Source organism: Schistocerca nitens, chromosome 3, assembly GCF_023898315.1.
Source record: "Schistocerca nitens isolate TAMUIC-IGC-003100 chromosome 3, iqSchNite1.1, whole genome shotgun sequence".
In the NCBI taxonomy this organism is placed as follows: Eukaryota; Metazoa; Arthropoda; class Insecta; order Orthoptera; family Acrididae; genus Schistocerca; species Schistocerca nitens.
The window spans coordinates 297,244,707-297,533,064 of NC_064616.1; the positions used below are offsets into that span (position 1 = coordinate 297,244,707).

Here is a 288,358-nt window from a genome sequence, read left to right on the forward strand (position 1 = left end):
TCCCTCTTGATTGTGTTAATGTGACACCCCATAAGACATGTTACCCTTCCTGCTTTCAACAAACATTTCCGAAACGCAGACGTTCTCACCACTATGTAGAGGCTCCTATATCCTAACACAAAGGAGGTCTCTTTAATGAACTAAGCATCATTGGCTCTTACTGAATTTACCCGCCGAATTACTGATGTCACTGGTGTGTAAGTACTGCCTGCCTTTTTTATTTCTGCAGACGAGACTTTCAGTGGCAAAACACTATTTTGTACAGATCGCCATATTGCACTGACAAACCCTGCAAAGTAACCTACAGATCGTCAAATACGGAAAGACTTAATTACAAAGCTCTGTCACTGAGGATGGAAGCTTTAATATTAGAGTGTGGAACTGATCCCTAACCCGACAATGTATCACTGTGTACCGTGTCGCTGTAGTAAACATAAAATTCCTACCCTGCACCAATACAAAATCACCCCTTTTTGTATAATTCATATAGCTATCGAACACGAGAAACACATACCGCAAAGATTGTTGTACAAAGGCTGGGTCGGTTCCCTTCTGCACAAAGGCGTCACCGTTTTGGATCCCAACGTGCTTGGTTGCTTGCTTGCTTTCTACACCAGTCTCCAGATTTTGATTACAAGAACATATGTAATTTCACATGTTTTGTCACAATATACCATTTTCGCGATACTTTTCTCTATCAAACGCATAACAGTAAGGCAGTAAATGTGCTGAAGCAGTCAATCGGACAATTTAGATGGGAGGGAATAATTGTCGAGCGGAAACACACTTCCATATTCAATATTCTCAGATTTCCACGTGACTATGAAGGCTATCCAACGGATACTAAGTGTTCACTATTCGGTCGTCTAGAGGACGACATTAAGTCAGCTACATTCCTGCATCCCAACAGGCCTCTTCATTTGGACACCTACTACGTGAATCATTCCCGCCGCACTTTACTGGCGCAGTCAGAATCATCCTAGGAAACCAGTCATATTTTATCAGTGTACTCACAATTACATGTTACGATCGTGGTCTCAATTGGAAGACATTCGACAAAGGGCGAAGTATTGGAAATACACCCTGCTGGAAATAGAAATATCTGTACCATTCTTACTACTTGACATACTTTCCCCTTTGCTATCACAGTATTCTACGTCAAATCCATAACTTCCTTACGTCTGGACTCGCGCACCCCCCTACTACTAAGTACAATACTCTGCCAATAACTGATTGCTGGTGATACGAAATAATAGAGGAAAAAAAAAATCAGCGATGGGTAGACATGTTCCCAAGGTTTTCCTGCGAGTGTTACCACTGTCAGAGATGCGTAATAATCTTAAAAAACCGTTGTATGTTAAAAACAACCATATTACTATCACGACCGGTATTGGTTCTACTGGTGCACACAAGTATTCACGTTAAAAGCTATATCGGCTTTATAAATTGACTTCTGGCATTACCTACGAACGAATTGGTTTTTCCAGACAAATACCGTACACTGAATATAGACATAACTGGAGTGTATATTATCAGATCCACAGTGCAGTTACACATAGCCCACGATGCAACCTGGTGATAAAAATCACAGTATTTAGGAAGTTATTTTGGCTAAGGAACATGGTATGAAACCGGTATTTGCAACTTCCTCATGCCGCCAAGTATTTGTAATTTATCGTCTCTATGCCATGTCAGAAGTACTGCGATATATCCAGTGCGTTATAGGCGAAGGTTGATTGAGAAGGATCACAAACTGTAGATTGTGCTGATTGAGGTCGTAAGAAATGTACACACTCTTTTCAGATCTCTAGTGTTACACTCTCCAGTAGAATGCTGTCTGGTATTTGGAATCAAGTCTTACCATTCAACCACATACTTGCGTTGGATCCCATGGAAAGTCCTCTAATGATTACTGTCGCTCATGAATCATTTCTGGCACACTCATATCTTGAAACGAGTCATCTTTTTCGAACCTATCAGCTACAGTAAAATTTTAGATAGTCCTTATGCATCTTCCAACTGCCCCCTCAGACTGCACAGCCACCCTGCAGCTTTGCACATGATTGCTCCACTAATGAGCAAAAGTCAGATCTGGATCTACCAACACCTGAAACCCATGTAGAAACAGGGTAAGCTGAGTTACTGCTATAGGACTGTTTTGACCATTCTATGGAAATGGAGACATGTCATAGCTCCGCCAACAGTGTGGAATGTTTAAGGTTAGCGTCAAACGAACCACACTCTTGCAAAGTTATAGACTGAAACGCCCCCCTCACACTGCCTTTGGCCGACCAGCCATTCAGCACAGTCACCGATATAATCTGCAGCTGACTAGACGCTGAGTTAACATCTATATAGCAAACACATGGAGTATTTCTAAAGCATCAAACACACATCCGTTGCAGTTGTACACTCTGATGTAAGGGATCTGTCTTGTGGACAATGTTTGATATCAGGTGAGAGGTTTTTTCTTTTTGTTTGAAGAGAAGGACGTATAGGCCTCCTAATCTATATTTATTAATTCAGATTGGAAAATTACATCATCTTTATATTCTTCTGGCAGGCACATGCATGGGTCATCAGGATTTTTCAGTGCACTGTGTTCAGTCACGTGTACTCTGACCAGCATTAAAGTCTGATGTCAGTTCTGCCACAGTTTGCCACTTGTCCTGGTTTACCAGTCTGCCCAGCATACGACGTCCGACATATGTAATGATGGTACCACCTTAGTGTTGGTGATAGTGGCGACGCCAGGCTATCTGGTACAGCTCCTGAAACAAAAATGAATGAAAATATAATCTTTGTTATATGCATCACACACACAGCATCAGTTATGCACAGAAATCCGCCACGAAATTTCTGTGTATTAGCAGATCCTGTCAGATGCCAGGTCACTGAGTCAGACATTGCTTTTATAATGAACCTCGTACTGCAGGGATCACTAAACAGTACCAGATGTATGCAGTATATTTAGGAATGAAGTACTGTCGCCACAAACTGAAAAACGAGAATACTGTGTAATTTGACTTATTAGACGACTAGCAATTCAGGTCGTATGGAAAATCTGTAAGCGGGTTTAACGATTCCATTCAGCTCATTGTTGACCAGTCCGTTGCAGCAGATGAAGATAGCAAAACCAAAGCTTTCATGTTTAAGACCTCGTTCTCGCATGAAGAACCATACAAACATGTCATTTCTTGACCTTCGGACAGACTCCCTGTATGGACGACATAAGTATACCTGACAGAAGCAACTTAAAGATTTGAAAAACAAATCATCTGGTTCGGATGGCATCCCAGTTCGATGTTTACTAGGAATACTCCAAGGCATTGGTCCGTTACCCAGTCTGCATTTATCATTAATCTCCTTCTCTCTTGTCCAACACAAAGGCCCAAACGACTGTGGGAGGGAGGGAGTCTGGTGACTCCAATATAGAAGGTAGGTGAATGAACGGACCTGCAAAATTGCATACTAATATCCCTAACTTCAGTTTGCTGTAGAATCCTTGTACGTATTGTCTGTTAGAATATAACACACTTTCTTGAGGCTGAGCGGTTTATGTTCATGAATCAGCATGGTTTTAGAAATCATCATTCGTGCTAAAATCGGCATGCCTTTATTTCACATGATATATAGAAAACTATGAACGAAGGGTAACAAATTCCATATTTCTAGATTCCCTGAAGGTATACGACACGATGTCCCATCGCAGCCTGTAACGAAGGCACGAGCATATGGAATAGGCTCAGAGATATGTGAGACGTTATATTCAATATGCTGTCCTCGACGGGGAGAGTTCGTCAGAGACAAGGGTATCGTCAGTAGGGCAATATGATCGCTGCTGTCCACCCCCGGTAACTGAGTGGTCAGCGCGACAGACTCAATCCTAGTCTGCCAACGATGCTGCGGTGTAGGATAAGACATCAAAGTTGAGTGACTTTAGGAGGGCACAAGAAGACAGCCAAAATTTCCAGTTGGTGTGATGAATGGCCGTTAGCCTTAAATGCGGCAAAATTCAAGTTTATGCTGATGAATAGGAAGAACAAAGTTTTAACGTTCTGTTACAGTATTACTATCGCCCTGCTTACTTCACTGGTGTCTTTGATCGGTACGAGGTCAGATTGACGAAAGCCATCTAAGCAATTCAGCAGATGACTGCTAGATTTGTTACCTTTAAGTAAGTGCCACGGAGATGCTTTCGGAACTCAAACGGAAGTCCTTGGAGAACTTTTTTATAGGAACACTACACAGGAAATTTAGGGAACAGCATTTGAAGCTAACTATTAAACTCTTCTACAGCCGCCAACATACATTGCGCATAAGGACCACAAACACCAGATACGAAAAATTGGGTCTCATATGGAAGCGTACAGACAGTCGTTCTACCATCACTATTTTAGAGTAATTGTACATGGAGTCCACTGAACCTTAGGAATTCGAAACATGCATTGTCAGATGTATACAAAGGGAACAACTGATAATACCTTCTCTGTAATGCAGTAAAAACACGCATACGTAAAAAGCAGGAAACTCACCCTGTCTCAAATTTAGTTAATATCGACTCCAGCACCGATCAGGTGCTGTGACTGAAATGACTTATGAACGTCAACTGTATGCGAAATGGAAACCTAGGATGGTGTAATGGGCTAAACTGAAAGACGAAGACCTAACGATAGATAACTTTGGTGTTGACTAGGTAATAGGAATAATTTTGATGTTAACAACAACAACAACAACAACAACAACAACAACAACAACAACAACAACAACAACAACAACAGTTTAATACACTTACCATCGGCCGCCACATCACATCCCCATCCCCCTCAGTCCCCCACTGCTCATCTGCAAGTGGAATCGAAAAGGATGTATATAGTTAAATTTATTCAAGCGCTTGCATGATTGGAGAGGTTGAGAAGTATTTTCAACATCGTGGAAGGTGTGAAGGATCAAATTATTTTGTATTAAACACTGTATTGATAGCATTACGAGAGCCAGGGTGATTTCACTTCCAAATGCATAGGTGTGAAGAGCAAGTGCATTGAGGGTCGTTACGAAAGCGAGGACCTATCATGTCATAATGGAGGAAGCAGGAGTCGATATAGAATACATGTGGGTTCCAGTATTTGAATGGGAATTTAAGAGAGCTTTGTGAGAGGACTAACATTGCATTGTAATTTCTAAAAAATAGGGTGGGGCGACAAAAATTTGTTTATTCGTGTTGATTTGTGGAATGTATGAGTGACGACATACAGCCGGAGACTGCATGAACTGACCAGTTTGGGAATTGTCATATAACCAGCCTAACAGCTCAGCTGATGTACTCAACTTTACGACAGGTATAATATATACAGAAGAATGGAAAAGATAAAGGGGTGTGTTATATGGCGATCAGTTTAGCTCTACGACAGGAGAGGACAGCAGAAAGACAATTCCAATGCTGCAACTGATAATTCAAGCAAGACTAAAGAAAAAAATCACTACATGTTCATATGATTTGTTGACGTTGAGAAAGCGTTCAACAACGGTTGGTTGGTTGGTTTGAGGGCTTGAAGTGACCAGACGGCAACTGTCATCGGTCCCTTGTTCCAAAACTTTGAAACACCCACACAGAGTAAAAAACGGATAAGGGACAACAGACGACACAGGACAAGTGAAACTCAAAGATAAGACAAAACGCATTAAAATCAGTGTGACGGTGGTTGGCCGACCATAGAGAGAAAAAAAAGGAAAAGCCAACTACCGAGAAACATTAAAAACTCAGGCTAAAACTGTAGGCCAGAAGCCAGACTCAATACTAAATAAAAATAGACACTTAGAGCAAATGATAAAAGCCCCCTGCCCGAATAAAACGCAAAACTAACCCTTCATGGCAGTGTCATCTTGTAAAAGGGCAGGGAGCGTATCAGGCAGCGCAAATGTCTGCCTGACCACAGCTAAAAGGAGGCAGGCCAACAAAATGTGGGCCACTGTCAAAGCCGCCCCGCATCGACATAGAGGGTCCTCCCGGCGCAGTAACTGTGCGTCAGCCGGGAGTGGCCAATGCGGAGACGACAAAGGACAACTGAGTCTCTGCGATTGACTCGCATGGATGACCGCCACACAGTCGTCGCCTTGATGGCATGGAGTTTATTGGGTGTGGTCAGATTGCGCCATTCAGCTTCCCATAGCGCAAAAACTTTGCGGCGTAATAAGGCTCGCAAATCAGTCTCCGGGAGGCCAACGTCCAGAGATGGTTTACTGGTGGCCGCTTTCGCCAGGCGGTCAACATTTTCATTGCCGGGTATCCCGACATGGCCGGGGGTCCACACAAAGACCACAGAGTGGCCGCAACGGGCAAGAGTATGCAGGGACTCTTCGATAGCCATCACCAGACGATGGCGAAGGGAAACACTGGTCGAGAGCTCGTAAACCGCTCAGGGAATCTCTACAGATTCTTAAGGACTCACCTGAGCAGGAGGAGATATACTCTAGGGTACGAAAGATGGCGACCAGCTCAGCAGTGTAAACGCTGCAGCCAGCCGGCAATGAACGTTGTTCGGAATGGTCCGCTAGAGTTACAGCATAACCGACACGACCAGCAACCATCGAACCGTCAGTGTAAAACACGCCAGAGCCCTGATACGTGGTTAGGACGGAATAAAAGCGGCGGCGGAAGGCCTCCGGATGGACTGAGTCCTTCGGGCCCTGTGCCAATTCGAGCCGAAGGCAAGGGCGAGGCACACACCACGTGGGTGTGTGCAGAGGGGGCCCAGAAAGGAGGTGGAACAGGGAAAACCCCAAGCCCGGAGAGAAGCTCTCGGACGCGGACGGCGATCATGCAACCCGACCGAGGCCGACGTTCTGGGAGATGGACGACAGACTGCGGGAACAGGACACGATAATTGGGATGCCTGGGCAAGCTAAAAACATGGGCAGCATAAGCGGCCAGTAAATTTTGGCGCCGTAACCCCAGTGGCGGGACACCTGCCTCCACAAGTATGCTGTCCACAGGGCTGGTCCTGAAGGCACCAGTGGCAAGGCGTATCCCACTGTGTAGTATTGGGTACAGCATCCAAAACGCAGATGGGGATGCTGAGCCATAAGCCAGATTCCCATAATCGAGACGGGACTTAAACAATGCCTGATAGAGCCGTAAGAGGGTAGACCGGTCGGCGCCCCAGCTGGTGTGGCTCAAACATCACAGAGCATTTAGATGCCGCCAACACATCTGTTTAAGCTGCCGAATATGAGGCAGCCAAGTCAACCGGGCGTCAAAAACAATTCCCAAAAACCTGTGTCTCCACCACAGCAAGAAGTTCGCCGACAAGATAAAGCCGCGGATCAGGGTTGACTGTTCGTCGCAGGCAGAAACGCATAACGCAGGTCTTGGCAGCCGAAAACTGGAAACCATGCGCTACAGCCCAAGACTGCGCCTTGCGGATAGCGCCCTGCAGCTGACGTTCAGCAGCTGCAATGCTAATGGAGCTGTAGTAGAGGCAGAAGTCGTCAGCATACAGCGAAGCTGAGACAGAAGTTCCCACTGCTGCAGCGAGCCCGTTTATTGCAATTAAAAACAGGCAGACACTGAGGATAGATCCCTGTGGTACCCCGTTCTCCTGGACTCGGGAGGAACTATGGGAGGCCGCTACTTGCACGCGGAAAGTACTATACGACAAAAAATTTCGGATGAAGATCCGCAGCGGACCCCGAAGACCCCAATCATGAAGGGTAGAGAGGATGTGATGGCGCCACGTCGTATCGTACGCCTTCCTCGTGTCAAGAAAGACAGCAATGAGGTGCTGACGGCGGGCAAAGGCTGTACGGATGGCGGACTCCAAGCTTACCAGATTGTCGGCGGCAGAGCGGCCTTTACGGAACCCACCCTGAGACGGAGCCAGGAGACCCCGAGACTCCAGTACCCAACTCAATCGCCGGCTCACCATCCGCTCGAGCAACTTGCAAAGAACGTTGGTGAGGCTAATGGGGTGGTAGCTGTCCACCTCCAAAGGGTTCTGGCCAGGTTTCAAAACGGGGATGACAATTCTTTCCCGCCATTGCGACGGAAACTCACCCTCGACCCAGAGACGGTTGTAAAGGTCGAGGAAGCGTCGCTTGCAGTCCACTGAAAGGTGTTTCAGCATCTGACATTGGATGCGATCTGGCCCAGGTGCGGTATCAGGGCAAGCGGCTAGGGCACTGTGAAATTCCCACTCACTGAATGGAACATTGTAGGTTTCATGATGGTAGGTGTGATGTGAAAGGCTCCAACCTTCAATCCGCTCTTTAATGGAGCAGAAGGCCAGTGGGTAATTCGCAGAAGCGGAATTCAGAGCAAAATGCTCTGCCAAGCGGTTGGCAATTACGTCGGAGTCAGTACTAACTGCTCCATGCAGTGAGAGCGCAGGGACGCTGACAGGGGTCCGATAGCCATAGAGGCGTCTAATCTTGGCTCAGACCTGCGATAGAGAGAGACATGGAGGCCAATAGTGGACACATACCGCTCCCAGCACTCCTGCTTACGTTAGCGGATAGGGCAGCGGGCCCACGCACGCAGCCGTTTGAAGGTGGTAAGGTGTTCAATGGAGGGATGTCGCTTGTGACGCTGTAGCGCCCGCCGGCTATCTTTAATCGCCTTGGCGATCTCAGGCGACCACCAAGGCACAGTCCTCCACCGAGGGGACCCAGAAGAACGGGGAATGGAAGATTCTGCTGCAGTAACGATGCTGGTGGTGACCGAGTGAACCACCGCATCAGTGGCGTCATTAGAGAGAGGCTCAATAGCGGCAATGGAGGAGAACAAGTCCCAGTCAGCCTTATTCACAGCCCATCTGCTAGGGTGCCCAGAAGAGTGACGCCGTGGTAGTGACAGAAAGATCGGCAAGTGGTCACCACCACAAAGGTCGTCATGCGCACTCCATTGGACACAAGGTAAGAGGCTAGGGCTGAAGATCAGAAGGTCGACAGCGGAGTACATGCTGTGCGCCACAATGAAGTGTGTGACGGCACCATCATTTAAAATTGAAAGACCGAGCTGTGCCAATGAATGTTCAATGGTGGTGCCTCGACCTGTTGCAACTGACCCACCCCACAGAGGGTTATGAGCGTTGAAGTCGCCCAGTAACAAGAAAGGTGGCGGCAATTGGGCTATCAGCGCAGCCAGGACATGTTGCGTGACACCATCCGGTGGAAGGTAAAGACTGCCGACTGTAACAGCCTGTGGCGTCCACACCCGAACAGCGACAGCCTCTAAAGGTGTTTGTAGAGGGACAGACTCGCTGTGAAGAGAGTGAAGGACATACATGCAGACACCACCAGACACCCTTTCATAAGCTGCCCGGTTCTTATAATAACCCCGATAGCCATGGAGGGCGGAGGTTTGCATTGCTGGAAACCAAGTTTCCTGAAGAGCAATGCAGAAGAAAGGGTGAAGGCTGGTAAGTTGTCTGAGCTCATCTAGATGTTGGAAAAAACCGCTGCAGTTCCACTGGAGGATGGTGTTGTCCATGGCTGAGAAAGGCGTGAAAGGACTGGGAAGGCAATTTACGCCACTTATTCACTCGCTGCCACCGATTCAGTGCCCACACAAGTGACATCCATGGCGTATGAGGGACCTGCGAGATCCAGGTCTTCAGCAGACGCCAGAATCTCTACCTCGTCCTCAGACGCTGAGCTTGTAGGAAGTGGTGGGACAGGTGCCACCACAATGTCGGGATTCTTGGGTACCTTTTTCTTTTCCAGCGTATCTCGCTGTGCCTTCAGAGATTCAGGCTGGGAGGGCTTCACTGGGTCAGTCTCAGGAACGGACGACGACCGTGAGGCCCTATGACCAGGGACTGGTGGTTGTTTGAGCCACTTGCAGGTGTCTGCTTTTGTACTGGTCGGAACTTGCGAAGGGATGTCCTCAAGGGACCCCCTTTCCTGGCGGGAGGAGCCGAAGAAGTCTTATGCTTCTCCAGTTGGGAAGGGGGCACTGATGTCCCCCGATGGTTGGGGGGGGGGGGCGTTGCTACGGAAGTAGATGGAGCAGGAGCAACAGGGAGTGGTTTTTTTTTTTTTGTTTGTTGGGGTTTAAGGGCGCTCAACTACTGAGGTCATTAGCGCCCAGTCACAATTGTTAGAGCACATAGAATCTAGTAAAACTCAAGGAGAGGGGGGGACACCAGAAAGTCTTTACAAAGATGCAGATAAAATAAGTGAAAGAGTTAGATGTCTTTGGACAAGTCAGTCAAAGTTATAAAACGAAGAACACTAGCAGCTGCTCGAGCGTCATCAGTTAAAATATCCTGTAAAGTAGATGGCAGAGACAGGACAACACGAGATTGACTAAAACGGGGACACGACAGGAAAACATGGCGCACTGTTAATGCATGACCACAAGGGCACTGCGGGGCTGGGTCACCGGAGAGCAGGTAGCGGTGGCTAATCCGGCAATGCCCAATCCGCAACCTGGTCAGAAGGACCTCTTCTCGCCGAGATGGTCGGGAGGAGGTGGTCCAAGGAGTTGGGAACGGTTTTACTGCCCCAAGCTTGTTTCCTTGAAGTGAGGACCAAGTATCCCACCACAAGGACACAATCCTCTTACAAACAACCCCACTAACGTCAGATGACGGGACACAATGGGAGGCTGGCCGAGGCAGGAGGACTGCAGTCTTGGCTGCAGCATCAGCAGCCTCATTCCCAGGCACTCCTACATGTCCGGGAACCCACAGAAAGCTGACAGGAGAGCCACCCTCAGCGAAAGAATGGAGGGACTGCTGGATCCGTTGCACCAAGAGATGATGGACCGGATAGGGAGCTCCAAGGCTCTGAAGAGCACTGAGTGAATCAGAGCAGAGTACATACGATGAATGGCGGTGGCGGCGGGCATACTGAACGACCTGATGGAGAGCAAAAAGCTCGGCCGTAAAGCTGGAACATTGGTCAAGGAGCCGGTATTTAAAGGTGCCGGCCCCGACGACAAAGGCACAGCCGACACCATCGTCAGTTTTGGAGCCATCGGTGTAAATAAAGGTGTGACTGGCAAGTCGCGCACCAAGTCGACAAACCGTGAGCAATACACTGCAGCCGGAGTACCCTCCTTCGGGAGCGAGCTGAGGTCGAGATAAATATGAACCGGAGCCTGGAGCCAAGGTGGTGTCGGGCTCTCACCCTCTCTGAAGGTGGTAGGGAGGGGCAAAATCCAATTGTCGAAGCAGGCGACGGAAGCGGACTCCAGGAGGCAGCAGGGCAGACACATACAACCCGTACTGACGGTCAAGAGAATCGGCGAAGAAGGACTGATAAGAGGGGTGGTCGGGCATTGACAACAGCCGGCAGGCATACCGACACAGCAGTACGTCGTGCCGGTAGGTCAATGGTAATTCGGCAGCTTCAGCATAAACACTCTCGACGGGACTAGTGTAGAAAGCTCCGGTCGCAAGACGTAACCCCCTATGGTGGATGGAGTTGAGACGGCGTAAGAGGGATGGCCGAGCACACGAGTAGACGAGGCTCCCATAATCCAGCTTCGATCGGACTATGGACCGATATAAGCAAAGCAGGACAGTGCGATCCGCTCCCCAAGATGAACCACTAAGAACTGAGGACATTAAGGGAACGTGTACAACGGGCTGCCAAATAAGAGACGTGCGGAGACCAACAAAGTTTCCTGTCCAACGTGAGCCCTAGAAACTTAGTTGTTTCCACGAATGGGAGAACAACGGGACCGAGATGTAAGGATGGCGGAAGGAATGCTTTATATCGCTGAAAGTTGATGCAAACCGTCTTCTCTTCAGAGAACCGGAAGCCATTTGCCACGCTCCATAAATATAGGCTGTCCAGACAACGCTGAAGGCAGCGCTCCAGGAGGCATGTTCTCTGGGCACTGCAGTAGATCGCGAAGTCATCGACAAAGAGAGCCTGAGACATTAGGTGGAATGCAATCCATAATTGGATTGATCGTGATGGCAAAAAGGCCTACGCTCAAGACGGAGCCCTGAGGCACTCTGTTCTCCTGGAGGAAGAAGTCGGACAATACGGAACCCACACGTACCCTGAACTTGCGATCTGTTAAAAAGGAATCAATAAATAGGGGCAGGCGACCGCGTAGACCCCACCTGTGCGTAGTGCGGAGGATACCTCCTCTCCAACAGGTATCATAAGCCTTCTCCAAATCGAAGAACACGGCGACTGTTTGGCGCTTTCGCAAAAAGTTGTTCATGATGAATGTCGACAAGGTCACTAGGTGGTCAACAGCGGAGCGGCGGCGACGAAAGCCGCATTGAACATTGGTAAGTAGCCGTCGAGATTCAAGAATCCAGACTAACCGAGCGTTAACCATGCGCTCCATCACCTTACAGACACAGCTTGTAAGAGAAATGGGGCGGTAACTAGAAGGAAGGTATCTATCCTTCCCAGGTTTGGGTATAGGAACAACGACGGCGTCACGCCAACGCATGGGGACCTGACCTTCGGTCCAGACGCAATTGTAGCTACGAAGAAGGAAGCTTTTGCCTGCCAGAGAAAGCTGTGCCAGCATCTGAATGTGAATGGCATCTGGTCCCGGAGCAGAGGACCGGGACAGTGCAAGCGCACGTTCGAGTTCCCGCATAGTAAAGGGGGCATTATAATTTTCCAGATTCAGCGAGTGGAAGGAAGGTCGTAGAGCCTCTTCTGCCTCTTTCCTGGGAAGGAAGGCAGGATGGTAATGTGTGGAGCTTGAAACATCTGCGAAAAAGCGGCCAAAGGCGTTTGAGACAGCCACAGGATCAACAAGGACCTCATTACCTGAGGTCAGGCCAGGTACCGAGGAGTGGGCCTTAATGCCCGGCAGCCGGCGCAGGCCACCCCCATACGACAGAAGCGGGAGTAAAACTGTTAAAGGAGCTGGTGAAAGAGGGCCAACAAGCTTTTTTGCTGTCTTTGATGACTCTACGGCATTGCGCTCGGAGTCGTTTGTATCCAATACAATTCGCCAACGTAGGATGCCGGCGAAAGGTGCGTAAAGCAAGTCGTCGAGCACGGATAGCGTCTCGACAAGCCTCATTACACCAGGGGACGGAAAAGCGACGTGAAGAACAGGTAGTATGAGGAATGGAACGTACGGCACCATTGATAACAGCCGTGAGGTATTCGACCTGACTGTCACAACTGAGAAAATCGTGGTCCGGAAAGGTCGCCAGGGAGGAGTAAAGTCCCCATTCAGCTTTCGGTATGTTCCAGATGTAGGGATGTGGGGATGGATTGTGGTGCAGGAGACGAACGACATAGGGGAAGTGGTCGCTCGAATAGGTGTCAAAGGCCTTACCACTCGAACCGACGGGCAGGAGTGGTAGAACAGATCGAAAGGTCCAAGGGGGAGTAGGTATGCGTAGAGTCCTAGAGGAAAGTCGGGGCGCCAGTATTGAGGCAGACAAGATTGAGATGGTTGAAGACATTCGCCAAGAGGGAGCCTCTCTGATCGGATGCAAGAGAGCCCCAAAGGGGTTTATGGGCATTGAAGTCGCCAAACAAAAACGGCGGAGGAAGCAGAACAATCAGGTGCATCATGTCAGGCCGACTAACTGCGGATGACTATGGAGTGTAGACGGTACAAACTGAAAAGGTAAAGGCAGAAAGAGTAATACGGACAGCTATTGCTTGGAGTGGGGTTGTCAATGGGATGGGATGGTAATAGACATCGTCCCGAACGAGCAACATGACCCCACCATGAGCTGGAATACCGTCCACAGGGGGGAGGTCAGACCGCTCCGAGGTATAGCGGGTAAAAGCAATACGGTCAGTTGGGCGCAACTTGGTTTCCTGGAGAACAAGGACGAGTGGACAGTGCAGGCGGAGGAGCAGTTGTAATTCCTCCTGATTAGATCGAATACCTCTTACGTTCCAATATAACAAGGCCAGCGCTAGTCAGAAAAAAGAAGGGGGGGGGGAACGAAACGGGGGAAGAGCTGGTCACCTCGACGGCCGCGGAGGGCCAGGTTTTGAGGGAACAACGCTACAACCGGCGGGAGGCGGATCCTGTTCCATCGAGTCATCGCCAGCTGCAGCCACTGTCCCGGATTGCGTAGGAGGGGCAGCATCATTCGCCGACGAGAGGCCAGCTGAGTGGCTGGCAGCAGAGCGTCCCGGCTAAACTGAGGACGGCCGGGAGCAGCGACTCACGGATGGAGCGTCAGACGGAACGTGCCGGGGTGGAGAGGGGGATAGAGACTTTCTTGGAGGCCTTCTTGGAAGTCCGAGGAGGTACAGGGATGGTGGGCCAGACCCGAAGGAGGTCCTCACATGAGGGGTCCATTTTGGAACGCCGGACCTCGGAAGCTGGGGTCCAGAACGTTTCCCCGATGGACACCTGAGAAAAGGATCGCTTCTCATGCAGCGGGGGGGGGGGAGAGGAGGAGGAGGAGGAGGAGGAAGGTTGGTCCCTGGGGCAGAGGGGGTGGGGGCCGCAGGGGAGGAGGATTTGGAAGGGAGGGATTTGGGAGGCAGAGGCATAGACCCCGGATGGGGTGCGGAGGTGGAGGGGGGACAGGATAGGGGTGAGGATACTGTGGAAGGAGTGGACACAACTGAGGCAAACAAAGTTGTCAACGTCACGGGATGTAGGCGGTCATACTTCTTCCTGGCCTCAGAATGAGAGAGACGATCCAAAGTTTTTAATTCTTGTATCTTCTTCTCCTAATACGCGGGGCAGTCTAAAGATCTAGGTGAGTGGATGCCAGGACAATTGACGCACCGAGGTGGTGGGGTGCATGTATGTTCCTCACGAAGAGGATGTCCACAATCGCCACAAAGGGGTTCAGCCTCACACCGTGATGACATGTGCCCAAAGCGCAAACACCGAAAGCAGCACATAGGAGGCGGAACGTAAGGTCGCACGTCGCACTGGTAGCGCATCACCTTTACCTTCTCCTGGAGAACGTCCCCCTCGAAGGCGAGGATAAAGGCCCCGGTGTCGATGCGACGGTCTTTGGGGCCGCGCTGTACCCGCTGGACGAAATGCACTCCTCGGCGCTCCAGGTTGGCCCCGAGCTCCTGATCAGATTGCAGCAGAAGGTCCCGATGAAAAATAACCCCCTGCGTCCTATGCAGTGCCAGATGCGGGACAATGGACACTGGGATGTCCCGTAGTTGGTGGCACGCGTGGAGCGCCGCCGACTGTGTGGCGGAAGTGGTCTTTTTAAGAACGGACCCCGAACGCATTTTACTGAGAGCCTCGAATTCCCCGAAGATGTCCTCTATCTGCTGGACAAAGAACATTGGCTTGGAGGTGGCGAATGTCCCCCATCGGTCCGAGAACAGACTAAATAGCGGGCGAAGTACTTCGCTCCAAGCCGGCGGGCCTGTCCTTCCTCCCAGGGAGAGGCCAAGGGGGAAAGGGTAGGAGAACCAGAGACAGTACCTTTCTTTTTAGAAGACTCTGCCGCAGAGTGACCTGATACATGTTGACGTTTCATCTGCGAAACGTCCGCCCCAATACCACCCACTCCGACCAGGGGCTCTCCCCACAGGCGCCACCCAGCCTCAGCAAGGGCCACCTGGCAGGATGACCGTTGCCGGGAGTCCTGATGCCCCAAAGAGACAGGCATCTACTCCTTGGCCGACGTGGGGAGGGTGCAGCTCAGGTATCGGCAGTACGATCCCTGTGTTGTCAGGGGGCTACAACCTAGAGGGTACATGACGACCCCACCACAACGGGCTGGCTACCGTGCTGGATTTCGGGTGCCATGGAAAGTCCATCATGATCGTAGTTGCAGATGGGGACGCACTATGGGCGTAACTTGTACAACCCGTCAGGCGTTTAGGCCCAATTTGAGGAATAGTGGGTATGGTTACAACGCCGTTACAATGCTGAGTGCCAAGGTCTTAGCGCACGGAGGACCAGTGATACACCACGTAAGGCGTCCTAGCCCAAAAGGCTCGTACTTCTGTAGAATTTTGAAATATGGAGGTCAAACCCCAAGGGGGACCATCACATGGAAGGCCGAAACGGTTGAAACTCCTTTTAGTCGCCTCTTACGACAAGCAGGAATACCTCGGGCCTATTCTTATCCTGGACCCGCAGGGGGGAAACTGAGTGAAGTGCCCCACCATCAAGGGGGCAGGTGTGGTTCCCTGGCTCAGAGCTAACAGTGTGTGGTGCAGCTATGGGAACTAACAGGAGCGACAGTGGCGGCATAAATGGACGTCATGCATACTGGATGCAGTCATTCAAACTTACGCTTAGCTTCAGTGTAGGTCAGCCTATCCAGGGTCTTGTGTTCCATTATTTTACACTCCTTCTGGAGAATCTTACAGTCCGGCGAGCAAGAGGGATGGTGGTCCCCGCAGTTGACACAGATGGGAGGCGGGGCACATGGAGTATCAGGATGGGATGGTCTACCACAATCGTGGCATGAGGGTGGAAGCACAGCAAGACGACATATGGCCTAACTTACAACACTTCGATCACCACATTGGGGGAGGGATATAGGGTTTGACATCACAACGTTAGACCATCACCTTGACCTCAGGTAATGTATCTCCCTCGAAGGCCAAGATGAAGGCACCGGTGGCAACTTTATGATCCGTCTGACCCCGGTGGACGCACCTGATAAAATTGACACCTCATCGCTCTAAGTTGGCGTGCAGCTCGTTATCAGACTATAGGAGATCCCTGTGGAAAATAATGCCCTGGACCATATTTGAACTTTTATGGGGCGTGACAGTAACTGAAACATTCCCAAGCTTATTACAAGCTAGCAAGGCCCGTGACTTGACGGAAATGCGGTTTTTATCAATACCGAATCTGACTACATTTTGGACAAGCCCTCCACCTCCCTGAACTTGTCTTCTAAATGCTCTACAAAGAACTGAGGGTTCATTGATAGAAAGGATTCCCCATCAGCTCTGGTACAGACGAGATACCTCAGCGAATACGTCTCTCTCATTCATTGCCTTTCGTTCCTCCCATGGTGTGGCCAGGGAGGGGAACGATTTGGGGTCATAAAAGTTACCTTTAAAATGAGCCCTCGAACGCTTAGAAACTGCTGGTGGCTGGCCACTAGCAAGAGATGATGTGCCGCACTTCATTGCGTGTCATCCACCCTGATGCCACCTACTCCGACCAAGGGCCCTCCCCATGGCCGCCGACCAGCCACAGCAAGGGCCACCTGGCAGGATGGCCATTGCCGGGAGACCTGATGCCCCAGGGGGATGGGCATCTACTCCTTGCCATACATGGGGAGTAAACGGCGTAGGCATCAACAGAGCGATCCCTGTGTTGTCAGGGGGGCTACACCCAACAGGGTACATGGCGGCCCCACCACAACGGATGGGCTACCGTGCTGGATTTTAGGTGACATAGTCCATGGTCGCCGTTAGTGCCGCAAGTGGTACTGCACGTTGTATGGCGGAAACTGCACGCAGGAACATATCCATGCCCAATAGATGGAAAGCAGGCAGGACTGCAATGCAACAACGAATAAGCTGGCGAAAGATCAAGACAAGATGGACACAATGCACCAAGTAAGGCGCCATTGCCGAATTGGCTCGCTCTTCGGAAAAATTTGGGAGATGGAGGTCAAACCCAACAGGGGACCATCACATAAGGCAAAGAAGTTTGAGACTCCTTTTAGTCGCCTCTTACGACAGGCAGGAATACGATGGGCCTATTCTTACCCCCGAACCCGCAGGGGGGGTTCAACAACGCAAGAATGCCGTAGGATGTTCGAAATTCTGAGAAAGTAGGGGGGGGGGGCAGTGGCAAGATATTGGCTGAGATTGGTAATATACAACATGAATAAGAGCGAAGAGGGAATAGGGAATAATAAGTGCTCAGATTAAGAAGTGTGTAAGAGATGAATGTAGTCTTCAGCCCTACTGATAAGTCTATGTCGGGGGACCAGTGATGGAGATGAATGGATGGTTCAGAGGTGGGATTAAAAACGTCAGGTGAAGTTAAATCAATGACCTGGCTGACTGTAATGCTATCCTGAGTGAAGGTGTGGAAGAATTTCATGAGCCACTGAATGGAATGAACAGCCCAAGGAGCACAGAATATAGATTGAGAATAAATCGAGGAAAGATGAAAGTAGTGAGAAGGGCAAGAAATTTAAAAATCAGGATTCATGGTCGGGAAGTAGATTAAGTTATCGAATTCAAATACCTAGACATAGAAGTAACTGATAATGGACGCTGCATGGAGGACATCAAAAGCAAACTAGCTCAGAAAAAAAAAGAATATTTAAAAAATGCATCCACCACCACCACCACCACCACCACCACCACCTGAATGGAAGAGCCCTACTGCGGATAGTAACGGAAAGTTACATCACTGCAATGTTGTCACTTGTATCGCCGCTGTCTTGAATAAATTTGTCAACAGTGGAGAGTTGGGCCATATGAAGGTTGCCCTACTACCAGTGTCAGTGTTTACAGGCGGTACAAGGAGTGTTAAGACAGGAAGACATTTCTTCTTAGCAAGAGTGACAGGTTACAAATTGCTGACTGAGTAATCAGTATGAATATTGAATTAGGAGGACGAATATGAGGAAGACAGAGTCCAAACTATTCCCACATACAACGAAATTGGGAAGGTTCCCCGTATTAACAATGACTAGCCCTACCTAGCTAGCCTAATTTTCACAGAATTTCCATCCACCATAAATTGCATCACCCTATCTATTTATGGAAAAACTTTCACTTCAACATGGAATCTAGAGAAACTTTGCATTTGCAAGATAATGAAGTTTTGTGGATGACCTACATAATCTCAAGAATAATGCACGAAATGTGTGATTTACTTAACAGTGACATATTTTTATTTTGTATTATGCTGTTTTTAACTACTAGATTGCACATAAGCAGATTTTCACAACTATCTCTAGAACTTAAGGGCATATAGTCCAGTCAACTATCATATGTTTTATATTCTTACGAGAAAAAAAAGCGTCTATACTTTCAGAAAGGTACTCTCGCGAGTGGCTAAGCACTGAGCTCAGTATACAAATATTTCGCCACAGGAACCAATGAGGTTCACTCAGAACCGCAGATCCTTTGATACCATCATCGCTCAGTGCATATATTGATAGCGAATAGTTTTTTAGATTACGGAGCTGTGACTCACTACTTTGGTAGCTAGAAAGTTTCTCACGCAAGTATGAAATGTTGCTGCAGACGTTCTACTTCAACCCTTTAAGAATAATTATATTTTAGTTAATTAGCGTGATATCGTATACGTAACAGTGAACTACGCGTGATAGTAACGGTGTATTAAGAGCAATAGTAAATATTCTTTTTATTACGTCAGATGTATTTTCTTGCGGCGAAAGTATTTTTAGAGGCGTTTCACATTAAAGGCTAGGTAAGTAAATTAAGAAAGACAAAAAGCTGCCTTCTCATATATATGAGAGGCGAAATGCATGAGAAGTTTTGTAATTTGGTGGGAAGAAAGGTTTAAATTTCTGAAGGGAATAATTATGCACCTACTACGGAAGGGACCACACACCATAGGGAAGACCTAACAAAAAAAACAAACTGTAACCACGACTCGCTGTCTGCATTCTGAACCTCTTATTCACGAAATGTGTCATGTATTGAGAACAATACGAAGATAAGGACGGAAAACTGGGAAGCGACGATATGAACATCTGAACTGACAATATTTGATAAAAACCGTTCTTGCTACCAGTATTTATTATTTTAAAATGTGCCTTATTCGTCTATAATGTTACTGTCTTCAAATTTCTTCTTCCTAAGCTGTTTTTTCACAACACACGTACTGTAGGAAACAAGGAAAATTACGCTGACCAGTGATTACCGTGAAGAGCTCTCTTTATTAAGACTGAAATAAACTATTGGTACTTTGACCGCACAGAGCTTTTAGGGTAAGAAATTATTTCTACGCTGTACCAGCCATGGCAGTCCAGGGGCGGTACTTCCACATCCGCGCTTTATCTGTACTGGCTAGAGGTCGGAGCAGACAGCACTGGAATCCTGCAGGCCACGAACTGTCAGTGTCACATTTTCCATGAGGTGGTGCTTTTTAATACGAGCACTCACATGCTCCATCTTTAACTGTTAAAACGATTGGATGAACTCTCATCTACAGCAAACCGTCTGCAGAACAACCCAGACGAGACCAACACCCTTTTCGCTCGGCTTTATGTCCAGTTCGTATCACCAGTGGACGCCGTGTGTTAAGTACTTGAGCATTATCTTAAACACTCTTCCTATCCGCAACTCAGGGTAGTGATAGTTAACACTTCACTATTTGCGAGAGCCCCTTGAAAAATGAGTGATGTAGGACAATAAAACTTTGTGGGAACATTGGTTAGGATATGCGTATGAGAATTAAGGAATAAGCCATTGAGGGTGGCATTTTAATTTCCGCATGAGAAGAAAACATTTGTTAATTGCGTACCATGTTTAGGTTCCAGGTTACAAACGTTGCTCAATGTGACGACCATATACACCACGACAGCCTGGAGCCGCACTGGAGGTACCGTTTCACAGCTGTTCGCAGCAGTTTTCTGGAAGTGGACCTTGGAATTTTCAGCCGTCCAGCATTGTGAGCCATGACACCAGCAACTCCAATAATTTTTGGCTCAATTAGTCGTCGGCTTCATCCAGCAGCATTTCGCAAATCACCAGTTAATTCCAACTTACGAATTATGGTCTTCAGAAACAGTCACAAAAGAGGGCTTTTCCGTATTCCTTTAATGCGTCGATACACTGAAAGAGCAGCAGTTCCTTTGGTGTTTCGATGAAACAGCATTAAGATTAAAGGCCTAGTCACCTTATGCAGACTCATTTTCACTACCTGCAACTGAAGGACACTGGTTTGTGTGTTTCAACGCTACGTCGCCTTATCAGTAGCAGCACGTAACGGTTCGTCGTCACTAAACTAATAATGCAGATCCTGCAGCGCCACTGTCCACACATTATTACTATAAAGCTAGGTACCCATAGTGTAAACAGAACCAACATCTTAATCTACGATCCACGAAACGCTGTGGACCAACACGTCCAAGTGCCCACAGCAGACCTCATATGATTAACACACACAAACACACACACACACAAACACACACACACACACAAACACACACACACACACAAACACACACACACACACAAACACACACACAAACACAAACACACACACAAACACAAACACACACACAAACACAAACACACACACAAACACAAACACACACACAAACACAAACACACACACAAACACACAAACACACAAACACAAACACACACAAACACAAACAAACACAAACACACACACAAACACACACAAACACACACAAACACAAACAAACACAAACACAAACAAACACAAACACAAACAAACACAAACACAAACAAACACAAACACAAACAAACACAAACACAAACACACAAACACACACACACAAACACACACACACAAACACACACACACAAACACACACACACAAACACAAACACACACACACACACACACAAACACACACACACACAAACACACACACACAAACACACACACACACACACACACGTCCCTCACACAGAAACTAACTACGATGTACGTCCCTCAGAGTGCGGTAGGTATTGTTTGTGGTTCCACATTAGTACGTGGCTGTTCCTCGAACTTCCTCCAGCAGTCCAGCTACAGTTGGTGAGCCGTTTCCTACATACACTTTCTGGCTCGGGAAGGCTAAACGACGGGCTTCCTTATACACTGAAGGGAAACTAAACGCAGGGATATTCTCAGCAATGGAAGGAACGTACCCAACAATGTCTTTACTCAAATAGGCCTCACTTTGGAATTTTTCACAACTGTTTACTTCAACTGTCTGCCTTTTTTCTTTTACACAAAATTTTCTAGTTCAACTCAAGAGCATCTCTATAGTACATAGACAGGCTACATTACTGTGACCACCGCCTATATTCAGTGTCATCGTGCAATAACCACTCACAGACAGCAGGTGACAGCACTAGCAGTGGAAGGCATATAAAGCGCGTCTGGGGGAAGGGGAGACTAGTGCAGTCGTTGTAATGTTGAAACAGAGCGATTTATGTGACGTCCGAAAGGGCATAATCATTTGCTTTCGGAACAAAGCTGGAAGCATCTGCTAAACGGTTGCGTTTGTAAATTGTTCGTATGCTACCGTGGTTGAAATGCACGGCGCATGGCATAATGCCACTATCCAAAACTGGCGTAGAGGTAACTGAGGTGCACCGCAGACCATAGACGACAGGAGTGAACGACGCCTGCGGAGATGGGTACGGGCGAATAGACTTGCCACTGTTGAGCACCTGACCACCCAGATGAAAGAAAGGGCTAGCAACAGTCTTCAACAACGACCGTTCAGCGAATGGTGCTGCGTGTGGGCCTCTGCAGCAGGCTCCTAGATCGTGCACCCATGCCGACTGCTTTTAATCGTTCAAATGCGGTACTGACGTCCAAATTCTAGCCTTCGTGGACATCCACTGAGTTGCGGCAGGTGACCTTTTCAGATTAATCACATTCTACGCTCCAGCAGTCAGATTGCAGTTAGCATGTACTGCGTGAAATATCTGAAAGCAAACATCACGGTACAATCGTCTGAAAGACCCACGCCGGACGGCATTTGCTGGGTGATTTCGTCATTCTGGAAGGCACACTGCATCATCGTAAGAATGATCTACTCTAAGGGATCATGTCCTTCATACATGAAGTTTGCTTTTCTTCGGCACGATGTCTTCTACCAGCAGGACAATGTAACGTGTCGCACAGCTCGCAGTGTACCTGCGTTCTTCTAAGAACACTACGACAGTTTACCTTACTCCCCTGGCCATCAAATCGTCCGGATTTAAACTCATCCGAGAAGCTATGGGACCATCTCAATAGGGATGTGGAACCTGAACTGAGAAACCCAGCGCAGCTGGCCAAAGCACTAGGCAACATGGCTCCACCTCTCTGTCGGTACCTATCAGAACTTCGCTGACAGTGTCGCAGTGGTCTGCGTGCCGAAGATGGATATTCATGCTGTTTACGTGTGGTCACAATGTGACCAGACACTGTACGTCTTAAGTACTATGAACAGTGTCTTTCCTATATCAGTTATTTGAAGAGAGGGGGTAATTCTTAACACTTTGTCACTTATAGTTATGATTGGAGATGATTCTATGTTTCTAAGGTTAGGGAAATATCGCTCACTTACCATTGCGCCAGACAGCTATGTCCCTGATGTCTTCCTGCACAGCTGGGAAGTGCCCGTGGCGAACCATTGTAAATTCATAGACGTCATGTCTCTTTTCTGGCAGAGAACACCTGAAACAGAAAAGTCACCTAATAATAGTGACTCCTAGCGTTCATTCCGATTTACGTATCAACTAACAAAATAATGATCAGAAATTATCAGGCAGAGTTACTCCGGTGTATATACAGCACAGAACCTCAATAGACTACGAAACATTTAGCAATTACTCAATTTCATGAGATTTTTGTTACTGTTTCTTTCGTTCTTTTCTCACGAACATTAGGCATGGAAGGAAATTATCAGATATGGATATGAGAAATGACACAAAACGATTCGTCATAGAAGCTCTAGCTAATGTTAGAATTTGTAACGGTATAGTTGAATGCAACATTTGTTTCGCTTGAACATGAAAAAAATGGATTCAGCTTAAAAATTTATCTTCCGCTGACTTCGAGAACGATTTTAACAAAACTAGAGGAAAAATTGGACATCGCGAAGCACCAGCCATAGCCCCAGCCTATCATTTTTCAGCTAACATTGATTGTCTAGTGGAACACTTTTGGTTGATGTTGGTGTAAAATTAGCACAAGTAATGCTTGTGAAACAATACGAGGGAAGCATGCAATGTGTCTTCTTTAAATATATGCACAGCTGATGAGTTCTACATAAAAGATTAAGTAATTAACATATGGATGCAACCGAATGAATTCTCTATGGAGAAAGTTTTTTATTTTCACGACCCACGCTGATATTCAGAGAATGACTTTGAAGTAGTAAAACGCTTATGTAACATATGGAGTGAATACACCGGCTCAGAAGAAGATTTCTCCCAGAGGAAACAATCATGTTCGAGGTAAAATAGTCATCATGGAAACTTAAATCAAGCATTATTATAAACTTGAATACCGTATACCTTGTGATTACGATATAGAGGTTTAAGAGGACTGCAAAAACCAACAAGCATATGAATAATAAAAAGCGTAAAAAAATCATGTTTAAAAATTTACAAGACCGTTACAGCTCTGACACTCCGCTGAATGACTGGATGATGGCATTGGTAAACGGCCGAAACAAATTTTTTGGAGCTGCTTTAAGATACAATAGGTTAGGCAGTATCAAGAATGTTGATGCTGAAATAGAACACCTTATAGCCTTCGCACGAAAGTCATTTAAGAAAGGAGAACGTGGAACAAACACAGACAGTGAATAGATCCATAAAAACGCCCTACTGAACTGAAAGTTCAAAACCAAAATGGAGGAAAGACTAACGTACAAAAGAAAAGTGGGAATCTTTACTGTGAATATGTATACTAATGTATCTAAATATTGATACTGGATGGCTTTGTCTAATCTCTGTTTTAACATAAACTGGCCCTTTGATAATATTTAGCTTTGCACTTAACAATCTAGTCCTGTAAAGCATGTCACTAGATTATGTGACTAGATACACTGATCGCTCCGTAGGACCATAGTGTGGACAAGTTCAGTGACGCGCAAAATTAAAAAAATTATGCTGGAATCGGATATGCTAACATTCTTCCCACAGATTCTGCGTGACGAGGTCCATGAAGATGTAGAGAAAGTGGAATATTTAACGTTTCGTCATGTACGTAATAGTTCAAAATCGTATCACAAGCTTTCAAAAACAGACTGCGCCAGCTAATTATGCTAGTCGAAACGAAATTTTTCAAAACTAGTAAATATATAGATGTGTGAGTGTCGCTAAGTAATAAATGAAACCGTGGCGAATTTATGTGCGCACAGAGAAAGTGAGAGAGAGCGGCGGGGTCAACCGAGTGCTTAGGGCCATGCGAAAGGTACAGGCGAAGCTTCGGCCTAGGTTTACACCATTGAGGTGTACGTGAAAGGGCCTCGAGTAGAGGTGGTAAAGGGAAGGACTCCAGTTCGGAGGGAAGGGATAGCACGTGAATTGCAATCATGAGCCCTGAGCCCGATGCGGAAGATGAACTGCCGCGAGTGGGAAAAGGAGACGGTAACTCTGATGCTCAGGAGAACTACGAATGTGTGCAACGTAACTGGCGGGCAGTTGTGCACGCCTAACCTGCAATGGAGGGACTCCGGCCTCCACCAGTACGCTCGTCACCAGACTCTTCCTAAGAGCTCTCGTCGCTAGTCTAACGCCAGTGGTGCACAGGGTCGAGTAAACGCAACTCTAAGGGCGCCACTAAACCATAAACCCGACTCCCATGGTCAAGGCGGAATCTAACAAGGGCTCTAAAGCGGCAGCAGCGTAGAGCTATCTATACCCCAGTTGGTGTTGCTCAGGCAGCGGAGGGCATTGAGGTGGTGCCAGCACTTCCACTTAAGCTGACGAAGGTGAGGAAGCCAAGTCAATCAGGTGTCGATACCAGTCCTAAGAAACAATATGTCTCCACTACAGCGAGTAGATTGTCATTAAGGTAAAGTTCTGGTTCCGGATGAACGGTACGACGGCGACAGAAGTGCATGAAAGACGATTTCGCAGCTGAAAACTGTAAGCTGTGGGCTACAGCCAATGATTGCGCCTTGTGTATGGCTCCCTGTAGGCGCCGCTCAGCAACATCAGTACTGGAGCAGCAGTACGAAATACAGAAGTCTTCCCCATACAGAAAAGGCGAGACGGATGGCCCTACACTGCTACTAGACTTAACGGCCACTAAAAATACAGATACACTCAATACAGAGCCCTGCAGGACCCCATTCTCCTGGATGGGGGGGGGGGGGGGAGGGAGGGACTGGGAGGCACGAACTTTGACACGGAAAGCACGGAGCGATAGGAAGCTTTGGATAAAAATCAGAAGCGGGCTCCAGAGATCCCACTCATACAATGTGGCAATGGTATGATATCGTCTGCTCGTGTCACATGCTTTTCGTACATCAAAAAAGACGGCAACGAGGTGTTTGCATCTGGAAAAGGCTGTTCAGATGGCAGACTCGAGGGACAGAAGAATATCAGTGTAAGAGCGACCAAGGTGAAAACCGCCCTGGCACAGAGCAGTAGGCCACGTTACTCCAGGACCCAACGCAACCGCCAACACACAAAACGTTCCAGCAACTTACATAAAACATTGGTGAGGCTGATGGGCCGATAGCTGTCCAAATCATACGAGTTTTTACCGGGTTCGAGCACTGGTATGATGGTGCTTTCCCGCTATTGAGATAGAAAGGCGCCATCACACCAGATCCAGTTGATGAGATGTCGCTTGTAGTCAGACGGGAGATATTTAGTCAATTGTAGATCCAATCTGGCTCAGGAGCTGAGTCAGGGCAATGTGCAAGGGCGCTGAGGAGCTCCCACTCTAAATGGGGCGTTATAGGGTTCACTGTGGCGTGTAGTGAACAAGAGTACTTTGTTTTCCATCCGCTGTTCGAAGGTGTCAAGTGCTGGGGGATAATTCTCCGACACAGAGGCTCGAGCATAGTGCTCAGCAATCGTTTTTGCGTCAGTATATAACAAAATTTATGTTAACGCCAGGGACACCTGTTGGGCTCTGGTACCCAAAAACACGTCTACTCTTCGTCCACACTTTGGAGGTGACGTATGGCACCCAATGGTGGACACTTACCTCTCCCAACACCCCTGTTTCCGTCTTTTTCATAAGCTGGCTAACGCAGGCGCGGAGCCGTTTAGAAGCTTTTAGTTGCTCCATAGAAGGGTCCTGTGTATGTCGCTGTAGAGCCCGCCTACTCTCTTTAATGGCCTCAGCAAGTTCCGGCGACTACCATGGTACTATCTTTCGCCGGGGGTACCCTAAAGGAACAAGGAATAGCGTTTTCCGCCGCAGAAAGGATCGTTTTAGTGACCCGCCCAACCACCACATCGATGGTACCATATGGGGGAGATTCAACTGTGACAGCAGATGGTTGGTTGGTTGTTTGAGGTTTAAGGGACCAAACAGCGAGGTCATCAGTCCCTTGTTTCAAATATACTCCATTCTGCTAACGGGACATCGCGGAAAAGGCAGAACAATAAAACGGAAAAAGGGAAAAACGTAAAAGGGCAGTCACGTTGTCATTGGTAAAAACAAATGAGGGAAGTCGGCAAGAGAACGAACCCAACACTATGCTGAAGCAGCATTGGCAAGACCACCTGTGACTTAAAAGGTACAACTGCTATAATGCAGAAAATACGTATGGGAATAGAAAGACTAACCAAGCCTTAAAAAAAAAAAAGGGTAAAAAAGAGTAAAAGGGGAAGAAAAGAGGATTCCGGTCAGGGAGGTGAATCGGGAATCTCTGAACACTGCCTACAGTGGGAGACACCCAAACACTCACCGCCCTGCCCCAACACCAAAGAGATTAAAAACCTTAAAACTGAGAATAAAAACCACTCTCCCGGAGGAAACCGAGAACCAGAGAGACCATCCGGGAATCGTCAGCCAACATCAAAGGTAAAGTGTGGGGGAGTCTGTACTTAGCACGCAGAGCCAAAAGAAGGGGGCATTCAACCAAAATGTGGGCCACTGACTGGAAGGCTCCACAACCACATAGCGGGGGTGGCTCATCACGCAAAAGAAAACCATGGGTCAGCCTGGTATGGCCAATGCGGAGACGACACAATGTGGTCGAGTCCTTTCGGGAGAGGCGAAAGGAAGAACGCCATGGGCCTGGTGTCACCGTAATTGCACGAAGTTTATTAGACAGTGGAGTAGCCTCCCAAGAATTGGCCCATGACTGTGCGAAGTGGGATTTGATGTGAAGCCGTAAATCCGCTGCAGGAGGGGTTACAGAAAACGGGGGGTAAGTAACTGCTCCCCCAGCCAAACGATCAGCGAGCTCATTTCCCGGGATACCCACATGGCCAGGGACCCATAGGAAGTCAATGGAACAAGCAGCACGGTGAATATCAGCGAGATGGTCATGGATGGCAGAGACCAAGGGATGGCGCGAAAAACATCGGTCAATAGCAATAAGGCCACTCATCGAGTCCGTACATAACAAAACGCGGTTGTGTTGGGATTGTTTAATAAAGATAAGGGCCCGGGAAATTGCCATCAATTCCGCAGTAAACACCCCACATGTAGGTGGCAGCAGATGATTTTCCGTTCCAACAGAGGACGTGAAGGCATACCCAACATGATCAGCAGATTTAGAGCCATCAGTGTAAAAAACAACAGCATCCCGAAACTCCCATAAAATTTGGCGGAAAAAGGAACGGAACACCACCGGGGGGATGGAATCTTTCGGACCGCGGCGGAGATCCATCCGAATTCGAGGCCGAGGAACTAACCAAGGAGGGGTGGAGGGGAGGGAGCGAGGAAGACAGGACAAAGAAGGAAGCTGAAAATCACGGTAAAGAGACGCAAGGCGCAGCCCAACCGATAAACCCGCCCGAGGGCGGGAGTCGGGTGGGCGACGTCCATGGTCTGGGAACAGGATAGAATAGGAGGGGTGAGTGGGAGAAGAACGGATAGTGAGGGCATAAGACACCAGAAGCTGGGACCGCCGAACAGAAAGGGGTGGGATCCCAGCTTCAACCAGGAGACTATCAACAGGGCTAGTAGGGAAGGCACCGGTGGCCAAACGGATACCACGATGGTGGACTGGATCCAGCACGTGCAGTGTGGAAGGAGCAGCTGAACCATAAACTTGACAACCATAGTCCAAACGAGACAGAACTAGAGCACGATAAAGACGGAGGAGGAGGGAACGGTCCGCACCCCAAGAGGAGTGGGCAAGGAAGCGAAGGACATTGAGTTTACGGAAACATCCTACCTTCAGGAGTCTGATATGGGGCAACCAAGTGAGCTTGTTGTCGAAAAGAAGACCCAGGAAACGAAACTGTGAAACCACAGGCAATCGTTGTGCAGCGAGATAGAGCTCTGGATCAGGGTGGACCGTAGTACGGCGACAGAAGTGGACCACCCGCGATTTTAAAGGAGAGAATTGAAACCCGTGTGAGAGGGTCCATGCAGAGGCACGCCGTATAGCCACCTGGAGCTGCCGTTCTGCAGATGCCATCGAGGAGGAACTAACCCAAATGCAGAAATCATCCACATACAGGGCAGGGGCGACCAAGGGACCGACAGAGGCCACAAGTCCATTGATAGCAATGAGGAAAAGAAGGACACTCAAGACAGAACCCTGTGGGATGCCCGTCTCCTGGGTCCGTGGAGAACTAAAAGCAGTACCAACTCGAACTCTGAATGACCGATGGATCAGGAACTGGCGGATAAAAGTCGGGAGTGGGCCCCGAAGACCCCACTGATGAAGGGTTAGTAAGATGTGATAGCGCCAGGCCGTGTCATAGGCCTTGCGAAGGTCAAAAAACACTGCAACCAAATGGCGGCGCTGGGAAAAAGCCTGCCGAACTGCGGATTCCAAGCGAAGTAAATGATCGATTGGAGATCGTCCCTCTCGAAAGCCACACTGGTAAGGGGACAATAGATCCCGAGATTCGAGGACCCAAGTGAGCCGACGGGCTACCATCCATTCAAGTAACTTACAAACAACATTGGTCAAACTAATTGGCCGATAGCTGTCAACAGATAGGGGGTTCTTACCAGGCTTAAGGACAGGAACCACAATGCTATCCCTCCACTGAGAAGGGAAGTCACCCTGGAGCCAGATACGGTTAAACACCCGAAGAAGATGTTGCCGTTGTGGAGCACTGAGATGTTGAAGCAGTTGGTTATGAATGGAATCTGGGCCAGGGGCCGTATCATGAGAAGAAGATAGAGCAGAAAGAAATTCCCATTCAGTAAAAGGTTCGTTATAAGATTCTGACTCACAAGTGGTGAAACATAAGGTGAGAGCTTCAGCCTGCTGTTTTTGATGAAGGAAAGCAGCGGGATAGGAGGCTGACGCCGATGCCACTGCAAAATGGGTCGCAAGATGTTCGGCGATAACTAATGGGTCCGTACAAATGCCATCTGGGAGGTGAAGGCCTGGTAAGGTGGACTGCCGATGGCAACCTTGGAGAGAACGAAGTGTAGCCCATACCCGTGACAGAGGGACAGTGGAACCAAGGGAAGAAACGAATCGTTCCCAACATATCCGCTTGCTCCGTTTGATTAAATAACGGGCTTTAGCGCGAAGGCGTTTAAAAGTAGTAAGGCTGGCTACGGATGGGTGCCTCTTGAAGTGTTGCAAAGCTCGACGGCGATCACGGATGGCAATGGCAATGGCCGGACTCCACCACGGGACTTGCCGGTGACGAAATAGTCCAGATGAGCGCGGGACAGCAACGTTAGCAGCGCGAACAATCGCGTCAGACACGTCACGTAGGACGTCATCAATACAACCCGACAAAGAGGGAGAAAACTCGACCTGTGCAGTGTATAGAGGCCAATCGGCGCGGTGGAAAGACCAACGAGGTAACCTGTCCATCGGGGAGCGCGAAGGGAGCGTGATAATCAACGGGAAATGGTCACTATCACAAAGGTCGTCGTGTGGCGACCAGTGTAATGAAGGGAGGAGAGAGGGAGAAGAAAGAGAAAGATCAATGGCAGAAAAGGTACCATGACCGGCACTGAAATGAGTAGCGGAGCCATCATTAAGAAGGCACAGGTCGTGGTCTGCAATGAATTGGTCTATAAGAAGACCTCGTCTAGATGGAAAGGCACTGCCCCACAAAGGATGATGAGCATTAAAATCCCCAAGGAGGAGGAAGGGAGGAGGAAGTTGCTGAAGAAGGGTGGTTAAGGCAGCAGGTGTAAGAGCCCTGTCAGGAGGGAGATAAAGATTGCAAACGGTGACTGCAGAGTCTAAGTGGACCCTAACAGCAACCGCTTCCAATGTAGTTTGGAGAGGAATCCACGTGCAAGCAATGTCGGTACGGACCAACGTACAAACGCCACCAGAAGCCCGCAAGGGTCCGACCCGATTTCGACAGAAAACACGGAACCCACGGAGGGTCGGTGAGTGAGCATCAGTAAAATGAGATTCCTGGAGAACCACACAAGCTGCAGAGTAGGACGAAAGAAGGGATTTCAATTCCGGAAGGTGTCGATAGTAGCCATTACAATTCCATTGGAGAACCACAGAACGATGGTTTAAATGAGGGCTGAACACGCTAAATCCAGTCATACTGCCGGGTCCCCACCCGTCACAGACAAGGAGGGGGCGACATCCATAAACGACAGGTCAGAATCCAGTTGTGAAGTCGGGGAAGGGACCTCCGGTGACACCAGAGGCTCTTTGTCCCGGGACTTATGTTTCTTCTTCTTTTCAGGCTGAGATCGAGGAGGGCTGTGTGGCATAAAGGAGCCAGCTGCAGCAAGATCAGGAACAGAAAGAGACCGGGCGACCTGGGGGCCGACAGACCGCGGCTCTCGCGGTCGCCGCGCGGCAGCAGACCTTTGACCTGGAAGGTGCCGGGAAGGGGCATCCCGGGAGAGGCGCCCTTGACCGGCAGACGCCGAAGGAGTGGGACACTTCTCCGGCTGGGGAGGGGGAGCAGCGCCCAGAGGAGAAGGTGTGGGAGCCGCAGGGGAGGGGGGGGAGGAGTGGGGTCCGGGATGGGGGTAAGGAAGGGGGGGGAAGGGGGGAAGATGTAACCAAGGCGTAACTTGATGTCATGGACACAGGGTGCAGTCGTGCATATTTCTTGTGGGCCTCTGTGTAGCTTAAACGATCGAGGGACTTATACTCCTGTATCTTTTTTTCTTTCTTATAGACTGGGCAATCTGGTGAACGTGAAGAATGACTACCATGACAATTTACACATACAGGAGGGTGAACACAGGGACTCCCCTCATGGAGTGGACGTCCACAGTCACCACAGAGAGGGTCCCGGAAACAGCGAGAAGACATGTGGCCAAAACGCAAGCACTTTAAACACCACATAGGAGGCGGGATGTACGGCTTCACATCACAGTGATAGACCATAATCTTAACTTTCTCAGGAAGGGTATCCCCTTCAAAGGCCAGGATAAAGGCACCAGTATCAATACGATTATCCTTAGGACCCTTCTGAACACGCCGAACGAAGTGAACACCCCGCCGTCCGAGATTGTCCCGAAGTTCCTCATCAGTTTGAAGGATGAGGTCCCTGTGAAAAATCACACCTTGTACCACATTTAGAGACTGGTGAGGGGTAATGGACACAGGAATTGTGCCAAGATGGGTACAGGCACGAAGGGCCAAAGATTGGGCAGCTGAAGCAGTTTTTATCAGCAACGAACCCGACCGCATCTTGCTCAGGGAGTCCACTTCGCCGAACTTGTCTTCAATGTGTTCCACAAAGAATAAAGGTTTGACACTGGTGAAAGTATCTCCATCAGTCCTGGTGCAAACTAGATAACGGGGGAAAGGTTTTGCCCCTAGACGACGGGCCTGACCCTCTTCCCAGGGGGTAGCCATGGAAGGGAAGGCCGAAGGGGCAAGAGAAGCAGCACTTGAGGAATCAGTACCACGCAGAGAGACGGCCGCAGAAGAACGGCCAGAGTTTTGGACCCGTATGCGTTTCATCTGCATAGCGTCCGCTCTGATACCACCCACTCCGATCAGGGGCTCTCCTCACGGGCGCCACCCAGCCACAGCAAGGGCCGTCTGGCACGGCGGCCATTGCCGGGAGTTCCGATGCTCCAGGATGACGAGCAACCACTCCAAGGCATGCATGAGGAGGTCACAGCTCAGGTATCAGAAGTGTGATCCCTGTGTGTTCAGGGGGCTCAACCAAAAGGGTACATAGCGACCCCACCACACGGGCTGGCTACCGTGCTGGCTATGCACACTAGCATCAAACAACGACGTGAAAGAAAAGGTGGAATGTACTAGGAGGGCGCACGTCGGAGACACTAGGTAAGGTGCTCTTCCCCAAATGGCTCACACTACGGAGGAGAAATTTTGGAATGGAGGTCAAACCCCAGAGGGGGACCAAGGAATGCCAAAAGGAGGAGACGAGTACGCAACAAAGCCGGAGTGTAAAACCAACAGAACCAGGAGGATAGCGGGGCCAACATAAGCAAGGACACCAATAGTGGGAGAGGAGAGGGCGAGGGGAAAGGAGCATGGAGGGGAAAGGAGGGGAAGGAAAAGGAAATGCAGCCCAGGAGAGAAAGAAGGCTGCAATGGCTCGGGGCCCCGTGCTCGCCACGCACGTATCCACAAAAGAGTTGTGGACCCCCTGGGGGGGAAAGGGTAGGAGAACCAGAACCAGAGACAGTACCTTTCTTTTTAAAAGACTCGGCCGCAGAGCGACCTGATACATGTTGACGTTTCATCTGCGAAACGTCCGCCCCAATACCACCCACTCCGACCAGGGGCTCTCCCCACAGGCGCCACCCAGCCTCAGCAAGGGCCACCTGGCAGGATGACCGTTGCCGGGAGTCCTGATGCCGCAAAGAGACAGGCATCTACTCCTTGGCCGACGTGGGGAGGGTGCAGCTCAGGTATCGGCAGTACGATCCCTGTGTTGTCAGGGGGCTACAACCTAGAGGGTACATGACGACCCCACCACAACGGGTTGGCTACCGTGCTGGATTTCGGGTGCCATGGAAAGTCCATCATGATCTTAGGTGCAGATGGGGACGCACTATGGGCGTAACTTGTATAACCCATCAGGTGTTTAGGCCCAATTTGAGGAATAGCGGGTGTGGTTACAACGCCGTTACAATGCTGAGTGCCAAGGTATTAGTGCACTGAGGACCAGTGATACACCACGTAAGGCGTCCTTCCTCAAAAGGCTCGTACTTCTGTAGAATTTTGAAAAACGGAGGTCAAACCCCAAGGGGGCCTTACTACTAGGAGGCCGAAACAGTTTAAACTCCTTTTAGGCGCCTCTTTCGACAGGCAGGACTACCTCGGGCCTATTCTTTCCCCGGACCCGCAGGGGAACTATCCTCCGTGTGCAGAACGTACGAGACTGGGGACTTGCCTTCAGACTTTCGGAAAAATATCATCCGAACAATTTAGAAGATAGCACGGGAAAATTAGTGTGAACTATCGCAGTATCAGCAGTTCACGCAACCCAGTTCCTGACCAAAGTAACAGGCTAGTGGGAAAGGAAGCTGTGGTTCTGTTAGATGACAGTTCGGCATTGCGAAACAAAGGCGCCAAAGACACTTATGACATGGTTGAAAATGAATCCAAGATTAAATACGACATGTTCATAGGATCTGTTGACCTAGAAAATGCGTTCGATAATGCAAAACTGTGCAAGAGGTTCGAAATCATGGAAATAATAGGGTTAAGCTACAGGGAAAGACGGGCAATACACAATATGTACAAGAATCAAGAGACAACAAGATAGGAAGACCAAGGGCGAAGTACTCAGATAAAAAGCGGAAGACAGGGATGTAATCTTTCGGCTCTACAGTTAACTCTATATCCAAGAAGCAATGGTGGAAATAATGGCTCAATGGTGGGACACATTCAAGGTGAAAGAATATCAATGACTAGATTCGCTGATAACATTGGTATCCTCAGTGAAACTGAAGAATTATTTGGTCTGTTTAATGGAATGGACAGTAATGACTAGAACATGGACAGAGCTGAGTGAAGACTAAAGCAATGATACGTAGCAGACGTGAGAAAAGCGAGAAACTTACATCAGAATTACGGTACACGAAGTAGAGGAAATTAAGGAAGTCTGCTACCTATACATAGAAATAACCCTTGATGGACGGTGCAAGGAGGGCAGAAAAGCGGACTAGCACTGGAAAGTCTATTCCTGGCCAGGTGGACTCTACTAGTATGAATAAAGCCTTAAATGTAGCCCACCTGGTTGGCCGTGCGGCCTAACGCACTGCTTTTCGGGCGGGAAAGCGTATCGGTCCCCGGCACGAATCCGCCCGCCTGGTTAGTTTCGAGATCCGGTGTGCCGGCCACTCTGTGCATGTAAGGCGGGTTTCCATATGCCGTGCCGAATGCAGGCTGGTTCCCCTTATTCCGCCTCAGTTACACAATGTCGGCGATTGTTGCGCAAACACTGTCTCCACGCACGCGTGCACTATAATTACTCTACCACGCAAACATTTGGGGTTACACTCGTCTGGTGTGAGGCGTTCCCAGAGGGGAGGGAGGAGTCCCTGGGGGCCGAACCGCACTATAACCCTGCGTTCAGTGTGGGGGCGGCGATAGGGTGAGTGGACTGCTGAAGCCTGTCGTGGGGTTGTGAACAACTGAGGGCTACGGTGGGGACAAAGCCCCTCCGTCGTTTCTAGGCCCCCAGTTCTATACAATACAATATGCCTTAATTTGTGGAAGAAACTTTCGAGAACGTATGTTAACAGCATATCATTGTATGGCAGTGGAACATTGACTGTGGGGAAACTGGAACAAGGGGTAATCTAAGCTTTTGAGATGTGGAGCTACAAAAGAACGTTGAAAATTAAGTGTACCGTAAAGCAATCAATTAGGAAGTTCTCAGAGTTTGCAAGGAAAGGAATATATGGAAAACACTGCCAAGGAGGGACAGGATGACAGTACGCCTGTTAAGACATCAGGGATTGCGCTCCGTGGTACTGGAGGGAGCTGTAGAGGGTAAAAACTGTAAAGGAAAGCAGACTGGAATACATCCAGCAAATAATCGACAACTTAGATTGCAAGTACTACCCTGAGACGAAAAGGTGGGCACAAGCGAGGAATTCGGGGCGCGCAGAATCAAACCAGACAGACCAACGGAAAGCTATATCTGTATAAATTAGAGTCTCCAATACACTTCGAATAGTAAAGGCGTGATGAGTTGGCCATGATTCACCCCCCCCCCCCCCCTTTTTCAAATACTGGTCGTTGAAACTCGGCACCATTCGGGACATTTCATGTCGACTGTTCTGTTCTAAATAGCTGAGAATGGTAGCGAAGTTTTGACACTAATTGCTTGACGAATTATTGTGTTGTATGTGTGAGCCAGAGTGATTACTAACAGTAACTTTTATCGCATTATGAAATGTGAGTCACGATTACGAATGTTCGCTAAACTTTTTCAGTGCCTTTTTGTTACATGCCTTAATTTGACTTCATATTTCTTACTACAAGTATGTACCGCCTTTGACGATTACCGTCTCTCTAAAGCGCATTCAGGAATCCAGATTACTACAGCTTGAAATTTACGCCGTAGCAGCTAATTTGTATGAGGCACGCAGCACGCCTTTTGTTTATGAACTGCAGGCAAACTAACACTCCCTTCACAGATCCTCCAATCCCAAAGTGGCCGTGCTTCTTACCCTCTTCTGTACAGTTGACTCAAAATACAGGAAAGTTCCAGATCGTCCACTAGAGTACTTTAAGTAATCCGTTGAAGTTAGGTTACACTATGAATCACTGAAGTTTAAAAAGTTGTCATTTAAAATAAATACCTAGGAACTACAGTTACGAACAACTTGAACATAAATAGCAGAACTCTTAGAAAATATAACAGATCTACTTAAGAGGTTGCCTACTTTCCACTTTTACGTTCTCTGCTACAGTACTGCTGGGTGGTAAAGGATCCTTTCCAGATAGGATTGAGGGACGTCGGAAAAGTTTAAAGAAGGGCAACTCGTTTCGTATTATCGCTAAACAGCGAAGAGTGTCACGGATTTGACAAAGTAGCTGTGATGGCAACCTGAGACGCACCAAGGAGTGGACGGGGATGGGTGGTATTTAACTTTGGAGCTCGTTTCCTTGGTCACCATGGTCCCTGAGTGCTAAGCCTTTATCAATACAGCAAAAAAGACATTTCGTTTCCAATAAAAATAAAACAATTCCAGTTGAAGCTTGTGTGTTTGGAAATACAAACGATTTCAATTACATCTGTACGAGTCTTGACTAAGGCAAATTAAGAACTTATTCTTTTCGTAAAATGTATTCAAGTCCGCTAATTCTAGGCAGCAGTCGCAGTTATATCTTCACGTAGACCTTCTAAATTACTTCCGTTAAACTTTTCTGTATTCCAGACGGCCATGGCTAACCAACAGTAAAATGAAAGAGGTAAATTGAGCATAACTATTAATAGGCAAGATGGCCGCGCAGACTCAAACGCAGTTTAACAAATTAGCTACAAAACCAAATTTCGTTCGTCTAATGAGAGTAACGGCCGGAAAAAAAAATTATTCAGAAAAATGCCCGTGATCCATAATGTTAAACAGGCGAATAATTTCAGCACAATAGAAGGCGTACTTTTACCGAAAGAACGGCAGTTTTGTTTTGGTTTGGTTTTAGGGCGCAAAACTATGGTCATTAGCGCCCAGCCCGTAACTTAGGAAACAGTAAAAAAACCGAAATTGAAAACAAGCAGCAACGGGAACAAAGTCATAAAATTGGAGAAAAAGCAGAAGGAAGGCTTAAAAATCCACTACAGAAAGGGGTTTGTTGTTCCCAAAAAAAGCTTCAAATGACTGACGTCATTTCACTGTCACTAATAAACTGGAGAACGCGGTCGGCTGAGCGCGTGTCCGGCTAAAATCGACGATAGATCAGGCGATAGCTGTAGACCGGCGCGTAACGGATTAAAATAGGGGCATTCAATTAAAAGGTGTCTTACCGTCCACAGCTGAGAGCAGTGGGGACAGATTGGGGGAGGATCGCCGCTTAAAAGATGTCGATGGCTAAAAAGACAGTGCCCTATCCGGAGTCTAGTTAAAATTACCTCCTCCCGACGACACGTTCGGGAGGAAGAGGTCCAAGCGCAAGGAAGGGCTTTCACTTCCCGCAATTTATTATGGGGAAGTGTGGACCAATGCGCATGCCATAAATGAGCAACTTTGCGACATAAACCGCTCCGTAGATCGGTGAAGGGAAGCGACTGAATAGCTGGCCGAGGAAGAGAGACTGCAGCCTTGGCCGCTATATCGGCCGCCTCATTCCCACAGATACCAGTGTGTCCCAGGAGCCAGAGGAACGCCACCGAGACGCCCCCCAGGTGGAGCAAGCGCAGACAGTCCTGAATCCGGTGGACCAGAGGGTGCACAGGGTAAAGAGCTTGGAGACTGAGGAGAGAGCTGAGAGAATCTGAGCAGATAACGTACTGTATTCGCTAATGGCGGCGGATGTAGTGGACAGCCTGGAGAACAGCGTAAATCTCCGCAGTATACACCGAACACTGGTCGGGAAGCCGAAATTGATTTGGGGTGTCGCCAACAATATAGGCACTCCCTACACCTAACGATGTTTTCGAGCCGTCGGTGTAAATAAATGTGGCATCCGTCATTTGTGCACATAGAGCAGCAAATGCCCGACGATAAACAAGTGTAGGGGTACCATCCTTGGGAAATCGACAAAGGTCACGGAGCAGGCAGATCCGGGGACGGAGCCAAGGCGGTGCTGTACCCCAAGTTGTCAAGAAGGTTTTAGGAAAGCGGAAGGAAAGAGAATGGAGTAGTTGACGGAAGCGGACTCCCGGGGGTAATAGGGGGGAGGAGCGGCCTGCATACCCTACATCAAAGGAGGCGTCGAAAAAAAAGGTCACGGGCTGGATTAGCAGGCATGGAAGACAGATGGCTAGCATAACGACTCAGAAGGACTGCTCGCCGATTGGACAACGGAGGTTCAGCAGTCTCAGCATAAAGGCTTTCCACAGGGCTAGTGTAAAAAGCTCCAGACACTAAACGTAATCCACGGTGGTGGATAGAGTCGAGACGCCGAAGAATAGACGGCCGAGCAGAGGAGTAGACTATGCTTCCATAATCCAATTTCGAGCGCACTAAGGCGCGATAGAGGCGGAGAAGGACCACTCGGTCCGCTCCCCAGGAGGTACCATTCAGGACACGGAAGGTGTTAAGCGATCGCAGACAGCGAGCCGAAAGATAGGAAACGTGGGAGGACCAGCACAGTTTTCTGTCAAACATAAGACCCAAGAATTTAGCGACGTCTGAAAACGGAAGGTTGACAGGACCTAGATGTAAGGAGGGCGGAAGAAACTCCTTACGTCGCCAAAAATTAACACAAACGGTCTTACTGGGAGAGAAACGGAAGCCGGTTTCGATGCTCCAAGAGTGGAGGCGATCGAGACATCCTTGAAGACGTCGTTCAAGAAGGCTGGTCCGTTGAGAGCTGTAGTAGATCGCAAAATCGTCCACAAAGAGGGAGCCCGAGACATCAGGAAGGAGACAATCCATAATTGGATTTATAGCGATGGCAAACAGTACAACACTCAGCACGGAGCCCTGGGGTACCCCGTTTTCTTGGGAGAAAGTGCGGGAGAGAGTAGTGTTCACCCGCACCCTAAATGTGCGCTCTGCCATAAATTCGCGAAGAAAAAGGGGCAGCCGGCCTCGAAAGCCCCAAGAGAACAGTGTGCGGAGGATGCCTGTCCTCCAACAGGTATCGTATGCTCACTCCAGATCAAACAATATTGCTACCGTTTGACGTTTCCGGAGAAAATTGTTCATGATATAAGTGGAGAGAGCAACAAGATGGTCAACTGCTGAACGATGCTTTCGGAATCCGCATTGGGCAGGTGTTAAAAGACTGCGGGATTCCAGCCACCAAGCTAACCGGTAATTCACCATATGCTCCAAAACCTTACTTACACTACTCGTGAGCGAAATGGGGCGATAGCTGGAGGGGAGACGTTTGTCCTTTCCAGGTTTCGGAACAGGAACGACGATAGCTTCCCGCCATCGTCTGGGAAAAGTACTGTCGGTCCAAATTCGATTATAAAGGCGAAGGAGGTAACACAGACTATGGGTTGATAAATGCAGCAACATTTGGACATGGATACCATCCGGTCCTGGGGCGGAGGAGCGAGAAGAAGAGAGGGCATGTTTGAGTTCCCGCATGGAGAAAACAGTATTGTAGCTTTCGTGATTTTGAGAGGAGAAAGCAAGATGTCGCATTTCCGCTGCACGTTTCTTCGGGAGAATAGCTGGCGGGTAATTTGAAGAGCTCGAAATCTCAGCAAAGTGCTGACCCAATGAGTTAGAAATTGCGACGGGGTCCACTAAGGTATCATGCGAAACAGTGAGCCCAGAGACCGGGGAGAAACTAGGTGCGCCTGAGAACCGTCTAAGCCGACTCCAAACTTCCGAGGAGCGAGTGAAGGTGTTAAATGAGCTAATAAAGAATTTCCAGCTTGCCTTCTTGCTATCGCGGATGACGCGACGGCATCGCGCACGGAGCTGCTTATAGCGGATACAGTTGGCCAAAGTAGGCTGGTGACGGAAAATGCCAAGAGCACGTCGCTGCTCACGTATTGCGTCACGGCATGCCTCGTTCCACCAAGGAACTGGGGGGGGGGGGGGGGGGGGGGGCGCCGGGGCAATTCGGAGGTGCGTGGTATTGAACGTTCCGCAGCTGTAAGAGTAACGTCGGTAATATGTGTGACCTCATCGTCGACGCTGGGAAAGCGACGGTCATCGAATGTCGCTAGAGACGAAAAAAGTGTCCAATCAGCTTGGACAATCTTCCAGCGTCGCGGGCGCATATATGGCTGTTGAGGCTGCAGTCTAAGGACACATGGGAAGTGGTCACTCGAGTGTGTATCATCAAGGGCGAACCATTCGAAGCGCCGAGCGAGCGGAACAGTACCGATCGCAAGGTCCAAATGAGATAAATTTGTCGTGGAGGCAGACAAAAATGTGGGGACCCCACTGTTGAGGCAAACTAGATCCGCTTGGTGGAAAACGTCTAGCAATAGGGAGCCACGTGGACAAGGATGTGGAGACCCCCAAAGCGGGTGGTGGGCATTGAAGTCCCCAACCAGCAAATAGGTGGGTGGAAGCTGACCAAGAAGATGAAGGAGATCAGCTCGTGCCATTGGTGTGGACGATGGAATGTATACAGTACAAAGAGAACGTGTATCCCGAAAGGGAAAGACGGACGGCGACAGCTTGGAAGGAAGTGTTTAAGTGGATTGGGTGATAATGGAGAGTTTCATGGAGAAGAATCATGAGTCCTCCATGGGCTGGAGTGCCTTCAACAGAGGGGAGGTCATATCGGACAGACTGAAAATGAGGGAGAACAAAGCGATTATGGGGACGCAGCTTTGTTTCCTGAAGACAGAAGATGACTGGCGAGTAGGATCGTAAGAGGATCGACAATTCGTCCCGATTGGCTCGAATGCCGCGGATATTCCAGTGGATAATGGACATAGGGTGAACAGAAAATGGAGGATTGTGAGCAAGGGTGCTGTCAACGACTGCTGAGAGCTTGCGACCGACAGCATGGAATGGCATTCAGCCGAAGGCAGAAGATCCTGATCCATAGGTTGGTCAGGAGCAGCTCCTGCCACCAGCGATCGGCCGGTTGACCGGCCACCAGCAGTGCGCCTCGGCGACACAGAAGACGGCCGAGGGCGATTTCCGCCAGGTGGCGCTGTAGATGGGACACGCCTTGGCGGAGGAGGAGAGGAACTGGGTTTCTTTGTAGCCTTCCTGGAAGTTTGATGTTTAGATGAAGGAGGAACCGATGGTTGTGAAATTGCGGTACGTAAAAACTCTTCACGAGTATGCTCTTTTTTCGAAGACTTTGTGTCTGACTTTTGGGCTCGAGATTTAGCAGAACCCGACGAAGGGTGAGCCATAGATTGGGAGGCGAAAGTGGTGAGGTTGAACGGGCGATCTTTGCGCTGGCCGATCTGACTACCGTGGCACTAAATGTGAGGTCGCAAGTCTGCGTGGCCGCCTCCTTTGTTGGCCGAGGAGAAGCAAGGACAGTGCTGTATTTGCCTGTCTGAGGCACGGTGGGCTGTCGACTGGCGAATAATTTTCGAGCAGCAAAGGTCGACACCTTTTCCTTCACTCTTATTTCCCAGATGAGCTTTTCGTCCTTAAAAACGGGGCAATCTCGAGAGGAAGCAGCGTGGTCACCCATACAGTTGATGCAGCGAGGGGATGGAGGTGGACAAGCACCCTCATGGGCATCCTTGCCACACGTAACACATTTGGCCGGATTGGAACAGGACTGGCTGGTGTGATTAAACCGCTGACATCGACAGCAACGCGTAGGGTTTGGGACGTAAGGGCGGACGGAAATTCTCATAGCCTGCTTTGATTTTCGATGGTAGTTGAACTTTGTCAAATGTCAAGAAGACCGTGCGGGTTGGAAAGATGTTCGTGTCAACCCTTTTCATAACCCTATGAACAGCCGTTACGCCCTGGTCGGACAGGTAGTGCTGAATTTCTTCGTCAGACAGTCCATCGAGGGAGCGTGTATAAACGACTCCACGCGAGGAATTTAAGGTACGGTGTGGTTCCACCCGGACAGGGAAGGTGTGTAGTAGTGAGGTACGCAGCAATTTTTGTGCCTGGAGGGCACTGACTGTTTCTAACAACAGGGTGCCATTCCGTAATCTGGAACAAGACTTTACAGGACCTGCAATTGCGTCGACACCTTTCTGAATAATGAAAGGGTTGACCGTGGAGAAGTCGTGACCTTCGTCAGACCGAGAAACAACAAGGAACTATGGCAACGATGGAAGAACTGACTGTGGTTGAGACTCAGTGAACTTACGTTTGTGAGCAGACATAGTGGAAGGTGAGGAAACCATTGCGGAAGAATCCCCCATGATTACCGGCGTCTCCGATGGCGCGCTCCTCCCTTGTGGGGGCCCTCTCTGAGGGCACTCCCGCCTAAGGTGATTGTTCACACCTCAGGTCACACCTCCCGACAAACTGACGGAGGGACCAATCGGCACTTTCGGAAGGTACCAGCTCGGGTAATCACCCCTCCCTGGGCCTGGCCGTTACCAGGGGGTACGTACGTGTCCTACCAGATGAGCGGGGAATTACGCGTTACCCCGTCACCGGCTATGCATGGAAGTGCGTATGTCGGCCTTCAGACACGCACAGGGAGGAAAAAAGAGAAAGGGAAAGGAAAGGAGAGGAGAGGGGTCTCAAACGCCGCGGCAGAGAAAAGGGCAAAGAGAAGAGGGAAGGAAAAGAGAAGGACAGAGGAAGGACGAAGACTTGCAAGTGTTGAAAGCAAGGAATTTGTAACAGTTTCGAGCGTCCGTCTCCGGACGTAGGCACAAACCATACTCCCAGAGGGGGAGAAAGGGAAGGAAAGAACCAGTGGCGAGGGGGGGGGCGAAGATGGGGGACGGGGAAGGATGCGGAAAGGGAAGGTAAGGTATGCAGCCCGGAAAGGAAGGAGGGCCACATTAGCTCAGGGTCCTGTGCTCGCTACGCACGTGTCCACAAAAAAGTTGTGGACCCCCTGGGGGGACTTCATAATCTGATGGCTGTAGTCGTATGATGTGGTGGACAATAAAGACGGCTACACTACCCATGGTATGGTGTACAAGTGCCTTGAAATATGGCCTTATTAACTTCTCCTGGCGTCGTTTTAACGTCCGTAACATAGCGCAACAGCTTGTACCAAAGCCGTAATAATTCAACAGTCGTCATCCAGGCGCGGCATCGCCTGCTCCGAGTGTTGCCCCTTTCAGCGGTGCCTATGGACAGTGTCCTCTCGTTCTATAGGCAGCGCTCTAAAAACGCACGCTACCTTTTATACTTCCCACAGTGACTTCTGTACAGTACAAGAGCACTCCATCTTTTACACAAAAGGAATCTTACATATTGTCCTATAAAATTATGTACATGAAAGTTTTCATTTCATTAACCCATTACATTATCTAGTGACTTACACTTTTCACATATTTCTTTACGTAAGTTACTAACATACGTTAGCAAAGCACATCACATCACATCACATACCACGCTTTTCATACCACCGTTGTACAGGGTAAGTCACTAACTATTGCCGGAAGTATGGTAGTAGCTGAAAAGTTTGTGGGACAAATGTTGCATGGGACAACGACGGCCCTAATATGACTTGTTGCTAGGTGGGGTCGCTTCAGAGGTATGAAGGTCAACTTTGTTTTTATATGGGATGCTATAGTTCGGTACTTATTTTCTGATAGTTGCTATCGAGACGAATCCAATGATGTTTAATATTAAGGTCTCTGAAGGTCAAAAAGTTAGCATGAGCTTTCATTTACAGAAGGTGTTTGAAGTGATGATCATTTGTATCAATGCAGGGCTTCCATCTTCTTATGGATTGAGTGGCGCTTATCTAAGCACATGCTCTGACCATTCTCTCTTATATCGTGAAAATGAATATTCGCCGAATACGGCGTATCCATCTAACGTGCCATTGAAATGTAATCACCGTTCGACGGTTCGCAATACTACAGTTAGGAGCAGTAAGAATAGCATCGTCGAATCAAGCAAATTGATTGATTTATTCCTTCTAAGAACAAGTCGATACGCTTCTCATTTACGGAGAATGCCAACAAAATTCAGTGAGCAAGAGATATGCTGGAAGATATCCTCAACATACTTACCATACACGTCGTACATTCAAATATGTATATGATAAATCGAAAACTGGATATTTAAGGCATCGGAAACATATCCGGCGAAGGAAAGTCACTAACGAGGAAACTTAAATTGATACTCTTTCCACTGTGGTTCGAGATCCTTGTGTTAATTCACATAAAAACGCAAGGGAATCTGGCATGAGCCAGACCAATGGTGTTCGTGTTCTGCATCACCATGAATATCACCCTTACCGTTGGACAAGAAGAGAATAGAAGCTTTCGAAATGTGGTGCTACAAAAGAATGCTGAAGATTAGATGGGCAGATCACATAACTAATGAGGAAGTATTGAACAGGATTAGGGAGAAGAGAAGTTTGTGGCACAACTTGACCAGAAGAAGGGATCGGTTGTTAGGACATGTTCTGAGGCATCAAGGGATCACCAATTTAGTATTGGAGGGCAGCGTGGATGGTAAAAATCGTAGAGGGAGACCAAGAGATGAATACACTAAGCAGATTCAGAAGGATGTAGGTTGCAGTAGGTACTGGGAGATGATGAAGCTTGCACAGGATAGAGTAGCATGGAGAGCTGCATCGAACCAGTCTCAGGACTGAAGACTACTACTACAACAACAACAACCGTATGAATCTCCACCAAGAATTAACTGGTACGGATTGTATGCACCGCATTGAATTCTACCGATGGGCTCAACTTCAGATTCAAAGGGATGACACGTTTATTAATTTAATTTTATTTGCAGATGAGACTACCTGGAAATGTTAATTTGCTTGACATGCATTATTGGGCAACTGGAAATCCATGTTGGCTGCGGCAAGTTGCACACCAAAAACCGTGGTCGGTGACTGATGTGGGATTCTGGAGGACAGAATTATAGGACCCTATTTCATCGAAGGAAATCTTAATGGTAGGAAGTACACCACATTCCTGCAAGAAACATTAGGTCTGTTATTTGAAGAAATAACTTTAGGAACGAGGAACAGAATGTGGTAGCAACACGATGGGTGTCTGACATTTTTCACTGGTGGCTAGGAAGGAGCTGCAGAGAATTCCCAAATCGTTGGATTGGACGCGGAGGAGATTTGTCGTCGCCAGACTTGACGCCTCTTGCGGGGATTCTTGAAAGACATTGTTTATGAAGACCTTCCAGCTAAACCTAAAAAAAATGAGAGAATTGTCGGAGCACGTGCTTCGATAAGTACCGATGTGAGAAGAAATACCACGTAATTCATGATAAGACTTCAGCACTGCATTGATACCAGTGGTCATCACTTCGAACTACTCCTGTAAATGGACGTTCATGCCACCTTTGTGGCCTTCGTTGGCCTTCAGAGACCTTACTGTTACACATCATTGGATTTGTCTCTATAGCCGCTATCAGAAAATATGTATAACTATAATATGCCATTTTAAGAAACTAAGTTTACCATATCTCTGAAGCAACCTTTCCTAGCGACAAAAAACCAACGTCATATTATGGCCCCCGTTGTCCAATGCAACTTTTCAGGTATCATAGTTTCGGAGTTATTCTTGGTGGCAATAGTTAGTGACCCTGTATTATGACGAATTTTACATGCAAAGAATTTTTATACGTTAGATGACTGAATAATGCTATACTCTACCCACGCTCTGGGATGTGATCGCACATAGTGATCCATAAAAATGAAGTCAGGGCCCAAGCCACTCCCCAAAAGATTCATATGCCGAACGAACCTAGTGTCACAATAACGATGACCGGAGTGTACAGTTGTGTTCCACAGTGTTTCTGTGTGCTTTATTCATCCACTAATGGCGAGAGGTCGGGACACACAAAGCATGTTGTCTAACATGATCGTTTGGATGTATCAGGTGTTATGGTGTGGGGAAGCATAATGTTGCACTGCTGTATTTACCTGCAAATATTTGAATACGGCACAGTCCATGATCAACGTTATTGTGACACTATTCTCCACCTCATGTACAACTTTTCAAGGGCTCTTTCGGTCGTGACATTTTTATCGATAACTGCGTGAAAGGGTTGAACAGCTCAAGTGGAGCAGCTGTTTGAACACGGGGATAGTCTGCGAATGGACTCGTTTCAGTGTTCCCCGAGGAACTATGGGGCACATGGGGATGCGTTGGGAATACGTATTGCAGAATGTCCACAGGCACCAACGACTACCCAGCAACTGACAAACCCGCTAATGGAGGAATATAACACGATACCACAGAAACTCCTTGAGCTTGTGGCCAGCATAGAAACATGTCGCGAAGCTTGCAATGTAATTTGTCGTAATGACACGCTATTAGGAACTACGACCACCGTTCGCCACTGAGGTAAGAGCAACTGCCAGCGTCAGCAGCAGTATATGTTTGTACGTATTATCTGTTGTGCTTGTGTCCGGAACTAAATACCATGTGTCGACTAATGTCAAGTGCTTTCGGTTTTTGCTCTGTTTTGGCTTTAAGGTAAGCGTGACCAGCATTTCCAATGAACAGTAGTTTATTTTCCGGACCATTACTTATTTTGTTTTAAGAGTTGGAGTATTTTGTGATCTTCGGTGTGGACTGAAAACACTGTACAGCTAGTTATACTTTTTTTCGTGCAGATTTGTGTGCATCGCAGCTTCAGTAAGATAACTGTCTTGTTGCAATCTGTTCAATTGCGCCCAGGCTGCTACGGTTTGTAAACTTGTCACTAATAATTCTAAGATTTTTGCACAGTAAATGAAGAGAGACAAATTTATGTGCAGACTCAAAAAAAAAATTGTCCACTGTGTAAATAAGAATCTGCGTTGTCCACGTTGACTGCCTTTAGGCTGCTGTTCTAAGCTGCAGTGATGTGAGCGCACTAATGGCGAAACAAGCGACACTGGCGCACTATTTGCGAAAGCTGCGACGCCATTGGTGCCGTTGAAATGCCCACTAAACACTTTTCTCTCTTCCAGTGTGCGATGTATGACCTGTTTGCCCTTATTCGAGGATGAGTAGCGGCCAGTTGTAGGTTCGATTATTTCTGGGCTGAGCGCAAAGGTGTGAACTGGGTGTACGACTGTCCCTTTTAACCTCAGTATCAGGTACGAGATAGTACTGTTAACACATCTGAGCCAGTCAAAGATGCTTCGTCTGTTGGGTCAGTGGCAGGTGTTCCTGTGAAGTCCTGACACCACAGGGGATACTCTTATGCTGGGAATCGGTACCACCAAAGATAGTCGGGTAGGCCTAGTACTTCCAATCAGGGGAATAGCAGGCAGGTCGGATATGGAGACCAGTGTGAACTTAGTACATTTGCTGACACGTCAGTTCGAGACATAGAGGAGGCTCTTGACTCTTACTGAACCCATCAGTTGCACATAGCTGCAAAGTGGAGCTAGTGTTGCCACGAGTGATGCTTATTGCCTGGGTTCTGAGGCCACCCTCATTTCCCTTTGGTGTATGGTTGAACTGATGAAGGTATCTAACATTGCACGCAGGGTGCAAGCACAGTTAACTACTTGCAGCATTTTATCCAAAGTCGATCGCTGTGGTCTGAAGTGGAGGGTCCGGTAGCATTAAACCAGAGGCTCAAACGAATTTGTGACCATCTGATGCGAATTTCGCGACCAAGTGTGGAAGTATACGGATTCCCTCAATGGGTCAAGCGAGTAATTAACAAAGGAAGTAGCTACTCTTCTAGCAAAATATATGTGGCGTGTACATGAAGGTTTATTTGGTTAGAGGAACCCCTCCTTCGGGTCAGTAATTAATTCCCCGCCGAAATCTAAGTCTTATCAGCCACATCACTCTCAGAGCGTTCGACCCCGCGGATCGGAAATGGAAAAATGAAGTGCAGTATCATACATGGTAAAGTCGCAGAAATGGTATCAGTTACTGAAGATCAAGATGCGTAAGAGCGTTGATGAAGTTGAGAAACCAGAAGTGAATAGCGGGGAAATAAGTTCAGACTTTCCCAGAGACAGCTTAGACGCAAGTTTTATCCATTCATGACATTACAGGGCTGACCGGTTCTGGCTGTAGCGTCGTTCGTGCTGTAGTTGACAAATGCGTTCTCCAGTACTGCAGCGAGGGATGTGCCACTAACAGTTACTAAACAGGATCTTTCTAGAATTGTATAATACTTAAGTGGCTCGTGTACCGATCGTGGGTAGTAGAGTGTGACATGTGCGGAGGAAGGGGCGGCTAGCGGCAGGCAGCGACGTATCTGATGTAGGTCTTAACAGAGGCGTAAGGCCAAGCTACGTAGTGTGAAGTCGACTATCAGTCTGGGCGGAAGTGCGGAGGCTCCACGTCGAACACGAATGTCAGCTGGTGACAAGCTCCAGGTGTCCGCTTCTGTGCATCCTATTCGAAACCTGGCCACTCGTAGATAACAACTTCGCTAATTGTTTATGCTAATCGATGAAGCTCGATCAGATTATTCACACATTCGTCCAGTGACTGGCGCAAAGCTACGCCAATTGAATGCATGGCGTCAAAAGAATTACGTTTTTGGCTATGCTAGGAGCACTTATACTTGCTGCAGTCGGTTGTATTACGGCAGGAAGTGATCTCCCATCACTTTGTAGGCGCTACACAATGTAGTTTTGCTACAGAATGTAGTAGCCCAGTCAAATGCAGATGGCAGAACAACGATGCAGGGTGCTGCAGCAGCAGTAGCGCAGCGCACGTATTCAACTCTGAGGAATATGAGGAAGAGAAACAATCCGAAATCAATTCCCACATACAGTGGAAGTATAAAGCCCTCTGAACTGACTCCGAACTTTGAATCTCCGTGGAAACTCCACCCGACATAAATCATCTGATCACCCAACGCAGTTTTAGAAAAACTTACGTTAACGTGGAATCCAGAGAAAATTTGAATTTGGAAGATTTGGAAGTTTTTTGAATGACTAAACACGTTCTACCTCATCAAGAATGAGGCATGAAATATGTATGATTTACTTCAAACAGCGACAGATGCTTTTATTTTCCACTGCGTTGTTTTTAACTTCCAGATTTAACATTTCCCAATTAGATCTTGAAAACGCTCTCTAGAACGTAAATGACTGAAGTACCTGCCCCACTTACATACACTCCTGGAAATTGAAATAAGAACACCGTGAATTCATTGTCCCAGGAAGGGGAAACTTTATTGACACATTCCTGGGGTCAGATACATCACATGATCACACTGACAGAACCACAGGCACATAGACACAGGCAACAGAGCATGCACAATGTCGGCACTAGTACAGTGTATATCCACCTTTCGCAGCAATGCAGGCTGCTATTCTCCCATGGAGACGATCGTAGAGATGCTGGATGTAGTCCTGTGGAACGGCTTGCCATGCCATTTCCACCTGGCGCCTCAGTTGGACCAGCGTTCGTGCTGGACGTGCAGACCGCGTGAGACGACGCTTCATCCAGTCCCAAACATGCTCAATGGGGGACAGATCCGGAGATCTTGCTGGCCAGGGTAGTTGACTTACACCTTCTAGAGCACGTTGGGTGGCACGGGATACATGCGGACGTGCATTGCCCTGTTGGAACAGCAAGTTCCCTTGCCGGTCTAGGAATGGTAGAACGATGGGTTCGATGACGGTTTGGATGTACCGTGCACTATTCAGTGTCCCCTCGACGATCACCAGTGGTGTACGGCCAGTGTAGGAGATCGCTCCCCACGCCATGATGCCGGGTGTTGGCCCTGTGTGCCTCGGTCGTATGCAGTCCTGATTGTGGCGCTCACCTGCACGGCGCCAAACACGCATACGACCATCATTGGCACCAAGGCAGAAGCGACTCTCATCGCTGAAGACGACACGTCTCCATTCGTCCCTCCATTCACGCCTGTCGCGACACCACTGGAGGCGGGCTGCACGATGTTGGGGCGTGAGCGGAAGACGGCCTAACGGTGTGCGGGACCGTAGCCCAGCTTCATGGAGACGGTTGCGAATGGTCCTCGCCGATACCCCAGGAGCAACAGTGTCCCTAATTTGCTGGGAAGTGGCGGTGCGGTCCCCTACGGCACTGCGTAGGATCCTACGGTCTTGGCGTGCATCCGTGCGTCGCTGCGGTCCGGTCCCAGGTCGACGGGCACGTGCACCTTCCGCCGACCACTGGCGACAACATCGATGTACTGTGGAGACCTCACGCCCCATGTGTTGAGCAATTCGGCGGTACGTCCACCCGGCCTCCCGCAAGCCCACTATACGCCCTCGCTCAAAGTCCGTCAACTGCACATACGGTTCACGTCCACGCTGTCGCGGCATGCTACCAGGTTAAAGACTGCGATGGAGCTCCGAATGCCACGGCAAACTGGCTGACACTGACGGCGGCGGTGCACAAATGCTGCGCAGCTAGCGCCATTCGACGGCCAACACCGCGGTTCCTGGTGTGTCCGCTGTGCCGTGCGTGTGATCATTGCTTGTACAGCCCTCTCGCAGTGTCCGGAGCAAGTATGGTGGGTCTGACACACCGGTGTCAATGTGTTCTTTTTTCCATTTCCAGGAGTGTATTTTCTACTCCTGTGACAAAATATTAAATAAGTGTCCAGATTTTCAGAAAGATACTCCTGAGTGGCAAAGCACCGGGCTCAGCATACAAGTATTTCCACACAGGAATCACTTAGATTCAATCAGAACCGCAGATCCTCTTATACCATCATCGCCCAGTGCACGTATTAACAGCGAATAGTATCTTTTAGGTTACAGAGCTGTGAGTCACTACATAGGTAGTCAGATAGGTTCTCAAAAACAAGACTTGTTGCTGCACACATTCTGCTTGAACCCTTTAAGAATTATGTTACACTATTTAATAAACGTAATGTTATGGTGTGCATTACTGTACACTGCTAAATATGGTTACTTCGTATCAAGAGCAGTATAAAGTATACATTTTACAAATTCAATGCATTTTCTTGCTGAGAAATAGTATTTACTTTTTAGATGTGTTTAACATGTCCATTAAAAGGCATATAAGTAAATTTCAAAAGAGGACTATGAAGATGCTTTTAACATAGGAGGCGAAAAAGGCTTTTGGACTTATGAAAGGAATATTTATACACTTGCTGCGGTAAACGAAATCGCCAACGAAGTTTTATAAGAATTTTTTTTAAAGGGAATCCCGTGTAGTCACATCCACTTTGCAGTCGGAAACTTTGTTATTTACGAAATATATAGCATGTATAGAAAACAATACTACGACGCGAGATTGAAGACTGGGAAACGACAATATAAATACGTAAAACGAGAAGAGCTGATAAAACAGTTACTGCAGCCAATGTTTATGATTTTAAAAATGTTCAATATTCACCTTAAATTGGTTATAGACTTCAAACTTTTTCTTCCGAAAATTTTTCATCACAATTCAATAATAAACAAGAAAGAAATGAACACTGACCACTGATTACAATAAAGAGATGTCATTGTCTATTCATTTGTTTTTGTTTTGGTTTTAGAGCGCAAAACTGCTATGGTCATTAGCGCCCGGTCTGTGACTTAGGAAACGGTAAGAAACGAAAACGGAAGGCAGCAGCAATGGGAACGAAACTCAAAAAATTGGAGAAACTAAAAGCAGAAAGAAAGCTTAAAAATCCACTACAGAATGGGGTTGGGTGTCCCCAAAAAGAGCTTCAAATGACTGACGTCATCTCACTGGCACTAATGAACTCGAGAACGCGATCGGCTGAGCGCGTGTCATCTGTTAAAATTGACGATATATCAGGCGACAGCTGTAGACGGGTGCGTAACGGAGTAAAATAGGGGCACTCAAAAGGTGTCTTACCGTCCACAGCTGAGAGCAGTGGGGATCGCCGCTTAAAAGATGTCGATGGAAAAAAAGACAGTGCCGTATCCGGAGTCTAGTTAAAATCACCACCTCCCGACGACGCGTTCGGGAGCAATATGTTTAAGCACAGGGAAGAGCTTTCACGTCCCGCAATTTATTATGGGGACGTGTCGACCAATGTGCGTGCCATAAAAGAACACGACGACATAAAACGCTCCGTAGATCGGCGAAGGGAATCGATCGAATAGCTGGCCGAAGAAGAGAGACTGCAGTCTTGGCCGCTATATCGGCCGCCTCATTTCCACAGATACCAACGTGTCCTGGGAGCCAGAGGAACGCCACAGAGACGCCCCCCAAATGGAGCAAGCGCTGGCAGTCCTGAATCCGGTGGACCAGAGGGTGGACAGGGTACAGAGCTTGGAGACTTAGGAGAGAGCTGAGAGAATCTTAACAGATAAAATACTGAATCCGCTGATGGCGGCGGATGTAGTGGACAGCCTGGAGAACAGCGTAAAGCTCCGCAGTATAAACCGAACACTGGTCGGGAAGCCGAAATCGATTTGGGGTGTCGCCAACAATATAGGCACTCCCTACACCTAACGATGTTTATCGAGCCATCAGTGTAAATAAATGTGGCTTCCTTCATTTATGCACATAGAGCAGCAAATGCCCGACGATAAACAAGAAGGGGTACCATCCTTGAGGAATTGACAAAGGTCACGGAGCAGGCAGATCCGGGGACGGAGCCAAGGTGGTGCTGTGCCCCATGTTGTCAAGAAGGTTTTAGGAAAGCGGAAGGAAAGAGAATGGAGCAGTTGACGGAAGTGGACTCCCGGTGGTAGTAGGGAGGAAGGGCGGCCTGCATCAAAGGAGGCGTCGAAAAAAATGTCATGGGCTGGATTAACAGGCATGGAAGACAGATGGCTAGCATAACGACTCAGGACAGCTCGCCGATTGGACAGAGGAGGTTCAGCAGTCTCAGCATAAAGGATTTCCACAGGGCTAGTGTAAAAAGCTCCAGACACTAAACGCAATCCACGGTGGTGGATAGAGTCGAGACGCCAAAGAATAGACGGCCGAGCAGAGGAGTAAACTATGCTTCCATAGTCCAATTTCGAGCGCACTAAGGCGCGATAGAGGCGGAGAAGGACCACTCGGTCCGCTCCCCAGGAGGTACCATTCAAGACACGGAGGGTATTAAGCGATCGCAGACAGCGAGCCGAAAGATAGGAAACGTGGGAGGACCAGCACAGTTTTCTGTCAAACATAAAACCCAAGAATTTAGCGACGTCCGAAAACGGAAGTTTGCCAGGTCCTAGGTGTAAGGAAGGTGGAAGAAACTCCTTACGACGCCAAAAATTGACAAACGGTCTTACTGGGAGAAAAGCGGAAGCCTGTTTCGATGCTTCAAGAGTGGAGGCGATCGAGACATCCTTGAAGACGTCGTTCAAGAAGGCTGGTCCGTTGAGAGCTGTGGTGGATCGCAAAATCGCCCACAAAGATGGAGCCCGAGACATCAGGAAGGAGACAATCCATAGTTGGATTTATGGCAATGGCAAACAGTACAACACTCAGCACGGAGCCCTGGGGTACCTGTTTTCTTGGGAGAAAGTACGGGAGAGAGTAGTGTCCACCCGCACCCTAAATGTGCGCTTTGCCATAAATTCACGATTAAAAGGGGCAGCCGATCTCGAAAGCTGCAAGAGAACAGTGTGCGGAGGATGCCTGTCCTCCAACAGGTATCGTATGCTCTCTCCAGATCAAAAAATATTTCTACTGTTTGGCGTTTCCGGAGAAAATTGTTCATGATATAAGTGGAGAGAGAAACAAGATGGTCAACTGCAGAACGATGCTTTCGGAAACCGCATTGGGCAAGTGTTAAAAGACTGCGGGACTCTAGCTACCAAGCCAAACGGCGGTTCACCATACGCTCCAAAACCTTACATACACTACTCGTGAGAGAAATGGGGCGATAGCTAGAGGGGAGACGTTCCTGTTCCGAAACCTGGAAAGGACAAACGACGATAGCTTCCCGCCATCGTCTGGGAAAAGTACTGTCGGTCCAAATTCAATTATAAAGGCGAAGGAGGTAACGCAGACTATGGGTTGATAAATGCAGCAACATTTGGATGTGGATACCATCTGGTCCTGGGGCGGAGGAGCGAGAAGAAGAGTGTATGTTTGAGTTCCCGCATGGAGAAAACAGTATTATAGCTTTCGCGGTTTTGAGAGGAGAAAGCAAGAGGTTGCACTTCCGCTGCACGTTTCTTTGGGAGAAAAGCTGGCGTGTAATTTGAAGAGCTGGAAATCTCAGCGAAGTGTTGAGCCAATGAGTTAGAAATTGACGGGGTCCACTAATTTATCATGCGCGACAGTGAGCCTAGAGACTGGGGGGGGGGGGGACTAGGTGTGCCAGAGAACCGTCGAATCCGTATCCGACTCCAAACTTCCAGGGAGTTAAGGTGTTAAATGAGCTAGTAAAGAAGTCCCAGCTTGCCTTCTTGCTATCGCGGATGACGCGACGGCATCGCGCACGGAACTGCTTATAGCGGATACAGTTGGCCGAAGTAGGATGGTGGCGGAAAACGCGAAGAGCACGTCGCCGCTCACGTATTGCGTCACGGCATGCCTCGTTCCACCAAGGAACTGGGGGGCGCTGGGGCAATTCGGATGTGCGTGGTACTTAATTAAGGATAATGCTGATACATGGTGAAACAACGTTCTGGTGGGCGGTTTGTGGGTTTAAATCACCTCGGGGTATGACCATGCGGTGCATTTGACCTGCGGTCGTCGCACGGTGGCGCTGGCAGCAGTCCACATACGGAGAGGTGTGTTGGTGCATGTCATAGTACGGTGCAGCGAGTAAGTGTGCAGACGCTTTCAAACGTGCTAATCGTGACTTCAAAATGGCTCAAGTAACACGATGACGTTATGGGGTATGCTTTTTTTTTTTTTTTTTTTTTGTTTAAGGGCGCTCAACTGCTGAGGTCATTAGCGCCCAGTCACTGTTGTGAGAGCACATGGAATCTGGTAAAACTCAAGGGGATGGGGGCACACCAGAAGGACCTGACAAATATGCAGATAAAATAAGTAAAAAGGTTAAATGTCTTTGGACAAGCCAGTTAAAGTTATAAAACGCAGAATACGAGCAGCTGCTCGAGCGTCATCAGCTAAAACATCCGGTAAAGTAGATGGCAGGGACAGGACAACACGAAATTGACTAAAACGGGGACACGACAATAAAACATGGCGCACTGTTAATGCCTGACCACAAGGGCACTGCGGGGCTGGGTCACCGGAGAGCAGGTAGCGGTGGCTAAACCGGCAATGCCCAATCCGCAACCTGGTTAGAAGGACCTCCTCGCGCCGAGATGGCCGGGAGGATGTTGTCCAAGCAGTTGGGAGCGGTTTTACTGCCCGGAGCTTGTTTCCTTGGAGGGATGACCAAGCATCCCACCACAACGACGCAAGTCTCTTACAAACATCCCCACAAACGTCAGATGACGGGACACAATGGGAGGCTGGCCGAGGCAGGAGGACTGCAGCCTTGGCTGCAGCATCCGCAGCCTCATTCCCAGGCACTCCTACATGTCCGGGAACCCACAGAAAGCTGACAGAACCACTATTATCAGCGAAATAATGGAGGGTCTGCTGTATCCGTTGAGCCAAGGGATGGACCGGATAGGGAGCTCCAAGGCTCTGAAGAGCACTGTGTGAGTCAGAGCAGAGTACATACGATGAATGGCGGTGGCGGCGGACATACTGAACGGCCTGATGGAGAGCAAAAAGCTCGGCCGTAAAGCTGGAACATTGGTCTAGGAGCCGGTATTTAAAGGTGGCGGCCCTGACGACAAAGGCACAGCCGACACCATCGTCAGTTTTGGAGCCATCGGTGTAAATAAAGGTGTGACCGGCAAGTCGAGCACGAAGTTCGACAAGCCGTGAGCAATACACTGCAGCCGGAGTACCCTCCTTCGGGAGTGAGCTGAGGTCGAGATAAATACGAACCGGAGCCTGGAGCCAAGGTGGTGTCGGGCTCTCACCCTCTCTGAAGGTGGTAGGGAGGGCAAAATCCAATTGTCGAAGCAGGCGACGGCAGCGGACTCCGGGGGGGCAGCAGGGCAGACACATACAACCCGTACTGACGGTCGAGAGAATCGGCGAAGAAGGACTGATAAGAGGGGTGGTCGGGCATTGACAACAGCAGGCAGGCATACCGACACAGCAGTATGTCGCGCCGGTAGGTCAATGGTAACTCGGCAGCTTCAGCGTAAAGACTCGACAGGACTAGTGTAGAAGGCTCCGGTCGCAAGACGTATCCCCCGATGGTGGATGGAGTTGAGCCGGCGTAAGAGGGATGGCCGAGTGGACGAGTACACGAAGCTCCCATAATCCAGCTTCGATCGGACTATGGACCGATACAAGCGAAGCAGGACAGTGCGATCCGCTCCCCAAGATGAACCGCTAAGAACACTGAGGACATTAAGGGAACGTGTACAACGGGCCGCCAAATAAGAGACATGTGGAGACCAACACAGTTTCCTGTCCAACGTGAGCCCTAGAAACTTAGTTGTGTCCACGAATGGGAGAACAACGGGACCAAGATGTAAGGATGGCGGAAGGAACGCTTTATATCGCCAAAAGTTGATACAAACCATCTCTTCAGAGAACCGGAAGCCATTTGCCACGCTCCATGAGTAGAGGCTGTCCAGACAACGCTGAAGGCAGCGCTCCAGGAGGCATGTTCTCTGGGCACTGCAGTAGATCGCGCAGTCATCGACAAAGAGAGAGCCTGAGACATTATGTGGAATGCAATCCATAATTGGATTGATCGCGATGGCAAAAAGAGCTACGCTCAAGACTGAGCCCTGAGGCACTCCGTTCTCCTGGAGGAAGACGTCGGACAATACGGAACCCCCACGTACCCTAAACTTTCGATCCGTTAAACAGGAATCAATAAAAAGGGGCAGGCGACCGCGTAGGCCCCACCTGTGCATAGTGCGGAGGATACCTCCTCTCCAACAGGTACCATAAGCCTTCTGCAAGTCGAAGAACACGGCTACCGTTTGGCGCCTTCGCAAAAAGTTGTTCATGATGAATGTTGACAAGGTCACAAGGTGGTCAACAACGGAGCGGCGGCGACGAAAGCCGCATTGGAAATTAGTAAGTAGCCGTCGAGATTCAACAATCCGGACTAACCGAGCATTAACCATGCGCTCCATCACCTTACAGACACAGCTTGTAAGAGAAATGGGGCGGTAACTAGAAGGAAGGTATCTATCATTCCCAGCTTTGGGTATAGGAACAACAACGGCGTCACGCCAACGCAAGGGGACTTGACCTTCGGTCCAGACGCGGTTGTAGGTACGAAGAAGGAAGCTTTTGCCCGCCTGAGAAAGGTGTGCCAGCATCTGAACGTGAATGGCATCTGGCCCCGGAGCAGAGGACCGGGACAGTGCAAGCGCACGTTCGAGTTCCCGCATAGTAAAGGGGCATTATAAGTTTCCAGATTCAGCGAGTGGAAGGAAGGTCGCCGAGCTCCTTCTGCCTCTTTCCTGGGAAGGAAGGCAGGATGGTAATGTGCGGAGCTTGAAACCTCTGCGAAAAAGCGGCCAAAGGCGTTTGAGACAGCCACAGGATCAACAAGGACCTCATTACCTGAGGTCAGGCCAGGTACCGAGGAGTGGGCCTTAATGCCCGACAGCCGGCGCAGGCTACCCCAAACGACGGAAGAGGGAGTAAAACTGTTAAAGGAGCTGGTGGAAGAGGCCCAACAAGCTTTTTTGCTGTCTTTGATGACTCTACGGCATTGCGCTCGGAGTAGTTTGTATCCAATACAATTCGCCAACGTAGGATGGCGGCGAAAGGTGCGTAAAGCACGTCGTCGAGCACGGATAGCGTCTCTACAAGCCTCGTTCCACCAGGGGACGGAAACGCGACGTGAAGAAGAAGTAGTATGAGGAATGGAACGTTCGGCAGCATTGATGATAACAGCCGTGAGGTATTCGACCTGACAGTCACAACTGGGAAAATCGTGGTCCGGAAAGGTCACCAGGGAGGAGTAAAGTCCCCAGTCAGCTTTCGGTATGTTCCAGCTCGAAGGACGTGGGGATGGGGTGTGGTGCAGTAGACGAACGACACAGGGGAAGTGGTCGCTCGAATAGGTGTCAGAAAGGACATACCACTCGAACCGACAGGCAAGAGTGGTAGAGCAGATCGAGAGGTCCAAGTGGGAGTAGGTATGAGTAGAGTCCGAGAGGAAAGTCGGGGCGCCAGTATTGAGGCAGACAAGATTGAGATGGTTGAAGACATTCGCCAAGAGTGAGCCTCTTTGACAGGATGCAGGAGAGCCCCAAAGGGGATGATGGGCATTGAAGTCGCCAAACAATAAAAACGGCGGGGGAAGCTGAACGATCAGGTGCATCATGTCAGCCTGACTAACAGAAGATGACGTAGTGTAGATGGTACGAACTGAAAAAGTAAAAGCAGAAAGAGTAATGCGGACAGCTATTGCTTGGAGGGGGGTGGTCAATGGGATGGGATGGTAATAGACGTCGTCCCGAATGAGCAACATGACCCCACCATGAGCTGGAATACCGTCCACAGGGGTGAGGTCAGACCGCTCAGAGGTATAGTGGGTAAAAGCAATACCGTCAGTTGGGTGCAACTTGGTTTCCTGGAGACCAAGGACGAGTGGACAGTGCAGGCGGAGGAGCAGTTGTAATTCCTCCCTATCACATCGAATACCTCTTATGTTCCAATGTTACAAAGCCATCGCTAGTCAAAAAGTTGAGGGAACGAGACAGGGGAAGAGCTGGTCACCTCGACGGCCGCGGAGGGCCAGGTTGTGAGGGAACAACGCTACAACCGACGGGAGGCGTATCCGGTTCCATCGACTCGCCACCAGCTGCGGCCGCTGTCCCTGGTTGTGTAGGAGGGGCAGCATCATTTGCCGACGAGAGGCCAGCTGAGCGCCTGGCAGCAAAGCGTCCCGGCGAAACTGAGGACGGCCGGGAGCAGCGACTCACGGATGGAGCGTCAGACGAAACGCTCCGGGGTGGAGAGGGGGATAGAGACTTCTTCTTGGAGGCCTTCTTGGAAGGCCGAGGAGGCACAGGGATGGTGGGCTGGACGCGAAGAAGGTCCTCACGCGCAGGGTCCGTTTTGGAACGCCGGACCTCGGAAGCTGGGGTCCGGAACGTTTCCCCGATGGACGCCTGAGAAGAGGATCGCTTCTCAGGTGGCGTGGGGGCAGGAGGAGGAAGGGTGGCCCCTGGGGCAGAGGGGGTGGGGGCCACGGGGGAGGAGGATTTGGAAGGGAGGGATTTGGGAGGCGGAGGCAGAGCCCCCTGATGGGCGGAGGAGGCGGAGTGGGGACAGGATAGGAGTGAGGATACCGCGGAAGGAGTGGACACAACTGAGGCAAACGGAGTGGTCAAGGGCACGGGATGGAGGCGGTCATACTTCTTCCTGGCCTCAGAATAAGAGAGCCGATACGAAGTTTTGATTTCTTGTATGTTCTTCTCCTTCTGATATGCGGGGCAGTCTGAGGATCTAGGAGAGTGGACGCCAGGAGAATTAACGCACCGAGGTGGTGGAGTGCATGTATGTTCCTCACGAAGAGGACGTCCACAATCACCACAAAGGGGCTCAGCCTCACACCGTGACGACATGTGCCCAAAGCGCAAACACCTAAAACAGCGCATAGGAGGCGGGACGTAAGGTCGCACATCACACCGGTAGCACATCACCTTTACCTTCTCCAGGAGAACGTCCCCCTCGAAGGCGAGGATAAAGGCCCCGGTGTCGATGCGACGGTCTTTGGGGCCGCGCTGGAGGCGCCTGACGAAATGCACGCCTCGCCTCTCCAGGTTGGCCCTGAGCTCATCAGATTGCAGCCGGACGTACCGATGAAAAATAACCCCCTGCATCCTATTCAGTGCCAGATGCGGGACAATAGACACTGGGATGTCCACTAGTCGGTCGTACGCCTGGAGCGCCGCTGACTGTGTGGCGTAGGTGGTCTTTGTAAGAACGGACCCCTGAATGCATTTTACTGAGTGCCTTGATTTCCCCGAAGATGTCCTCGATGTGCTGGACAAAGAACATGGGCTTGGAGGTGGCGAATGTCCCCCCCATTGGTTCGAGAACAGACCAAATAGCGGGGGAAGTACGTCGCCCCAAGCCGGCGGGCCTGTCCCTCCTCCGATGGAGTGGCCAAGGGGTAAAGGGCAGGAGAACCAGAACTAGAAACGGTACCTTTTCTTTTGAAAGACTCTGCCGCAGAGCGACCTGATACATGTTGACGTTTCATCTGCGAAACGTCCGTCCCGATACCACCCACTCCGACCAGGGGCTCTCCTCACGGGCGCCACCCAGCCGCAGCAAGGGCCACCTGGCAGGATGACCATTGCTGGGAGTCCTGATGCCCCAAGGAGACGGGCATCTACTCCTTGGCCGACGTGGGGAGGGTGCAGCTCAGGTATCGGCAGTACGATCCCTGTGTTGTCAGGGGGCTACAACCTAGAGGGTACATGACGACCCCACCACAACGGGCTGGCTACCGTGCTGGATTTCTGGTGCCATGGAAAGTCCATCATGATCGCTGGTGCAGATGTAGATGCACTATGGGCGTAACTTGTATAACCCATCAGGCGTTTAGGCCCAATTTGAGGAATAGTGGGTATGGTTACAACGCCGGTGTAATGCTGAGTGCCAAGGTCTTAGCGCACGTAGGACCAGTGGTACACCATGTAAGGTGTCCTTACCCAAAAGGCTCGTACTTCTGTAGAATTTTGAAAAATGGAGGTCAAACCCCAAGGGGGACCATCACATGGAAGGCCGAAACGGTTGAAACTCCTTTTAGTCGCCTCTTACGACAGGCAGGAATACCTCGGGCCTATTCTTACCCCGGACCCGCAGGGGGGACGTTATGGGCGACTGGAGGCTGGTCAAACAAAGCAGGCCGTAGCACAGGCCCTCCGTGTGCCACAAAGTGCGATCTCAACATTATGGCAACGAATCCAGCAGACAGGGAATGTGTCCAGGCGCTACAGTACGGAACGTCCACGGTGTACAACACCACAAGAAGACCGATCTCACCATCAGTGCCCAAAGAAGGCCACGGAGTACTGTAGGTAGCCTTGCTAGAGACCTTACCGCAGCCACTGGTACAGTTACCTCCAGACACACCGTCTACAGACGACTGAACAGACATGGTTTATTCGCCTAGAGACCTGCCAGGTCCATTCCATTGATCCCTGGTCACAGGAGAGCCCATAAAGCCTTGTGTAAAGAACACAGTACATGGTCATTGTTCACGGACAAGTCCAGGTATAGTCTTAACAGTGATTCTCGCCGGGTTTTCATCTGGCGTGAACCAGGAACGGGATACCAACCCCTTAATGTCCTTGAAAGGGACCTGTATGGAGGTCGTGGTTTGATGGTGTGGGGTGGGATTATGATTGGTGCACGTACACACCTGCATGTCTGACAGAAGAACTGTAACAGGTCTGGTGTATCGGGACGTCATTTTGCACTAGTATATCCGCCTTTTCAGGGGTGCAGTGGGTCACACCTTCCTCCTGATGAATGATAACGCACGGCCCCACCAAGCTGCCATCGTGGAGGAGTACCTTGAAACAGAAGGTATCAGGCGAATGGATTGGCATGCCTGTTTTCCAGACCTAAATCCCATCGAGCACTACTGGAATGCTCTATCGACCAGACGCTGCACGTCTTCAAACCCCTACGACACTTGAGGAGCTCAGACAGGTACTGGTCCAAGAATTGGAGGCTATACCCGAGCAGCTGCTCGACCACCTGATGCAGAGTATGCCAACCCGTTGTGTGGCCTGTGTACGTGTGCATGGTGATTGTATCCCATACTGATGTCGGGGTACATGCGCAGGAAACAGTGGCGTTTTGTAGCACATGTGTTTCGGAACGGTTTTCTCAACTTACCACCAATACCGTGGACTTACAGATCTGTGTCGTTTGTGTTCCCTACTTGCCTATGCTATTAGGGCCAGTTTCGTGTAGTGCCGCGTTGTGTGGCACCACATTCTGTAGTTATCCTTAATTTGTGAGCGTGAGTGTACAAACATGTATGGTTTACTTTGAACATTGAGATTTCGCAGTAAAGATATTTTGACAATGATCTCTAGATTAACTGACTAAACTGCATCTTAGTTTTCTTGTTTTTTCTTTTTCTGTAACAAATATACTCTTATGAACAGCAAAGCACTGGGCTCAGCATAAAAGTGTTTCCACACAGTAACAACTGAGGTTTTCAGAACCGCAGTTCCTCTTAACATCATCGCCCAGTGCACATAGTAACAGCGAATAGTGTTATTACAGAGCTGTGGATTACTGGATAGGTAGCCATGACTTTTCACATAAGCATGAAATATTTCTACACGCATTGTACTTTAACCCTTTAAGAATAATCATGGTATGGTAGTTTACTAAGCGTAATGTTATGGTTTACGTAACAGTGAAATGCGCATTATAGTTACCGTGTATGAAGAGCAATAGTAAATACTCTAACTTCAGATCCATTTTATTGCGGCGAAATGGTATTTTTTAGAGGCCTTTCACAATTTATATTAAAGGACAATTTCAAAAAAATTGTCAATAACGCTGCCTTCAATGTGAAAGGCGAAATGCTTCGGCAAAGGAAATTCTGTAATGCAGTGGGAACAAAGCTTTTCTATTTCTAAAAGGATTGTGTTTCAACCCTACCTCGCAGTACCAGTACCAGTGCCAGAGCCTAAAGGCAATTCGTAACATTAACTGCTAACAATGCAAATCCTGCAGCGCAGTCTTAACATCATTCCTATATGGCTGGATACCCATACGGTAGATAATTTTGCGTCTTCACTGGCTGACGTAGTCCAAGTTTAATTAAACCCACCCAGTACATCGAATACATCGCTGCTCGGCTATGGGACGATTGCGACAGCTGTACCCAGGTCTCAGTCCACGATCTACGATCTACGAAACGCCACGGACCAGCAGGTCGCTCGGCTCCAGGCTGTCCAAATCAGACCTCTTAAGCTTGTGCCGCACCTGCCGCGAGACTATCCAACAGAGCAAGCGTTGCATACTTACAGGAACACTTGAACGTGTCTCGAGCCTAGTTTTCTATAACAGAAGGCTCACAGAATGTTCTCATCCAGGCGCTGGAATCACTAGCGCATCACCACGCACTGCCCTAGCAGCTGCGTATTTAAAGTGAAGTCAAATGAGACAAAAGCACAGAAAACAAAGAACCAAATTGACGGCCATGCTTTAAGTGAAATAAAAAACGACCTGAAAATGAGTGGGACAACCGATAGGTTTACACTCCAGATAAAAAATAACTCTGGCTCTCTGGATTGGCTCGACAGGTAGGACAGTCAGTTTTACTCCTGATAAAGGTGGAGACAGCTGTCGAAAGTTGGACGATTTTGTTTCAAATGACCCCGCTTCAAAAACTAGCAGATTTTATTCGACGGAATGATTTACTTAAAACCCAGATAGCTTTAATTAGCTCGAGTACAAACTTATGGAAGAGTTTGTCCGTCTCAGACAAAGGATCTACCTTAAAACTACGATATACGTCCCTCCCAGTGCGGTAGGAATTTGTCGTCGCCTATTTGTATGGAACTGTTCCTCTAAGTTGCTCCACCAGTTCCGTGACACTGGATGAGCAGATGCTTCTTTGCGCCAGAAGGCAATAGGGAAAAGAATGACGGGACTTCACATGTTCATAGAAAAGCAAGTACAGGAAAGTTTACCTATGAAAGGAATGAATGCAACGCTGTCTCCAATCTGAATGGTTCGACTTTAGAGATATGAACAACTTTGTTGAACACTTAAAATTTTCCCTCCCACACGAAATTCACTGCTGGAGCTATGAAACATGTTATAAAGTAGATCCTGAATACTACGAGCAGTGTCTCTTGCGCTGTTAAACTTTTGGAAGGAGGGGTAATTATTTTCTTAACATTTATTCTTCGGTGGAAGAAAATTAGTCAGTGGCTCACCATTCGTCAGACGTAAGTGACCATGATGTCTTCCTGCGTAGATGGACACGACTTTGTCGAACCAATATGAGTTCCTATATATCAAGTCTCCTTCCTGGCAGACAACGCCTGAAACAGAAGAGATCTTACTAACGCACAGAATCAATAGGTTTCTTAGAGCAAGTTTCAAGAATTTGATTGTATATCAAGTGCTTCCTGTCGTGTATTTCTCTTTACGTATGAAATTCGACACGAGAATGATCAGGAACTTCCTTTTACGGGCAGAATTTCTCACATGTGTACACAGTACGTGACATCAGTTGGCTGCGCAAGGTTTACAGAGTTTACGAGAACATTTCACGAATATGTCTCCTATTATTGTTTTCGCTTTCCATTTCTCACAACGTATGGGGGAAGATTTTAGACGAACATATAACAGACAACACTAAACAGTCTACACAATTCCTCTTGCGACATATAGCTGTGTGTTAGGATTTATAAAGGTGAAGGGGAAAATACAATATTTACTTATTGCGGAAACAATGGGTTCCACAGAAATTCTTTTCCATGAAATACAATATTTGTTTTGTTTTAACGTGTCACAAAATAGAGTTCAAATTATAAACAATTTTCCGCTAACTTTGGAAATGCGTTGATCAAAATCTAAGGACATCTCTAAGCACCACCAGTAACCCTGGCCCCTCATTTTTCCATTTAACATTATGTAAATAAATCCGCTGTGGCTGATGGTAGAAAATCAGCAGTACTAGTGCTTTTACAGAAACGTGAGAGACAAGCATGCAGTTTATCCTCCACGCTCGTAATGTATACAGAGATGACGGGTTCTGCAGAAACTATGTTATATACGTATACAACTGAATGAGTTCTCTATGTAGAGTGTCAATTTTTTTATGCTGAAGCCTTCACACTGATCTTCAGCGTAGAGAACAATTTTGAAGTAGGAACTCCACAGATATAAAAATTTGACCCACAGAAGAAGATATAGGTGTCTAAACATGTCTGGGTCAATATGAAAATAAAAAGGTGTGATTTTCAAAACAACACAATTTTTAAAACACAATTTTTAAATCGCAAATATGGAAAACATCAAAAGGGGCTTGAAACCTTAGTAAAATGAGGATCTAAGAGTTTAACAAATATACTGTTAAAATATCAGATGGGGAGAAGGTAACAGCCTAAGCGAAAAATCATCTAAAAGGTAAAATTATGAAACTTACGCACAAATGAAGATTTACAACAAACTTTAATATCTTATCCGTTTGTAAGCACAGCATAGTGTCTTAAGAGGATTGCGACTAAACCAGTTAGCATCTACACAGAACGTGTAGAAGCGCAAGTTTGAAAACTTGTAAGCCGAATGTTGCTGAGACATTCAACCCGGCACCGCATCGATGCTGAGGCGGGTCTTCGCGGCGCAGGAGGTAGCCGTGGGTCGCCCAAGCGTGGCCAATGCTGAGCCTGCAGAGAACCAGATTCCCTGCGAGAGGCCCGAATGGAGAATTGACATTTGTAGTCTTCTTAATGGCATGCAGTTTGTTGAGCGTACTGAAACTGTGCCATTCCGTTTCACAAAGCTGAAAAACGTGGCGGCGTAAAAACGAACGCAGGTCAGCCATTGAAATTCCGATCTCCATAAGCTGTTTCCGTGTAGCCTGTTTGGCCAGCCTGTCGGTAAGTTCGTTGCCTGGAATTCCAACGTGACCTGGGATCCAGACAACCACCACTGAACGACTGGACTGTTCCAGGGCATAGATTGATTTTTTTTGTGTTTAAAGGCGCTCAACTACTGAGGTCATTAGCGCCCAGTCGGAATTGTTAGAGCGCATAGAATCTAGTAAAACTCAAGGGGACGGGGGGGGGGGGGGGGGGGGGGAGACACCAGAAAGTTCTTACAAAGATGCAGATAAAATAAGTAAAAGATGTCTTTGGACAAGCCAGTCAAAGTTATAAAACGAAGAACACGAGCAGCTGCTCGAGCGTCATCAGCTAAAATATCCGGTGAAGTAGATGGCAGGGACAGGACAACACGAGATTGACTAAAGCGGGGACACGACAATAAAACATGGCGCACTGTTAATGCCTGACCACAAGGGCACTGCGGGGCTGGGTCACCAGAGAGCAGGTAGCGGTGGCTAAACCGGCAATGCCCAATCCGCAACCTGGTCAGAAGGACCTCCTCGCGCCGAGATGGTCGGGAGGATGTTGTCCAAGCAGTTGGGAGCGGTTTTACTGCCCGGAGCTTGTTTCCTTGGAGGGATGACCAAGCATCCCACCACAACGACACAAGTCTCTTACAAACATCCCCACAAACGTCAGATGACGGGACACAATGGGAGGCTGGCCGAGGCAGGACTGCAGCCTTGGCTGCAGCATCCGCAGCCTCATTCCCAGGCACTCCTACATGTCCGGGAACCCACAGAAAGCTGACAGAACCACTATTATCAGCGAAAGAATGGAGGGACTGCTGTATCCGTTGAGCCAAGGGATGGACCGGATAGGGAGCTCCAAGGCTCTGAAGAGCACTGTGTGAGTCAGAGCAGAGTACATACGATGAATGGCGGTGGCGGCGGACATACTGAACGGCCTGATGGAGAGCAAAAAGCTCGGCCGTAAAGCTGGAACATTGGTCGAGGAGCCGGTATTTAAAGGTGGCGGCCCTGACGACAAAGGCACAGCCGACACCATCGTCAGTTTTGGAGCCATCGGTGAAAATAAAGGTGTGACCGGCAAGTCGCGCACGAAGTTCTACAAACCGTGAGCAATACACTGCAGCCGGAGTACCCTCCTTTGGGAGCGAGCTGAGGTCGAGAGAAATATGAACCGGAGCCTGGAGCCACGGTGGTGTCGGGCTCTCACCCTCTCTGAAGGTGGTAGAGAGGGCAAAATCCAATTGTCTAAGCAGGCGACGAAAGCGGACTCCAGGTGGCAGCAGGGCAGACACATACAACCCGTACTGACGGTCGAGAGAATCGGCGAACGAGGACTGATAAGAGGGGTGGTCGGGCATTGACAACAGCCGGCAGGCATACCGATACAGCAGTATGTCGCGCCGGTAGGTCAATGGTAATTCGGCAGCTTCAGCATAAACACTCTCGACGGGACTAGTGTAGAAATTTCCGGTCGCAAGACGTAACCCCCGATGGTGGATGGAGTTGAGACGGCGTAAGAGGGATGGCCGAGCAGATGAGTAGACGAGGCTCCCATAATCTAGCTTCGATCGGACTATGGACCGATACAAGCGAAGCAGGACAGTGCGATCCGCTCCCCAAGATGTACCACTAAGAACTGAGGACATTAAGGGAACGTGTAGAACGGCCAGCCAAATAAGAGACGTGTGGAAACCAACAAAGTTTCCTGTCCAGTGTGAGCCCTAGAAACTTAGTTGTTTCCACGAATGGGAGAACAACGGGACCGAGATGTAAGGATGGCCGAAGGAATGCTTTATATCGCCAAAAGTTGATTCAAACCGTCTTCTCTTCAGAGAACCGGAAGCCATTTGCCACGCTCCGTAAGTATAGGCTGTCCAGACAACGCTGAAGGCAGCGCTCCAGGAGGCATGTTCTCTGGGCACTGCAGTAGATCGCGAAGTCATCGACAAAGAGAGCCTGAGACATTAGGTGGAATGCAATCCATAATTGGATTGATGGCGATGGCAAAAAGGGCTACGCTCAAGACGGAGCCCTGAGGCACTCTGTTCTCCTGGAGGAAGAAGTCGGACAATACGGAACCCACACATACCGTAAACTTTCGATCTGTTAAAAAGGAATCAATAAAAAGGGGCAGGCGACCACGTAGACCCCACCTGTGCGTAGTGCGGAGGATACCTCCTCTCCAACAGGTATCATAAGCCTTCTCCAAATCGAAGAACACGGCGACTGTTTGGCGCTTTCGCAAAAAGTTGTTCATGATGAATGTCGACAAGGTCACAAGGTGGTCAACAGCGGAGCGGCGGAGTCGAAAGCCGCATTGAACATTGGTAAGTAGCCGTCGAGATTCAAGAATCCGGACTAACCGAGCATTAACCATGCGCTCCATCACCTTACAGACACAGCTTGTAAGAGAAATGGGGCGGTAACTAGAAGGAAGGTATCTATCCTTCCCAGGTTTGGGTATAGGAACAACGACGGCGTCACGCCAACGCATGGGGACCTGACCTTCGGTCCAGACGCGATTGTAGGTATGAAGAATGAAGCATTTGCCTGCCGGAGAAAGGTGGGCCAGCATCAGAACGTGAATGGCATCTGGCCCCGGAGCAGGGGACCGGGACAGTGCAAGTGCACGTTCGAGTTCCCGCATAGTAAAGGGGCATTGTAAGTTTCCAGATTCAGCGAGTGGAAGGAAGGTCGCCGAGCCCCTTCTGCCTCTTTCCTGGGAAGGAAGGCAGGATGGTAATGTGCGGAGCTTGAAACCTCCGCGAAAAAGCGGCTGAAGGCGTTGGAGACAGCCTCAGGATCGACAAGGACCTCATTACCTGCGGTCAGGCCAGGTACCGAGGAGTGGGCCTTAATGCCCGACAGCCGGCGCAGGCCACCCCATACGACAGAAGAGGGAGTAAAACTGTTAAAGGAGCTGGTGGAAGAGGCCCAACAAGCTTTTTTGCTGTCTTTGATGACTCTACAGCATTGCGCTCGGAGTAGTTTGTATCCAATACAATTCGCCAACGTAGGATGGCGGCGAAAGGTGCGTAAAGCACGTCGTCGAGCACGGATAGCGTCTCTACAAGCCTCATTCCACCAGGGGACGGAAACGCGACGTGAAGAAGAAGTAGTACCAGGAATGAAACGTTCGGCACCATTGATAACAGCCGTGAGGTATTCGACCTGACAGTCACAACTGAGAAAATCGTGGTCCGGAAAGGTCGCCAGGGAGGAGTAAAGTCCCCAGTCAGCTTTCGGTATGTTCCAGCTCGAAGGACGTGGGGATGGGGTGTGGTGCAGTAGACGAACGACACAGGGGAAGTGGTCGCTCGAATAGGTGTCAGAAAGGACATACCACTCGAACCGACGGGCAAGAGTGGTAGAGCAGATCGAGAGGTCCAAGTGGGAGTAGGTATGAGTAGAGTCCGAGAGGAAAGTCGGGGCGCCAGGATGCAGGAGAGCCCCAAAGGGGATGATGGGCATTGAAGTAGCCGAACAATATGAACGGCGGAGGAAGCTGAACAATCAGGTGCATCATGTCAGCCCGACTAACAGCAGAGGACGATGGAGTGTAGATGGTACAAACTGAAAAAGTAGAAGCAGAAAGAGTAATACGGACAGCTATTGCTTGGAGTGGGGTGGTCAATGGGATGGGATGGTAATAGACATCGTCCCGAACGAGCAACATGACCCCACCATGAGCTGGAATACCGTCCACAGGGGTGAGGTCAGACCGATCGGAGGTATAGTGGGTAAAAGCAATACGGTCAGTTGGGCTCAACTTGGTTTCCTGGAGACCAAGGACGAGTGGACAGTGCAGGCGGAGGAGCAGTTTTAATTCCTCCAGATTACATCGAATACCTCTTGTGTTCCATTGTAACAAAGCCATCGCAGTCAGAAAAAAGGGGGAACGAAACGAGTGAAGAGCTTGTCACCTCGACGGCCGCGGAGGGCCAGGTTTCGAGGGAACAACGCTACAACCGGCGGGAGGCGGATCCTGTTCCATCGAGTCGCCGCCAGCTGCGGCCGCTTTCCCGTGTTGCGTAGGAGGGGCAGCATCATTCGCCGACGAGAGGCCAGCTGAGCACCTGGCAGCAGAGCACCCGGCGAAACTGAGGACGGCTGGGAGCAGCGACTCACGGATGGAGCATCAGACGAAACGCGCCGGGGTGGAGAGGGGGATAAAGACTTCTTTTTGGAGGCCTTCTGGGAAGTCCGATGATGCACGGGGATGGTGGGCTGGACCCGAAGAAGGTCCTCACGCACGGGCTCAGTTTTGGAAGCCGGGGTCCGGAAACGTTTCGGGCGAGGGCGAGGGCGAGGGCGAGGGCGAGGGCGAGGGCGAGGGCGAGGGCGAGGGCGAGGGCGAGGGCGAGGGCGAGGGCGAGGGCGAGGGCGAGGGCGAGGGCGAGGGCGAGGGCGAGGGCGAGGGCGAGGGCGAGGGCGAGGGCGAGGGCGAGGGCGAGGGCGAGGGCGAGGGCGAGGGCGAGGGCGAGGGCGAGGGCGAGGGCGAGGGCGAGGGCGAGGGCGAGGGCGAGGGCGAGGGCGAGGGCGAGGGCGAGGGCGAGGGCGAGGGCGAGGGCGAGGGCGAGGGCGAGGGCGAGGGCGAGGGCGAGGGCGAGGGCGAGGGCGAGGGCGAGGGCGAGGGCGAGGGCGAGGGCGAGGGCGAGGGCGAGGGCGAGGGCGAGGGCGAGGGCGAGGGCGAGGGCGAGGGCGAGGGCGAGGGCGAGGGCGAGGGCGAGGGCGAGGGCGAGGGCGAGGGCGAGGGCGAGGGCGAGGGCGAGGGCGAGGGCGAGGGCGAGGGCGAGGGCGAGGGCGAGGGCGAGGGCGAGGGCGAGGGCGAGGGCGAGGGCGAGGGCGAGGGCGAGGGCGAGGGCGAGGGCGAGGGCGAGGGCGAGGGCGAGGGCGAGGGCGAGGGCGAGGGCGAGGGCGAGGGCGAGGGCGAGGGCGAGGGCGAGGGCGAGGGCGAGGGCGAGGGCGAGGGCGAGGGCGAGGGCGAGGGCGAGGGCGAGGGCGAGGGCGAGGGCGAGGGCGAGGGCGAGGGCGAGGGCGAGGGCGAGGGCGAGGGCGAGGGCGAGGGCGAGGGCGAGGGCGAGGGCGAGGGCGAGGGCGAGGGCGAGGGCGAGGGCGAGGGCGAGGGCGAGGGCGAGGGCGAGGGCGAGGGCGAGGGCGAGGGCGAGGGCGAGGGCGAGGGCGAGGGCGAGGGCGAGGGCGAGGGCGAGGGCGAGGGCGAGGGCGAGGGCGAGGGCGAGGGCGAGGGCGAGGGCGAGGGCGAGGGCGAGGGCGAGGGCGAGGGCGAGGGCGAGGGCGAGGGCGAGGGCGAGGGCGAGGGCGAGGGCGAGGGCGAGGGCGAGGGCGAGGGCGAGGGCGAGGGCGAGGGCGAGGGCGAGGGCGAGGGCGAGGGCGAGGGCGAGGGCGAGGGCGAGGGCGAGGGCGAGGGCGAGGGCGAGGGCGAGGGCGAGGGCGAGGGCGAGGGCGAGGGCGAGGGCGAGGGCGAGGGCGAGGGCGAGGGCGAGGGCGAGGGCGAGGGCGAGGGCGAGGGCGAGGGCGAGGGCGAGGGCGAGGGCGAGGGCGAGGGCGAGGGCGAGGGCGAGGGCGAGGGCGAGGGCGAGGGCGAGGGCGAGGGCGAGGGCGAGGGCGAGGGCGAGGGCGAGGGCGAGGGCGAGGGCGAGGGCGAGGGCGAGGGCGAGGGCGAGGGCGAGGGCGAGGGCGAGGGCGAGGGCGAGGGCGAGGGCGAGGGCGAGGGCGAGGGCGAGGGCGAGGGCGAGGGCGAGGGCGAGGGCGAGGGCGAGGGCGAGGGCGAGGGCGAGGGCGAGGGCGAGGGCGAGGGCGAGGGCGAGGGCGAGGGCGAGGGCGAGGGCGAGGGCGAGGGCGAGGGCGAGGGCGAGGGCGAGGGCGAGGGCGAGGGCGAGGGCGAGGGCGAGGGCGAGGGCGAGGGCGAGGGCGAGGGCGAGGGCGAGGGCGAGGGCGAGGATATGATGTCGCGAAGTCGCGTCGTATGCTTTATGTAAGTCAAAAACCACGGCAATCAGGTGTTGCCGTCAGGAAAAGGTTGTTCAGATGGACACAAGATGATCATTGGTAGAGCGGCCCTGGCGGAAGCCGCCCTGACATGGAGCCCGAAAGTCACTTGACTCCAGCACCCAACCCAACCACCGACATACCATACATTCCAGCAGCTTACAAAGAACGTTGGTGAGGCTGATGAGCCGATAGCTATCTACATCAAACGGGTTTTTACCGGGTTTGAGCACCGTAATGATGGCGCTGTCCCGCCATTGCGATGGAAAGACGCCATCGCACCAGATCCGGTTGAATATATCGCTTGTACTCTGAAGAGAGATTTTTTTATCTGGCTGTGGATGTGTTCAGGCCCAGGTGCTGTGTCGGGGCAATGTTCAAGGGCGCTGAGGAGCTCCCACTCTGTAAATGGGGCGTTATAGGATTCACTGCAGCGTGTAGTTAATGAGAGGACGTTCTGCTCCAGCCGCCGTTTGAGTTTGAGAAAGGCTGGAGGATGATTCGACACAGAGGCTCCGGCAAAGCGCTCGGCAAAGCCGTTTGCGTCGGTACATAACTCGCCATATATGGTAACACCAAGGACAGCTGTTGGGGCCTGGTACCTGAAAAGATGTTTCATCTTTCCCTAACCTTGGGAAAGTGAAGTGTGTACCCAATATTGGAGACTTCTCTCTCCCAACACGCCTCCTTCCGTTGTTTGATAAGGTAGCGAGCGCGGGCATGGAGCCGTTTAAAGGCTATGAGGTGCGCCAGGGAAGGGTGCCGCTTACGCCGCTGTAGAGCTCACCGACGCTCCTTAATTGCTTCAGCGACTTTCGGCTACCACCAAGGGACTACCTTACGCCTCGAGCAGCCTAAAGAGCGAGGGATCGCGTTTTCTGCCGCAGAAACAATTGTACTGGTCACCTGCTCAACTATCACATCGATGCTACAGTGTGGGGGAGATTCAGCGGTGACAGCAGAGGTGAAAGTTCCCCAGTCCACCTTGTTCAAAGCCCATCTGCGCAGGCGTTCGTGTGGCTGACGCTGGGGCAGTGACAGGAAGATGGAGACGTGGTCACTACCACACAGGTCGTCATCTGCCCTCCATTGGATAGATGAGAAGTCCTGATCTGCAAATTGATAAATGAATGGCCCAGTAACTACCATGAGCCACACTGACATGTGTGGCATGCCCAGTATTTAAGAGGCAGAGGTCGAATTGCGACAGTAAAATTTCGACATTTCTGCCTCGGCCAGTAAGCATGGTACAACCCCACAAGGGGTTATGGGCATTATAATCTCCCAGGAGTAGGAAAGGTTTAGGGAGTTGATCAATCAGTGCAGCTAATACATTCAGGGGCACTGCACCATCTGGAGGAAGATATACATTGCAGACAGACATTTCCTGCGTCGTCCTTATCCTGACAGCCACAGCTTCAAGAGGGGTTTGAAGGGGCACATGTTCACAACAGACCGAGTTTAGGACAAACACAAACTCCACCTGACACAGATGGCAGAGGTCCGCATTGCCGCGAACCAGTTTTCCTGGAGGGCAATGCAGATAGTAGGTGTAAAGCTTAACAGTTGCCGCAGCTCAGCCAGGCGGTGGAAAAAACCGCCGCAATTCCATTGGAGGATGACATCGTGAGACTGGGAAGGCATGCAACATTCAATGAGGCAGTTTAGGCAACAGAGGGAAATGCCCCACCATCAAATGAGCAGGTGTAGTCTTCCAGCTCTGAGAGGTGACTTGGGTTGGCGGAGCTGATGGTGCCAGAACTGTTGTAGTGGCGGCGTAAGACTATGTCATACACACAGGATGCAGGCGTTCAAATTCTCTCAGCCTCAGTGGAGGTCAGTCGGTCCAGGGTCTTACTCCATGATTTTCCTTTCTTTCTGGAGAATCCTGCAGTCTGGCGAACAAGGCGAATGGTGCTCTCCGCAGTTGTCACAGACGGGAGGCGGGGCACATGTAGTATTGGGATGTGATGGGTGTCCACAGTCTTGGCATGTGACGCTGGAAGTACAGCGGGAAGACATATGGCCGAACTTGCAGCACTTTAAGCACCATATCGGGAGAGGGCCATAGGGCTTTACATCACACCAGTAGACCATGACGTTGACCTCAGGCAATGTATCACCCTCAAAGGCCAAGATGAAAGCACTGGTGGCAACCTGATTATCCTTCAGACCCTGGTGGAAACGCCGGACGAAATGTACAACTCGCTGCTCTAAATTGGTGCACATATCATTAGACTGCAAAAGGAGTTCTCTATGAAATATGATACCCTGGACCACATTTAAGCTCTTATGGGGGCGTGATGGTTACAGAAGCATCCTCCAGCTTGCCGCAAGCGAGTAACTCCCGTGACTGGGCAGAGGATGCTGTTTTGTTCAAGACTGACCCATATCTCAGTTTGGATAAGCCCTCCACCTCCTTGAACTTGTCCTCTAAATGCTCAACAAGAAACTGTTGCTGCATCATCATGAAAGATTCCCCATCAGCACTAACACACAAGGTACCGTGGTGAGTAAGATCCGCTGCCATCCTTAGCCTGATGTTCGTCCCATGGTGTGGCCAGGGAGGGGGGAAGAATTTGGGGTCGCACTTCTGTGCATTGAATTGAGCTCTTGATCGCTTCGAGACTGCTGGTATTTCACCTCCAGCAAGAGATGATTGACTACGCTTCATCGCGTGTCATCCGCCCTGATGCCACCTACTCCGACCAGAGGCCCTCCCCACGGGCGCCACCGAGCCGCAGCAAAGGCCACCTGGCAGGATGGCCTTTGCGGGAGTCCCGATGCCCCAGGGCGATGGGTATCTACCCCTTCGCATACGTGGGGTGTTAACGGTGCTCCCATCAGCAGAGCAATCACTGTGTGGTCAGGGAGCTACAACAGAGTACATGGCGGCCCCACCACAACGAGCTGTGGTACCATGCTGGATATCAGGTGCAATCAAGGGAAGTCTAGTATCATAGTCAGCGTAGAAAACTATACCGCACAGTTGATGGAGAAATACGCACCTAGATGGGTGACCTCGCCCAACAGTTGGAGAATGAGCAGAACTGCTGATCCACGTCTATGAACCATGTGATAGGTCTCAGCGCATGATTGACACTACGCACAATGTAAGGCGCTCTTCCCCAAATGGCTCTTCAGGAAAATTTTGAAAATGGAGGTCAAACCCTACAGGGGACCATCACAAAGGCCGAAACGTGTTAGACCCCTTTAGACGCGCCTTACTACAGGCAGGAATACCTAGGATCTATTCAAACCCCCGGACCTGCAGGGTGATCTACGTATACAGGGTGGCATTGGTAAATAGACACGAAAATTTTAAGGGCTACTAAGGGATACAGCACGTCAAGCAGCATCAGAAGTGCTAATACTGTGTGAGAACATCTTATAGCCAGCGCGCAAAAGCAGTCTAAAGAAAACAGAACCTAAAATGAACCGCGAAGATCCATGAAATCTTCGTATCTAATTGATAAGTTTAAAATGAAAATAGAGAAAGGACAGTGATGTACCAAGGAAAAGTGGAATCTCTAGTCCGTATATAACAATATGGAAAGGATTATGAACATGGTTTTTAATACAGACTTGCTGAAGGTCTGTCACATCAAGATTTCTCAGCCAGCATGCAGAAAAATCTGTTCTCTCAAAGCCAACTTACATCACACTATTTGCTTGCGAAGTTCGATACTATTTTACCTGGTTGAAGGCATACATCTTAGTCTAGGTGTAACAGTAATGCATTTTAATACTGATACTGTGTGGCTTTGTCTTACCTTTGTGTTGCTATAAATCTGCCACTTCGTAAAATAGTTTGCTTTGCACTTAAAAGTCTAGCCCTGCAATGCTTGTCTCCAATTTACTGGGCATTACATATACTGATCGCTCCGTGAAAAGCTAGTGTGGACAAACTCTGTAGTGCGCAAAATTACAAGTTATTCTGGAAATTTGCGTACATTCGACATTCTTCCCACAGGTTCTACGTGACGTGATCCACACGGATGTAGGAAACGTGAAGAATTTGTATTTTCTTTATGTACGGAATAGTTAAAAATCTTAGACCAACCATTTATAACAGTCTGAGCCAACCACCTAAAGCCACCCTTAACTAAATATAACAGAAAAGAGTGATTATATACAGGTGTGGCTTTAGTTACGTAATGGACAGCGTGAGGAATTTCCTGATCTGCACAAGTAATTAACGTTTACAGCTGCCTTATTTGGACCCAGTCTTTTTAATCGAATTATGCAATTTTTCTGTGGGATTGTAAAAAGCCCTCGAAGAGGACATGAACGACGTGACGTGTAGAATTCAATGAAATAGCGACAAGATACTCTGCCTCAACCCACGGTCCCGCCGTGGCGCGAAGAGGTGCTGTTCTATTCCGAATTAAAGAAAATGTGTCAGGTAGACGATTATTTTACAGGTACGCTTGAAGCCCTTTAATACACTGAGTGGACCGTCATAAAGATAAAGTTAAGAATAGGGATGAACAGTACCACGCCAACAGAAGTGCATCACACGATTCGGCGGCTGAAAACTGGAAGCCGTGGGCTAGAGCCCATGACTCCGCCTTAGGGACGGCTCCCTGTGGCCGTCGCTCAGCAACACCAGCACTGTTGGTGCAGTACATAATGCATAAGTCGTCTGCATACAGAGGGTGAGACAGACGACCCTACAGGAGCTGCTAAACCATTAATGGCCACTAAAAATAGTGACAATATGGAGCCCTTTGGGACCCCATTCTCCTGGATATGGGGTGAACAATGGTAAGCACTAACTTCGACACGAGAAGTACGGAGCGACAGGAAATTCTGGATAAAAATCGGGAGCGGGCCTCTGAGACCAAACCAATATAATGTGGCAAGGATATGGTGTCGCCAGGTCCTGTCATTCGTTTTGCGTATGATCGAAGAAGACGGCAACAAGGTTTTGCCATCTGGAAAAGCCTTTTCGGATGGCAGACTCGAGGACACAAGTGGTAGAGCGACCCTAACAGAAGCTGCCCTGACATGCAGCCAGTAGGCAATGTCACTAGGACCGAACCCAACCGCCAACACCATACACTCCAGCGGCTTACAGAGGACGTTGGTGAGGCTGATGGGCCTATAGCTATCCACATCATGTGGGTTTTTACCGGGTTTGAGCACCAGAACTATGGTGCTCTCCCGCCATTGCGGCGGAAACTGCCAAATAACTACCATGAGCCACCCTTAAATGCGTGGCGGCTCCAATATTTGAGAGGCAGAGGTCGAACTGAGTAAAGTTTAGACCCCTCTGGACACTGGCAGTAAGCATGGTGTCATCCCACAAGAGGTTATGGGCATTAGAATATCTCAAAATTAGGAAAGGTTTATGGAGTTGATCAATCAGTGCAGCTAATACCTTCAGGGCTACTGCACCATCTGGATGGTTGGCTGATTGGGGTTGAAGGGACCACACAGCAAGGTCGTCAGTCCCTTGTTTCAAATACGGTCCATTGAGACAGATTGACGTATCAGAGAAGTAAAAACTGTAAAAGATAAGGGGCTAAAACTCGTTTAAGTGCAGTCATGTTGTCAATGGTGAAAACAAAATGAAGGAAGTCCGCAAGTGAACAATCCTGATTCTATGCTAGAGGCAGGAAATATCCCACCTCTGATGCAGTACAGGCAAGACCACCTGCTATTCAAAAGTGCTCAACGGCTAGAATGTAGAAACGCGTATTGTAAAAGGAGACTAACCAATTCTAAAAAGTGATATTCTTTTGTGGTTTTAGGGCGCACAACTTCAATGGTCATTAGCGCCCAGACTACGTTAGGAATGCACCGCGAGGCACAAGTTTAAAACAGCAACTAAAAGGGAAAACACGATAAAAGACAGACTGACAGGCATAGGATTAAAAAAAACAGCATAATCAAATGTCCTTAGAGAGGTTTGTCAAGTTGATAAAACGAAGAACGCGAGCAGCTGCTCGTGGGTCATCCGCTAAAATGGCATCTAGAGTACATGGCAGGCCAAGATCAAGACGCAGTGTGTTAAAATCCGGACAGGACGTTAAAATGTGGCGGATCGTCAGCAATTGCCCACATGGGCAGAACGGCGCCGGCGCAGCCGTCAGCAGATGGCGATGGCAGAACCGGCAGTGTCCAATTCGTAACCGGGCCAAAACTACCTCCTCCCGCCGTGAAGGGCGTGAGGAGGACGTCCAAGCCGCGGGAAGAGGTTTCAAGGCCCGAAGCTTGTTGTCCGTAAGTGCAGCCCAATCGGCATGCCACAGCGATAAAATGCGCCGACAAATGACCCTGCTACAATCTGACGAAGGGACACCACAAGAAGCTGTCCGAGGCTGGAGGACCGCAGCCTTGGCCGCGTCATCTGCAGCTTCGTTCCCAGGGATACCGACATGGCCAGGAACCCACATAAAACTAACCGGAGAACCGTCGTCCGCCAGCTGCTGAAGAGAGCGTTGGATCTGGTGCACGAAAGGGTGAACCGGATACGGATCACTGAGGCTCTGGATGGCGCTCCGGGAATCGGAGCAGATGACATAAGCAGAATGTCGGTGGCGGCAGATGTAAAGAACAGCCTGGTAGAGGGCAAAGAGCTCAGCTGTGAAGACCGAACAATGGCCATGGAGCCGGTATTTGAAACTTTGTGCCCCGACAATAAAAGAACACCCGACCCCGTCATTGGTCTGAGAGCCATCTGTATAAATGAAGGTCATATTAATGAACTTCAAACGAAGTTCGACAAAACGGGAGCGGTATACCGAACCGGGGGTAACCTTCTTTGGGAGCGAGCTGAGGTCAAGGTGAACGCGAACCTGAGCCTGGAGCCAAGGTGGCGTGTGGCTCTCGCCCACTCGAAAGGTTGCAGGGAGTGAAAAATCAAGGTGTTGAAGGAGGCGACGAAAGCGAACTCCAGGCGGTAGCAGGGCAGAGACATACAACCCGTATTGACTGTCGAGAGAGTCGTCAAAAAAGGAACGGTAAGACGGGTGGTCGGGCATTGACAGTAGCCGACAGGCATACCGACAAAGCAGTATATCGCGCCGGTAGGTGAGTGGCAGTTCACCAGATTCAGCATGATGACTCTCGACGGGACTAGTATAAAACGCTCCGATCGCTAGACGTAAACACCGATGTTGTATGGAGTTGAGGCGGCGTAAGATGGATGGCCGTGCAGAGGAGTATACGAAGCTCCCATAATCCACCTTGGAGCGGACGATCGACCGATATAGGCGAAGTAGGACGGTTCGATCCGCTCCCCACGACATACCACTGAGAACACGGAGGACATTTAGAGAACGGGTACAACGGGCAGCCAAATATGACATGTGGAGACCAACTAAGTTTCCTGTCAAATGTAAGACCTAAAAATTTTGTTGTCTCCACGAATGGGAGAGCAACGGGACCGAGTCGTAAGGACGGTGGGAGAAACTCTTTGTAGCGCCAGAAGTTAATACAGACCGTCTTCTCGGCAGAAAAACCGAAGCCATTGGCGACACTCCAGGAGTAAAGATGGTCAAGAGAACGCTGAAGACAGCGCTCCAGGAAACGTGTACGCTGCGCGCTGCAATAGATGGTAAAATCGTCCACGAAAAGGGAGCCCGATACATCAGCTGGGAGGCAATCCATTATTGGATTGATCGCTATGGCGAAGAGAGCGACGCTCAAAACTGAGCCCTGTGGCACCCCATTCTCCTGGCGAAAGGTGTGACAGGACAGAACCCACACGTACCCTGAACTGTCGATCCATTAAAAAGGAACGAATAAAAAGAGGGAGGCGACCGCGAAGGCCCCATGTATGCATGGTGCTGAGAATGCCCGCCCTCCAACAGGTGTCTTAAGACTTCTCCAAATCGAAGAACACAGCCGCGGTCGGGCGTTTCCGCAAGAAGTTATTCATAATGAAGGTCGACAAGGTAACCAGATGGCCAACAGCAGAGCGGCGCCTACGAAATCCACATTGTACATTGGTAAGTAGGCGTCGAGATTCGAGCAGCCAAACCAATCGAGAGTTAACCATTCACTCCATCACCTTACAGACACAGCTGGTAAGCGAGATGGGTCGATAACTGGAAGGTAAGTGCTTTTCCTTCCCCGGCTTAGGAATCGGTACAACAATAGACTCGCGCCAGCATGCGGGAAAATGTCCCTCAACCCAGATGCGATTGTAAGTACGAAGAAGGAAACCTTTACCCGCAGGAGAAAGGTTCTTCAGCATCTGAATATGAATAGAATCAGGCCCTGGAGCGGAGGACCGTGACCGGGCAAGTACATTTTCGAGTTCCCGCATGGTGAATGGGGCATTATAACTTTCACGATTCGAGGAGCAGAAGTTAGGTGGCCTAGCCTCCTCTGCCTGTTTTCGGGGGAGGAAGGCAGGATGGTAATGAGCGGAGCTCGAAACCTCTGCGAAAAAGCGGCCGAAGGCATTGGAGACAGCCTCAGGGGCCACAAGGACGTCATTCGCGACCGTCAAGCCAGAAACTGGTGAGTGGACCTTAGTGCCAGATAGCCGGCGCAGGCTACCCCAGACAACAGAAGGAGTAAAACTGTTGAAGGTGCTTGTGAAAGCAGCCCAGCTGGCTTTCTTGCTTTCTTTAATAATACGACACTGTGCACGTAATCGTTTATAATTGATACAATTCGCCACTGTAGGGTGGCGTTTAAAGGTGCGTAAAGCACGTCGACGAGCACGTAAGGCGTCTCTATATGCTGCGGTCCACCAGGGGACCAGTACGCGACGTGGAGAAGTAGTATGAGGGATGGAATATTCAGCAGCAGTGAGAATGACTTCCGTGAGGTGTGTGACCTGACGATCGCAGCTTGTGAAGGTTTGATCCTGAAAGGTCGTCCTGGAAGAGAAGAGCCCCAGTCTGCTTTGGAGATGTTCCAACTAGATGAGCACGGAGAGGGGGTATGCTGCAGGAGATGGATAACACACGGGAAGTGGTCGCTCGAATATGTATCAGGAAGTGCATACCACTCAAACCGGCGTGCAAGTTGGGTAGTGCATATAGAGGTGTAAATGGGAATAGGTGTGATTTGTGTCCGAAAGAAAAGTAGGGGCGCCAGTATTGAGGCAGACAAGATTGAGCTGGTTGAAAAGGTCTGCTAACAGGGAGCCCCTCAGGCAGGATGCTGGAGAGCCACAAAGGGGATGGTGGGCATTGAAGTCTCCAGTTAACAAAAATGGTGCAGGTAGCTGAGCAATAATGTGTATCATGTCTGCCCAGGTAACGGCAGACGACGATGGAGTGTAAACGGTACAAATGGAAAATGTAAAAGTGGGGCGAGTAATGCGGATGGCAACTGCCTGCAGGCCGGTGTGCAATGTGATGGGATCGTAATAAATATCATCCCGGACCAGCAACAGAACCCCTCCATGTGCCGGAATACCTACCACAGGGGGTAGGTCAAAACGCACAGAGGTGTAGTGTGCCAAGGCAATTTGATCGCAAGGGCGTAGCTTCGTTTCCTCCTCTCGGTTGGAGCGAATGCTGCGAATATTCCAGTGAATAAGTGCCATCGTAAGAAGAAAGGGAAGATGAAAGAAGGGGTCACCTCGAAGGCCGCTGAGGGCCTGGCTTCGAGCGAGCACTGCCGCCGCCGTCAGTAGGCGGACAGTTATCGTCCATTGGTTCTATAGGTTCATCGGCCATCTTGGTAAGATGGCCGGGATGGGGAGCTTCCTCCGCCGGTGAACGGCCAGATGTTCAGCTACCAGCGGTGCGGCCAGGCGAAACGGATGACGGCCTGGGGCGGCAACCGCTGGGTGGCGCAGGAGAAGAAATGCGCCGTGGCGGAGAGGGAGAACTGTGCTTCCTATGAGCCTTCTTGGAAGGTCGTTTGGTGGAAGTACTGGTCGATGGCTGGGAGTTCGAGGTACATAGGAAGTCTGCACGGGACGGTTCCTTCTTGAAGGCCCGTGCATCTGACTTCTGGGTCTTCGTCTTGGCAGAAGCTGATGAAGGGGCTTGTGTTTGTGGGGTGACGGGAGGAAGAGGAGACGTCGACCGCGCTATCTTAGCACTGGCCGAACGGACGACCGTGGTGCTGAAGGTCAGATCGTCTGGGTTGCCACCTCCTTGGTAGTCAGAGGAGAGGCGAGGACAGTACTGTATTTCCCCGCTGGGAGCAGCGTGGGCTTCCTACTAGCAAATAGCTTGCGAGCAGCCGAGGTGGACACTTTCTCTTTGACCCGAATTTCTTGGATACAGCGTTCGTCCTTGTAGATGGGACAGTCGCGGGAGGACACTGCACGGTCACCCTGACAGTTCACACAACGAGGAGACGGAGGTGGACAGTCACCCTCATGGGCATCCCTGCCACAAGTGACATTTAGCCGCATTGAAACAAGACTGGCGAGTGTGATTAAAACGCTGACACTGGTAGCAGCGCGTAGGTGTCGGGACATAGGGGCGAACAGAAATAACCTCGTAGCCCGCTTTGATGCGCGACGGCAGCTGAACACTATCAAAGGTCAAGAAAAGTGTCTGGGTCGGTACAAGGTCATTGACCTTTTTCATGACCCTATGGACAGCCGTCACGCCCTGCTCAGCTAGGAAGGACTGAATCTCTTCGTCAGTCAATCCGTCGAGGGATCTAGTATAGACCACACCACGAGACGAATTCAAAGTTCGGTGAGCCTCCACCCGGACAGGGAACGTGTACAGGAGGGTGGCTCGAAGCAGTTTCTGTGCCTGAAAGGCGCTCTCAGTTTGTAGTAACAAGGTACCATTACGCAACCTGGTACAAGACTTAACAGTTCCGGCTATGGCATCTACGCCCTTCTGGATAACGAAAGGGTTGACAGAGGAAAAATCCTTTCCGTCCTCAGATCGAGAAACGACGAGGAACTGTGGGGCAGGCGGTAGTACTTTTGTCACTGGTGGCTGGGCAAGTTTCCGTTTGTGGGCAGAAGTCGAGAGAGAAGAAGAGAAATGCATTGCAGAGGAATCCCCCATGATTGCCAGCTTCTCCGATGGCGCGCTCCTTCCTTGTGGGGACCGTCTCAGAGGGCACTCCCGCCTTAGGTGAATGTTTACACCTCAGGTCACACCTCCCGAGAAACAGACGGAGGGACCAATCGGCATGGTCAGAAGGTATCAGCTCAGGCAATCACCCCTCCCGGGGCCTGGCCTTTACCAGGGGGTACGTGCGTGCCTTACATGTCTACCCAGGGCAGGGAATTACGCGTTACCCCGTCACCAGCTACGCGTGCGAACGCGTGGGTCGGCCTTCAGGCGCGCACAGGGAGGAAGGCAAGGAGCAGAAGGCAAGGGGAGGAGTAAGGAAGACAGTGAGATGGAGAAGAACAAAGAAAGGAACCAACCAAAGGAAAAACCAAAATGACCACAAATATAGGTCGTGGAACAGTCCGTCTCCGGACGCAGGCGCTAACTACCCCCTTGAGTGGGAGGGACTCCTTTTAGTCGCCTCTTACGACAGGCAGGAATACCTCGGGCCTGTTCTAACCCCAGGACCCGCAGGAGGGTAAAAAGTGATAAAAACAGAGTAAAAGGGAAAGAAAAGAGGATCTTGGCCAGGGAGGGGAGTCAGGAATCTCCAAACAGCTTACAGTGGGTGGCACTCCAACCCTCACTGCCCTGCCCCTACTCTAGAGGTTAAAAACCTTAGAACTGAAAATAAAAGCCACTTTCACAAAGGAAACCGAGAACCAGTTCAACTATCCGGGAATTGTCTGTAAATATTAAAGTGTGGGGAAGTCTGTATTTAGTACAGAGAGCCAAAAGGGGCATTCCACCAAAATGTGGGCTGCTGACGGGAAGGCTCCACAACCACAAAGTTGGGGTGGCTCATTACGCAAAAGAAAACCATGGGTCAGCCTGGTATGGCTGATGCAGAGACGACACAGGGTGGTCGAGTCGTTTTGGGTGAGGTAGGATGAACGCCACTGGACATTTGTCAACTTAATCACACAAAGTTTATTGGACAGGGAGGTAGCCTCCCAAGAGTTGGCTCGTGATTGTGCAAAGTGGGATTTGATGAGAAGCCGTAATCCACAGCAGGAGGGGTTACAGAGGAGAGGGGCAAGTGACAGCTCCCCCAGTCAAACGATCAGAAAACTATCCGGGATACCCACATGGCCAGGGACCCACAAAGTCAACAGAACAAGCAGCATGGTGAAGATAAGCGAGATGTCATGGATGGCCGAGACCAAGGGATGGCGGGAAGAAACACTTAATAGCCTGAAGGCCACTCTGAGGCCATACACAACAAAACACAGTGGAGTTGGGACTGTTCAATAAAGGTAAGGGCTTGGGAAATTGCCATCAGTTCCACAGTAGACACCCAATGATGCCACATGAATGATTGCCATGACAACAGACAGGAGGGGAACACAGGAACTCCCATTATGGAGTGGACGTCCACAGGCACCACAGAGCGAGGCCTGCAAACAGTAGGAAGATTTGTGTCCAAAACTCAAGCACCTGAAACATCTTGTAGGTGGGACGTACGGCTTCACGTCATATCGGTAAACCATAATCTTTACCTTCTCAGGGATGGTACCCTGTCAAAGGCCAGGATAAAGGCACCATTATCAACCCAATTGTCCTTCGGACCCTACTAAACACGCTGAACGAAGTTAACACCCCATCCTAGATTGTCCCCAAGCTCATCAATTCGGAAGATGAGGTCCCTTTGAATATGGTTCAAAGTTTAATTTTTCAAAGACTGGTGGGGGTAATGGACACAGGAATTGTGACAAGATGGTTACAGGCTCAAAGGGCTGCAGACTGGGCAGCTGAAGCAGTTTTTATCAACAACTAACCCAACCACATCTTACTCAGAGTCCATTTCCCTGAACATTTATTCAATGTGTTCCACAAAAAATAAAGGCTTGGTATTGGTGGAAGTTTCCCCATCAGCCTGGTGCAAACCAGATAGCAGGAGAAAGGTTGCACCCCTACCCGACGAGTCGCCCCCCCCCTCCAGGGGGTAGCCATCCAAGGGAAGGTCAAAGTGGTCAGAAGAAGCAACACAAAGCATTTCCATGGAAAGAAATGGCTGTAGAAGAACGGCCAAATTTCTGGACCCATATGCATTTCATTTACATAGTGTCTCACCTAATACAACCCAATCAGATCAGGGGCTCTCCTGATCGGTGCCATGCAGCTGCAGCAAGGGCCATCTGGCACAGCGGCCATTTCCGGGGGTTCTGATGCTTCAGGACATCAAGCAACCACTCTTAGGATTACATGAGGTCACAGCTCAGGTATCTGAAGTGTGATCCCTGTGTTTTCAGGGAGCTCAACCAAAAGGGTACACCATCACCACCACCACCACCACCACCACCACCACCACCACCACCACCACCAAGCATCGGACAACAACGCGAAGGAAAAGGTGGAAGGAACTAGGGCGGGACATGCTGGAGACACTAGGTAATGTGTTCTTCCCCAAGTGGCTCACACTACAGAATAGAAATCTAGTAATGGAGGTCAAACCCCAAAGAATGCCAAAAGGATTACGCAACAAAACCAAATTGCAAACCCAACGTAACCAGGAGGATAGTGGCGCAACAAACAAGGACACCAAGAGAGGAAGAGAAGAGGGTGAAGGGGAAAGAGCAAGGAGAGGAAAGGAAGGGAAGGGCAAGGAAATGCAGTCTGGGAAAGAAGGAAGGCTGCAATAGCTTGGGGCCCTGTGCTCGCCATGCAAATACTCACGAAAGGACCTTGAGCTCCCTGTGCAGGGAGGGGTGCATCTGGAGGAAGATACATATTGCAGGCATTTATTTCCTGTGACATCCATATTCTGACACCACAGCTTTAAGAGGGGCTTTGAGGGCAGGTTCACTACATACCGAGTTCGGGACAAACTAACTACACCTGACACTATTTTAGTCACAACGGTTCCTGTAATATCCCTTATAGCAGCAGAGGGCAGGGTTCCACATTGCCAGGAACCACGTTTCCTGGAGGGCAATGCAGAAAGCAGGTGTAAAGCATAACAGTTGCCATAGCTCAGCCAGGTGGTGGAAAAAACCGCTTCAATTCCACTGGAGGATGACATTGTGAGACTGGGAAGTCATGGAACTATGAAGCAGTCTACGCCCCAGGGTCACCTGTCACCAACTTTCTTCCTGAACAGGCTATACCATACGAAACTGGAAACCAGCCGCAATGGTAACGAAACAAATTGTAGAAACTAAAACCAAAAGGAAAGCTTAAAAAACCACTATACAAGGGTGTTTGTTGTCCCAAAAAGGAGCTTCAAATGACTGACGTCGTCTTACTGGCACTAATAAACTCCGGAACGCGATCGGCTGAGTGCGTGTCATCTGCTAAAATGGAAGATATATCAGGCGACAGCTGTAGACGGGCGCGTAACGGAGTAAAATAGGGGCACTCAAAAGGTGTCTTACCGTCCACAGCTGGGAGCAGTGGGGACAGAGTGGGGGAGGATCGCCGCTTAAAAGATGTCGATGGCTAAAAAGACAGTGCCCTATCTGGAGTCTAGTTAAAATAACCTCCTCCGGACGACGCGTTTGGGAGGAAGAGGTCCAAGCACAGGGAAGAGCTTTCACGTCCCGCAATTTATTATGGGGAAGTGTCGACCAATGTGCGTGCCATAAAAGAGCAACAAGATGACAGAAAACACTCCGTAGACCGGCGAAGGGAATCTTGCAAATAGCCGGCCGAAGAAGAGAGACCGCAGCCTTGGCCTCCATATCGGCCGCCTCATTTCCACAGATACCAACGTGTCCTGGGATCCAGAGGAACGCTACAGAGGCGCCCCCCAAATGGAGCAAGCGCAGGCAGTCCTGAATCCGGTGGACCAGAGGGTGGACAGGGTAGAGAGCTTGGAGACTAAGGAGAGAGCCGAGAGTATCTGAACACATAACACTGTATCCGTTGATGGCGGCGGATGTAGTGAACAGCCTGGAGAACAGCGTAAAGCTCTGCAGTATAAACCGAACACTAGTTGGGAAGCCGAAATCGAGTTGGGGTGTCGCCAACAATATAGGCACTCCCTACACCAAACGATGTTTTCGAGCCATCAGTGTAAATAAATGTGGCTTCCTTCATTTCTGCACAGAGCAGCAAATGCCCGACGATAAACAAGTGAAGGGGTACCATCCTTGAGGAATTGACAAAGGTCACGGAGCAGGCAGGTCCGGGGACGGAGCCAAGGCGTTGCTATACCCCAAGTTGTCAAGAAGGTTTTGGGAAAGCGGAAGGAAAGAGAATGGAGCAGTTGGCGGTTTTTTTTTGTTTGGGGTTTAAGGGCGCTCAATTATTGAGGACATTAGCGCCCAGTCACAAGTATTAGAGCACATAGAATCTAGTAAAACTCAAGGGCAGGGGGGACATCAAGAAGTCCTTACAAAGATGCAGATAAAATAAGTAAAAGATGTCTTTGGACAAGCCAGTCAAAGTTATAAAACGAAGAACACGAGCAGCTGCTCGAGCGTCATCAGCTAAAATATCCTGTAAAGTAGATGGCAGAGACAGGACAACAAGAGATTGACTAAAACAGGGACACGACAGTAAAACATGGCGCACTGTTAATGCTTGACCACAAGGGCACTGTGGGGCTGGGTCACCGGAGAGCAGGTAGCGGTGGCTAAACCGGCAATGCCCAATCCGCAACCTGGTCAGAAGGACCTCCTCGCGCCGAGATGGTCGGGAGGAGCTTGTCCAAGCAGTTGGGAACGGTTTTACTGCCCGGAGCTTGTTTCCTTGGAGGGATGACCAAGCATCCCACCACAACGACACAAGCCTCTTACATACATCCCCACGAACGTCAGATGACGGGACACAATGGGAGGCTGGCCGAGGCAGGAGGACTGCAGCCTTGGCTGCAGCATCCGCAGCCTCATTCCCAGGCACTCCTACATGTCTGGGAACCCACAGAGAGCTGACAGGAGAACCATTATCAGCGAAAGAATGGAGGGACTGCTGTATCCGTTGAGCCAAGGGATGGACCGGATAGGGAGCTCCAAGGCTCAGTTTTGGAGCCATTAGTGTAAATAAAGGTGTGACTGGCAAGTCGCGCACGAAGTTCTACAAACCGTGAGCAATACACTGCAGCCGGAGTACCCTCCTTTGGGAGCGAGCTGAGGTCGAGAGAAATATGAACCGGAGCCTGGAGCCAAGGTGGTGTCGGGCTCTCACCCTCTCTGAAGGTGGCAGGCGACGGAGGCGGACTCCGGGGGGCAGCAGGGCAGACACATACAACCCGTACTGACGGTCGAGAGAATCGGCGAAGAAGGACTGATAAGAGGGTTGGTCGGGCACAGACAACAGCCGGCAGGCATACCGACACAGCAGTATGTCGCGCCGGTAGGTCAATGGTAATTCGGCAGCTTCAGCATGAAGACTCGACAGGACTAGTGTAGAAGGCTCCGGTCGCAAGACGTATCCCCCGATGGTGGATGGAGTTCAGCCGGCGTAAGAGGGATGGCCGAGCGGACGAGTAGACGAAGCTCCCATAATCTAGCTTCGATCGGACAATGGACCGATACAAGCGGAGCAGGACAGTGCGATCCGCTCCCCAAGATGAACCGCTAAGAACACTGAGGACATTAAGGGAACGTGTACAACGGGCCGCCAAATAAGAGACATGCGGAGACCAACACAGTTTCCTGTCCAACGTGAACCCTAGAAACTTAGTTGTTTCCACGAATGGGAGAACAACGGGACCGAGATGTAAGGATGGCGGAAGGAACGCTTTATATCGCCAAAAGATGATACAAACCATCTTCTCTTCAGAGAACCGGAAGCCATTTGCCACGCTCCATGAGTAGAGGCTGTCCAGACAACGCTGAAGGCAGCGCTCCAGGAGGCATGTTCTCTGGGCACTGCAGTAGATCGCGAAGTCATCGACAAAGAGAGCCTGAGACATTAGGTGGAATGCAATCCATAATTGGATTGATGGCGATGGCAAAAAGGGCTACGCTCAAGACGGAGCCCTGAGGCACTCTGTTCTCCTGGAGGAAGACGTCAGACAATACGGAACCCCCACGTACCCTAAACTTTCGATCCGTTAAACAGGAATCAATAAAAAGGGGCAGGCGACCGCGTAGGCCCCACCTGTGCATAGTGCGGAGGATACCTCCTCTCCAACAGGTACCATAAGCCTTCTGCAAGTCGAAGAACACGGCTACCGTTTGGCGCCTTCGCAAAAAGTTGTTCATGATGAATGTTGACAAGGTCACAAGGTGGTCAACAACGGAGCGGCGGCGACGAAAGCCGCATTGGAAATTAGTAAGTAGCCGTCGAGATTCAACAATCCAGACTAACCGAGCATTAACCATGCGCTCCATCACCTTACAGACACAGCTTGTAAGAGAAATGGGGCGGTAACTAGAAGGAAGGTATCTATCCTTCCCAGGTTTGGGTATATGAAAAACGACGGCGTCACGCCAACGCATGGGGACCTGACCTTCGGTCCAGACGCGATTGTAGGTACGAAGAAGGAAACTTTTGCCCGCCGGAGAAAGGTGTGCCAGCATCTGAACGTGAATGGCATCTGGTCCCGGAGCAGAGGACCGGGACAGTGCAAGCGCACGTTCGAGTTCCCGCATAGTAAAGGGGGCATTATAAGTTTCCAGATTCAGCGAGTGGAAGGAAGGTCGTCGAGCCTCTTCTGCCTCTTTCCTGGGAAGGAAGGCAGGGTGGTAATGGGCGGAGCTTGAAACCTCCGCGAAAAGGCGGCCGAAGGCGTTGGAGATAGCCACAGGATCAACAAGGACCTCATTACCTGACAGGCCAGGTACCGTGGAGTTTTTGCTGTCTTTGATGACTCTACGGCATTGCGCTCGGAGTAGTTTGTATCCAATACAATTCGCCAACGTAGGATGGCGGCGAAAGGTGCGTAAAGCACGTCGTCGAGCACGGATAGCGTCTCTACAAGCCTCATTCCACCAGGGGACGGAAACGCGACGTGAAGAAGAAGTAGTACCAGGAATGAAACGTTCGGCACCATTGATAACAGCCGTGAGGTATTCGACCTGACAGTCACAACTGAGAAAATCGTGGTCCGGAAAAGTCGCCAGGGAGGAGTAAAGTCCCCAGTCAGCTTTCGGTATGTTCCAGCTCGAAGGACGTGGGGATGGGGTGTGGTGCAGTAGACGAACGACACAGGGGAAGTGGTCGCTCGAATAGGTGTCAGAAAGGACATACCACTCGAACCGACGGGCAAGAGTGGTAGAGCAGATCGAGAGGTCCAAGTGGGAGTAGGTATGAGTAGAGTCCGAGAGGAAAGTCGGGGCGCCAGTATTGAGGCAGACAAGATTGAGATGGTAGAAGACATTCGCCAAGAGTGAGCCTCTTTGACAGGATGCAGGAGAGCCCCAAAGGGGATGATGGGCATTGAAGTCGCCGAACAATATGAACGGCGGAGGAAGCTGAACAATCAGGTGCATCATGTCAGCCCGACTAACAGCAGAGGACGATGGAGTGTAGATGGTACAAACTGAAAAAGTAAAAGCAGAAAGAGTAATACGGACAGCTATTGCTTGGAGTGGGGTGGTCAATGGGATGGGATGGTAATAGACATCGTCCCAAACGAGCAACATGACCCCACCATGAGCTGGAATACCGTCCACAGGGGTGAGGTCATACCGCTCCGAGTATAGTGGGTAAGGGCAATACGGTCAGGCGGGCGCAACTTTGTTTCCTGGAGACCAAGGACGAGCGGACAGTGCAGGCGGAGGAGCAGTTTTAATTCCTCCCGATTACATCGAATATCTCTTACGTTCCAATGTAACAAGGCCATCGCTAATCAAAAAAGAGGGGGAACGAGACGGGGGAAGAGCTGGTCACCTCGACGGCCGCGGAGGGCCAGGTTTCGAGGGAACAACGCTACAACCGGCGGGAGGCGGATCCTGTTCCATCGAGTCGTCGCCAGCTGCGGCCGCTGTCCCTGGTTGTGTAGGAGGGGCAGCATCATTTGCCGACGAGAGGCCAGCTGAGCGCCTGGCAGCAAAGCGTCCCGGCGAAACTGAGGACGGCCGGGAGCAGCGACTCACGGATGGAGCATCAGACGAAACGCGCCGGGGTGGAGAGGGGGATAGATACTACTTCTTGAAGGCCTTCTTGGAAGTCCGTGGAGTCACAGGGATGGTGGGCTGGACCCGAAGTAGGTCCTCACGCGCGGGGTCCGTTTTGGAACGCCGGACCTCGTGTTGGAGTTCCCGCATGGAGAAAACAATATTATAGCTTTCGCGGTTTTGAGAGGAGAAAGCAGAGAGGTCGCACTTCCGCTGCACGTTTCTGTGGGAGAAAAGCTGGCGTGTAATTTGAAGAGCTCGAAATCTCAGTGAAGTGTTGACCCAATGAGTTAGAAATTGACGGGGTGCACTAATTTATCATGCGCGACAGTGAGCCTAGGGACTGGGAGGCGGGGGGGGGGGGGGAAATAGGTGCGCCAGAGAACCGTCGAATCCGACTCCAAACTTCCGGAGAGGGAGTTAAGGTGTTAAATGAGCTAGTAAAGAAGTCCCAGCTTGCCTTCTTGCTATCGAGAGTGACGCGACGGCATCGTCCACAGAACTGCTTATAGCGGATCCAGTTGGCCAAAGTAGGATGGTGTCTGAAAACGCGAAGAGCATGTCACCGCTCACGTATTGCGTCACGGCATGCCTCGTTCCACCAAGGAACTGGGGGGCGCCAGGGCAATTTGGAGGTGCGAGGTATTGAACGTTCTGCAGCTGTAAGAATAACGTCTGTAATATGAGTGACCTCATCGTCGACGCTAGGAAAGTGACGGTCATCGAATGTCGGATTGGGCAAACTTCCAGCGTCTCGGGTGCATATATGGCTGCAATCTAAGGACACATGGAAAGTGGTCACTCGAGTGTGTATCATCAAGGGCGAACCATTCGAAGCGCCAAGCTAGCGGAACAGTACCGAACAAAAGGTCCAAATGAGAGAAATTTGTCGTGGAGGCTGACAAAAATGTAGGGTCCCCGTGTTGAGGCAAACAAGATCCGCTTGGTGGAAGACGTCTAGCAATAGTGAGCCGCGCAGACAAGGATGCGGAGATACCTTAAGTGGGTGGTGGGCATTGAAGTCCACAACCAGCAAATAGGAGGGTGGAAGCTGACCGAGAAGATGAAGGAGATCAGCTTGGGCCATTGGTGTGGATATGGAATGTATACACTACAAAGAGAGAAGTTTTATACAGGAAGGGAAAGACGGACAGCGACAGCTTGGAAGGAAGTGTTTAAGGGGATTGGGTGATAGTTGAGAGTATCATGGAGAAGAATGAGGCCTTCATGTGCTGGAGTGCCTTTAACAGAGGTGAGATCAAATCGGACTGACTGAAAATGGGGGAAAAGTGGTCGTGGGGGACGCAGCTTCGTTTCCTGAAGACAAAAGATGACCGGCGAGTAGGATCGTAAGAGGATCGACAATTCGTCCCGATTGGCTCGAATGCCGCGGATATTCCAGTGGATAATGGACATAGGGTGAACAGAAAATGGAGGATTGTGAGCAAGGGTGCTGTCAACGACTGCTGAGAGCTTGCGACCGACAGCATGGAATGGCATTCAGCCGAAGGCAGAAGATCCTGATCCATAGGTTGGTCAGGAGCAGCTCCTGCCACCAGCGATCGGCCGGTTGACCGGCCACCAGCAGTGCGCCTCGGCTACACAGAAGACGGCCGAGGGCGATTTCCGCCAGGTGGCGCTGTAGATGGGACACGCCTTGGCGGAGGAGGAGAGGAACTGGGTTTCTTTGTAGCCTTCCTGGAAGTTTGATGTTTAGATGAAGGAGGAACCGATGGTTGTGAAATTGCGGTACGTAAAAACTCTTCACGAGTATGCTCTTTTTTCGAAGACTTTGTGTCTGACTTTTGGGCTCGAGATTTAGCAGAACCCGACGAAGGGTGAGCCATAGATTGGGAGGCGAAAGTGGTGAGGTTGAACGGGCGATCTTTGCGCTGGCCGATCTGACTACCGTGGCACTAAATGTGAGGTCGCAAGTCTGCGTGGCCGCCTCCTTTGTTGGCCGAGGAGAAGCAAGGACAGTGCTGTATTTGCCTGTCTGAGGCACGGTGGGCTGTCGACTGGCGAATAATTTTCGAGCAGCAAAGGTCGACACCTTTTCCTTCACTCTTATTTCCCAGATGAGCTTTTCGTCCTTAAAAACGGGGCAATCTCGAGAGGAAGCAGCGTGGTCACCCATACAGTTGATGCAGCGAGGGGATGGAGGTGGACAAGCACCCTCATGGGCATCCTTGCCACACGTAACACATTTGGCCGGATTGGAACAGGACTGGCTGGTGTGATTAAACCGCTGACATCGACAGCAACGCGTAGGGTTTGGGACGTAAGGGCGGACGGAAATTCTCATAGCCTGCTTTGATTTTCGATGGTAGTTGAACTTTGTCAAATGTCAAGAAGACCGTGCGGGTTGGAAAGATGTTCGTGTCAACCCTTTTCATAACCCTATGAACAGCCGTTACGCCCTGGTCGGACAGGTAGTGCTGAATTTCTTCGTCAGACAGTCCATCGAGGGAGCGTGTATAAACGACTCCACGCGAGGAATTTAAGGTACGGTGTGGTTCCACCCGGACAGGGAAGGTGTGTAGTAGTGAGGTACGCAGCAATTTTTGTGCCTGGAGGGCACTGACTGTTTCTAACAACAGGGTGCCATTCCGTAATCTGGAACAAGACTTTACAGGACCTGCAATTGCGTCGACACCTTTCTGAATAATGAAAGGGTTGACCGTGGAGAAGTCGTGACCTTCGTCAGACCGAGAAACAACAAGGAACTATGGCAACGATGGAAGAACTGTCTGTGGCCGAGACTCTGAACTTACGCTTGTGAGCAGACAGTGGAAGATGAGGAAACCATTGCGGAAGAATCCCCATGATTACCGGCGCCTCCGATGGCGCTTCTCCCTTGTGGGGGCCCTCTCTGAGGGCACTCCCGCCTTAGGTGATTGTTCACACCTCAGGTCACACCTCCCGACAAACGGGCGGAGGGACCAATCGGCACTTCCGGAAGGTATCAGCTCGGGTAATCACCCCTCCCTGGGCCTGGCCGTTAGCAGGGGGTACGTACGTGTCCTATCTACCCGGGGTGGGGTATCACGCGTTACCCCGGCCTTCAGACACACAGGGAGGAAATAAGAGAAATGGAAAACAAAGGGTAAGGAAAGAAGAGGTCTCAAACGCCGCAGCGGAGAAAAGGGTGAAGAGAAGAGGTAAGAAGAAGAGGACGAAGGAAGGACAAATACTTGTGAGCAGAGAAAACGAAGAATGTGTTATTTTGGAGCGTCCGTCTCCAGACATAGGCACAAAACATACTCCCAGAGGGGGAGAAAGGGAAGGAAAGAGGCTGAGGTGAGGGGGGGACGAAGATAGGGGATGGGGAAGGATGCAGAAAAGGAATGTATGCAGCCCGGAAAGGAAGGAGGGCCACACTAGCTCCGGGTCCCGTGCTCACTACGCACGTATCCACTAAAGAGTTGTGGACCCCGTGGGGGGAGTTTTCAGTATGTTCCATCTCGAGGGACGTGGGGATGGTGTGTGGTGCAGGAGACTAACGACACAGGGGAAATGGACGCTCGAATAGGTGTCAGAAAGGACATACCACTCGAACCGACAGGCAAGAGTGGTAGAGCAGATCGAGAGGTCCAAGTGGGAGTAGGTATGAGTAGAGTCCGAGAGGAAAGTCGGGGCGCCGGTACTGAGGCAGACAAGATTGAGATGGTTGAAGACATTCGCCAAGAGTGAGCCTCTTTGACAGGATGCAGGAGAGCCCCAAAAGGGAAGATGGGCATTGAAGTCGCAAAAAGATAAAAACGGCGGAGGATGCTGAGCAATCAGGTGCATCATGTCAGCCCAACTAACTGCAGATGGAGTGTAGACAGCACAAACAGAGAAAGTAAAGGCAGAAAGAGTAATACAGACAGCTATTGCTTGGAGTGGGGTGGTCAATGGAATGGGATGGTAATAGACATCGTCCCGAATGAGCAACATGACCCCCTACAATGAGCTGGAATACCATCCACAGGGGTTAAGTCAGAGCGCTCTGAGGTATAGTGGGTAAAAGCAATACAGTCAGTTGGGCGTAACTTCGTTTCCTGAAGACCAATGACGAGTGGACAGTGCAGGCGGAACAGCAGTTATAACTTATCCTGATTATATCAAATACCTGTTATGTTCCAATGTAACAGAGCCATCGCGAATCAGAGAAAGGGGGAACGAAATGGGTGAAGAGCTTGTCACCTCGACAGCCGCGGACAGGTTTCGAGGGAACATCGCTACAACCATCAAGAGGCAGATCCTGTTCCATCGAGTCGTCGCCAGCTGTGGCCACATTCCTGGGTTGCGCAGGAGGGGCAGCATCGTCCGCCGACGACAGGCCAGCTGAGCACCTGGCAACAGAGCGTCCCGGCGAAACTGAGGACGGCCGGGAGCAGCCACTGTCAGATTGAGCATCAGACGAAACGCGCCAGGGTGGAGAGGGGATAAAGACTACTACTTTGAGGCCTTATTGGAAGACCTATTAGTCACAGGGATGGTTGGCTGTGGGGGGCTGGACCCGTAGAATGTCCTCACGCTTGGGGTCCTTTTTTGAACGCCGGATCTCTGAAGCTGGGGTCCGTAACGTTTCCCCAATGGGCACCTGAGAAGAGGATCGCTTCTCAGGCGGCGGCGGCGTGGCCCCTGGGGCAGAGGGGGCAGGGGCTGCAAGGGGAGGAGGATTTGGATGGGAGAGATTTGGGAGGCGGAGGCATAGACCACGGATGGGTGAGGAGGTGGAGGGGGAATAGGATAGCGGTGAGGATACTACGGAAGAAGTGGACACGACTGAAGCAAACTACGTTGTTAACATCATGGGATGGAGGCGGTCATTTCTTCCTGGCCTCAGAATAAGACAGTCCAAGGTTTTCAATTCTTTTATCTTCTCCTTCTGATATGCGGGGCAGTCTATAGATCTAGGCGAGTGGAGGCCAGGAAAACTTACGCACCGAGGTGGTGGGGTGCATGTATGTCCCTCACGAAGAGGACGTCCACAATCGCCACAAAGAGGCTCAGCTTCACACTGTGACGACATGTGCCCGAAGCGCGAACATCGAAAGCAGCGCATAGGAGGCGGGACATAAGGTCGCACGTCGCAGCGGTATCACATCACCGTTACCTTCTCTGGGAGAACATCCCCTTCGAAGGTGAGGATGAAGGCCCCAGTGTCGACGCGACGATCTTTGGGGCCTCGCTGGACTCGCCGGACGAAATGCACGCCACGGCGCTCCAGGTTGGCCCTGAGCTCATCAGATTGCAGCAGGTCCCGATGGAAAATAATCCCCTGCCTCCTATTGAGCGCCAGATGTGGGAGAATATACACTGGGATGTGCCCTAGTCGGTCGCATGCCTGGAGCGCCGCCGACTGTAGCGGAGGTGGTCTTGATGAGAATGGACCCCAAACGCATTTTACTAAGAGCCTTTATTTCTCCGCAGATATCCTCGATATGCTGTACGAAGAACATGGGTTTGGAGGTGGCTTACGTCACCCCATCGGTCCGAGAACAGACTAAATAGCGGGGGAAGTATTTCGCCCCAAGCCAGCAGGCCTGTCCTTCCTCCCAGGGAGTGGCCAAGGGGGGAAAGGCAGAAGTACCAGAACCAGAGACAGAATCTTTCCTCTTAGAAGACGCGGCTACAGAGCGACCTGATTCATGTTGACTTTTCATCTGCGAAACGTCCGCCCCAATACCACCCACTCCGACCAGGGGCTCTCTCCATGTGCGCCACCCAGCCTCAGCAAGGGCCACCTGGCAGGATGACCGTTGCCAGGAGTCCTGATGCCCCAGGAATACAAGCATCTACTCCTTGGCTGACGTGGGGAGGGTGCAGCTCAGGTATCGGCAGTACGATCCCTGTGTTGTCAGAGGGATACAACCTAGAGGGTACATGACGACCCCATCACAACAGGCTGGCTACCGTGCATGATCGTAGGTGCAGATGGGGACGCACTATGGGCGTAACTTGTGCAACCCATCAGGAGTTTAGGCCCAAATTGATGAACAGTGGATGCAGTTACGGCGCCGTTACGATGAGTGCCAAGGTCATAGTGCACTGAGGACCGGTGATACACCACGTACGGTGTCTTTCACCAAAAGGCTCGTTCTTCTGTAGAAGTTTGAAAAATGGAGGTCAAACCCCAATGGGGACCATCACACTGAAGGCCGAAATGGTTTGAATTCTTGTTAGTCGCCTCTTACGACAGGCAGGAATGCCTTGGGCCTATTCTTACCCCAGACCCGCAAGGGGGATCGAAGGACAAGATGAAGGCACCGGTGGCAACCTTATTATCCCTCTGACCCAGATAGACGTGCTGGACGAAATGAACGCCTCGCAGCTATAAATTTGCGCGCAGCTCCTCGTCAGGCTGCAGAAGAAGGTACCTGTGTAATGTAATATTATGGACCATATTTAAGCTGTTATGTGGCGCGATGGTAATAGAAACATCCAACTTGTTAGAAGCGATAATGCACGTGACTGGACAGAGGATGCTGTTTTTATCAAAACTGACCCAGAGCGCATTTTGGACAAGCCCTCCACCTCCCAAAACCTGTCCTCCAAATGCTCCACAAAAAACTGAGGCTTCATGGACATGAAAGATTCCCGATCAACTCTCTTACATAAGAGGTACCAGGGCGAATAAGCTTCACTGCAATCCTTAGCATGGTGTTCCTCCCATGGTGTGGCTAGAGGGGGGAACGACTAGTGGTCATTTCTTAGCATTGACGTTAGACTTTGCCCGCTTAGAGACTGGCTGCGGACCACCAACAAGGGACGACGTACTACACTTCATGGCTTGTCATCCACCCTGATGTCACACACTCCGACCAGGGGCCCTCCTCACAGACGCCACCCAGCAGCAGCAAAGGCCACCTGGCAAGATGGCCATTGCTGGGACTCCCCATGCCCCTGGGTGATGGACTTCTACTCTAGCATACGTGGGGAGTTAACAGCGCAGGCGTCAGCAGAGCTATCCCTGTGTTGTCAGTGGGGCTACAACCAACTGTGCTGGATGAGGTACAAAGAAGTCCATGGTCATCGTCAGCACAAAGTGACACTGTGTAGAGCATGGTGGAAAACGCACCCAGGAAGGTGTCCTCTCCCAAGAGATGGAGATTGGGTGGGACTGCTATGCAACGACGAGAAAGATGACTGAAGATCTCTATGCACAATGGAGATGATGCACCATGTAAGGCGTTCTTCCGCAATTGGCTCTCTTTCACGAAGGCCGAAACGCGTGAAACTTCAGTCGCCTCTTACGACAGGTAGGAATACCTCAGGCCTAATCTAACCCCCAGACCCGCAGGAGGGGGGAGGGGTGGAGTCAGAAAGGTAAGCTGCGAAGAAATTAGAGTTGTAATGATGCACGCATACCCGTCTGATTTATTGCTACCCTTTAATTGTGCTCGTATGGCCTACAGACAGCATCTGTGGCATGATTGAAGTATCCTCGGTCCCACGTTCGAACTTCGTGATATCTAAAGTTTTGAATAAAAAAATCACCAGCAGTAGCGATCTAAGAAGTCACTCGTTCTGCTAATGGCCTTGCTAAGGACAAAGGAGCGGACAGAGGTTCAGAGCATACACTTGCCCTTAGGTTAAGAAGCTTCCCCTAAATGGTTGAAGAATCCGCTATGAGCAACGGTACGATAATGCAGAAACAATGGAATTACTGCACTGAAGACAATGTGTTTTCACAGGTTATTTCACCTGGAATTGACAAAAGTGCCATGATACCCCATTGGCAAAAGATTCCGGATTAATTCCCCATTCGTATCTCCGGGAGGGTACTGCAAAGGGACATGTGATTACGAGAAAACGATTGAATAACCGAAGTTCAACAAGTCGGGAATTATAACGTGGAAGGGAAGCTAAAAAGCAAAACGGCAATGCAAAGGCTCGATGTAGGTATCATGGGAGTCAGTGCAGTGCAGAAGGATTTCTAGTCTGAGGAGTATAGGGTAATCTCAACAGCAGCCGAAAATAGTGTAACGAGAGCAGAATTCGTTATGAAGAGGAAGCTAGGGCTGTTACTGTGAACAGTTCAGTGACAGCGTTATTCTCATTAGACTACAGCAAACCAACGCTGGCACCAATTCAGGTATACATAACGTCAGAGGGGGAGAGTATATGAAATGGGTAATTTAGCATTTAAAGGGAGATAAAATGTAGTCATATACGGCTGTAGCTGAAGAAGTAGAATGAAGGGTTATAGTACAATACGGGCATTGTAGTAGGCATGGGAAGAGGAGAGATACCGAGTTCTGCAATGAATTTCAGCTGGTAGTAGAAAATACTTTATTAAGATTCACGAGGCAGATTTCGAAATCAGATATTGGAGTGTAAGGTGTACCCAGGAGCAGATATAGACAGATCACAATGTAATAATGGCGGGTAGGCAGAAGTTCTAAAGAAAAGTCATGAAGACTGGAATTTACCAAATCTATTAAGAACTGCTAAAAATTGAGATAACTATAAAATTTGAGTTTTTTCTAAACATTAAGTTTAAAATGTGACAGCTCATTCAGTTTTTCATAAATCAAATAAATTCTAGAGTTTCATACACCCGTAAGTATGGTTTGCATGCTGTGCAAAATTCATCGAAGAATCTTGCTTATGAAGAAAATTGTACCTATAGCAACAAATGCAGCAATAGCAAGGGAAAAAATGAAATTTCACATGTTAAATTATTTTTTTACTTTTTTTAACTTCCACTGATATGAGTATGAATCCTGAATCCTTTCTGTTCATGCTGGCAAAGTTTTATGAATTTATTTGTAAAAGTAGACAGTGGAAATCAAATGTCCTGTGGTGCCTCTCCTGCTCCAAGTCGGCCCGTCTGACGTCCTACCCCCCTTAACTTCTCTCAGATTGGTTACTGTGATAATGAATGGCTCAGTAGGCAGCTCAGTTGAAGAGGACTGGGCATCTCCAAAAAGGTAGCTCACAGAAGCTGGAAAGAAACATAAGTACAAGGAAGGTAACTACGAAGAAAACAAGGGTAACACTTCAGTTTATCGATGAATAAAGAAAGTACAATAACGATTAGGTAATTCAGAAATACAAGTCACTTAAGAAAAATAGAAAGTGGGGGGAAGCTAAGGATGCATGGCTGCATGAAAAATGCGAAAAATCGAAGAGGAAATGTTGGTCGGAAAGGACTGACAGCATATACAAAAGTCAAAGCCGACTCCGTTGAAATTAAAAGCTAGACTACATGAGTGCGATGGGAATTCCACTGATAAACGCAGAGGGAGCGGATAGGTGGAAAGGGTCCACTGAAGGTGAGCACTTGGCTAAGAAAGCATTGGAAGAAGAAACAATAGTAGATATGGAAGAGATGGGGGAGGTCCAGTGTTACAATCAATTTAGAGGAGCTTTGGATGACTTAAGAACAAGTAAGACGTAAGAGATCTGTGAAGTACCATCGAACTCATTGAGGTAGTGACAACGAAACGATTATTGTTGACACGTAGATTTTATGAACCAGGTGACGTACCATGACACTTTCGGAAAAATATCTACACAATTACAAAGATAGTAAGAGCAGGCAAGTGTCAGGATTATTGCGCATTCAGCTTAGTAGTCATGCTTCCTAGTTGCTGACAAAGATAATGTACAGAAGCGTGGGAAAGAAAAATTGATGTTCTGTTACATGAGGATCAGTTCGGATTTATGAAAGGTGAAGGCATCAGAGGCAGTTATGACGTTTTGGTTTATCATGGAAGCAAGACTGAAGAAAAATTTAAACCCTTTCATAGTATTTGTCGACCTAGAAAAAGCGTTCGAGAATATAAAATGGAGCAGTATCTCCGAAACTGAGAAAAATAGGGGTAAATTATAGGGGAAGACGGAAAATATGCACAAGAACCAAGAGGGAATAATATTTGAAGAGAAAGAGCGAAGTGCTCGTATGAAAAAAGGGTGTAAGCCAGCAATGCAATCTTTCGTCCCTAGTGTTCGACGTACACATCGGAGAAGTAAGGACGGAAATAAAGGGTCAAGAGTGGGAAGGATTCAAAGCGAGAGAATATCAATGACACTATTCTCTAATGACATTGCTATCCTCAGTGGAAGTGAATATCAGCATCTGGTGAACGGAATGGACAGTAATGAGTACAGAACATTGACAGGGCAAATAGGAGACGGCAGTAGTGAATAGCAGAAATGAGAACGGCGATAAATTTGACATCAGATCTAGTTATCACTAAGTAGACTACATTAAGGAATTCTGCTACCTAGATATAAAATAACCCGTGACACAGAGCAATGAGGACCTAAGTATACTAGCACCGTCAAAAACAGCATTCCTGGCCAAGGTTGTCTATTAGTACCTAAGAGTTTTCAATTTGAGGAAGAAATTTGTGAGAATGTACGTTTGTAGCACAGGATTGTATGGTAGTGAAAGACTGGTACAGAAGAACAGAAGAATATAAGCATTTCTGATGTGGTGCTACAGAAAGATGTTTAAAATTAAATGGACTGTTAAGGTAAGAAATGAGGATTTTCTCCGCAGAATTGGATAGGAAAAGATAAATGGAGAACACTGACAATGGACAGGATGACAGTACATCTGTTGAGACACCAGGAAATAAGTTCCATCGTACTAGAAACAATTGTCAAGCGTAAAAATTGGAAAGGAAGGCAGAGACGAATACACCCTGCAAATGATCGAAGACGTTGGTTGCAAGTGCTACCCCAAGATGAAAAGACCGGCACAAGTGAGGAATTCGTGGTGGACCGCATCAAACGAGCCGAAAGACTGACGGGGAAAACAAAATTAGGTTGGTTGGTTTGTGGGATTAAAGGGACCAGACTGCAACGGTCATCGGTCCCTTGTCCCAAAACTTAAAAACTACCACACAGAGTAATCAAAATTAGAATTGACAGATTGCCTACAGTAAGGTTGTGATAAGATTGCCGATGACCCCCTACCAGAGTCGGCACTATTCGAAACATTTCGCGTCGACTTCTGTTTCAAACTGGGATCGCTGAGGGTGGCAGCGAAGCTGTGACTAATTACTTTAAGTGTTGTGTTGGCTGTGTGAACTAAAAAGTAAGAAGAGTAATTATACTTACATTGCATTCTAATATGAGACTATCACAAATATTCACTTAATGTTTAGAATGCCATTTTCGGTCTACCGACTGTGTTGCATTGTAACAGCCCTAATTTGACTTCATATCTCTTGCTACAAATATGTAACGCATTTGCGGAATACCGCCTCTATAAAGCGCATTCAAGAAGCCATGTTACATCTTATTTGAAAGTTATACCATAGCAGCTGATGGTTACGAGGCACACATGGCCTTTAGTCATCACGGGAAAACTAAGAACGATACATTCTCTCAGATCCTCTAATCCTTCAGTGGCCGCGCTACTTACCACCTTCCCCCTTTTACCACCATCACCACCGAAGCAAACGACGGAACTGTCGACATGTGGGAGAAAATCCAGCCATCATGTAAAGTACACGAGCGGCAAGACAACACCATAACGCAATAGCAATGATTACCTATGACAGTCACACTAAAGCAGTTACTGAACACTTCTCAAATTCCTTCACCGAAGACTAAATATTCCAGAATTCGAACCAAGAACTGTTGCCAAAATAACTGAAGTAGATATCCTCTGTATGGCGCGAAAAGTGGCAATTGACTAAATTACGGAATGTGATTTATGAAATGGAGTACTATAAGTAAAATTCGGTTACACGACAAATCAAATTTAAAGGCTGTCATTTGAACTAAATGCCTTTGTGGGGAATGCAAATTAAAGAATGTTTTATTAGCAGAACTCTTACATGTAACATCTTTACTGAAGATATTTACTACACTACGCTAGTTTGTCCACTGCTACAGTACTGAGGTGCGGTTTAGGATCCTTATATGTATGCTAAAGGACGTTGAAAAAATTGTAGTAAGGGCAGCGCGTTTCGTATTATCGCGAAACAGGGAAGCAAGTGATGGATATGAAAAGCGGGTTGGGGTGGCAATCCGTCACACTCCCAGGAGGGGAAGGGGATGGGTCGTACTTAACCTTAGAGCGGGTTTGCTTGGATAGTGTAGTCCGAGTGGTAACCCATAGATTTTCTGAAAATCTCATTTCACATGAAAGCAAACGTTACATGTAAGAGGTATGTCCTTCCTAGTAAGAAGTAAAACCATAGATTTTGCATATTATTTGCATGCAACTTTCCTTTTATCCCGAACGGCCATGGCTGATCAACAGTAAAATGAACAAGAAAGTTTAAATAGGCTGGTTTGCCATGGCCGACTCAAACCCAGTTGAGCAAATTTAGTTAATTGAAAAATAAAGTTTCGTTCAGCTTAATAGAGCAACGCCCGGAACTGTTGAGAACAGTTTCTTCAGAATAATGGCCGTCATGCAAAAAGCTTAAACAGGCTATTAACTTCAATAAAAGACAAGGGCTATTTTTGCAGAAAGAACGGCAGGGACGAGCTGTCTGTCGAAGCCTATAAATATACAAGCTTTCATTAAGCAAGGACGGCTGCAACTGACTTCTAAAGACATTACATATTTAGAAGGAAGTAGAAGACAGGATGAAAATGCTGACGTTTCTGACGGATAGCTAAATAAATAAAACTTCAAGGAAAACGCCTCTGACCGGTCAATACCGAACACACAACCTAACGGAGTTAAGACTGGAGTATCCTTTAAGCTGCAACGGACGGGAAGAGCTATCAGACAAATAAGGAAATCTTAGGTACAGTTTACATTCTGAATAAACACGGCCGTGATAACACATGGAGGAAAAGTACTTTTTACTATAAAGCTTTTATAGTTCCTTCAACAATAACGACCGAAATAAATCAAGGGCTTCATAAGCACTTTGAACACACTTGTTAAATATCACGGCTGCGATTAAGTAAGGGAAAACAAATAGCAACACAGTTAAAGCTCTTATGTCTTTTCAAAAAAGACAAAACAGATTGGATAACACAGAACAATCTGAAGTGGAGACATGAGCTTTCCACACAAGTAACCAACCGTGCTTACACATGGCACGCCTGATTTCCAATCAGTTTACATACAGCGAACGGAACGTTTTACGTAGCCTTTTGCAACTGCCAGTATCTCTGCACACTGTATAACAATTTCAAGAGATCAGATCACATAGAATACTATATCAGAAAAAAATGCAGTTGAGTACCACAGAAGGCGATTTTAACGAATGATATTTTCTATACAACTATGTTTAACATAGGAACCTCGATCAAATCAGTGTCTCACAATTTCAACAGTTAACTCAAGCGTGGGACAACATAGCTCAGACACGCATTCACGTTCACGGGAATGCTCACCTTAGTTCGAAAGGCAAGGCGTAATCGAAGCCGTATCGCAGCCGCCACCACAAGCCCTGCACCAAAACACTCTTGCACTCTGCCGCATTCTCTTTGGTTGACAGCAGCCACCCGTCTCCGCTCCACGCTGTGTTGCCACTATGGGCGTGTACACAACACGTGATCCTAATGCTTGCCTTTAGCAGCGTGCGTTCAATTGAGAGCAATTCACTCCGGCTCGCTCGCCGGCTCCCCTTAAACCTCACCAAACGCCCCGATCTGCGCTCTCTGGCCCCGGTGCCACACAAAATCTTTGTGTGTCAGAATCGACCGCTGAGTAAAATCGCTGGGCATGCATCCCAATAATTAAAACTGCGTTTTTCGTTGCGGAGAGATCTTATCAGGAAATTTCAATCACCAACTTTTTCATATAAATGAAAATATTTTACTGCTTCCAGCCTACACGGAAAAATGAGTTTCATAACAAAATAAGAAATCAGAGCTCCTGTGGAAAGATTTGTGTATACATTTTTTCCACGTGCTGCTGGAGATAGGACCGGTAGAGAAATAGTATGAATCTGGTTCGATGAACCCTCTGCCAAGTACTCAAGTAGATGTAGATGTATAGACCTTTATTCAAAGACTGCGTCCACTGAAGTCAGTGCATTTCCTGGTGGTTCCCTGGACATTGCCAAAGGCGGGACGTAGGTCTTATTGATGTGTGTGATCACCACAGACTGCAATGCATGCTCTGCAATGTACCCCCAAGCTGATCACACAGCTGGTACGGATTTCTTGTGGTAGGATGCTCCATTTCTATACCAGCACGACTGGATTGTCTGTGCAGGTGTGCGTGCTGCAATACGTATCCCCAGCACATCCTGCGCGTTCTCGATTGGAATTAAGTCAGGGAAACCGGTAGGCCAGTCCATTCGTTACAAAAGCTACTCTACCCACGCTGTCCGATCCGATCACCCAATATCATCCACAAAAACTAAGCCAGCGCCGAAACAACTCCCCAAAAGACTAACATTGATGGAGTATAGTGTCAAAAATAGCCATGAGCTGTGAGTGTACGGTCATGTTCCAGTGCTTCCGTGTGCATTATGTACATTCAAATGGCGGGAGGTGGGAACCCCCTGGGACATTATCGAACATCGTTTTCGTGGATCAGGTGTTATAGTGTGGGGAGTGCGGGATTTCTAAAAAGGAAATGAAAAGACGGTGGTGTGATGGCCCTCAACTACGTACCCTCCGGCTCAGTAACAATATTAAACGTTTTGGCTGGTTTCGTTGTGTAGTTTCCGCATTGCAAGCCAAATACCGCTGCGTCTACAGTATACAATATGAATACACATATGAACTGAATGGTCGAAGGTTCTTATCACTCGGCAATTGAGAATATAGAAATTTATAAATGAAAGATTGCAACTAAATAAAATCTGCAGGTACTATTTTCACGACTTTAAATGATGAGTACGATAGTAGAGTTACTTTCGAGAATGCGGTATATTTGTGCAAAGCACTTATTGATGTCGATGGCCCAGCAATTAAATAAAATATAAGTTGAATAACACGGAAACAATAAATTCCTACTGCACATAATTAGTTATGAACAACAACATACCTCGTGAGATATTCACTTCTAAACGCACGCTACGTCTTCACTACAGAAGCCATGGAAATCACACAAGAGCACAAGTCGGCACTCCGAAATATTTGCGACCACGCGTAAATTGCTCCACTGTCCAAGTCTTTCCCGCGACTGTGCATCCATCGCGCCGTACTGTGCAAAACTCCCCATGTCCTGTGCCGCCCTCTCCGTGTCCTGCGCCGTACTCCAGCACCTCCCGCTTTCATCCAGGCTCCCCATTCACGAGCGCTGTGATTGGCTAGAGCGCTCGCGCCATGCCTTCAAGCCAACGCACCCACACAAGCATAATGAAACACATACGAAATACTGGATTTACATTTAAATAACGTGAAATTAAATAAATATTCATATGGTTGGACCATAAACACGCTATAACACACATTATTAAATACATAACAATTAAATAAACATATGTCAAAAGAATAGAACAGAAGTAAGTCAGTAGCCTATGTCTCTTGCTTTCTAAAACACAGTAAATAATTGACCAATTTCTTCATGAATAATGTATATCGGATATAAACATAGACATAGACGAATAAATATATTTATAAACATGCTGCTACCGTTCTTCGTGTCACTGTGGAGTACTTATGGCCTGACGCGATCGATAGTAATCGGCCACTTTGACCGCCAATAACTCATGTACTATTCAAGTTACATGCCTGTAATTTATACTAATTTAGGTTTACACTAATAGCTTTCTAAATACACGTCGATCAACAAAATCTGAAGAACCGTTTAGATTTTGGAAATTCGTTGCTGGGTGTTACTTGTGTAATTTATTGTCAGATACTAAACTTTAAACTAATAAAGATATTGAAAATCTGATTACACCATCAGAATCGCCATGCAAATAATGGTAAGGTAGATGTTCATCTTTGAGGTATCACGAGTTATCTGGCTACTATTAATTTCTATACGAACTGTGAAATATCTGCCATTAAGGTTTCACAAAGTCCGCCATCTTTGGCACATCCAGCGAGTCTCCTTCATCAACACAGCATCACCATGGAATTCCCAGCCACGCGGCTGGACCGGCCGTTGTGCGGCATCACGCGGTTGCTAAGCTAACGTTCGGCACCACGTGGTTGCCGCTGGGCCGTGACCCACCTAGAGGCCCCAGCTCGGCCACGCCAATTCCGAACTTAGAATATTTTCAGGGCGCCATAATTCGCCCATTACCTCACAGGAGGCATAATATTACATGGGCGTAAGGACCTCCAAATCTTTGAATACGGTTAAGAGGATCTGGCTACACAGCTGTCCTCTTAAACCTCAGCAACAGTTACAAGGTGATGCCCAGTATTGATAACATACCTGAGCCAGTACGGGATGCTTCGTCTGTTGCGCCAGTGGCCGGTTTTCCTGACAAGTACAAACAGCACAGCGGACGAGCAGGTTGCTAACCGTTAGCACCAACGTTAAGTGGGTAATACTGCTGCTAATGGGAATAGCAGCAAGTCGGGAATGGAGACCAGTGTACACTCGTTACGTTTGCTGAGACGTCTCATTCGAGATGTGGAGGAGGCTCTGATGATGGCTATTGAAAACACTTGGTTGCACACAGCTGCAAACTGAAGCTCGTGCCTGAGTTCTATTCACTTAGGCGTTTGGTTGGGTTGGTGAAGGCAGCTAGCATTGCATGAAGGTTGCAAGAGCAGTTAACTGCTTGCAGCATCGTATCCAGAGTCGGTCGCCCTGCTCTGAAGTGAAGCCTGTTGGCAGTAGTAAATCCAAGGCTCGGATGAATTTGCGACCATCACGGATGCGAATTTCGCGTTTTAGGATCCAGAAATTTACGGCTTCTCTCAACCCGTGAGGCTTGTATTAAACAAAGAAAATGGCTACTCTTATAGAAAAGTACCGGGTGATAAAAAATTAGTATAAATTTGAAAACTTAATAAACCACGGAATAATGTAGATAGAGAGGTAAAAATTGACACACGTGCTTGGAATGACATGGGGTTTTGTTAGAACCAAAAAGAAAAATAAAGTTCACAAAATGTCCGACAGATGGCGCTGGACAGCAAAACGTCAGTGACTGCGCATGACAATCGTCATGTTTGGCCTCCCAGGTCCCCAGACCTCAGTCCGTGCGATTATTGGCTTTGGGGTTACCTGAAGTCGCAAGTGTAACGTGATCGACCGACATCTCTAGGGATGCTGAAAGACAACATCCGACGCCAATGCCTCACCATAATTCCGGATATGCTTTACAGTGCTGTTCATAACATTATTCCTCGACTACAGCTATTGTTGAGGAATGATGGTGGTGAGGAATAATGATGTAAATAACATCATCTTTGCTTTGTCTTACTTTGTTATGCTTATTATTGCTATTCTGATCAGATGAAGCGCCATCTGTCGGACATTTTTTTAACTTTTTTATTTTTTTGGTTCTAATCAAACCTCATGTCATTCCAAGCATATGTGTCAATTTGTACTTCTCTATCTACAATATTCCGTGATTTATTCAGTTTTCAAATTTATATTGACTTTTTGATCACCCGGTATATGTGTAGTGAACATGGCGGTTTGTTTGGTTAAAAGAACCATCTTTCGAGTTAGTAATGAATTGCCTGCCGAAATCGGAGCTAGATCAGCCACATTACACTCAGAGCGTTCGTCCGCGCAGATCGGGAATAGAAAAGCAGACTGAAGTAGCATTCATGGCAACGTCGCAGAAATGGTATGAATTTCTGCAGATCAAAGTGCACGCATTTTATTAATAACAAAATGTTAACTGAAACTCGAAGTGAGTAGTGACGATGTTCTAAATTCAGACTAAAATATATTTCATAAAGACAGGTTGGACGCAAATGGTAGCCTCTCCTGACTTCTACGTTACAGGCTGACCGGTTTTTGCTGCAGTGTTGTGTGTGCGGTAGTTGTGGAATCGGTTCGACGGTACTGTGGCGCCGGCCGGCGTGGCCGTGGGGTTCTAGGCGCTTCAGTCTGGAACCGCGTGACCGCTACGGTCGCAGGTTCGAATCCTGCCTCGGGCATGGATGTGTGTGATGTCCTTAGGTTAGTTAGGTTTAAGTAGTTCTAAGTTCTAGGGGACTGATGACCACACATGTTAAGTCCCATAGAGCTCAGAGCCATTTGAACCATTTTTGGTACTGTGGCGAAGAAGGAGCCTAGAACGTTTAGACAACAGGAGCATTTTCGCCTTCTATAGAGTACTCCGACTTCATTGACCCAGGTACCTATCATGGCTAGAAGACAGAGGGTCACGTGTGCTGAGGCAGCGGCAGTTAACGGCAGGGAGCGACCAAGCTCATCCAAGTGGTCTTGCCGACATGCTGGCGTAAGGCCAAAGCAGGCGGAAGGCCATCGACTCTGACTCGCTGGCTGCAACTGCGCAGGCTACACGCCGAACCCAATACCCTTTGAGACTAACTGGAGTGTCAGGCGATGGCACTCTATGGGTGTCCTCGCATCTGTTCATCCTGTTGGAACCCTGGAACCATCGATGCTAGTTGGCCACTTGTAGATCAGCAACTTCGACTAGTTGTTGATGCTGTTCGATGAGGCTAGAGTAGCTTAGTCCTATGTTTGTTCGATGACTGGCGCAGAGCTGCGCCTGTCGAATGAATGCATGACGCCAAATGGATGCTGCTTCTGGCCGAGCTGGGAATACTTAAACTCGCTGCAGTCAGTTGTGTTACGACAAGAAGTAAACGACCATCATGTGGTAGGCTGTGGAAGTGCCAGGTTGTGTTACTGTAGCAGCCTAGTCAGTCACCGAGGACAGAATGCCACGATTCAAGGTGCTGTATCAGCAGTATAGCAGAGCCCAGCTGCCGAGTTACGTCAGTGGCTGCCCGCATGTCAACCAGCTGGTTGAAGCTCATGCTACAACACTAGTGTGGTTATCACGGATTCCACATGAGAAATAATCTGGGCGCATTTAAGTATCAAAGGTTGGTCAATCATGGTAATCGGATGTTTTTATGGACTACCTGTGCCGGGAACTGTAATAGCAGAATAGTAAGACAGAACATGCCGTACATCCCGAGAGTTGATCGTCCTATTCTAATAAGGGGATAATTCACTTTGCCACTGTAGAATGTGACAGTCACGCGATTACAAATGACATGAATTCGTGTAAGATCATTTATAATGGCTTTATGGAAATTACTTTGAGCAGATACTTAGAGAATTGACTCGTGAGGAAACGTCTTCGACCTCCTAGCAAGAAACAGATATGAACTTTTATAATCCTGTTAGGACGAGGAGAGTTTTGGTAGGCATAGGGCTGCGATAGCATCAATGATTACGTGTGTTACAAGGAGCGTTAATAAAGGTAGGAAAATATTTTTGCTCAGCAAGAGTAACATGTTATCAATTGCAGAATATCTGAATAGTAAGCATAAAATATTCAACTGTGAGGACGAATATGAGGAAGAGGTGGAGTCCGAAATCAATTCCCACATACATTGCAATTAGAAATGCCCCCCGCATTAACTATGACTCCGGCCCTACCGTCTAATTCGGAATCTCCGTGGAAACTTCACCCATTATAAATCATCTAATCACCCATTACAGTTATGAAATGCAGAGAAAATTGGAATTTGCAAGGTTAGGAAGTTTTATCATTGATGAAATACAGTGTGCAGAAACTGAAGAATAACACATGAAATATGTGTGATTAACTTTAAACGGGACTGATGACCTCAGATGTTAAGTCCCATAGTGCTCAAAGCCATTTGAACCATAACTTTAAACAGTGAAAGACATTTTTATTTTGTAATATGTTGTTTTTAACTTTTAGATTTAACATTTCTCAATAAGCAGATTTTGACAACCATATCTAGAAATTAACTGACTGTAAGCTACTTTCCCCAGTTCCACATTTCTTACCCCCAGGAAAAAAAAAAAGCGTCTACACTTTTAAGAAGATATTCTTATGAGCGGCAAAGCACTGGGCTCAGCATACAAATATTTCAACACAGCAACCACTGAGGTTCACTCAGAGCCGCAGATCCTTTTATACCATCATCGCCCAGTGCACATATTAACAGTGAAGTGTGTCATAAGTTACGGAGCTATCAGTCACTACTTGGGAAGCCAGAAAGTTTCTCACATAAACATGAAATGATGCTGCTCACTTTCTGCTTGAAGCCTTGGAGCATAACCATGTTATGGTAGTTTAATAATCATTATGTTATGGTTCAGATAACAGCTGACTGCGCATTATGGTTACTTCATAAGAAGACCAATAAAAAACATTCGTTTTATAAATTAAAACGCGTTTTTCTTACTGCGGTAAAGTATTTACCTTTAGAGGCGTTTCATATTTACATTAAAGGACAGATAAGTATGTTTCAAAAAAGAATAATGAAGATGTCTTTAACGTAAGAGGCGAAACGCCTCTGGAAAGAAAATCCAATATTGCAATAGGATAAGGGCTTTTGATTTTCTAAAAGGAATATTTATATACTTGCAGCGGAAAATGATCACGTCAATGAACTTTTAACAGAAAACATGTGAAAGAAAATACTGCGTTGCCATGACCCTCATTTTTCATTGTGAAACATCATGTTATTTATGAAATAATGTGTCAGGTATGGAGAATACGAAGACAAGATGGACGACTGGGACTCCATAAAATTAACGCTTATACTGACAAAATCTGATAAACAGTTATTTCTGCCAGTATTTATAGTTTCCAAATGTGCACTTTTAATCGGAAATTGGTTATTGACTTCAAATTTCTTCTTCCGAAATTGTTTTATTCACAATACACATCCTTATGGAAACAAGAAAGAAATAACAGTGGCCTCATATTACAGTAAAGAGACGACATTGTCTAGTAATGTTGTGATGACTGGTACTTCCCTATGACGGAACTTGTAGTGTAAGAAATGATTTCCACACTGTGCCATGGTACTATCTACACGAAGGGAGACCCGCGCTGTACTGGGACCGGTGTTACATGTACTCTTCACAAGTGACGTGCCACAGTCCACGAATTGTCAGTTGGCTCTATATGCTGATCGTGTGGCGCTCCTCCTAAGTAAGAGCAGGAGCCACCACATGCTCCAACGTCCCAACAGCAACGACGATTAGACGAACTATCCTCACCCACCACAAACCGTCTGGCATGCAACCTGGACAAGACACAGACTCTCTTCGCCTGGCGCTACGTCCCGGTCGTACTATCACCAGCTGTAATCCGGGGTACATCAGTAACTTGGTCGAAAACAAACGTGCGTTATCTTAATCATTCGTTTCACTGGGCACGGTACAGGATGGTTAGAAATAATAGATCGCTATTTGCGAGGACCCCCCTGAAGAACGAGTGACTGCAGGAGAATGAAACTTTGTGGAATCCTTTATAAGGACACACGGAAGAGAAATAACAAATAAAACACTGAATGAAACATTTTAATTTCTAAATGACAGGGAAACATTTGTTAGTTGCGTACTATGTTTACGTTCCAGGTTGTAAACGATTCTCAATGTGACGAAAAACTGCATCTACGACAGCCTGGAGCCGCACTAGAGATATCATTTCACTGAACATTCCCATCCAGGCGCTGGGGTAACCAGCAGATCAGTACCCGTTGGCCCTACTTGCTGCGCATTCCAGCTGCTGGCAACTACCAGAGCACAAGAAAACAAAGCGAACCAAAATAAGTCACGCGTTAAGTAAATAAAGGACGACCGGTAGATGAGATAAAGACCATAGTTTTAAGCTCCACCACAATGTGGAAAAAAATAGCTCAGTAATGATCTCTTGGCAGACTGGCTAACCACAGTAGTCAGTAAACCACTAATGAATGAGTGGATTGCTGTCGAAAGGTAGAGAATTGTGACTGAAATGACTCTGGTTGAAAACTGAACGGATTTTATCCGACAGAGAATAATTTAGCTAAAGCCCAGATACAAAGCTTTAATTCCCATCAGTACACACTTGTTTATGGAAGAGTGCGTGACTCTCTCACACAAATTACCTACCTTAATCGATGATATACGTCCCTCCCAGTGCGGTAGGAATTGTTTGTCGTTGCATACCAGTATGCGACTGTTCCTTGAAGTTGCTCCACCAGTTCAATGTCAGTGGATGATCAGCTTACTACGGTCGTCTTCATGAGCCAGAAGGCAACAACGATGGGGCTTCTTCACACGCTCAGGGGAAAGGAAGTGCAGAAATATACATATATTTTCCTTTTGTCCTCATACACAAAACAGTCTAGTGGAGCTGAAGGAGATGTGTGTAGTGAAGTACTCGATACAGGCACATTAATGTGACCATCGCCTACGTTCGATGCAACGTGTAATAACCACAAACAGACGTCAGATCACAGCACTAGCAGTGGAAAGTATATAAAGCGTGTCTGAGGGAAGCAGTGCAGTCGTTATCATAATTCTGAAACAGAGCGACTTGTCAGACGTACAGAAGACCATCATCATTGGTTTTGGGTCCAAGGGCGGAAGTATTTCCGAAACGGCTAAGTTCCGAAACCAACAGTGTCTCCTCAACAACCACTCAGCAAATGTTTCTGTGTGTCGGCCTGCGTAACAGGTGCCTGGATCATGCACCCATGCTGACTGCGGTTCATTAACAACGAAGGCTTGAATTTGCATGCCAGTATCACAATGGGACATCCACTGAGTGGTGACAGGTGACCTTTACAGATTAATCACGTTTTATGCCCCACTGCAGAAATGACAGTTGGCATGTACGGCGTGAAACATCTGAAAGCAAAACACCCTGCAACAATCGTCTGGAGGGCACAGGCCGGAGGACATTCCGTGGGCGATCTCGTCATTATGGACCAACTGAAATATGATCCATTCTTGGTGATCATGTTGATTCCTACATGTAATTTATTTTCCCTCGGCATCATGGCATCTACCAGCAAGACAATTCAGAGTGTCACACAGCTTTCAGACTACATGCGAAGTGCAAAGAGCAGCAGGATGAGTTACCGTACTCCCTGGCTACCAAATTCTCCGGATTAAAACCCAATCGGGAATCTCCGGGACCGTCTCGATCGGGCTTTTTGCGCCATGGCTCCTCAACCGAGAAAACTAGCGCAGCTGCCAGTGCCCTGGAGTCTGTGTGGCTCTACATTCCTGTCGTTACGTTCCAGAACCTCACTGACTATTTCTACACTTTTCGCAGCGGTGCGCGCTCGAAAGGGTGGGTTTTCAGCCTTTTGACAGGTAGTCACAATGTGATTGGACAGGGTAGGTTCTCACTCCTATGACCAGTGTCTTTTCCTTTATGTGCTATTTCATGGAAGGGGTTCTTTCGAACATGTCCGACAGATACCATCGGTCACCATGCAGCTCGTTAGAATGAAATTACAATGAAATGAACACCCTTAGCTGCTTACAGGCGTTGACATACGTCAACGGGGACAGATGAAAATGTGTGCCCCGACCGGGACGCGAACCCGGGATCTCCAGCTTACACGGCAGACGCTCTATCCATCTGAGCCACCGAGGACACAGAGGACAGCGCGACTGCAGGGATTTATCTCTGGCACGCCACCCGCGAAACCCACGTTCTCAACGTATTGTCCCGCATTACATTCGTAGTGCCCCCACCCATTATACTCATTACTCGCGGCGTGTTGCCGATTCCCGTAAGAATTCGGGCACTATTTGTGCATTCGCACAGAAGAAGATGGTCAAGTGGCCGGTGAGCCTTAACTATATATATATATATATACTAGGATGGTATCTGTTCTTTAGGACATGTCCTCGGTGGCTCAGATGGATAGAGCGTCTGCCATGTAAGCAGGAGATCCCGGGTTCGTGTCCCGGTCGTGGCACACATTTTCATCTGTCCTCGTTGACGTATGTCAATGCCTGTAAGCAGCTAAGGGTGTTCATTTCATTGTAATTTCATTCTAACGAGCTGCATGGACACCGATGGTATCTGTTCTTTCGGACATATATATATATATATATATATATATATATATATATATATATATATATATATATATATATATATATATAAGGCTCACCGGCCACTTGACTGAGCGAGGTGGCGCAGTGGTTAGACACTGGATTCGCATTCGGGAGGACGACGGTTTACTCCCGCGTCCGGCCATCCTGATTTAGGTTTTCCGTGATTTCCCTAAATCGCTCCAGGCAAATGCCGGGATGGTTCCTTTCAAAGGGCACGGCCGACTTCCTTCCCAGTCCTTCCCTAATCTGATGAGACCGATGACCTCGCTGTCTGGTCTCCTTCCCCAAGAACAACCAACCAACAACCAACCGGCCACTTGACCATCTTCTTCTTCTGTGCGAATGCACAAACATTGCCCGAACTCTCACGGGAATCGGCAACGCGATGCAAGTAGTGAGTATAATGGGCGGGGCACTACGAATGTAGTGAAGGACAATACGTTGAGAATGTGGGTTTCGCGGGAGGCGTGCCAGAGATAAATCCCTGCAGTCGTGCTATCCTCTGTGTCCTCGGTGGCTCAGATGGATAGAGCGTCTGCCATGTAAGCAGGAGATCCCGCGTTCGCGTTCCGGTCGGGGTACACATTTTCATCTGTCCCCGTTGACATATGTCAACGCCTGTAAGCAGCTAAGGGTGTTCATTTCATTGTAATTATTTTGTTAACACTCAGACGCTTATAGCGAAACTCAAAGATTATTCTATGTTACTATGTCGGTGAAGTATCTTCCTGCTAACATTACAACATTTGGCGAAAGAAAATTAAACCTTTCACTCACCATTGCGCCAGACTGTAGTGACCTTGATGTCTTCCTGCACTGATGGAAAGTGACTACGCCGGATCAACAGGAATTCATACACGTCAAGCCTTCTTCCTGTCAGCCAACGCCTGAAACAGAAGACATCACCTAATGTCGCACACAATCTATTTATTGACTTGTTAGTGTCAGTTTCGGGAACTGGATGTAATATAAAATAGTGCTTCCTGGAGTTCATTCCGATTTGCGTATGAACTTTGACAAAATAATGATCAGAAACTTCACTTTCGGACAGGATTACGCAAACGTGTGTACGCAGTACAGAAGAAATCAGTTGTCTGCGCAACATTTACAGATTTCACGAATGTGTTTTCTGTTATTGTATTTTTTCCTTCTTTTCCTCACGAACATCAGGCGAGGAACGAAATTGTTACGCCTGTATATGAGGAATGACATCAAATGATCTACTCAGTTCGTCGGGTAAGCAACTCACTGAGGAAAAAAATGGATTCCAGGGAAACGTGTTCCCGTGCAATGCAATATCTTTTTGCTTCAACGTGTCAGAAAAATAAGGATTCAACTTAGAAACACATTCATCTTTGGCTGACTTCGAGAAAGGCTTTAAGAAAATTACAGGAAAAAATGGGACATCATGAATCATCAACAATAACCGTAGCCTCTCATTTTCAAGTTAATATTATTTATGTAAATAAAGCAATTGAGGTTGATGGTGGTGGCAAGTTAGCCGAACTAATAATTATAAAGGAAGGTCTGAGACAAACATGCAATTTATCCTCTCCTTTTGAAATACAGATAGATGTCTGGTTCTACAGAAAAGATAATCTAATTATTTTATGGATACAGTTGAATCAGTTCTCTACGCACAGCTCAGTTACTTATTTTGACAACTTCACATTCGTATTCTGAGGAGAAAATGACTTCGAAATAGGAACACAACACATGTCACAAATATGGTGTGAAAATATCGGCTAGGGAATAGGTAATAGTGTCTCTGAGACAAAAATCATTTTTGAAGTAAAACTGTCATTATGAAAACATAAGCACAAATGAAACATAATGAAAAACTTGAATATTGTACGTATTATGTTCACGATATGGGGGCTTAAGAGGAATGCGATGAAACCAGTAAGCATCTAAACAATAAAACACGTAAAAAGACATGTCTGAAAATTTTCAAGATGGTTACTACTCTGACATTGCTGTAAGAACCTACATCATTGAATTTAAACAGGAACTATTGGCATTGCTAAATTGCGGACGTGAAAATTTTTAATAGCTATTAATCGATATAATACGTCAGGCAGAATGAAAAATGTTGATGCTGGAACAGAACATTTAATAGCCATCGCACAAAAGAAATCGAAAGATAGCAGAATATTGAACGAACACCAACAGTGGAAACATCCATGAAAAGACCCTATAGAACTGAAAAGTTAAAAACGAAAATAGAGACAAGACCGTGATATATGAAGGGAAAAATGATAAAAATGTGTGACCTAGATTGAAAATGAAGATTATGACGACGTTTTTAGCAGAGACTTTTGGAAATTTTGGAAATTTATGGTAAGGTCTTATGGGACCAAACTGCTGACGTCATCGGTCCCTCAGCTCACGCACTACTTAATCTAACTTAAACTAACTTACGCTAAGGACAACACACACACCCATGGGCGAGGGAGGTCTCGAACCACCGACGGGGGGAGCCGAGCAGAGACTTGCCAAATGTCAATGACACATCTTCTTATCCATCATGTGACAAAATCTGTTATCCCGAAGTCACCTTACCTCATCCTACACGCTTAAAAAGAAGTTTTGCATCACCTCGGTTTCGAGAGTTCCATAACCTGTACAGAAAATTGGAATAGAGATCAACATAAACATCATTTCCGCCCTTTTTATTGCCCATGAAAACCACACATTGCATGTTGTGCCATCATACAGCGAGACCTTCAGAGGTGGTGGTCCAGGTTGCTGTACACACCGGTACCTCTAATACCCAGTAGCACGTCCTCTTGCATTGATGCATGCGTGTATTCTTCGTGGTATACTATCCACAAGTTCATCAAGGCATTGTTGGTCAGGATTGTCCCACTCATCAACGGCGATTGGGAGTAGATCCATCAGAGTAGTTGGTGGGTAACGTCGTCCATAAACAGCCCTTTTCAATCTACCCCAGGCATGTTCGATAGTGTTCAAGTCTGGAGAACATGCTGGCCACTCTAATCGAGCGATGTTGTTACCCTGAAGAAAGTCATTCACAAGATGTGCACGATGGAGGGAGCGACTTGGCTTCCATTAAGACGAATGCCTCGCCAATATGCTGCCGATATGATTGCACTATCGATCGAAGAATGGCATTCACGTATCGTACAGCCGTTACGGCGCCTTCCATGACCACCAGTGGCGTACGTCGGCACCACATAATGTCACTCCAAAACATCAGGGAACCTCCACCTTGCTGTACTCGCTGGAAAGTGTGTGTAAGGCGTTCAGCCTGACCGGATTGCCTCCGAACACGTCTCCGACGATTATCTGGTTAAAGGTATATGCGACACTCATCGGTGAAGCGAACGTGATGCCAATACTGAGCGGTCCAGTCGGCAAGTTGTTGGGCCCATCTATACGGCGCTGCATGGTGTCGTGGCTGCAAAGATGGACATCGCCATGGACGTCGGGGGTGAAGTTGCGCACAGTTTGAGTTGTAACAAGACGACCTGTGGCTGTACGAAAAGCGTTGCTATCAGGGTTCCTCAGAGCCATAATCCGTAGGTAGCGGTCATCCACTGCAGTAGTAGCCCTTCGGCGGCCTGAGCGAGGCATGTTATCGACATTTCCTGTCTCCCTGTATCTCCCCCATGTCCGAACAACGCCGTTTTGGTTCACTCCGACACGCCTGGACCCTTCTCTTGTTGAGAGCCCTTTCTGGTACAAAGAAACAATGCGGACGGATCGAACCGTGGTACTGACCGTCTAGGCATGGTTAACTACAGACAACACGAGCCGTGTACCTCCTCCTGATGGAATGACTGGAACTGATCGGCTGTTGGACCTCCTCCATCTAAGAGGCGCTTCTCATGCATGGTAGTTTACATCTTTGGGTGGGTTTAGTGACATCTCTGAACAGTCAAAGGGACTGTTATACACTATCCATAGTCAACGTCTATTGTCAGGAGTTCTGGGAACCGGGATGATGCAAAACTCTTTTGATGTGTATATACAGGGTGTTACAATAAGGTACGGCCAAACTTTCAGGAAACATTCCTCACACACAAATAAAGAAAAGAGGTTCTGTTGACATGTGTCCGGAAACGCTTAATTTCCATGTTAGAGCTCATTTTAGTTTCGTCAGTATGTACTGTACTTCCTCGATTTACCGCCAGTTGGCCCAATTGAAGGAAGGTAATGTTGACTTCGGTGCTTGTGTTGACATGCGACTCATTGCTCTACAGTACTAGCATCAAGCACATCAGTACGTAGCATCAACAGGTTAGTGTTCATCACGAACGTGGTTTTGCAGTTAGTGCAATGTTTACAAATGCGGAGTTGGCAGATGCCCATTTGATGTATGGATTAGCACGGGGCAAGAGCCCTGGCGCGGTACGTTTCTATCGAGACAGATTTCCAGAACGAAGGTGTCCCGACAGGAAGACGTTCGAAGCAATTGATCGACGTCTTAGGGAGCACGGAACATTCCAGCCTATGACTCGCGACTGGGGAAGACCTAGGACGACGAGGACACCTGCAATGGACGAGGCAATTCTTCGTGCAGTAGACGATAACCCTAATGTCAGCGTCAGAGAAGTTGCTGCTGTACAAGGTAACGTTGACCACGTCACTGTATGGAGTGTGTGCTACGGGAGAACCAGTTGTTTCCGTACCATGTACAGCGTGTGCAAGCACTATCAGCAGCTGATTGGCCTCCATGGGTACTCTTCTGTGAATGGTTCATCCAACAATGTGTCAATCCTCATTTCAGTGCAAATGTTCTCTTTACGGATGAGGCTTCATTCCAACGTGATCAAATTGTAAATTTTCACAATTAACATGTGTGGGCTGACGAGAATCCGCACGCAATTGTGCAATCACGTCATCAACACAGATTTACTGTGAACTTTTGGGCAGGCATTGTTGGTGATGTCTTGATTGGGCCCCACGTTCTTCCACCTACGCTCAATGGAGCACGTTATCATGATTTCATACGGGATACTCTACCTGTGCTGCGAGAACATGTGCCTTTACAAGTACGACACAACATGTGGTTCATGCGCGATGGAGCTCCTGCACATTTCAGTCGAAGTGTTCGTACGCTTCTCAACAACAGATTCGGTGACCGATGGATTGGTAGAGGCGGACCAATTCCATGGCCTCCACGCTCTCCCGACCTCAACCCTCTTGACTTTCATTTATGGGGGCATTTGAAAGCCCTTGTCTACCCAACCCCGGTACCAAATGTAGAGACTCTTCGTGCTCGTATTGTGGACGGCTGTGATACAATACGCCATGCTCCAGGACTGCATCAGCACATCAGGGACTCCATGCGACGGAGGGTGGACGCATGTATGCTCGCTAACGGAGGACATTTTGAACATTTCCTGTAACAAAGTGTTTGAAGTCACGCTGGTACGTTCTGTTGCTGTGTGTTTCCATTCCATGATTAATGTGATTTGAAGAGAAGTAATAAAATGAGCTCTAACATGGAAAGTAAGCGTTTCCGGACACATGTCCACATAACATATTTTCTTTCTTTGTGTGTGAGGAATGTTTCCTGAAAGTTTGGCCGGACGTTTTTGTAACACCCTGTATTTTCATGAGTAAGCTCGATAGTCTCTATTTACTGTTTTAGGATAACGTCTTCATCTAGATTCTATATATCTGAATGCACTCAAATACCGACACTGGGTGGTTTTGTCTTTTGTATTTGTTTTAATATAAACCTGCGCTCTGGTGAAATAGTTTGCTTCGCACTTAACAACCAACTCTGTTATGCGATTACCAGGGAGTAGATACTCTGATCGTTCCATAGCACTATAGTGTGCACAATTTCAATGAAGCGCAAAATAAAAAAAATAAAAAATTTCTCTTGGAAAGAATGGACACACTAACACTCTTCCCACAGATCCTTCGTGACGTGGTCCATGAAGACGTAAAAAAGGTGAAAAATGTTTTTTTTTTCCTTTACACAATAGTTGAAAATCCTCCCACAAACTTTTGAACATACAGACTGATGCACCCAAATTGGGCCACTCGAAAGAAAATATATCCAAAACGAGTAAATGTATACAGCTTTGATTTTTACTTGTAATAACTGACACTGTGTCGAATTTTTCTGATGCACGCCAGTAATTGTTAACGTTTATAACCGTCGAATTATAACGGATTATTTTTAATGGAATTATCTAACTTTTTCTGTGGCAGTTGAAAGTGCTTTCGAAGAGTACCGGAAGGACGTGGCATGCGTGGAAATTTACAAAATAGCGACAAGATACACCGTCTCAAACCACTGACCCGTCGTAAAGCTGAGAGGTCGTAGGAACACCCTCACTACTGTTCCAAATGTGAGCAAACATGTGTGCCAGGTATACGTTTCGTATTTAACCCGTGCCACTGAAGCCCTCTGCTGTTGTAGCGATCAGACAATAGCTCGTGAAACTATGCAGATTTTTATAGTGTACACGACAGTGGAAGAAGAGGATATGGTTTTTATTTAGAGGAAACGTCACCAAACCCTTAGGTCAATGGTGCAGTTGTTTGCTGAAATGTATCTTGACCGTACCAAGTCGTCACGATCTACCTTCTGTTTCCGAAGTCCATTTCCAATGCGAGTAATCCTCTTTAGTTCGCAAGTATCTGCAGCATTGGTCCTAAAAAGCCAAGTTTTCAACTATGGCCTTGTAGGCAGTATTTATGGTTTTCCTATTTCAATTGAAGTATTGCACATTTACTCTGGAATAATTTGGTTTTTTATATCATCCGTTTTCTACCATCTGATGACAACCAGACTTCTAAATGATAACACCCTTCGCAGCTTCTAATCCTTTATCACGTGGAAGCTTAATAAAGTCATCGCTATATAATGTGTAGATCTTTTCTGACATGATGACTGCATAACTGTCTCCTGTCTTAAAAACTAATATTTTTTTGATTATGAATTTACGCATGTATTTTAGTATACTTCTGCCCTGATTTAATATGTAATGGGTGTTGAATGTTTTGTGTACTAACCATAGTCAATAACACACAATTTGGCGATAGTATTCAACTCAAAGACAGACAGTTGGAAACCTTGTACTGTAAACACACTGAAGCGGCAAAGAAATTCGTATAGGGTTACGTATTCAAACACAGAGAAATGTAAACAGGCAGAATTCAGCATTGCGGTCGGCCACGTCTTTAGAAGACAACAAGTGTCTGGCACAGTTGATAGATCGGTTACTGCTGCTACAATGACAGGTTATCAAGAGTTCAGTGAGTTTGGACGTGGTGTTACAGTCGCTGCACGAGCGATGTGACAGAATATCCGAGATAGAAATGAAGTGGGGATTCTCCGGTACGACCATTTCACGAGTGTACCATGAATATCAGGAATCCGGTAAAACATCAAATCTCCGACATCGCTGCGGCCGGAAAAAGATCCTGCAACAACGGGACTAACGACGACTGAAGAGAATCGCTCAAAGTGACAGAAGTGCAACCCTTCCGCAAATTGCTACAGATTTCAGTGCTGGGCCATCAACAAGTGTCAGCGTGCGAACCATTCAACGAAACATCATCGATATGGGCTTTCGGAGCCGAAAGCCCACTCGTATACCCTTGATGACCGCACGACACAAAGCTTTATGCCTCGCCTGCACCCTCCAATACCGACAATGGCCTGTTGATGACTCTAAACATGTTGCCTGGTCAGGCGAGTCTCGTTTCAAATTGTATCGAGTGGATGGACATGCACGCGTATGGAGACAACCTCAGGAATCCATAGACCCTGCATGGCAGCAGAGGACTGTTCAAGCTCCTAGAGGCTCAGTAACGGTATGGGGCGTGTGCAGTTGAAGTGATATGGGGTCCCTGATACGTCTAGGCACGACTCTGACAGGTGACACGTACGTACGCATCCTGTCTGATCACCTGCATCCATTCATGTCCATTGTGCGTTCCGACGTACTTGGGCAATTCCAGCTGGACAATGCGACACCCCACACGTCTACAATTGCTGCAGAGTAGCTCCAGGAACACTCTCCTGAGTTTAAACACTTTCGCTGGCAACCAAACTCCCCAGACATTAACATAATTGAGCATATCTGGAATGCCTTGCAAGGTGCTGTTCAGAAGAGATGTCCACCCCCTCTTAGTCTTACGGATTTATGGACAGCCCTGCAGAATTCATGGTTTCAGTTCCCTCCAACACTACTTCAGACGGCCGACCGGAGTGGCCGAGCGGTTCTAGGCGCTGCAGTTTGGAACGCGCGACCGCTACGGACGCAGGTTCGAATCCTGCCTCGGGCATGGATGTGTGTGATGTCCTTAGGTTAGTTAGGCTTAAGTAGTTCTACGTTCTAGGGGACTGGTGACCTCAGAAGTTAAGTCCCATATTGCTAAGAGCCATTTGAACCATTTTGAACTACTTCAGACATTAGCCGAGTCCACGCCACGTCATGTTGCGGCACCTCTGCGTGCTCGCGGGGGCCCTACGCGATATTAAGCAGCTGTACCAGTTTAGTTTTCTCTTAAGTGTATTTATCCGGCAAAGGAAGGAGAATACGATATTTCAGTGCCTATGTTCATAAACACGATGCAATGTTCCTTCGAACATGTATTCATGCCCGAAGGGACCTTGCATTTAAAATGTCTTCCCTGTACGGGAATATACATAATGGATGTACTTGTGCAGATTTTAGACACATAGTTGACGACATTTGGAAGTTGGGATCTGGCTGTGAGGCCCACTCGGCTAGCATAATTGTAAGGTGACCGCTTGCAATGAGAAGGAAATCCGGGTTCGAATACCGGTTCGGCTCAAATTATCACTGTCATTCCATTAAAAAGCTGATGGTTGCCCACATTCGCAACTGTGAAGCATTTCATGTAACGGAAGGAGAGGTATTGGCGCAAAGTTACTCGTCATCAGACCGTGCTCGCACCCTAGACTGGAGCTCCTCACAGCTGCCTCTGCCGCCGACCAGAAATCAATAGCAGCCTGCGTCACGCCCACAGTATTTGCGTGGAGCGCTACGCTGGACGTAGACTATCGCCATACGATTCTCCTGCTCCACTTTCATTGGATGGATCTGTGGACAAATGTTGATCAAATTAGGAGCGAATAACTATTGTAGCATACATGCCACCTCTTTTTTCCAAAAAATTACTGTCAATCACAAAAACAATGTATATAGATTTAACTAAATCCGTATAGAAATACTTTTGACGATGTCCTCACGATGACCGTACATGCGAGTGCTTGAGATGTATAGAGTACCGCACGGTACGTACGCACTGTGAGTCTGTAGAGTGACCAAAAGCCACGGTAGAGGTTGTCCGATCTGAAGATGTACCGTGTGTGACACCCGACTGGGGTGGCTAGCTAGATACGGCGCATGTCGCGTGTGTGAGCAGGATATACAGTGAGGAGCCAAAACATTATGACCACCTACGTAATAGTCCGCCGCAATACAGCACTGGTTGTCCGTGGCATGGATATGTGAAGTCCGTTGTAGGTTACCGGAAGTATGTGGTACCAGATGTCTAAGCACAGTTCACACAGTTACCCTAAGTTACGGGCCAGTGGCTTTTGGGCGCGGTGCTGGCTTTTGATAGTGTTCTATATGAGTCCTGTAGCGTTCAGGTCAGGCGAATGTGGTGCCCCTGACATTAGTGTGCGTTGACTATCATGCTCCTCAAACCACTGTAACACGACTGTGCCCTATAACCTCTGATGGAATTTAACATCTTTGTTGTGGAAGACATCAAGCATAAAATGATGCAGGTGGTCTCCAATAACGTTCACGTAATCCAAAGTCATCCTAGTGATTTAGATAACCCTATGGAATCCCGGATACATGTCCCCCATACCACAGTACTGCCTCCGCCAGCCTGCGTCTGTGGCGTAGTACTTGTTTCGAGCATCCGTTCGCCTGGATGAACCATAGCCGGATACGACCATCGACCTGGTGAAACAGGAAAAATGATTGATGCAAACAGCTGACACGTTTCCTTTGTTCCAAGGTCCAGTTTCGATGCTAATGTGCCCACTGCAGTCTTAGTTGGCGACGCCGTTGAATCGACATGGGGAAGCATAGAGGTCGTCTGCTGCGTTGCCTCATGTTCACCCATCTGTGCTTAACAGTGTGCTTCGAAACACTAGTGTCTGCTGCAGTATTGTACTCTGTCGTCAGGTATGACACAGATAGCCTGTATCCAGTTTTACAGAGCAGGCAAGCCTCCGACGTCCTCGTTCTATGATGAGGCGAGGTGTCCAACACGTTGTCGCCTACTAGCGACTTCACCATCCGTCAATCACTTTTCATTGGTGCTCGCAGCAGTAGCACGCGAACAGCCACCACCTTCGCCGTTCTGATAGACTCGTTCTCAGGCGCTGTGCCACGAGAATCTGCCCTTTGGCGAAGATACTTATGTCAGTTGCTTTCCCCGTTTGGCGTCATATCGTCGGTAAAACTATTCCCATCCGTCTCTGCTTCACTTAAATACTTTCCTTACCTTGTCACGTGCCCGAAACGCCAGCAGTCGGTATTCTGTGTCCCGATGGGCACTGATCATTATGTTTTGGGAAATCAGTGTATGAGCAACATATTAGAGATATATATGTAGTAAAGGTGGGTGTATGGTACGAGTTAACCGACTTTGAATGTAGGATGATAATAGGTGATAGACATGTTGGTCGTATTACTAGGTCTACAACTTTGCTTCCGCCGTTTTTACTCGATGTTCGAGACTTCATTGTGAAAAACTTACAAAATATTCACGATTCAAACTTTTGGCCATCGTTGGCCATTCCTTTCTCCTAGCTTTTGGGCAGCATACGAATCCCGCAGTGTATAAACTGGGCGTCTTTAGAGGGGAACCATAAATCGGTCCAATTCTGGACTTTTTCATATGACCGCAAGTGCTAGTCAGCTAGGTCGTGTGTCATAGATCGAGAAAGGTGTCAGTCAGAGGGAGGAATATCTGGAGAATACAGCGGGTGGGGTAGAACTTCCCATTTCAACGTTTCCAAGTATGTTTTGACGGGATTTTCGACTTGGGGTCGTGCACTGTCATGCTGAAAAATCATTTTTTCATGTCTATGGCTGTAGTGTGGCCGTTTGTCTTTCAGTGCTTTCGACAATAACGATCTCCTGTGGTTGTTCCCGTCGGTTGCAGTGGCCTCGAAAGTTTTCTCTCTTTCACAACCATGCCGGTCTTCAACGTCAAAAACCCCATTCTTGAAGCATGGAAATCATTTTCTGCGAAGTTCTGTCACTAACAGGCGTCTCATCATAGGTCTTACCCAGCTTTTTATGAGCCTCAGCCGCAGATTTCTTCATATCAAAGCAGAAAATTAAAGCCTCCGGCAGACGACGAGAAATGGGTCATAAGTTGACGAATCCAGTCGAGAATAACTTTATGATGCAATCAAAAATCGACAGATATTTTGATGGCGTTATGTTCTCAAATGCCTACGCTTACTGTATGACACTTACGACAAACGACTTGCACCACTGCTTTCCACTACTTCCGTCTATTGCAAAACGGCGAAAGCAATGTTGTAGACCTAATATATCAGATATCAGACAGTAAACAGTTTCCGTTACAGTATCTGGGGTGGATCGCATACTCCGCAGAGGAAATGTTTCCACACATGTAAATAGTCACACAGGACGGCCTCAAGTGTTCGAAAAACCGGTTTCACGATACCTCGGCTGAGCCATACGCAGAGTCAGTGGTCGGCTGTGAGCCAGATCGCCGCCGATTTAAGTGTGGATCATTAGAAACTCATTTGTGCCAATACTATCGGAGACAAAGGTATTGCATTCGTTCCAGCAGCGGGCGACACACTAGTCTCCTTTTGACTTACCGTAAATTTTGAGCACTCAATATATCTCATGAATGCAGAACCCTGGGAGATAACGAATCTTCAACCTGCAACCGAGTGAACGATGGTTTGAAACTTTCTAGCAGGTTAAAACTGTGTGCCGGAACAACTTTCAGAACTCGGACCTTCGCCTTAGCAGGACAGTGCTCTACCGACGTCATTTTAGAGACGATATGTGGAAATACACGGACATAAGCGACGTTGACAACGGGAATATTCATGAATGGTTCAATATATAAGCTGCGCCTAAAAAGTGTAAAGAATATAATCATAAAATAAAAATGGATATATTCGAGGATGTGCTGGAAAGTAATTCCTCCTATTTTCCTATACCTTAAAGCTTTTTAAATGAACTTTATTAACATTCTATATCTTTATTCTTCACGTCTGTATGTTTATTTCTCAACATAGTCACGCTACGCAAAAAAAAAAACTTTTCCCGTCAAGAAACCGGGTAGCTGATAGCGTCGCTGTAGAAGTTTTGACTTTCTTGATGGAGCCACAACCTCTGCCTTAATCGCTTTATCACTATCAAAATGCAGTCGTCGATGGTGATGTTTAAGTTTTAGAAAGGTATGAAAATCCAATAGGGAAAAGTTGAGAATGTATGGAGGGTGATCGATGAGAGTGAACCCAAGGGGTCGGATTGTTGCAGATGTCGCAGCGTTCGTTTGTGGTCAGACATTGTCATGCTGAAGGAAAGGGTGCTCCTTGTCAGAACGAACTCTTCGAAATCGCGCTTTCAGTTTTCTTAGGGTCTCGCAATACACCCACATAATTAGGTTACACACCGCCGTGTTGCACGATCCAATTCAGCTCCCACTAGCGCCACTGGATTCCTACTTGCGTCAGCGAAGGCGAAAGTCAACGAAGTAATATGCACGACATGTAATATTTCAACCAGTCAGGAGAAGAGACAAAGTCGGACTCACTGTTATCCTCTTGTAATTTTGCTCGATCTGATGAGTGATTTTTTACAGCGCTTGAAGTTCAGTTTTACGGTATATGCCTACTTATTATTAGTTGCGTGTTATTTTGTAAGTTGAAGCTACTGAGTTAATCTGCTATTCTTTTTCAAAGTAAAATTGCGTTACGAAATTTTTTATTCCGTCAGGTATTTGTTTTTAACAAGGCGTAGTGTTACTAAATCATGGTTTATAGATACTACTTGCACCCGCTAGGATAGCCGTCATTTCAAGGGGAAGCTTCCGGGACGGGGAGGTGCACTGACACCGGATCATATACACACGTAAGATTAACGACAAGTATATGGGTTCCGGTCAGCCTGGATGTGGTTTTTAGGCGTTTTCCCACATCCCACTACCTGAATACTGGACTGGCACCAAATTCTTGCTTCGGTTACACGATTCGCAAACATTTCGAAAAACTTTCACTCACTTTCACATGAACAAGACTACACGCAGACAACTGGGGAGCACATTACCGTTCGGTGAGATAATGAGATAGCATCAAGAAGGGCATCCGGCCATCCCTTAAAATTAACCTTGCAAAATTCCTTAATAACGATGCCGACCTGCGCCGATGCAGGGCAAAGACGCAAGAAACAGAAGAAGAGCTGCTGCTTGCACTGGCAGTCGAATCTCTGAAGGCACTAGCCCACTTCTAAGCTTTCTTATGACGCACACGTTGTGCCTCCTTTCCTGTTGTACATTCGTCGTCATTGAGATCCAAACTTTGTTCTTAATGGAGAGAAAGCGGAAAAGTGTAAATAGTTTCGGGCATACCCACCTGTAGTATTATGGTGTTGTTACTATTTGCAGTATGGATATATGACCTGGTGGAAATTTATAGAGCGCTCTATGAGTCTTTCTGTGTATATGAAAGTGGCACCCCTGGAAAACAAAATCAAAATGCATGAAGGTCGCCAGAATATCAATGCTAGGTATGAAAACAGGCAGTCGACTCAACCATAAGGAATATTGTGTTGGCGTAAGCTGGCGCCAGCACATCATGCGGCAAAGAGGTTGGAGACGATAGATAGAGGCCAACAACAGACACACGGGAAACGCGCCGGCAACACGCTCTCAGCCGCCAGTATTCAGATGGTGGCCACGGACCGGAGGGGAGTCTGTCGCAATCTGTCGCCCCGAGTAAGTTCCAGTGTCATCAGTCGCAGCCAAGAGGGAATCGCAGTAGCAGTTAGCTCTGCAACTAACACAGGGATAGGCAGCACATAGCAACCGTAATTGTGAACATATCGGACTTTGTACTACACCAGCAGTGAGGCTAACGTGGACTATACAGAAGAGCTTGTGCCACAACGAATATTTTGAGTTAAGTAAACTTTCCATTCTTATGAATAAAGAACCCAATTAATCTATGCATGCAGTTTTTGTTATAGAAAGAGGATACTGGCCACCAAACAACATCCTCTCCTTGCTTCCCATGGTACAGCTCTACAGAGACAACGAGACGACATAACAAATATAACGTAATATGCACAAATAAGCGGAAATACTACTGCTGTTCAATTATACATCATGTCATAAGTCACTGCAAAGAGTCACTATAGGTAAATTTAGCGGAGAATGCGCCCGGAATGATGTAAACTGAAATGACCACCTACTACTAGATGCAGGAACGATAATATCCCGGCTTTTATTCAGCGGTAAAATTTTAAGAAACGCCAGCCACCCATGAATGAGGTAGCTTACGAAACCTTAATACGGCTTTTTTTTGTACTGGGCAGCAGTCTGAGACCATTACCAGATGCAAATAATGAAGAAAGAAGAGATGAATCAAAGAAGAACAGTGTCCTTCGTCACAGAATCGTTTCGTAAGCATCTCTGACATGCTGATGTGTCTCCAATGGCTAGTGTTGTGCATCAAAAATTCGTGTCCTGTTAAAATACTGAAAGCTCACGTTTCGAGAAGGGTCAGACAAAGTATTACTTCTAAAACGTTTATCCATTATGTATGAGGAACACTGCGACTGTGATGAGTAAAGTTTTCTTGAAATTACTGCAACCAGTCGCCTTTTGTTTTTTTCTACAGTTTTTCTTATCCCATTACCGGTTCCGAACCACCTAGCGATTCCTCACCAGATGGTACATGTTTACTGATTGTTTGCAGCAGCGTGGGAATAGTGGAGAGTTATTATTGTCCGTTGGTTGGCTTTTGGTGCAGAAATATTCGGGAAACCATATTGAATGTTCTCCAGTGACGTTAATTTTACTGTAGTTCACATATTTAGCCACAAAATAAAAGGCGACTGGTTGCACTAATTTCAGGAAACCTATATTACTTCTGTCCAAGGACGTCTATCAAAACGATGAAGATACCACAAGTATGAGAAATTGAAGCTCATATAGATGATTCCCAACAGTCGTTTTACCGGCGCACCATTCTATAATGAAGCAAGAAAGGAGGAATGAGGTGCGGGATAAATCAAGTGCCCCGCCCTCATACAACGTAACGTGAAAGAAGTATAGACTTAGGTTCGGATATCAGTTCGCATTGCAAAAGCACTCCAAAAGGTCGAGGGAGAGTGCAATCATATACCACCTTTTGTGTATCAGAAGTAAGTGGAACGCATTCTTCAAATAAGTTGTTCAGTCATTAAGTTCTGAGACTGAGTGCATAGAGGTCTTGTTGTAAACTAGAGCTCACAGATAGCGTCGTGATATGGTATCTTGTCAGTTAATCTCTCATCCCATTAAGAGATAGCTGAGTGCATGCGCTGTAAGCAGAACTACTGTTATTGTGACGTTGATTTGACTGCATGCGTCAATACTCGAGGTTGTCGCAGTTGGAACAATCGACAAATATCAAGTTCTTCCAGAATTAGCCAAAAATAAATGCTACCGAAGCGTTTCAGATGATGCGTTTACGGGACAGCGCATTGACTCACAGTGTTGTGTTTAGGTGGCACTTAAGTTTTTCCCAGTGGGTAGACAGTCTGGATGACGATGTGTTTACTGGTCGGCAACGAACGATTCGAAATGAACTCAACATTGAAGAGGCTGCACTATCTACGCGTGTCAACCGCTCTCAAAAATGTAGACGGTCTCGCAGCAGCAGTAGCCGTCACCCATGGAACGTGCTACAAGATTCCGACCGATGACTTGAAAACATCACATGTTACCCACATGGAGTCGTGAAGCAAGACCAACGTGATGATTTCGTTACGATATGTGCGGACCTGACCAATAGCGCTGACGACGATCTGACATTTCTCAACCGCATCATAACTGAAGACGAAACATGATGTTTCCTGCATGTTCCGCAACTGAAGCAGCAATCCGCCACCAGGAAAATGCCAGTATCGCCACAACAGAAAAAACCGCAACAAGACAGGTATAAAGGAAAGGTAAAGCTTGGTCTATTTTTGTATTAAAGTTTAATTGTGATGCCCAGACGTGCAAGGGTAAACAAAACTCGCTACAAGGAGACCGTTGGCCGTTGATGTTGTTCAATTCCTCGCGAGCACCCCGTTATTGCCCGTGTGAAGAACTGGTTCTTGCTATATGAACACGCCTGCACATCGCTCTGTGCTCATCGAACAGGAACTTTAAAAGTAAAATCGTCATCTACATCAGCATGAATACTTTGCAAATCAGACTTAAGTGCCTGGCAGAGCGTCTATCGAACCACCTACATACTATTTCTCTACCGTTCCACGCTAACAGCGCGCGGAAAAAACGAACACTCGAATCTTCCCGTGTGTGCCATGAATTTTCTTATTTTATTACAGTGATCACTTCTCTCTATGTAAGTGGGTGTCAACAAACTATTTTCCATTCAGAGGAGAACACTGGAGATTGAAATTTCTTGAGAAGATCTCGCCGCAACCAGAAACGCCTCTGTTTTAGTGATTGTCACCTCAATTCGCGTTTCATATCCGTGACTCTCTCCCCTATTTCGCAATAATATAATACAAGGTGCCCTTCTACCACTTTTTCAGTGTCCCCCATCAATCTCATCTGGTAAGGATCCCTTAATGCGCAGCAGTACTCTAGTAGAGGATGGACAAGCGTAGTGTAGGCAGCCTTTAGATTTTGGTAATTTGTCGTATAATCGAAACTTAACGGATTCCTTTTGGTACTCATGTGGATCACCTCACTCTATTCGTTAGGGTCAAATTACCACTTTTCGTACCATACTGGTATCTTGTCTTTTATCTTCTGATAACTTTACTAGAGAGTAAATGAGAGGATCATCTGCAAACAGTTTAAGAGTTCTACTAAGATTGTCTCCTAAATCGTTCACATAGACTTGGATCATCAGAGGGCCTACAAAATTTCCTTGAGGAATGCCAGATATTTCTTTTCTCTTACTTGATGACTATCTGTCGCTTACTATGTACTATCACCTTTGTGACTGGGTATCATGAATCCATCTGCAAAATTGATACTATAGCCCGTAGGCGAGCAATTTGATTGGTAGTCTCTTGTGAGGAACAGTGTCAAAAGCCGTTAGGAAATATAGAAATATGGACTAATTTTGATAGCCCCTGCCAACAGCACTCCTTACTTTGTGAAGTATGAAGGACTAATTGTGTTCACAATGTCGATATCTTCTGAATTCGTGCTGACTGTGTGTCAAAAGATCTTTCCCTTAGAGGTAATTTATAATGTTCGAACACAGTATACGTTCCAGAATCTTACTGCAAATCGATGTCAGGGATGCGGGTCAGTAATTCGTCGAATTATCCCTATTTCATGTCGTGGGTATTCGTGTGGCCTGTGCAACTTTCACGTCTTTACATATGGATTTCCGTCGAGCTAGCGGTTGTTGCTGATTGTTAAATACATAGCTAACATACTGATGAGACAAAACATTACGACCACCTGCTTAATAGCTTGTTTGTCCGCCTTTGGAATGAAATACATCTCTGATTCTGCGTACCAGGGACCCGCCAGTTTGTTGGTATATTTGTGGAGGTATGTGGTATTAGATGTTTAAGCACACATAATGTAATTCGCGTAAATAACGGGCCGCTGATTTGCTAAGCGGTGATGGAGCCCGATAGCCATACAGATTGATTCAATAGAATTTAAATCAGGCGAATTTGGTCGCCGAGACATCAGCGTGAGTTCACTATAATGCTCCTCAAACCACTATAGCACGGTTCTGGATCCGAGACACGGACGGTTATACTGCTGAAGGATGACGTCGCCGTCGGGAAGACATCAAGCATGAAGCGATGCTGGTTGTATGCAGCAGTGAGCGTGTTTGTTATTACTACCACAGGTCCCATGCAAGAGAACAAGAATGTGTCCCATAGCACAAATCTGCTCCCAACAACTTGCATCTGTGGCGTGTTGCACGTTTCGAGCCGCCTTTCACCTCACTGACACCTTTTGTGGAGACGACCATCGCCTTAGCGTATCAAAAATGTGATTCACCCGAAGAGTCGACACGTTTCCAGATACTGACGGTTGAATCCTGAGGGTCCCGCGCCCGCTGCAATCGGAACTGACGACGACGTTGGGTCAACATGGGTACACATGGGGGTGGCGTGCTGTGGAGCTCCATGTTCAGCAACGTAAGATAAATGGAGTACTCTGAAACACTTGTGCGTGCACCAGCGTTGTGCTGTTTCGGCAGAGATGCCACAGATCACCATTTATCCTACTTTACAGAGCAGACAAGCCGCCGAACCCCATATTCTGTGAAGAGTCTTGGACGTCAATCATTTAGCGCCTAGCTGTACTTTCACTATACTTACTCTTTCTGTAGATGCTCATGACCGTATCACATGAAAATTCGATCAGATTCGCCTTTTTCCAGATACTCGTACACAGGCTTTGCGTAATAATAATCAGCCCTTACTCAGTGTCGCTTATCTCAGTGGATTTCCCCGTTTGCAGCCCATATCTTCACTTGGGTGATGCCCCGTCAGTGTCTGCTCCGCTGAAATACTTTTTTTTACCGCGTCACGTGCCCGCAACACCACGAGGCGGCATCCAACGTCTCGATGGGCAGTGGTCATGATGTTTTGGCTCATCACTGTATATCGGCGTACTCAGAAAGGAATCTAACTGGTATACGGTCTGGACCGGAGCACTTGCCTTCATTAAGTTTTTTAATCTGCTTTGCTACACTGGTGATACCTCCTTTTAAGTTACTCATGTTGGCAGCAGTTAAATTTTGGAAATTTATGGTAAGATCTTATGGGACCAAACTGCTGAGGTCATGGTCCCTAAGCCTACACACTACTTAATCTAACTTAAACTAACTTACGCTATGGACAACGCACACAACCATGCCCGAGGGAAGACTCGAACCTCCGACGGGGGCAGCCACACGGACATGGCGCCTGAGACCGCGCGGCTACCCCGCGCAAGCAGCAGTTATTGATTCAAATTCTGGAATACTTACTTCGTCTTCTTTAGTGAAGTAACGCCGCTTTAGTGACACTGTCGTCGGTAACATTACCTTCGCTACTAACAAGGGAACCTCCCCATCGCACCCCCCTCAGATTTAGTTATAAATTGACACAGTGGATAGGCCTTGAAAAACTGAACACAGATCAATCGAGAAAACAGGAAGAAGTTGTGTGGAACTATGAAAAAATAAGCAAATTATACAAACTGAGCAGTCCAAGTGTAAGATATGCAACATCAAGGACTGTTTAAGCTGATGAGCGCCGTGGTCCCGTGGTTAGAGTGAGTAACTGCGGAACAAGAGGTCCTTGGTTCGAGTCATCCCTCGAGTAAAAATTTTACTTACTTTATTTTCGCAAAGTTACGATCTGACCGTTCATTCATTGACGTCTCTGTTCACTGTAATAAGTTTAGTGTCTGTGTTTTGCGACCGCACCGCAAAACCGTGCGATTAGTAGACGAAAGGACGTGCCTTCCCAATAGGAACCGAAAACATTTGATCGCAAATTCATAGGTCAACCGATTCCTCCACATGAAAACACGTCTGAAATATTCTATACGACACTGGTGACGGCATGTGCTTCACATTACAGGAATATGTTGTCGACCCACCTAACTTGCACACTTGGCGAATGGGTAAAAAGTTTCTTCTACCTTGCGCGATTTAGGTTTTCTTGTGGATGTGATAATCACTCCCAAAAAAGTGATGAAGACATAAGAGTTTGTCACATAAACTGCAACAAATGAATGCAAGTTTCACAGTCGCACAGTTTTCCCTGTGCTCTGTCAAAACATACGTTTTTAACGTTTTCAAGTTTTTCCGTGTGTAGACCGTCAAATCCTGCATGTGTCCAAGCAAATCTGAACATGTCCTGGAATTTTGGAGAGCGAAGTTGATCATGTCTGAGTGCATGAACTTTGATAATTGTCTGAAAATAAAAAATTAAAACTTTTCACTCGAGGGAGGATTGAACCAGGGACCTACCGTTCCGTAGCTGCTCGCGGTAACCACGGGACCACGGTGCTCATTAGTGTACACGTACCTTGATGTGGCTTATCTTGGACACGGACTACTCAATTTGTATATTTTGCTTATTTTTTTCATAGTTCCATACAACTTCTTCCTGTTTTCTCGATTGATCTGTGTTCAGTTTTTCATGGCCTATCCCTGTGCCAACTTATAACTAAATCTGAGGGGGGAGCGATGGGGAGGTTCCCTTGTAAGCAGTGAAGATATTGTGTCTTGCGGCTGGTGGAATTCATATACGGCCCAAATCTCTAGATTTTCTGCCACATGTCGATACAGAGTTTCGTTATAGGAACTAAAGGTATATTGAAGTTCGGGCTAAATCAGCATCTTCTATAAAACATCACCAATTTTGGGGGTTTTGCGTTCTTTTGTATTTCGCATGCTTGTTTCGTTCTCCCTTCAACAGTGTTCTGACCAGTTTTGTCTACTAACTCTCTATTTCTGTCGAAACTGTTTCTTTGAATCTAGTCTACACTTTCATCGTTAATTCAGAAGGAATGAGGCAGTCTCCTAGCAGGGCGTCAAGCAAATTTTTCCTACATTTTTAAAGAGATAAGTTTTTCTCTGATTTTTACTGGGTTTGGGTGTTGCGGTATTCAGTCTTGTTACAATGACCTTGTGGTCACTAATACCTGTATCCGTCACAGTGTTCCCTATTTGCTTGAGGTTATTTGTTGCTAAGAGCTGTAGTATATTTTCGCAAACATTTATACTTCGAGTGGGCTACTGAACGAACTGTAAAAAATAGTTTTATTAAGATTTCGGAGGGTGTTTTATACCTATCACCCAATTTAAACGTGTAATTTCGCCTACATATCAACGCTAGACGGGAGTCACCACCAACTGTAACTGAGGCCACCGCTTTGCCACGCGCTTAGTACTCACCTGATCACGTACGAAGCGCTTTTTGTTTCTTTTTCCTCGTGGAAGCAATCCCGCGTGGGAGTAGATTTCATTCGGCCGAAGAGGTCACGTCTGCCACAAGAGGCCGCACGGGACCTTGCTGTCAGCAGGTTTCCACGATGTTTCCCGTGGCTATACGGACAATGGCAGACGTGAAGAGCAGCCAACGGCGACTGTTACTATAGGGAATTTGTATCTGTTCAAGACTCTGCCGTGGCGGTATGACCTTAAGGCGAAAAGCAAACGCAAAGGAATAATGTGTGTGCCGTGTTACGCAGTATCTTGAGACAGCGCCTGTTCTCCAGTCGTCGGCCTCAAAATGTAATTACTGTAGAACTATTAATAGCTACAGTAGTAGCAAATTGAGTTTCTATAGGATTAGTTAAATGGCTGTGGTCTTTGGAATAAAAAACAGTTTCCACGGTCTAAATGAAGTACGAACTTTCATGACTGTGTTACAAATGTATAACTCTGATGTATTAAGAAGTATGTGGAACAGTGTTTGTGTACCGAATGCAGGAGAAATGGGTGAAATTGTGTTGTGTTGGCTGAAGAGCCAACACCGTGTTCTACATCCACATCTAAATCCATACTCTGCAAGCCACCTGACTGCGTGTGGCGGAGGGTACCTTGAGTACCTCTATCGGTTCTCCCTTCTATTCCAGTCTCGTATTGTTCGTGGAAAGAAGGATTGTCGGTATGCTTCTGTGTGGGCTCTAATCTCTCTGATTTTATCCTCATGGTCTCTTCGCGAGATATACGTAGGAGGGAGCAATATACTGCTTGACTCTTCGGTGAAGGTATGTTCTCGAAACGTCAACAAAAGCCGGTGCCGAGATCCTGAGCGTCTCTCTCGCAGAGTCTTCCACTGGAGTTTATCTATCATCTCCGTAACGCTTTCGCGATTACTAAATGATCCTGTAACGAAGCGCGCTGCTCTCCGTTGGATCCTCTCTATCTCTTCTATCAACCCTATCTGGTACAGATCCCACACTGAAGAGCAGTATTCAAGCAGTGGGCGAACAAGCGTACTGTAACTTACTTCCTTTGTTTTCGGATTGCATTTCCTTAGTATTCTTCCAATGAATCTCAGTCTAGCATCTGCTTTACCGACGATTAACTTTATATGATCATTCGATTTTAAATCACTCCTAATGCGTACTCCCAGATAATTTATGGAATTAACTGCTTCCAGTTGCTGACCTGTTATTTTGTAGCTAAATGATAAGGGATCTATCTTTCTATGTATTCGCAGCACATTACACTTGTCTACATTGAGATTCAATTGCCATTCCCTGCACCATGCGTCGATTCGCTGCAGATCCTCCTGCATTTCAGTACAATTTTCCATTATTACAACCTCTCGATATACCACAGCTTCATTCGCAAAAAGCCTCAGTGAACTTCCGATGTCATCCACAAGGTCATTTATGTATATTGTGAATAGCGACGGTCCTACGACACTCCCCTGCGGCACACCTGAAATCACTATTACTTCGGAAGACTTCTCTCCATTGAGAATGACATGCTGCGTTCTGTTATCTAGGAACTCTTCAATCCAATCACACAATTTCTCTGATAGTCCATATGCTCTTACTTTGTTCATTAAACGACTTTGGAGAACTGTATCGAACGCCTTGCGGAAGTCAAGAAACACGACATCTACCTGGGAACCCGTGTCTATGGCCCTCTGAGTCACGTGGACGAATAGCGGGAGCTGTGTTTCACACGACCCTCTTTTTCGAAACCCATGCTGATTCCTACAGAGTAGATTTCTAGTCTCCAGAAAAGTCATTATACTCGTACATAATACGTGTTCCAAAATTCTACAACTGATCGACGTTAGAGATATAGGTCTATAGTTCTGCACATCTGTTCGACGTCCCTTCTTGAAAACGGGGATGACCTGTGTCCTACTCCAGTCTGTTGGAACGCTACGCTCTTCTAGAGACCTACGGTACACCGCTGCAAGAAGGGGGGCAAGTTCCTTCGCGTACTCTGTGTAAAATCGAACTGGTATCCCATCAGGTCCAGCGGCCTTTCCTCTTTTGAGCGATTTTAATTGTTTCTCTATCCCTCTGTCGTCTATTTCGATATCAGCCATTTGGTCATCTGTGCGACAGTCTAGAGAAGGAATTACAGTGCAGTCTTCCTCTGAGAAACATCTTTGGAAAAAGACATTTAGTATTTCGGCCTGTAGTCTGTCATCCTCTGTTTCAGTACCATTTTGGTCACGGAGTGTCTGGACATTTTGTTTTGATCCACCTACCGCTTTGACATAAGACCAAAATTTTTTAGGATTTTCTGCCAAGTCAGTACATAGAACTTTACTTTCGAATTCATTGAACGCCTCTCGCATAGCTCTCCTAACACTACATTTCGCTTCACGTAATTTTTGTTTGTCTGCAAGGCTGTGGCTACGTTTATGTTTGCTGTGAAGTTCCCTTTGCTTCCGCAGCAGTTTTCTAACTCGGTTGTTGTACCACGGTGGCTCTTTTCCATCTCTTACGATCTTGCTTGCACATACTCATCTAACGCATATTGTACGATGGTTCTGAACTTTGTCCACTGATCCTCAACACTATCTGTACTTGAGACAAAACTTTTGTGTTGAGCCATCAGGTACTCTGAAATCTGCTTTTTGTCACTTTTGCTAAACAGAAAAATCTTCCTACCTTTCTTAATTACTCTATTTACGGCTGAAATCATCGCTGCAGTAACCGCTTTATGATCGCTGATTCCCTGTTCTGCGTTAACTGTTTCAAATAGTTCGGGTCTGTTTGTCACCAGAAGGTCTAATATGTTATCGCCACGAGTCGGTTCTCTGTTTAACTGCTCAAGATAGTTTTCAGATAAAGCACTTAAAAAAATTTCACTGGATTCTTTGTCCCTGCCACCCGTTATGAACGTTTGATTCTCCCAGTCTATATCCGGCAAATTAAAATCTCCATCCAGAACTATAACATGATGGGGAAATCTACTTGAAATATTTTCCAAATTATCCTTCAGGTGCTCAGCCACAACAGCTGCTGAGCCAGGGGGCCTATAGAGACTTCCAATTACCATGTCTGAGCCTGCTTTAACCGTGACCTTCACCCAAATTATTTCACATTTCGGATCTCCGTCAATTTCCTTCGATACTATTGCACTTCTTATCGCTATAAACACGCCTCCCCCTTCACTGTCCAGACTGTCTCTGCGGTATACATTCCAGTCTGAGTTTAGGATTTCATTAGTGTTTACGTCTGGTGTCAGCCAACTTTCTGTCCCTAGTACTATGTGGGCATTGTGACCGTTTATTAATGAGAGCAGTTCTGGGACCTTTCTATAGACGCTCCTGCAGTTTACTATTAGCACATTAGTATTGTTATTCCCTGTTGCATTTTGCCTACTCCTACCTTGCCGCGTCTCAGGAGGCGTCTTGTCGAGCCTAGGGAGGGAATTCTCTAGCCTAAAAAACCCACATGTGCACTCCACACGTACTCCGCTACCCTTGTAGCCGCTTCCGGCGTGTAGTGCACGCCTGACCTACACTCCTGGAAATGGAAAAAAGAACACATTGACACCGGTGTGTCAGACCCACCATACTTGCTCCGGACACTGCGAGAGGGCTGTACAAGCAATGATCACACGCACGGCACAGCGGACACACCAGGACCCGCGGTGTTGGCCGTCGAATGGCGCTAGCTGCGCAGCATTTGTGCACCGCCGCCGTCAGTGTCAGCCAGTTTGCCGTGGCATACGGAGCTCCATCGCAGTCTTTAACACTGGTAGCATGCCGCGACAGCGTGGACGTGAACCGTATGTGCAGTTGACGGACTTTGAGCGAGGGCGTATAGTGGGCATGCGGGAGGCCGGGTGGACGTACCGCCGAATTGCTCGACACGTGGGGCGTGAGGTCTCCACAGTACATCGATGTTGTCGCCAGTGGTCGGCGGAAGGTGCACGTGCCCGTCGACCTGGGACCGGACCGCAGCGACGCACGGATGCACGCCAAGACCGTAGGATCCTACGCAGTGCCGTAGGGGACCGCACCGCCACTTCCCAGCAAATTAGGGACACTGTTGCTCCTGGGGTATCGGCGAGGACCATTCGCAACCGTCTCCACGAAGCTGGGCTACGGTCCCGCACACCGTTAGGCCGTCTTCCGCTCACGCCCCAACATCGTGCAGCCCGCCTCCAGTGGTGTCGCGACAGGCGTGAAAGGAGGGACGAATGGAGACGTGTCGTCTTCAGCGATGAGAGTCGCTTCTGCCTTGGTGCCAATGATGGTCGTATGCGTGTTTGGCGCCGTGCAGGTGAGCGCCACAATCAGGACTGCATACGACCGAGGCACACAGGGCCAACACCCGGCATAATGGTGTGGGGAGCGATATCCTACACTGGCCGTACACCACTGGTGATCGTCGAGGGTACACTGAATAGTGCACGGTACATCCAAACCGTCATCGAACCCATCGTTCTACCATTCCTAGACCGGCAAGGGAACTTGCTGTTCCAACAGGACAATGCACGTCCGCATGTATCCCGTGCCACCCAACGTGCTCTAGAAGGTGTAAGTCAACTACCCTGGCCAGCAAGATCTCCGGATCTGTCCCCCATTGAGCATGTTTGGGACTGGATGAAGCGTCGTCTCACGCGGTCTGCACGTCCAGCACGAACGCTGGTCCAACTGAGGTGCCAGGTGGAAATGGCATGGCAAGCCGTTCCACAGGACTACATCCAGCATCTCTACGATCGTCTCCATGGGAGAATAGCAGCCTGCATTGCTGCGAAAGGTGGATATACACTGTACTAGTGCCGACATTGTGCATGCTCTGTTGCCTGTGTCTATGTGCCTGTGGTTCTGTCAGTGTGATCATGTGATGTATCTGACCCCAGGAATGTGTCAATAAAGTTTCCCCTTCCTGGGACAATGAATTCACGGTGTTCTTATTTCAATTTCCAGGAGTGTATTCAGGGGGACCCTACATTTCTCCACCCGATAGCGGAGGTCGAGAAATTTGCACCCCAGATCTTCGCAGAATCGTCTGAGCCTCTGGTTTAAGCCTTCTACTCGGCTCCAAACCAGAGGACCGCGATCGGTTCTGGGAGGAGAGGCCGAAATGCACGCGTTTTAGCTCACGCACGCTGGCGTGAGGAGGGAAGAACTATACTGACGTGAGGTCTGGAACATGAGAAGGAATGAGAATTTAGAATGCGGACATAAGTAGTTTGATACTTAACTTTAATCCATTAATTATGAACGTCGCTCTTGACGGTACAGGATTCACAATATTATCTGTTCAGATTATAGTAACTGAATATGGCGCCTTGCTAGGTCGTAGCAAATGACGTAGCTGAAGGCTATGCTAAACTGTCGTCTCGGCAATTGAGAGCGTATGTAGTCAGTGAACCATCGCTAGCAAAGTCGGCTGTACAACTGGGGGCGAGTGGTAGGGAGTCTCTCTAGACTAGACCTGCCGTGTGGCGGCGCTCGGTCTGCAATCACTGATAGTGGCGACACGCGGGTCCAACGTATACTAACGGACCGCGGCCGATTTAAAGGCTACCACCTAGCAAGTGTGGTGTCTGGCGGTGACACCACAAATTGTACAGCCAAGCAGTTTTTATGCTCCAAATGAGTCTTAGGCAGCACTTATCTGATATGTAAAAACTATTACCTTTTCAGAAGTCAATTTTTTGTGAAAACTTCGACTGCATTGTTGTAAGTAGTGGTGCTTTAATGAAGTCACATGCATTTCATACTTTCCATTGAGTGTCAAACTTTATTTAAGAGAACCTTATTCTGCTGACAGCCACTAAGCTAAATGGAATGTATAAGGAGCCATCATCTTTGAGGATGAACACATGTTCCATCACTACAAAAAGTTTCGAGAGTGGATTAACAGAAGACAGAGAAACGTAAAGGTGGTGGTTTTAGTGCTCCAGGTGGTGTACACATTCTCCCCACACACAAAGCACAAACATGTAACAGTGTCATAAAAGTATTTCTTTGGCATATTGTTCAACTCGCACGTCCCATTGGCTTCAATGTCGGTTGGTTGGGGGAAGAGACCAAACAGCGAGGTTATAGGTCTCATAGGATTAAGGAAGGATGGGGAAGGAAGTCGGCCGTGCCCTTTCAAAGGAACCATCCCGGCATTTACCTGGAGCGATTTAGGGAAATCACGGAAAACCTAAATCAGGATGGCCGGACGCGGGATTGAACCGTCGTCCTTCCGAATGCGAGTCCAGTGTGCTAACCACTGCGCCACCTCGCTCGATTCGGTTATGTATGTAGTCAAGGCGTTGATCTCTCATGTGAATTTCTGCTCTTTGTCGTTTAGTGGTATTGATAACACTTTTTGGACGGACGATGTATGTTTGTTGGCACTCTTTCACAGTCTGTTGTGTTGCACATTCACTAAAGAGACGGACTTGGTAAGATATAGGTTTACTGACATATCAAGAGTCACCAGTCAATATGGCCATATTTGATTTATAATTCGTGGCTACATTTCTATTGTAAGAATTATGGAGGAGACATTTTCAGCATGAAGAAATCAACAGCTGAGAGTGTGTTTGTGAAATGAGAAAATGAGTGGACTGAGTTACATATGGCAGGCGTTACAGTACTTCACAACTGAGATTCGAGGGGCTGCAGAAGTGTGGTAGAATTTTTGACACACACAATCAGCATGGAAGTAGTTGAGGGTCTATGTGTAATTTGCATAAAATAATGAGCATGTGTCTTTATAAAATGAAACAGAGTTTGAAACAATCCTAAATACATCCGAAATGACGTTGTGACACATTGCACTATTGCAGTTCAAAAGTGTAAATAATTGAAACTAAACCAGGGAAAGTTTTAAGGGCAGCACCTTTATTCCGATTCTCAGAAAATGGTTACTCTTTCCTGTATTATGAATTATGAAAAGGAAAGTTGCTAGTCACCATGTAGTTGCCTGAGACTGCAGTCGTGTGGTTCAAAAGGCTCTGAGCACTATGGGACTTAACAGCTATGGTCATCAGTCTCCTAGAACTTAGAACTACTTAAACCTAACTACCCTAAGGACAGCACACAACACCCAGTCATCACCAGGCAGAGAAACTCCCTGACCCCGCCGGGAATCGAACCCGGGAACCCGGGCGTGGGAAGCGAGAACGCTACCGCACGACCACGAGCTGCGGACTGCAGTCGTGTGTGTGTGTGTGTGTGTGTGTGTGTGTGTGTGTGTGTGTGTGTTGTTGGCGAAGGCTTTAATGGCCGAAAGCTTTAATTGTGAGAGTCTTTTTGTTGTGCCTATCTGCGACTCAGCATCTCCGCTATATGGCGAGTAGTAGCTTTCCTTTTCATAATATTGTTACATTCCATCCTGGATTTCCGATTGCTTGATTTTGACTGTTTCCCTCATGGCTATGAAGGCAATTCAGTGACCAAGTCTGGTGAATCTACAAACACACTGCCGAAAAAAATTAGTACTCCTGAAGAGACAATGTCGATTTTGATCCGATAACGGCATATGCCACCTGGGAGTAGTAGATATACTAATAATAGCTTCAGTGTCATCCGCCAGCAGATACCGTAGTGACATGGTTACCAAAGCGCCATCTGTGTCTGCCCTTTAATACGGAGTGCTCGCATCCAGAAGGCTTATTGTGGTGCAAACGTGCGAAGCATGCGGGCAACTGTACCACGGAGATGCACTCGTGCTTCCTATAAACAACTCTGCAAGTTTGAAAGGGGTCAAATTGTGGCCTTCTGGGTAGCGGGATGGTCCTTTCAGAGAATAGCCACCTATTTTGGACGTGCTGCGTCAGTTGTGCAACGATGCTGATATCAGTGGTCACGTGAACATACACGGATAAATAAGGCCTTCGACGCCCACGTACCAAACGCCCGCCAGGATTGTCGTACTGTGAGCGCAGCAGTGGCAGATCGTACAGTTACGATAACACAGATAAGAGGGCATGTGAACCTAGACGTTTCTACACCAAGCGGTTATTAGCAATGTGACTAAAGGCACCCACAGCTATAGCCCATCTTCCACTCACGCCATAGCATCGACGTGCATGGCTCGACGTATACGGCTCCACTGGTGCCGTCAGAAGATTACTTGGAAAACGGAATGGTGCGCCGTGGTATTCAGTAACGAAAGCATATTCTGCTCGCACGCAAGTGATACTCTTTTGTTCGTACGACAGACATGTTGAGCGCTTTCTCATAGAGTGTATTCGTCCAATACACAATTGCCCCACCACAGGCCTTATGGCCTAGGGTGCGGTAAGCTACAACTCTTTCACGTTTGGTGTTTCTAGAGAGGACGCTAACGTCGCTAGGTACATGCAAAATGATGTCAGATCCGTTCTTTTGCTGTGCATGCAACAAGGTCATGTGTTGTTCCTACAGGATAATGCTCCCCCACAAACTGCTCATGAAGGTCAACATGCTCTGCAAAACATGTAGCAACTTCCCTGAACAGCACGATCTTCGGACTTCTATCCAATCGAGCATATTTGGGATATGATGGGACGAGAAGTGACTCGTGTGCGTCGTCAACCACACAACCTTACAGAATTACTTCAACAGTTCCAGCAGGTGTGGCGTAACTTATCCCAAGACACTATTTGCCATATGTCCTATCGACTGGATGCCAGAGTCAACGCCTGCATTGCCGCATGGGGAGGCTACACCACGAACTAATATGGGTGTTTCAGCGTGTTTCAGTACATGGTACATCGGAACCGCTTGTGCTAGTGATCTGTAAATGTAATCGTTTCACTTACTCCACACGCACTGATGCAACAATAGATCATGAGTAAACTGGGAACATCTAAAATGATGTATTAATTTTTTTTCCGGCAGTGTAAATCAAACTGAGAGGATCATACTACAGGGGTGCTGCAGCGCCTATTTGTAATGCCGATGTTGTCAGACATAGGGGATAGCATTTAGTCTAGGCTGATTAGGTAATTAGAGAGATAATGTTGTAGATTCCATGGGCGACGTTTTTATTTAAAATATATCGAATTACAGTGACTGGAAATACAGTACTACGCTCTTCCTATGTTAATTTCCTTTCCTTTAACATGGTGCTGTGACAGTTGTTTTTGGCTGGTTGCTGTGTGCGTGGGAAAGCACAGTGCATTGAATTTCAGACAGTGTGGGCAGAGAATGCTACGAAAATGCTGTCCTTTGCCACCAGCAAAGCCTGCAACATCAGGTGTCCTCGCTGAAGTCGGGATGCAGCGTTGAGCCTGGGTCAGCTGGTTATTGCGTATTTACAACCCGGGCCCTGCCCAACATCCAAATTGTGACTGGGACACCACGCTAGCAGCAGGAAAGTGTCACTATCTGATGTTTTACTGTGAGCTACTTGCAGATAACCATCAGACGCTTTCTGAGAGAAATAAAGCTGGCAAAAAATAATGACCTAGCCACGAGAACTGCTTTATAGATTCAGAGGAACTCTAGTGTGAGGCTAGTACTGGATGTGAAAACACGTCATTGATGAATTGGTCAGTGATGTCTAGGAGATGGAGCTTCAGAGACCGCTTTTTGGAAGTGGCGGTTTGTTATGTGGTTGACGTTATACATCAACATATTGTGTTGGATAGATTTTGCGTGCTGGAAGGATCCACGCTATTGAGCCAATATGTATGCGTTTTTGTATCTATCTACAAAAATTGTTAAGAAGAATTAAATACTTGGGTTAGTTGACATGATCATTCAGTCCAGGATTCGATCTAAAACTTTGTGTTATAATCTTTTGAGAATCATTTTTTTGCCAAAATTGCTATGTTCACACAATTACTCGATTACTAGTTTTGGCAGTATGTACCGCCATCCTCACATCTATACCAAGAAAATATATGACTGTAAGCCTGTAACTCTGACATTTTCTTTGTTTAGATCTGAAGATGACAATACATATAGTCGAGACTAGTAATTCAGTAATTGTGTTACCATAACGATCTTGGCAAATTAATTAAAAAAAAGATTGCCATACAAGAATGTAATGTATTGAAAAATTGGCGAACAAAGAAATATATTATATGTATAAATTATAATAAACCAGTTTTATTAGGAAAAGAGTTATATGTACATATTGTTAATAGAGAAGACTGGTAGCAAAGAACGACATATTTACACATTGTTAATAACTGAGAAATTAATTTATCATCATACATATCCCCCATTATTATTTAAAAAAAGTTACAATTGCAGTTCAGCTGCAACTGATCTCTAATTATCCTTTCATTACGATGCACAGGCTTCGAACGATGAGGCTCACACAGTTGGACTAGGGAGAAAAGGGGGCCGCGGGGAGGGAGGGAACTTGTGTTCCCACCACTTTTATGTCACGCAGCTGGCCTAGAGGCGTGGGAGTGAAAACGAGTGGGGTTTATTTTGACACGTGATAGGTATCAGGTTACATCTTGACCTCCAAACCACCACACGCAGTTGGCAGAGAGGTGTGGGCAGAGTAATAGGTGGCATTGTGACCTTGGTATTAGATCGTTATCTGTCCCACACACTGTCCCGCCCAATACCTGCCGAGACATCTGAAGAAGTTTACTTTGCCTCGTTCGAATATTTTATATCGTTTATTACCTTCAAATTTGTTGTAGTACCAGTATCTGTTTAGTTCTTCCAAATTCTGTTTATTACTTATATTTAGTAGGTAAGGTACTTTGAAATGCTCAATGTTTCAATGTTGCTATTGCTGATATGGTACAACTGCTACATACGGAAGCGGTATGTGCTTGGAAAATTTGGTGCTACGGTCGCAGGTTCGAATACTGCCTCGGGCATGGATGTGTGTGATGTCCTTAGGTTAGTTAGGTTTAAGTAGTTCTAAGTTCTAGGGGACTGATGATCTCAGATGTTAAGTCCCATAGTGCTCAGAGCCATTTGAACCAATATTTGGTGCAAAAATTCATTAGACTATCATCTCTGCCTTTTCTTAAGCCTTGGAGTCAGCCAACGTACTTTCTCGGTTCTTCGGCAATGCCATTGACCAGATTACTGGCCCTGTCCACCCGCATTCAACACTTTCACATCCATGTGTCCCGCGACAAGTACTCTGAGAACCAGTGGGAATTTTCTGCACGTTATTGCTATCTATCGATGTTGCAGCTGTAAAGACAAGTCTTTGAATGGTTCGCAGAATTCTTATACTTACACCTTGCAGCTGTAAGTTGTGCTGTGTTGAAGTTTCACTGTTAACCACGTGTTCTGGTCCTCTCCGTATTGTACAATTCTTGCAACTGCTAAGGAACAACCGACCAATGATAGTAAAAGGAAATGTAGAGGGCAAGACATTAACTGCATCGTAGCGTGTGCACGAGCACACGGAATGCGTTGGAGAGTTCATGCAGTACAGTGTTTCTCGAAGATTTTTGTGGACCCGATTAGTGTGTCATTCCATGTGATACGGCAAAATGTCTGCAAGATACTATTTGAATGCTTACGATCGCGGACGAGCAGCTGGACTGCTCAAAGCCGGTCAAAGTGTCACTACTGTGGCCACAGTAATTGATGAGTCCAAAACTGTCGTCTCGTCGTTTAAAAAGGCCTCTGAAGTTCGATATACTATGCGAAACCACACCAGTGGTTGTAGACAGACCTCCATAAGCAGAAGAATCGATAAGTAGCCCCTGTGGCGAAAAGAAACAGACATCACATTCCTAGACAGATCACTGCAGACCTTGCAACTGCCAGAACTGTTTCGTGTCAATCAGGCTCGAAAGCCTGTTAGATACATCTCACGTCAACCACGCCACCGTCGAGGAAGAGTTCGTTGGTGTAAAGGACATGTCCGGGGCCGGCCGATGTGACCGAGCGGTTCTAGGCGCTTCAGTCCGGAACGGCGCTGCTGCTACGGTCGCAGGTTCGAATCCTGCCTCGGGCATGGATGTGTGTGATGTCCTTAGGTTCGTTAGGCTTAAGTAGTTCTAGGTCTAGGGGACTGATGACCTCAGATGTTAAGTCCTAAAGTGCTTAGAGCCATTTGAACCATTTGAACATGTTCGGGGGTAGCATCAGTGGTCCAAAATGATGATCTCCGACAAATCCCGATTTACTGTGGGAAGTGATTCAGGCGACCAGTTAGTGTGGGAAGAGAATGGAACCCGTTACACGCCACAGAATGTTCATGAACGTCATCGATTTGGTGTAAACGTTACGGTGTGGGCAGCCATTATGCACAATGTGTCAACACCGCTGCATATCTTTACGCGAAGTATCGTTGGGGCGGAGTGGTTTTGCAGGGAGATTCTTCTGGATCATGTCCTTCTGCTGAGCCCCCAACTTTCTGTTTACGGGTGACAATGCCCGCCTTCATAGGACCAAAAATATCCACCAAGGACTAAGAGTTTGGTAGCCAGCGTTAATAACAGGTGAAAAATGTGCATTAGTGCTCAAGGAGAGCATATTCCTTACTTACAGTCCGATATCGACCTTTCCGCTGGGAATCTGACCTGTCTGAAACATGACCATTTTGTATGTCTCATTCTGCTCTCCCCTTGTGGTGAAATCGCTGTAAATATACCACTCCACTTTTATTATACAGGGTGTAAATTTCAAGTTGACAAACCAGAATAACTCGAAAAGTAAGCTTCACACGAAAAAATGTGTAGAATCCAGAGTAGATTATTTTCGAGGGGGACATCTGCTAGTGCTAAAATTAGCCCGTCACCCCACCCCCTGGGGGTAGGGCGGGAGGCAACTACAAAATTTCAAATGGGAACCCCATTTTTTATTGCAGAATCAGGTTCTACATAAAAAAACTAAATACATTTTGTCTTAAACATTAGTTTTGATTCTTGGTAGTTGGCGCTGTAATTCAAGAAAATCCATGTTCTCATTTTTGCGTGGAAAATGGTTACAGATAAATAACAAATACTTATTTATTTCGTAAATTTTGATTCTCTAAAACTAAAACTCTCCTTCTCTCCCCATAGTGTGGGGTCTGAGAGAGAGGAATTAGAGTTTTACAAATAATATTTGGGTCGACATCTGTAAAACCCTGCCGGTACATATGAATAACCTTGGATGTTCGACTCCTCCCCACACGGTGAAACGGAAAGGCAGGCCATTCTTTTTTCATGTTCTTACTTCTCACTACGACATTAAAATAACCAGACGTTAATTAAATGAAACAACAAGTTCACTGTTACCAGTCACCGTTTTATTTATTTCCTCGACGCGTTTCGAAGGTTTAAACCTCCATCATCGGGTGGATTTACATTAGTTAGTATTACATATGTGTTAATGTTCTACGCTGTGAAGAAAATGGCAATGAACAGGTTAATTTTGATTATAGTCATCATGACGTCCAACACTACAGTTTGTTTCCTGACACACGTGTTAGTTTTCTTGGCTCTCATATCAATTCTCTCTGCTCGATGAGAAGCTTGTGAAAAAGAGAAACGGAGTTCCCATTTGTGTGGCTTAGAAACGAGCACCCACTAACCTGCACTCTGCCCTCACCTTGCCTAAAGTATAGATTTCATCTCCCACAACAGGTGTTATTCGATATCTCACAATCACAGTTGATTAGATGAGGCGTGATGAGCCATGAAGAACGGAATGGGACAGCACAACCCTACTTACAAACATGAATATTTTGATATACGACCCAAAAATACAGCTATAAGAAAATCTCACACTGTTGAAGGTAAAAGAGGCACTGAATGATGAGAAAGTGCCTGAATACGAGATAGTTGCTACTGGAGAGGAAGAAAATGGTCGGTGAATCAACAAATGTCACACACGTAAGAAATCAGAAGACACGTACGCCTAATTAAGCGCGAGTGAGGGATACCGTCTATATAGACACACGGCAGTACAACTGGACGATTTACCATAGAAGCTGCAGGGGGACATCAGTGTTCTGCAGGCCATCGTAATTGCTATTTACTGTAATTTCACTTAATCTGATAGTTGCTATTGAGCAACAAGATCATTAACTGTCTCTCTACTAACTGGCGGCGCTTTTTCGAACTTCTGGTGGCTGTCGCACTCAGATAATCTATTTGAATATGGTGCCTAAACGCAAAGGCCAGGTGTTCTAGAGATTGACTAACAGCCACGGAAACGCTTCTTGACGGCAGAAAAACTCTGTCTCAGTGACGCAGAGCTCTTGCTGTAATGGTTATTTAAACCCTTGGGTTCCGATGGGGAGAGGGCTCGACCTTTCATATCAGAGCTAAAGATCGTCATTTTGACAGTTCAAGACAGGCTGCTTGGCTGAGTTCTATAGGGCAGATCCGATCCTCTGGCGCTTCTCTAGTGTGTGCATGCACGAAGGGCCGTGCAAACTTAGCACAAAGGGATCTCTTACAACGAAGAATGTCAAGGCAACATTAAATTCTTCATTTGTGTGACCATTTTGTCCGTAGTTGTTTTTTAATTTTTGAGGGTATTTTTGTTCTGTCATTGCAACTACAAAAATGAGTGATTTTTTCCACCAGACGCGTTTCGCTTTATTGAGGTAAAGCATCATCAGTGGTCTGTAATTAAATTATTTACGTTTTGATTCGCTTTACGATCGAAAAACAGTTAGTTAAGAATATTTCGATTTCCCGATGCAAGCGAGAAATCAAGCGAAAAACACCGTAAGTATAAATCAACATATTCTTAACGAACTGTTTTTCGCTCTTAATGCAAATCAAAATGTAAATAACTTAATTACAGACAACTGATGATGCTATACATCAATAAAGCGAACCGCGACTGGTGGCAAAATCACGCATTTTTGTAGTTGCAACGAGAGAACAAAAATACTCTCAAGAAAATACCATTTTGGTGAAAATTACTAACTTCTGAAGTAACTGTAATTACGACCAGCAGAAATTATTTACAGTACCTTTAGACCGGCACATCATTTCTGTTTGGTATCTCTCGCCCACCCTCGCAACGCACACAAAATCACACATCAAATTAAAGCCAAAATCAATTACTTTATATAGGAGAGCATATTGGACTAAGTAACCTAATCCAGCGTTAATAATTCTCCGTTGAACGAGAGTTCTCAGTGTTTGAATGGTTTTCGCATTTCAAGTCTGTGTGACATACCAAAAGCAGTCGAGGCCAGTTATACACTCTTTACTTTTTCCTGCCCATCCAGTCATTTCCTTCAAATGTGCCAAATACAAAACCTTGTAAACTGCATCTATGGCTTGTTAATTTCTGAAAGTTTGAGTTAATTACATATTATTTTGGACTTAACTTGTTTCCTGCAGCTTTCAGACTTGTTCTATTAAGCTGTTTCTTTAACTATAGACGTTTATCTGCACTAGTTGCAAATTGCATAATGTCACTCTCAAAAGCAAGCGGTTATGTGTATTATTTAGTATTAAATTCTCCCAGTCAGATCTAAGCTATTTCAAGAAATACCCTAGGAAGTATTTTTTTCCAAGGAACTGAACATAAGGAACTCCTTTTTGAAAGAATGACGGTTCTATCGAACTAGACATGCACAGGGACAGTTTTTAAAATAAGTTATTATCCGGATCAATGACACCAATTCCTTCCGTCATAAAACAGGTGCAGTGGTTCAGTCCCACCACTGTAAGGCCGACACCGGTCATTTCATTTTGGATGTAGTGCGAATCTGTGTCTGACCACGTGGAGTGGGTGACTGCCAGTGAGAAAAAAGCAGACAGAGCTATTTGCACATTTAGAACAAATCATGTAACCGCTAGTATGAGCTCTTACAGTTCCTGTTATTCTCCTCTTTGTGAAGTAACTACAAAAGGATGAGGAATAAAAATATCGGGTGGTTGTGATTAAGATGTAGCCACTCATGGAAGGCCAGTGTGGGCTGTAATTATCGTATGGCACAGAAACTTCTTAAATGTGCTAATGCGTTAATGCAGAAATTATTTACCTTGGAAAAAAAATTGTTCCACTTTTGGCAACCGAGTGAAAATCCAGCGCTGTACACGATCTCGTCGACGTCTCCGGTGCTCATATTGAAAAAAATGTGTAAACGATAGTTTATAAAGAAATCGGCTTTATGCCTTTCTCACTTGTTTGACCTTTTCTATCCACGTCCCGTTTCTAACCCAATACATACAGAAACATTTATATACGTCTTTCTTGCATCCACGGTGCCAGATTTTCACCTGGTACCTAGAATTGGAACAAACTTTTTCCCAGCGTAGACCGTTTCCGCATTAACACATTAGAACGTCGACCAAGTTTCGCTGCCATACGATAATTACAGCACACACTGGACCTCTTGTGGGTAGCTGCACTTTAAGTATAATGACCAGGCATCTTTGCACTATTACACCAGTGTGTAGAGCTTTGCGAGGAAAATATTTTCAGCATCATATATCACTGCCTAGTAACACAGTTCGATGAAATATGAACAGCAGATAGAACCACTACAGTACAGTACAGAAGATGACAAAGAAATAAGCCAGGGGATGAAATGAAATGGCAGGTGGCAGCTTCCATCTCTGCAGCAGCAAGTAAGCACAGAATTTCAGTTGCAAGTTGTACCAGCTTCTAACTAGAAGCGACATTTTGATTTTCAGAGTGCGTTCTAGTTCAAGTTATTAAATTTCTTGCTTGTTTTTCTGCCTAGAAATCACAGATTCGGGCCTTAATAACTGTCCTGTGTATAGTTTCGCCATCTTTACCATGGGTAGGGACTGTAATTGCTGCTTTAAGATGCGAACTGAATTGGTAACCTTTCGCTCACAGCTACAGGATGTGCTGGCTTCAGTCACACAGCTTGAGGCTGTTGCCAATGGCTGTGATTCTCGACAGGGGGATCCAAAGGCCGTCCAGCATGTCCCAACTGACCCTTCATAGGTTCAAATGGTTCAAATGGCTCTGAGCATTATGCGACTTAGCTTCTGAGGTCATCAGTCGCCTAGAACTTAGAACTAATTAAACCTAACTAACCTAAGGACATCACACACATCCATGCCCGAGGCAGGATTCGAACCTGCGACCGTAGCGGTCGCTCGGTTCCAGACTGTAGCGCCTAGAACCGCACGGCCACTCTGGCCGGCCCCTTCATAGGTCTAGCAATGTGACTGCACCAGTTACTGCCCCAGTTTATGGTGGCACTCAAATGCTGTCGAGTGGGAGATGGTTTCAATATGTGGTAGGCAAAAATACTTTCTGCGGGTTGGCTGAAAGGCTTCCTCAGTTCGTCTGCCAAATATATTTCAGGTGCAGTCTGTACCTGGGATAGATCCTAGGCCAGATGCAGTCGCTTCCGCTGTTTCAAAGGAAGCGTCTTGGTCGCCAAGATCAGGACATTCACGGAGGGTGTGATTACTAGTAGTTGGGATGTCCACTGTTGGACGTGTAATGGGGCGCCTTAGGGATTTTGCTGCCAGAGTGAGAAGAAACCCAGTGTGCACACCGTGAGGAGTCATTCCAGATATGGGCCAATTGCTTCAGGATGCCATGAATATTGGTTGGTTGGCTTTGGGGTTTGATGGGGGCTAAACATCGAGGTCGTCATTTTCCTGTTCCAAACAGATATACTTGTAAAAGGCCCATATAGTAAAAGCGTAACCTCTGCACCCAGAGGGAGGGAACACCAAGGGGTACAGAGCTAAAATGAACACCACAATAACACAATAATAGAGGACACTTAAAAGGAGCAGAGCAAATATTTGACTAGAGTAAAACAGACTACAGTGGTTGATGGATCAGGTAAAAGGTCAACGTTTCAACTACAAACGAAGAACCACCAGCTGGAAAGCGTTGATAGAGGTACCAACACAATTTGTTACCATAAAAGACACTATTTTGGTATCCACGTCACAATTAAAAGTCGCTGGAGTGGGTGTAGCCTGAGAAGTCATGCGAGAGTGCCCACACTAGAGAGAGTGATAAAACCCAGCTGCACGGATAAAACGTAAAAGTGAGTCAGCTATAGAGGCATTGTCACCTAGTATTAAAGGAAGTGCAGCTGGTAAATTAAAGGACTGCCGCAAGAGGGCTAAAAGGGGGCAGTCCATCAGAAGATGGGCCACTGTCAGCCCTGCATCACAGCGACACTTGGGCGGGTTCTCACGGCGAAGGAGATAGCTATGGGTCAACCGCATATGTCCAATTCGGAGACGGCAGAGAACAACTGAGTCCCTATGCGTGCTCCTCAAGGATGGATTCCATACGGCCGTGGACGACTTTACCATGCGGAGCTTATTTGACGTGTTCAAGACAGACCATTCAGAGCTCCAGACATCGCGGACCTTGCGATGTAGGGCTGACTGGAGGTCTCTTTCCATGAGACTAAGATCCAGAGGTGGCGAAGTGGTGGCCTGCTTGACCAACCGATCGACACGTTCGTTTCCTGGAATGCCCATGTGGCCCGGAGTCCACACAAACGTCGCTGAACGACCACACTCGGCGTGAGCAAAAACAGCATATTGAATATGGCACACCAAAGGGTCCCAGAAAAACACTGGTTGAGTGCTTGCAATCCACTGAGGCAGTCACTGCATATGACAAATGACTCCCAAGGTCAGGAGGAAAGGTGAGCGAATGCACGATAAAGAGCAACCAGCTCTGCAGTGCAAACACTGCTCCGACAAGGCAGGGAATGCTGCTCAACGTAGTCGCCGTGTATGAAAGCAAACCCAGTGCGTCCATCGACCACAGAACCATCGGTGTAGACTACATCTGCATCGCGAAACGAGGCAAGAAGAGCCATGAATTGTTGACGAAGACTGGCAGGTGGAATGGAGGAATTAAAGTCACAGGACAAATCCAAGCATACCCGTAAGCGAGGGAGGGACCAAGGAGGGGTAGAAGAAGAGGACTGGAAGGATGGAGGAAGGGGAAAGGACTCGAGTGACGAGAGAAGGGAACGAACGCGGACCGCGATCGGGAGATCCGACCTAGGCCGCCGTCGTGGGGAGGGGAGTGCAGAAGATGGAAAATGGAGCCTGCGGTTTGGGTGGTCGGGCGAGGCATGGACGCGGGCGATGTATGACGCAAGTAACTGTTGCCGGCGGAATCGTAGGGGAGGTATTCCAGCTTCTATAAGAAGGCTCGTCACCGGACTAGTGTGGAAGACACCTGTCGCCAGTCTGACGCCACAATGGAGAATCGGGTCGAGAATCTACATTGTTGAAGGTGCTGCTGAGTCATACACCACGCTCCTGTAGTCGAGATGGGACTGCACTAAGGCCTTACAGAGCTGTGGGAGGGTTGTTCGTGTAGCCCCCCAAAGGGTGTGGCTGAGGCAGCGAAGGATGTTGAGGTGCCGCCAGCACCGTTGTTTAAGCTTGCGAAGTTGAGGTGTCCAAATGAGCTGAGCATCAAACGGCATGCCAAGAAAGTGATGCGTCTCCTCAATACGAAGGAGTTCATTGGCAAGGTACAGCTCTGGATGGAGGTGGACCGTTCGACGACGACAGAAATGTATCACTCGGGTCTTAGAGGCTGAGAACTGAAAACCATGGTTGGATGCCCAAAAATGTGCCTTATGGATAGCTCCCTGCAGCCACCGTTCAGCGACACTGATGCTTGGGGAACTGTAATAAAGACAGAAATCATCGGTATATAGAGAGGAACAGACCAATGAGCCCACCACAGCCGCAAGACCATTAATGGCCACCATAAAGAGAGGAACATTGAGAACCGAGTCCTGCGGGACACCGCTCTCCTGAATATGAGCAGAGCTAAAATAAGTGCCAACTCCAACCCGATAGGAGCGATTGGAGAGAAAATTCCGTAGAAAAATCGGAAGTGGACCCCATAAGCCCCATTCTTACAGCGTAGCTAAGATATGATGGCGCCAGGTGGTATCGTACACCTTCCGAAGATCAAAGAAAACAGCAACTAGATGTTCTCGCCGAGTAAAAGCTGTACGAATAGCCGACTCTAGCGAGACTAAATTGTCGATCGCTGAGCGGCCCTGACGGAAGCCCCCCTGTTGCTGGGCCAGGAGGCCCCGAGCTTCGAGGATCCACATGAGCTTCCGACTCACCAATTGTTCCAGGAGTTTGCACATACCATAGGTAAGGCTGATAGGGCGATAGCTAGCAACCACCAGCGGATCTGCACCAGGTTTCAGCACCGGGATGGTAACGGTATCCTGCGAACGAATTGGGAAAACGTCCTCCGTCCAGATGCGGTTAAATAGGGCGAGTAATTCACCCTGACAGTGCGCCGAGAGATGCCGAAGAAACTGGTTGTGAATTCGGTCTGGACCTGGAGAGGTATCGGGGCAAGCTGTAAGGGCATTTTGGAACTCCCATTCACTAAACGGGACGTTGTATCGTTCCCAACGGTGTGTGCGAAACGACAACTGCATACACTGAGCCTGCTCTTTCATGGCGCGAAATTCTGCGCTGTAGCCTGCTGTCACGGAACTACGAGCGAAGTACTCTGCCAGATGTTCGGCGATGGCGATTGGGTCAGTACAAAGTGTACCCCAAAGAGAAAGGCAAGGGACAGACACATGAGGGCGAAAGCCAAAAATGCGCCGAACCCGCGACCACACCTGATATGGGGAGGTGCGAGAACCTATAGTGGCAACATATCGTTCCCAGCAGTCCTGTTTGCTCCGCTGGATTAACCGCCGAGCCCGGGCCCACAGCCGTTTAAAGGCAACCAGATTCTCTAGTGAAGGATGACGCCAGTGTCGTTGCAGGGCTCGCCGGCGGTCCCAGATAGCTTCTGCAATCTCTGGTGTCCACCAAGGGACTAACTTACGCCTTAGGGTACTTGAAGAAAAGGGGACAGTTGCCTCGGCAGCAGAAACAATGGCCATAGTGACCTAGTACACTGCCAAGTCAATGTCACCAGGAAGCGGAGCAATGACCATAGTAGCTGAGATGTAGGCTGCCCAATCAGCTCTACGAAGAGACCATCGTGGCAGCTGGCCGGGGGTTGGGATTGAAGAAGAGAAACCATGATAGGAAAGTGGTCGCTACCACAGAGGTCGTCATGGAACCTCCAACTGAGGTATGGAAGAAGACCTGGGCTACTAAGAGAGAGGTCAATTGCCGAATATGTGCCATGAATGAAGCTAAAATATGTGGGAGCACCAGTGTTAAGGAGTCAAACGTCCTGCTGTGCCAAGAGAGCCTCAATGTTCCTACCCGGGCCCAAGATCTGGGCCCAAGCCCACAAAGGGTGGTGGGCATTAAAGTCCCCCAAGAAGTGGAATGGTGGGTGGAGCTGGGCGAACAAGTCAGCAAGAGGGGCAACCTCATTCAGGGGAATGTAGAGGGAACAGATCGTAAGCTCCATTCCTGCTCGGATTCTAACAGCCACAGCCTCGAAAGCCACGTGAAGTGGCACTGGGGCACTAGGAACAGTGGCAAGAACATAAACACAGACACCGCCAGACACCCTGTCGTATTCTACGTGGTTCTTATAGTAACCCCGGTAGCCACAGAGGGAGGGGGTCCGCTGAACAGGAAACCAGGTTTCCTGTAGGGCCATACAAGTGGCAGGGAAGCGGCACAAAAGCTGTTTCAACTCAGAAAGGTGGTGAAAAAAACCACAGCAACTCCATTGAAGGATAATGGTATCCAACTATGAAGATATGAAAGAACCTGGGGGGGGGGGGAATAGGTCACGCCTTAGAAGCGCTCGCCGCCATGGATTGTGAAGTAGCCTGATCAACTTCCATAGGAGCTGTGGGTCGAGCAACATCTGGCTCCTGAGTGGACACTAGATGCTCCACATCATCTTCAGGTGCAGTGGTGAACTCCTTTTCTGTCTCTATGCCCTTCTCCTTTTGATTTTTCTTCTTTTTGGTAGGGTCTCGTTTGTCCTTTGGTTTATCAGGCTGGGTGGGCTTTTCCGACCCAGTCTCATGGACTGGGCTCAGAGGTGGGGACTGCAGTCCCCCAAAGAAGGAGGGGTTGTTACTCCCAATGTTGAAAACAGGGGAGCAACGGAAGAGGGTGCTCCCCCAACTACCAGGGGGGCAGGAATAGATGGCCGGGCTGGAGGGCCCACAAAAAGTGGCTGAGCTTGGGGGCTCATCGCCAGGGATGGTGACATTGAAGCTGCTACAGTATACAGTGATGAAAGGCGCACAGGGTGAAGTCGGTCGTACTTGCGTTTGGCCTCTGTGTAAGTGAGCCTGTCCAAAGTCTTATACTCCATAATCTTCCGTTCTTTTTGATAAACCACGCAGTCTGACGAGCAAGGTGAATGTTTCTGTCCGCAGTTGACACAAACAGGGGGCAGCAAACATGGGACATTGCCGTGGGAGGCACGTCCACAATCCCGACAGGTAGGAATGGCGTCACATCTCGATGACATATGCCCAAACCTCCAGCACTTAAAGCAGTGCATGGGAGCAGGGACGTAAGGCTTAACATCACATCGAAATATCATCACCTTGACCTTCTCGGGCAGGGTGTCACCCTCGAAAGTCAAGATGAAGGCGCCAGTGGCGACCCTACTATCTTTAGGTCCCTTGAAGACAGATAGTACAAAGTGGACACCACAGCGTTCCAGATTTGCACGGAGCTCGTTGTCAGACTGCAACAACAGGTCACGATGAAAAATAAGTCCCTGAACCATATTGAGGCTCATATGAGGCGTAATGGAGACTGCAACATCACTGAGCTTGTCACAAGCAAGCAATGCCCGTGACTGTTCTGGGGATGCTGTCTGTATGAGGACTGCTCCAGACCTCATTTTAGACATGCCCTCAGCTTCTCCAAACCTGTCCTCTAAATTTTCCACAGAAAACTGAGGCTTTGTGGTCAGAAATGAGTCCCCATCTGTTCGGCTCCAAACCAGACATCGAGGAGAATACGTCTCACCAGGTAATTTAGACCGCCGTTCCTCCCCTGGTGTGGGCAGGGAAGGGAACGATTGGGGGTCATACGTTAAAGCATTGAACTTTCCTTTCTTAGAGACTCGTGCTTGCACACTATTCGTATTTCTTTTCATAGTGGTCCCACGAGCAGCTAGGGAAAGGAATGTCCACCCAGACAGAGCCCCACTTACCTGGGTAAGCCTAATACAACTGGGGGGCGGCAGGTTCCCCAGATGTCGCCCACTAGCAACTGTTCTACCTCAAGAGCCGTGCGTCTCCTTGGCACGCAGCACACCTTGAGATTGAGTTTTTTTTTATAGAGGTTTGTACCATCCTCGCGACCCAGGCAGTTAAGCCAAGACCCCCGGGCCTTATGGTGGTCGTTGAAGCACGCTTAGAGCTTATGGTATTGAGGACTGGTGGCACTTCCCAGACCCCAGCTCAGGGACCCTGGGGTCACCAAGCCTGTACCCAGCAACTAAATGCTGAGCCCCCTGAGGGCTGCCATGAAGAGCGCAGGGTGCAGTCAACTGCTGGTGATGACTCATTGTGGGAATTACGATGTGTCACTTTGTTCTTTCTGGTTTTGGGCGGTTATCTGAATTTCTGAAGACTGCCAGTCTTGCATGTGAGACGAAGCATCGTCTACAGGACCTATTGTGGACCTTTGGTACAGAGCCCAGTGGAGGATCTGAATCAGAGGCTCATACAATTCTACTAGCATGTAGGCTGAAGATTCCTCGACTTGGCCATAGGTTAGTGGGGTTTCAGGTTCTGCTTAATAGTTCAAGGGTCCACTACACACAGGAGGCGGCTACGTGGGGCTGTGTGGAATGGACTGGGTAGTTTAGGTTTGTGGATCTCTGGATAATACAGAGAGCGCTTCATACCGAAGAATCCAGAACAATCATAGGATGAGGGTAGACACTGCAACAGCTTTCTAGTTCTAAATTGTCGTAGCTCAGTTCGGAAAAAAACAGAGCTCCAAGCTCAAATCGTTCGAGGTACCGAAAGCTGTCTCAAAACAGAGATAAATTCAAGCGAAATTTTTGCAAACGACCTGGTCGTGTTCAGAAAGGAAAGAATAAATACAATTGGTGGCAGTGGGTTGTTGTTGGAAGAAGTTTATTTTGTAGCAAAATTGAAGCAAATAATTTCTCAGAGGTAGTAAGGGTAGAGGTTATACATGACAACACGAATATAATAATTTGTCCCTGTTACCGACCACACAACTCAGATGAATCACAAGATGTGTATTCGCAATTGAAAATACGATGAGACTCTAGCTGTAAAATTTATTGCTGACATGTGAAAATTTTTGCTGAACCGTTACTCGAACGCGAATTTCCCATTTAATGCATGTTGTCGCTTCAACTAATTCGGCTATCCGAGCACACATCCAGGACCAACCCAAAACCTCGTATGTCACCTTGTGTCCAAGTCCTGCACTTGCACAGTCACTGTGGTTATTATTGTCGCATCCTTTGACCAGGCATGTAAAAACTATTTCTAGTGTGTGTTCGACAGTATACTATGTATATACTTTATTCATGCACACATATCTCATGGTCTTCATACAGCTACCTGACTCATACAATTACTGTTTATGGTGACTTCGATCTATTCTCGATATGCTGTGGAAAATACATATTTTACAGTCGGTGGTAGGCATAAAACATCGTTCTAAGATGTACTATATGCTTTCTCCGAAAATTATTTTGAACAATTAGTCCCTAAGTCTGCTCTGGGTGTCAATTTCTGCGAAAACATGATTGACTTCTTAGCAATAAATAATCTTGAGAAAACAGGAGCATCATGACGGTTACAGGGATTAATCACCACTAGGCTGTTTTAGCTCAACCTGATTGTAAATCGTGCTCTGGAGGCGTATGCCAAGTAAGTGGATAACGGGTGGAAAAGACCCTCCACGGTTTGAAAATCTAATTCGGAAAATGCTGAGACATCAGAAGTTGTTGTACTCTCAGTTCAAAAAAGACTGCGCAATGCCGACAAGCAAAGGTTAGCAGAAATTCGTGTTTCTGTAAGAATAATGCGCGAACCATACAACTTCCATCTTAGAGAAAGATCTTGCCGATAAACCTACAAAATTCTGGCCATGGTTGGCTGGTTTAATGATTAGTGAGACCAAACTATGAAGTCATCATTCCCTCCTACCTCGACCACGCAAGTCAACAAAACTACACACCAAAGAACGGCCTAGTATGTGACATCCAAGGTAAGAAAACCCCAAAGTCTACGCAAGGTCAACTACGTCTAGAGAAAGGAACAAGGAAGAAATGGGTGGAAAGGAAGAAATTCAGGCGAGGTCCCTTGGCCAAGTACCAGCCAGAGGCCCAAAAAGGCAGGAAGTGCAATGGATGACATACCCTCACTTTATCAGAGGCACCCGCTCAGCAATATTCAGAGAAGACTAGCGGCATGGACAGAGCAACAAAAGCACAGGAAGACAGAGCAAGAACACCAAGTGAAACAGAAGTGAGAAGAAGAACAAAAGGGTGGTTAGGGGAAGGGGCTTGAATGGACTGTGAAGCCCAAACAGCCCTGGTCATTCGGGGCGGAGGAGGCAATAGGGTGTCCTACCAACAATAGGGTGTCAACAAGGCTGAAATATCCTCCCTTATACAGAAACGTAAAAACCCTCTTGAAGAATTAACTGTAAAACCATGTCAGCCGCTAAGGCATCGTCAGCTAACACCACAGGTAGCGAGTCAGGAACATTAAGAGTCCACCACAGAGCAGCTAAGTTATGACAGTCCAGCGGCATGTGGACCACTGCCGAACACGCATGAGGGCGAGAGTGGGGCTGACCCTCACAACAGAGGAGATAACAATTCCTTTATTGCGTGTAGTTTGTAAGGAAAAGTCAGAGTATGCCATTCAATACTCCAAATCCTTAGAATTTTATGGAGTAATAACGATCGAAGTTCCGATTCTGGAATAAAAATCTGAAGAGGTAGTTTTCTGGTGGCCAATTTGGCCAGTCTGTCAGCGAGATCATTCCTTGAGATCCCGACGTGACCCTGGGTCAAGACAAAACCACCGAGCAGCCACACAGTCCGAGGTATTAAAAGGAATCCCTGGTCAACCAGGTTCAAGGGATGGTGAGAGTAAACTAATCAAGATATTTTAAACTGCTCAAACGGTTGCTACATATGAAGGACTCACTGATGTAGGAATAGAACAGATACGCTCAAGTGCAAAAGAGATGATTACCAACAACACAGTGAAAACACTGCAGCCAACTGGCAAGGAGCAGAGTTCATTACATCCTGCATGAACTTAAAGTCATCGTGACTGACAACCATCAAGCCATCAGTATAGACTACTTCTGAAACCCAAAACATGTCAGGAAGGGAGAACAATTGGCAGCGGAGGGTCTCATGTGGAGATGAGTCTTTTGGATCTTGTGATATGTCAAGACAGAGCCGTGGACAGGGAATGTACCATGGCTGTGTACATGAGTAGGCCCAGATAAGAGGATGTAGAGGGGGAAGCTGGAGTTGAGGAAAAAGTGACCAGATTTGGATGGCGATCATAACATCAACTTGGGCCACTGTTGTGAGAGGTAAGTCTCCATCCTGGAGAGAGGAGATGGTAGTTGAGGTGCTCTGGTGAGCAGCAGATGCTGAATGTGTAAGCTATCAACTGTTTTTGATGCAGAATCACAATGGTGGTACCTCTGCCTCTGCTGGAACGGTGATCATGGGGCTAGTCAGAAACGCAACAGTTGCCAGTTGTACCCCACAATGGTGTATCGGACAGGGGAGGTTATGCTGAGCCATCTGCTAGACTCTCGTTATCTAGACAGGCTTGGACCAATGCTATGTCCACCCATAGCAGTAGAGCGTTCCACATGCCAGTTGGTATTGTTGAGGCATTGAAGAGCAATGAGGTGTGTGATAAACATTTCTGCTTTAGTTAATGAAGATGGGGAAGCCATGTCGGCTGAGCATCAAAGATCAGTCCCAAAAAGACGATGAGAGTCCACCACATTGGGGTAAGGGCTGTCAACATACACGTCTGGTTGGGGATGGATTGTACAGCAATGACAGTAAGACATAACGCATGTCCTGGCAGCTGAAAAATGTAAGCCATGAGTAAGATCCCAAGATTGCGCTCTGTGTATTGCTCCCTACAGTCTGCGTTCAGCAGTGCCCATTCTGGATGAACAGAAATAAATGCAAAAGTAATCAGCAGACGAAAGGGGGGACACTATACTCCCTGTAGACGCCACCAGACCATTGATAGCTGCTAAAAAGAGAGCGACACTCAAAGCAGAACCCCCACTCTCCTGCATGTGGGAGATACCATAGGAGGTGCCAACCTACACCTGAAAAGTGTGACATGAAAGAAAGTTCTGGATAAGAATCGGTAGCGATCCACAGTGGACCCACTCATCTAAGGTGGCAAGGACATGTTGGTGCCATAAACTTTATACAGATCGAAGAAGCCTGCAAGAAGACGCTGATGATGGCCAAAGTAGTCTAATAGCAAATGCAGGTGGACTGAATTGTCTGCAGCAGAGCGGCCTTGGCGTAAACCCTCCTGGGTTTAAGACTAAAGGTCCCAGGATTCAATGATTCAATACAGTCTCCAACACACCGTTCATTCAATCAGCTTGCAGAAGATATTTCTTAAACTCATCAGTTGATAGCTGTCCATCTGGAGATACCGTTTATCCGATTTCAAAACTGAAATGACTACACTCTCTCGACATTGGGATGGGAATTCCCCCTCGCTCAGAAATGGTTAAAATGGGCAAGTATATGACGTTGGCTAGCGACCGATAAGTGTTGAAGCATTTGGATGTGCACCAAATCTGGTCCAGGACCGGAGTGCAAGGACGCTGGCGAATTCCCATTCACTAAATGGGGTGTTATATGGCCCCAGGTGGCGGGGAACGAAAGATAAAGGGAGTCGTTACAGATGGTGTTTGAGAAGATGGATCGGAGGCAATAAGTGGAACAACAATAAGGCCTGGGCGAAATAACCTGAGCTGGTAAGGATAAGAATTCAAGGAAATTCCCAGGACACCTGAAGGAGGGTGGCAGCCAAAAACGCACCTGATCTTTGCCCATACATGTGAAGAGGGAGTATGCAGCCCTATGACAGCGCCACATCGTTCCCAACAAACATGTTTCTGAAATTTAAGAAGATAATGGGGCCCAGGCATAAAGCTGTTTAAAAGGTTAGGTGGTGATCGAGATATGGATGCCATTTGGAGCATTGGAGGGCACAACCATAGTCTTTAATAGGCACAGCAGTTTTAGTGGCCCACCAAGGAACAGTCTTCCATTGGGGAGAATCTGAAGTAGGAGGAATTACCGAAGCAGCTGTCAAAAGGATTGCATTGATCAAATGCTGTATGGGCTCGTCAGGGCATTCGTCACGCAGAGCAGCTGAGGTAGCAGCCAAGGAAAAGGCATTCCAATCTGCATTAGTAAAGGCTCACCTGGGAGGGCATCAAGGCAAGTAATGCTGGAGGAAAGATAACACAATCAGAAATGCAAGCGGGCAGAGTGGAGGTAAGGACGGAGGAGGAAGAAAGGATGCAACAGAAGCAAAGGTTGTTTTAAATATACCTGGTGGAGTTCGCTATATTTCTGTCAGGTACTAGAGTAGGATAGACATTCAAGAGTTTTTGAATTCCTGGAACTTCATTTCCTTTTTACAAATCAGGAAATCTGGCGAGTGAGGAGAATGCGGGCTGGATGAGGTCACTGAACGGTTAGGATTTCCCCATATGGAAAGGACAGTCTCAGTTACTGCAAATAGGGTTCGCCTCATCTCTTAAAGAAATGCGACCAAACCGGAGACACTAGAAACAGTGAATAGGAGGTGAGACATAAGGCTTCTCACAACTGTAAACCACAACTGACTTTTTCTGGAAGGGTATACCCTCAAAAATCAAGATGGAAGTGCCGGTATCAGTGTGATTGTCTGTAGGACCTCTCTGGACTCGCCAGGCGAAATGAGCTCCAAACGACACCAGATTAGTCCTTAGTTCCTCGACATATTTAAGGAGTTTCCTCTGGAAGATAATGCTCTGGGTCATATTTAAGAATGGGTAAGTAGTGATTGTTTTGTTTTGCTTTAAGGGGCAAAAACATGTAGGATCATACGTGTCCATATGAGAACGGTAGAACACAAAGACAAAAAAGGAGTTAAAAACCACTACATCTTAAGCCGAATCGACGGAAGGAAAGACAGCTAAAAACAAGGAGTTGGAGAAAGGTCCGTAAAATACGCCAGGGAGAAACGGAGGTCTTGAACTAAAGATTAAATGTCCTTCGACATACTGCTACGACGCATAAAAAGTAAAACGCTGTCAACAGCCCTCGCGTCGTTCCCTAAAACGGCCGATAACTCAGACGGCAGACATAAGTGAGAACGTAAGAGATCAAAAAAAGGGCATTCCATAAGGAAATGTCAAAGGTTGAGGGCAATGAGTACAAAGTGCGCACCACTTAAATGGTTATGGCTAAAAAGACAGTGCCCTATACGCAATCTAGCTAAAACGATCTCCTCACAGCGAGAGGGCCGAGAGAAGGTCGCCCAAGTTGCTGAGAGAGGCTTATTTCTTAGGAAGGGAGGACCAGTGGTGATGCCAAAGTGACACTACCTGCTTACAGACGGCAACACAGAGGTCATCAGAGGTAATGGAAGTACTAGCGGACCAAGGTACGAGGATTGCAGCCTAGGGTGCAGCATCAGCGGCCTCGTTTCCTGTCAGACCGATGTGACCAGGAACCCCCATAAACTTCACAACTGACACCACGGTCAATCAGAGCCACCAGTGTACACAAAGGTACTATCGAGAAGTTCTGTGCAAAGGTCGTGACACGTAAAGTGATAGAGCGAGGCTGGAGTAGTGTCCTTAGAAAACAAATGAAGGCCAAGGTGAACACGGGACACCGCTAGAAGCCAAGGTGGTGAAGGGTTCACGTCATCGGGAAAGTGGCAGGTAGTGTGAAGTTAAGCTGCCAGAGCAATAGCCGAGAGCGACCTCCTAGAGGTAACAGAGAAGAGGGATGCGGCCCATGCTGGCGGTCAAAGGAGTCGTCGGAAGCGGCATAGGATAGATGGCCAGGCATGGGAGACAAACGGTATGCGTACCTGATTAGGAGAAAGTCAAGGCGGTATGACAGCAGTAGTATGTCAGCTTCTGCGTACAGACTCTCAACTGGGATAGTGTAAAAGGCACCAGTGGCCAAATAGGTGCTGCGATGGTGGATGGTATTGAAACGGCGTAAGAGGGAATGGACGTGCAGATGCATAAACGAAACATTCCTGTTCTAGTTTCGAACGGACAAGGGATTAGTTTAAATGGAAGAGGATGGTCAGATCTGTTCCCCACGCAGTGTTGCTGAGGACACGTAAAACATTGATGGACCACGTACAGCAGGCAGCCAGGTAAGACAAGTGGGAGGACCAATAAAGTTTCCTATTGAGCATGAGCCCCAGAATTTCCTAGTTTTAACAAACGGAAGAGAAACAGGCCCAAGATGTAAAGACGGTGGAAGAAACCAATTGCGCCACCAGAAATTCATAAAAACTGTTTTTTCTGTGAAAAAGCAAAAGCCATCGTCGATGCTCCATGAGTAAATACGATCAAGACATCACTGAAGACGCCTCTCAAGGAGACAAGTCCGTGGACAACTGCAATAGATCGCAAAATCGTCAACGAAAAGGTAGCCGGAGATGCCCAGCAGAAGATATGCCGTTATTGGTTAAATGGCGATAGCAAAGAGGATGACGCTCAGGACGGAACCCTGAGGCACACCGTTTTTCTGGATAAAGATGTCCGACGAGGTAGCACAGCCAACATATCTTGACAACTATGGCTTTTAAAAATTCCTGAAGGAAACGGGGCATGCGGCCACGGAAGCCCCACAAGTTGAGAGTATGCAGGATACCAGTCATCCAGCAGGTGTTTTAGGCTTTCTACAAATCTAAAAACAAAGCCACAGTCTAGTATTTCCGCAGAAAACCATTCATGACATAGGTGGACAAAGTGACGAGATGGTAAACTGCAGAATGCCGCGCTCGTAATCGACACTGAGCCGTGGTTAGTAAATTGTGACACTCTAGCCACCATACGAGTCAGGCATGAATCATACGTTCCATAGCCTTGGAAACACAGCTAGGGAGAAGGGTGTTTGTCCTTACCAGGCTTAGGTAGGGTACAACAGTGACTTCACGCCACCGTCTGGAGAACGTGCCCCCTGCCCAAATATGATTGTACGTGTGAAGGAGAAAGTCCTTGTCCGCAAGAGAAAGGTTCTGCAACATCTGAATGTAAACATCGTTGGGCGCACGGGTGGAGGATCTAGATGAAGTGAGAGTGTGATCTAGCTCCATCATAGTAAAGGCAGCAATGTAGCATTCGTGATTCTGAGAAGAAAAGAGTATCGCCTGAGCCTCCTCCACTCGTTTCCGATGGATGAAGGCAGGGTGGTACTGGGAGGAGCACGAAATCTCCACAAAATAGCGGCCCAAGGTGTTGGAGATAGCAGTGGGGTCCTCTATGACATCGTCTGGTACTGTCAGGCCGAAAACTGGGGACTGGACCTTGGTCCCAGATAGCCATCAGAGTTGGCCCATACGACGAAAGAGGGAGTGTAATTGTTAAAAGAATTAATAAAGGAAATACAGCTAGCTCTTTTGCTACCCTGAAGAATGCGACGTCACTGGGCACGGAACTGTTTATAATGAACGCAGTTTGACAACGTATGCTGATGGTTAAAAACGCGGAGAGCACTTCTCTGCGCGCGATGTGCGTCGCGGCAGTCCTCAGTCCACGAAGGGTCCAAGACACGGTGCAGTAAAGAGGAAGTGCGAGGAATGGAACGTTCTACAGCTGTGAGGATAACGTTTGTAAGATATTATACCTGGTCATCACAACTGGTCGAAGGTCGCCAGGGAGGAGTAAAGCTTCCAATCGGCCTTAGAAATCTGCCATTTGGGTGTGCATACGGGTGGGGTAGGAATCAGCAATCGGATAGCACATGGAAAATGGTCGCTCGAGTATGTGTCAGAGAAAACTGACCACCTGAGACGATGAGGAAGCAGGGCAGTGCAGAAGGAGAGGTCAAATGGGAATAAGTTTGCGTGGAGTCTGAAAGGAGCGAGGGTGCTCCCATGTTAAGGCAGATAAACTTAAGTTGATCGAGAAGGTCAGCCATGAAGGCACTTCCCTGATAAATTCTGAGAGAACTCAAAAGGGGATGGTGGGCATGAAAGTCACCGAGCAGCAGAAAGGGGTGAGGGAGTTGCCCAGTAAATTGGAGGAAGTCTGCTCTGGTGACATCGACTGATGGAGGGATGTAAACGGTAGAAAGGGAAAAGCTCAAGTGAGGTAGGAAAATGCAGACTGCAACAGCCTGAGGTTGGGTAGTCATGGAGATGGGTCGACCATGAACGTCACTTGGATGAGCAGTGTGACTCCCTCATGAGATGGAATGCCATCCTCGGGGGAAGTCAAAGTGGTCTGGGAAGAGATGCGAGAGCTCAGAGTGGTCATGAGGACGCAATTTTGTTTCCTGGAGACAGAGAACAAGCAGACACTACGATTCTAAGAGCAGCCATAAGTCCTCTTTGTTGGATAAAGGCCGCGAACGTTCCACATGGGGAGAGTCATGACGAGGAAAGGGGAGGAGGGAAAAAATGGAGGGGTGTCATCTCGGTACTACCGAGTGCCAGCCTTTAAAGTCTCACTGCTACAAGGGGCAGGAGCTTGAGGATCCTGCTCCATCATATCTACAGAGGCGTTAGAATTCTCCTGTCCGTCTCAGGAGTCCAGGGCAGAAAAATGGTTTGCAGTGCACACCAGCGACACGGAGGTCGGCCTGGCGAGGGTATCACGTGGCGATACCGTCAAAGAGAATTTCTCAGTCGGCAAAGGAGAAGGTCGTTTGCCTGTGTTTGACTTCTAGGAGCTTTTCCGGTTGGCAGAAAAAGACTCAGACGTTTGTCAGCTGAAGGGACGTAGGAAGTATTCGTGGGAGTATTCCTTCTGTCCTTTCTGGCCTGCCATTTGTGTAGCGGATGACTTTGCCCCATGAGGCGAACGTTTCGTGGCTTGTTGCCCAGCTAGAGGAGGAGACAGGGATGCTACCATTACACTGGGAGATTTTACAACCGTGGTGCTGAATTTGAGGTCTCATGTCTGAGTGGCCATGTCCTTCATGGAGCAAGATGTAGCGAGAACAGTACTGTGAATGCCAGATGGTAGAAGACAGTCTTTCTGACTAGCCAACAACTTGCGAGAGACCAGGAGAGGCACTTTTAGCTTCACCCAGATCTCCTGCACAGGCCGCTCATCGAGATACATGGGGCAATCTCGGGAGGAGGCGGCATGGTCACCATTGCAGTTGATACAGCGGGGAGAAGGAGGTGGACAATCGTCCTCGTGAACCTCCCTCCCACAGGTTACACATTTGGCTGGGTGTCGACAGGAATTCGAGTGTGGTAACAAGGACACTGGTAGCAGCGCATCAGGCTCAGAATGTATGGTCGGACTCTGATAACTTCATAGCCTACTTTGATCTTTGACAGGAGTATCACTTTATCAAAAGTGAGAAGAAGAGTGCATATGGGCACTAAGGATGCATCTACCTTTTTCATCACCTGATGGATTGCAATGACACCCTGATCAGAGAAGTATGTTTGGAGCAGCCTAGTGTAAAGAACTGCACAGGAAGAATTCATCATTTAATATGCCTCGACACGAACAGTATAGCCATGGAGGAGCGAAGCTGCAAGCAGTTGTTGCGTTTGAGAATCAGACGTAGTCTCCAAAAGCAAAGTGGTATCATGTAAATGAGAGCAGCATTTCACAGGGACAGTAGTTGCATCAACATCTTTCTGAATAATAAACACATTTACCTGAGCAAAGGACTGACCGTTGAATCGTTAGCCTCATTCCGTTCACGTTTCCTAGACGTTGACTGTGAAGAAGATGATTGCTCACTGCGAGAAAATTCCTCATGGTTGCCAGTGTCTCCAGTAGTGTGCTCCTTCCAACTGGCCGCCCTCCCCTCAGAAGAGGGCACACGCACCCACCTTACATGATTGTTCAAACCTCAGGTTACATCTCCCAAACTCTTGACAAAGGGGCGAGGCAGCAATTTGGGAAGGTAGCAGCTCAGGAAATCGCCCCGGCCTGGCCTGTATCAGGGGGTACGCGTGAACCCTACCTGTCAACCCTGGGCTGGGAATTACACGTCACCCAGTCACCTGTTATGCATCAGGCGCGTGGGCTGGCCTTCAGGAGCACACGGGGAGGAAGAAGAAAAAGAGGAACCTCAAAAGCTGAAGCGGAGGAAGGATAGGAGAAAGGGAACGAAGAAATAAAAAAGGAACGAAAAACAGTGGAGAGACTATTCTGGTATCGGCTATTGAAAATGCAGAACACATTTCCAAATACATCCCAAAAAATAGCAGGCCTCCACTAGCCAAGCACAAACTCGCCGAAGACCAGCGAGCCCCTCGAAGGGGGGGGGGGGGGTCTACGAGGGGGAAGGGAGGGCTGAGGTACAATGCTCACGGGCATGTCTCCTAAGCGCTCACAAGCACATAGGGAAGCCAATTGACTAGTAGACTCTTTAATCAGTAGGGAATATGAGTGCATCCTACTAAGAGAGTAAATCTTCACCAAACTTATCTTCGTTGTGTTCTACAAACCAGAGCAGTTTTGTAGGACAGAAGCCTCCCCATCTGTCTTGGAACAAACCAAGTGATGAGGAAAGGGTTTTACCCCAAGCCAGTGAGCCTGGCCCTCCTCCCAGAAGGTGGCCAACGAGTGGAACACAGAGGAAGCAAAAGTCAGAGCAGAGAGAGAACTGTTCATATCTGAAGAGACAACCATGGAAGAGTGGGAAGAAGTATGGAGCTTTAAATGCTTTATGTGTAGAGCGCTCGCCATGGTACCACCAACTCTGATCAGGAAGTCATACCATTGGTGCCACCGAGGCACTGCAAGTGCTGCCTTGCACTGCAGTCGTTGCTGCAAATTCCAATGTCATAAAACGACTAGCAACCAGTACTTGGTATACGCTAGGTGGTGAAAGTTCAGATACCAGAAGAATGGTCCATGTGTTGTCAGAAGGCTCAGCCAGATAGGTAACAGCCCCAACTACACAGTCTGGCTACACATGATGGAGACCTAGTGAAGCAGTTGGGGTGGGCTATGGTGGACAAGGAATCGGGGAGGAAAGAAATAGGAGGATAGACGAGCCCACACTGGAGACACTATGGGGAAAGTTCTTCCTCAAATGGCTTACAATGCGGAAATAATTTAGAAAAAGTGGTCAAACCCCAAGGAAGACCCGAAAAGGCGAAAAAAGTGAGGGTCGTAACATGAGACCACTCCATAAGGAATAGCGATACCAAGGGAATAGGTGGATCGGTGTAAAGGGAAACACCGAAGCGGAAAGAGGAGGAGCAGGAGGGGGAGGAGCGGATATGGGGAAGGGAATGCCACCCAGGACAGGAGAAAGGCTGTAATAGTTCGGGACTGTGCGCGAAAGAGCTGTGGGTCACCTGGATGTTGTAAGACAGGGATTCAGTCTTTTGCCCCTACTTCTCGACCTATACATCGAAGAAGCAATGCCAGAAATAACAGAAAGGTTCAGGAGTGGGACTAAATTCAAGGTGAAATGGTAGCAATAATAATACTGGCTGATGAAACTGCTATACTCAGTGCCAGTGAAGGAGAATTACACGATATGTTGAATGAAATGTACAGAACATGGATTGAGAGTAAATCGAAGAAAGACGGAAGCAGTGAGAAGTAGCAGAAATGAGAAGAGCTAGTAACTTGGCATCAGAATTGGGATAACGAAGTAGAAGACGTTAAGGAGTTCTGCTAAGTAGGCATAAAAATAATCCATTATGGACAGAGCAAAGAAGACATGAAAAGTAGACTAGTACTAGAGAAGTGAGCATTCCTGGTCAAGAGTAGTCTACTAGTATCAAACATAGGCCTTAGTTTGAGAAAGAAATTTCTGAGAATGTATGTTTGGAACACAGCATTGTATGGTATTGAAACATGGACTAAGGGAAAACTGGAACAGAGGAGAATCGAAGCTTTTGAGTCGTTGAAGCTCTTCACGGAAGTGGCGACGAAATGAACATGTGGAAAACACTGAAAAGAAGAAGAGAAAGGATGATAGGTCATCTCTTAAGACATCAGAGAATAAGTTCCATGGTACTAAGGGAGCTGTAGAGAGTAACAACTTTAGAGGAAGGCAGAGATTCGAATACATCCAGCAAATAATTGAGGATGAGGTTCCAAGTACTATCCCGAGAAGAAAAGATGAGCACAGGAGAAGAATTCGTGGCAGGCTGCATCAAAGCAGTTGGAAGACCGATGAAAAAAGTCCTAAATAAATTAGAGTCCCAAATAGACTACCTATAGTAAGGTCGTGATAAATTGACCCATGTCGCCCCCTCCCTCCCCCCCTCCCCAACAAACACTGATCGCTGAAAGTCGGCATCGTTCGGAACACTTCTTGTCACCTGCTCTGTTCTAGATTGGGGCCGCTGAAAGTAGCAGCAAAGTTGTGACACTGTATAACTGAAGTGAAGCCATCATAAACTGTTATTCAAGCTGTATTGTGGATATTCAGTCCCGTTGTCCATCGTATGATTATTGGCACAATATGTTTTGGGACAACATTATCCAATTTTCAACTGCTAAAAACAAGGAAACATGGTAAAACAATCCTCTTTAAACCGACAGACATATAAGGATGATAGATTTCCTGAGTTATAACCTACTTTAAAATTATTTATGGCGTTAGGCCTCGTCACAACTTAAAAGCAAGCTGCACACTAGCATTGTCAACTCAAGCCATGAAACATGAGACATCACAACCGGTGCATCCATCGTCCCCGAGGTACAGTTGCAAACTGAAAGCCGCTGCCATCACTTACCAACGATGGCATTTACTTAAGGCCTAATGCTCAGACTAACGATACTGCTGTCCGTCATAAAATCTTAGAGAAATACCTGTCTGGTCCTAGCTCATTTTAACTTAAAAGTACCACTACGCTGCAATTTGAACTGAAACAGCATGCGTAAATCCTATGCCAGTAGGTAAAATATGTTGGTGGCTGCTTCTTAAGCAGTATACCGTTAAAGTGTGTCCAGGTATGCTCATAAGTCATTTTCGTCCTCTCATTTAAAACGCCGACACGCTCCTCTTTCAAGGCACAATAAATCTCTACCTCCTATATATTTGATAAAATCCACCCTTTCTCTTCAACGTGCAACACCCTCATGCTTTCCGTTATATCACCCCACGAATGTTGCTCACTCTTGAGATGCTTTTTGCAGCTGACGAGCCGTTCTCCCTATTATTATCCTCTTTAAATCTAACTTTAAAATTCAGTTCCGTCTGCCCCATATATCTCTTCACAGTCCTGGCATTTTACTTCATACACTCCAGATTTCCTCATCCAGTTCTCATCTGTGTCGATCTTATACCTCAGCCTCTGTCCTAATTTGTTGTCCGTCTTGAAAGCAATTATAGCCCCTTTCTTACTAAGCAATATCGTTAATTTACGTGAAATAGTCCCCCAATACGGCATGATTCTATATTTGTCTGGATTTTTATCATTTTGCGTGTTAGCATGCCTAACTGCTACATCCAACCGATCTGTCATACCAGCGCCAAAACCATTTTCTACCGCTATTTGTCTAAGGGTTTTCATTTCCTCATTCTTGTTTTCCGGTCTTAGTGGTATGGCATTAGCCCCGTACACCGCAGTTTTGAAGAATGCAAGTTTACGTTTTTGAGGGTGGCGTGAGAACTTACTAATAACCGGCCCTGTGAACTTGGGTTTCCTAAAAATTCCTATCTCGAGCTTGTTATTCTTATTCTCGATCCTCAGGTCCAGATAATTTGATTCCATGTTGCTCATGCTCTCCTGCAAAACTGTCCTTGTGCATCTTAGTGAAGTCATTCACCAACTCCTTTATTTCTTCCTCAGACGCCTGATAGAAGAAAGCAACTTAGGATGGCGCAAGAATGGCCTCATTTGATGTAGCTAATATGGTTGTATATGAAGTATACCAGCGGCAATCAGTACCTTCACTTAAGTAAACAGAGGGAAGTCTTCCGATCTAGATTGTGTACCGTTTAGGTTTCTTTCGGATTATGCCAATACAGTAGTTCCAGACTTTGCAATCACATAGAACCGCTCGCTCTACTAAATAGCCGTCCCTGAAGCTAGGAAAATTGCACTGGTAATATCAATACTCAAGAAAAAAAACAGGTATAATTCGATGATCCAACTGCAGGGACAGAACATTACTAGACTTGCTTATGCAGATGATGTAGCCTTAATAAGCACTTCAAAAGCTGAATTAATCAGGATGATGCAAAATTATTACAAAATAGCTGAGAAAGCTGGACTTCATGTGAATGAAGAAAAGACAGAATATCTAGTCATAAGTAAAAAACTCCAAAAGAATACACCACTGACCGTAAATGGTCTCACTTTCAAGGCAGTTGACCACTTCAAGTACTTAGGGAGTCTTTTTAGCAGAGACAATAGAGCAGAAATAGAAATAGACGCCCGTCTAGCAGCAGCTAATAGAACTTTTTACAGCTGTATCAAAATTTTAAGGATGAGATCACTTAGTACTGAATTCAAAATCCGTTTTTAACAGTCAACTATTGTACCAGTAGCATTATATGGATGTGAAGCTATTACATTCAGGAAAAAAGATGAAGAAAAACTGTTGATATTTGAAAGAAAAATACTAAGAAAAATATTTGGACCAATCTTCGATGAAAATGTCATGGAGTGGAGGATAAGAAAAAATGAAGAACTACGGGAGCTGTACAAACATAGTACCATTGTGGAAATGTTAAAGAAGAGAAGACTGAACTGGGCTGGTCATGTAGCAAGGATGCCGGAGAACAGACTACCCAAAATAGCATCCACTAAGAAATTAGAAGGAAAGAGAAGAAGAGGAAGACCTCGAATTAGGTGGATGGAGAATATCCGGGAAGATGCAGCTAGGATGGGCATCAACTCTGATTGGACAACAATTTCCCTGGATAGAAATAATTGGAAGAGGCTCGTAGAGCAGGTGTATGGTCGATAAGGCCTTAGCCACGTGTAAAGTAAAGTAAAGTAAAGTAATAATTCGATGAATTACTGACCCTTATCAATGACGTTTGTTGTAGGATCTTGGAACATACAGTGTGTTCGAACATTATGAATTAACTCGAAGAAAACGATCTATTGACAAATAGTTTGCATGGGTTCAAAAATATTGTTATTGAGAAACACGACTAGTCTTTTATTCTCACGAAGTAATGAGTGCAATCGACAGAGCATCTCAAATTGATTCCATATTTCTAAATTTATTAACGGTTTGACACCATTCTTCACAAGGGACGTCAGATAAAACAGCATGTCATCTCAGTTTTGCGACTGTATTCATGATTCCCTGTCACAAAGGTGACGGTACGTAGTTATCGACAGAAAGTCTTCATTACGACGGAAGTGGTATCCAACGTTCCCCAAGGGAGTGTTACAGAACCTCTGTTATTCCTTGTCTATATTTACGATTTAGGACAATCTGACCTGGCCTCATAAACTGTTCGCATATGTTGCTGTCATTTAGTGTCTAGTAAAGTAGTCAGAAGAGCAAAACCAATTGCAAAATGACGGTCACCGTAACAGTGTGGTGAGGAAGGTGGTAACTGACTCTACATAAGAAATGCGAGGTCATCCACTAGAGAACTAAAATAACTCCGTAGAAGTTAGGTTATACGAAGAATCACACGGATTTGAAGGTCATCCGTTCAACTAAATACCTAGAAATTAAATTGGAACCCTCACACAGGTAATGTTGTGAAGAATGCAACCCAAAGAATGTGTTTCGTTACCAGAAATGTTAGAAGATGCAACAGGTCTACTGAAGAGACTGCCTGCATTATGCCTGTCCGTCCTCTGCTACAGTACTGCTGTGCGGTATGGAATCCTTAGCAGGTAGGATTGATGGAGGCCCCTCGGAGTGGAGGCGCAGTTTGCAGCGTCATGTCACGGACTGCGCGGCCCCTCCCGCCGGAGGTTCTAGTCTTCCTTCGGGCATCGGTGTCTGTGTTGTTCTTAGGATAAGTTAGTTTAAGTAGTGTGTAAGTCTATGGACCGATGACCTCAGCAGTTTGGTTCCTTAGGAACTAACACACATTTGAACATTTTGATTGATGGAGGACGCCGATAAAGTCGAAAGAAGGGCAGCTTGTTTCGTATCATCGCGAAATAGGAACGCAGTGTCACGGATATGAGAAGCGAATTCGGGTGGCAATCAGACGCATCTAGGAGGGGGAGGGGATGGGTGGTACTTAACCTTGGAGCTGGTTGTCTTGGAAACCGTGGTCCCCTAGTGGTAAGCCACTGAGCTGTTTGAAAATTTATTTTAAGATCAAAGCAAACAGTTCATACATAGGTACTTCAGCAACGCAGAAAAAGACATGCATTACACTTCCCTCCTAATAAAAACAAAAAAAGAAACACGCTTAATTCCAGAAAACTATTACAATTAAAGCTTACGTGTTTGTAAATACAAACAGTTTCAGTTAAAACTGTATCAGCATGAAATTTCTTGTCTCAAGGAAATTCTGAACAATGACTGTTTCCTTCAAAAGAATTCAAGTTCATTAACTCCAGAAAGCAGTCCCAATTATGTCTTCCCATAGACATTCTGAATTATTTGTTAAAATTTTTCTTTGTACCGAATGATCATGGCGGATCAAAGATAAATGAAAAAGATAAATTTGAAGTAGTTGTTAGTAGCCAGGAAGTACACGGCCGACTAATACCCAATTGAATAAATTCAGTTAGATGCAAAAGGAAATTTCATTCATTCTAATGAGAGCAACGGCCGGAGCTGCTAGTAACACCAATTTATTCAGAAAAATGGCCGTCATCCAAAACTTTGAACAGGCCAATAATTTCTGCAGGAAACGGCTGTGACTAACTGGCGGTGTCAGTGTATAAATATGAAAACTTTCATTAAGGAATGACGGTTAAGGAGCGACGGCCGAAACTGACCACTGAAAACAGATTAAATATTTAGAAGGGACTGAGATATCCTTTAAGCTACAACGGTCGGACGAACTGTCAGACACATAAGAAAATGTTACATACAGTTTTCACTCTGAATAAACGGCCGTGATAGCCCCTTGGAAGAACAGTTACCATTACGCTTAAATATAAAGCTTTTACGCTCCCTTCAAGAACAACGGCCGTAATAAATAAAGGGCGTCTAGAAGCATTTGCAAGTCACATTTCTTCGAGAACACTGCCATGAGTAATTAAGGTTTAACAAATAGCAACACTGTTAAACACAAAGCTCTGAATTCTCTTCAAGCGAAGACAGCAGACATGCTAACACAGAACCATCTGAAGTAAAGGCATAGGAAGTTTTCATACAGTTGCCCAACGGTACTCACACGTGGCACGCCAAACTTCCAATCAGTTTAGACACTGTGAATGGTGCCGTTTTAATGTAACCCTTTGCAGCAACTAGTGGTTGGTTGGTTGGTTTTGGGGAAGGAGACCAGACAGCGTGGTCATCGGTCTCATCGGATTAGGGAAGGATGGGGAAGGAAGTCGGCCGTGCCCTTTCAGCAACTAGTGCCCCACCACACTACAGAAAGTAATTTCAGGAGATCGGCAAATCACAAAAAAAACTAACACAGAGAGAAATGCAGTTAGGTACAGCGTAATTTACGTCACACGGTTACCGCAAGGTGACGAAGTTTGACACCCTGTACATAACTGCGATTAACATAGAGACTTCCCCGTCAAATCAGTGTCTTTCATAAGTACAACAGTTAACTAGAGCGCGGGAAAACAGAGTACAGACTCGCATTCACGTTCGCGTGAATGCTCAGTGTAGTTCCAAAGGCAATGCGTAATCGAAGCTGAATCGCACCCTATACCTCGACCCGGTACCAAACCCTGTGCCACGGCCACAAGCCCAGCACCAACAGACTGCCGCGCCCTACCGCATACGTTTCGCTTGGCAGTGGGCACCGTCTCTGCTCACGCAGTGCTGCCAGCACGGGCGTGTACACGACGTGTGATTCAAACTCGGGTGTTTCGCGGCCAGCGCTCAGTTGACAACGCTTGCCACCGCTCTCTGTAGCTCGCGTGCGGCCTCGCGTCGAGTTCCACCGGGCACCACACGTCAATATCGTTGCACGTCCGGATCGTCCGCTGCGAAGAATCGCTGGGCATGCATCACAGTAATTAAATCATAAAAAAATGGTTCAAATGGCTCTGAGCACTATGGGACTTAACATCTGTGGTCATCAGTCCCCTAGAACTTAGAACTACTTAAACCTAACTAACCTAAGGACATCACACACATCCATGCCCGAGGCAGGATTCGAACCTACGACCGTAGCAGACGCGCGGTTCCGGACTGAGCACCTAGAACCGCTAGATCACCGCGGCCGGCAATTAAATCATATCTACATCTATATGGTTACTCTGAAATTCACACTTAAGTGCCTGGCAGAGGGTTCATCGAACCATTTTGATACTACTTCTCTACCATTCCACTCTCGAATGCCGCGGAGGGAAAAGAAACACCTAAATCTTCCCGTTCGAGCTCTGATTTCTCGTATTTTATTACGATGATCATTTCTCCCTACGTAGGTGGGTGTCAACAAAATATTTTCGCATTCGGAAGAGAAAGTTCGTGATTGAAATTTCGTAAATAGATCTCGCCGCAAAGAAAACCACCTTTGGTTCAAATGGCTCTGAGCACTATGGGACTTAACTCCTGAGGTCATCAGTCCCCTAGAACTTAGAACTACTTAAACCTAACTAATGTAAAGACATCACACACATCCATGCCCGAGGCAGGATTCGAACCTGCGACCGTAGCGGTCGCGCGGTTCCAGAATGTAGCGCCTAGAACCGCTCGGCCATCGCGGCTGAAAAACTGCCTTTATTTCAGTGACTGCCACCACAACTCGCATATCATATCAATGACACTCTCACCCCTATTGCGCGATAACACGAAACGGGCTGCCCTTCTTTGCACTTTGTCGATGTCCTACGTCAATCCTATCTGGTAAGGATCCCACACCGCGCAGCAATATTCCAGCGGAGGACGGACAAGTGTAATGTAGGCTGTCTCTTTAGTGGGTTTGTCGCATCTTCTAAGTGTTCTGCCAACAAAGCGCAGTCTTTGTTTCGCCTTCCCCACAATATTATCTGTGTGGTCTTTCCAATTTAAGTTGCTCGTAATTGTAATTCCTAGGTATTTAGTCAAATTGACAGCCCTTAGATTTGTGCGATTTATCGTATACACAAAATTTATCGGATTTCTTTTAGTACCCATGTGGATGACTCGCACTTTTCTTTGTTTAGTGCCAATCAAAGGCTTTTTTTGTTGCGGTGAGATCTCTTCACGAAATTTCAATCACTTACATTCTCCTCTGTATGCGAAAATGTTTCATTGGCGTCAACCTGTGTACAGAGAAATGATCATCATTTTAAAATAAGAGAAATCAGAGCTCGTCCCGAAAGGTTTTAGTATAGAATTTCTCCATGCGCTATTAGAGAGTGCTTCTTAACAGGTCTGAGATCACCACGGATGGCAATGCAGACTCTGCAACGTGCTCCCATGCTCACCACAAGACTGCTAAGGAATTCTTGTGGTAGGCCTTTCCGTTCCTCCACCAGAACGACTGGTAAATGGTAGACTGTCGTTCGTGGATATGGACGTGCTGCAGTACGACTGCTTGACACATCCCATACGTGCACGATGGGAGTTAAGTTGGGGAAACGAGCAGGCCAAGAGCTCCTGCTATGTCCGATGCAATCACAAGAATTCAGCAGGGCCGAAACAACACCTGAAAAGAAGCATACGGTGAAAGAGTACAGTGTCACAATAATCATAACAAACGAGTGTACGGTGTTCAAAGATTTGGAGGTCAGTATTCCCATGCAACCTTATGCTGTACCAACAAAACGGTCATGTTCTACAGTGTTTCTGTGTGCATAAAGTACCATTATATGGCGAGAGGTGGAAACGCGTAATGCAAACATGGACACTGCCAAAAATAATCGTTTTGCTGCCGGCCGGGGTGGCCGAGCGGTTCTAGGCGCTACAGTCTGGAACCGCGCGACCGCTACGGTCGCAGGTTCGAATCCTGCCTCGGGCATGGATGTGTGTGATGTCTTTAGATAAGTTATGTTTAAGTAGTTCTAAGTTCTAGGGGACTGATGACCTCAGAAGTTAAGTCCCATAGTGCTCAGAGCCATTTGAACCATTTTTGACCCAATCGTTTTGGTTGGCCGGGTGTTATGGGATGGAGAGGCATAATGTTGTATGGGCACACTGACCTCCGAATCTTTGCATACCGCACAATCACCAGTGAGCGTTATTGTGACACTACTCTTTCCCAACGTGTCTCTTTTCAGGGGTGCTTTCAGCCCTGACTTAATTTTTATGGATAACAGTGCGCGACCGCATAGACCAGCTCCATCGAATAAGAGGACTTTCGGCCACTGGACTGGCTTGTCTGGTTCAAAAATGGTTCAAATGGCTCGGAGCACTATGGGACTTAACATCTGTGGTCATCGGTCGCCTAGTACTTAGAACTACTTAAACCTAACTAACCTAAGGACATCACACACATCCATGCCCGAGGCAGGATTCGAACCTGCGACCGTAGCGGTCACGCGGTTCCAGACTGAAGCGCCTAGAACCGCACGGCCACACCGGCCGGCTGGCTTGTCTGTTCCCCCACATGAAGCCCATCGAGTATCTGTGGGATGCGTTGGGTATACGTACTGCAGCGCGTTCATATGCACCAACGACCATCCAGTAGTTATCAACCACGCTGGTGGAGGAATGGAACACTGTACCACAACACTTCTTTACCTAGCGTGTGGCCAGTTTATGAACACGCTGCAAAGCACGCAGTGTCGTCCGTGGTGTCCACACACCTGTTAAGAACCATGTCCCGCTGTTACTAGTGTCCAGGGGATTATCATGAACTGCGTTGACTTCAGTGTAGTTATTGTCTTCGAATAGAACTGCCACTACTCTTCGTCTCATGGCGTATTCCTTTCAGTTACCTTCTGTATTATACTGTAGAATTTCTTTATGTATTGTCAAAGCTTCATCGAGCTATGTTACTTGGCAGTGACACATCAAGTCAGAGTCACTTCCGTCCTCAAGTTTTGCACATCAGTGTAGCAAAAGGTAGACGGAGGTTTTGGGTGAAGTTTAACCTTTGACCTTCTGTGGAATTGAGCTGTGACCCCAAGCAGAAACGATCTCATTTTCCGCGATATCCAGTGACTAGCATCTCAAATAATTGATGATTAACTTCTTGTAGATAACAATGTGGCCGGCCGGAGTGGCCGAGCGGTTCTAGGCGCTACAGTCTGGAACCGCGCTACCGCTACGGTCGCAGGTTCGAATCCTCCCTCGGGCATGGATGTGTGTGATGTCCTTAGGTTAGTTAGGTTTAAGTAGTTCTAAGTTCTAGGGGACTGATGACCTCAGAAGTTAAGTCCCATAGTGCTCAGAGCCACTTGAACCATTTGAACATAATGTGATTATTTCTCCAGCCACTGAGGCAAGAGCTGCCACCAGCACCTGCAGTAGCAGTATCCTTTTGTACACAGCAGTAGTGTTGTACATCAGTGAAGAAATGAATACGGTGTGTTGATTAGTGCTTAATACTTTTTAAGTACTTTCGTTGTTAGCGTGAACAGTAGTTTCTTATCTATTTTCAGGAGTATTACTTGCGTTGTTGTAAGAGTTGGGGTATTTTGTGATCCTTAATGTAGAGTGAAACTTTGTAAAGCAGATTTCAGTGCTATTTTGTACTTTTCCTTTATTTGTTTGCATGCATCGCAACTTTGGTAACGCCGAAGTCGAATAATTGTATTTATTGTTGCAATCTGTTTGTTCTTCCTCAGCTGCGCCCAGACTGCTTTGGTTGGTACATTATTTCCCCATTTTATACGATTTTTGGGCAGTAAATGCATAGCGACTGTGTAAGTTGTGTGCAGACACAAGGAAATTGTTCTTTTTCTGGAAATAAAGAGCTGTGTTGTCCGCAGCTGGTTGTCTTCTGGCTGCTGTTCTAAGCTGCAGCTATGTCGTAGTATCTGACCTGTTTGTCCTCATTCGAGGGTAAGTGGCTGACCATCTTAGGTCTGAATATCTCTAGGCGGAGAGCGGAAGCGGGATTTGGCTGCACGGCTGTACCCTTAAAACTCAGCAACAGGTACGAGGTGATGACTAGTATTGATAACATACCTGAGCCAGCAAAGAATGCTTCGTCTGTTGGACCAGTGGTCGGTTTTCTTGACAAGTGCAGGCAGCATAGAGAGTGAGCAGGTTGGTCACGGTTAGCACTAACGTTAGGTGGGTACTGCTTCCCATAATGGGAATAGCAGGACTGGAGACCAGTGTGAACTATGTTTGCTGAGATGTCACGTTCGAGATGTGGAGGAGGCTCTGCTGATGGCAATTGAAAGCACTGGGTTGCACACGACTGCAAATTGAAACTCGTATTGGCACGGATGATGCTTGATGACTGGGTTCTGAGGTCATCCTCTTATTCCCTTACGGGCTGGACTGGGTTGGTGAAGGCAGCTAGCATTGTACGCAGGGTGCAGGCATAGTTAGCTTGCAAGAACGTATCCAGAGTGGATCGCGGTGCTCCGAAGTGGCGAATTCTGGAAGTAGCAAGTCTGAGGATCAGACGAATTTGCGAACATTTCGGATCCGAATTTCGCATTTTAGGGTCCAGAATTGTACAGCTTTTTTCAATAGGTCAGGCATGCATTAAACAAACAAAGCGGCTGCTTTTATAGCAAATTACATGTGGTCTGAACATGGTTTTGGTTACAGGAACCCCTCCTTTGGGCCAATAAAGAACTACATGTCGAAATCGAAGTTAGATCCACCACATTACTCTCAGAGAACGTTCGTCCGCGCAGATCTGACATAGGAAAGTTAACAGCAATAACATTCATGGTGAAGACGCAGAAATGGAATGAGTTATTGAAGATCAAAACGCACGCACAGAATTAGTAGCAAAATTTTAACTGAAATTGAATAACGGCGAATTTCTAAATTCATACTGAAATATATTGCACAAGGACGCAAAATTTCAGACACTTCAGACTCCTACGTTATAGGCTGCCCCCCCTTTTTTTACAACATTGAGCGTGTGGTAGTTGTGGAATGGGTTCCACAGTAGTGCGGCGAAGGAAGAGCCAAGAATGTTACTCAACAGGAGAATTGTCACCTCCTATACAGAATTACGACTTCAGTGGCCCTGGTATGGAGAGAGTGACGTTTCCTGAGGCAGCGGCGGTTAGCGGCATGCAGCGACCTAGCTCATCCAGGAGGTCTTGTGAACTTGGTGGCGTGAGGACAAGCCAGACGGAGCGCAGTCGACTCTGTCTAGCTGGCTGGAAGTGCGCAGGCTCCACGTCGAACACGAGGCCCTCGGAGACTGGTTAGACTGTCAGGTGACGGCACTCTCGCCTCTGCGCATCGTGTTCGAACTATCAATGCAGCTGAGTACAAAGGTAGGTCAAACGTAGTAACTGGAAGCTTTTATGGACTCTGTCAGAAGCTGTAGTTGCAGAAAAGTTAAGACTGAACATGCAGTATATCATGAGTACGTTTCTTGATCATGGTGTTGTAACAGATTACAATTAAGTTTACCATCTGCAGAATCTGACAGTCATGCGATTAAAACTGTTGCCAGAGACTGGAATTTGTGTGAAATCATTTAGAATGTCCTGTATGAAAATCACTTCGAGCAGATACTTGTAGAATCTACTCGTTAGCAAACGCCTTAGACCTCCTAGCAACAAGCGGAGATGAACTTTTCTAATCAGCTAACGAACTGTACGACTTCAGTGATTATAAGGATGTGATAGCGTCAGTGACTGAAGTGAAGTCCGAACTCAGTTGACAAGTATACTGAAATTAGAAAGGCCCTCCGCGTTAACTATGACTCCACCTCTACCCGTCTAGTCTGAACATACGCGGTATCCTCATCCACCATAAATCATCTTATCACTCAGTCCAGTTACGGAGCAACTTACACTTCTACGTGGAATCTAGTGAAACTTGGAATTTTGCAAGGTTAGTAAGTTTTGTCACTGATGAAATACATTCCACATTAACTGAAGAATAATGCATGAAGTACGTATGATTTACTTTAAACGGCAAAAGATATTTTTATTTTGTATTATGTTGTTTTTAACTTCCAGATTTAGCATTTCACAATTAGATTTTGAAAACACTCTCTAGAACATAAGTGCCTGCACAGTACCCACACCAGTAACATTTTTCTGTTCTTGTAACAAAAAATCAAATAACCGTCGATACTTTCAGAACGATACTCTCATGAGCGGCAGTGCACTGAGCTCAGCATACAAATATTTCCACACAGGAACCACTGAGGTTCACTCGGAACCGCAGATCCTCTGATACCATCATCGCCCAGTGCACGTATTAACAGCGAATAGTGTTTTATAGGTTACGAGCTGTGAGTCACTACATAGGGGGCCAGAAAGTTTCTCACATAAACATGCAGTGTTGCTGTACACATTCTACTAGAACCCACGGAGAATCTTTATGTTATGGTAGTTTAATAAGTGCAATATTATGGTTTACATATCAGGAAACTGAACACTATAATTACTTCCCATGAAGAGCAACAGAAAATATTAGTTTTTTAAATTCAAATGCCTTTTTTATTGCTGAGATATAGTATTTACGTTTTAGAGGGATTTCAAAGGATACCTGAGTAAATTTCAAAAAAGGACAATGAAGATGCATTTAACGTGAGAGGCGAAACGCTTTTGGAAACAAAATTGTCTATTACGGTATGAAAAAAAATTTTGAAATTCTAAAAAGAATATTTATATATCTGCTGAGGAAAGTGACAACGTCAACGAACTTTTAATAGGAAACATCTGAAAGAAACTACTGTTTATCCGCGACTCTCAGTTTACATTCTGAAATTTCACTGTTATTTAGGAAATATGTGGCATGTACGGCGAACAGTAAGAAGACAATCTGATAAAACAGTTATTGCTATCAGTATTTATTATTTAAAAATGTGAACTATTCATCTGAAATTGGTTATTGACTTCAAATTTCTTCTTACGAAATTGTTTTCTTCATAATGCACATACTATATGGAACAAGAAAGAAAATAACGCTGACCACTTATTACAGTAGAGAGATGTCATTGTCTGTTAATGTTGGGAAGATGTATGTACCTCGCCCACACGGAACTTGTAATGTAAAAAATGATTCCCCCATTGTGCCAGTCATGGCACTCTAGGGGCGGTTCTTCCACCTCCGCATTGGATCGGCACTCTCTACGCGGAGGGACACCCGCGCTGGAGTCCCACTGGGCTCTGCAATAGGAACGGTGTTACATATACTCTTCAAAAGTGTCATGCCACCGCCCACAAACTATCAATTGGCTCTATACACAGATCATGTGGCGGTCCTGAGTAAGAGCACGAGCCACCACATGCTTCAACATGAAAAGAAACGACGATTGTACGAACTATCCTCACCCACCACAAATTGTCTGGCATACAACCTGGACAAGACACAGACCCTCTTCTCCAGGCGCTACTTCCCGGTCGTACTATCTCCTGTTGCAGTCGATGGTACACCAGTAACTTGGACGAAGACAATTAAGTGCTTTTGTGTTATTTTAAACACTCGTTTGACTATGGACAATACAGGTGTTTATAATTAATACTCCTCTACTTGCAAGGGCTCCCATGTAAAATAAATGATTGTAGTAAATCAAACTTTATGTAAATATTTGTAAGGACATGCCTAAGAGAAATAAGGAATAAACCGTTGAATGAAACACATTTTAAATTTCCACATGACAGGGAAAAATTTATTAGTTGCGTACTATGTTTTCGTTCCATGTTACAAACATTGCTCAATGTCCCGACCATCTATCTACAACCACGACAGTTTTGAACCGTACTGGCCGGCCGGTGTGGCCGTGCGGTTCTAGGCGCTTCAGTCTGGAACCGCGTGACCGCTACGGTCGCAGGTTCGAATCCTGCCTCGGGCATGGATGTGTGTTATGTCCTTAGGTTAGTTAGGTTTAATTAGTTCTAAGTTCTAGGCGACTGATGACCTCAGAAGTTAAGTCGCATAGTGCTCAGAGCCATTTGAACCATTTTTTGAACCGTACTAGAAATACCATTTCTCAATTATTCGTAGCACCTTTAGAACCCTAGACTGTGGAATGTTCAGTCATCGTGACAGTTGGTGCACTGCTTGAATATCGCACATTGTGTCCGGCGTTCTCAACCATAGCACCAGTAACTTCAACAATTTGTGGTGCAATTGGTCAACCTATCCTTACCTAGAAGGATTTCCCAAATCGCCAGTTCGACGGAACTTCCGAATCGTGTTGTTCAGCTCCGATGTAAAAAGAGGGCCTCTCAGTATTCCTTTAATGTATCGATACTCGTAAAGAGCAGCAGTTTCATTGGTGTTTTGATAAAACGTCATTAAGATTAAAGCCCTGCTCATCTAGTCGAGACCCATGTTGACTGCCTGCAACTAATGCACACTGTTTTTCTTTCAACGCTACGTCGCAGTACCACTACCGGCGTCCTACGGAAGGTCGTGTCACTAAACTAATAGTGCAAATCCTGCAGTGTCACTTTCTACACGTCATTCCTACAAAGCTGGGTACCCATACGGTAAACAGTACCCAGTTCTCAATCTATGATCCACGAAATGCTATGGGCGAGCACGTCTAAGTGTGTAAAGCAGAGTTCTTACGCTTAAGCTGCAACTGCTGCCAGACTATCCAGAGGAGCATGCGTTCCATACCTACTGGAGCACTTCCACTCAAAGTCACAGGACGTCTTTCAGAAAACAGAAGACTCGCTCAAATGGTTCAAATGGCTGTGAGTACTATGCGACTTAACTTCTGAGGTGATCAGTCGCCTAGGACTTAGAACTAATTAAACCTAACTAACCTAAGGACATCACACACATCCATGCCCGAGGCAGGATTCGAACCTGCGACCGTAGCGGTCGCTCGGCTCCAGACTGTAGCGCCTAGAACCGCACGGCCACTCCGGCCGGCCAGAGTCACTCAACATTCTCATTCAGGCGAATGGATTAGCATTATAAAATTGCAGCGAAATGCAGGAAGATCTGCAGCGGATAGGCACTTGATGCAGGGAGTGGCAACTGACCCTTAACAGAGACAAATGTAATGTATTGCGAAAACATAGAAAGAAGGATCCTTTATTGTATGATTATATGATAGCGGAACAAACACTGGTAGCAGTTACTTCTGCAAAATATCTGGGAGTATGCGTACGGAACGATTTGAAGTGGAATGATCATATAAAATTAATTGTTAGTAAGGCGGGTGCCAGGTTGAGATTCATTGGGAGAGTCCTCAGAAAATGTAGTCCATCAACAAAGGAGGTGGCTTACAAAACACGTGTTCGACCTATACTTGAGTATTGCTCATCAGTGTGGAATCCGTACTAGGGTTGACAGAGGAGATAGAGAAGATCCAAAGAAGAGCGGCGCGTTTCATCACAGGGTTATTTGGTAACCGTGATAGTGTTACGGAGATGTTTAGCAAACTCAAGTGGCAGACTCTGCAAGAGAGGCGCTCTGCATCGCGGTGTAGCTTGCTGTCCAGGTTTCGACAGGGTGCGTTTCTGGAAGAGGTATCGAATATATTGCTTCCCCCTACTTATACCTCCCGAGGAGATCACGAATGTAAAATTAGAGGGATTCGAGCGGGCACGGAGACTTTCTGGCAGTTGTTCTTCCCGCGAACCACACGCGACTGGAACAGGAAAGAGAGGCAATGACAGTGGCACGTAATGTTCCCTACACCACACACCGTTGGGTGGCTTGCGGAGTATAATTGTAGATGTAGATCACCAGCACATCAGTACCCGTTGCCCTACCTGTTGCACACTGCAAGTGCCGACAAGACCCAGAGCAAAAGAAAACAAAGCCACCCAAAATAACAGCCATGGCTGAAGTGAAATAAATGACGACTGGAAGAGGAGATGGACAAACGGAAGAGTTAACCTCCACCACACTCTGGAACAAAATAGTTCAGTAATAATCTCTTGGCTGACTGGCTAGCCACAGTAGTCATTAGTTTCGCTCCTGATCAAGGCGTGGACACCTGTCGAAAGGTAGAGGATTTTGGCTTGAAAACTGAGCAGATTTTATTCGACAGAGAATACTTTACTTAAAGCCAGACAGAAAGCTTTAATTCCCATGAGTACACACTTGTTTATGGAAGAGTGTGTCGCTCTCTCACACAAATCATTTATCTTAAACGACGATATCCGTCCCTCCAAGTGCGTTAGGAATTGTTTGTCGTTGCATATTAGTATGCGACTGTTCCTGGAAGTTGCTCCACCAGTTCAACGTTAGTGGATTAGCAGCTTACTACAGACATTTTCTTGCTCCAGAAGGCAAAACGATAGGGCTTCTTTACATGCTCAGGGGAAACGAAGTGCAGGAATGTTTTTACCGATGCAACAATGTCTGGAATGAAATAGCCCCCCATTTTTTTTAGATACGAACAATTTTGTTAAATGCACATTTTTCTTTTCCTTTTGCTCTCATACACGTCACTTGTCTAGTGGAGCTCAAGAAGATGTGTGTAGAGAAGTACAAAGTCCAGGCTGCCAGACACATTAATGTAACCACCGCCTTCATTCGATGTCAGCTTACGGTAACCACAACACAGACGGCAGCTGGCGGCACTACCAGTGGAACGTATGTAAAGCGTGTCTGGGCCACATGGAAAAATGTGCAGTCGTCGTCATAATGTTGGAATGAAGCGATTTATCTGACGTCCAAAACGGCTTGATCATTGGCTTTCGGTTCAATGGCGTAAGCATATCCGAAACGGCTTAGTTTGTGAACTGTTCTCGTCAGCCGTATTACGTATATGGTGCATGGCAAAATGTCACTACTAAAACTGGCGCGGAGGCAACTGTTGAACATCATGGACCATAGATGAAAGTGTTAATCGACGGCTGCAGAATGGGTGCCGGTGATCAGCTGTGAAACTACTGAGTAACTGACAGCCAACACGAACCAAGGGGCTACCAATCAATCAGAAGTCCCCTGTCGATAGCACTCATTACTTTGTCAGAATGAAGGGCTAGTTGTATTCAAAAAAATGTTCAAAGGTGTGTGAATTCTTAAGGGACCAAACTGCTGAGGTCATCGGTCCCTAGACTTACACACTACTTAAACTAACTTATACTAAGAACAACACACACGCCCATGCCCGAGGGAGGACTCGAACCTCCGGCGGGAGGGGCCGCGCAGTCTTTGACATGGCGATTCAAAAAAATGTTCAAATGCGTGTGAATTCTTAAGAGACCAAACTGCTGAGGTCATCGGTCCCTAGACTTACACACTACTTAAACTAACTTATACTAAGAACAACACACACATCCATGCCCGAGGGAGGACTCGAACCTCCGGCGGAAGGGGCCGCACAGTCTGTGACATGGCGCCTCAAACCGCACGGCCACTCCGCGCGGCAGTTGTATTCACATTAACGATATTTTCTGAATCCGTGTTGAATAAAAGTCAATAATTTTTTTGAGGTACCTCATAATGTTCGAGCACAGAATACGTTCTAAATCCAACAGCAAATTGATGTCAGCGATATATTACCCCTATTTCCTTTCTTGAGTATTGGTGTGACGTGTGCGATTTCCAATCTTTCTTCGAGCGAGCCGTCGTATAATATATTTACCTACGGAGCTGTTAGATCAGCACACATAGAAAGGAATATAGTTGGTATACAGTCTGGAGTGGACAACTTCTAAGTTACTCACGTTGGCAATAGTTCCTTATTCAAGATCTGGGTTATTTACGTCGTCTTCTTTGGAATAGTAACTCCGTTTTAGTGGCACTGTCGTCAGTAACATTACCTTCGGTATCACGGAATCAGGGTATTGATTAGGTCATTCCGCTTGTGTACTTCACGTATGCCCCGAATATATTCAGATTTTCTGTCGGATGTCGATACAAAGTTTCGTTGTGGAAACAGATAAAAGCTCGCCCTAAATTTCCAGGTTCTGTAAAACATCGCCAAACTAGGACGTTGTGCGTTCTTTTAAATTTGGCATACTTCTTCCGTTGACTCTGCAAGACTGTTCTGGCCTGTGTTGTTTACCATGGAGAGTCAGTTCCATCTATTATTAATTTACCATATTGTCGCAGAAGAAACTGACTAACGCGGCCACCGTGGTGTAGTGGTTATGATAGTAGACTTTTGCATGGCGGGTCGTGAGTTAAAAGCTCACCTGAACTGTAAAATTTTTACTTCTATATTCGGTTCGAGTACATTCTAGAAGTATCCAAAAATGTCAAGAATCATTGTACTGGAAAGTTCTGTACCTGTATATATAGTGTATGTGTTATGGCCGGAAGAAGTTCGCTCAGTGCTCTTGTATGTGCAAGTGCTGAATAAACCTGCGTTAAGTGAAGTTTGTGTTCGTCATTCATCTAATGACACCTTCTTCTACGTGACATTATTCTGGTGGAGGCGCTGGGTAATGGAACTTGTGATAGCGCACGTTATCGACGACACAGTGGCTCCCATCAGGCCACGACAGGGCCGGCCGGCGTTTACGTGACGAGAAACCCGAGTTCGAGCCATATTCAACAGATCGCAATCTGTCGGAGATAGAGGAAGAAGAGGACGTTACGATGACAGCAACTGTGTACAACGACATGAGACATCCTTCCGGGTTCTCTGGTGACGATGGCGTAGATCCAAACAAGTGGCTGAAGGTATATGAGCGTATAGCCAAATTTAACAAATGGGATGACCGTGTGTTTGGCTAACGTATTTTTCTACTTGGAGGGTACTGCCAAGCAATGGTATGAGAACAACGAGGAGAAGTTCACAACCTGGGAAGTATTCCAGGCGGAACTGCGCAAGTATTTCGGCGACACACAACGACAGAAGTGCAAGGCTGAAGATAAAGAGCAGGACACAGCGTCCAGGAGAAACTACAGCATCTTACATTCAAGATGTCTTGGAGCTGTGTAAAATAGTGGATCCAAGAATGAAGGAGGAAGGCAAGGTTGCACATCTCATGAAGGGTGTTGCTGAGGACATGTATCAAGCCCTACTCCTGAAGGAGGTTTAGACAGCAGATGACTTCATAAAATGATGCCAGTATATCGAGACAATGCATCAAAAAAGAATTACACGCAAGAAATTTGAACGGCTTCCAAACGTCGTATCGATGTCTGTGATGGAGGAAGGAACTGATTTCACAAGTGTTCTTCGTCGAATAGTGAGTAAGGAAGTTCAGAAGGCACTTGGATTGCACGGCGAGCAAAAAGCCGAGACAGTTCAAGAGATCATAAGGGAGGAAGTGGAACAGACATTGAACCCAATCTATCGTCCTTCATTTCCCTTTAAACCGGTGAAAAAGTCAAGACCCAGGCGAAGTTACGTTCCTTCAATGCTGCACGACGATCCTGTTTGGGCACCAAGAAAGACTGACGTCTGGAGGACCCAGGATAACCAACCAGTATGTTTTCACTGCGGACGACAGGGACATGTGGTGCACTATTGTCGAGAAAGGCGGCGGATATTTGATGACGCCCGCGCCAGAAGACAGCAGACCGATCTCAGACGACGCCAACTCCGGGATGACGAAGATGAACAAGAAGATGTGGGTGCAGGACGACGTAGGTCACCATCGCCACAAGCCAGCCGCTGGAGAGGACGCTCCCCAACACGCCGATCAATGTCTCCATCGCCGTTTAGAAGCTCCAGCCGATCACCTAGCCGCCGCAGCCTGGAAAACTAAAGGGTGCGACCTTCCTTGGAGGTGAGGTCGCCGAAGAGAAAAATTCTCCGTCGTCGATCACTACAAAAATGATAGGAAACTACGTCGATATCCTCATGGATGGCCGACCAGCCCAAGCTCTTGTGGACTCTGGAGCATCATATTCAGACATTTCGGAGAAGTACCGTCGCCAGTTGCAGAAAACCGTATTCGTCGACAGCAAAACATCTCTGCTGAAGGTGGCTAATGGGAAATACGTCAAACCTACAGGAAGATGTGTCATTCGTGTGGGTATAAGTGGCCATAGACAGCCCTTAGAATTCATCGTCTTACAAGAGTGTAGTCATGACGTCATTCTCGGATGGAGCTTTTTGAAAGCTTCTCAGGCACTTATAGATTGTGATCGCTCGAAGATTATTCTAGACGAGATGAGATACTGTGGACAGGAAGATGCGCATCCGAGTGTGTGGAGACTGTGTGTGCTGGATGAAGTGATCATTCCTGCAGTCAGCGCTAGAAAGGTAACTTTCATGTGTCATGCCATGCATCAACCCATGGATCTTGTAGTGGAATGTAAGAGGAGCATACTACTGAAGAATAACTTGGTCATCCCATTCTCTGTCGTCTCGTTTATGAACGTATTCGGTGAATTGTGGATAGTTAACTGTCGTCGAAGACCGCAAATACTTCCAAGACGCATGTGCGTAGTAAACGCAGAGCCGTTAACTGCCGAACAGTTGAACGTCATAGAAACCTCCCATGCCGAGTCTGTGGGCGAAATTAGCGCTACCACTACGAGACAAGATCTTCTAGCTCGACTATCACCAGATCTCACTAAGGAACAACAGATGAAGCTTCTTGCCATTCTTAGACAAATCGACGGTGAGGCACCGGATTAGCACTGGAGACCATCAACCAATAAGCCAGAGAGCATACCGTGTGTCAGCAGCGGAACGTCGAATAATTCGCGACGAGGTAGAGAAAATGATGAAGAATTACATCATTCAGCCTTCGCAGAGCCCATAGTCGTCACCAGTGGTTCTCGTCAGGAAGAAGGGTGGCAGTTGGCGCTTTTGTGTTGATTACAGGAAGCTTAATAAGATAACTAAAAAGGGCGTTTTCTCCCTTCCACGAATTGACGATACACTAGATTGTCTGAAAGAGGCTCAGATTTTCTCAACCATGAACATGTACTCAAGATACTGGCAAATCGAAGTAGATGAGGCTGATCGTGAGAAAACTGCATTGCCGGCCGCGGTGGTCTAGCGGTTCTGGCGCTGCAGTCCGGAACCGCGGGACTGCTACGGTCGCAGGTTCGAATCCTGCCTCGGGCATGGGTGTGTGTGATGTCCTTAGGTTAGTTAGGTTTAAGTAGTTCTAAGTTCTAGGGGACTTATGACCTAAGATGTTGAGTCCCATAGTGCTCAGAGCCATTTGAACCAGCCAAAACTGCATTTATCACCCCTGAGGGCCTATATGAGTTTAAGATAATACCGTTTGGTTTGTGTAACGCACCAGTAACTTTTGAACGGATGATAGATAATCTTCTAAGGCACCTGAAATGGACGATGTGTATTTGTTATTTAGATGATATTACAGTGTTCTCAGAGACGTTTGATGAAGATATAAGAAGACTGAGGGCCGTTCTCAAGTGTTTCCAACAAGGCGGACTGAAACTTAATCCAAGAAAGTGTCTCTTTGGTGCACAAGAAATCAGAATACTTCGATACCTTGACACGAACGAAGGTGTGCGGCCAGACCCAGAAAATGTGGGATCTATAACGGAATTTCCTATTCCTAAAAGTATTAGAGATGTGAGAAGCTTCCTCGAATTATGTTCTTATTACCATCGTTTTATGAAAAACTTTTGTATTAAAGCCAGGCCACTCCAAGATTTGTTAAAAGCCGATGCTAAATATACCTGGGGTGGTGCTCAACAAGATTCTTTCGATGTGCTGCGAAAAGCTCTGACGACTGATCCTGTACTTGGTCTCTATGATGAGAGTGCACCTACAGAACTACAAACAGATGCCAGTGGGAACCGGATCGGTGCTGTTCTGGTGCAAATTTCGGATGGAAAAGAGAAGGTTATAGCCTATGCTTCTAGGACACTTACAAAAGCCGAGAGAAACTACTCAATTACAGAAAGAGAATGTCTTGCTGAGATCTGGGCCATGTGCAGATTTCGACAGTATCTCTATGGGAGGCCATTCATTCATAGTTGTTACAGACCATCATTCACTTTGTTCGTTGACAGATCTTAAGGATCCAACAGGACGACTCGTCAAGTGGGCACTACGTCTTCAAGAGTATGACATTACCATAGAGTACAAAAGTGGAAGAAAACACCAAGATCCGGACTGTCTCTCAAGAAACCCTGTGCAAGACCATCAAGACTTTGATGAAGATGGTCACTGTCTCGCTGCACTCTTGGATCTCCCTGATGAGCAGAAGAAGGACGCCAAGATATCTCAAATTATTCTTGCCTTAAATCTGTCAGAGGATGTGAAAGGACAATTTAAGGTAGTTAATGGATTACTTTGAAAGAAAAACTTTGATTCGTTTGGAATGAGGTGGCTACCAGCGATTCCTAAAGACATGCGCTTACATGTTCTACAGAAATTCCATGACACACCTGAGGCCGGACATTTAGGATTTTTTAAGACATACGATAGGATCCGCAAGATATTTTTCTCGCCAGGTTTATTTAGGAGTGTCCGTCACTATGTGTCGCATTATCAAGAATGCCAGAGGAGAAAGGCAGTTTCTCAGAAACCACCTGGTCGACTCATACCTATTCCACCAGCCAAAACGCCTTTCCAGCGTGTTGGGATTGATCTCCTCGAACGATTTCCAACGTCTGCTAGTGGCAATAGATGGATTATTGTTTGCACTGATTATCTGACACGCTACGCCATTACAAAAGCCGTGAAAACAGCCGAAGCATTCGAGGTAGCCAAATTGATCGTTGAATACATTGAATTAAAACACGGTACCCCAAGGTCGTTAATTACGGATCGAGGGAAAGTTTTTCAATCGAATCTTGTGACAGAATAAACCGTCGGTGGAACATTACTCATCACATGACGCCTGCCTACCATCCGCAAACAAACGGGCTTACTGAACGCCTTTAAAAGACCTTGGCCTACATGCTAACAATGTTCGTCTGTGTTGAGCAGAGAAACTGGGATGAGGTGTTACCTCTCGTGACGTTTGCCTACAACACTGCCAAACAGGACACCACAAGATTTACGCCATTTTTCCTGGTGCATGGGCGTGAGGCGACTACGACGATGGACACTGTGTTTCCGTTACATCCTGATGACGTGGACGACGACTACATCGGCCAGGTGCTAACCAGTTAGCTCGACTCCGCACGCTGCAGGCTCAAGAAAACGATCGCCGAAGGTATGACGCGAGCCACCGCCCTGTTGTTTACCAGCCAGGTGACCTCGTCTGGGTCTTCACTCCTGTTCGGAAGGTTGGTCTCTCTGAGAAGCTCCTCAGGCGCTACTTTGGACCTTATAAGGTTGTAAAACACTTGGCTGATGTTACTTATGACGTTGAAGATTGCGACCCCGACACAAGACGATGAAAGATCAGAGATACGGTCCACGTCTTCCGAATGAAGCCCTATAAGGATCCTGCAACCCAGGGTAAATTCGAAGCTCCAGCGACAGGCAACAAGCGGAAAGGTGACGAAGAGCGTAGCGGCAAGGGAAGTTCTAAGAAGATCACCGCCAGGGCGAACACGAGTCATCGGGAGTCGTAGTATGCGGACCGGACCGATGACTCGCTCCCGGACTAGGAGGACGTAACACCGAGACGCTGTTCTCTTAAGGAGAGAGCAATGTTGCAGAAGAAGCTGAGTAACATAGTCACCGTGGTGTACTGGTTATGATACTAGACTGTTGCATAGAGGGTCGTGAGTTCAAAACTCACCTGAACTGTAATTTCTGTATTCGGTTCGAGTACATTCTAGAAGTATCCACAAATGTCAAGAATCATTGTACTGGAATGTTCTGCAACTGTATGCGTACCGTATGTGTTCTGGCCGGAGGCAGATCGCTCCGCGCTCTTGTATGTGCAAGTGCTGAATATACCTTCGTTAAGTGAAGTTAGTGCTCGTCATTCATCTAATTACACCTTCTTCTACGTGACAATGTTGTTGTTGTTGTTGTGGTCTTCAGTCCGGCGACTGGTTTGATGCAGCTCTCCATGCTACTCTATCCTATGGAAGCCTCATCTCCCAGTACCTACTGCAACCTACATCCTTCTGAATCTGTTTTGCGTATTCATCTCTTGGTCTCCCTCTTCGATTTTTACCCTCCGCGCTGCCCTCCAATACTAAATTGGTGATCCCTTGATGCCTCAGAATATGTCCTACCAACCGATTTCTTCTAGTCAAGTTGTGCCACAAAATCCTCTTCTCTACAATTCTGTTCAATACCTACTCATTAGTTATGTGATCTACCCATCTAATCTTCAGCATTCTTCTGTAGCACCACATTTCGAAAGCTTCTATTCTCTTTTTGTCTAAACTATTTATTGTCCACATTTCACTTCCATACATGGCTACACTCCATACAAATACTTTCAGAAAAGACTTCGTGAAACTTAAATCTATACTCGATGTTAGCAAATTTCTCTTCTTCAGAAACGCTTTCCTTGCCCATTGCCAGTCTACATTTTATATCCCCTCTACTTCGACCATCATCAGTTATTTTGCTACCCAAATAGCAAAACTCATTTACTACTTTAGGCATCTCATTTCCTAATCTGATTCCCTTAGCATCACCCGATTTAATTCGACTACATTCCATTACCCTCGTTTTGCTTTTGTTGATGTTACGTGACAATATATATACACTCCTGGAAATGGAAAAAAGAACACATTGACACCGGTGTGTCAGACCCACCATACTTGCTCCGGACACTGTGAGAGGGCTGTACAAGCAATGATCACACGCACGGCACAGCGGACACACCAGGAACCGCGGTGTTGGCCGTCGAATGGCGCTAGCTGCGCAGCATTTGTGCACCGCCGCCGTCAGTGTCAGCCAGTTTGTCGTGGCATACGGACCTCCATCGCAGTCTTTAACACTGGTAGCATGCCGCGACAGCGTGGACGTGAACCGTATGTGCAGTTGACGGACTTTGAGCGAGGGCGTATAGTGGGCATGCGGGAGGCCGGGTGGACGTACCGCCGAATTGCTCAACACGTGGGGCGTGAGGTCTCCGCAGTACATCGATGTTGTCGCCAGTGGTCGGCGGAAGGTGCACGTGCCCGTCGACCTGGGACCGGACCGCAGCGACGCACGGATGCACGCCAAGACCGTAGGATCCTACGCAGTGCCGTAGGGGACCGCACCTCCACTTCCCAGCAAATTAGGGACACTGTTGCTCCTGGGGTATCGGCGAGGACCATTCGCAACCGTCTCCATGAAGCTGGGCTACGGTCCCGCACACCGTTAGGTCGTCTTCCGCTCACGCCCCAACATCGTGCAGCCCGCCTCCAGTGGTGTCGCGACAGGCGTGAATGGAGGGACGAATGGAGACGTGTCGTCTTCAGCGATGAGAGTCTCTTCTGCCTTGGTGCCAATGATGGTCGTATGCGTGTTTGGCGCCGTGCAGGTGAGCGCCACAATCAGGACTGCATACGACCGAGGCACACAGGGCCAACACCCGGCATCATGGTGTGGGGAGCGATCTCCTACACTGGCCGTACACCACTGGTGATTGTCGAGGGGACACTGAATAGTGCACGGTACATCCAAACCGTCATCGAACCCATCGTTCTACCATTCCTAGACCGGCAAGGGAATTTGCGGATCCAACAGGACAATGCACGTCCGCATGTATCCCGTGCCACCCAACGTGCTCTAGAAGGTGTAAGTCAACTACCCTGGCCAGCAAGATCTCCGGATCTGTCCCCCATTGAGCATGTTTGGGACTGGATGAAGCGTCGTCTCACGCGGTCTGCACGTCCAGCACGAACCCTGGTCCAACTGAGGCGCCAGGTGGAAATGGCATGGCAAGCCGTTCCACAGGACTACATCCAGCATCTCTACGATCGTCTCCATGGGAGAATAGCAGCCTGCATTGCTGCGAAAGGTGGATATACACTGTACTAGTGCCGACATTGTGCATGCTCTGTTGCCTGTGTCTATGTGCCTGTGGTTCTGTCAGTGTGATCATGTGATGTATCTGACCCCAGGAATGTGTCAATAAAGTTTCCCCTTCCTGGGACAATGAATTCACGGTGTTCTTATTTCAATTTCCAGGAGTGTATATATATAAGAATTCAGCTGACATCATTCATATACACTCCTGGAAATTGAAATAAGAACACCGTGAATTCATTGTCCCAGGAAGGGGAAACTTTATTGACACATTCCTGGGGTCAGATACATCACATGATCACACTGACAGAACCACAGGCACATAGACACAGGCAACAGAGCATGCACAATGTCGGCACTAGTACAGTGTATATCCACCTTTCGCAGCAATGCACGCTGCTATTCTCCCATGGAGACGATCGTAGAGATGCTGGATGTAGTCCTGTGGAACGGCTTGCCATGCCATTTCCACCTGGCGCCTCAGTTGGACCAGGGTTCGTGCTGGACGTGCAGACCGCGTGAGACGACGCTTCATCCAGTCCCAAACATGCTCAATGGGGGACAGATCCGGAGATCTTGCTGGCCAGGGTAGTTGACTTACACCTTCTAGAGCACGTTGGGTGGCACGGGATACATGCGGACGTGCATTGTCCTGTTGGAACAGCAAGTTCCCTTGCCGGTCTAGGAATGGTAGAACGATGGGTTCGATGACGGTTTGGATGTACCGTGCACTATTCAGTGTCCCCTCGACGATCACCAGTGGTGTACGGCCAGTGTAGGAGATCGCTCCCCACACCATGATGCCGGGTGTTGGCCCTGTGTGCCTCGGTCGTATGCAGTCCTGATTGTGGCGCTCACCTGCACGGCGCCAAACACGCATACGACCATCATTGGCACCAAGGCAGAAGCGACTCTCATCACTGAAGACGACACGTCTCCATTCGTCCCTCCATTCACGCCTGTCGCGACACCACTGGAGGCGGGCTGCACGATGTTGGGGCGTGAGCGGAAGACGGCCTAACGGTGTGCGGGACCGTAGCCCAGCTTCATGGAGACGGTTGCGAATGGTCCTCGCCGATACCCCAGGAGCAACAGTGTCCCTAATTTGCTGGGAAGTGGCGGTGCGGTCCCCTACGGCACTGCGTAGGATCCTACAGTCTCGGCGTGCATCCGTGCGTCGCTGCGGTCCGGTCCCAGGTCGACGGGCACGTGCACCTTCCGCCGACCACTGGCGACAACATCGACGTACTGTGGAGACCTCACGCCCCACGTGTTGATCAATTCGGCGGTACGTCCACCCGGCCTCCCGCATGCCCACTATACGCCCTCGCTCAAAGTCCGTCAACTGCACATACGGTTCACGTCCACGCTGTCGCGGCATGCTACCAGTGTTAAAGACTGCGATGGAGCTCCGTATGCCACGGCAAACTGGCTGACACTGACGGCGGCGGTGCACAAATGCTGCGCAGCTAGCGCCATTCGACGGCCAACACCGCGGTTCCTGGTGTGTCCGCTGTGCCGTGCGTGTGATCATTGCTTGTACAGCCCTCTCGCAGTGTCCGGAGCAAGTATGGTGGGTCTGACACACCGGTGTCAATGTGTTCTTTTTTCCATTTCCAGGAGTATATATATATAATGTCAGCTGAATTCTTAGCTGCTTTTTTTTATGGGTGTATTTTCCGCTTATTTTTAGTGTGTATAGGTGTTGTGGTACTGAGTCTCGCTATAATTACCTTCAGTTCACTAAACTCTGTATCGGTCAGAATACTCCCTACTTCCTTGGGGTTATTTCCTGCTAAGAGGTTGAGTACGTTTTACCTAACATTTACAGCTAGAGTGCTGTTTTGATCCAATTGTTCGAAGTAATTTTCAAGGATAGCATTTAGTACGATTTCGGACGATGTTTTATGCATACCATCGACTTTAAACACGTAATTTCGCCAACACATCAAGTGCAGACTGAACTATAAGACAGACAACTATAAGGGTGGCAGCCGCTTTGTGGTACTTAGTCAGCCAAAAAAGTTTAGAAAATGAAACAGAATGTGAAACACGGTCTTAAGTATGTGGGCTGTAATACCAAATCTGAAATGATGCTCTGATCCATCATACCATTGTTGTTCGAAAGTGTAAGTACTTGCAACGAAACGAGGAAAGCTGTAGGGGCAGCACATTTATATCAGTCCTCAGAAGATGCTGACTGTTTCCCATCATAGCTATGAAGGCAACTGATGGAATATATCTGCTGGATGTCCAAATATATATTAAATTGAGAGGAACATGATGCAGATGTGCTGCAGTGCCTATGTAAATCTATTTGGAATGACGATGTTGTCACACATAGGTGATAGCATTTAATCTAGGATGATTAGGTAATTATGGGGAATAACGCTGAGGATTCCTGGGCAATGTTTTTATTTAAAGCATGTCGAATGATAGTGACTGGCAATATTGCACTCTTTCTATGATCATTTCCTTTCGTTTAAGATGATGCTGGGATGGATTGTTTTCTGGCTGATTATTGTGTGCATATGAAAGCACAGTGCATTTTATTTGAGACAGGTCAGACAGAGAACGCTACGAGAAAAGTCATCCTTTTCTATTACCGCAGCGTGGAGCCTCAGGTGTCTTTAGGGAATCATTCGCTTTCTGTAAGAAACACAGCTTACAGTAAATAATGGCCTAGCCACATGAGCTGCTTTCCAGATTATGGGACCTCTGGTGCGAGGCTAGAGCTGGGTAGAAATACACACTATTAGTAAATTAATCAGTAATGTCAAGGAGACAGAGATGGGGAAGCCGTTTTTTAGAAGTGGGAAGGAGTTTATTCATGTGATTGGCATTGTACCTCGTTGTGTTATTTTGGTGGGCTCTTGTGTCTTGGAATGATCCAAGCTATTGTGCTAACATGTACAAATTTTTCACTATTGGCGGGCAGGAATCGGTGATAGTTTAATGAGTTGGTGATTATGCACTATGGACAGCAGATCAGAAAAAATGTCGAGCTGTGTACATCTTGTACACATCAGAGGGAGATCAGCATACATCTTGGAATATGAATGGGGTCCAAAGTTGTGGCAGCAGCAACACACCATCAACTTCTCCATGGCACAGCCCATCACACTCAGTGGCGTTAACAGTGACTGTTGGGGAATGATTATTGTGAGCATAAGTAGCGGCATCAATGTGATTGGGCATTTCTTGCTCCATACATCTGTACAATAGCCTGTCTTAGGTCCACCATTGCTAAGATTCATGTTCAGATCGATGTATATGTGAAAAGAGCAGACTTTTATCATTCAGTTAAGTAACTCTGTGGATGGACAGAAATTTATTAATTAGAAATTATATTGTATAGAGTACGTAAACCATTTCATAGTCTTTCGTAATCTGTTTGTATGAATATTTTTGTTCAATAAATTTATGTCTTAACTGAAAAATTGTTTCTTTTACACACACGCGTCTCTTGGGGTATTCATGCACGATGGGCCGTTCAGACTTAGCACAAAGGGCTCCATGAAAACATAAAATGCCATTTTGGTGAAAATTACTAACTCCTGAATTAACTGCAATTACGACTGGCAAAAATTATGTACAGTACCTTTATACCTGTTTGGTATCTCTCGTCCACCTTCGCAACACACATAAACTCTCGAATAAAACTAAATCCAAAAATCAATTATTTTATATATGAGAGCAAATTAATCTCTAATTAACCTTATCTGGTGATAACAGTTTTCCACCTTTGGAGAGATCTCAGTGTTCGAATGATTCTGGTGTTTGTGTGATTTACCAAAAGTAGTCCAGACCAATTATACTCTTCTGTTACGTTTTTCCTGTCTATCCAATCATTTTCTTCAAATGCTCCCAAACATAAAAACTCGTAAACTGTGTCTATGATTTAATTGTTAATTTCTGGAAGTTTTTCTGTGTTAATGACGCGTTATGTTGGAATTATAGCTTATTTCCTGCTGCTTTCACATTTGTTTTATTAAGCTGTTTTAGTCGGTATAGACGTTTATCTGCACTAGTGGCAATATGGATAATTTCATCCTCAAAAGCGAGTGGTTAAGTGGATTAATCAACACTAAATTATTCTAGCCATCTCAATGTCTGACTTGAAGAAGTAGCTTAGGAAATTTTTTTCGAATAAACTGAGCTTAAGGAACTTCTTAAGAAAAGAACGACATTTCAGCCGAACTGGAGATGGATGGCAATTCTTTTTTAAAATAAGTTATTCTCCAGCACGATGGCACTAAAAACGAAACGAAATGACCTTACATCATAAACAGATGCCGTAGTTCCGTCCCACCACAGGGGCCTATACTGGTCATTTTATTTTGGATGTATTGTGAATTTGAGTCTGGCTACGTGAAGTGGGTACCTTACGACTTTGGAGGAATACAGAGACCTATATGGATATCTAGAACAAATAAATAATGGAACAGTTAGTATGAACTCTTATAGTTCCTATTATTCTCCTCTTTATGAAGTAACAACAAAAGGTTAAGAAATAAAAATACTGTGTGGTCACAACTAAAACGCAGCTACTCGTGGAGGTCCAGTGTGGACTGTAATTATCGTATGACAGCGAAAATTGGTAGATACCCAACTGCATTAATCCGGTACCGACTTATGGTAAAAAAATTTAATTTCAATGTTGGCCACCAGATGCAAATCTGGCGCTGTACAGCATTTCGTCGATTTGATCTTTTCTACCCACATCTCAATCATAATTCATTCCATATGGAAGCATTTTTATACGTCTTTATTGCATTCACAGTGCCAGACTGGAACGTATTGGCCAAAATTTGAACTAACTTTTTCACAGTGTAAATCGGTTGTGCGTTGACGCATTGGAATATCTATTAAGTTTCGTTGTCATACGATAATTACAGCCCACTGCTTACTTCTGTGAGTAGCTGCACTTTAATTATAACCACCCGGTATCTTGGCGATACTACACTGGTGTGCAAAACTTAGTGATGAAAATAATTTCTGCATTATGTTCCACTGGCAAGTAATGCAGCTTGATTGAACTTCACCCATAGACAGATACAACAGCTATAGTATATTACACATGATAACCAAAGAAATAACAAATGAGATAAACAGAAATAACAGTAAGGCAGCAGCATGTCAGAGCACAGGGTTCTATTTGTGAGTTGTATTAGCTTATAACTACAAACAATGTATTTTGGTGAACTGTGTGTATATTAATTTAAATTCTGAAACTTCTTCTGTGTTTGTGTATGTAGTAACCACAGTTCTGCGCCTTAATAACTCTCTACTGTATAGTTCTGACATCTTCATTATGGGTAGGTAATGTGATTGTTGCGTTCGGATGCGAGCTGAGTTGGTCAGCCTTCACAGCTCCAGGCTGTGCTGACTACGGTCATGCAGCTTGCGGTTGTTGGTGGCTGGATGTTTGGATGCAAATGACGTCCAGTTACTGCCAGCAGGAGGGTGACATTTCACCCATGGTCGAGTGGGATATCGTTTCAAGGTGTGGTAGGAAACAAAATACTTTCTGGGGGACATATCGAAAGGCTTCTGCTGTTCGTCTGACTAACAGGTATCAGGAACTGTCTGTTGCTGGGAAAGATTCTGAGTCACATGCAGTGGCCCTGTTTCAGAGAAATCCTCTTTGCCACCAAGATCTCAGTATTCCCTGAGGGTGGGGTTACTCGTAGTTGGGAGATCCAGTGTTAGGTGAGTAATGGCGCACTTTAGGGATATGGTTGCCAAGGGGGTAGGTCAGGGGGATGGGGATCCAGTTTGCATTCTGGGTGGATACTGGGAGGAGTCATTCCAGAAGTGGATCGATTGGTATTGACCGAGCGAGGTGGTGCAGTTGTTAGCACACTGGACTTGCATCAGGAGATGACAGCTCAAGTGCGGGTCCAGCCATTCATATTTAGATTTTCTGTGGTTTTCCTAAATCGCTCCAGGCAAATGCCATGATGGTTTCTTTGAACGGCCATAGCCGATTTCCTTCCCCATCCTTTACACAATCCTAGCTTGTGCTCTGCCTCTGATGACCTCGATGTCCACGAGACGTTAAACGCAATCTTCCCTCCTTTATTCCGTTCTTTGATTGCTACCAGATGGCATGAAGAGAACAAGGTGCAGCCAGCTGCAGTTTGTGACTCATGTCGAAACTAATGATGTATGTCACTTTGGACTGGAAGAGATTCTCTTGGGTGGCTATCTGAGACAGTAGAGACTACCAGTCTCGCATAAGAGATGAAGTATCGTCGAAAGGAGATATTCCGGATTTTTGGTACATAGCCAACTGGAAGGTCTGAATTCGAGGCTTAATTGATTCTGCGGCTGTATAGGCTTCAGAATTCTCGACTTGTGCCATATTGTGGTGGGATTTTGGGTTCTGTTTATAGTTCAGGGGTCTACTACACACAGGAGGTGGCTACACATGTAGCGGGGGCTATTTGGAATTGAAAGGGTTGTCTTTTAGGTTACAGGGTCTGGGGAACGTATAGAAAGTGCTGCGGTCACAAAGGGCGAGGGGCAAGAAAAGGAGGAAGGTAGACGTAGCAACCATCAGTACTGCAGTTGTAAACTGTTGTAGCTGTGTTTGGGAAGAACAAGATCTCCAAGCTAATAGAAAGTACTGAAGCTCAAATCAATATAGGTACCAAAAGCTGGCTAAAGCCGGAGGTAAGTTAGGCCAAAATTTGTACAAATGACTCTACAGTGTTCAGAAAGGGTAGAATAAGTACTACTGATGGCGGTGTGTTTGTTCTTCTTAGAAGTAGTTTATCTTGAAGTGAAATTGAAGCAGTCCCTGTGAGTTACTAAGGTAGAGCCGGCCGTTGTGGCCGAGCGGTTCTAGGCGCTTCAGTCTGGAACCGCGCTCCTGCTACGGTCGCAGGTTCGAATCCTGCCTCGGACATGGATGTGTGTGATGTCCTTTGGTTAGCTGGGTTTGAGTAGCTCTAAGTCTAGGGGACTGATGACCTCAGATGTTAAGTCCCAGAGTGCTTAGAGCCATTTGAACCATTTGCAAAGGTAGAGGCTATACTTTACACTGGGGATAAATCAGTAATTTGTTCCTTTTCCCAGCCCCCCTCCCGCGACTCAGATGACTGCTGAACAGCTCAAGGGAATCTTTAGTCGCATTTCAAATAGTTACCCCTCACAGAATTATAATTGACGGTGACTTCAATCAACCCTCGATATATTGGGGAAAATATGCACTAAGGCACGAAACGAAATAGGGACGCACCATGAAGGAATTATCCAAATTGGACGGAAATATGATGTACACGTCCAGACAACAAATAAGCTTTGGACCACATCTGTTTCTTATGCAAGCAATTATTAGGCTTGGGTGGTTGGAAGGCCCTGCCCATAATGCTCAAACGTTCTCAGCTGGGGAGAGGTCCGGCGATCTTGCTGGCCAAGGTGCGGTTTGGCAAGCACAAAAACATGCAGTAAAAACTATTCCCGTGTGCTGGTGGGCATTATCATGATGAAATGTAAGGGTGATGAAGAGTAACAAATCGGGTCATAGAATATCGTCGACGTACCGCTGTGTTGTAAGGGGGCCGCAGATGACATTCAAAGGGGTCCTGGTATGAAACGAAATGGCACCCCAGGACAGCACTCCTGGCAGGTGACTGTCGGGTTTGTATCCCACCACCGTCCGGGAAGTCTCCAGATATGTCTTCGGCCTGGAATCTCATCGACTGGAAGAGAGCTGTCTTCAGTGATGTGTCCCACTTAGAACCGAGCCTCAATGACGAGTGAAGAAGTGTCTGCAGACGACCCGAACTGCAGTGGGCTACCAAACCAAAGAATCTGTTTTGTTGGCAGAACTACTGGAAGATGCAGCAGATCTCCTAAAGAGACTGCCTACAATACGCTTGTCCCTCCTTTGCTACAGTACTGCTGTGTAGTAAGGGATCCTTAGCAAACAGGGTTGATGGAGGTCGTCGAAAAATTTAAAAGAGTAGCAGCTCGTTTTGTATTGTTTCGAAACAGGGGAAAGAGATATTGATGCGAATTGTGCCTGTTCTGTCGAACAAGTCTGACAGAACAGACAGCACTCACATCTGTAATTCTACGGGCGCGACGCTGTTTGATGAAAAAGTCTTATTGCGGATGCATAAAGCAACGTCTGATTTCTTACGGGAATCAGAAATCTGCGAATAGGGGGTTAATGGGTGTGGGTCGCTGCGGTGTGATGAGCGGGATGTTAAGAAATCGGATGCGACGGTAATCGGATCCGGATGGCCGAGGTGGTTAAGGCAACCGTCCTAAAATGGCTCTGAGCACTATGGGACTTAACTTCTAAGGTCATCAGTCCCCTAGAACTTAGAACCAATTAAACCTAACTAACCTAATGACATCACACACATCCATGCCCGAGGCAGGATTTGAACCTGCGACCGTAGCGGTCGCGCGGTTCCGGACTGTAGTGCCTAGAACCGCTAGGCCACTCTGGCCGGCCAACCGTCCTAGAAAAGTGGTGCTTCCAGGTTCGAGACCCAGTCCAGCACAAACTTTCGACTGTCGCTACTGCATTGCGATAATGCCCTGTGCGCCTATAAATCATTATGTCCTTGTTATCTTCTTGCCATCTCGTTTTATTTCCATTCCTTTCACCACAATTATGCAGAGAAGAGTTTCATGGATATGATAAACGAGTTGGGGGGGGGGAAGGGGGAGGGGGCGACAATCATTAAAACAAAGACTTTTCTTGTTGTGGGGAAATCTTTTCACGAAATTTCAGCCAGCAGCTTTCCCCTCTGAATGCAAAAGTATTTTATTGATGTCAACCTAGGTAGGGCGAAATGGCCATCGCTGGCCGGAGTGGCCTAGCGGTTCTAGGCGCTTAAGTGTGGAACCGCGCGACCGCTACTGTCGCAGGTTTGAATCCTGCCTCGGGCATGGATGTGTGTAATGTCCTTAAGTTAGTTAGGTTTAAGTAGTTCTAAGTTCTAGGGGACTGATGACCTCAGATGTTAAGTCCCATAGTTCCCACAGCCATTTGAACCATTTTTTTTTTTTCGAAATGGTCATCATAAAATAACAGAAATCCGTGCTCGTACGGAAAAAATTAAGTATTTATTTTTCAACACGGTGTTAGAGAGTGGAACGGTGGAGAAGTATTCTGAATGTGGTTCAATAAACCCTTTAGCAGGCTCATAAGCATGAATTGCAGAGGAGTCAAGTAGACAGAGATAGAGGCACTTTTATTCAGAAACAATAGTCCCACTGAAGTCTCGTGATGAAGTCACCGCGATATATGATGATCCCTTGGACATCACAAATGTCGGGACGTGGTTCGTAATGGGGTGTGTGATCACTAATGACGACAATACATGCTCTGCAACGTATTCCCATGCTAGCCACGAGTTTGTTAAGGAGTTAGTGAGGCAGGGGGTTTCCATTCCTCCACCAGCGCGGTTGAATAATGATGGTCGTTGCTGCGTATGGACGCGCTGCAATACATCTGCCTAACGGATCCCACAGGTTCTAGATCGGAACTAAGTCGAGGAAACGGGCAGGCCAATCCATTTGTTCCAAGAGCTCCTCCATCCACGCTATCCGGTGCGATCGCGCATTGTCATCCACAAAAATGTAGATGGGGCCGAGTCCACCCCTGAAAAGACGCACATGGTGGAGTAAAGTGTCACAATAACTATGAGTATTAATTGTATCCTGTTCCAAGAATTGGAAAGCAGTACGCGCATGCAACTTCATGCTTCCTCACACAGTAACACCAATATCACCAAAACGGTTATGTTCGACAGTACATCTCGGTGCAATGCGTAGTCTCATTTGGTGAGAGTTGGGAACACTTAATGCATCCAGGGACATTGTCGAATATGATCGTTGTGGTGAAGCAGGTGTTATGGTGCTGGGAGCCGTAAAGTTGCATGGGCGCACAGACATCCAAATCTTTGAATACGGTGCACTCATCGGTCAACGCTATTGTGACACTGTACTCCTTCCCCATGCGCCTCTTTCCGGCGGTGCTTTCGGTCCTGACATCATTTTTATGGATGGTAATGCGCGATCGCATCGAACAGGGCCGGTGGAGGAGCCGAATGGACTGGCTTGCCTGTTCCCCCGACATAAAGCCCATAGAGCAAATGTGGGATGTGTTGGGGAGAGGACTGAGCGATGTGGGGCATTGGTTAGCTCACTGGACACATTCGGAAGGACGACGGTTCAAACCCGCGTTCGGCCATCCTGATTTAGGTTTTTCGTTATTTCCCTAAATCGATTCAGGCAATTACCTTTGAAAGGGTACGGCCGACTTCATTCTCTATCCTTCCCTAATCCGAGCTTGTGCTCCGTCTCTAATGACCTCGTTGTCGACGGGACGTTAAACACTAATCTCCCCCTCCATCCTCCACGTCGATGAGACGTGTTGCAGCGCGTCCACATGCACCAACCACCATCCAGGAGTTGCCAACCGCGCTGGTGGAGGCATGGAGCACGGTAGACAAGAACTAACCTAGGTAGTGCTCAGCATGGTAATACGTTTCAGAAGATGCATTGCCGTCACTGGTGTTCTCACACCCTTTTAAGAACAACGTCGCGCGATGAGAAAACCATCATAATTAGGAATAAATTAATTTAATTATTGTCTTCGAACAAAGTGTCATTTCTGATCTCTTAGCGAATTTCTTTCAGCAACCTTCTCTACTACAATGTAGAATTTCTTTCTACCTATGTTCAACGCTTCACCGAGCTATATTGCTTGGCAGTGACACATCATGCGAAAGCTACTTACGTCCTAAGGTTCTGCACACCAGTGCAGTAGGAGACTGAAAGCGATTTTCATTGAAGTTGGACTTTTCACCTTTCGTGAACTAGAGTTGTGACCACAAGTACAAACCGTCACATATTGTGTGGCCTGCCGCTGTGACCGAGCGGTTCTAGGCGCTTTAGTCTGGAACCGCGCTGCTGCTACGGTCGCAGGTTCGAATCCTGACTCGGGCATGGATGTGTGTGATGTCCTTAGGTCTAAGTAGTTCTAACTTCTAGGGGACTGATGACCTCAGAAGTTAAGTCCCATAGCGCTTAGAGCCATTTGAACCATACTGTGTATACTCAATGACTAACACCTCATATAAATCATGACTGATTTTTTGGAACAATCAGTGAGATGATGTCTCCGGCAACCGAGGCAAGAGAGCCCGGCAGCATCAGCAGCAGAGGTTTATTTGTACACAGCATCTGTGTTGTGCTTCTGTGGAAAGGGAATACTATGTGTTGATTATTGCTTAATACTTAAAGTGCTTTCATTAATTATTTGTTTTGGCGTTAACGTTAGCGCGACCTACCTGAATTTCTAATGAACAGTAGTTTATATCTATTTTTCAGAAACTTTAATTATTTCATTGTAAGAGTTGGGATATTTTGCAGCCTTTGGTGTAGAGTGAAAACTTTGTAGATCAGATTTTAGTGTTAGTTTTTATTTTTCTTGTATATTGTGTGCATATCAGCTTTAGTAACGTCACAGTCGGGTAATTTTATCTCTTGTTACAATCTGTTCTTCCTCAATTGCACAATGACTGCTTTGGTTGGTACACTTTTTCCTGATTTTATACGTTTTTTACACTGTAAATGTATAGGGACTGTGAATGTTGGGTGCAGACACAAGGAAATTTGGCCGCTGTTTGGAAATAAGAAGCTCAACTGTCCATGGTTGACTTTCTTCATGCCGCTGTTCTTGGCTGCAGTGATGTGGGCGGGCTAATTGGCGCACTATTGACGAAAACTGCGAAACCTTTGGTGCCGTTGGAATTCCATATAAACGCTCTTGTTAGTGGTTTGCCGATGTGCAGTATCTGAACTGCTTGTCCACAACCGAGAGTGAATAGCGGATAGCAGTCGTTTCGAATATATCTGGGCGGAGGGCGAAAGTGGGAACAAGCTGCACGGCTATCCCCTAAAATCCCAGCAACGGATGCTTCGTCTGTTGGGCCAGTGGCTGGTTTTCCTGATAAGTCCGGACAGCACAGAGGCTGAGTATGTTGAGCATCTGAAGAACCAACGTTAAGTGGGTGATACTGCCTGTCATGGGAGTAGCTGAGAGGTCGGGAATGGAGGCCGATGTGCACACTCTATGTTTGCTGAAACGTCTCGTTCGAGATGTGAAGGAGGCTATGCTGACGGCTATTGAGAGCACTGGGTTGCACTTGGCTGCAAATCGATGCTCATGTTGGCACGACTGATGCTTGCTGTCTGATTTATGAGGTGTTCCTCGGTTCCCTTAGCCATTTGTATGGATTGGTGAAGCTGCTAGCATTGCATACAGGGTGCAAGCACAGCTAACAGCTTGCAGCATTGTATCCAGAGAATGCTGGAAGTAATAAACCTAAGGCCCAGAAGATTTTGCGACCATCTCAGATGCGAATTTTGCGCTTTAGGGTCCAGAAATGAACGGCTACCGTCAATAGGACAGGCGAACGGTAATCAAAGAAAGTGCCTACTCTTTTAGCAAAGTATATGCGGCGAGCACATCGGAATTTATTTGGTTAGAGGAACCACTCCTTCAGCTCAATAATGAATTTCCTGCCGAAATCGAAGTTAACTCAGCAACATTACTCTCAGAGACGGTCCATCCATGCAGATGGGAAACAGAAAAGTACACTACTGGCCATTAAAATTGCTACACCAAGAAGAAATGCAGATGATAAACGGGTATTCAATGGGCAAATATATTATACTAGAACTGACATGTGATTACATTTTCATGCAATTTGGGTGCATAGATCCTGAGAAATCAGTACCCAGAACAACCACCTCTGGCCGTAATAACGGCCTTGATACGCCTGGGTATTGGATCAAACAGAGCTTGGATGGCGTGTACAGGTACAGCTGCCGATGCAGCTTCAACACAATACCACAGTTCATCAAGAGTAGTGACTGGCGTATTGTGACGAGCCAGTTGCTCGACCACCATTGACCAGACGTTTTCAATTGGTGAGAGATCTGGAGAATGTGCTGTCCAGGGCAGCAGTCGAACATTTTCTGTATCCAGAAAGGCCCGTACAGGAACTGCAACATGCGGTCGTGCATTATCCTGCTGAAATATAGGTTTTCGCAGGAATCGAATGAAGGGTATGGCCACGGGTCGTAACACATCTGAAATGTAACGTCCACTGTTCAAAGTGCCGTCAATGCGAACAAGAGGTGACCGAAACGTGTAACCAATGGCACCCCATACCATCACGCCGGGTGATACGCCACTATGACGATGACGAATACACGCTTCCAATGTGCGTTCACCGCGATGTCGCCAAACACGGATGCGACCATCATGATGCTGTAAACAGGACCTGGATTCATCCGAAAAAATGACGTTATGCCATTCGTGCACCCAGCTTCGTCGTTGAGCACACCATCGCAGGCGCTCCTGTCTGTGATGCAGCATCAAGGGTAACCACAGCCATGGTGTCCGAGCTGATAGTCCATGCTGCTGCAAACGTCGTCGAACTGTTCGTGCTGATGGTTATTGTCTTGCAAACGTCCCCATCTGTTGACTCAGGGAGCGAGACGTGGCTGCACGATCCATTACAGCCATGCGGATAAGATGCCTGTCATCTCGACTGCTAGTGATACGAGGCCGTTGGGATCCAGCACGGCGTTCCGTATTACCCTCCTGAACCCACCGATACCATATCCTGCTAACAGTCATTGGATCTCGACCAACGCGAGCAGCAACGTCGCGATACGATAAACCGCAATCGCGATAGGCTACAATCCGACCTTTATCAAAGTCGGAAACGTGATGGTACGCATTTCTCCTCCTTACACGGGGCATCACAACACCGTTTCACCAAGCAACGCCGGTCAACTGCTGTTTGCGTATGAGAAATCGGTTGGAGACTTTCCTCATGTCAGCACGTTGTAGGTGTCGCCACCGGCGCCAACCTTGTGTTAATGCTCTGAAAAGCTAATCATTTGCATATCACAGCATCTTCTTCCTGTCGATTAAATTTCGCGTCTGTAGCACGTCATATTCGAGGTTTAGCAATTTTAATTGCCAGTAGTGTAAATTGTAGTAGCATTCATTGTGAAGTCTCAGAACTAGAATCAGTTATTAATGATCTTAGCCCACATAATACTAATAACAAAAAATTAGCTGAAACCGGAATTCAATAGCGGCGAAATCCTACATTCCGACTAAAATATATTTCACAAGGAGAGGTTGGACGCCAATTGTAGACACTTCTGACTCCTACATTACAGGCTGACTGAAGCGTTTCGTGTGTGGTAGTTGCGGAATGGGTTCCACAGTACCGCGGCGAGAGGAGTCAAGAATCACTGTCCAACAGGAGAATTCGCGCTTTTATATCGTATTCCGACCTCAGTGGTCTGGTATCGATCATGGCTAGTACACAGAGGGTGACGTTTGCTCAGGAAGTGGTGGTTAGTGGCAGGCAGTGACCTTCCCCATGCAGGAGGTCTTGTGAACATAAGGCAAAACCAGGTGGAGTGCCATAGATTCTGTCTCGCTGGCTGGAAGTTCGCAGGATCCACGTCGAGCCCCAGAGCCTTTGACACTAACTAGAGTGTCAGATGATGGCAACATCTGCGCGTTCTCCCCTCGGCGCATCCTGTTCGAAACGCGGGACAATCAATGCTAGCTGGTCACTCGTAGATAGGCAACTCCGCCTAATGTGTATGTTGCTCGATGAGGTTCGAGTAGCTTAGTCGTATATTCGACCGATAACTGCTGCAGAGCTGCGCCAGTCGAATGCATGACGCCACAGAAATGCTGCTTTTTGGCTGATCTGGGAGCACTAACACTCGCTGCAGTCAATTGCTTTATGAGAGTAAGTGAGGTCGCATCTTGTGGTAGGTTGTAGAAACGTCACGTTGTGCTACACAATGTAGCAGCCCAACCTGACATTGAGGCCAGAACGCCACGATGCAGGGTGCTGCACCAGCAGTATTGCAGTGCCTTGCTGCAGAGACCCGTCGGTGGCTGCCCCCATGTGCACTGGCTGGTAGCGAAGGCCTGCTTGAAGCTCATTCCGCCACATTAGTGAAATTACTACAGATTCCAAGTGTGAAATAATCTGGCTGAAGTTAAGAATCAAAGATAGGTCAAACATGGTTATCGGATACTTTGATGGATATGTCAGGAGATATAGTAGCAGAGCACTTAAGATAGGGCTTGCAGTATATCATAAGTAAATTTTTCTATCATTCTATTGTAATGCGGCAATAGTTCAATTTGCCGTCTGTAGAATGTGACAATCATGCAATTAAATCTGTTGCCAGAGACAGGAAGTCGAGTGACATTATTTAGAATACCTTTACGAATACTACTTCGAGCAGCTACTGAAAGAGTCGAATCGTGAGGATACGTGTTAGAGCTCCTACCAACAAACAGACATGAACTTTCCTAATGAGTTAACGAACGGTAGGGTTTCTGTGACCATGAGGCTGTGATTGCGTCAGTGATTGAGATGGAGTCCAAACTCAATTCTCAAATACACTGAAATTAGAAAGGCCCTCCACATTAAGTATGGCTCCGGACCTATCTAGCTGCTCTAAAATTTTCACGGAATTTCCATCCTCCCTAAATCATCTTATCACTCCATCCAAGTGAGGACAAAACACTTTAACATGGAATCTAGCGCAACTTGGAATTTGCAAGGTCAGAAAGTTTTGTCAATCTACATCTACATCTATACTCCGCAAGCCACCTGACGGTATGTGGCGGAGGGCACTTTGAGTACCTCTATCGGTTCTCCCTTCTATTCCAGTCTCGTATTGTTCGTGGAAAGAAAGATTGTCGGTATGCCTATGTGTGGGCTCTAATCTCTCTGATTTTATCCTCATGGTCTCTTCGCGAGATATACGTAGGAGGGAGCAATATACTGCTAGACTCCTCGGTGAAGGTATGTTCTCGAAACTTCAACAAAAGCCCGTACCGAGCTACTGAGCGTCTCTCCTGCAGAGTCTTCCACTGGAGTTTATCTATCATCTCCGTAACGTTTTCGCGATTACTAAATGATCCTGTAACGAATCGCGCCGCTCTCCGTTGGATCTTCTCTATCTCTTCTGTCAACCCTATCTGGTACGGATCCCACACTGGTGAGAAATATTCAAGCAGTGGGGGAACAAGTGTACTGTAACTTACTTCCTTTGTTTTCGGATTCATTTCCTTAGGATTCTTCCAACGAATCTCAGTCTGGCATCTGCTTTACCGACGATCAACTTTATATGATCATTCCATTTTAAATCACTCCTAATGCCTACTCCCAGATAGTTTATGGAATTAACTCTTTCCAGTTGCTGACCTGCTACGTTGTAGCTAAATGATAAAGGATCTTTCTTTCTATGTATTCGCAGCACATTACACTTGTCTACATTGAGATTCAATTGCCATTCCCTGCACCATGCGTCAATTCGTTGCAGATCCTCCTGCCACATATTTCGTAAATAACAGTGAAGTTTCAGAACGCAGAATGCGTGTCATGGCTACACAGTACTTTCTTTCAGTGATGAAAGATATACTACATAATCTCAAGAATAATGCATGAAATATGCGTGATTTACTTTAAGCAGCGAAAGACCTTTTTATTTTGAATTATGTTATTTTTAACTTCTAGATTTTACGTTTTCAGGATAAGCAGCCTTTGACGACGATCTCTAGGAATTAATTTACTGTAAACTACGTGCCCTAGTTAAATATTTTCTTCTTCTATGGTAAAAAAACAAATAAGGTCCATACTTTCAAAACGGCGAAGCACTGGGCTCAGCATACAAATATTTCCACACAGGAACCACTGAGGTTCACTCGGAACCGCAGGTCTCTTGATACCATCATTGCCCAGTCAACGTATTAATAGCGACTTGTTTCTTGTAGGTTATGGAGCCGAGAGTCATTACATAGATAGCCAGAAAATTTCTCACATAAACATGCAATGTTTCTGCACACTTTCTACTTAATCTCTTGGAGAATCATGTTATGGAAAGTTAATAAGCGTAATGTCGTGGTTTACATAACAGTAAACTGCACATTATGGTTACTTTGGACGAAGACAAACAGGAAATATTCATTTCATAGATTCAAATGCCTTTTTCTTGCTCCAATCTAGTATTTACTTTTTAGAGGCGTTTCACATTTACATTCAAGCACAGGTAACTAAATTTCAAAAAAGACCTATGTAAGATGCTTTTCACATCAGAAACGAAACGCCTCTGGAAAGAAAATTCTTTAGAGCAGTAGGAAAAAAGCTTTTCAATTTCTAAAAGAAATATATATATACCTGCTGCGGAGAGTGACCACGTCAACAAAATTTTAACAGAAAACATCTGAAAGAAAGTACTTTGTAGCCACGACACGCATTCTGCGTTTTGAAACTTCACTGTTATTTACGAAATATGTGGCAGGTATGGAGATCAATACGGAGACACGGAATGAATGACTGGGACATAACTAAGTCCTGAACTGACAAAAGCTGATAAAACAATTATTTCCACCAGTGTTTATCATTTTAAAGTGTGCGCTATTCATGTGAAATTGATTATTGTTATGATGACGACGAACGAATCGTCGCCAATGTGAATGACTGGTGGCCAACGATAAATAGAAACATACAAATCTCTTCTTTGCATATAGAGCAGGTTTGTCAGTGAAGTCGATTAGGAGCTGGCTGCATGATCTGGGCCTACGACGACTAAAATAATTAGAACTCGTTGGTAAAAAATAATACATTGTACTTAACTGGTGGTACAGGAGTCTTCATAGTCAGGAGGAATATAATTACAAACAGAGAGATGTAGAGGCATCACATAGGCCATGCTTTAGCTAAGCGCCTTGTTAGAGGTTGTTTCCTATTAGCTGAAGGCCATACTTCTTTCCTACTTGACGTCCCGAGCGCACGTTAGAGACTAGCCGGCCGGAGTGGCCGAGCGGTTCAAGGCGCTATAGTCTGGAACCGCGCGACCGCTACGGTCGCAAAATGGCTCTGAGCACCATGCGACTTAACTTCTGAGGTCATCAGTCGCCTAGAACGTAGAACTAATTAAACCTAACTAACCTAAGGACATCACACACATCCATGCCAGAGGCAGGATTCGAACCTGCGACCGTAGCGGTCGCTCGGCTCCAGACTGTAGCGCCTAGAACCGCACGGCCACTCCGGCCGGCCTACGGTCGCAGGTTCGAATCCTGCCTCGGGCATGGATGTGTGTGATGTCCTTAGGTTAGTTAGGTTTAAGTAGTTCTAAGTTCTAGGGGACTGATGACCTCAGAAGTTAAGTCCCATAGTGCTCAGAGCCATTTGAACCATTTGAACGTTAGAGACTTGTTGCAAGCCGCGGAGCGGCGCTAGCGGTGCTAGTCTCGGCTCGCGGGTTCAGCGATTCAAGTACGGACCGCGGTCGATAACTGCAACCCCTAACAAGTGTGGTATCGAACGTTGATACCACAGTTGTTGACATCTAATTTCTTCTTCCGAAATTGTTTCTTCACAATACACACCCTATAGGAAACAAGAACGAAAATAACACTGACCACTGATTACAGTAAAGAGATGTCATTGTCTATTAAGGTTGCCATGAACTACTGGTACTTTGTCACATGGAAGTTGGAGCACTAAATGATTCCCATACTGTGCCAGCCATGCCACTCTACAGGCGGTCCTTTCACTTCCGCACTGGATCGGTACTGTATACATGAAAGGACACCCGCGCTGGTGTGCATCTTCATATTTTCGCGGCGTAAAGACTGTTCCACGGATCCTCAGTAAACACAAAGTGAAAGTGATTTTTCGGCCTCCACCAAAGACTGCAGCACTCTTGGGTTCCGTTAAAGATGATCTGGTGCTTCGGAAGCCTGGGGTTAATAAGACCCCTTGTGAGTGCGGCCGTTCATACATCGGACAGACGACACGTACAGTCCAGGAGAGATGCACAGAGCACCGCAGGTACACCCGTCTCTTACAGCCTAATAAATCTGCGCTAGTGGAGCACTGTATTGACACTGGGCACTCTATAGTGTACGATAATGTCGAAATTTTAGCTTCGACGTCATCTTTCTGGGACTCAGTAGTGAAAGAAGTAATTGAAATTCGGCTGGTGATGAATTTAATTAATAGAGATAGCGGCTTCAGCTTGGACAAATCATGATATCCGGCAATTTCTGTAATTAAATCACAAAGACGTCGCGACGGTGCAACTCTCCGTGACACATCGATATCACCGTGTGGAACGACTGCGCAGCCATAGATTTAATTTACATGCATATGTTACACCTCTTTGCCTCCTGTCAACGTCTTTGGTGCCCTGTGTATCTTTGGCCGCATACGTAGTGGTTCGATCCTCGGGTGTAAAAGGATGGAGTAAGTGCTGGAGCGTTAGTTCAAAATGGTTCAAATGGCTCTGAGCACTATGGGACTCAACTGCTGTGGTCATAAGTCCCCTAGAACTTAGAACTACTTAAACCTAACTAACCTAAGGACAGCACACAACACCCAGCCATCACGAGGCAGAGAAAATCCCTGACCCCGCCGGGAATCTGGAGCGTTAGTCACTTCGGCTCACTCTGAATATGGCTGGAAGGTATTCAGCCGAAATGTTAGGAGAATAAGCTGAATTTATGCGGTTGCACGCCAGAAATTTTGTGGAACACCCGCGCTGGTGTACCACTGGGATCTGTATTAGGAAAGATGTTGCATGTTCTCTTAACAGGTGACAAGCCGCAGGCCACCAACTGGCAGTTGGCTCTATATGTTGACCATGTGGCGCTCCTGAGTAAGAGCAGGAACCATTATACTCCACCGTCAACTGCAACGCTGACAGAAAGAACTATACTAACCCACCACAAATCATCTGGTGCACTTTTTACTTTGCAAACACTTTCTTACACACATTATCATTTCAAATTGGTAAATACAAGATGAGACATACATCCGAGAGAAGACACAGACCCTCTTCGGCCGGTGCTATCACGAGTTGCAGTCCGTGACACACCAATGAAAAATGTGTGACATCTTACGGGACTCAACTGCTAAGGTCATCAGTCCCTAAGCTTACACACTACTTAACCTAATCATCCTAAGGACAAACACACACACACACACACACACACACACACACACACACACACACACACACACACACACACACACGCCCGCGGGAGGACTTGAACCTCCGCCGGGACCAGCCGCACAGTCCATGACTGCAGCGCCCGAGACGGCTCGGCTAATCCCGCGCGGCGTGACACACCAGTACCGTGGACGAAGACAGTCAAGTGCTTGTTCGTTATCTTAAACACTTGCTTCACTATAGACAACACAGGGTGGCTACGACTAATCTTTCGCTGCTTGCGAGGGCCCTCATCAAAAACGAGTGACTGCAGGACAACGAAACTTTGTGAAAACATTTGTAAGGACATGCATGAGAGAAAGAAAGAATAAATCATTGAAAGGGACACATTTTAATTTCCACATGAGAGAGAAATATTTGTTAATTGCGCAATATGTTTACGTTGCATGTCACAAGGTATGCTCAATGTAACGACAACTGCATCTTCGACAACCTGCTAGCGTACTAGAGATACCATCTCACAATTGTTCACAGCACTTTACGAACAGTGGACTATAGAATGTTCAGCCGTTGTGACACAGATCCTGCACTGCTTGAAAATGGCACATTGCGTGCAGCATTGTAACTCATAGCAACAGTAACTTCTTCAATAATTTGTGGCGCAATCGGCCACTTAGGCTTCAGCAAGAGGTTTTTCCCAAATGATCAGTTAATTGTAACGTCCGAATCATTTTCTTGAACTCCTGTGTGAGAAGAGGGCCTCTCCGTATTCCTTTAATGCGTCGATACTCGTAAATTGCAGCCGCTCCATTGGCGTTTTGATAAAACAGCTTTAAGTGTAAAGCCCTGATCACTGCGTGCAGTTGTAGTACACATTGATGTTTGTGTTTCAACGCTATGTCGCCGTACCAATAGTGCTGCCTAAGGCAAATCATGACATCAACAGTAACATTAACGCAAATTCTGCTGCGGACAGTCTACACATTATTCCTATTGAGCTGGGTATCCATACGGTAAGTAACATCCAGTTCTTAATTCACGATCCGCGAATCGCTGTGGACCAGCAAGTCGTTCGGCTCCAGAATGTCCAAAACAGACCTATTAAGCTTGCGCAGCACCTACCGCCCGAATATCCCGCGGAGCAAGCGTCCTATTCGTACAGGAAGACTTCCACACAATTCGCAAGCCTTTTTATCTAAAACACAAGACTTTCAGAATATTGTCATCCAGGCACTAGGATCACCACACAGTCATCGCATTGGCCCTACCTGCTGCACATTCAAAGTGCCGGCAAGTAACACAACAAAAGAAAAAAGTGAGAAGAAAAATAACAGCGTGCGTGAAGTGAAATAAAGGACGACCGGAAGATGAGATGAACACTCGAAAGTTTTAACCTCTTCCATACTCTGGGAAAAAGTAGCTTAGTAATTATCTCTCGGTTGGCTGGCTAGGCTGGCTAGCTACAGTAGTCATTAGTTTTACTCCCGCTGACGGAGGCTGCGTCGGCAGCTGTCGAAAGTTTGACGATTTTGTTTGAAATGACACGGCTTGAAAATCGAGCACGTATTATTCGACAGAGAATAATTTAGTTGAAGCCCAGCTGGGAAGCCTTAATTCCCATGAGCACACGTACACTTGTTTATGGAAGAGTGTGTCGCTCTCACACAGAAATTATATGCCTTAAAAGACGATATACGTTCTACCCAGTGCGGTAGGAATTGTTTGTCCTTACGTGATTACTACGTGGCTTTTCCTGGAAGTTGCTCCGCCAGTTCAACGGCAGTGGATGAGCTTTTACCACGGATATTTTCTTGCGCCAGAAAGGCTAAAACGACGCGGAATGTTCACACGCACAGGGGAAACGAAGTGCAGGAATGTTTTCACCAATGGAAAGAACTAATCTAACCATGCGTGGACTGCAATAGGTCTCACTTTGTAAATATGAACAGTTTTCTCTAATACACATTTTGTTCCTTTTTTCGTCATACACGAAATTCTCTAGTGGATCTCAAGAAGATGTGTAGTGAAGTACACAGTCCAGGCACATTAATGTGACCACCGTCTACGTTCGATATCAACTTACAATTTTATTTTTATTTTTTTCAATCTTATGGGACTTAACTGATAAGGTCATCAGTCCCTAAGCTTACACACTACTTAACCTGAACTATCATAAGGACAAACACACACACCCATGCCCGAGGGAGGACTCGAACCTCCGCCGGAACCAGCCGCACAGTCCATGACTGTAGCGCCTTAGACCGCTCGGCTAATCCCGCGCGGCTCAACTTGCAATAGTCATTCACAGACGGCAGATGGCGGAAATAGCAGTGGAAGGTATATAAAAGCTTGTCTGGGGAACGTCGTAAACAGCACAGTCGCTGTAGTAATGTCGAAACGGTGCGATTTATCTGACGTCCAAATGTGATAAGTTTGTAAACTGTTCGCGTGCTGCCTGCCGTAATTAAAGTATACGGTGCGCGGCAAAACGGTAACTGTGGTGCAAACGACAGCTACAGAGATGGGTGCGGGTGAACATACGTGCAACTGTTCATTAACTGACGGTCCAGATGAACCAATGGACTATGAATAGTCTCTCCTCTTGAGACTGTGCATCGAATGTTGCTGCGTGTGGATCTCCGCAGCAGGAGCCTGGGTCATGCACCAACGATGACTGCCATTCATCGGCAACGAAGGCTACAATTTGTACGCCAATACCACAATTGGACATTCACTGTGTGGCAACAGGTGACATTATCGAATTAATGGCGTTTTATACTGTGTCGAACGTATGGCTGTTGGTATGTACGGAGTGAAACGTCTGAAAGCAGGCGCCCTGCAACTATCGTCCAAAGCGTCCAGGCAAGAAGGCATTCCCACATCAGTATGATTTTATCATACTCCCCTCGCCAAGGAACTCATCGGATTTAAACTCAATTGAGAATCTGCGGGACCATTTCGATCTGACTGTTAGTACCATGGGCCCTGAGCTGAGAAACCTACCGCAGTTGACACTGGAGTCGGTATGGCTCCACGTCCCTGTCGGTACTTTCCAGTACCTCCTCGACTTTTCCTGCACGTTTAGCAGCCGTCCGCACTGCAAACAGTGGTTATTCAGGCTTCCGACAGGTGGCCACGGCATGTCTGGACTGCATAGATCCTCAGTACTACGAGTAGTGTCTTTCCCATTCTCAGTTATTTGAAGAGGGGGCTATTATTTTCTTAACACTTAGTGGTTTGTAGCTAACCTTAAAGATTATTCTCGGTTCCTACGTTAGTGAAGTATCTTCCTGCAAATGTATCAGTATTCGGTGGAAAAAAAATCACTCACTCATCATTGTGTCGGACAACAGTAAACCTGATATCTTCCTGCAGAACTGGGAAGTCACTATGCCGAACCAATGTAAGGTTATAGACGTTAAGTCTCCTTCTGGCATTAGGTGTGGAAAAAAATTGGCTCACGTGCATATGAGAAATGACACGAAACGATCTGCGCGATTTATCGTACAGACTATAGCTAACTAAATTAAACTACACTCCGCCCGAACAGGCTATTAAGGCCGATCGGTACTGACCGGCCGCCGTGTTACCCTCAGCCCACGGGCGTCACTGGATGCGGATATGGAGGGGCATGTGATCAGCACACCGCTCTCCCGGCCGTATGTCACAGTCTGTAGTTATATATTAGGATTTTTAATATTATGGTGAAAATGGCAGTACGATATTTAGTCACAGAGGGAAAAATGGATTTCAGAGAAGGGCGTTCCCATGAAATACAATATTTGTTTTGCTTCAAGATGTTAAAAAATATAAGAGATGAACTTAGAAACACATTCATCTTTCGCTGATTTCAATAAAGGCTTTAACAAACTCATAGGAAAAAAAGGGACATAATGAAGCATCAACAATAACGGTAGGCTCTCATTTTCAAGTTAACATTATTTATGTAAATAAAGCAATTAAAAACAATTAGAAAATTAAAACAACTAATACTAGTAAAGGGAGGTCTGACACAAACAAGCAGTTTATCCTCCCCTTTTTTAAATATGTACATAGATGATGGGTTCTGCAGAAAAGATTACGTAATTAACATATGGGCACAACTAAATGAACAGATATCACTTCTTTATTACGACGACTTCACACTGATATTCAGAGAAGAAAATGGCTTTGAAGTAGAAGCGCAACACAATAAATGTTGCTGTTGGAAGACAACATTTTATAGCCATCGCGCAAAACAAACAAAATGGTTCAAATGGCTCTGAGCACTATGGGACTTAACTTCTAAGGTCATCAGTCCCCTAGAACTTAGAACTACTTAAACCTAACTAACCTAAGGACATCACACACATCCATGCCCGAGGCAGGATTCGAACCTGCGACCGTAGCGGTCGCGCGGTTCCAGGCTGTGGCGCCTAGAACCGCTTGGCCACCCCAGCCGGCGCGCAAAACAAATTGGAAGAAAACAGAGCATGGAACGAACACCACCAGTGAAAAATCTAAAACAAAAATAAAGAAAATACCATAATGAATCAATGATAAAATGGGATCCCCAACAGTCACTATATAATGTACTATGAAAAGGAAGATTATGACGATTGTTTTTAGCAGAGACTTCTGAAATGTGGAGGACACGTCCAGAATTATCTTCTTCTACATCTACATCTACATGGATATTCTGCAAATAACATTTAAGTGACTAGCAGAGGGTTCATCGAACCACCTTCACAATTCTCTATTTTTCCAATCTCGTATAGCGCGCGGAAAGAATCTTTCCGTACGAGTTCTGATTTCCCTGATTTTATCTGGTGATCGTTACGCCCTATGTAGGTCGGTGTCAACAAAATATTTTCGCATTCGGAGGAGACAGTTGGTGATTGGAATTTCGTGAGAAGAAATGGTTCAAATGGCTCTGAGCACTATGGGACTTAACATCTATGGTCATCAGTCCCCTAGAACTTAGAACTACTTAAACCTAGATAACCTAAGGACATCACACAACACCCAGTCATCACGAGGCAGAGAAACTCCCTGACCCCGCCGGGAAACTGTTCGTGAGAAGATTCTGTCGCAACGAAAAACGACTTTCTTTTATTGATTTCCAGCCCAAATCCTGTATCATTTCTGTGACACTCTCTCCCATATTTCGCGATAACACAAAACGTGCAGCCTTTTTTTGAACTTTTTCGATGTACTCCGTCAGTCCTATCTGGTAAGGATCCCACACCGCGCAGCAGTATTCTAAAAGAGGACGGACAAGCGTAGTCTAGGTAGTCTCCTTACCAGGTCTGTTACATTTTCTAAGTGTCCTGCCAATAAAACGCAGCCTTTGGTTAGCCTTCCCCACAACATTTTCTATGTGTTCTTTCCAATTTAAGTTGTTCGTAATTGTAATACCTAGGTATTTAGTTGAATTTACGGCTTTTAGATTAGACTGATTTATCGTGTAACCGAAGTTTAACGAGTTCCTTTTAGCACTCATGTGGATGACCTCACACTTTTCGTTATTTAGGGTCAACTGCCACTTTTCGCACCATTCAGATATTTTTTCTAAATCGTTTTTCAGTTTGTTTTGATCTTCTGATGACTTTATTAGTCGATAAACGACCGCGTCATCTGCAAACAACCGAAGACGGCTGCTCAGATTGTCTCCCAAATCGTTTATATAGATAAGGAGCAGCAAAGGGCCTATAACACTACCTTGGGGAACGCCTGAAATCACTTCTGTTTAACTCGATGACTTTCCATCAATTACAACGAACTGTGACCTCCCTGACAGAAAATCGCAAATCCAGTCACATAACTGAGACAATATTCCATGTGCACGCAATTTCACTACGAGCCGCTTGTGTGGTACAGTGTCAAAAGCCTTCCGGAAATCCAGGAAAACGGAATCGATCTGAAATCCCTTATCAATAGCAGTCAGCACTTCAAGTGAATAAAGAGCTAGTTGTGTTTCACAGGAACGATGTTTTTTAAACCCATCTTGACTGTGTGTCAATAGACCGTTTCCTTCGAGGTAATTCATAATGTTCGAACACAATATATGTTCTAAAATCCTGCTGTATATCGACGTTAACGATATGGGCCTGTAATTTACTGGATTACTCCTACTACCTTTCTTGAATATTGGTGTGACCTGTGCAACTTTGGGTCTTTGGGTAAGGATCTTTCGTCTAGCGAACGGTTGTATATGATTGTTAAGTATGGAGCTAACGCATCAGCATACTCCGAAAGGAACCTAATTGGTATACAGTCTGGACCAGGAGACTTGCTTTTATTAAGTGATTTGAGTTGCTTCACTACTTCGAGGATATTTACTTCTATGGTACTCATGTTGGCAGCTGTTCTCGATACGAATTCTGGAATACTTACTTGATCTTCTTTTCTGAAGGCATTTCGGAAGGCTGTGTTTAGTAGCTCTGCTTTGGTAGCACTCTCTTCGATAGTATCTGCAATGTTATCGCGCAGAGAAGGCATTGGTTGTTTCTTGCCGCTAACATACTTCACATACGACCAGAATCTTTATGGATTTTCTGCCAGGTTTCAAGAAAAAGTTTCGTTGTGGAAACTGTTATAGGCATCTCGCATTGAACTCCGCGCTAAGTTTCGAGCGTCTGTAAAGGATCGCCAATCTTGGGGATTTTGCATCTTTTTAAATTTGGCATGTTTTTTCGTTGTTTCTGCAACAGCGTTCTAACCCGTTTTGTGCACCAAAGAGGATCAGCTCCGTCGTTTGTTAGTTTATTTGGTATAAACCTCTCAATTGCTGCCGATACTATTTCTTTGAATTTAAGCCACATCTGGTCTACACTTATATTATTAATTTCAAATGAGTGGAGGTTGTCTCTCAGGAAGGCGTGAAGAGAATTTTTTTCTGCTTTTTTGAGTAGGTATATTTTTCGCTCATTTTTCGAAGATTTGGGGATTACAATATTCAATCTCGCTACGACAACCCTGTGTTCACTAATCTCTATATCGGTTTTGATGCTCGTTATTAACTGAGGATTATTTGTTGGTAAGAAGTCAAGTGTGTTTTCACAACCGTTTACTATTCCCGTGGGCTCAGGAACTAACTGCTCGAAATAAGTTTCATAGAATGCGTTTAGCACAATTTCGGATGATATTTTATGCGTACCTCCGGAATTAAACATGTATTTTCGCCAACATATCGACGGTAAATTAAAGTCACCACCAACTATTATCGTATGAGTCGGGTACGTGTTTGAAATCAAACTCAAGTTTTCTTTGAACCTTTCAGCAACTGCATCATCTGAACTGGGAGGTCGGTAAAAGGATCCAATTATTATTTTATTCTGGTTGCCAACAATGACCTCTGGCCTTATTAACCATACTTAACCATTGTACCATCGTGTGATGAAAGCTATTATCTCAAATCCACCTTACTTCATTCGATATTTGCATGAATAGCTTCATATTCTCAGTGAACTGTTTTAGGCGTATGTCTTCGTCTAGGTACACTACGTATTAATGCAGTTAAATGCCGATATGGCATGGTTTCGTCTTTTACCTTTGTTTCAATACAAACAGGCACTTTGGTAAAATAGTTTGCTTTTCATTTACAGTCTAGCCCTGTAACTCGTGTCTCCAGTTTCCTGGAGATTAGATACACTGGTCGCTCCGTTGAATCACTTCAGTGATGCGAAAAATTAGAAGAAAAATTTGTATCTGGAAATGAAAGGCTATGCTAACATCCTACAGGTTCAACATGACGCGGTCCACGAAGATGTACAAAAGGTGAAAAATGTATATTTCTTCATTCACACAATAGTTAAAAATCCTACCACATACATCTGAAACATACAGGCTGAGGTACCCAAATAAGGCTACCGAAAAGAAATATATCCAAAGCGAGTAATTATAATGAGGTGTGTTTTTCACTAAGTAATACCAGACACAGTGGTGAATTTTGTGATGCGCGAAAATAATTGCTAACGTTTATAACTCCAGGATTATGGCATCGAATCTGTTAAGCAGAATTATATACTATTTTCTGTAGCATTGGAAAGAGCCTTCGAAGAGAACTTGAACAACGTGACGAGCGTAGAACTTGATGACATAGTGACAAGATATACCGCCTCGAACCATTGTTCCGTCGTAACATGAGAGGTTGTCCGCAAGTATGCCCTACTGTCCCAAACGATAGCAAACACAGGTGTCATGTATACGATTCGTATTTTACCCATGCCTTTGAAGCCCTCAGCTGTTGTATCGACAAGACAATAACTTGTGCAACCAATAAGAATTTCAAAATGTACACGACAGTCAAAAATGAATATATGGTTTTTGTTTAGAGCAAATGTCAGCAAACTTTTAGGTCAGCGGTGCGGTTGTGTGCTGAAGAGTATCTTGATCATCCTAGGTCATCACGGTTTCTCTTCTGTTTCCGAAGTCCATTTCCAATACGAGCAACTTGTTTAACCATAAAATCTCTGTTCCACAGATGCTAATAGGTGAAGCACTCAACTGTTGCCTTGCAGAGATATGCATGGTGTTCCTAGTTCAGCTGATGTATTGCACATTTATCCTGTGGTTTTTCGTATCATCCGTTCTTTACCACTTGATGACAAGCCGGCTCCCAAATACTTACACTCTCGCAGCCTTTAATCCTTTATTACTTGTATATTCTATAAAATTTTCTCTGCATAAAGAATATCTATGTACACCTTTTCTGACTTGATGACTGCATAACTGTTTCCTGTCCTAACAACTAAAGTTTTTGAGATTGCGAGTTTATGCATATAGAATACTTAATTTATTACGTCATGGTGGCTGGCTGTTTTGTTTACAGGTTGTAGACACACGGTTGACAACATATGGAACCTGGGGTCTGGCCGTTAGGCATGCTCAGATAGCATAAAGTTAAGGCGATCGCTCGCGATAGAAGGAAATAAGGGTTCGAGTCCGATCTGAGACAAATTACCATTGTCATTCCATATACTGCTGAAGGTTGTCCATAATCCGAACTGCGAATGTATTTCATGTAAAGGAAGGAGAGGTTCTCGCGCAAAGCTCCTAAACAGCAGCTCCTCACAGCCGTCTATATGGCCGACCAAAAATCAATACAAGTTTGCGTCACTCCCACGGTCTTTCTGTGAAGCGCTACACCTGACGCTGACCATTACCATACGACTGTGTAGCGCCACAGTCAGTGGATGGGTTTGTTTACAAATGATGATAAAAAATTAATTCTGAATAATTACTGCAACATACATGCCACCTCTATTTTGTTCTAAAGGTTACTCTCAGTTTAAAAAAATGGTGGGTATTGAATTAACTACATTCGTATCAGAGATTTTTGTGACTATTTTCTCTCGATTATCGTACATATGCCATAATACTGGTTTCCGTAACAGAAATAAAGAGTGTGTGGCAGCATACATGACCGTAACTTTAAAATTTAGTATATATAGGTCGTTTTTCATTTGAAACCCTATAATGTACATATCAATGTAATCAGGAAAGACTATAGAATATATAAATTTTTCCACCATTTATGAGTACCCTGTATGCATAATAGCTGCATGATCCACTGCAATGCAGCAGCGGTTCTACGTGGCATGGATCTGGAAAGCTCTTCGTAAGTTTCCAGAAGTATGTGGCACCAGATGTCAAAGCACAGGTCACACAGTTGACGTAAGTTGCGTGGAAGTGGCGCTCATTATCGTCCTATGTGTGTTCCATAGGGTTCAGATCAGGAGAATTTGGTGGACATAGCATCAGTGAGCGTAGACTATCATGCTCCTGAAACCATTGTAACACGACTGTAGTCTTTCGATACCATAGTCATCCTTCTAGTAGATACCATCGCTATCGTGGACGGCATCAAGCAATGAAGGAAGCAGGTGGCTGGCAATAATGTCAAGTAATCCAAAGCTGTCATAGTGCCTTAAATTACCACCATAGGTCCTACGGACCATATTGCCCATACCACAATACTGTGTCCACAGGCCTGCATCCATGCCGTGGTCATTGGTTGGAGTAGCCATTCGCCTAGATGAAGCGTAGCCGGACTCAACTATAGACCTGATGTAACAAAAAACATGATTCAACTAACCAGTAGACACGTTTTGTCCCACGGTACAGTCTGGATGATGGCGTTCCCACTGCAATCGTAACTGACGATGCCGTTGGGTCAACATGGAAACACATAGGGGTCTGCTGTGGCTGAGCCTTATGTCCAGTCAGATACGCTGAACAGTGTTCTTCGATACACTAGTGCCTGCTCCAGCACTGTACTCTGTCGTCATGTCTGCCACATGAAGCTCCTATCCATTTTTACAGGACCTTCTCATTCTATAATGAAGCGTGGACGTCGAACACATTGTCGCCTGCTAGTAGCTTCACCATCCTTCAGTCACTTTCCATTGATGCTCGCGGCAGTAGCATGCAAACAGCCAAACAGCTCCTCCGTTCTAATATTCTCGTTCTGAGGCGTCGGGCCATGAAAATCTGCCTTTATCAAAGTCGCTTTTGTTGATCGATTTCCCCATCTGTGGCCCTATCGCCGGTAAAACGATTGCCATTCGTCTCTGCTCCACTTCTACACTTTCCTAACCGTGTCACGTGTCCGCAACGCCACCGGGCGGTATTCTGTCTCCAGGTGAGCAGCAGTGTTAATGGTTTGGCTCATCGGTGTATGAGCAACCTGTTAGAGGATTTGAGCAATGAAATTAACCGACTTTGAATCTGGGATGATAATAAGTGCAAGACACATTGGTCTTTTTATATCGGATATTTGAGTTTTCGCTACATTATCTAGGGTCGATCTTCTACAATGCACAGACAATGTTTCTACATACCTAAATCACTACACACGACGATCACAACTGTTGGACAAATGGATGTCACATCACCCCATCAGAGTAATATGCAAGATCAGCGGACCGCTGTGAGTAAGTTCGCCGTCGATTTGAAACTTCCTGTGAGATTAAAACAGTTCGCTGGACCAATATTCGGATGTCGGACCTTATCCATTGCTCTCCAGGGCTCTACCAACTGAGTTATCCAAACACGACCCAGAACCTACCCGCACAGCTTTACTTCCGCATCGCGGGCATGTGATGCGGTGAGGAAAATACCTTATATAAGTGGAGCAGAGACGAATGGGGCAGAATTTTAGAGTTGAAATGCGGAAATACAAGGACTTATGCGACATTGACAAAGAGAATATTCATGAGTGGTTCAAGATACAAGCTGCGCCCAAAAAGGGTAGAGAATGTCATCATTCAAATGGCTCTAAGCACTATGGGACTTAACATCTGAGGTCATCAGTCCCCTAGACTTAGAGCTATTTAAACCTAACTAACCTAAGGACATCATACACAGTCATGCCCGAAGCAGGATTCGAACCTGCGACTGTAGCAGCAGCGCGGTTCCAATGTCATCATAAAATAAAACTTTTTATATACAAGAGCTAGCTGAAAAGTAATGCCTAACAATTTTTTATGCGAAAAGCCTTAAAGCTTTAAAATAAAACAAACTTTATTAACATTCTACATCTTTATTCTTCATCTCTGCATGTTTATTTTTCAACATAGTCAAGCTCTGAACTAGAGACCAGTTTGTTGATACTGTCGTTGTTGAAGATTTGACTTTGTTGACGGAACCTCAATCTCACCTCTGCATTCATCGCTTCATCATAATCAAAGAGAGGTTCTCGAAGGTGTTGATTAAGTTTTGGAAAGATATAAAAATCGGACGGCACCAAGTCGGGAATGTATGGAGGATGACAGCGAACCCAAGGCATCGGATTGTCGCAGATGTCGCTCCTACAATGCGGAGGTGACCCAGCCTCTGTTATCTACATGGTGGATTAACGACGAGGGTCGGTGTGTCGGCCAGCCTGGATGTGGTTAGTAGTCGCTTTCCCCAGCCCAATAGGTGAATACTGGACTGGTATCAATCTCCTGCCTCAGTTACTCGAATCGCAAACATTTCGAAAAACATTCGCTCACTTTCACATGAACAACACTAGACGCAGACCTTTGGGGTGCAATATTTCGTTCCTTGGAGGTAATGGAGTGTCGTCAAGAAGGGCATCCCGTCAGCCATCGAGTTTAACTATCCAGAAAATCGTTAATAACCACACCAGTTCTGCGCTGATGTGGACAAAGACACAAGAAAGAGAAGAAGGAGAGATACCACTTGCATTGGTAGTCCAATTTCCAAAAACAGTAAGCCACGTGGAAAATTGTTTGTGACACAGACGATGTTACTTTCTTTTCTGTTGGACTTTCCCCGTCCTCAATAATGTACTGGAGTCTATTACTAAAATATTCATCGATCCACTCACACAACAATGATCTCTGCACTTCGTTCTTAACGGAGGGAAAACAGCATAGGTGAAAAAAGCTTCGCGGGTACCCAACTGTAGTGTTATGGGCTTGTTGTTATTTACAGTGTGGCTATATGACCTGATGAAAATTATGGGACGCTTCAGGAGGCACATGAAAGTGGCACGATTAGAAAATAGTATCGGGAAACTATATGTAGTAAGATATCCAAAATATCTATGCTTCATACAGGGACTGGCAGTCGACTCTCAATGGTAAGGAAAATAGCGTAGAGTGCACAAATAAGCAGAAACACCACTGCTATTGAATTACAAATTTGGTGATCAGTCATTGCAAACAGCCACTATCGGTAAATTTATGGGAGTACGCGCCTGGAATGATCTGAAGTAGAACGACCACCTAAAACCATATTTAGGAACGATAAAAGCTAGACTGTTATTTAGTGGTAGAATTCTAAAGAAACGACACTTTCCCATGATGGATCACAACATATAGTAGTTATTCTGACGCTTTCAAGTCATAACAAACGTAAATAAAACGTAGATTATTGATTTACAAGTCGTTGAGTAAGTACCCTCGGCCAGCCGTGGTGGCCGAGCGGTTCTAGACGCTTCAGTCTGGAACCGCGCGACTGCTGCGGTCGCAGGTTCGAATCCTGCCTCGGGCATGTATGTGTGTGATATCCTTAGGTTAGCTAGGTTTAAGTAGTTCTAAGTTCGAGGGGACTGATGACCTCGGATGTTAAGTCCCATAGTGCTCAGAGCCATTTGAACCATTTGAACCAAGTACCCTCACCCCCCTCATTCCTCGGGGTGCCTAATTTAAAACGTTCCCGTGCCTTTCACTTTGTACTTGGAGATTAACCATTGAGCATGTGCTTAGAGTGACAGCCATTTGCTTTAATGCACAAATTAATCCTTCTCAGGAAATGTCTGACAGTGGAAAGCTGGACATCTCGCGGAATGGTTGCGCACACTCTCGGGATATGTTTAATCATGTTTTCTCTTGTTGTTGGCAGCTGCTCGTAACAAAAATGTTTCAAATACCTCCGTAGGTAAAACGCATGGGCAGTTACATTGGGTGAACCAGCGGGCCGCGGAAAGGGACCTCCACGTCCAATCCATCGGTGTGGATATTCTTCATTTAAAAACGTCCTTGCGATGCGTGAATAATGTGGCAGTACACCATCCAACTGTACCTACATTCTTTGTCTGATCTCTAAGTCAACATCTCCAAGTAAGCCAGGCAGATGGCCTCTCAACATTTCTAGAAAATTATGTTGACTTTCATTATAATTAAAAAGTAGGAACCAATCAGATAGCCACTGACAGTTCCGCAGAAACGTTAAGGCTCCAACGATGTTAGTTGTCAGCATTTTTGTACCAACGCTGGACGTTCGACTAATAATAACAGGTGTGCCTGTTTAATTCACCAATATTTGTAAATGTGGTTTCATCTGAAAATATTACAGATATTAAGACGTCTTGAGGATTTACGGCCCAGTGACAAAGTGTAAGGCATTCTTAAAACTTCCGAAGTGTTACTTCTTGGGTCAATGTGATATGGAAAGCTTGAAATCTCCACGCATTTAGGATTCTGAGGGCCATTGACATCGAGAATCCTAGTTCCATTTGGATTTGCCGTGAACTAATATGAGGATTTAGCTGGATCCTTGCAAGAATGGCTATGACACGATTATCATTTTTCTCATATTCATGACGATAACATACACAATTTATCAGTCCACTCCAGGGTCTGTCAGTGAGATCGCGAAAAGTGACGTTACTTGGGTATCGTCTACTGAGAAAACGTTTAGCATAAAGTGCGGGCGTGGGGATGTAAACATCGTGGCACTCTCCTAAATTGGTAATCAGGTCTACGGCTTCATTTGGAGTGTAGCTGTGTGACTCAATCAAATAAAGCAAGATAGTGTCGCAGTTTTCACGAACTGATCACTCAAATTAGCAATGAAACAAGAACAGTGTTCCAGCACGCGGACATGGACGACACCCCTCCCGTGTCGTGCGCTCCGCGAGGATAGAACGTTGTGGCCTCACATGAACGCCTTCTCATCTGCTCTGCCAGCGGCGCTGTACAATACCACCCGAATACGCTGCACGACGATCTACCGCAATACGACCACGTAGTAGTAATTAATAGTTACTTCACCTGATTCAAATTTAGTGAGTAATGAGACCATTATGCACATTAATGATGTTATGATGTAACGCCGCCACCCCATCCATTTTCATTGCCTTCTCAAACTGAGCATGGTCAACGATCACATGTTTTCTTTGACCAGAAAGCATCATTTTACACATACCATGTGAGCTCTTTTCAAGTCACAAATCTAGAATTAGGGTTCTCATTTCAAAAAATTACTTTAACTCCAAATCACCTTGAAAATCACGTTAAGGTCACAGCCATGAGTAGTATGTTTCACGACAAGACCTACATTTCTGACAATCTCCTCACTAAGGCTCTGTAGAACAGAAAGTATATCTAATAAAACATAATCTAATCTTAGAGTTTAAAGTTCGACCGACGACGAGCTCATGAGAGATGGAGTAGGAGATCGGGTTGGCAAGGAAATTAACCAAGCCGTTTCCAAGGAAGATTGTATGTACTAATCAATTACACCATTTCCGTTTGTTCAACCAAGTGTAGTTGCTGAGACACTCCAATATTTACACAATTATATACTATTTGTTCTGTAGCCTATGTTCTTGAGCCATATTCTAGTACAATCCCCCCATGAACCATGGACTTTGCGTTGGTGGGGAGGCTTGCGTGCCTCAGCGATACAGGTAGCCGTAACGTAGGTGCAACCACAACGGAGGGGTATCTGTTGAGAGGCCAGACAAACGTGTGGTTCCTGAAGAGGGGCAGCAGCCTTTTCAGTAGTTGTAGGGGCAACAATCTGGATGATTAACTGATCTGGCCTTGTAACACTAACCAAAACGGCCTCGCTGTGCTATTACTGCGAACGGCTGAAGCAAGGGAAAACTGCGGCCGTAATTTTTCCCAAGGGCATGCAGCTTTACTGTATGGTTAAATGATGATGTCGTCCTCTTGGGTAAAATATTCCGGAGGTAAAATAGTCCCCCATTCAGATCTCCGGGCGGGGACTACTCAAGAGGACGTCGTTATCAGGAGAAAGAAAACTGGCGTTCTACGGATCGGAGCGTGGAATGTCAGATCCCTTAATCGGGCAGGTAGGTTAGAAAATTTAAAAAGGGAAACGGATAGGTTAAAGTTAGATATAGTGGGAATTAGTGAAGTTCAGTTGCAGGAGGAACAAGACCTTTGGTCAGGTGAATACAGGGTTATAAATACAAAATCAAATAGGGGTAATGCAGGAGTAGGTTTAATAATGAATAAAAAAATATGAGTGCGGGTAAGCTACTACAAACAGCATAGTGAACGCATTACTGTGGCCAAGATAGTTACGAAGCCCATGCCTACTACAGTAGTACAAGTTTATATGCCAACTAGCTCTGCAGATGATGAAGAAATTGATTAAATGTATGACGAGATAAAAGAAATTATTCAGGTAGTGAAGGGAGACGAAAATTTAATAGTCGTGGGTGACTGGAATTCGTCAGTAGGAAAAGGGAGAGAAGGAAACATAGTAGGTGAATATGGATTGGGGGGAAGAAATGAAAGAGGAAGCCGCCTTGTAGAATTTTGCACAGAGCATAACTTAATCATAGCTAACACTTGGTTCAAGAATCATAAAAGAAGGTTGTATACCTGGAAGAATCCTGGAGATACTAATAGGTATCAGATAGATTATATAATGGTAAGACAAAGATTTAGGAACCAGGTTTTAAATTGTAAGACATTTCCAGGGAGAGCATAAGGGAACAATTGACAGAAATGGGGGAAAGAAATACAGTAGAAGAAGAATGGGTAACTTTGAGGAATGAAATAGTGAAGGCAGCAGAGGATCAAGTAGGTAAAAAGACGAGAGCTAGTAGAAATCCTTGGGTAACAGAAGAAATGTTGAATTTAATTGATGAAAGGAGAAAATATAAAAATGCAGTAAATGAAGCAGGCAAAAAGGAATACAAACGTCTCAAAAATGAGATCGACAGGAATTGCAAAATGCCTAAGCAGGGATGGCTTGAGGACAAATGTAAGGATGTAGAGGCTTATCTCAGTAGGGGTAAGATAGATACTGCCTACAGGAAAATTAAAGAGACCTTTGGGGAAAAGAGAGCCACTTGTATGAATATCAAGAGCTCAGATGGAAACCCAGTTCTAAGCAAAGAAGGGAAAGCAGAAAGGTGGAAGGAGTATATAGAGGGTCTATACAAGGGCGATGTACTTGAAGACAATATTATGTAAATGGAAGAGGATGTAGATGAAGATGAAATGGAAGATACGATACTGCGTGAAGAGTTTGACAGAGCACTAAAAGACCTGAGTCGAAACAAGGCCCCGGGAGTAGACAACATTCCATTGGAACTACTGACGGCCTTGGGAGAGCCAGTCCTGACAAAACTCTACCATCTGGTGAGCAAGATGTATGAGACAGGCGAAATACCCTCAGACTTCAAGAAGTAAAATCCCAAAGAAAGCAGGTGTTGACAGATGTGAAAATTACCGAACTATCAGTTTAATAAGTCACAGCTGCAAAATACTAACGCGAATTCTTTACAGACGAATGGAAAAACTGGTAAAAGAAGACCTCAAGTAAGATCAGTTTGGATTCTGTAGAAATGTTGGAACACGTGAGGCAATACTGATCCTACGACTTATCCTAGAAGAAAGATTAAGGAAAGGCAAACCTACGTTTCTAGCATTTGTAGACTTAGAGAAAGCTTTTGACAATGTTGACTGGAATACTCTCTTTCAAATTCTGAAGGTGGCAGGGGTAAAATACAGGGAGCGAAAGGCTATTTACAATTTGTACAGAAACCAGATGGCAGTTATAAGAGTCGAGGGGCCTGAAAGGGAAGCAGCGGTTGGGAAGGGAGTGAGACAGGGTTGTAGGCTCTCCCCAAAGTTATTCAATGTGTATATTGAGCAAGCAGTAAAGGTAATAAAAGAAAATTTCGGAGTAGGCATTAAAATCCATGGACAAGAAATAAAAAATTTGAGGTTCGCCGATGTCATTGTAATTCTGTCAGAGACAGCAAAGGACTTGGAAGAGCAGTTGAACGGAATGGACAGTCTCTTGAAAGGAGGATATAAGATGAACATCAACAAAAGCAAAACGAGGATAATGGAATGTAGTCGAATTAAGTCCGGTGATGCTGAGGGAATTAGATTAGGAAATGAGACACTTAAAGTAGTAAAGGATTTTTGCTAGTTGGGGAGCAAAATAACTGATGATGGTCGAAACAGAGAGGATATAAAATGTAGACTGGCAATGGCAAGGATAGCGTTTCTGAAGAACAGAAGTTTGTTAACATCGAGTATAAATTTAAGTGTCAGGAAGTCGTTTCTGAAAGTATTTGTATGGAGTGCAGCCATGTATGGAAGTGAAACATGGACGATAAATAGTTTGGACAAGAAGAGAATAGAAGCTTTCGAAATGTGGTGCTACAGAAGAATGCTGAAGATTAGATGGGTAGATCACATAACTAATGAGGAGGTACTGAATAGAATTGGGGAGAAGAGGAGCTTGTGGCACAACTTGGCAAGAAGAAGGGACCGGTTGGTAGGACATGTTCTGAGGCATCAAGGGATCACAAATTTAGCATTGGAGGGTAGCATGGAGGGTAAAAATCGTAGAGGGAGACCAAGAGATGATTACACTAAGCAGATTCAGAAGGATGTAGGTTGCAGTAAGTACTGGGAGATGAAGCTTGCACAGGATAGAGTAGCATGGAGAGCTGCATCAAACCAGTCTCGCGACTAAAGACCACAACAACAACAAGATTGAAACCAAATACGTTATTATTTTGTTGTGCATAGAGGCAGCGATTCGGGAATAAAATCAGAGATTAAACCAAATGTCTGTCTCTCTTTTACTGTAAAGGCGCGAAAAACATTTGTTGATATATTAACAGAATTAACATTAATTTTGCAGTGTCAAATTACGTAGTTTAGATTCAGCCAAGGCGACTTCTTTCGGTTTTCTTTAATTTACAGAATTGTTAGTTCAGTAAGTTTTGTTCTTTGCAACCGGAGTATTAAATATCTATTTCTTTTACAAGACAGTTGGGCATATATGTAACACACACAAATAGGCGGTCAGCTTCTTTGACATTTCTTTAGTCTGATGTGGACTGATGCCCACAGTCTTACCTGGGTAGCATGCACGAAATTCTTTAGAGCTCATCTTGTATGTGTTACTTTTGCTCACAGAGATCTGACTTACAGTTCACAAAATGCTTTCCAAGATATTATACCTTCTGCCATATGTAGCAAACTGTTTACCACCACATCTTGACACTGAGAAACTATTTAGTCAAATATTACGCTACAGCAAAAGTGGGATAAGATATATTTTATTTTTTAAGTGTACGAAAAATAATTTTTTTAAGAAACATGCGCTGCTTAAACGTGCTTTAGGGATTAATTAATCAATAATATTTTTGCACCGTATGTACACGTACAACATACAAAAATGACCATACTGAGAGTATTAGACAGGAAAGTTGTAGAACGACTTACCAGATAAGAATGGGAAGATCTCTGATGCTACCGATCAGCTCAGGCGGTGACTATCGTTCTGCAAAGTCTCAAGTGCCTACGGATGAGAGTTCAAAACCACACCTAATATTTGCGGGACCTACTACATTCGCACGCTTCCTCCACGACTGCGCAGGTCACTCTACGAACTAAAGGTCACCATCCATAGTCGCACCTACGGAAGCTACGGTGCGCGCACAGCTGCCATCTGACGGCTGTCGGGTACACTATCTTTATTGATCGACGCATCTCGCCCTCTCCTCCAGGGTGAGGCTTCTGCAGAGCATTTACTGAGCAAAGACAATATGAATCTGTACAGCTTTCTCGAAGCATTACTTCCGAAGAAGTAGTTACTGTTACTTAGGAAAAGAAAGCATCGCGCTTGCTTTGTGTCAAATCTAAACCTACAGAAAAACCTCAAGGAGGGGGCGTTAAAAATATCTTGAGCTACCTTTACTTTTACCGTAATAAAAAATAATCAAGCCGCATGCAAAGTTTAGGAAAGTTTTATTTAAACTTATTATACACATATACAAGACAATACCACCTTATGATATAAAAAATTACAATTGTGGTTCTCTTACTTACGTGATGAATTCCATGCGCCTATTCTTCCTGGCAAATTGATTAATTACACCGTCAACAGGACAATCAATGTCACGACGAGTGTTCATTAGAGCTAAGCCATTAAGTAGATCCTCCTTCATTGTCGACCTCAGCCATCTTTTTGTACGTCGCAAAGTTGAAAAACTTCTTTCTACTGTAGCAATAGATGCAGGTAGACAAGCAAATATTTTGTACAGCGTGCGTAAAGTAGGATAGTCAGATCTAGGACAAACAGACAACGCCTGCATAACAGAATCACGATCATTAAGGGCGCTATTTTCACATAATTTGGGTGCGTAGATCCTGAGAAATCAGTACCCAGAACAACCACCTCTGGCCGTAATAACGGCGTTGATACGGCTGGGCATTGACTCAAACAGAGCTTGGATGACGTGTACAGTTGATCGGCCAGCATTGACCAGACGTTTTCAATTGGTGAGAAATCTGGAGAATGTGCTGACCAGGGCAGCAGTCGAACATTTTCTGTATCCAGAAATGCCCGTACAGGACCTGCAACATGCGGTCGTGCATTATCCTGCTGAAATGTAGGGTTTCGCAGGAATCGAATGAAGGGTAGAGCCACAGGTCGTAACACATCTGAAATGTAACGTCCACTGTTCAAAGTGCCGTCAATGCGAACAAGAGGTGACCGAGACGTGTAACCAATGGCACCCCATATCATCACGCCGGGTGATACGCCAGTATGGGGATGACGAATACACGCTTCGAATGTGCGTTCACCGCAATGTCGCCAAACACGGATGCGATCATCATGATGCTGTAAACAGAACCTGTATTCATCCGAAAAAATGACGTTATGCCATTCGTGCACCCAACTTCGTCGTTGAGTACACCATCGCAGACGCTCCTGTCTGTGATGCAGCGTCAAGGGTAACCGCAGCCATGGTCCCCGAGCCGGTAGTCCATGCTGCTGCAAACGTCGTCGAACTGTTCGTGCAGATGGTTGTTGTCTTGCAAACGTCCCCATCTGTTGACTCAGGGATCGAGACGTGGCTGCACGATCCGTTATAGCCATGCGGATAAGAAGCCTGTCATCTCGACTGCTAGTGATACGAGGCCGTTGGGAGCCAGCACGGCGTTCCGTATTACCCTCCTAAACCCACCGATTCCATATTCTGCTAACAGTCATTGGATCTCGACCAACGCGAGCAGCACTGTCGTGATACGATAAATCGCAATCGCGATAGGCTACAATCCGACCTTTATCAAAGTCGGAAACGTGAGGTTACACATTTCTCTTCCTTACACGAGGCATCACAACAACGTCTCACCAGGCAACACCGGTCAACTGCTGTTTGTGTATGAGAAATCGGTTGGAAACTTTTCTCATGTCAGCACGTTGTAGGTGTCGCTACCGGCGCCAACCTTGTGTGAATGCTTTGAAAAGCTAATCATTTGCATATCACAGAATCTTCTTCCTGTCGGTTAAATTTCGCGTCTGTAGCACGTTATCTTCGTGGTGTAGCAATTTTAATGGCCAGTTGTGTATTTTCTTCAACAAAACGTTCTCTCATGTCAATAGTAACAGGGTCCAGTGTTGGAATAAAAACAGTTCTTTTCAATATTTGATAGTATCATAATTATGATCGCAGTTTTCCCTGTGTCCTTGTCTGCCTGTAAGACGAGGAACACTCATTTCCGCCGGCCAGAGATGACCGAGCGTTTCTAGGCGCTACAGTCTGGAACCGCGCGACCGCTACGGTCGCAGGTTCGAATCCTGCCTCGGGCATGGATGTGTGTGATGTCCTTAGGTTAGTTAGGTTTAAGTAGTTCTAAGTTCTAGGGGACTGATGACCTCCGCAGTTAAGTCCCATAGGGCTCAGAGCCAACACTCATTTCCACGTCTAACTCTTCCAATACTGGCTTCACCTCTTCAACAATACGAGCAAAGTGGCAATCGGCATTATCTGTCATGCCGTCGTACACCTTGAGCGTCGAATATAATTTTGCTTTTGCCATCGCGACGTCCAAGCTAGGATCTTGCAAGATTTTGCTGACTGGATATGTTATGCTCATAATGTGAATTAGTGTAAACAGAGTGATAATAAACTCGCAATTAGAGAGAGCTCGAAGGAGAATATTGGCTTTGGCAGACGTTGTTCTTTCCATCCATTAAGAACTTTTCAAACTGTTCCGAGATCAGCTGAGAATTGATTAACAGCACCATGTCGCTCAACCCATCTAGTTTGACAATGTGACTGCAGCGAGTGTTTTAAGTGACTCTTCAGTGTTGTGAACCGCTTGCTAGACGCTGTACAGAACGATACTACTTCTTCAATAGTACCAAGTGAGTTCCTCACACTTTGTAACTTTGCTACTGCGAGACACAGCGAGGTTGAGCCGATGACTTCGACATGGTGCTACTTGCGCGTTGATAGCTTTCTTTTTTATTGTAGCCACAGCTCCTTTCAGTTCTGGCATATTAACTGAGCAGCCATCACAGCCTATACCCACACAGTTCTCCAGTGAGACAGAAAGGCTTTCCATTCTCCTTAGAATCGTAGTACTTAATACTTCACCAGTAACGCTATGCTCTTCACCTTAACTCTCTTGAGGCTCATCGTCAATGTATCCACTACAATCATTGTCTTTAAGAATGTCATCAAGGGATCTTGCAGCTAAACTCAGTTGGGCAATGTGCGCTAAGTCCGTAGTCTCATCGAAGATTATGCTGTAATAACGAGAATCTTTCGTTTCCTCCAGTATTCTCGATAACATCACTGTTTCACAGCATTAAATAAGTTCGTTACACGTTGTTTTACTTATGTAAGTGGTGTTCGCTTTAGTGGTCTCAAGGTGATGTTTTAGTTGCAAGTCTCCAGCGTCAAATTCTAAATCTTAGAAGAGCTCTCAAGTTTCTCTCGTTACTCACTATACTTTCACGGTCATTTTCGTTTTCTAGTAGACTCCTAACATCTCTATGCCCCCGCAAAGGACTATTTTACTTTCCATGAAATATTATTGTTTTATTGTAGGTACAAGACGGTCTCTGTTTTCCCTAATGCGTTCCATTCTCTGTCTTGACAAATGATTTATGACCTCAAGTTCGCGGTTGTCTCGTGTCGCGAAAAATAATGTTGCATCTGTTGATGCTTCAACGTGGTACTTGAGCTGAGAGTGGGTAAGTTTGCCAAACTTTGTTAGTGGTTCAGTCACAAGTTTCTTGGCGATAATGGATTTCTTTCCTCCAACCATTTTATTATTCACAAAAATTGAACAGTTACTGTAAAGAAGCTCTTTTTAACTAGTGAGAACATCAGCCAGGAATACTATTCAAAGTGATTATCGTGCACTTGTCTGCGTTCAACCCGTCCCCTCTTGTGCTCGGGAGTAGGAAAGATATAATCTTTTTCAGGTTTCCTTGGAGCTGTGAGAACTTTGTGTTTTATATCATCACTAATGTTTCCTGACGCTAATATATCCAAATAATTGCCAATATACGTAGGATTAAAGGAATCAGTCGATGAACTTTATTGGGGAAGTTTCGACGAAGTGTATATCTGGTGGTGGTTTTGCGGCTGAATAGTGACCGTAATCTTCAGATGCTTCTACTTTTCTTACTCTTATTACATAACGATCCATTTTATTATACTGTTACAACGTAGGTAAATTAGACGCCAATTATTCTCGAATAAACACTTTATTCGCCCTGAAAAATGTAACACTAGTACAAAAAAAAAAAGGGTCAAATGGCTCTGAGCACTATGGGACTTAACACCTGTGGTCATCAGTCCCCTAGAACTTAGAACTACTTAAACCCAACTAACCTAAGGACATCACACACATCCATGCCCGAGGCAGGATTCGAACCTGCGACCGCAACAGTCGCGCCGTTCCGGACTGAGCGCCAAGAACCGCGAGACCACCGCGGCCGGCTAACACTAGTACACTTAGCACTAAAACACACACGGTTACAATCCGCGTATTTCTAATATCACTAAGCACAACACTGACTTAAGTCCGTGGTAATAGCCAATAATCACAGTTGTTCACTTTTTATCACTTCCAAGTTACTGCGACGATTGTAGCTTTCAAACTAACTACCTGGTAGCGACTCTGCTTCCCTTATATATGTGGCTCGGTTGTTTCGAAAACATTTGCTGCCAGAATGTTCAAAAAAAAATGTTCAAATGTGTGTGAAATCTTATGAGACTTAACTGCTAAGGTCATCAGTCCCTAAGCTTACACACTACTTAAACTAAATTATCCTAAGGACAAACACACACACACCCATGCCCGAGGGAGGACTCGAACCTCCGCCGGAACCAGCCGCACAATCCATGACTACAGCGCCCTACACCGCTCGGCTAATCACGCGCGGCACGGAATGTTCGCTTCCAGACTTTTATGGAGTGTGAACAAATACCTACTGTGAAAGCGACAAGCCAATATGTACCTCACGACGCATAATATAAGGGTTAGTGTCCAGTGATGACGTCATCCGGAAATTTATGTGTGTGGAACTTTTTACTGTCGACTCCGTTCCTTTCTAGAGCATTCGATAGAGGGCCTATATACACTCCTGGAAATGGAAAAAAGAACACATTGACACCGGTGTGTCAGACCCACCATACTTGCTCCGGACACTGCGAGAGGGCTGTACAAGCAATGATCACACGGACGGCACAGCGGACACACCAGGAACCGCGGTGTTGGCCGTCGAATGGCGCTAGCTGCGCAGCATTTGTGCACCGCCGCCGTCAGTGTCAGCCAGTTTGCCGTGGCATACGGAGCTCCATCGCAGTCTTTAACACTGGTAGCATGCCGCGACAGCGTGGACGTGAACCGTATGTGCAGTTGACGGACTTTGGGCGAGGGCGTATAGTGGGCATGCGGGAGGCCGGGTGGACGTACCGCCGAATTGCTCAACACGTGGGGCGTGAGGTCTCCACAGTACATCGATGTTGTCGCCAGTGGTCGGCGGAAGGTGCACGTGCCCGTCGACTTGGGACCAGACCGCAGCGACGCACGGATGCACGCCAAGACCGTAGGATCCTACGCAGTGCCGTAGGGGACCGCACCGCCACTTCCCAGCACATTAGGGACACTGTTGCTCCTGGGGTATCGGCGAGGACCATTCGCAACCGTCTCCATGAAGCTGGGCTACGGTCCCGCACACCGTTAGGCCGTCTTCCGCTCACGCCCCAACACCGTGCAGCCCGCCTCCAGTGGTGTCGCGACAGGCGTGAATGGAGGGACGAATGGAGACGTGTCGTCTTCAGCGATGAGAGTCGCTTCTGCCTTGGTGCCATTGATGGTCGTATGCGTGTTTGGCGCCGTGCAGGTGAGCGCCACAATCAGGACTGCATACGACCGAGGCACACAGGGCCAACACCCGGCATCATGGTGTGGGGAGCGATCTCCTACACTGGCCGTACACCACTGGTGATCGTCGAGGGGACACTGAATAGTGCACGGTACATCCAAACCGTCATCAAACCCATCGTTCTACCATTCCTAGACCGGCAAGGGAACTTGCTGTTCCAACAGGACAATGCACGTCCGCATGTATCCCGTGCCACCCAACGTGCTCTAGAAGGTGTAAGTCAAGTACCCTGGCCAGCAAGGTCTCCGGATCTGTCCCCCATTGAGCATGTTTGGGACTGGATGAAGCGTCGTCTCACGCGGTCTGCACGTCCAGCACGAACGCTGGTCCAACTGAGGCGCCAGGTGGAAATGGCATGGCAAGCCGTTCCACAGGACTACATCCAGCATCTCTACGATCGTCTCCATGGGAGAATAGCAGCCTGCATTGCTGCGAAAGGTGGATATACACTGTACTAGTGCCGACATTGTGCATGCTCTGTTGCCTGTGTCTATGTGCCTGTGGTTCTGTCAGTGTGATCATGTGATGTATCTGACCCCAGGAATGTGTCAATAAAGTTTCCCCTTCCTGGGACAATGAATTCACGGTGTTCTTATTTCAATTTCCAGGAGTGTAGTAACAATACGTTTTTAGGAATCTTCTCGAAAGTCACAATTACCGGAGATATACGCATCAATAGTTTGCCATACCTGAATCGTATTACGAGTTAGGTATGGGAAAATATTGTTACGTTATTAGTAAAAATATTGTTACGAATCTCGTAACAATATTTTTACTGAGAAATTACTATTATTAATACTTCACAATCAACTGGTCACTCTCATTCTTGGCTAATCTTCACACTTACACTTGCTGCAACTAGGTCTTTTTACTCATTAATTCTTCAGTCATAATATTTCTGCTTCTGAATGTAAACTAGCTTCCTATTTGGCGAGTAGTCCGTATTAATAACGATACGTATCGAAGGTTCTCTGTACAAGAAAGCAGTAGAATATTCGCAACTTTTCTCGAACAAATACCAGACAGAATAACGTATCGAGATCACTAGATTGGCCGCAACTGTTTTCGTAGGTATGTGTTAGCTATCTATGTGCCAGACAGAAACGTATAAAATACGATGGCGCAGACGCACTTGCTACATAGGAAAGTACAACTACTCGATGCAGTCGAGTCGACTGACGAAAGAATCGATCGAATAGCGGGAGGGCTGACTGGCGCGGGCGGCGCTGGTGGCAATGCGGGCGGCCCCACGCGCCCTCCTATGTATCCGCCCCTGCATCTGCATCTACGTACATACTATTCACGCCACATTTGGAACATGATGGCGAATACCTTGAACCGCTGTTAGTCATTATCTTTCCTATTGAACTCGCAAATGGACTGAAGGAAAAACGAATATCTACCGGGTGATCGAAAAGTCAGTATAAATTTGAAAACTTAATAAACCACGGAATAATGTAGATAGAGAGGTAAAAATTGACACACATACTTGGAATGACATGGGTTTTATTAGAACCAAAAAAACTAAGTTTACAAAATGTTTAACAGATGGCGCTGGACAGCAAAACGTCAGTGACTGCGCATGACAATCGTGTATAAAAGGAGTTGTATTGAGAGAGAGAATCAGATGCTCCAGCAGTCGCAGCATGTTGACGTTACCTGAAAAGGCGCTGTATTATCAAATGGTTCAAATGGCTCTGAGCACTATGGGACTCAACTGCTGTGGTCATAAGTCCCCTAGAACTTAGAACTACTTAAACCTAACTAACCTAAGGTCATCACACACATCCATGCCCGAGGCAGGATTCGAACCTGCGACCGTAGCAGTCGCACGGTTCCGGACTGTTCCGGACTGCGCGCCTAGAACCGCGAGACCACCGCGGCCGGCCTGTATTATCAGAATGGGGAATGTGCTAGTTCAGCGTTACGATTCTATCGCCATAGGAAGGGGATTCGAACGGGTAAAGGTCTGTTGACAAATGCAGCTGTGGCGAGAATGATTTCGAAGTTCGAAGCCACGGGTTGTTTAGACGATAGACCCCGTAGTGGCCGACCGAGCACAAGGCGTAATGCTGCTGAGACAGTTCAGGAAGAAATGGAGACTGTAGCGGGTTCGTCTATGCACGGGAAAGTCAGCGCTCGTGCAGTCGCAAGTCACACCGGCATTCCATACACTACTGTTTGGTTGGCACTTAGGCGTACCCTCCGATGCTATCCGTACAAAATCCATCGGCATCATGAACTATTACCTGGCAATTTAGTGTGGTGGAGGGCATTTGCGGTGTGCGCGTTTCAAAAGATGGCGGAAGACGACGATTGGTTGAGCAACGTGTTGTGGACCGACGAAGCTCATTTCACGCTCCGAGGGTCTGTCAACGCCCACAACTGCAGAATTTAGGCTACCGAAAATCCTAGAACTGTCGTGGAAATCCATTGCATGACGAGAAAGTCACGGTATGGGTTGGATTTAACACATCTACCGTTATCGGGCCTTTTTTCTTCGATAAATGCGTGATTCTGGTTTTGTAACTGCTACCGTGACGGGTGAGTGGTACGCCGATATGTTTCAGAATCGTATCATCCCCAGCCTAGCTGATAAACACCCGCTGGAACGTACGATGTTTATGCAGGATGGCGCTCCACCCCATATTTCTAGAGGCGTGAAAGATCTTTTGCGCGCGTCGTTTGGTGATGATAGTGTGCTCAGCCGCCACTTTCGTCATGCTTAGCCTCCCAGGTCCCCAGACCTCAGTCCGTGCGATTTTTGGCTTTGGGGTTATCTGAAGTCGCAAGTGTATCGTGATCGACCGACATCTCTAGGGATGCTGAAAGACAACATCCTACGCCAATGCCTCACCATAACTCCGAACATGCTTCACAGTGCTGTTCACATTATTCCTCGACTTCAGCTATTGTTGAGGAATGATGGTGGACATATTGAGCATTTCCTGTAAAGAACATCATCTTTGCTTTGTCTTACTTTGTAGTGTTAATTATTGCTATTCCCATCAGATGAAGCGCCATCTGTCGGACATTTTTTGAACTTTTGTATTTTTTTTTGGTTCTAATAAAACCCCATGTCACTCCAAGCATGTGTGTCAATTTGTACCTCTCTATCTACATTATTCCGTGATTTATTCAGTTTTCTAATTTATACTGACTTTTTGATCACCCGGTATATGCATCCGCACGAGCCCAGATTACTTTTACGTCTTCGTGGTCCTTACGCGAGATGTATGTTGGTGGTAACAGGATCGTTCTGCAGTCTGTTCAAATTCCGGTTCTCTAAACTTTCTCAACTCTGTTTCGCGAAAAGAACGTATCTTCCCTGCTGGGATTTCTATTTGAGTTCACAAAGCATTTCGTAACACTCGCGTGAGGCTCGAATCTATCGATAAGAAATCTGGCAGCACGCCTCTGAACTGATTCGATTTCTTCTTTTAATCCGATGCGGTGCGGATCCGAAACACACGAGAAGCTCTCAGGAACGCGTTGCACAAATGTTCTATAGGCGGTGTCCCTTATAAACGAGTTGCTTTCCTAGAATTCTCTCAGAAACTGCTCCATAGTTTACAAGGACTTGTTGCGTGGGTGCACAACGAAAAACGACACAAATTAAAAACAATATTTAAACCAACCCTCCGCTCCACATTCTGTTCAACTCTTGAGACATTATGACTACTTCTGCCACGTCAGAGAAATGAAGAAAGAAGTACAACATTGTTAGAATGAAAGTAATTCTAGACTAAAACTCCCACCACGTCTAATTAGGCTAATGCAGAGTGTACATGATCTAATCCTGTTTTATAGAGTTACTACTCTGCAGGTATTTCAAGAAAGACAGAATCAGGGAAAAAAATTAAAGTAATATTGCTAACCTTAGGAAGCAGACGAGCGGCAAAGCACTAAGGCAGTCTAATAATACAAGTAAAACATCTTGGAAGATAATTGACAAATATTACAAAACCTCCAAAGAAAATAAGGCGGCACAGTTCAGCATTTTATCTAATTCTAACATAGTGAGAATACCAAATACTATATGTAATATATTTAATAACTAATTGACTTCTCCATCTGACCAACCAACCCATCTCGTGGTTAAGACCCCCCGTCACCTTGAAACGGTACCACCGACCAACTTAAACGGCAATCGATGCTAAAGTTATACCTCTGCAAGAAATTTTTAAGTGGTTGAGACTGGCAGATAGCTTAATGGAAACAGAAGAATCAAACTGGGATTCGTTTCCGTAACACTCCAGCAGAGTATAAACAATATTAAACGGTGGGTCTGGAACAGACGTTCTCCCAGCAAAAAAAGCAAGTTCTAACATTACATATTAAAACAGGTCGCCAGCCTAACTAGGCATTCTTGCGTCAATCAAAATGATAAAGCAGGAAGCAGTGCTAAGACTAGCCTAACCTTCCTTAACACACTCACTAAACTCTTTCCTTAGCCGACCGGGATGGCCGAGCGGTTCCAGGCACTACAGTCCGGAACCGCGCGACCGCTACGGTCGCAGGTTCGAATCCTGCCTCGGGCATGGATGTGTGTGATGTATTTAGGTTAGTTAGGTTTAAGTAGTTCTAAGTTCTAGGGGACTGATGACCTCAGAAGTTAAGTCCCATAGTGCTCAGAGCCACTTGAACCATTTGAGCCAAACTCTTTCCTTACATCTGTTCCTACTACAACAGGGTAGCCTAACCTTGCAGACAAATGTGCTACTAACAACCAAATGGCCAATGAGATGGTATACAGTAACATATGCCTCTCACCAATGCACATCTTAAATGAAGTAGATGTAAAAGTTTATAAACCAATTACCGACACAAATGAAACTAGTGGCAATACTGAATAGGGAAAAGCTTGGCTCTGAGCACTATGGGACTTAACATCTGTTGTCATCAGTCCCCTAGAACTTAGAACTACTTAAACCTAACTAACCTAAGGACATCACACACATCCATGCCCGAGGCAGGATTCGAACCTGCGACCGTAGCAGTCGCGCGGTTCCGGACTGAGCGCCTTAACCGCGAGACCACCGCGGCCGGCAGGGAAAAGCTTGAAATGATTCTGAGTTTAAATCAGGGAGTCTCTAATGATCATAATCTATAGCTTCATTGGTTAGTACAGGCTCTCTATGTCTATGCATTAACCAAGTTGCATTAGAATAGATAACACAGTCAACAGTTCTTTCTTAAACTCGGTTTGAAGCAACTAAACAGAATGCTAATCTAACTACACTGGCTCTAAAGGAGCCTTTGCATTGCTTCATTAACTAACTAGTCTAGTACATGAGGGCCCTTAAACTTTCATGGTTTGAAGGACCATGCTCATTAACAAAACTACACCAGTATGTATGAGAAATGGTAAGTATTCTTATCATTAATTATTAGTTACGTAAAGCACAACAAACTATTACCCTTCAAATAACAAGTGTGCTTTCGTAAGCAGTCTTTGGACCTACTCAAAATTATAACTGACTGTGCAAATAACTATACAACGCTATGTTCAAGTTCAACCACTTTCTAATAATAAATAGGATTCCTGTCCGGGTTTGTGATTTGGGATAATCAGGGGCGTAAGATAGAGTTTTAAGCAACATCACTATTATTATAATTATGAAATCAACCAAATTTCACAAATACCTGGTCCATTTACAGGGTGCCGAATATAAACCATTTAGTGGAAGGGTGATGGCACTGGTGGCGCAGTTTGCAGTGGCTGTTAACCTGGTGGCGATGCAGTCATTGCAGTACTGTTAGCCAAGCCCTACTACTGATCTTCTTCACGTCGAATTATTATTTTTATAGGGTCAAAAACCGTGTCAACATAAAGGTATCACCAAATGCAGCATCCGAGACCCATAAATACTGCGCTTGAGCTCTTCTGGCATCAAAACTTCAGGAATATGAGCCACAATGATTCGCCACTGCTAGCGAGATGTTAACCACAGCACTGCTCAGCCCAGATTCCTTATTCGTTACAAAGGACTTGTTGCCACTTGCACGCCAACCACACCTTTTCCAATCCGACAGGCTACTTCCGTAACTTCGGGGCTTCCCCACATCTTTTACATTTAGCCCTACGTTCCCTAATTATGGACCAAGTCATTTATAGTACATCACATAATAATCATTTCAGTAGTTATTTAAAGTCACAAGCATAATTTAAACAAACTCGTTCAAAAATTCACGTAACTGAAACAAGTGTACATAGTCAAAGAATTTCCATGACAGATACAACGTTATACCGGGTGATCAAAAAGTCAGTATAAATTTGAAAACTGAATAAATCACGAAATAATGTAGATAGAGAGGTACAAATTGACACACATGCTTGGAATGACATGGGGTTTTGTTAGAACCAAAAAAATACAAAAGTTCACAAAATGTCCGACAGACGGCGCTTCATCCGATCAGAATAGCAATAATTAACACTACAAAGTAAGACAAAGCAAAGATGATGTTCTTTACAGGAAATACTCAATATGTCCACCATCATTCCTCAACAATGGCTGTAGTCGAGGAATAATGTTGTGAACAGAACTGTAAAGCGTGGCCGGAGTTATGGTGAGGCATTGGCGTCGGATGTTGTCTTTCAGCATCCCTAGAGATGTCGGTCGATCACGATACACTTGCGACTTCAGATAACCCCAAAGCCAACAATCGCACGGACTGAGGTCTGGGGACCTGGGAGGCTAAGCATGGCGAAAGTGGCGCCTGAGCACACGATCATCACCGAACGACGCGCGCAAGAGATCTTTCACGCGTCTAGCAATACTTTTTTTTTTGTTCTAATAAAACCCCATTTCATTCCAAGCATGTGTGTCAATTTTTACCTCTCTATCTACATTATTCCGTGGTTAATTCAGTTTTCAAATTTGTACTGACTTTTTGATCACCCGGTACATAAGCAATACTATAAATTGACATCAAAGTATCGATACAAATACAAAATAGGTCAAAAACAGGTGTTACAAACTCACTCAGTGTACCAAATTTGAATTTGTGGAGGTGAATGAGCAGGAAGTCTGTAAGGTAATACTGATTCTACAGGAAATATGTTTATCTGCAGGGGATTGTACGACCAATGCAACAGCTAATGTTCATTAAAAGGTATCTCAAAATCTCTTACTTACCTGATTAACTGCAGCTTAGAGAAAACATGTATCCCAATGTTCTAAAAGTGATTGTTGTGAAACCTACATCTACATCTACATGACTACTCTGCAATTCACATTTAAATGCTTGGCAGTCGGTTCGTCGAACCACTATCATACTATCTCTCTACCATTCCATTCCCGAACAGCGTGCGGGAAAAACGAACACCTAAACCTTTCTGTTCGAGCTCTGATTCCTCTTATTTTATTTTGATGATCATTCCTACCTATGTAGGTTGGGCTCAACAAAATATTTTCGCATTCGGAAGAGAAAGTTGGTGACTGAAATTTCGTAAATAGATCTCGCCGCGACGAAAAACGTCTTTGCTTTAATGACTTCCATCCCAACTCGCGTATCATATCTGCCACACTCTCTTCCCTATTACGTGATAATACAAAACGAGCTGCCCTTTTTTGCACCCTTTCGATGTCCTCCGTCAATCCCACCTGGTAAGGATCCCACACCACGCAGCAATATTCTAACAGAGGACGAACGAGTGTAGTGTAATCTGTCTCTTTAGTGGTCTTGTTGCATCTTCTAAGTGTCCTGCCAATGAAACGCAACCTTTGGCTCGCCTTCCCCACAATATTATCTATGTGGTCTTTCCAACTGAAGTTCTTCGTAATTTTAACACCCAGGTATTTAGTTGAATTGACAGCCTTGAGAGTTGTACTATTTATCGAGTAATCGAATTCCAGCGGATTTCTTTTGGAACTCATGTGGATCACCTCACACTTTTCGTTATTTAGCGTCCACTGCCAACTGCCACACCATACAGCAATCTTTTCTAAATCTCTTTGCAACTGATACTGGCCTTCGGATGACCTTACTAGACGGTAAATTACAGCATCATCTGCGAACAACCTAAGAGAACTGCTCAGATTGTCACCCAGGTCATTTATATAGATCAGGAATAGCAGAGGTCCCAGGACGCTTCCCTGGGGAACACCTGATATCACTTCAGTTTTACTCGATGATTTGCCGTCTATTTCTACGAACTGCGACCTTCCTGACAGGAAATCACGAATCCAGTCGCACAACTGAGACGATACCCCATAGGCCCGCAGTTTGATTAGAAGTCGCTTGTGAGGAACGGTGTCAAAAGCTTTCCGGAAATCTAGAAATACGGAATCAAATTGAGATCCCCTGTCGATAGCGGCCATTACTTCGTGCGAATAAAGAGCTAGCTTTTAATAAGGGAGGTAAGGAAGAAGACTCGAACTGTAGACCAATACTACTAATCCCACCTTCAATAATATATTCAAAATATTATTTTGTCCCCTCTTAGTGCCTTCTTCTCAAAATACAAACTGCCTGTAGATTCTCAGTTTGGTTTTAGACAAGAGCTAAGCACGAACACAACAGTTACACAGTTCTCCCATGAAGTATACTGACTGTTGGACCAGAGCATGCTCAATGGAGGTATAGTTCCAGACAGAACAAAACCTTTCGGTTCAGGATTCCATAGATTGCTTGTAATAGAGCTTGAGACATATCACATGCGGGATCCAACGTTGCATCTTCCAACCACAAAACGTTTAAATCATAAGCAATGCACTACTTTGACGACTAACAACTGCGACTGGTTCGCGGCAATGACTGCTTCTAACTGGCTTGCCTCTCTGTGCTGGCCCCTTATATACTGACTGTTTAGAGCTCTTAGTTGAGTTTCCGTTGTAGCATCGCTTTCCCCTGACCCTGACTGAAATTTTTACAGAACATTCTGGCTTATTCAGATGTATTGCTTCTGCTGGTTACAGTCACCGTGGTGCTTCCACGCTACCCCTGGAATCATATTCTCGCCAACTTCTCTCTCAAATGGTTCAAATGGCTCTGAGCACTATGGGACTCAACTGCTGTGGTTATCAGTCCCCTAGAACTTAGAACTACTTACACCTAACTAACCTAAGGACATCACACACATCCATGCCTGAGGCAGGATTCGAACCTGCGACCGTAGCAGTCGCACGGTTCCGGACTGCGCGCCTAGAACCGCGAGACCACCGCGGCCGGCGTAAAAAACGGATGGGCACTTTTTCCGCTATCTGTCAATATCGCTTACCCCATACGCAGGAAGCTTCCTTCTTTCTCTCATACTCCACGCCTGTGCGTTGTCTAACATTACATTTAATAAAGTTTCTTTTTATTCCCAGCACCCCTGACAGCTGAGGTCCCCATCAGGGAGAGCAAGGCCACAAAAAAGCACCGAACCACGGATGCCGTGGCAACTGCATTCGAGCGTCTCTTAATGCCAGAGGCAGTGAAAATAATGTCTAAGCACCACCACTGGCCTTGCGTAAGGTAAAGGTGTACCGAGATGTTTGAAATATTGTGATGACCCAGAGATGCCTGAAAAAGCATCGAGATAACCATGGAAGAAATCAAGAGCAGGGCATGCCAAGCTTGGAGTTCGGGAGTGACAGTACGTTCGACACCTTCTTAACCCAAAACTAGTGTAGAGTGGAAATAAACTGGGAAGACTCTCGTTAAAGGGATCGCACTGATTTCCACGTTTGGGCTTGACAATTCATGAATGCAGAAAAACACTTCAGTAAATTCCTAATGGTGTGTAATCCACTAGGGAGCCATCAGCCAACGATAAGAAGTGCTACAACAAGTGGCCAACGTTCAGAAAAATGTTCAAAAGTGTGTGAACTTCTAAAAGATCATACTACTGAGGTCATCGGTTCCTAGACTTACACACTACTTAATCGAACTTAAACTAATTCGTGCTAAGAACAACACACACACCCATACCCGAGGAAGGGCTCGAACCTCCGGCGGGTGCCAATGTTCGCTGGTCACACATCAGCCACTGCAAAATCGGGCATTTTGTCGCTCAAGGTGCAGACTGGGAGGCATGGTTACGTAGCGTCGTTTGTTTATTGGACGAGATTGCAAACTGGACCCACCAATGACAAAGACGATATGACGGGCAATTCAGCGCTCTGGAGGACACAGTGAGGGATCATTAACATAACTGCCGAACGAAACTAGCAGTAATATCAATGAGACAGGAAGGGAGAGACTGTAGAAGAGAAGAGCAGACAATTAGCAAGAAGAGAGACAGTGAGCTTGCCTTCTGTAAGCATGTCAAGCTATTGTCGACAAATTTTTCCGACTTTGATTCAGATCCCTGTATTCTTTCCGACGTCTACCGTCAGTTTGTGACATATTCATTTTCCATTTCATATCTTTAAGCACAGAACTGCATTTCGTTGTCTGATTTCAGCTTCCAAATATTACGCTGACGTCGCTTCTGCGGTATAATCAACGGCGACAAGAAACGTTGAGCGTGAGTACCGTAACACCACATCAGCCACCGAGTCTGCTCTCTACCTGGAGGGATTAAGATGTCAGGTGTAACCTTTAGCCATTCATACCACAAGAGATCATCGACACGTCGTGCTGACATCGCATGATCCACACACACCATCATGTAAAACTGCCTCCAGCACATGGCGAGACGAAACGGTTCATTTCCCCTTCCCCCCCTACTTGCCCAAATAGTGAGTTGTGTCTACGTCCAGGTAAATTGGCCCTAAATTTACACTTGTATTGTTGATCTGCAAATAATCAGATTAATAAACGAACATGTTTCACTGTGTTAATATTTCAATTAATTCGTTTTCATTGCAAACTTGTTTACATATTAATTTCCATGAGTCACTTTGTTGACCATTATGCGGCCATTAGGAATTCAGCGACTCAGCTAATCTAAATTCACAACATTTTGGCACCCAGTGTGGCGCCTTCAGCATTTCTGTTACTCAGTTAATTTGTTTTAATACACGGCTTGGAGTGACTTCATTATTAGTTTATCAACCAAATTTAATTGTAACTAGTAAGTTCTTTTGTTTTGTTTTATTCCAAACCATCATTCAGCTGAACAGCATTCCGCTGTTTAACGTTTCCAGTTGTTAATGAAACACAATTTCTGCACACATAAGAACACTCATAAAGGTAAGAAAATGTGTTTCCTTAAACCTTCGCATAGTCTCAGAAACTAAATTTTGACCTAATATATGCAAATATATAAAAAATATGCACAGTTATTCATGAAAGGCATTCCACTAGTAAACATTTAAGTATTATGTCTATATAGTCTAAAAAGCAAAGGGAAGATATAGAATAGAGACGTGAACTGCATTTTATTGAATGGCGTAGTTTAGTACCGTATTGTGCTTGTTCCAAACAAAAGAATATTAACGATAGCCGTCTTTTCATGTGGATTAGGCTTCCGGAATAGTCAGCTCCTCTTTGAGAGATGTATACGCCATGAATTCAGGACTCTACAAAATAAAGAAATAAATATTTCAAGGAGACAAGCTCACAGGCTGATTATGACGATTATGGCTTATAGGGCGGATAAGTAACAGAAAAAAAGGGTCGGACGTTTGTCTCCACTAACGAAGTATCTGTTTAGATGACTTTAAGAATGCAAAAGCTTATCATTCTCTCTGTTTACTAGAAAAAAGAAAGCCATAATTTGGTCACGTTTACATCTCTATACAAAAGACAAGAAAGGAAAGGATTCATTTAATCTAAATATTATACTGGTAAATTAATTTAATTATGACTGCATAGGTACAAAAGAACACTTATAAGAACCCATTAAATAAAATATGTACTGAAATATTCTTATGATTTGTACTGTATAAAGTAATTCAGTGGAAGAGAAGTATCTACAGTTAGATATCTATTGAAAAGAACAATAATGAATCTAACTCCTTTCTTTAACATAACTCCTGTAGTCGATAGCCTAAAATAGTTTTAGAAAGATTAAAAGTTGTTCTACCTTAATTTTAAAGTCGGGCTGTGTTGTGATACATTATTGAAATAAACATACTACAACTGAATCAAGCCACACACTACTAAAGATTGAGTCGAATGTTGTTAAATAAAATATGTACTGAAATATTCTTATGATTTGTACTGTATAAAGTAATTCAGTGGAAGAGAAGTATCTACAGTTAGATATCTATTGAAAAGAACAATAATGAATCTAACTCCTTTCTTTAACATAACTCCTGTAGTCGATAGCCTAAAATAGTTTTAGAAAGATTAAAAGTTGTTCTACCTTAATTTTAAAGTCGGGCTGTGTTGTGATACATTATTGAAATAAACATACTACAACTGAATCAAGCCACACACTACTAAAGATTGAGTCGAATGTTTCACAAGCATGTTGTCACTCAAACTCTCTCTGACATAATAATCACCTGATTTCAATTCACGCTATTGAAATACACAATGTTCTCCATAGAGCAAATAAAGGCAGAGAACTAGTATTACTTGTAATTATGGTTTCCAAATAAACACCAATCCCAGAATCCTGACTTAATCGTTAGTAATAATCTTCTCATATTTTTGGCCCTAAGTCATGTAATAAGGTTTGAAAGACATTTCCGTTAGCTGACTGTACAAACTTATTTATTTTATGTTCCGCCTTAAGCCATTATCAGGTACTACAAGGCCGCAATCATGACAGTAATATCATTCAAATATTAACCATTAATAATGAAATACAGCTCCATTATTCATCCTTTCTGCAGTAGCAACAGCTGCTTAATATTTTTACCACCGTAAGATATTATTCTTGTTGTAAATAGAGTAACTATTCTCACCCATACTACATTCACTACTTCGTCTCCTCTGTTTTTCCTTTTTTTGCCTGTTCATCATATTCACCAGTTATTTTGTTCATACAGTATAGTAGTGTGTGCCGGCACTCACTTCTATACTGTTTTGGCCTTTACGTCCATATACTTTTAATCTTTGAGTACAATGTAATATAATATTCATTTGTTCATAGTTTATTTGTCTATTTCAATATGCCTGTGCTTTTAATATAGATATATAGTCGTAAAGCACCACAAATCTTCGGAAAAAAAAATTGTACAACTTTAAACTCTCGCTGCTGCCTGTGGACTATCTGAAAATTTTAAGTTTTCTGAGGATGGCATAGAATTCCGATATCCGGTTCACAGCTAACTATAAAATAAATATTTTTGTGGTACGTCAGTAATGAATATATTAGCTTTTAATAACCAAACGTCATTTCTCCAACCTCACGCTCCCTCGCGTCAAAATCTCAGTATCGCCCAGTCAAACGCGTAGCGCTTTAATCGCCAAGAAATTTGTTTTAGGAACTTTGGATATTTTAAATGAATTCGTTTACGCGAAAATCTGATTTCTTCCACGCCTTATTTCATACACACTCGGATCCATATTTTTCTTTCTTTTTTTAATTACATATTGCCACTAGACTCAGATTCTCCAAATGAAACCAGGGAAGGTCAGTTGTACATGACTTTACTCATTAATGGGCTATTGTAGAAAAGGTAGAATATATCTTAAGATACACAGCGTCTGACCGATACCTTACTGAGTCTTGACGTTACACCTAGGCCAACGACCTCCGTGAGTGTTTTAGCGGAAAATTCTGGCTTCGCTCTGTACTGAAAGTGACATTTTAAGATAACCTAAATTATGAGGATATTACAAGTAGCTTCATTAATAGGTGCAAACCAATTAGCTAATGAGATTATATGAAGCCTTCATCTTAAAACTGATTATTTGGGGAAGTGTTGTGTTTGAATAAATACAAGTAAAATTTCTTTGTTTGTTGCATTCATTTTGTTATCTAACATTTTTCTAACAAACATGCTAATTTATAGTTACAATATGTTATGATTAAAATTTAAATACTGATTTTTTCATGAAAATAAGTACCATGAGCTTAAGATATATAGCCTATAAATAGATGCTCATAACAAAGTTAATAAATGTAGTTCAATATCTTAATTATCTCAGTTCTTTTCATTTTTTTAGGTATCATTGATTCAATGAATCATAAACTATGTAGTAAAAATTTACGTAAGTCAATAAATACCATGAGTTTAAAATACATAGCCCATACACCGATCAGCCAGAACATTGTAACGACCTACCTAATACCCAGGATGTCCACCTTTAGCACGGATAACAGTGGCAACGTGTTGTTGCATGGAAGCAGTGATGGCTTGGTAGGACGCTCGAGAGAGTTGGCATTACATCTGCACACACGTCACCTAATTCCCGTAACTTCCGGGAAGGGGGGCTATAAGCTCTGACGCCACATTCAGTCACATCTCAGATGCCGGCCGAAGTGGCCGTGCGGTTAAAGGCGCTGCAGTCTGGAACCGCGAGACCGCTACGGTCGCAGGTTCGAATCCTGCCTCGGGCATGGATGTTTGTGATGTCCTTAAGTTAGTTAGGTTTAACTAGTTCTAAGTTCTAGGGGACTAATGACCTCAGCAGTTGAGTCCCATAGTGCTCAGAGCCATTTGAACCATTTTGAACATCTCAGATGTGTTCGATCGGGTTCAGATCTGGTGAGCTGGCGGGTCAGCACTGCAACTGGAACTCATCACTGTGTTCCTCGAACCACTCCATCACACTCCTGGCCTTGTGACATGGTATATAATCTTGTGAAAAATACCACTTCCGTTGGGAAACATGATCATCATGAAGTGATGTACGTGCCTGCAACCAGTTTACGATACTCCTTGGCCGTCATGATGCCTTGCACGTGCTCCACTGGACACGTGGATGCCCACGTGAATGTTCTCCAGAGCATAATTGAACCGCTGCCATCTTGTCTCCACCCAGTTGTACAGGTGTCAAGGAGCCGTTCCCCTGGAAAACGACAGATTCGCGCCGTCTCATCGGCATGATGAAGAAGGGAACGTGATTCACCCTACTATGCAACGTCCATTAGAGATTGCCACGTACCCGTAGTTGCCGATGTCGTGTTGTTAAAATTGGCACATGCATGGATCGTCGGCTGCAGAGGCAAATCGTTTGGAGTGTTCGGTGCGCTGCGTGTTCAGACACACTTGTACTCTCACCAGCATTAAAGTCTGACAGTTCCGCCACAGTTCGCCGCCTGTCCTGTTTTACCAGTCTGCTCATCCAACGATGACCGACATCAGTAATGAAAGGTGACCGCCCAGCCCCAGAACGTCTGGTCAAGGTTTCGACGCGTGTTGAAGACACCACAAAACTCCTCGAACACCCGAAAATTCATGCAGTTTCTGAAATGCTCATGGCGATCTTCCTGGCCATCATAACCTGCCCTCGGTCAAACTCAAATAGATCACTCGCCATTCCGATTCTTCTCACGAACAGCGCACTCACTGATACTACATGCATCGTGCGTGGGTCTGACTAGCAGTCATTCCTCGCCATATGACGCTGCTATCACCCGGATGGGTGTATGCCGATAGTAGGTCGGTGATGATAATGTTCTGGTTCAAAAAATGGTTCAAATGGCTCTGAGCACTATGGGACTTAACATCTATGGTCATCAGTCCCCTAGAACTTAGAACTATTTAAACCTAACTAACCTAAGGACATCACACAACACCCAGTCATCACGAGGCAGAGAAAATCCCTGACCCCGCCGGGAATCGAACCCGGGAACCCGGGCGCGGGAAGCGAGAACGCTACCGCACGATAATGTTCTGACTGATCAGTATATACAGGGTGAGTCATAAATGAGGAAAAATATGTCGAGGACCACATGCTGCTATGCGTAACACGTGACGCAACGTTGTTAATTTCATTCTCCTCGGTGTACTGTATACGTAAAACAAAAACACCTTTTAACCGTTGAACGAGATACCGACAAGCCTCACGATGACATGTCATTCACCCATACATACAACACGTGACACACCAATGGGCTGATGTGTATGTGCCAGCGTTTGAAAGATACGAGAAAGATTAAATCCCATCGTAATGTATGTGAAATTGTATCAGAACTTATGAATCACACGTTGCCAGCGGTAACGGAGTATACAGTCCCATGTTAGGGAATGTGTGTCCTGTAAGCGGAAAGAGTGGTCAACGGCGAAAGTGAAACCGTGGCGTGCATGATGTGTTTACAACACCTCTGCGCTGTTCACTCTGCCCGATACTTGCCGTGTCGACAGCTGCTAACGGCCGCTTCGCAGTGTTACTACAGTACCATGGCAAGTTACACAAACGAGGAATACGCCGACATCCACCTCACCTACGGGCTTGCATATGGATGAGCTGACGTTGTAAGGCAACTGTATCACGAGAGGTTTCCTAGCCGGCGCCTTCCATCCGCAAAAACGTTTTACTCTGTGGACAGGCGCTTGAGGGAGTATGGTGCATGTGTAGCACCTACAGGATTTATTGGTCGTGGCCGACCGTCGGACGTAGTGCGGATGACGAAGAAAAAGTGTTACAAACTGTTGCGGAGGACCGAACAATAAGCACCAGTTCTCTCGCCACTGCGGCCGGAATGTCACAATCTACAGTTATGCGAGTACTGCATAGAAACCATTACCATCCCTTTCGCATGCAGAAGGTACAGGCATTATTGCCGAAAGACTACCAGAGGAGGCTGGACTTTGTAACTTTATCCTACGGCGTCAGACCCACGACCAGCATTTTTCACGAACAATATTGTTCACCGCGAAGCCTATTTCACGAAGGAGGGTATAGTGAATTCACATAATTGGTACGAGTGGGCGTAAGAAAACCCCCACAGCACAGTGATACGAGGGTACCAACAACGTTGCGGTGTCAATATCTGGTGTGGTATTGTTGATCACCATCTCATAGTGCCACATGTGCTACCACAAAGGCTTACACGAGAGCGGTATCTGCGTTTTCTGGATGCTACATTACCGGAATTGTTGGAAGACGTTAGTTTTGCCTCTCGTATGAACCTGTGGTACATGCATAATGGTGCACCCGCTCACTTCAGGGGCACAGTGCGACGCCACCTGGACAATGCCTTTCCTTCGAAATGGATCGGTCGTGGAGGCCCTGTAGCATGGCCAGCAAGATCGCCAGACCTGAATTCACTGGATTTCTTATTGTGGGGCCATCTGAAATCTGTGATTTATGAAGGAAAGGTTGTTGATGTCAACACCCTTCAACTCATAATACAACATGGCAGTGGTATTACGCAAAGAGATACAGACATGTTGGATCGTGTTCAGAAATCCTTCCTGCGAAGAGTTCAACTTTGCCACACACAAAATGGTTCAAATGGCTCTGAGCACAATGCGACTTAACTTCTGAGGTCATCAGTCCCCTAGACTTAGAACTACTTAAAGCTAACTAAGCAAAGGACATCACACACATCCATGCCCGAGGCAGGATTCCTTAGCGGTCGCCCGGCTCCAGACTGTAGCGCCTAGAACCGCACGGCCACTCCGGCCGGCTGCCGCACACATCGTGGCCGTCGTTTCGAACAGTACTTATAAACCGCCACTGCAGTTTCTGGTCATGTGTTTCTATGTTAGTTTCGATTTGTACAGCTGTATTGTATTCGGCTGTATTAACTGCCACATAGTTGTATTTTGCATTCGTTTCTTAAAACTAAGTCTGGGACACAAAAACCAAATTATAAAACATGCATGTACAGTAGTGCAGCCCCTCCTCACGTTTCTTTCACTATGCCAACTAGCCACGATACATAATACCGGCCAGCGTAACCGGTACGAGATAGATATGGGCGCTGTCACTGCTCGCATTGTCACGCAGACTGTCGCTTGGCGCCGCATGCCTCGCCTTCTCGTGAGCGGCTAGACTACCTACAACACTCGCTTGTTGTGCCCTGTTGCCGATCTGCCCCCTTGGCCATTGTCGGCGCCCAGTAACACCCAAAAGTCCACTTCATATTTCCAGATTTTTACCATTCAATTGCATTGTCATTTATTGACATAGGAACATGCGGAAAACGAATTTATGTTTGTAGCTCAGTGTGTGACAATTTGCACGACAAATTTTTCCTCATTTATGACTCAACCTGTACAGATGTTCGTAACAAAGTTAATAAAACTAGTTGAATATCTTAATTACTTCAGTTCTGTTCATTTTTTAGAAGTCATTGATTCATTGAATCATAAACTGCACAGTAAAAATTTACACAAGCACCACAGCTTCACCCTAAAAAAGCCCTGATTTTGGCTGTGTAATGTACCACGGAGCCTAACTGTGGTGGCTGTGGACGATGATTATTTCAGGTGTCAACGTGTATTGGCATCTAAAGAAAAAGAGAATCATCGACACCGCTAAGCACATGAAAAAAAGGGTTCAGCAGTGTTTTCCCAGTGGATTCGTAGAAACAGGGAGGCCAGTGGCACGTGGTGCGGACTGCTATTGGGCGTTTAGTCGATCCCGCGCACGCCAGTTCACATTCAAGAGTGCAGTTTGCAGCAGAGAGATGTGAGCTCCGCTCGATATGCTTCCTGGGCGTAGAGGCCGCTGCCACAGCGACAGTTGCCGCAAGTGCCTGCTAAAGAAACAGCTGTCTCACACCTGCATGGCCGGATAATAACAATTCCGTTAATTCGCTGTTGCCCCTGTATACACAGCTAGCCGTTAAATCTGCAACACCTAAAAATCAGAGAGAAAGAAACGTAAAGTCTTCACGAAGTGCACTGCGTACTTGGATATGCAGATGATCAGATTTCAGCGCAACTACAAAAGCAGATGGGAGTAACGTTATCTACAGTCTGCTTCTTAGTCACTGTTACATCTTCTCACATATAAATAATTACCATCATTCCATATCTGCAGTAACAAACTAGACACATCCAGAATTTTGGCTGTACCTTTGCATAACACTAAATATTTCTCCATCTCCTTTTCCATTTCAATCATACGACTGAGGAACGAATTACCATGTAGTGTTCATTTTATCCAACATCTCTCTGCCTTCAAGAGGAGATAAAAATCTCTGTCTGTCATCGTCGTTGTAGCTTCGCTCTTGACATATACCAGAGGTTTTCTTCCTGACCAACAGGGAACAAATATTTCTGTTACATGTAAACTACCTGTGCTTTTCTCACCCTTTCTGTTTCTGTTTCCTTTCCTCCGTCATATTTTCTAATCTTACCCTATTATTTGTCGCACTTTTGTTGTCCAGTAAACGTCCCATCCCATTCTGGTCCTTCTGTGCTGTCGTCATACGTTTCTGTTAGTTGTCATTGATCAAATTTCGCAAGAATATGTTGAGAAAATTGTTTAATACGATGTTAATATAACTGGCATTTCCTAAATTCCGTGTATCCATTACTATACGTGCCGTCATTACTATTATTATTATTTTTCTTTCTTATCTCAGACATTATGTCTGGTTAAAAATGGAAAGTGACGCGGACCTTGATCAAGCGTGACTTCCTTTTAACTGTACGGTATATGTTACATTGCATTTAGGAACTTTTGGGCAATTGAACATGTATCAATAATTACAGATTTCTGTAGTTGTATATATACGTTTGGATGTAGCTGCATTGCGTTGATGTACTGGGGAATATTGTGTGGTATGACTCCTGTAGTTGATAGTATAATTGGTATAATGTCAACTTTATCCTGATGCCACATGTCTTTGACTTTCTCAGCCAGTTGGATGTATTTTACAATTTTTTCTCCTGTTTTCTTCTGTATATTTGTTGTATTGGGTATGGATATTTCGATTAGTTGTGTTAATTTCTTCTTTTTATTGGTGAGTATGATGTCAGGTTTGTTATGTGGTGTTGTTTTATCTGTTATAATGGTTCTGTTCCAGTATAATTTGTATTCATCATTCTCCAGTACATTTTGTGGTGCATACTTGTATGTGGGAACTTGTTGTTTTATTAGTTTATGCTGTACGGCAAGTTGTTGATGTATTATTTTTGCTACATTGTCATGTCTTCTGGGGTATTCTGTATTTGCTAGTATTGTACACCCGCTTGTGATGTGATCTACTGTTTCTATTTGTTGTTTGCAAAGTCTGCATTTATCTGTTGTGGTAATGGGATCTTTAATAATATGCTTGCTGTAATATCTGGTGTTTATTGTTTGATCCTGTATTGCAATCATGAATCCTTCCGTCTCACTGTATATATTGCCTTTTCTTGGCCATGTGTTGGATGCGTCTTGATCGATGTGTGGCTGTGTTAGATGATACGGGTGCTTGGCATGTAGTGTTTTATTTTACAATTTACTTTCTTTGTATCTGTTGATGTTATGTGATCTAAAGGGTTGTAGAAGTGGTTATGAAATTGCAATGGTGTAGCCGACGTATTTATATGAGTGATTGCTTTGTATATTTTGTTAGTTTCTGCTCGTTCTAGAAAGAATTTTCTTAAATTGTCTACCTGTCCATAATGTAGGTTTTTTATGTCGATAAATCCCCTTCCTTCTTCCTTTCTGCTTAATGTGAATCTTTCTGTTGCTGAATGTATGTGATGTATTCTATATTTGTGGCATTGTGATCGTGTAAGTGTATTGAGTGCTTCTAGGTCTGTGTTACTCCATTTCACTACTCCAAATGAGTAGGTCAATATTGGTATAGCGTAAGTATTTATAGGTTTTGTCTTGTTTCTTGCTGTCAATTCTGTTTTCAGTATTTTTGTTAGTCTTTGTCTATATTTTTCTTTCAGTTCTTCTTTAATATTTGTATTATCTATTCCTATTTTCTGTCTGTATCCTAAATATTTATAGGCATCTTTTTTTCCATTGCTTCTATGCAGTCGCTGTGGTTATCCATTATGTAATCTTCTTGTTTAGTGTGTTTTCCCTTGACACATGTGTGATTTTGTGTGGGTATGTTCCAGTAATATTGTATCCATAATTTGTATTATTTAGCATTTTGGATAGTGGGTTCAGAGCAAGACAGAACCAGAAAGGACTTAATGAGTCTCCTTGGTATATTCCACGCTTAATCAGTATTGGCTGTGATGTGATATTATTTGAATTTGTTTGGATATTAAGAGCGGTTTTCCAATTTTTCATACTATGTTTAGGAACTGTATCAATTTAGGATCTACTTTGTATATTTCCAATATTTGTAGTAACCATGAGTGGGGTACACTATCAAAAGCATTTCGGTAATCAATGTATGCGTAGTGTAGCGACCTTTGCTTAGTTTTAGCTTGATATGTCACCTCTGCATCTATTATCAGTTGCTTTTTACATCCTCGTGCTCCTTTGCAGCAGACCTATTTGTTCTTCATTTATAATTTTGTTCTGTGTTGTGTGTGTCATTAATTTCTGAGTAATGACTGAAGTTAATATTTTGTATATTGTTGGTAGGCATGTTATGGGGCGATATTTTGCTGGGTTTGCTGTGTCTGCTTGATCTTTAGGTTTCAGATAAGTTATTCCCTGTGTGGGTATATCAGGGAATGTGTAGGGGTCTGCAATGTAACTGTTAAATAATTTAGTTAGATGTGAATGTGTTGAGGTGAACTTCTTTAGCCAGAAATTTGCTATTTTATCTTTTCCAGGGGCTTTCCAATTGTGCGTAGAATTAATTGCTCGGGTGACTTCATGTTGCAAAATTATCACTTCAGGCATTTGTGGTATCATCTTGTATGTGTCTGTTTCTGCTTGTATTCACCGTGCATGCCTGTTATGTTGTACCGGGTTTGATCATGTGTTGCTCCAGAGGTGTTCCATGTTTGTTATGTTTGGTTGGTTGTCTATTTTTATGTGTGTGTTATCTATTGTCTGATAAAATTTCTTTTGGTTTGTGTTGAATGTTTGGTTTTGTTTCCTTCTATTTTCACTTTATTTTGTATCTTCTAAGTCGTTTGGCCAATGCTTGTAATTTCTGCTTCTTTTCATCTAATTGCTCTATCGCTTCTTGTTGTGAGATTTTACCTAACCTTTTTAGTTTTTTGTGTGATATTTCATTTCTTATAAATTGTGTTAGCTGTCCGATGTCTTTTCCCAGTTTTTCTATTCTGATCTGTAGCCTGTGTTGCCATGCTGGTTTTGTGGGTTTCTTCTGTGTGTTGGTTTGTTCTGATCTCTGCCTATTGTGCATATTTAGTGTAGTGAGTGTTCCTATATAAACAAGTAGTTGTAACTCTTCCATAGTTGTATTTTCATTTATTTTGTTGTGTATGATTGTTATTGTTGTTTCGACTTGTGGGTTATTTGGGGGCCTATGCAAGAATGGTCTAATGTCTGTGTTTGTGTCTTTGCATTCTATATATGTTAGCTGAAATTTTTCCTCTATATCTAACATGTGTGTCACTTCATGTTCTATTTGTGCTTGTTCTGGTGGCCGTCTTAAGATTTCGTTTTCCCCTGATTGTTTAATTGATGCGTGGTGTTCTTTGTTTGTTTGCTCTGGGATGTTTGAGTCCATTACTGTATTTTCTTCTTCTTCAGATTGCACATTGTTGTGTTCCAGTATTTGTTGTACTTGTTGTTTGATGTTTTCTAATTCTGACTGGGGTACCCTGTTGTTTTTGATTATTACACGGATCTGATCAGCTAGTCGTTGTTCTGTTAAAAATTTTAATTCTGGGTATCTGGTAATAAATTTTGTGTATACTTGTGACCTGTATCCAGTTGTGTTGGTTCCTAAGTTTGTTGCTTGGTAATAACAGAGCATGAGGTGTCGGTTAACTTCATCTGACCATCTCATCCTCTGTCTTTGTTTTCGTTCTAGAGTGGTTGCAGGAAGCATATCCTGCAAAACACCTCTATTTGGATTCAAATCATTTTCCATGTGGCTAGCAGTGTCGTTACCATTGTGGACGGGCATAGGGTTCAAGCGTCGTCCCAGACCATGACAGCGCTTGTCCGAGGCTTCATTAGTTCTGTTCTGAACCAACTAATCACACTAAAAGGGGGGTTAGCCCTATTAGTGGTTTGTTCTTTTCGTCGCCTTTTACGACTGGCAGAACATACCGGAGGCCTATTCTTTTCCCGGGCTTCCACGGGGATTATTATTATTATTATTATTATACTGCTTTGGAACCATATGTTGCCTCAGTAAATATTTCTGGATAGATGTAAAAAAGGGCCAGAAGGCTCTAATCTTGCCATGCGAAATAAATGCACAAATATATAGAAATAAATGTGTAAGAAAATATTACACAACGCGTTTCTCATTTAATAACTGCTTTTCAATGTCGGTTATTTGTGAGAAGATCGTGTTGTGACTCGTGTAAAGGTCCAAGGCGGCGGCTGTGGCGACAAAAGCCGCGCAGCGGTATCCGTCCGCCTACCTAACAGAACTCTTGAAACGTAACTTAAACAACGTTTTCCAATGGTGCGTCCGTTACGCGCAGCTTTACTGCTCGCCAGAGCGGGAAGTAAAACCATAATGTTCGCTCGGCCGCGCAGGATCATACAACCACCTCATGAAACGGGCGTTTCTGAAGCAAGATGTGACAATACACACGGGAAGCTCGCGTCTACGCATGGTCCATTGACTGCCAGACAAGGCTGATGCTGCCAGCGAACGTGGGTGTATCAAACTGGTACACCGCCGATGTCATGCGTATGGAGAGCTCCACCCGAGAATGATGTCTGCTGACCTGCTATATTTTTAATATATGCACATGCTATGGACATCAACCAAGTTACAGAGATGCATGACATCTCATATGAAAGAGCGTGTCGTTTAGATCAATCGGCGCCGCGTTTATATACACTACTGGCCATTAAAATTGCTACACCAAGAAGAAATGCAGATGATAAACGGGTATTCATTGGACAAATATATTATAATAGAACTGAGATGTGATTACATTTTCACGCAATTTGGGGGCATAGATCCTGAGAAATCAGTACCCAGAACAACCACCTCTGGCCGTAATAACGGCCTTGATACGCCTGGGCACTGAGTCAAACAGAGCTTGGATGGGGTGTACAGGTACAGCTTCCCATGCAGATTCAACACCATACCACAGTTCATCAAGAGTAGTGACTGGCGTATTGTGACGAGCCAGTTGCTCGGCCACCATTGACCAGACGTTTTCAGTTGGTGAGAGACCTGGAGAATGTGCTGGCCAGGGCAGCAGTCGAACATTTTCTGTATCCAGAAAGACCCGTACAGGACCTGCAACATGCGGTCGTGCATTATCCTGCTGAAATATAGGGTTTCGCAGGAATCGAATGAAGGGTAGAGCCACGCGTCGTAACATATCTGAAATGTAACGTCCACTGTTTAAAGTGCCGTCAATGCAAACGAGAGGTGACCGAGACGTGTAACCAATGGCACCCCATGCCATCACGCCGGGTGATACGCCAGTATGGCGATGACGAATACACGCTTCCAATGTGCGTTCACCACGATGTCGCCAAACACGGATGCGACTATCGTGATGCTGTAAACAGGACCTGGATTCATCCGAAAAAATGACGTTATGCCATTCGTGCACCCAACTTCGTCGTTGAGCACACCATCGCAGGCGCTACTGTCTGTGATGCAGCGTCAAGGATAACCGCAGTCGTTGTATCCGATCTGATAGCCCATGCTGCTGCAAACATCGTCGAACTGTTCGTGCAGGTGGTTGTTGTCTTGAAAACGTCCCCATCTGTTGACTCAGGGATCGAGACGTGGCTGCACGATCCGTTACAGCCATGCGGATAAGATGCCTATCATCTCGACTGCTGGTGATACGAGGCCGTTGGGATCCAGCACGGCATTCCCTATTACCCTCCTGAAACCACCGATTCCACATTCTGCTGACAGTCATTGGATCTCGACCTACGCGAGCAGCAATGTCGCGATACGATAAACCGCAGTCCCAATTGGCTACAATCCGACCTTTATCAAAGTCGGAAACGTGATGGTACGCATTTCTCCTCCTTACACGAGGCATAACAACAACGTTTCGTCAGGCAACGCCGGTCAACTGCTGTTTGTGTATGAGAAATCGGTTGGAAACTTTCCTCATGTCAGCAAGTTGTAGGTGTCGCCACCGGCGCCAACCTTGTGTGAATGCTCTGAAAAGCTAATCATTTGCATATCACAGCATCTTCTTCCTGTCGGTTAAATTTCGCGTCTTTAGCACGTCATCTTCGTGGATGGGCAACTGTACCTGTACACGCCATCCAAGCTCTGTTTGACTCAATGACCAGGCGTATCAAGGCCGTTATTACGCCAGAGGTGGTTGGTCTGCGTACTGATTTCTCAGGATCTATGCACCCAAATTGCGTGAAAATGTAATCACATGTCAGTTCTAATATGATATATTTGTCCAATGAATACCCGTTTATCATCTGCATTACTTCTTGGTGTAGCAATTTTAATGGCCAGTAGTGTATAATTCACTTGGAGAAAATGACTTTACTTCTTCTCTTTTACAAACTTCAGAGCGCAGTTTAATAGGAGGTGGTCCATTAAATTCACATTCTCTATCCAAGTGAAAATGCTGTCACAATAGTCATACACAGAAATACATACATCACCGTGAAACACTGGAGGTAACTTGTCAAATCTGCGTGAAAGTTTATGTAAAATATGTACGAGTAGTTTATAAAATAAATAATTGTGAGTTGTATTACAATTATGGCGCCCTTCCATAAGCTTTTTTTTTATAAATTTCAAGAAGCAGCTTACACACTTTTTTAGATTTAAGGCACTGGAATAGGTAATAAGCATCAAAACTTTCCTTCTCGTGAAATCCGTAGTCTTCCATTCGCAACATCGTGATATATTTAGGAATAATTTTTTTCGGATTATTTAGGACGTCTGGGCTTGGTTCATTACTTGAAAACACCAGAGACAGACAGTCATGATTTTCTTGTAGCAGCGACTTAGAGGATGAGTTTTAAGTACTGAATGATGCTTCAGTGTCCAGAACTTATAGTATTCACTTTTTGCCATTGCTTAAATTAACCAAGTAATAGTATCGCTTTGCATTCATCGCATCTAGTGTCGAGTAACGTAACTTAATTTAATTTTTTTTTTTCAGCAGTGTCTTGGCGAGCAGTAGTGAAGAACTCACTGTGTAGCTCATTGCGTGCTTTATTATACCTGAAAGCAAAGATGATACACATTTATTTTTTCATATTTTAAAGTGGCATACACTGCTGTGAATGCTCCACATTAACAGTGATTGAAAAAGCGTTCTCTGAGTGATGTAAGAACTCTCGAATGGGAACCATGTCGAAACGTGAACCACAGCAGATCTCCTCCTCCTCCTCCACCCCAACACAACCTGCAAACAAGTATTAGCGGTAATGATGGTGGCAGCAGAATGTAGTCATACATATACCGGGTGTTTTATGAGGAAAATGACGGTTTCTGAGTGCTGCAGTGCGGGCTGTGTACACCAAAGGACATTGAAGCGCCATATGTATGTTCATTAATCTGTGCGCTTGTGGAGTATGCTGAAAAAAATAATAGTTCCCCTCTCTGCCACAAGGTGAAAATATGGCCCTGTAAGCAGACAGAATGTGGTGTGGGAAGAACGAATAAGAACATGATAACAGTGGTTCTGGCACGTGTATTAGGATGTAGCCACACGTTAGAACATGTGTTCCATATGGTCTCCAGACTCAGCAACATGGTCCACCCATAACACAGTATGGTCGACAGTTTCTCACAGCATATGCTATGCTATGCTTCAGATCAGGAAGCGTCCGGATACATCCCTGACGGTCACGATCTTGCAGATATCCCCACGAACACAAGTCACATGGATTTAGGGTGGAGATCTGAAGGCCACAGATCTTGAAATTACCTAGAGATGATGCGATCATTGCCGAAGCTTTCGAGCAGCAAATCTTTCATCTGGCAAGCGACATGTGGTGTCACCCGATCTTGCATGAAAATAGTGATGAAAACAGTGAGTGAAGTTGCAATCATGTGTTGCTCAAGGAGGTCCTTATAATGTGCAGATGTCACTGTACAGCTAATATACTTGCAAGGTGTCATCTCCTCAAGGAAAACAGACCGAGAATGAAGGAGCTTGTAAAACCACACCACACAGTCACATAAGCTGAGTGCAGTGGATGTTCCTCACTAACATGTGGAGGAGTAGAAACCCATACGCGACGGTTCCGTGCATTCACAGCACCGTGTAGAATAAATTGTGCCTTGTCCATGGGGCGCTAATACGCTCGGCGTTGAGCGCCCGTAATCTCCAAACACAGGCACATGCGCTCCATCCAGAAGATATTCCCTGGTCACATGTCATCCATTTTCAAGCATGCCGAAAAACGGAAGGCAAAGTCACAGCATTGTAGCCTATCTTGGGACTTCATTTGGTGCAGATACTTAACCTTACAGAGATACCAGCGTAAAATGGGCATTAAAAAGTTTTGACTGTTGCAGGGGATAGACAGTTCCCTTGACACAGCGCGAGTTCAGGCTGCACAAAATGAGACAAGTGCTGCATGGTCGACTATAGATAGCACAGCAACTTCATAAATTGTTATTGGAATGGTCTGCTTCCATCTCCTTGCTGCACCACCTAATTCACCCGTTTCTTCAAATTCTTGATGATGTTCTTTAGTCGATTTATTGGCAATGGGCATGTTCGCAGCTGTTTCTGTTGATGACATTCCCGTAATGCAATGATGCTATTGCTGCCATTCTGGTAAAACAACTTTACCAGCAGCGCATGGCCTTTCTTGTCAATAGCCACTGCGTTTCGTATGGAACACTTCAACTTTCTTAACCTTTTACACCAACAGTCACTTCACGTAAGAAATCAACATTCGGCGCCAAGTAATGGACTCCCTACTGACTCCAGAACAGGAAACATCCCACATTCTGACTGCTTACAGCGCCATATTTTCATCTAGTGGTACAAAGTGCAACTATTATTTTCTTCAGCACACTCCAAAAGCTCACAGATTAATGAACATACCTACCATGTCTCAACATCCTACTATGTATACAGCCAGAGCTGCAGCACTCAGAACATGGTCACTTTGATTATAACCACCTGGCATGTGTAACTCTTTTCTTTTCTTGGGTTGTTTAGATACCACAAAGCCATCACAGCCAACTGACGTGAAACAATATTGTATAATTCAACATACATCTTAAACAGCAATTATAGCATACGAGTCAGTGTGGAAATGATGTAAAATCATGAGTTCTACCCAGTGGCAGTTTTCAGATTTCCTCGATATAATGACACGAAAGTCCTATCATTCCTGGATGACAGGATTGGTGGATTCGCCCATGTGATGCTTCAGTGCCATTGTAGCCATATTCCACAGAAGTACTCAAGATCTCTCAGTAACGCTAATTGATCACATGATGTATGCATATGGCTGTAAAACATCCTATTTGAATCTCATTCGATTCGAGTGTCCTCATGAAACCTCATAATAATCAGAAATTAATGTCTGTACGAAAGGACGATCGCAGCTGACATATATACAGATGCAGACACGTCACAATACAGGGTGTTACAAAAAGGTACAGCCAAACGTTCAGGAAACATTCCTCACACACAAAGAAAGAAAATATGTTATGTGGACATGTGTCCGGAAACGCTTACTTTCCATGTTAGAGCTCATTTTATTACTTCTCTTCAAATCACATTAATCATGGAATGGAAACACACAGCAACAGAACGTACCAGCGTGACTTCACTTTGTTACAGGAAATGTTCAAAATGTCCTACGTTAGCGAGGATATATGCATCCATCCTCCGTCGCATGGAATCCCTGATACGCTGATGCAGCCCCGTAGAATGGCGTATTGTATCACAGCCGTCCACAATAAGAGCACGAAGAGTCTCTACATTTGGTACCGGGGTTGCGTAGACAAGAGCTTTCAAATGCCCCCATAAATGAAAGTCAAGAGGGTTGAGGTCAGGAGAGCGTGGAGGCCATGGAATTGGTCCGCCTCTACCAATCCATCGGTCACCGAATCTGTTGTTGAGAAGCGTACGAACACTTCGACTGAAATGTGCAGGAGCTCCATCGCGCATGAACCACATGTTGTGTCGTACTTGTAAAGGCACATGTTCTAGCAGCACAGGTAGAGTATCCCGTATGAAATCATGATAACGTGCTCCATTGAGCGTAGGTGGAAGAACGTGGGGCCCAATCAAGACATCACCAACAATGCCTGCCCAAACGTTCACAGAAAATCTGTGTTGATGACGTGATTGCACATTTGCATGCGGATTCTCGTCAGTCCACACATGTTGATTGTGAAAATTTACAATTTGATCACGTTGGAATGAAGCCTCATCCGTAAAGAGAATATTTGCACTGAAATGAGGATTGACACATTGTTGGATGAACCATTCGCAGAAGTGTACCCGTGGAGGCCAATCAGCTGCTGATAGTGCCTGCACACGCTGTACATGGTACGGAAACAACTGGTTCTGCCGTAGCACTTTCCTTACAGTGACGTGGTCAACGTTACCTTGTACAGCAGCAACTTCTCTGACGCTGACATTAGGGTTATCGTCAAGTCCACGAAGAATTGCCTCGTCCATTGCAGGTGTCCTCGTCGTTCTAGGTCTTCCCCAGTCGCGAGTCATAGGCTGGAATGTTCCGTGCTCCCTAAGACGTCGATCAATTGCTTCGAACGTCTTCCTGTCGGGACACCTTCGTTCTGGAAATCTGCCTTGATCCAAACGTACCGCACCACGGCTATTGCTCCGTGCTAATCCATACATCAAATGGGCATCTGCCAACTCCGCATTTGTAAACATTGCGCTGACTGCAAAACCACGTTCGTGATGAACACTAACCTGTTGATGCTACGTACTGATGTGCTTGATGCTAGTACTGTAGAGCAATGAGTCGCATGTCAACACAAGCATCGAAGTCAACATTACCTTCCTTCAATTGGGCCAACTGGCGGTGAATCGAGGAAGTACACTACATACTGACGAAACTAAAATGAGCTCTAACATGGAAATTAAGCGTTTCCGGGCACATTTCCACATAACATCTTTTCTTTATTTGTGTGTGAGGAATATTTCCTGAAAGTTTGGCCGTACCTTTTGTAACACCCTGTATATCACTCAGTCATTAATCTTGCTCACTGTAGTATAGTTTAATGTTTTCCACTTGGTGTATATAACATATTTTTGAGGGTGCAATCCACAGCATACCTCACTCATGCCACGTGGGAAAACACATATGCAATTTTTTTTCTTTCTTTTCACCTTCTATCTGTCTAACCTAGATTATATGTATTACGTTTCTTCTTGCCCATACAGTGTTATGGTTTGAGTGATTACTAGTGTCTAGTGTTTATAGGTTGTGCTATCCAAAGGTTTTTCATTTAAAAGTTTCTTACTACTCCTGCTTAATGATTGCTATTATTTTTTTGTACCATTCACTTAGTAACTAAATTTAACTTAGTGGACATCCATATATTTTTTTTCTTCTTAATAGCCTATGTAGAATGCTCCGATCCGTAGAATGCCATTCTACGGATCGGAGCGTGGAATGTCAGATCCCTTAATCGGGCAGGTAGGTTAGAAAATTTAAAAAGGGAAATGGATAGGTTAAAGTTAGATATAGTGGGAATTAGTGAAGTTCGGTGGCAGGAGGAACAAGACTTTTGGTCAGGTGATTACAGGGTTATAAATACAAAATCAAATAGGGGTAATGCAGGAGTAGGGTTAATAATAAATAAAAAAAATAGGAGTGCGGGTTAGCTACTACAAACAGCATAGTGAACGCATTATTGTGGCCAAGATAGACACAAAGCACATGCCTACTACAGTAGTACAAGTTTATATGCCAACTAGCTCTGCAGATGATGAAGAAATTGATGAAATGTATGACGAGATAAAAGAAATTATTCACGTAGTGAAGGGAGACGAAAATTTAATAGTCATGGGTGACTGGAATTCGTCAGTAGGAAAAGGGAGAGAAGGAAACATAGTAGGTGAATATAGATTGGGGGGAAGAAATGAAAGAGGAAGCCGCCTTGTAGAATTTTGCACAGAGCATAACTTAATCATAGCTAACACTTGGTTCAAGAATCATAAAAGAAGGTTGTATACCTGGAAGAATCCTGGAGATACTAATAGGTATCAGATAGATTATATAATGGTAAGACAGAGATTTAGGAACCAGGTTTTAAATTGTAAGACATTTCCAGGGGCAGATGTGGATTCTGACCACAATCTATTGGTTATGAACTGCAGATTGAAACTGAAGAAACTGCAAAAAGGTGGGAATTTAAGGAGATGGGACCTGGATAAACTGAAAGAACCAGAGGTTGTAGAGAGTTTCAGGGAGAGCATAAGGGAACAATTGACAGGAATGGGGGAAGGAAATACAGTAGAAGAAGAATGGGTAGCTCTGAGGGATGAAGTAGTGAAGGCAGCAGAGGATCAAGTAGGTAAAAAGACGAGGGCTAATAGAAATCCTTGGGTAACAGAAGAAATATTGAATTTAATTGATGAAAGGAGAAAATATAAAAATGCAGTAAATGAAGCAGGCAAAAGTGAATACAAACGTCTCAAAAATGAGATCGACAGAAAGTGCAAAATGGCTAAGCAGGGATGGCTAGAGGACAAATGTAAGGATGTAGAGGCTTGTCTCACTAGGGGTAAGATAGATACTGCCTACAGGAAAATTAAAGAGACCTTTGGAGAGAAGAGAACCACTTGTATGAATATCAAGAGCTCAGATGGCAACCCAGTTCTAAGCAAAGAAGGGAAGGCAGAAAGGCGGAAGGAGTATATAGAGGGTTTATACAAGGACGATGTACTTGAGGACAATATTATGGAAATGGAAGAGGATGTAGATGAAGATGAAATGGGAGATAAGATACTGCGTGAAGAGTTTGACAGAGCACTGAAAGACCTGAGTCGAAACAAGGCCCCGGGAGTAGACAACATTCCATTAGAACTACTGATGGCCTTGGGAGAACCAGTCATGACAAAACTCTACCATCTGGTGAGCAAGATGTATGAGACAGGCGAAATACCCACAGACTTCAAGAAGAATATAATAATTCCAATCCCAAAGAAAGCAGGTGTTGACAGATGTGAAAATTACCGAACTATCAGTTTAATAAGTCACAGCTGCAAAATACTAACGCGAATTCTTTACAGACGAATGGAAAAACTGGTAGAAGCGGACCTCGGGGTAGATCAGTTTGGATTCCGTAGAAATGTTGGAACACGTGAGGCAATACTAATCTTAAGACTTATCTTAGAAGAAAGATTAAGAAAAGGCAAACCTACGTTTCTAGCATTTGTAGACTTAGAGAAAGCTTTTGACAACGTTAACTGGAATACTCTCTTTCAAATTCTGAAGGTGGCAGGGGTAAAATACAAGGAGCGAAAGGCTATTTACAATTTGTACAGAAACCAGATGGCAGTTATAAGAGTCGAGGGGCATGAAAGGGAAGCAGTGGTTGGGAAAGGAGTGAGACAGGGTTGTAGCCTCTCCCCAAAGTTATTCAATCTGTATATTGAGCAAGCAGTAAAGGAAACAAAAGAAAAATTCGGAGTAGGTATTAAAATTCATGGAGAAGAAGTAAAAACTTTGAGGTTCGCCGATGACATTGTAATTCTGTCAGAGACAGCAAAGGACCTGGAAGAGCAATTGAACGGAATGGACAGTGTCTTGAAAGGAGGATATAAGATGAACATCAACAAAATCAAAACGAGGATAATGGAATGTAGTCAAATTAAATCAGGTGATGCTGAGGGGATTAGATTAGAAAATGAGACACTTAAAGTAGTAAAGGAGTTTTGCTATTTAGGGAGTAAAATAACTGATGATGGTCGAAGTAGAGAGGATATAAAATGTAGACTGGCAATGGCAAGGAAATCGTTTCTGAAGAAGAGAAATTTGTTAACATCGAGTATAGATTTAAGTATCAGGAAGTCGTTTCTGAAAGTATTTGTATGGAGTGTAGCCATGTATGGAAGTGAAACATGGACGATAAATAGTTTGGACAAGAAGAGAATAGAAGCTTTCGAAATGTGGTGCTACAGAAGAATGCTGAAGATAAGGTGGGTAGATCACATAACTAATGAGGAGGTATTGAATAGGATTGGGGAGAAGAGAAGTTTGTGGCACAACTTGACTAGAAGAAGGGATCGGTTGGTAGGACATGTTTTGAGGCATCAAGGGATCACAAATTTAGCATTGGAGGGCAGCGTGGTGGGTAAAAATCGTAGAGGGAGACCAAGAGATCAATACACTAAGCAGATTCAGAAGGATGTAGGTTGCAGTAGGTACTGGGAGATGAAGAAGCTTGCACAGGATAGAGTAGCATGGAGAGCTGCATCAAACCAGTCTCAGGACTGAAGACAACAACAACATAGCCTATGTGTTTATTATGTTACATAGAACATCGTAATGTCTACTGCAGTAGTAACAGACTAAGGCTAAGTTGAATAGGCATTGCTTGGGCAACACTGAGAGGGTCATTATCCTGTTTCATGTACGCCAATGGACGGATTACCGTGAGGCGACAGTGGCGAGCTGACGACTATACTGCACATCTGCCAGTCGGCGCAGCATCGACACTACAGTCACTCCCCACCCCTTTCAATGCAAGGCACGCTCCCTTGTGACGCAGTGTTGTGAGTAGTGAAATTTTTTTTTCTTTTCCGTGGATTTTGACAACCTAGTGCTGATGGAGGTTCTTCAGTTTTTGCCTAATATTGTCACCAGTGATATTGTCTACCAAGGGTAGCAGTGAACGCGTGTGTTTTTCTACCAAGTACATACGGTACATTATTGTAACACGCCCGGGAGTACGAATGGATGGGGTAGTACCTTAAACTGGTTGTCGTTTCGTGACCGTTTCTTGACCGTGCGCCCTGTCCACTCCACGTACCTGATAATCCCGCGGCGGTCGTATTGTCCTGCTCCACACTGCTGTTGGCTTGTCTGAAATTATCTATCGAAATATGCAAGCTGGTTAGGGGAGCCACTCAACGTTAAAACACAACACTGTCCTATGTCTTGTATGAACATCTATATTCTGAGACGATATGGGAACCACAAGTTGCACTGTTTACTCCCTAAATCGTAAATGTTTATTCCAATTAACAATATTGATGATTAAAAGTCCGAAATATCATTCGGACGAGCGTACGCGTAACCGACACGACGCGGGTGATTGTTGATGATGCGGAAGCCGAATGATCGAACGAAAGTTCTTACGCTCGTCACACATACAGATGTCTTGTAATAGTCCTCCTTGTCACTAGTAATGATATAACACTGTTCGTAAAGCTAATTTTTCAGTTCACAGTTCTCACTTGTACGAGCGTGCGCGTAACCGTCGCGGCGCGACTGATTGTTGATAATGCAGAAAGCGATGATCGAACGCACGTCCTCACGCTCGCTACAAGACACTGGCACTTGACTGCACTCTTTTATGGTAACTAATTTCTACTGATTCACATCAGTTCATTCTGGGAGACCGAACACGGCGCGGATGATTGATACTGTGCGACACGCAACGAGAGGATATACAAATACGTTATCGGCAGCACTGCTCATTTTTAATTACATCTTGACGCGCTTTCCTCTGAATTACTTCCATATTTAATTACTTTACTGTAATAGCACTTGTAGCAACACTTCAACCTGAATACTAACAATGCTTCTTACAGGCAGAGCTACACACTACACAACATAACAGTACCGTGTCCCGCGCTCGACTCTCTAGACGCGGCTGCCCGCAAAGATACTCCACAACTAAACCAGCGATATGACAGTACACTACCCAGTGGTGGCTTTCAAATTTCCTCGATATAATGATACGAAAGTCCTATTATTCCTGGATGAGAGGATTCGTGGATTCGCCCATGTGATGTTTCAGTGCCATTGTTGCCATATTCCACAGAAGTGCTCAAGATCTCTCAGTGAAGCTAATTGATCACATGAGGTATTATTCTGTAACATGTACAATGTGCTGTAGCCCTGCAGGCAAGTCCCTCTCTAAAAATGGAGTAAGATTACACCCAAGTTAATCCTTCTAGAAATCATCGCTGTATACCACCTAAGAGGAAATAAATTACCATCAATCCCTTCCCTCCTTCGGCCCAGAGTATCTCTATAGAATCACAGACAAGCAAATCAAAGGTTATATTAACCTAAGTACCCTAATTTATAACCAAACGTAACCAAAGTTCACCTACAGTTTAAAACTTGTAAACTCACCCTAATTTCCCTTAAATTTAAGTACATACGGTACATTATGTGCATGTTTCCCTTTCCTAGGCAACCTCTTTTTCTGGTAATCATGAAGGAACTTGTGGTGATGTGTCAGTCGATTCAGTAAACGGCTTTACTGATACTGACTACAGATGTCTTAGTCCTTAGTTTTAGTTTTACATTTACCAGTGAAATCATTTCGATGAACTGATATGGTCACTATTACTTCGTTACTGTTTCCTTTTTCCCTTGGGGGTATGAGGGTGTGCTAGCGGACCCACTGCCCTATCCTGTTACTGCAGCGGTTTATTGTCTCATTACTTAACACATTCCTGATTTTCCAAACCTTAGTATTAGCACGTTTGACCCTCTGCCAAACTAGTCTTAACTGTTTTGCGAAGTGTTTTACTGGTTCAGCTTGTGTCCCTAATTTTGGCTAATTCACATCAAAAGGTGACAGCATTCTCGCCCCCCCCCCTCCTCTACCTCCCATCCATACTCCATACACCATTTCGTCTAGTGAAAGACCTTTTCCTGTGTAAACTTTTGAATTAGATGCACTGATTACAAGACTTAAACGGGTATCCTAGTCTACATATTGGCTGTTCACATAATGGCTCAGCATTTTCGACATTGTGTGGTGAACTCTTCCCATTCATTCATTTACTTGCATATAGAATGGGCTTATATGGAATGTCTTAATTCGGATTAATCGATATAATTGTTTCTTGATCTGTGATTATGTCTCGAGTATGCCATATTTTAACAACCAGTTGTTTACCATTGTCTGAGCTACACTACTACCTTTCTGATCTAGAATTGCGACCATTATTGGATATCTCGAAAAATTATTCATCTTCATGACTACATATTTTTTACCAGCTGGGGCTCTATTCAAAGGTCCTAATAGATCCACTTCTACCAACTAAAAAGGTTTTTCAGCTTTTTGTAACCTGTGTAACTCTATTTTCTGAGCCGCATGGAGTGGCCGTGCGGATAGAGGTGCCATGTCACTAATTGCGCCGCCTCTCCCGCCAGGGGTTGGAGTCCTCCCTTGAGCAAGGGTGTGTGTGTTGTTATTAGCATAAGTTAGTTTGAGTAGTTGTGTAAGTCTAGGGACCAATCACCTCAACAGTTTGGTCCCTTAGGAATTCATACACATTTGAACATCTATTTTCTGATGACAAAATTCTGCTCTCTACGCACAGTTTTTGATATACTGAGTTTTCTACCAAAAACTTCTTGCAACTTGATTATCAGTTGTCCTCCTACCCCAATGAACTGATAATACTCAGTCAATATGCCCATTATAATACTTCGGTTCTGAATGTTGAGGAACCACAATGCATGGAATGCTCTTAATTGACCTGCACAGTCAAGTCTCCTGCCTTACAAAGTTAGGCCATGGTTTAAACAACTGACACTCGCTGTCAGCTGCCTTTGCCTTTTTCCAGCCTGCTTGACTTTTACCCAATGCCTGTAATACCACAACTTTTCTGCTTAGAGTAATTGTGTTGGTACGCATTATTCTTGGCTTGAGAACCACTTCACAATAAAACTCACTCAATTTTAGAGCCCATCTTGTTAATGGACTTGAAGAGTCTTGATGGCCTGACAACTACTTCAAGGATGGATGATCTATTATACTTTAAACTTCCAGACATACAAATAACGATGTAAATAAGAAACCCCATATACATTACTGCCAACACCACTTTCTAAGTTGTTGAGCAGTTTTGTTCGGTGTTGATCAACTCTCTGGATGTGTATGCCATTGGGTGTTGCTTTGTATTGCAATTCTGACTCTGAATACAGCCTAACACCTTGTTACTAGCATCACAAGGAAGTATAACTTACTTATCGCACTCAGGAAATACAACACAGAATCTGTTAAAAGTTTTTCTTCAGTTTCTGAAAAGCTTCCTGACACTTCGTCGACCGCTGAAATTTAACTCTCTTTTCAAGTTACTGCCTTAATGGTTGTGCAATTCTGCTAATCCCTTTACAAATTTACGATAATAGTTACATAAGCTTATAACGATTGTAAGTGTTTTGTTGTCTGTGGTGTTGCAAAATCACACACAGCTGACGTGAGGTGAGGATCAATTCTCACTTCGTCTTGACTCATAATATGCCCAAGGTAATTAACTTTCGTTTCAGCAAAATGATACTTCTCTATGCTAAGTGTAAGATGTGCTTTTCCCAGTGTGCTGAACACTTCATCCAAGTGTTTAAAATGCGCTTCTAAGTTTCTTGAACAAACTATTATCTTGTAAAGCTACGCCATACAAAAAGTGTTGGAATGTTGCAGGAGCATTTTTAATTCAAATAACATCCTGCGTTATTGATAACGACCTGAGAGTGCTGTGAATGATTTTTTGGGTCTGTCTTCTGGACGTATTTCAAGTTGATTATAACCACTTCTAAGGTTCTTTGATGAAAAATATTTACATTGTCTCAAATCATTTAGTGTTTCCGTGATGTTCAGGATTGAATAAGCATCTATTATAAGCGTGCATTTAGGAAATTGTAGTCGCAACACAATCTAGACTTCTTGGTTCCATTGGATGACCTTTTTGGCACAATGACCAGGCTGACCAAGAACTATTGCTGTGTTCAGTAATGCCTTCAATTACCTGTTGACCTGCAAATTTATGTACCAGTTGTTGTAAGTACTTTGCTGTCTATATGGCTTCTTGTAGATTGGTGTTTTATCGCCTGTTGGAATGCAACATTACGTTATGGATGTTGCTGGCAACTGACGATCTGAATTAAACAAGTCTGAGCATTTTAACAACAATGTTTCCATGGCTTCCCGTCCTCTGTCTTTCAAGTGATGAACCTTGGTATGTAGTGCAGATGCACTGACAGTTTTCTTGAGAATATAATCATCTGTTGATCTACTGATATCATCCTCATCGACTATCTCTAAAATTGCTGCTGTTAATCCCTTCTGAAGACTCACATCATCCATTCTATCACAAAATTATTCAAGCTTACCGGAAACTTCAGCATATAAAACAATGCCTTTCATTTACATCGAGGTGACGAAAGTCATGGGATAGCGATATGCACATACATAGATAGCTGTAGTATATTATCCACAAGATATGAAAGGGTAGTGCATTGTCACAGCTATCATTTGTACTAAGGTGACTCATGTGAAAAGGTTCCGACGTGATTAGGGCCTCACAACGGCAATTAACAGACAGACGCAGAATGGCAGTAGGAGATAGACACATGAGATATTCCATTTCGGAAATCGTAAGGGAAATCAGTATTCCGATATCCATATTGTCAAGAGCGTGTCGAGAATACCACATTTCAGGCATTACCTCTCAGCACGGATAAAGCAGAGTGCGACGCCCTTCACTTAATGATCAAGAACAGTGGCGTTTGCTTAGAGCTGTCAGTGGTAACAGACAAGCAACACTGCGTGGAATAACAGCAAAAACCAATGTGGGACGTACGACGAACGTATCCGTCAGAACAGTGCTACGAAAGCTGGCGTTAATGAACTACGGCAGCAGATGACCGATGCAAGTGACTTTGATAACAGCAGTACATCGCCTGCAGCATCTCTTCTGGGCTCGTGACGATATGGGCTGGACCCAAGACGACTGGAAAACCATAGCTGGTCAGATGAATTCCGATTTCAGTTGGTAAGAGCTGATGGTAGGCTTCGAGTGCGGCATAGGCGCCATGAATCCATGGACCCAAGTTGTCAACAAAGCACTGTGTAAGCTTGCAGTGGCTCCTTAACGGTGTGGGCTATGTTTACATGGATTGGACTAGGTCATTGACTAGAAATGGTTGTGTTTGGCTACTTGGTGACCATCTGCAATTCTTCCTGGACTTCATGTTCCCAAGCGACGATGAAATTTTTATGGATGAGAATGCGCCATTTCACCGGGACACAACAGTTCGCGATTAGTTTGAAGAACATTTTGGGTAATTGGAACGAATGATTTGACTACCAAGATCGCCTGTTATGAATCCCATAGAACATTTATGGGACATAATCGAGACATCATTTTATGTACAAAATACTGCACTAGCGGCACTTTCGTAATTACAGACAGTTCTAGAGGCAGCATAGCTCAATGTTTTTGCAGGGAACTTCCAACGACTTGTTAAGTCCATTCCGTGTCAAGTTGCTGCATTACGCCTGGCAATAAGAGGTCCGACACGATATTAGGAGGTATACCACGTCTTTTGTCACCTTAGTGTAATGCTTCATTCTTCTGCAGTGACTCCGCCACAGATAATACTTGTAATACATCAGAATCTACAGTTACCCAAACCGACTTGCACGTACCTCTTGGTACTTTGTCATGAGAAAATATACTTAATGCACATGTTCACAGTTCAGTTGGTGACACTTTAGGAATCTGTGTGCCTTCTAACAAAGAAACATATGCAGCTATTGCATCCATTCGAAATGAATTCCCGCAAAGTTCTAGTGTGCACTGCCAAAGATCAATTTTGGCACGATATCCATCAAGGAAGTCAAGTCCAAGAATCGCGAAATATCCCTGTTCCATAGTCGGTAGAACTTTCATGTGCTCACGAAACATTTTAGATCCTATCCTAAAGCCGAACCGTGTTGTCCCCAATGACTGCACATCATTGTATCCGTACCTTGAAGTGCTTAGTCTCCTCCTGTCACCATGCGGGGTAGCCGCACGGTCTAAGGCGTCTTGTCACGGTCCGGACGGCTCGCTACATCGGAGGTTGTCCTTAGCGTAAGTAAGTTTAAGTCAGATGAAGTAGTGCGTAAGCTTAGGGACCGATGACCTCAGCAATTTGATCCCATAAGACCTTACCACAAATTTCCAAAAATTTTTCTCCTCCTGTCCACAAGGTCCAGTCTAATGATAGACACATGTGCACCAACGCCTAACAGGGATTTATGTTTCCTGCCCTGTACAAACTCATCAAACAGCAATCCGTCTCTTCACAAGTGTTTATAGTTTTGTTTCCCGACGGAAGAAACATTCCCGTTCGTGTTTAATGACTGCTTCTTTTCGTTTCATTTAACCTACAAATTTAGCATTGGAGGGCAGCGTGGAGGGTAAAGATCGTAGAGGGAGACCAAGAGATCAATACACTAAGCAGATTCAGAAGGATGTAGGTTGCAGTAGGTACTGGGAGATGAAGAAGCTTGCACAGGATACAGTAGCATGGAGAGCTGCATCAAACCAGTCTCAGGACTGAAGACCACAACAACAACAACAACCTGCTTTTTATATCTGCATTCGTTTACCTTGTGGTCAAAGCGTTCACAACTATAACACTGTGACTGGGGACATTGCACCGTCAAATTTACTTTCTTCTCAGAACGATAACATTCTTTTTCAGAAGCAAAGATTCGCGAATAATTGCATACTTTCGTAGCAATATCGATTTCCTGCAAGTGAGTGCCAAAGCGAAGTGCTGAAGCTAAATCATCCGTAATTTCCTTATAGATTCTACCCGAATATTCCGCAGGAATTCCGAATAGAAAAACGTCTAGAGCTCTATTTTCCATTTCTCTGAGCATGCCTCAGTCCGTATCTGGATATTCTGTCAATTCAAAGTTCTGCGCGTTCACTTTTCGAATTTTATGAAGAAAGGGTTTTGACAATTTTATTGCCTTTCTACACTAATCCATTCGAATTGTCTCTAAAAAAATGTAGCACTGTTCTGTTTACGGTACCTCTGCCGTACAAAAATGGTTCAAAAGGCTCTGAGCACTATGGGACTTAACATCTGAGGTCATCAGTCCCCTAGAACTTAGAACTACTTAAACCTAACTAACCTAAGGATGTCACACACATCCAGGCCCGAGGCAGGATTCGAACCTGCGACCGTACGGTCGCGCGGTTCCAGACTGAAGCGCCTAGAACCGCTCGGCCACCCCGGCCGGACCTGCCGTACACCCGCTGCTAATTGTTCGACTGTGCGATATTTGCTTAGTGTCTCTTGATATATTACATACGTTTTATTTTATTTTGTTTTATTCGGTTTCAAAATTTTGTTGATACATGACCAGCATCATTTTTAATATTTCATGAAGCAAATCTGTATCATTTGCAGTACAAATGTTTGGCTACTAGTTTAGGACCAACTGGTTCACTCTCAAGCCTCACCTACTTAGGATGCAAAATTAAAAAAAAAAGATTGTACAATGTTGTCAGTGAATACAAATGTAGAATTACAATATAAATAGTTGGAACGTAACATAAATTAATCATTTATATTCAGACATTATTGCACTGAAAGTGCCGGATCTTAATAACAAACATAAAAAAGCCGATACTTTGTAACCTAATCGCAGATGTGCCTACTTAGCAGGTGAGAATCAGCCAACAGTACCTGAAAACTTTCGGTACGCTAGTGTGGCGCCTCCTGTACACGCCCACGTCCGCACACGATGAACATGTCGCGTTTTAAATGTGGGTGTGCCGAGGCAACTGTACTAATCTTTTCATCACTGTAGTAAATGACAATGGCAAATGTGCAAACATTACTCAAATACAAATAATAGTGTTGTGTGTGTACGGAGCGAGGTGGCGCAGTGGTTAGCACACTGGGCTCGCATTCGGGGGGACGACGGTTCAATCCCGCGTCCGGCCACCCTGATTTAGGTTTTCCGTGATTTCCCTAAATCGCTCCAGGCAAATGCCGGGATGGTTCCTTTGAAAGGGCACGGCCGACTTCCTTCCCCGTCCTTCCTTAATCCAATAAGACCGACGACCTAGCTGTTTCGTCTCTTCCCCCAAACAACCCAACCCAACCCAAATAGTGTTGTGTGTACACGGTTACTTACTGGAACATATTCATGTTCACGCACATGCCCAATTGGCACATCAAATTAAATAAAAGGCATCACAGAGCTCTTATTTCTAACCACTCACAGTGGATATAAAATATACAATAAAACATAAATAAACAAAACCACATTTGTTGCTCAATTACATCTTTTACGTCATATGTAGAGATGGGTGTCATCTAAAAGTTTACAAATATATAAACATTCAAAAACAATACATAATGTTTCTTTAACAAATAAGTTCTGTAAACAACAGTTAAACAAGCCTAATAAAACTGCATCTCATGGCACAGAACCTTTATGACATCTCATCATATGCGAGAATATCGAAATTGTCTTGTCTGTCATAACACACAAATCAAAACAGTTTTGCATCACCCCGGTTCCCAGAATTCTTGAAGATAGACGTTGACTGTGGATAGTTTATCACAGACACAGTGCCTTTGACTGTTCAGAGATGTCACTAAACCCGCCCTAAGATGTAAACAACCATGCATGAACAGCGCCTATTAGACGGCTGGGGTCCGACAGCCGATCAGTTCCAGTCATTCCACCAGGAAGGAGGTACACGGCTCGCGTTGTCTGTAGTTCAACCTTGCCTAGACGGTCGATACCGTGGTTCAATCGTGTACGCATTGTTACTTTGTGCCAGGAAGGGCTCCCAACAACGGAAGTGTCCAGGCGCCTCGGAGTGAACCAAAGCGATGTTGTTCGGACATGGAGGAGATACAGAGAGACAGGAACGGTCGATGACATGCCTCGCTCAGGCTGTCCAAGGGCTACTACTGCAGTGGATGACCGCTAACTATGGATTGTGGCTCGGAGGAACGCTGACAGCAACGCCACCATATTGAATAATGCTTTTCGTGCAGCCACAGGACGTCGTATTACGACTCAAATTGTGCGTAATCGGCTGCATGATGCGCAACTTCAATCCCGACGCCCATTTCGAGGTCCATCTTTGCAACCACGACACCACGCAGCGCGGTACAGATGGGCCCAATAACATACCAAATTGACCGCCCAGGATTGGCATCACTTTCTCCTCACTGATGAGTGTCGCATATGTCTTCAACCAGACAATCGTCGGAGACGTGTTTGGTGGCAACCCGGCAGGCTGAACGCCTTAGACACACAGTCCAGATAGTGTGTAAGTAGGCTGTTTAGGTTTTTATATTGGTAACGCCATGTAGCGCTCTATATGAAAATCACTGGCTGTGCTGTGTGCAGTCTGTGGCTGGGTGGCATTGTTGTAATATTCGCCATTGTAGTGTTGGGCTGTTGGCTGTTAACAGCGCATAGCGTTGCGCAGTTGGAGGTGAGCCGCCAGCAGTGGTGGATGTGGGGAGAGAGATAGCGGAGTTTGAAATTTGTAAGACTGGATGTCATGAACTGCTATATATATTATGACTATTAAGGTAAATACATTGTTTGTTCTCTACCAAAATCTTTCATTTGCTAACTATGCCTATCAGTAGTTAGTGCCTTCCGTAGTTTGAATCTTTTATTTAGCTGGCAGTAGTGGCGCTCGCTGTATTGCAGTAGTTCGAGTAACGAAGATTTTTGTGATGTAAGTGATTTGTGAAAGGTATAGGTTAATGTTAGTCAGGGCCATTCTTTTGTAGGGATTATTGAAAGTCAGATTGTGTTGCGCTAAAAAATATTGTGTGTCAGTTTAAGCACAGTCATGTATAATTGTTCAAAGGGGACGTTTCATATGCCGACCCTTAGCCGAGGATACCTCACTGAAATCTTCTGATTTTTTCCTTGTAGTTTGTGTAATTAGTGTAGATTTTGTTTATTGCTAGCGCGTAATTGTAGAGAGAATCTCCTTTGTAGTTGCAGTCTTTCACTGTTGTACATTAAAACAGGTGTGGCACGCATGTAAATTTGCACCAAGTATTTCGCAGCTGCGCTTGCAATTAACTAGATATTATTTTCAGTGCTATGTTAATGTGTTCTCTTATTTTTGCTCTTCAAATTGTGTTTTTATGTGTTGTCGTATGAAATATTGTGACAATAATGGCGTGTGAAAAACGTAATACTAGGCTCCAAAGTAAACTGAGAAATGACAGTGAAGACGAAAGCAGTGTGTTAGCGCCACCATGTAATGAATTAACTAATGTTCGAAGTAGTAATTTGGTAATCGTGCATAGGGAAATGGAGCGAGCTGCAAATAATGGTGTAGGCAGTGAAACAATTAATGAACAGGGAAGCATTATCGATCGATCGGTCGGCAACAGCTCGCCTCAGGATTCCGAAATGACAGGACACAATCTTGCAAATACTGTAGATTCAGGTTTTGCGTCCTCACCGTTTTCTCAAATAAATCAAGACACATTTTCTGCTTTTCAAAATGCGAATATTGCCGGTTCAAATGCACTGCCGAATAGCACTGAGGAACATGTTTCAGACACCAGTGCACTGTTATTACAGTTAATGCAACAAATGGGACAAAGGCTACAAAAGTTAGACACAACGCTTGAACAAAATCAGAAACAAATGGGACAAAATCTTCAAAAGTTAGACACAATGGAACAAAATCTTCAAAAGTTAGACACAATGGAACAACACCAGAGACAAACACAGCAACAGTTAGACACAATGGAACAAAATCTTCAAAAGTTAGACACAATGGAACAACACCAGAGACAAACACAGCATCAGTTAGACACAATGGAACAAAATCTTCGGAAGTTAGACACCACACTTGAACAAACACGTGAAGATTTAACTACTGAGTTACATAACATTGAATCGAAATTTCAAAAAGTCTGTAATGACGTAAAAACACAAATTTGTGAGCATTTCCAACTTATTTTTTCGCGACATGAAAATGCATTACAGAATCACGAAGCAGCCATAAAAGAACTGCAAACTGTTGTTCATGAAAATCACGACGCCTTGCAAGCTAAAATTGACTCAGTTGCATCTACCAATTCGGTTACGCAACTTGCAAAAACTCAGGAAAACTTAAAGGACACAGTAGATACGATTTCAACACAAATGGACACTCTGAAACTTGGTTCAGAAAAACACACAGAGGAAATAATTTCACTAACGTATAAAGTAGCCGAACTTTCAGATCAGTTCACTAACTTATCTGCAAAGGTAGATGATGATCTGAATGACACAAGACCTGTAGCCTTCACGGACACTGAAGAGTATGAACAAATTAGAAAATTCAAACAAAATCAAAATCAAATCAATACACAGTACAAAAGAGAAATCCGGGGAGTACAAGATCAGTTGGCACAAGTAATACAAGAATTACACATTTCAGAGGACACTCGCGCTCCAGTACGGGAAGAGGGACATAGAAATACGGAACTACCACAAAATAATAACACAGGACACTTCGGAAATTATGAAAGAAATTGGCAAGGCGCATTGGATTTTGAGATGGAACCGCCGAAACGAAATAACAATGAGCGACGTGCGACTCGCCGACACGATGATTTTAACTATAAGCTGTTCATTACTACACGTAAATTCAAAACATTTAAGAATTCTGACAACTACATTCATCCACAAGCATGGCTTCATCAATTATCTCATTGTTTTCCTCCCAACTGGTCATTGGAGCACAGGTTAGAATTTATGTGTGGCTACTTGGAGAATGAACCAGCTGGAAGAATGCGATCGGTCATTCACGATTGTCACAGTGAAGGAGAATTTTATCATGCCTTCCTCTCAGCGTATTGGTCTCAAGCTACACAAGACCGAGTAAAACATAGCATCATAATGATGAAACGTTTCGAACAATCTGAATTCTCCAGTCTTGTGAAATATTTTGAAGATATGTTGCGCTAGAATCAGTACCTGTCAAACCCATACAGCCCCTCAGAACTCATCCGCATTTGCTTAATCAAATTGCCTGAAAATTTACGACATATTATTTTGGCAGGACGTTGCAAAGATGACATTGAAGCTTTTCAGGGACTGTTAC

At 46.1% G+C, this 288,358-nt stretch overlaps 1 long non-coding RNA gene across 2 annotated transcripts; it reads right to left on the reverse strand.

Annotated features, from left to right (window-relative positions):
- Window positions 1-2,495: 2,495 nt before the first annotated feature.
- On the reverse strand, window positions 2,496-236,754 carry LOC126249576 (uncharacterized). 2 transcript variants are annotated; one of them, XR_007545616.1, is made up of 5 exons: window positions 236,576-236,754; window positions 115,414-115,523; window positions 64,092-64,199; window positions 23,136-23,245; window positions 2,496-2,771 (listed from the first exon to the last, which is right to left on the reverse strand). It is a non-coding gene; the product is annotated as an uncharacterized LOC126249576 (long non-coding RNA). The 2 variants fall into 2 exon arrangements; XR_007545617.1 differs by lacking the exon at window positions 64,092-64,199 and having other exon boundaries at window positions 236,576-236,753.
- Window positions 236,755-288,358: the final 51,604 nt, after the last annotated feature.